Source organism: Larus michahellis, chromosome 3 (genome assembly GCF_964199755.1).
Source record: "Larus michahellis chromosome 3, bLarMic1.1, whole genome shotgun sequence".
Classification (NCBI taxonomy): domain Eukaryota; kingdom Metazoa; phylum Chordata; class Aves; order Charadriiformes; family Laridae; genus Larus; species Larus michahellis.
Window position 1 is genome coordinate 22,593,868 of NC_133898.1, and position 214,720 is coordinate 22,808,587.

Genomic DNA, 214,720 nt, shown 5'->3' on the forward strand with positions numbered 1-214,720 from the left:
AATTCCAACCTCCAGGATTCCAACCTACGCAGTCCTTGGAAGTTATTATGCATCCTCCAGTTCTGCTTTCTTAGTGGAAAGCACTCAGTGCAACCCATACGCCTGAGTCTGTGTCCACCATGGGAAGTACAGCTGCGCGGTGTCGCGGCAGGAGAGTGCTGTGGCACTAAAGAGCCTGTCCTTCAACGGAGAGGTTAAATCAAGCTCCCTAATCTCTGGATGAATAATCTCATTATTTTCCTGAGAAAACATTTCACCCAGCAACCGTAGTCGACTCTTGCCTGGGCATGTTTTCTATAGGTGGGAATTGATAATACGTGGATGAGGGCGTGGAATGGCCCTTCTTGGTGAAGTCTCTCCACATTAATCATTACATGGCTCATACACGACAAAAAGTGTTGATGGAATAGGTTTAGACATACTTGTGGGTTAGAACAAAACCCATGTCACACCAGCTCAGCTAACATTAGTTTTCATGTTGGTGGTTGTCTGGTATGATGCAATTGGAAAATTGCTAATAAAGTTCTGATGCGCTGTCAGCTCCCGTGAACTTTCTCCGCAGGCAGGAGGGTGTCACAGAAACAGAGCAGCTTCCCAGGTCTTGCCACAGGCACCTTCCTGGGACAGGAGGAGGGGAAGACTAAGATCACCATGGTGAGAGATGACTTTTCTCACAAAAGGGGTTTTGACTTTGAGGGCTTTGCGTCTTTACTTTATTTGCCTGGGGTTGAATTTCCTTTGGCACCTTCTATTAGTCTGTTTAATCCACATGGGCCAAAATCAGCTGTCGGCTCTTTAGAGATTGGCAATGCACCGTGGTCCCTGTTGCTGGGCTAACACTTCACGCAGTGAAAAGGCTCCTGCCACCTCTCCTGAGAAGCTCCAACACCTTTATTATTTGTCTCACGCTTTGAAATCTGGCAGGAGGAAAGCGATCGGCACAGAAAAGAACCTCGTTTTTCTTCTGTGAATTTCTTTTCAGGTATTGCCGCAACAGGAACAATTGAAAACTCACTATTTCCTCACTCCTGGAGGAACTGCTGAAAGAAAAAATATTGGCAGCACATCAAAATCGTAGCTGATTACGAATACTCTGAAGAGAGGGATTTGTGCACCACCAACGCAGCTGCGAGAAATGATACGGCACTGGGAGTGCCTGGAAACTGCCGGAGCAGATGGAGCGGCAGGTCTGGGAAAGAAGAGCGAGTCCAAGCTTCTCCAGCTATCACCTGGTGGTGTTCCCTGCCTGAAAGGCACGCAGGATCCTCCAAGCTATTTCCTCCCCCATCCCCTCCCCACATTATTCCCTACCGTGTCCCACAGGTGACCTGGAATAGAGTTCTCCTGGTATACCGGACAGGCTCCAGGCTCTCCTGCCTGGTACTAGGTTTTATCCCTTTTTAGAGAATCTTGCCTATTCTATGGGTCAAAAAAACCCCTCAAACCACCTCCAGTCCAGCCCCAAGCATCTCACACTCTTTATTCTGCGTTTGCTGGTTGTTGCCTGAGGAGGGACCGTTGCAATCTGGTGCTTACCACTTATCCTGGCTGTCAGCCCAAGTGGCAGGTCATCCATGGCAGCCTTGCGAGAGAGCAGGAATTGGTTTGGGACCAGCTTTCCTCAGTAGGGTCAGGGAGGTAGGAGTAGCCTTCTTTGTTGAAGTTACTGAAGGTGGAGCTGAGGGTCGCCCGCACTGGGCTGAACAAGTGTCCATGCAAGATAAGGAGGATCCACGTCTCACTGGGATGTGGGCACCTCCCATCTCGACCTGCCTTGACACACAGCTCACAAGGTATCGCTCTGCTCTCTGGCAGGAGGAAGGTAGCTCTTGGAAGTACCTTTGCAAATGTAAATCTTCAGGGCAGCAGGTTAAAAACCCAAACCTTTGACAAATCCTTTTGTGATATTTCCTTACAATGCTGCTGTTATCACAAACTGTTGCCAGAAAATTCATTTCCTGCAGTCCTTGCAAAGTGGAAATACCCATTCAAAGCAAAGCAAACCAGTGGGGTAGCAGAGTTCGCCCGGACCTTTGGTGGTGGAAATGAAGCAGAGCCCGCATTCAGCCACAAGTAGTACAAAAACCATCCTTCACCTTTTCTTCACAGCCCACCTCCCGGGCTTCTCCAGCTGGTCAAGTTTGGTGCAGTTGCATGCCTAACAGCTACGCCTGAAGCACGTTCATTTAAACATCCCAGCCAGGAAATATTTATGCAAAAACTTCTTGCAATATTCACCCGACTCTAGGGCTCATTTTCTGTATTTATTGCAAGGGAGGAAAAACAGGTAGAAAAACATATGCTGTATGTATGGTTCAATATAGTTTTTAAAATGCGGGGTTTGAGCCTAAGGAAGCAAGTGACGTTTTCTCCTTCTCTTACATTTCTGCAGGATCTGCATGATTCAAATTTGAGTGTATGGCCAAAAAATAACGCAGACTTGTGAGCCAAAGGTAATATCCCTGACTTACTGGCACAAAGCACCTTTTCCCTGCAGATAATCTACGCTGTTTCATCATTTGGCTCTTTGTTTCTAGCAGCTTCCAAAACTGATAAAATATATATTGTTACGAACATTTTGGATGTACGTTTTCAAGGCCTTATGACCATGAAGTCATGCCTGTGCGTGTCATTCTTTCCATTAGCGATGAGCCCGAGGTGCTGAGTTTATTTCTCAATCCAGATGGGTATTTGGAGCCTGATTTTTCATCTGGGCATGTGATCAGATGCATTTCCTGGCTATATAGTCAGCTTTACGTTACTACTGAATGAGACAATCAGTATTTCTTTCCATGCAGAGGATAAAATAAGGTGCAACTGTAATAAGTGAACATAAAAAGTGGAATCCCCCTAATCTTCTGAAAATTTTGGTCTGTTACGCATCTGTCTGGGTTCAGCATCTTTTCACTCTTCCTTATTTTTACCTCTAGAAAGAAAGAGAAAACATTGCCTAGACTGCAATCCTTCGAGCCAATTTAACTGTTCAGGGGGAAACACACAGCAGACACAAACACAAGGATTCGGAGGGGACCCTTTTTATGTATTTGCACACTGCGTCCCGCAGGATAATTCATTCCTTTGGGAACGCACATGGTACAGACTGCTAGCTTGTGCTACAAAGTCATACTGAAGTTAGTGTGTAGGTCTGTTGAGGCTGCCCAGGCTCTGCAGCAAGAGGACGCAGTTGGGTCCGGTCCTTGAATCAAAAGTTGCTGTTCCTGAAAGCTGGGAAAATGAATGCATGTGGTATTTTCTCTCTGTGCTGTATGCATTCCAGCTAAGCTCCCTTTGCCCTCTGCTTCAAGGTGTATTGCTTGCTGCAAGAGCGCTAGCTTCAGCTGCTCTCCAGACCAGCGTTATATCTGGCCAAGAGCTAGCTGGAGACCCAGGATGGATACGGGGGTTTTTACAGACACCACCAGCAGGCAGCACACCACCCTTCCAGGGAGCATGGCAACACACATGTGTAAAACTGGCATAATAATCCTTGCTCTTCTCCGGTGTGGAAAGCTTACATAGCTTTTTTAGATCATCTTGGGATCCTCAGAGGGATGGCGCATATGCTAAGAGAGTGAGTAATTTGGCACAAATGTGTTATCGCACCTACCACTTTATTACCGTGCAGATACGCTAGGGCAAATAGAGCAGCATGTGTCCCAAATGCTGTGGAGACAAATAGCTCTGGAATTGCCCAAAGGCCTCTAGCAGAAGAGAGGGATACACCTACTGTGCACAGGCTTTATTATAGCACATACTGATGTATCAGCAGCCCACAACTTTTCAGCCCTGTAGACAAAGGCATCCACAACCACAGGCTCTCTGGCAGCAGAGAGATACACCTACAGTCCAAAACCTTTCGGGAACCCTCAGGGATATAGTCACAACCACAACTTACTGGCAATGCGCAAAAGATATGTCTATAGTGTGCAGACTTTCTGGCAACACAGCTGCATCCCCAGAGCCTGGTTTCCTACGAGCAGCGATATACCAATCACACCGCATCCCTTAAGGCAGAGAGAGATACCTCACCTTGCAAAGGCAGATGCCTTGGAAAAAGAAAAATAATTTCTTTTTTTTTCCCCCAACTACACTGGATAAAAGGGGCTCTAATTGTTACTTAAGTGCCAACAACGTCAAAAGCTATCTGTGCGCGAAGTGAACGCTCAACGTTAATAAAATACAGCCAAGCTGAACGGTCTGTTTGTTCTGCTGAGCTGTACAAACCACGAGAGCTCTCTGCTCTCGTGGTTTATGTTTCCACCAACAACCTGTAATAATGAAAGCACTGACCTAGCAATCAGCGTTTTGAGTGCAGGCCCTGAGATTGCTCAGCGGGGTATAGTTTCTTTCTCTAGAAGAGAGCGTGCAATGCAATTAATCCAGCTAGCGGTACGCTGCGTGTTAGGGGGTGGCCGCTCCCCTGTATGAACAAAACAGCTGGCGTTTGGGTATTTCTTTATTCCCAAGTACTTGGTGGTCAAAGCTTATGATGTTCTTCAGCACAGGGAAGACAAAAAGTAAAGGAAGAGTTATTTAATATTATACAGCAGATCCAGATTTGTTGTTATTTAGGATTATAGCTAGAATAAAATACTCTGGGATTTACTTTAATCTCCACAAGGAGCTAGGTCTCATGAAATGTCGGTGTTTGTACTGTAGCTGATCTACTGGGGATCACTTAGACCGAGAGATTTTCTCATGGTGATTGTCCTCACGTTACACTCAAGAACTATCTAAACCAGGGTCCAATTTCCAGGTGTTTTGCTGGCTGCAGCTGAGCGATGTGGTGGGAATGTAAAGGAATTTTCTGCTACCTTGTGGCTTCTGCCCTGAGCCGGGAGGGCAGCCAGGAGGGCTGGAGGCAAGTGGCTGCCAGATTGCTGGTTGTCGTCACGCTCGGTCCAGAGCAGGCACGCTGCTCCCCCAGCACCACATCCTTCAGGGACTCCAGGAATGAAGAGAGCAGGACATCTCTGCCACTTTCACACCACCAAAGGAGGAGGAGAGTGGAGCCAGTACTCTCTGTACAGAATAGAAAATTATCAGAATCCATCATTAATGGCTTGCCAAGTAGTAAATAAAAATCACTTAAATTTTGTCTGTCATGCAGCAATAAAAGATGCCCATCACCCTGTAGGATGTGACTACACAAGGGCTCTGGAGAAACCCAAACCCAGAAGGCTTTGGAGTTTCTTGCTCCGGCTTGTCGAGACATAACTCACCAGGAGTGGTTCTGCCTTCTCTCCAGCTCATTGCTATAGCCCAGCGGTCGACTTGCTGCATTGCACACGTTAGTGAGAAGACACTTCGACTGGAACGTGCCTCCAGGTGTGAGACTGTGTGCAAGGGGTGGTAGGCACTTACTGTAGATGCAGATTCTTCTGCAGCTGATGCTCATTCACCCTCTTCCCTGGAACGGAAGGCGGGAAAAAGGCCCCATCCATAGGCGCTGGGGAGCCTTAGTGGCACAAGGATTGCCCCACGCGGCCTCCAACGTTGGAGACGGAGAATTGGGAAGATCTGTGTGGTTATGAGTGAAGGGTGCTGCTTCCCTCAAAAGCCAGCATAGACTTATCACCTCTAGAACCAGGAGATAAGCCCTTTCCGAGTATATTTGACAGATCTGGAAAAATGAGAGTCAGCACAGCTGCTTGCAGCGCTGTGGCTCGTATGAGAGGTTCTACGCAAAGATGAAAACGGAGGTGGATGAAAGGAGCCTGCTAAGTGCACTGACGCATTTGCACCCCGACACCTTCTCTCGGGCCTTTATTGAGCTCTCTGTTTGCTGCCTGGCAGTTTTCTGGGGGCACAGACAGCATTTGTCATGTGCTAGTAGAGCTGGTAAACTGCACTGGTCTGCTGTATGGTAAAATGCTGTAGGCAGTGTTTACAAAAAGAAAATGTTGTCCCTATCTTTACGAAAAGCTCGTAAAATAAGTTGCCAGCACAGCTTGCACTTAATGGCAGTGAGAACCAAAATCTATAATAATAATAATAATAAAAAAGTAAGTCTTAAGGCTGGTATCTTGGACAGGAAATTGAAAATGAAATATTTCCAGTTTGTTGGGTTATGCCTAAGTACAGTATGTCTTGCTAGGCTATGTCAGGCTCCATTCCTACTTCAAAGTTTACTTTGATCTTCTTTTATTTACATTAGCCTTTGCCACAGTATTCACAAAGAGTTTTCCATGACGGCTCCAAGTCATGTATTACATTCTGCTAGGCCAAATTCTAAGACAGTATTGTGATGGTGCGTGTTATCTGGAATAATGATAACAACCCCAGCAGTACGAAGTATTACCCTTGCTCCTTTAACGCACACATGTCAGAATTTATACAACCTCAGTGCTGGCTCCAGATAATCAGGGACAGTTTCTAACCGAAACTCCCCGAAGTTCTGTGAAAGTTGCCTTATAGACCCAAACCTTGTACTCAATATGCTTTTTCACAGAACGTGCTCCCTCAGAATGGTACATAATGGTACATAATGACCAAACTCATAGATTGCTTTTCCCAAGGGAGGTACGTAAACAACTGCACTAAGACAACCAGCCAAGTAAGGATCAAGCTAGGCACCACGTACGCTGGCAGAAAGTGACTCTGTATTCCTCCTACATGCGTCAGGGAAGCACAAAATGAGCAGGGTTTTTACCTTTTTTTTTGCTTAGCTGTAAGCAACCCATATGTTTGCAGGCAACAGAACATCAAGCCCCAAACACAGAGTCTCTTTTGCATCTCGTGGCCCTCCCTTGCCTGATGCCGCGGGCCAGGGCAGGCAGAGTGGGGCTGGCTTGGTCGTTCCCATGGAAATCACAAGACTACGTGGCTTCTCCATATCTCTAAACATCCCGAGGACGAAGCAGGAAGTTTCACAGTGTTAGCTCTTCATTATTTCATGACTTATAGCCAGGTCTATTCAGGAAGTATCGTAATAATAACATTGTAACAAGTGTCATGATAAATTAGGCAGCATTTTGCAATGCAAAATCCTAGATTTTTTTTTTCCCTCCCATTGACTTTGGGTAGGGAGTTGAAAGGGTGACGTAATGGAGAGATTAGTGAGATGATCAAAGCGTTAGGCCATGAGTTTCATTTTCATTAAGGCGTTCATTAGACTCCTGTAGAGCAAGGGTAAACCAAGCAGGTACACCAGCAGTGACAGACAGCGTGAGAGGACTATGAATGGCTTTGAATGCAGATTTTATTCTGTAATTTACACTTGTCAGAAGGCTACAATAACTATATCACTCACGTAGGGTGTGGAGTATGAATATTCCACCACATTTTCCAGAAACCAGACAGTTGGTACAGAAGACATTATGTAAACACCAAGCTTCTCGCTCCCATTAAGAATCTGTTGCAATCCAAGTAATGTTCCAAACTTGAATGTGCTTAGGAAAACCCAGAATTCCTCAGAGTAAAAATTTTAGTTTTACTTACGTAGCAATTTACCATTGTTTTCATCATCACTTAGAATAACAATAGGACACTGAATAATGCGTTCTGCTAGCCACACTGAAGGGTGAAGGGAAGAAAGCCGACCTCACGCCCTGCAATACATCCACAGAAGAATGCCTAGGACCTAGGAAAATACACTATTTTCTATAATGCCATTTTAAGAACAATTATATTCTTATTAGTATCTGTTGTTGCAATAAGTCTAAGTGATACTGCATTTACATAATAGACTTTTTTTAGAACAAAAAAAAAGTTGTCACATTAATTACTACTAAACGACCAAGTAGTAATAAATCAATAATGAGAAGCTATGGCAAAATATTTGTATGGTTGTATCTAAAAATGCAACCTGAAATCACTCCTCTGTGAGCTGCTGATTTTTCAGTTGAATGCGTTGTTTAAAATGGAGTGTTAAATGTGAAGTGACTCTTTTTTGATGTAACGTAGTGTGTGCAAATTGTGAACAGAATAGGCAGACAATTAGAAATCCAGGAATTTAGATGTGACATTGGACTCAGTTCATTTTTCTATAATTCTCTTCAACTCTCTGTGTGTGTCCTAATTTCTCTGTCTTTCAGTCTGATAAAATGACGCATTCTTATTTTAATAAAACACTGTGAGATCACCATATAAAATTTTATTCGTACGAACCGCTCTAATTTTACATGTACAAAATATGCCACTATTTTCAGTGAATACTGACAAGTGGATTTTAACCTTTCCTCTTTTAACAGCATGGCTAGCGCGGGCCTGGGAGCGATGCCGACTATAAAGGAAAGTCACACCCTCTCTGCTTTCATCGTAAGCCCAAGTGGGTGGCGTGTGCTTTGGGGAAAAGATTTCATTACAGCGCAGTGGTGTAAAAATGAAGTAGGACAAGAGATGACTACCATATTCCAAAGCGGAGGTCAAAGGGGAGCTGGACACATTGCTCTTGTTGCCGCTGAAACCACCCGTCTCTGTCTATCAGTAAGGAAAAGAAACAAGTGGAGGGACGCAGCTGATGCTCTATGTTAGAAGTCCACGTCTGCAGTGTTGTTCTGGGTTGGCTGGTTATAAAATCAGCAGAGCAGCTGCAAAAAGAGGTTGTAGGAGGTATTGTCTGTGGGAAAGGAGACTCCAGATCCTGCCGAGCACAGAGGCACCACAAAGATAGGACGTGCTCCTTAAGCTCAGATGGGAAGGTAAACACTTCTAGACTTAAGGATATTTGGATTCCAGATTTGGATGCTTCCCATTATAAAATACAGGGGATTTTCTTTTTCAGGCTCCAAATCCAAACTCCATGAAGTTCCTAAAAGCATGAATCCAATGCTTTTTACACTTAAAGGCCTAACCTGCAGTCACTAGATGATCTCTGTAGGTCCCTTGATGTCACTGGGAGTCTGACCTAAAAGTTTTAATGTTCTTATTTTTTAAGGAGATGTTAACAGCTTTATCAGTCATGGATTGGAAATGTCAGAAATGGTTCATTATACCTCACAATACCGAAAATTTCATTTTAGAGAGACATTAGTTGAAAAAATGTAATGATCAGCTCTCTGTGCTGAAGAGTGCATTATAACCCGTTAACAGGCAGCTAATCTCTTTTCTGAGATGTCTTTTTTTCTAGAGTTTTTATTTAATTGAATGAAATTACATAGCTCCTGCTTGTATGATATTTTTTTCTCTTTCAAAACAAAAAAGCATCGTAATTGCCATGGAAATTGAATTGCGCTGTCAGGTCGCCATCCCAGGTTGCTGTGATCAACGGGGGGTCTTGGAAAGCGGCATTTTCCATAGTGGGATCAAAGCTTTGCTGACCTGCCTTGAAATCATCTTGGGACGCACAACTGCAAAGCAGCACCGGTGATGTTTTAAGAACAGTATAAAACAGAAAACCCGTTATCCGATCTGGGCGAAATGCCAGCCCGTTTGGGTATCCCCACGCCGTGAGCCAGCACAGATTCAGAGTGAACTTCAGCTGGGGGGAGGTTTAATCAGAGAAAATACAAAGCTAATGATCCTTCATCAACGAAATGAAAAGTTTCAAGGACCTGTGTCAATGAAACGTCCAGCACCATCTTGTGGCATTATCATTAATTGGTCTGTCTACTGTCTTAACTACGTAACTTGTGTTTTTCTCCCCTAAGAGAGGTAATCAAAGATTTCTTGTTATAAAGCAAGAGTATGGCTACAAATCTTCTGACAAAAAGAAAGAGCTTAGGACTAGTGGTATCGTTAAAGATAAGATGTGTTCCTCAAGTTCAGATGGGAACATAAACATTTCAACACTCGCCATTATTACTTGAAAAGTACTTAAAAGCAAAAAATTAACGAGTGTTTATAAAATACTGTTAGGCGGGAACCAGACGAGGTGACATTGTGTATTCCCAAAGCATGATGGGCCAAAAGGCGAGAATGCCTGTAGCCAGTGGGAAATGTCGCAGCACCTGCGTTGCAGCTTCCTGACGAGGCTGTGGTCCACGTCCTGCCGTCCTTTGCGCCGCCAGCATCCAGGAGGAGGCTGGGAATCCATCACTCCTTTAGAAATGGGCTGGGGAATAGTTCTCTTTCTGATGGCCTGGCCAACATTCCATTCTCCGTAAGATGGGATCGACTTTGTGCCAGCTATTACCGAAATAGAGCTGCTGCCACATTTGCTTACATAGCTGATGCATTACCAGTATCTAAGTCATTGTTTGTAGAGCGCTATGCAAGATGTTCTTCATAAATGTGTATAGAAAACCACATCATGTTCTCAGCTAAGTTTAGAAAATACTCCCATAAAGCTTCACAGATTCAGCCCGGAGTTACACTGGGCCAAAGAATAAAGAGAGTCATCTACGGGACTTTTTCAATATTCTGGACTAAAGCTACTTTGCCTTACTTCGTTCAAAAGATAAAACCACCCAGCTGAATTGCCTTGTTTTCTCCACATCCGTGTGCAAATTAAATTCCACTGTGAGGTGCTCGGTTCACAGATGTGAAGATTTTATCTAATTCAGAGGAAATTCTGGAAGCTCACCCTGTCATTGCCTGGAAGCTGAAGTTTCTCTGTCTCTTCTATCCCAGTGGACTTTAAAAGCCTGTATTTATGAATAAGATTTTAGTTCACTCAGTCTTTGGCCTCTGCTGGGATTGATAAAACATTCCAACTTTAAATAGCACCTGGCAGGGGGGTTGTTTGTTTATTTTTAATATGGTCTGTTGCAGCAGAAGTTGTATTATTGTTACCAGATTAATTTCAGAGGTCGTTGGATTCTTTGGCCTCCACCCACAGCTAATGCACAGGAGTAGAGCTCCACAGACATAACATCTCCTGAGGATCTGGCTACCCTTCTTAGCAGTGTTCATAGATATGTTGCAAATGTTGCTTACGCATAACACACACGTGTATCAGTATCCAGGTATTTTTTAAAGCCTTCGCTTTGAATTTTGAAGGCCATCCAAACCACTTTTATGAGCCCTTAAGTGGCCAAAAAAAAATAAATAAATAAAGGCAAAAAGACGTAGCACATTATTCAATTCTGTAATTATTAAAGAAATTAATCAGAAAGTCGTGATCATGCCCTGAATTAAAATGATGGAGGTGATGTCCTTATAACAAATACCTGCTGACGTTAACCTCTGACAGCACGGAGCGGCCTGGCCGCTGGTGGTAGCCTTGCAGCCAGTTCTTGCACCCTTTGCTGTGCCCTTGCCCAGAAATCAGGACCAGGATCTCAAAGGCCATTCAAATGAGGCCTTGTCCCTCAGATAGTGTCCTCCTCCCCTCTGAGACTGCATTCAGAGCCACACAGGATGCTCTACCAGAGCCTGGAGACACAGACGTCAGGGAACCTGCTTAGGAACTCATTGAGACTTGCTCGTGCTCCAGTCACGGCACTGGTAGATGCTGGATAGATGCCTAGAAAGACCCCTGAAGGGTTGATAATTTAGATGCCGGGTAATGTTTTGTTTTGTGACAGCAGCCCTTTCAAGCAGGCGGCGAGCCCAGGTTCCCGAGGTGCACCTCAGCAACGTCGGCACCTGGCGTCTGGTGCAGCTCCTTCTTTTTTAAAAAAAAAATAATAATTTGGGGATAAAACCAATTGCTGGCCAAAGGTACAAAGATACTTTCCGGACAAAGCAAAGTTAATAGGTATTGAATCTGAGATGTACTCGATATTTAGTCCAGCTCTCAGTTTACTTGCTCTTTAAGTGAGACAAGGCTGCACTGTGTTGTAAAACTACGGCTACTATGACTCCTTCTGTGCCTTTCACAATAAATCAGGTGAAATAGAGCTCTGAAATAAGGCACATGTGGACACATGATTTGTACTTAGTGGCCACTGCAAGATATTTTAAGTCGCAAAGCTGGTGGGTAAGATTACTTCACCAGAAAAATTGAAATACAGTTGGGAATATATATTAACCAGATGGGTGCCAGGAAGACTTCCCCGTGCTTTTATAAAAAATTGCTTTACAAACAGATGTCTGATCTGTAGCTGAAGGGATTACAGAATAAATAGCAGATTTGTCCTTCTAACTGCAACTTAGTCAGTCATTGGTAATATGTCAAACTTGATGCACATCAATGAATTGACTTAATGTGTAAGATGTTGGGGAAGTTGTTTAGTTATCTTTTTTGTCAAATGGAATTTCAATCTGTCAGGAATAAAGCAACGTGAACTACAGCAATGGAGTACCTTGATGTGCATGAAAAAATACGGAAGAATTATCAAACTTCAGCACATATAAAATAAATCATCTGCTTCGGGCTAGGATTTGGGCTAGGAGAGCAGATTGTAGCGTTACGAACTTATACAGGATAACTAAATGAATTCATATTCAGAAAAAAATTGCTAAAGCTATAAGTGAAGATATAATAATGACAGATAAGGTAAGAAAAAAGAATTGTTTTGTTTGCAAAAATGTTAGAAAAAGTTACAATATTCAGTAGTCAACCATTGAAAGAAATGCCTCTGAATGCTTTGAGTATGTTTTTAAAGAGAGACTTTCTCTCACCATTGCCTGTCTGGAGACTTGATGAATGAAGACTGATAGTTTTTAATGCAGGATTCCTGAAAACAATTATTTTTTTTTTATAACGCGTTATTCAGCAGTTATGTTTGCCTTTTTAAATTAAAATAAAGACACGGCGTTGGCTTTGACAACAGATTTCTGTAACACAGTTTCATATCCGTTATCTACTCAAGCCCGCAATTGTGTGCTGAGGGAAGAGGATGTTTTCTTTGAGAGCAGAAATACACCTTTTCCGATTTCTGTGGGGCAGCGATGTTTCTCAGCTCTTCCCGGGAGCAATGCTTGTCCCAGGACACTTTAGAAAGAGGGAATTATGTATAATTTGACAAGGAGCAGGACCACGTAACCTTACAACCAACCTTGACTGAAATTTGATATGTTTTATTCCTGTGCCATCGAAAGGATTAACAGCTGGGATTGAATCCAAACCCCTCTATTAATCCACTGGGCGAGCACAACACCAGTATGAGCACTGGCAGCGCACTCGAGACGTTATACTGTCACTGCCCCCTGCGCCTTAAATCATTTTCAATGTCAGTAACCATGGTGCCTGGCTTGCCCACTACCCATCTACTCCGCTCTGGTGACACCCCACCTGGAGTACTGTGTGCAGCTCTGGAGTCCTCAGCACAAGAAGGACATGGACCTGTTGGAGTGGGGCCAGTGGAGGCCACGAGGATGCTCAGAGGGCTGGAGCACCTCTGCTGTGAGGACAGGCTGAGAGAGTTGGAGTTGTTCAGCCTGGAGAAGAGAAGGCTCCAGGGAGACCTTAGAGCCCCTTCCAGTCCCTAAAGGGGGCCTACAGGAGAGATGGGGAGGGAACTCTTTATGAAGGAGTGTAGTGATAGGATGAGGGGAAATGGTTTTAAACTGAAAGAGGGGAGATTTAGATTAGATATTAGGAAGAAATTGTTTACTGAGAGAGTGGTGAGACACTGGCCCAGACTGAAGAAGCCAGCCAGGTTGAAGAAGCTGTGGCTGACCCGTCCCTGGAGGTGTTCAAGGCCAGGCTGGATGAGGCTTTGAGCAACCTGGTCTAGTAGGAAGTGTCCCTGCCCATGGCAGGGGACTTGGAACTGGATGATCTTCAAGATCCCTGACAACCTGAACCATTCTGTGATTCTATGATTCTGCAGGACGTCCCCCTGAGGGGTGGGACAGCTCCTGCCTTCACCCAGCGCAGCATCAGCGTGGCTGAGAGGACTGGTGTTGGGAGGCTGCTGCTATCATTTCTATTGCCTGGAAAAAATCTGTTTTAAAGCACTTTGCTTCCAATTCCCACATCCCTAATCTGCCAGGTGTCTCCTTGAGGTGATGTAATGAGGGCGAGAATTGCTTTCTCCTCACCAGCCTGGCAACCTCTGGAGCCCCTTGGCTCATTAAGTGCTCCGAGCCCCCATGCATCCCAGGTACATGATCGTCTCCTGCTCATGGGTGAGCCAGGTGGTCACCTGGGCTCGGCAGATCTCAGCACTGACTCCCGCCCCAGGCTGAGTCTGAGGGCTCAGAACAACCCCTTCAGCCCTGTGCAGGGGCAGCTGGAGGCACTCCAGTGGTTTCCACTAGCTTCCTCCCAGTATGAACCACCTTCCCACCACTGGGGCAAGGTGTGTCTTAGTTTCTTGATAGTATCTTGTGGAATCTTAGCACTAACATAAATGTTTTCATGTAGGACCTTGATGATGGCAGAGTATTCCTGTGGAAATTTTCAAGTGGAAATTTGTTGGTGGGATAATGCTGCTGTGGGGATTTTTCTTGTGGGAGTTTGTTGATGGTGGAGTGTTTTTGTGGGAGTTTTCATGCAGGGGTTTGTTGATGGTGGAGTGTTACCGTAGAAGCACTGCTGCATTTATTTTGAGGTGCAATGTTGGAGAGGACAACAGTGGTTTGGTGTGAGTTCCTGGGAACAAGACTCTTGGAAGGGACTGGCAGGTGCAGCGTGGGGGGCAGAGCTGAGGTTGGCTGTGAAACCACTGGGGTGGAGAGCAAACGCGGGTGCGTTTCCAAAAGTGAAGAGAGTTAAGACATAGCTGGCTGCTTCGGCCCCTTCTGCCTGGGCTGAGGAAGGCCAGGTGGAGCCAAAGTGTTTCCCCAGCAACTTACTGTATGTCTGAACTTTCAGAAATCTGAGAGAAAGCATAAGGTTAGTGAAAAAATCTGTTTCTAAGCTATACCATCTATTAAACAGGCAATGAACTTTCCTCTGCACGGAGTAGATTTGGATAGAAGTGTCACTGTTTATTTCAAGAGAGGATTTCAAGATATCTCAAAGTTTATTTCAAGAGAGGCCGCTATAAATTATCAAATAAGATCACTTCTTATAGTGCTATTATAATATAATAAAGTTCAGAAATACTCTGGACTTCATTAAAGAAGAGAAAAGGCAACACAACCGTCAGCTTTGTAGTGAAAATGAAATAAAACCTGCCTCTCATGATGTAGGAGAGTATTTTATTGTAATGCCTTGCCTACCAATTTACTTTGTGTAATGGAGACTCAAAGTTCAAAGAAGATCTCACCTAAACCAAAAAGAAATCAAATCAGGCTGGTGGGTTTTTGTATCAAACCTAAATTACGCCTGCCTGAGAGCAAGGTGGGGGTTTGAAACTGGGAGTGGGGAATGCTACAACTGAGATAGGTTTCTTCTTTGGAAGAAGTGGGCTGTGCTTTTGGGAGCGATGGGGACGTGGTTTTGGTAATAAAAGATTAACAGTCACGACTTGCCTCCTGTTTAGGAGAGGAGAGCGGTGCAGTCAGAGGTGGTAAGAAGGAAGGAGGACAAGGGCTGTATCCTCTTTGAGAGAGGTGGGCTTTGTAGTCCAGAACAAGTGCAGGGGGCCTGAGAATTGTTTTTTAGCATAAAGTAGAGACAAGTTTCCAAGCGCAGGGCTATGCTGAGCCAGCTGCCCAGGCTCCCTCTGCATGCTGACCTGGTCTGGAACCGGGACAGTGTGACAGAGCGAGTGTAACTGTGCTGAGGAGCCTGCACCGTGATGAGAAATGTATCTATGTGCCAGTTTGAAGAAAAAAAAAAAAAAGGAAAAAAGAAAAAAAAAAAGTCATGCTAGCACATCTGGGAGCTGTTTGAGCAGGGATTTTCTTCGATGTGGCAGAAAGAAGCAGTCAAACAGAGCTCCAAAGCTACGGGGGTTGCACAGTTGCGTGCCAGGTTCCCTTGGGGTTGGAGTGCCTGTTGGCAACAGGGTGGCTGTTAAAAGGCATGGGGGGCACTGGGGGGGCTCTAGAAAACTGACACCTTTGCAGTCTTAGCCAGGTAGCTGGAATATTGGCTACGTGAGTGTGTGGAGAACATGCAGGATATTGCTGCGCCATTTAGATCAGTTGAAAAAAAAAAAAAACAACCAAAAACCAAGACCAAATCATAAGACCATTGCAGTCAGTTCAAAAGACAAGATACACTGGACTCCAAATGAAGACACTGAGCTCGGCCGGAGCACTAGTGCGGGTTTGCTTCCTTACTTGTCCAGGATTTCCCTGGTTTCCCTAAGTAAGTCTATTTGCACTGGGTTTCTTTTTCCCCCTTTTGTTCAGCCATCAAAAGACAGCAGAAAGGAAATCTCTGCAGGGGCTGAAGAGGGGGCAGGGAGGGAGCTCCTGTCTGCCAGGGAAGGGGAATAAGTGCAGCCCTGTGATCTTAGTACACCTGTCTTGAATCTTTTAATCTTCCCCCAGCAAAAATAAAACCCCAGCCTGCCACCTATGAAGATCATAAGCAAAATTGTCCTTGATTTCTGGGGGATTATAGGGTAATACCTGGAACAGCCTTGTACAGAGGCGAAAGAGCATTGCTGGCTCTGTTCCTTTTCTAATTCAGATGACAAATGGTTTTCAGCCTTCGCTTGCCGAAGTTCAGCCTGTGCTCCCCGGGTCGAGGGGAGCATACTTCATCTACTGGTTTACGTTTGTACGCTGTAGGCTTTTATTCTGCCGATGGTCTGCAAAACTCAGCCTCGCTCATTTTAATCTGGTATGATGACTTGAGGTTTAAGTCACATTCCTCCCATCTGCAGACACACAGCTCTCCATGACAGGCCAGCGTTAGCAACAAAGTGCAAACAGGTTCATTCCCCGAGCTGGGAACTGTGGTCAACTAGTACAAAGTAGGTAAAAAATGAAAGAATGAAGTTTGAGAGGTCTCCTATAACTAATTATTTCCAGCTACAGCCTGCTCCCAGGGTGACATTGGAGAACGTTAAAGTTTATTAGCAGGTATTTTGGCCATCCGCTCAAATTATAATTCTACCTTCAGCTAGGTCAGAGTATCCAAACAATAAAAATATCTTCCAAAAGTCATGGTGGACTGCTCTTTTGTCCTCACTGGAGCCACTTTCCAGAAATTACTTGAGCAAATTTTGTAGTTAGAGGTGTAGGTGGACACCTCAGAAGAGAGCAGCCTTGCCCCCAGGCCAGGACGCGCTCCTGCGCCTAAACCTACGTGCTCCCACATACCCCAAGAGCAGTTGCACGTTCCAGGCTTTCATTCTCCGCTTTCTCTGATGCACAACCAAGCCAAAAACACCTCACAGAAAGCTTTGTCAGGGTAAGAAACCTCTCTGTGGCTGCTGCAGCCCCCCCCAAGCTTGCAGCAGCAGGCGTGTGGCACCTTAGCCTGCGTGCAGAAAGGGGTCCCCAGAGAAAGCTCCTGGATCCACCACAAGGTAACGGACGTTTCTTTTGTTTTTCTTTATTTAATATTTATTTTTCTTTATTTAATGATGTTTCTTTCATTTTTCTTTATTCAATATTTATTTTTCTTTATTTAATGGTCTCATTCTGCTCATATCATTCTGAAAAGGAATAACCCATGCTGTTCTTGTTTTGTACGATATTGTTTCCTTAAGGTCTGTTGCATTCCGCAAACGCCCACAGGCACCTGCCCACGTCTCCACAGTCTTCCGTCGAGATGTCCACTGGCTTAAAAGCATCAAAGTTGTTGCTATCATCTACCCTATTCAGATTTAAGGCTTTTCTTTATTTATACAGGAGGTAAGTACCGGCAGTGATATTCACATCTGGGTGCAGCTCTATACGCTATGAAAATCCGAGGGTATTTGTGTCCGGATTGCAGGTTGAAGCTTTTATTTGAGAATGCATCATTGTTAATTCCCCACCTGCGGGCTGATCTCAGTGAACCAGATAGATAGAAAATCATTCCTGGGCAGCCTCAGACTCTACACTGAGGTACAAAGAAACCTTTTCTTCTCCAGCGCTACCCTGTTCTTTCAGTTAAAAAAAAAAAAAGAAAAAGAAAAAGTTAGCGCATCATTGACATTTTCTCATCTGCTTTCAAGCCAAAACAAATTACTCCTGCTACTAATAGCTGTTAGTACTAATTTCTTTAAATAAAACTAAATGCATATCAAAAATATGGTTTAGTTGTTGCTGTCACTGACCCTGGTGTAATACCTGTGCACTAGAAAAAAAAAGAAGCAGATTAGGAAAGAAGAGGACTTGAAAAATATGAGATTGGAGAAAAAGGAACGAGTTCTTAAATTACCACAGGACAGGCAGAAATGCTTAAGAGGAAAGTAAGATTTAATGAAGTAATGAATAATTCCTTCAACCAGTTAGAATAAAACTGGGTCTTCTGGGTGCTGGCATATTTAACAATATGAGGTTAAATAGGCCGTTGTTATTAACCGTCTGCAGAAATGAATGCCAGAAAGGGGAGGAAGACGACACTAGATTATGTTTTGCTGAGCCCGAGCATTATCTTCATTCAAGAGGAGAGCAGACAATTTTCACTGGACCGGCTGATGTCCACCCTGTATCATCTTTACTTCTCACAGCCCGTTCTCTTCACAGCCCACGCTTCCTCCGGCAGCCCCTTTGCAGTCCCACTCTAACGGCAGCTCAGGGCTCTCACTCAACCTAAACCTGAATCCTAACCCTAAAAATAACTATAATCTGAGGATTATCCTTCCACACGGGCAGCCAGCCGTTACCCAGGAAGAAGGCTCTTACAACCCAGGTCTCTCCTCAGCCCACACTTCCCTTTGGGTTCCTCTTTCCAGCCCCACCTCAGCTGCAGCTCTCCAGGCTCTTTCTTTCTCTCAACCCTAAACTGAACTTTTATTTAGGCTGAGCCTGTAAAAAAGCCCCCCAGTTATTGTCCAGATGAAAAATTTCTCACAGCGCAGCGTTCCCTGCACTTTTCTTCACTAACATCCTTTGTGAAATGGATTTATTAAATATTGGAGGTGCAAGTGGACGTCGCACGTGCAAAACTCTGACTTTCTTAACTTTCTATATTCAGTATCTTTAATCAGGCTGATACGTTTAGTCGGGATTTCCAAGAGCAGCAGTCTGAAACTAAGTAGCTGTTGAAGGTCTCTCTTAGTGCAGATCACTAATTATTTGTATAGCATAAATCTTCTCAACAATCCTTCCAAAGCAATAACAATCCCTGAAGTGCAAAATCACAGGAAGAAACAATACCTATATTCAAAATAGACTCACCAGGAAAGAGGAGGAAGAAGAAGTGACTCCCGAACATGCGTGTTTCTATTTAAAATTTAATGATGAAGTTAAACTTCTAGGCAGAGTTTGCATCCTAAGTTTGCATTAACAAAACAAACAACAATACCCTCAAAACCTGATGAGGTGAGATTCTGAACTCATAGGGCTAAATGTGGAATAATGCATTCGTCTATTTCCTTACGTCGGCTCTTTTATGCTGGCTCGGTTGCGTAGATCTGCAGAAACACTGTCCCCAGTAGCTTCCTGGGAAGGACCCTGAGTAGGAAGAACCATCGGGCTGGGCTCCCATGGAATGAAGTTACAAGTGCCCACAGGAGATCTAGCAAATACCCGCTCCTTACTAAAATGGTTCACTCCTTTGCCATACTCATATATTTCTCAATTAATGCTACTGTTCGCTTCTGATTCAGGCACAGATTTTCAAAGGATTTGCATCTGCTTTCTCCAAGTTAAAATGTGGCCTGCATAAAGCGAAGTTTTCTATCAGCTCGTTGCTGAATTTTCTTTCTCTTTGACATAAACAATGAAAAGTAGTCCAACTGCAAAAACGACTTTATTTCAGCAGTGAACTTGATTAGATTTATTTATGCACATTATGCACATGAGAAATTTTAATGGGACCTAAACTTATAAATATCTGCATTACTAAAAGGGCTTTTATTTTCATTGTCTAGAAGAAAAAAAAATGTATTAATATATTAAAATAGCAAGTTACACTTTGGCTTTTCTGCTATTTTATGTTAAGTGTTTGCCACTAGGAAGATATTGCGCAATAACCAATTTTTAATACAACCTGGCGTTATTAAAATTCTAACTGTAAGCTGTTTAGTGGTACTTTCTAGTGGTCAAGAAACCAGAAAGCAATAAAACACCTATGTTTTTAATATGCATTATTTTGGCTACGGTATTAATAACACCTTCTGTTTTGTGAGACACCAGGGAGATGCTGCTGCCCTTGCCACCAAAGCACTGCTGTGGCCAGAGGAGAATCCACAGGGGCTGTGACTTCCCCCACCAGCTTTGAGAAGCAGCTCCCAAAGTGGCTCAGGCACTCCGTTATTTTAATACGGGCTTGGTCCTGCTTCTCTTCCAATCGATGAGAATTTCCTGATGTTTATTTAAATGGAACCAGGACCTGTGAGGTCTTGGGTCAATCCTGGGTCAGCAAGGTAAAGTGATGTCTTTTTTTTTTTTTAATAGAAGGCGTAACTCCAGCACTTTAAAAGCTGAGCACCTGGAATCAGAAATGCCAGAATTAAGGCCGTGTGTGCAATTCTTCTTCTCCTTTGCATGCGTGTGTTGCAATACAGCCTATATAATGATGTTCTGCTTTCTCCAGGAGACACCTGTTCTCTCAGATGTACAGGGCAGACAGAGAGTGTGGCAGGACCATGTTTGGGATGAGTTGGTTTCCATAGGATCCTTCTTACCTCACACGTGAAAGTGGGTTGGCGGAGGACAAGTCCTGAGATGTGGGGAGAAGTGCACTTGCAAGTCTTGGCTACGATCTTAATTGCGGCATTTTCAGATGCCTGATGTTTGATTGTTTATGTAAAGTAATAGCAAACAAACCCACCTTGATCTTGATTATGCTGCCTGCGCAACCTTTGAAAGAAAACTGAGCTTTCACACATTTAACTCAATGACGCTCATGTGGAAGGACAACAGTGTCTCCTGGATTCAATTACTAAATTTCTTGCGCTGTTGAGTTCAAGCAGCCAGTAAAGTAATAAGCTGTCCCTTTTTTTTTGCATGACACCTTTGGAGGGAGATCCTACGCTTTTCCAGAAAAAAAGTCTTTTGAAGGCTAAGGTCTGAACTTTCTGCTGTTTAAACAAAAAATCCAGAGGAGCCAATGAAATACCTTTTTTTAGACTCCTATTTATAGGTATCAGAGCCGGGCATAAGGACAATTTCCTTTGGAAAGCGGTGTAGTTAAATCGTTAAAAATTAAATGAAATATGTAGTTCCTATACTGGGGAATCAAATCTGCTGGACTTTTAGCTGCCGCAGGATGGTCTACTTGGTCAGGTTTGCTTAACACTTTAACTAATTGTTAAATTACTGTCATTGAAAGAGTTGAAACGAAAAACTTCCAGCATCCTAGGCCAGTTTTTTGTTTCTTTGTTTGCTTTTCCCCCACCCCCGAGATCACAGGTGTGGTGAGAGCTGAAGGAGGAGAAGGACGTGCACGTATCCTGAGAAAGAGAGTAAAAGCAGAGGACTGATGAAATATCTGCAAGCTTAAAAAGCAGATATTCAACAGGTTTAAGTAGTTGTATCAGAACTTTGTAATAGAATTTGGTATGATTATAAAAGTTAAAAAAAATCTCTAGAGTCCAGCATTACAATTTCCTAAAAATTCCACTCCTGAATGATAGAAGCATTAGGTGATTTGAAGAAATGCTTGGTAGGAATATTTTTGGCAGTAGCAGAATGGTAGATTTTAGATTAATTGCCATCCTGAAGATGGTTGTAAAACTGTTCAAATTCCCAAGAAAACCTGAGCTAAGACAGACGGAGCATGGAAAATATTAACCTGAGAAATTAAAACTTAGAAAAGTCATAGCTGACTAGACCCAGAGGTTGAAATGAGTGCTGGGCAACGTTTCCCTGGATGGCTGATGCCACAAAGCCCTAGCAGAACTAGGTCATAGTGTCCGGGGACTTTATTGAGGGTATCTGCTGCCCTCTAACAGCAACACGTAGGAATCACATACTGGTTTCTAGGAGTAAGCCAGAAAACACAGGACCAGACCCTGCTCTGACCTGCGCACCCTCCTGTCTCCTGTCACTCCAAAGTGTGTGCTTCTTCTGTTTCCCTACAGCTTTAGAAGACAAATGGCATGCTGCTTTTGCCCATCAGCCATCGCTCCGGTGATTTGAATCAGCCATCAGAAACGTAAAGGACTATCAGTACTATAGCTTGGAGTCTTCCCTCCAACGACTACCATACTTTAAAACCAAACCACAACAACCCTTCTAGGGCAGAAAGGGTCTTTTAGATTGATTTTTTTCTTTATTTATTCCCTCCCTCAGTAGCTCCACCTCCTGCACCCAGGCAAAGTCTGACTGCTACTGAGTGGATCGCAGCTGCACTCGCATTTACCAAAAAAACCCTCCCAAGCCAAATTTCAAACGTGTGTTATTTTCCCGAACTTGTGAAAAAAATGTAAAGGCTCAGGTACTGATGTCCATGCCGCAGAACTCTTCTCCCCAGAGACACATGGCTGATGTATAAAAAGAATCGCTGCCGTTTCTGAGATGAGATTGTGAAGAGGTGCCTGCGTTAGCGGCTCAGTTTGCCTCCGCTTCATGAACGCAATGCTCTGATAGACTCTTGAAAGGTTAGCGGCGTAAATAAAAAGCACAGGAAATAAAATTTTCTTCCTGAAATCTATACAAGTACAGTTGCATAAAAAGGAGGATAGCATTTTTTTACAATTTGAAATTAGTATAATAGGTGTATCTAGACAGGATCATCGTGAAACGTCTGTTTAAAACGCCAATTTAGAAAGCCATTTATGTAAGTACTGTAATCGCACTCTCTTTCTGCACGACAGACACACGCTGTTCTGTGCAGACAGTTTGAAAGGGCGAAGAGAAACTCTTTCCCTGCCAACCTCATTTCTTTTGAGAATTTATTTTTCCTGCTGTGTAGGTCTTCAAATCTGAAGGAGAAGTCTAGCTAAAATAATGAAGCCGAATAAGACTGTCATCCAGTATTTCGGCTCCAGTTTTAGAAACTAAGCAGCTAATGCTAATGGGATTAATTGTTAGCCCACTGGCACACTCAGTGCTTGTGACACTGGCCAATCTAACGAGCCCACGGCACTATGAAGTTAAATAAATTACATAGAGCTTAAAGCTAGCAGCTGGTTTGTCTCCCCTCTCTATCTAGAGGTTGTTTATTTTTCTCAGGAGGCACAAATCATGCAATTTTCATAGTTATAGCCAAGACCCAGACTGCTAACCGTGTCATCCAGCTCAGCAATACACAGCTGCTTGCTTTGTGCATGCAGTGGCATTTATGGATGTTCCCTTTCCTTATGTCTTCTAACAACAAGAGACTGACTTTGGTCTCTCTGCTTCTCTAGGGTTACGTATAGAAATAAGAAAAGTTAGTAAAATCCCATTGAATTGAACAGATGACAACAGGATGTAAATTGGTCACATCTTAACAGACGTTAATTCTCCATGATTATACAAACAGATTGGTTATCTACTGATGCTCTTAATTGGGGATTTAAAAGACAAATTACTATTCACTTAGCATTTGAGAAAACACGTTCACAGATCTTTAAGTGCACCTTAATAAATGGCATTCTGATTTTGATGCGATTCATGACCTTGGTTAGATGGGAAGATGAGAGAGAAAGCACTTCAACAGAAATGTTGCGTCTACGGCCTTAATCCAATTTGCAAGTCCAGTCACACCGACCACAGCCACGCTATTTAAAATAATAGGTTGTGCCAATCCCATTTCTGCTCTGGTCATGAACAACCACTGCCATGGACTAAAGAGTCAAAAGGGCTAGCAAAAGTTTTTCCTTTGGAAAATATCTGTGAGAGTCTCTTTGGGTGCTGACTGTAGGTTTGTAACCTTCTGTGCTTGTGTGGATGCGCCCCTTGCTACATGAATAATTGTTAGGAAGAAAGATTATTGTGAGGGTGATAAGAGAAATTCAGTTATTTGTTTCCTGCTGATGGGGTGCTCCCTCCACAGGGAAAAGGGGAAATAATTTAGAGATCAATGCAGAAACATGAAAGAGAAATTACAGATAACACTGTCTATCTGTGTGCATCTCCAAGACATACTTCCCTTAGTTTAGTTTAGTTGTAATCATCTCCTTTCTTCCTTTTTCTTTCATGCTTCTGAATGTGTAAAATAATAAAACGACTGTGCTAAGGAAAGAACAGTAGTTTGCAGGCTCCAGTCTTGCAGAAACTTTTCGGACACTACCACTCTCCTGATCTCAGCTGGGAAGGGCCGTGTGGCTTACAAATGACAAATTTTGTCGTTCTCAAAAAAACAAATAAAAAAAAATCCAGATAAAATGTAGCTTGTAACTTAAATGTACCAAATGAGTAATAGTGGGGACTCATTAAGCTCAGTGTTGAATTGTCGATGTTTTGCAGTAGGAGTATTTTAAATGACGATGCCTTTCTCCTGCAAGAGGGAATCGATTTGCTGTCAGTCCATGAGCTAGTCTGGGGAGAACGTAATAATTTTATGACCTTATTCTGGACCTCAGAGCCTGAGTCTAAATTAGTCCTATATGATATTCACGACAGACAAAAGCTGAGTGTTTTTCCCTGTGCATGGGTGATGAAGTATGCGTATCTTTTTACTTTGCAATATTTATTTCTTACCATTCTGGTAAGAATGGTATTTCTTATTTATAAGACTTACAGGACTATATTTATAAGATTTATAAGACTATAAGAAATATAAATATTTCTTATTTATAAGACTATATATAGATTTATTTCTTGCTTAAAAGCTGTGGTTGGGCTTGGCTTCTAGGATAATGGAAGGTACTTTTACGTCAAGCTTTTCTAATACTGAATGAGTAATTGCTGTCTTTGTCAGTGGTCAGAAGCTGTTATTTCTGCATGTTTTGAGAGGGACTGTAAGTAACTTGTCCTTCCCCTTGTAGATAAAATTGTTGTGCTGCAAGAGTTGATCCAAGGATGGTCCAAGAAACATCTCCAGCTAGTTCCGGAAAGGCTGGCATAGAATCACAGCAGGGTTTAGGTGAGAAGGGACTGCTGGAGGTCTTTAGTCCTGTCATCTGCTCAGAGCAGAGCTAAGCCCAAAGCTGGGTCAGGTTACTCAGGTCCTTGTCCAGTCGAATTTTGAGCATCCTGAGGGATGGAGAACTCATAGTCTTGTCCTTTCACGTGCTGCCTACACTCTGGCCAGCACAACCTGGTATGTGGTCGGCCTTCATCACCACAAGGGTGCAGTGCTGCATCGTGGACAAGAGAACTGTCTATTCCCAGTATGCAGGAACTCTGGGGAGTTACTTCAGGCACTAGCTCTGCCAGAATCCAAGTGATTTTGGCTGTAACTGGATTCTTGGGAGAAGAAAAGGGGGACGGAGAATAATGTGTGGTTCCTTGCCATTCATATGTGTGTATCTGACATCTGTGCCAAGTAAAGTGCTTGCAAGCTTACCTCTTCTTTTGCATTTGGCTTGTAAAGATGTACTGCGTGCTGAGAAGCAGCAATTGGTTTGGAACCATGCAGTCCCCTGTTAGGAGAGTCTTACTCCCATACCACCCCTAACAGGGAAGCTACAAGCTAAAGCACAGTCTAACGCATTTGTCTCTTACCAGTCTCCATTGGGTTGGTGGCTTCATAGTGCCATTTGCAAGGATAAGCACAGAAGGAGCTGTGAATCTGAGTTCATAACCAACAAAACAGCTGGCAGGCAGTTTTGTAAGGTGAAGGGGGCATAGCTGCTGTTCATTTTTCAGATAGTTAGATGTAAAGACCTGCCTTTATTCTGCTGCATTGCCATTGCCTTCAGAAGGATCTGACACTGTGATTTTGGATATTCTGTTTGGGAAGAAGTTCAAGATCACAAAAGACACAATGTTCCTACCAGATATTCTCCAGGAAACACAGAAGTGGACCACCCAAGTTGCAGAAGGCAAAGTCAGGGACTGGGAGAATGAGGAACTGCCCACTGTAGGAGAAGACCAGGTTTGAGATCACATAAGGAACCTGAAGGTACACAAGTCCATTGGACCTGATGAGATTCATCTGTGGGTCCTCAGGGGTCAGTACTGGGACCAGTGCTGTTTAACATCTTTGTTGGTGACATGGACAGTGGGATTGAGTGCACCCTCAGCAAGTTTGCCAATGACACCAAGCTGTGTGGTGCAGTTGACATGCTGGAGGGAAGGGATGCCATCTAGAGGAACCTGGGCAGGCTCGAGAGGTGGACATTTGGAGATATAGGTTACTGAGTTGAACTATGACCTTTAAAGTGCTTAGACCTTTTGTCAAATGCAACTGGCATCTGAAGTGTCAGCAGTGTTGAGTTCTGCACAGATGAATGAGTGCCAGGCAGGATGAACACTTAACCTTTTTTTCCCCTGCAATTGCAAGAGTACCTCATGTTGGAGGCACTATTGTATTGCTGCTGAGCCAAGATCTCTGTGAGCACATGGATAAGATGCCTCAGGTGTGCTGAAAATGACTCTCCTAATGCCATTTCTGATGGCGCAAGTGAGACTGCCACTGCAAAAGCCCTGAATGTTGATGGGAATTCTTCCTCCTCGGTGAATGGTGTTGAAGAGTCCTGTCTCAGCAGCCAACAGACACATTTTGGGTCTCTGGTGCCGGATGGCATTTATGGAGTTAGTCTTGGAAAGACGGATGCTTTCATATACAAATACAGGAAGATCTCTACTGCTGGGAATCGATAGCTTTCTTGCATTGTGCCAAAGTGAACTTGAATCCTGGTACACTTGAAGAGCAGCATGGCAGTGGTCTGACAGGGCCCTGATGATCCGAACGAACTCTGTGCCATTTGATAGCTCACCTTACTTTCTTTGGATGTCCAAAGGCATTGCTTTTCTCTCTTTGGTTTTCAGGAGAGGTGTAAGATGCCTACTAGTGTTTCAGATGTTTTTACTGTAAAATACTGTAATGAAACAGGAGTCTTCAAATCCTTGTTTAGGCAAAGCCTCTCGATATTGGGAGGAGTTTCTTTGGGAGAGAAAGACTTCATTTGCAGAACTGTAAGAAACAAATGTGGTAATATTAAATGTAAATGGATTTTCACCTTCAGCAATGTTTTTAGGAAGCACATCTTCTCTGAAGAAGTCTCCAGCTCGTTTTGCGGGCTGGGTGCGTGCTTTACCACATGCCTTGTAGTATTACGTTAAAGCTCATGTCTGATGAGTTTGAAATGTCACTATTCAGATTGCTTGGAGTGGAAAATTAACTATTTTCTGTGTTAGTTCTTCGCAGCGTTTGCATGTATCTAATGGGATAATAAATAATGCTTTTCCGCACTTGGTAAAGTTAGTTCAAGGGGACAATGTGGAAGATGGAAAAACTTGCCAAGTGGATGATCTTCCTTCTACCTGCAAAGAAGCACCTGAAAAAATTCTCCTGAGAAGAGAGAGGTCTTAGCAGTTCTTTTAGTCTATGCAAAAGGTATTGGGGGGCGGGGGGGAGGGGGAATAGTCTAATTCAAGGCTTTCCCATGGCTGCTGAGCTGACAGGGAAGTATTTTTATAGAGAATGACTGCAGATTGTTTTCAGATGCTATTTTGGACAAGCATTTGCAACTTGGCAAGCTGGGATGGACTCGTGCATTGTGTTCCTCTGCTGTGATTAGTATGGAGATAACGATTAGTAGTGTGTCTGGTGCGCAGGGCGGGTTTTTTTTTGGCTTTCTTTTCTGAGTTTTTTCTTGATTCTGACAAGGTGCTTTGGCTGGGTAAAGGAAGAGGCTTTAATCTTAAGGATAATTGTATCTCAGGAGACTAAAACTTACTGTTGTTGAGAACTGCTTGTGGAGCCCCCCCCAGCTGTATACAATGCTGAGGTGTCTTTTCAATACAGTTGTCGTGCTGGTGGGAAGGGGCTTCTGGTGGCTCCCAGCCTCCACATTGGATCAGGCTGGTTGCCAATCACAACAGCTGGGGCTTTGTCCAGCCCAGTCTGAAACCTCCAAGGATGGAGATGGCTGCCTCTCTGGGTACATGTCCCAGGGGACACCACCCTCCTGGGGGAGAAGCTTTTCTTATGTGTGAGCCTCCCAAACTGCAATCTGTGGCTGTTATCCCTCACTGCATTGTCTGACACTGCGGGAGTTTGGCTCGCCCATGTCTATAAATGCCTTTCAAGCAGTCACAGGCTCCTGGTAGATGCCCCCTCTGCCTCCTTTTCACCAGACTACCCAAGCCTGGCTCCCTCCCCTCACAGGGAGAAGGGGTTATAATTCTGACGAGGATTCATTTGGCAACAGTGACTTTTCCTTAATTTCTTTATGTACAGATCCTTGAAAAACAGAAATAGCCCTTAATTCTTTCAGCAACTTTCCTCCCCCTTTTACTTTCCAGTGCAAACATCTTCCTCTGCATGGACTTGTCATGCTGAACTGAAGCATCTCTCGTGAGCCATCTCTGTCCTCCGAGAACTGTCTCCTTTTCAAATCTCTCTGCTGGGCAGCATGAGAGAACGGCTTGCTGAACCGGTAAAACGCTATGGTCAGATTTTGAAGAATCAGACTATTGTGCTTGGAATTCTGGGTTCTGCTTCTTCAAGTAAGTTCTGAAAAATGCCATTCATCCGTGAATAAATGGTGTTTGTGGCAGGTGGAGAGTCATATGGAGGAGTCTCTGGTGGACTTCATCTGCATAACGTTGCCCCTGCTAACAAATGGGTAAGCTGTGCAAAGACACCCAGCTGCTGCTGTAAATCCTAGACTGCACCAAACACAAACTACAGACCAGTGGTATCCATGTTCGATGTGTTCGACGTCATCAGGGAGACTATAGACGAATGTGGAGGGGTGGTTTAAGTCATATATTATGCTAGCTGCATAAATGCACAGAGATACAGTGCAAAATATTCCTGTAAACGAAATAATCATGTCGTTATTTTGAGATGTAGCATAGCATGAATAACAAAATAAATGTTAGGCCTTACTAATCAAATAACTTGCTCCCAGCTTTGTTGGTATAAGTTATCTTGGGTAGCACACAGGTGATAATTACTGGCATTCATAAAGTTTTTGTGTATTATCCAGTTACGTAAGGCTAAGCCTCAGCTCTGTGCTTGCGAATTGCATCCAGCAAACTTCGTGTTTGCTACTTTTAAGAATAAGGGAGTCTCCTCAGTGACTTCAGTCACCTCTGATTTCGCAGAGCCTGCTGCGTGCCTCAGAGCAGCCAGGGGAAATTGTTTTGCCTTGTGCTGCGTGTTATCTGATCTGGAGGTTACTGAGCAGGTAATCTGCCTCCGCGGCTGGCCCTCCACATAACTCCGCAGAGGAACGGCTCAGGCTAAATCGCTCCCCAGCTCTCTGCCGTCACTCCGCTCCCGGCCTGGGGTTTCTGTTGGCTAACTTTTCCTTAAGCGCTTTTCATTAGGCTATGTTTTTCATTAAGCAGCTCAATTAGCCATGCACAATGAGCCTTTCCTCGGGCCTGTGCTTTCCAAATGTATTAAAAAAATATAGCTGTGCGGTGCATTTACAGCTGCTCCAATGAAAATATTTCCTCTGGCACAAGAGAAGGTGTGTTTTGCTTAGCCTCATTAGCTTGGATGTTTCGTGTTTGTGGATTTTACCTTTCCTTCCCCTCTAAACAACCTCTAATTTTACAACTAAACATTATTTTTTTTAAGTACCTTGAGGAACAGCAGACCAGCAACATGCTGGGTGAGGCTTTCCTCCCAAAAGAAGCTGACTGCTGCCCCGATGCACCCGCAGAGAACAACTACAGCCATGCCCAGGAACCCAGCCGTGATCCTTCTCAAGTCTGTTTCCACCAAACCTGAGAAATTAAGAGCAGGTGTTACCACGGAGAAGCCTTCCACCGCAGGAGGAAGTGGAGGGACACCCAGAAATAGCCACGACTGCAGCTGGCCTGTGCCGGGCAGACCCACGGTAGGAATCATCCCAGGCCGATGAGAGAGTGCTTGTAAGTAGAAAGTGATCCTGTAGCAAGGCTGCTACAAACTACTGGATTTGTAGTTGTGCTGTAATCTTCCCGCTATCATATAAGCCATATAATCATAGGGCTTCAGGATGTGGGTGCAGCATGGTTTTATGCAGAGACACTGCGATACACTCTTTGTTCTCTATTTCCTTCTAGAGTTTAAATTTAAAGTAACTTTGGATGGACAGAAATGCTCCAGTTTCTAAAGGCCAGTAAGTTTCCATGCAGACAGGTTCTGCCATAATTGTTTAGCACGTGGCTTCTGTTGTCAGCTTCTGACATGTCTCCTGATGGAGCTTTTCTGGCCACACCAGAACATGGGTTTCCAAACTGGTGTTAGCAGACCCCGAGAGAGGTGAGGGGAGATGTGACCTGCCTATGAAAGGTGGCTAAAAGCAGGTCACATTCAACAAACTTAAAAACTCTTGTGTGTGGTGCTCATATTTTCCTGCACCGATCATAGCGGCCTGCAAGTAAAAACAAGGGAGAAAATTGCTGATGGCCAGGCCCCAATGGGATCCTGCCTCCTCAGCCCGCTCCTCTGCAAACTAGTGTCTCATTGCTGTGTTTTTCATGTGAAAGGGAGAGCACGCACCATGGGAACAGATGCCATTTGTCCTGGTGGTTCATCTTTGCCAGGTTGAAGGGGACATTGCACAAACGTGCCAGCTGGGAAAAGCGGTACTTGATAGCAGTGCATCTCTGAGCGATGCCTGCTGGAGATGAAGATGAGATGTTCCTGTACTAGGTAACCAAAACCAGCACCGCTCTCCCCTCTCAGTCCTGGGAATTGCCCCCTTTCCCACAGCTAGTCCTTGTCACTTGCCCTCATCCTCATCCCTTTTAGCATCTGCTCAGCTCCTGCCCACCCTTTCTCCTCTGGGTAATCAGCTCTACCCAGCATCTCCAAGTACCGGCACCCATGTCCTGGATCCTCCAGAGACCACTGATGGCCAGCAGCACTGGTAAAATCTTATCTATTACATGCAAGCCTGACTTCTTCCCTCCCCCTCGCCCCTTCCAAAAAGGTACTGCTTCTCTCTGAAATACACAGATGAGTATTTCCACACGAAGATGTAGAAACACAGGGAAATGCTTCCTACTGGACTGCTGAGCAAAGGCAATCAGTGTTTTTCCTCTCAGGCTATATTCGTGCCTCTCCTGGCAAGGACAAAACCTTCCCAGAAGAGGCCTGCACTGCAGCAGAAGAAACAATGCTCTGACTAATGCAAAATCACAGGCAGGAACCCAGCCTTCTGGGAACTGGCTATTGCTGACTTCTCCCAAGCAGCCTGTGCTGGCCAGTGGCAGCGCTGGCTGAGCCATGGAACTTGCAGGGGAGAGGGAAGAAGGGGGAAGACAGCCTGGACCTCATGCAGCTTTATTTTTTGTAAGATGGGAGGGAAAAAAAAAAAAAGGAAAAAAGCAGTGCAGGGCTCTGGCTGGGAACCAGTTGCCACACGCTGCACCACCGATCGGTATTCCCAAAGGGCCACCATCTGGCAAACACCACGGATACGTGCCCTGCCTTGCCCCTGCAGCCATCGCTGCCCTGGGGCACCATTTCCCTAAAAAAGGCATTTTTGCCTTCTGTGTTCTTTGCAGGGCAAATCCCAGCATGAGCTGTCACTGTCTCCTCGGCGTGACACCATGGAGGTGGCTGCTATAAAAGGCAGTCTCGGGCCATGCAGCCACTTACAGATAAAGTAGGCATGCAGTGCAAAGGGTCTCTCCCTGCGTGGGCGCCTCTCCTTGAGCCAGGGTGCTGGGTGCTTGGGAGGATGGAGCTGGACTTGGTCAGCTGAATGGGGAGCAACCACTGAAAGGCATCCCAGAACAGACAGGAGCTGATGCGGGATGCCACAAGGAAGTGGTACCCAAGAGATGCTGGCTGCAGTCAGGAGGGGCCGGAGGATGGGCAGCTGCTCTGGGGAGGTGTTAAAGAGGAAAAGAGTGTGGAAGAAGCCAAGACTTCAGACTGAAAACATCATGCTGGAAAGATTTTATTTTGTTTTCCGTGAAGCACAACATAAAAGCTTCATGTTTGAGGAGAGTTGAAAAATGTCCAGGCTCCACTGCTGTTTTTTTACACTCTTAGAGTCATCCCTGAAAGTTCGAGGCTTAGCTCTTCTCCCCAGACTTCAGGAGTGACCGCAACAGAAGTATACCAGTATGGGACTTGTGTACATGGGCCTCCCACATCTGGAGCCAACTGGGCCCTCTAAATTGAAACTTTCCTTCATACACTTTCTTTGGGGCACAGCTTACAACCACAATGAACCTGCCCTGGGGCTGACACAAAGCACAGCTTTTCCCCTAACCAAGGCAGCCTTCAGCATTCCAGAAAATACTTGCCTGCCTCCATGTCTGATCCCACTGGGCTCAAGCAGGTGGTCTGTGTCCCTTGTAAGGTCACTCTCCCGCTTGCAGCGTCTCCAGTCCCATAAGCAACAGGGACAGGTTGGCCCTAGGCCACAGCTTCTTTCCGCAGCGCCGGCAGATGCAGCGCCTCACCCTTTTGTCTGGAATGGAAAGATGCTGGAGGGGTGGGAAGAGGTCTCCAACTGCGGCAAATCACATTGGCATCACCCGGCTGGAGCCAGGTGGAGCCTGCCAATGCATGCTGGCCAAGGAGCCAGCACTCCCGCTTCAAGCTCTAGGACTGTAGAGCACAAAGTGGCATTTCAGATCTAAGCAGCATCAGCAGCAGGATGCATGAGTTGTGAGCGCTGGAAATAACAAGGCATCCAGCCTCAGCAAGGTATTTTCTGTGGCTGTAGGGTGCCGCTGACTACAGCTGAGGCTCATGATCCCTGGAGGCACAGCAGTCAAATGTCACAGCCAATCCCCCACCATCACCAGAGGAACCCTTAAAGCAAGAGCACTGGCTGAACTGTTGCAGAAATGTTTAACATCCAAATGCAGTTGTACTGAATTTTTTTGATCTTTCTGAGTGGACAAGCCCAGCCTGCCTCTCTGCAGCACACGGCTCAACTGTCCTACCATAGCCACATCTAAGGAGCAGGACGAAAAAGAGAAAGCGGGAGAAGTCACCCCAAAGCCTGGGGAAGCAAATGGTGATCAATATCCATTTGATTCTGGTTTCTGAAGGCAGCAGAGGGCACATCTCTCAGCTTCATCCCTCCCTCTTACCAAGGAGAAGGGACACAGACACTCCCGGAGAAACCTGTGGGTGTTTTTACAAGAACAGAGGAAGCGCAGGCAGCTGCTGAGGATAGAAAGCAGGATTTAAGGAGAAAAATAATGCTGCTTGCTTCATTCATAACCATTTCTACCCAAGCAGAACCTGGCAAACATATAACATGGGAACAACTATCACCCATTTCCCTTCTGATGAGATAAAAATGAAGACTGAGAGGCAAGAGCAGGCGGGTGACGAGGTTATCGGTGCTCCCCAGCAGGATGTCCGTTAGCCTTTCCGGACAGAGCTCAACTCCCTAGCATTTCCTTCCGTAACTCGTTCAGAGCTGCTGCTACTCCCGAACTTGTCACAGAGCCCAGTCCCCTTGGATCGGCTCTCAGAGCATCTGTGGCAGCTAATCTATGCCTGCTGCCTGTCACAGCTCTTCCACAGCAGAAAGCAGCACAGCACGCCCCAAAGACCTCAGTCACGTGCCAGGAAAAATCACAGCAGCCTGAAGCTGATCCTGGCATGTTTACAACCATTTTACTTGTGAGATCAAAATTCATAAAAATGAAGCCAAGGTCAGGGATGTCAGGGCTCAGGAGGGCCGGAGGGACAAATGCACAGACGGTCACTGTGCAATTTCACAGCCATCACCGCTACACCTGCCAGAGCTCAGCCCCCTTAGCTCCTTCTCTGCTCTGATAATCACGCATTGAAATGGGGCCGTGCCCAGCTCCCTGTCTCCACACACCTTCTCCGCGGAGAGAAGCGTGCCCCATGCCAAAATCCTTGGCAAGGCAGGCAGGGGCAGCGAGCAGATGGTGCCTCTTTGTACCAAAATTCCCCTGTCGCCCCATTCTTGATGTCACCCATCAGTCACTGGCAGCAGGAGTGTGGTGCAAAAAGCCATGCCTGGTTCGCTGGTACAGAGCCCAAGAGGCGCCCTGCAGAGCCATGCTCCAGGGGTTGCACATATGGGGAGAAGAGTTCCCACAGCCATCTGTCACTTGTTCCCCGCATGGCGACGGGGATGGAGGCAAGCACCCACATGCCTCCTCCATGATGGAAAGCTGGGTGCAAGATGGGAGCAGAAGCAGCACTGGCAGCGATAGTGTAAGAGGAGAGGGAGTGCACACTTTACCCCGTGGGGGCACGTACAACGCTCCAAAAAGGTGCAAAGTAAGGGGAAGCGGTCCTATGGATGAAGGGAAGATGTTTCCCAGCCAGGGTGTGTTGGGTGGCTGTGCACAGGTGTTGCGCCAGCGGTGCAGGGGACTGGCCCGTGCAGAGCATGGTGCAGATGTGGGGACATCCATAACACATGGTTCCCACGCCCTGCTGGGGTGACAGATACCCCACGGCAGCCAGCAAGGGCACCAGGAACTCCCGTGGGAGCTGGCACTGGAAGCTGCAGGCAGTGGGGCAATGCTGGGATCCCAGCGCGTTCCCAGTTTTGCGCGCCGGGGCAGGGAGCGCCGGGTTCCAACGCACTGAGATGTGGGGAAGTGGCCCGTCCCAAGGGACAGACCAGGGTCTGGGCACCCGCGGAGAGGGGACAGCATGAGGCAGTCCTTGGGCTCCAGGATTTGCGGGTCCTCGGCTTCATATGTGGGTTCCGGGGAGGGATGGCGGTTCCCGTGCCGAGGAGGGGCTAGCTCTGGGAGGTACCGGCTGCATGCTGGGGTGCTGTCTTTGGGGGTGGGGTGGGTACCGGTGGGTGTGCATAAGGCTGGCTTTTTGGGCTGCAGGCACAGGGGACCGAACCCAGAAGGGTGCCCGAGCCGGCAGCGACGCTCACGCCTGCGGACGAGGCAGTCGAGGCGGCAGTCGGTGCCTCGGTAGCAGCAGGTCCGCCATAACGCAACGTGCCGGGACAACACCGGACGGCCGCTGCCCAGAGGCGGCTGCGGCAGGGGGGGTGAGGGAAGCGGCGGAGCGGCCGCCGGGGGTCGGTCTGACAGCAGCGCCCGGTGCCGAGGGCTGCCGCCAGCGGCCCCATCGCGCAGAGGCTCGGCGCTGCCCAGCACCGCGGCGGAGGCGGAGAGAGGTGCCGAGCGCGACGCCCTCCCCTCACGCCCAACCGGGAAAAGGCGGGGGGGACCTGCCGGGGGCGGGGCGGGGGAACCGGGCGGCACAGGCAGCAGGCTCATGCGCAGGAAAGGCCGCCCTGCCCGGTGCCGGCCCGCGCAGGCGCCAGGGTCGCCGTCCCGCCCCGCTGCGACCCTGGCGCCTGCGCAGTGAGGAGGTGCGGCGCCATGTTGCCGGAGCGGGCCGGGGGGAGGTGGTGAACGCTCTGGTACCGGCTCCCCTCCCCTTCTCCTCAGCCTCCCCGCCCCCCCCCCACCCCCTCCCGGCCTGGGGGGCCGCGGCCGAGCGGGGGCCTCCCCCGGCACCATGAGCGGCGGCGGCGGGCGCGTGTGTGACCTGTCCCGGCGCAACCCCCAGGAGGACTTCGAGCTCATCCAGCGCATCGGCAGCGGCACTTACGGCGACGTCTACAAGGTAGACGTAGCGCCGCGGTTCGGGGGACGGGGACGCGTGTGGTCTCTTCCCCCCCCCTTCCCCCCTTCCCAAGGCGGTGGGTTCCGTTGACAAGCAACTGTGTCGGGCCTCCTCCGAAATGTGAGGGGGGCTTCCGTTGCCAAGCGACGCCCTCCTCCCCCTCCCTCCCCCCCTGGCCCTGAGGGGGCTCCCGCCATTGCGGGCAGCGAGGGTCTCCCCCGGCCCAGCGGGGTCTGCCCCCGTCCTCATGGCGGCGGGTGGGCGACCGGGCCGGCTTCCCTTACGGAGGGGCCTTGCCTCCCGTGTCTCTCCCTGCCGCCGGCCTGGCCGGCCCGTGCGAGGGGGTGATGGAGGGGGCGGCCCCCGGCGGTCGCCTCGGCGCTTGGGGGCGGCCGGGCCCCGCCGCTGGCGCGGGGCTGGCGGTGCGGGGCCGCCGCGCTCTCTCGGGCTCCTTCAGCCCTGGAGCAGCCCCGGGAGCCGGTTGTTGCCGCTGCTGGCTGCCGGCTCGGGCGTCTGCTTCACGGGCGGAGCCTGCGGGTCGGCTGCCCTCCAGGCCGAGCCGGGAGCTGTGGGGGTTGCGGGAAGCAGACGCTCGCTCGCTCGTTTCCAGCCCAAATGGCACTTTAAATCGCGTGCCTGAGGGCGACCGGGCCTGTTCATCCCGGCTGCCGCTCCCGTCGTCGTCTTGGGTGGAAGCAGCAGTTCTTGTGTCTCTGTAAAACGTGAGGCCGAGCAGTCAGAGGGCAAACTGGGGAGTGGGGAAAGGTGTCGTTAGGATCAGTCTTTCATGATCCTGTCCTAACTTCAGAAGCGCAGGAAAAGCAAAGCTAAAGCAACAGCAGCCGAATGTAAGTTTGACTTTTTGGCCTTTCCTTTGACACTTTGCTCTGCAGCGTATGTTGTTATTTGTGTATCCAGTTGAACTCTTGCCTGATGGGATGTGGCAGCCTGTCAGGTAGGACGGCGCAGGTTGCGAGCCGCTCCTGTTTGGTGGCAGAGCAGAGGGTAGAAGCGAAGTCTTGTGCAGCCTGTTGGAAGCATCACTTTAAACGTGTGCTTTCCAAGTGTCTTCTGGTCTGATTTTGTCGTTAGAGGGTGCGCATGTGTGTTTAAGGAGCCTTGTTTTGGTAGGCAGGGCTGTAGGATAACATGCAGAGCCATTCCACAATTTGAGGTGCACAAAGCTGGTGCTGATGCTGCCTTTGACTCTAAGTGAATGCGCCTAGAATGAAGTCTTGTATGGATTGGGGTGATTTTGGTTTAATCTCAGCTCGCTTAAATGTTACGAAAGTTTCAGGACCTAAATCTCCTTGTTACAGTGTTCTTAGTATGCTAAGTCCCTGCTTTATTGTTTAATTGAAAGGTGTGTTTATATTGCTTTCCCCACCTTGCTGGCTTTCTTTGAGTATTTGTGTACTATGCTGAGTCTAATTGCCTTATGCTCTGTTTTAATGTTTTTCTGCAAACTGTTATCTTGATGCGCTCAGCTCTATTTCTGTTGCAGTTTTTAACTGGCATATTGACTCTGTGATATCAAACAGATTTTTTTTTCAGTGGTCTGTACACGATTTTGATGGATGTGAATTAGCCAAGTCATCCGTGTTTACAGTTTAATTTTAAGGATGTTACCTCTAACCATAGAGTGAGTATTTAGATTTGCAATACGACTATGCATCTGAAACCTCTCAAGTTTCGTTTGGTTTGTCAAGGTTTTCTTGACAGTTGTCATGCTTACATTGCAGTAGCCTTCATTTCAGTGCTCTATGAGTGGCCAGTGTTTGGCACTGCTTGTGACTCTTTTTGTTTGAGGCAACTCAAACAAGACTCCCTCCTCAGAGTGGATTTGTTTATGTTTACAATCTGCCTGTGGCAGCTGAGATAGAAGATGGTATATCAGGACCAGAATACACTAGGCTGGTATTGTTTATTTCTTCTAGATAAGAGAGACGTAAGTGCTTTCTGATTAGGGTGTGGATGGTGTAGGGAAAATGCAGTGTGCTTTTCCCCCAGATGGGTTATTGCCGTTTCATTTTGAGGCAAGGTCTTGCCCAGGGCACCTTCAAAGTGGAGCATAAAAGTAGCCCAAAAATAATAATGAAAGCGGGTTACTTTTAATGTGACAAAGAGGAAGTAATATAGTCTTATGTGTCATCCACACGTGAGCTTACTAGGACTTTATCTTAAAGTTGTGAGGGGTTTCGTAAAACTACTTTCATTTGGTTCATTCTGTCACCTGTAGGTGAAGTTTGTGGTTGATGAAATAATTGTGTGAAGTTGAGATTAGCTGTGTGACGATGGTGCTCATCAGCGGTGGGATTTCAGTGAAGTGGATACAAGCGCTGGATGTACTCTGGCATCTTCAAACTGTTCTTTGTAAATTGTGATTTTTCTCCCCTTAGCAGGAAGAGCCATGTAGGGAGGTATTTCTGCTGTTAGTAGGTAGGAATTATTGCCTTAACAAGATGACGATCTTGTTATGTTGACATTCTTGCTAAATGTTGACCTTTCTGTAACCTGCTTTCCTGGCAAAGAGTTGAGGAGCTGAAAGCAGAACAGCAGACTGGCATCTACTTCCTTGCTTCGTTTTAGTTGAACTGAACTACAACAGGGCATAGGTTAAATGCTTGATTTGTTTTAAAAGAAAAAATTATATTAAAAAAAAAAAGAAAAAGAGGCAGAGTCTCTACTCTGAAGATTTTTGAATTTGAAGTAAGAGCCCATGGTGCAGACTGAACTATGTAAACTCGAAGGGAACAAGGATATGGATCAGATTGATGTGATCCTGCTGCTGTGAGTCCTGCTGTTTAGCTGGTACCTGGAAATGTGCTAGTGCACTGCAAGTACGGATTTTATAGTTATCTGCCCTCCCACCCAAGTTCAGCTTTCATAGAGGCCTTGGGGAAGATGATAATGAATTCATCACAAGAAAGGTAATGGGTAACTTGTTCATACCATTAGCTCTCTGTCAAATATGCACAGTTAAGAATAGTATGTCTCTTCTAACTAAGTGTAAGTTTGTTGTAGGAGATGAGGCTCCATCTGGTTGCTTAGTTCTTAATGTATGCCAGGCATCTGATTGCTTGGTTCTTAATGTATCCCAGGGACATAAACACTGGACATAACACTGTTTTTGATGAGGGTCTGAAAGAGTGATGATGATTGATTGGGTTTTTAATTTTTTTTCAGTGAAGCTATGTTTCCATGTTAGATAGGTAAAAAGTTAATATTGCAAAGTTCTCATTTGAAGTTTAAGTAAAACACAGGACTTCAAATCTGTCCAGAGATGTCTCCTCTCAAGAGGGCTAAAGTTAATGGTGAAACTGAGTTACTACTTTGTTGGATGGTTGATGTAACAAAACACGGACAGAAAATCTGCTAATAGTGTTGTTTATTTCTGGAGTTGAGTGTTGTATATCACACTTTCATTTGTATGGTTTTGTTTTCTATGCCTCAGTAAACTTGTCCAGTACTTTAGCTTCATCTAAAGTCTAGTTTAGAGACTGACACAAAAATAGCTTTTCTGATTGCAGTTGTGTGTCAGGAAAACTTTTGAATTTCACCTTCTGTTTCTGTCAAATATTCTCGTCCAAAATGACAACTGCTAGAAAGGATGAAAATTAGTTATGCTGTTGTACAAGTAATTTCTGTCTTTTGTGTTTCTATATTTCACTGTTACAAAGAATTTAATTGTGTAGGGTGGTCAGCAAAGTGTAAAAGAAGAGTTATGTCTTTTTGATTGTGAAAAAGAGATACTGTCCTGTCCTGCTCAGTTGCAGGAGATATTCCTGGAGTTAAATGAAGTGGTTGCTTGATTTTGTTTGCTCTTGTTTATTCCATCTCTCATTTAGAAAGACTTTTCTGTCTCTTGGTATGAGACGGCTATTCTAATTATCCCTAGTCCCAGGTCCTCTGTAATTTATGCCATTCTTTTACGGTTTGGGCTACAAGTGCTGCACGTGGTATTCTGACAGAGACCGTATTAATAATAATACTATAATTTTACTGTTTACCCCCATCTTAATACCTATGGTTTTGGTAGTAACTGCACATAGATTTGAAGTACATTCTCAGGTGATTGTAGGTCCATTTCTTTTGTTCATATGATCAATTTATATCACAGCATATCCTGAGGGGGGAAAAAAGTAATCATTGCTTTGGTTTAATAAAGGTTGAACTTCATTTGCCATCTCACAGGTGATTCATCTAGTGTGAGTGGACCCTTCCAAAGATTTTCAGCATCTTCCAAAATGAAAAGCCCTTCTTTTACTTTGCCCTTGACTGAAATTCAAATAATTGGGATAATTAGTGAGATTATTGTTCCTGCAAAGGTATCAGTTATACCATGTCTACCTTATTTAACTTCTTTTTGTCATTTATGGCTTCAGCCATTTAACAAATGAAGACAACGCAGAACTCAGTAGGGTGCGCTTTGCTTGAGGTCTCATTTTTAAAAAAGAAAAAGCCTAATTTTCTGCTCCCCAGCCCTTTGGCGTGAGCGTTAGTTTTGGTGAGGGAAGTCATACAGCTACCAGCTCAACTGCTTCATGCTGAAACTCTCCAATTTTGTGGATATCTCTGGGGAACAGGTGGTGTGACTCTTTCTGCTGTCAACTGTGTTTCGGAGTCTCTGGTTTCTGATAGAGATCCTATGTGTTGCTGGAAGGGAATGTGTCCAGAACAGATGAACCTGAATTTTGATGAATTCCCATTTTGCGGAGTCCTACGCACAAATCTCATCTCTCCACGTCTGTGCCGTATTTCCTGGGGTGATCCATTTAGACATCAATTCTTCTACAGCTTTGCTGCGTCTGAAATACTGAAACTGCGCCTTTTGGTTGTGTGCTTTTTGATATGTATTTTAGTCTTCCTTTCTTCTTGATTGACCTTACAGCTGTTGAAGCTCCTTTTGTCTTGGCTGGAGATATATGTCTGTGTTTTGAAGGCTCTGTATTTCATCTTTAATTGCCTTTTGAAGCATGTCAGGCAGGCAGAGAGGAGTGGATGTTTGGCCATCCTGTTTTTACTGTGGTGAGTAAGTACTAAAGGGCTTAGTTTCCGTAACTGTGGTTTACTTAACCAAGAATCCATGCTTTGTGCAGGGATTTTTGTTTGCCTTCATTTCAGATCTTTTTTGTTTAACATCACCTTTATCAAAGCATTGTTTTCTAAAATTGCAGCTCTGTTGCGTTTTTAGGTATCGCGTCTCCTGCCAGAATGTGGAACCTAATTACTTTTAGCATAATTCTTAGCAGTTCAGTTCCTGTTAATTACAGCTGTGACTTTGTAGGATGGGCTGAACTGATGTAAAAAGCTCACTGTTGCCTGAGAGGGGTGATTCCTTACCCTGCTCCTGGCTGTCTTCCTGCTTACCTCATGTTAGCTCTGGTGCTCAGCATGATGCCTGGGCCAGCGCAGTTAGCTAACCTGGCAGAAAACTAAACAAAAAAAAAAAAAAAGAGGCAGGTGGTTTTCTGCTGTCTTGGAGAGTTCCATCAGCCCCTGGGGGAGTCCTGTGGGTTTGAGAGAGGCTGGAGGGGAGGACTGGAAGCAAAGGGGTTGGGAAGCCGTTTGGGTGCGTTTTCCTGAAGAGCGGAACTAATCCAGGTTCAGGAAGCCTGTCTGTGCCTTGGGACCAGTTATCGCGTGAAGTAGCAACTTGTTTAGAGGTCACTCGCCTGCATTTTGCTCAACGATTCACATAAGAGGTAGTCAAAAACAAAGCACCCTGTTGTTACTGTCCAAGACTTTGCTTTTTGGCCTAGTTTTTGTTATGGCATTGTACACTTTATAATACCAGCTTCCATTTGAAGGACAAATATAAACTTGGCAAGATGTTTACCTCCTTGGATTTTATGACTGTGTTTCAGCTGCACAGACCTCTCCTTATGAATCTACTGTAGTGCCATATATTAATGGCAGTGCTAAGTACTAGCCTTCCTCCTCCTTTTCTTTTTCCACTCCTTTTCAGACACACACCATGCACATCTTTTGCTTGGCTGGTGTTTCTTAAATAGAGGCCATCTGAGTACTGCCCCACTCCATTGCTCTTTCCTTCTCTGCTTCAAAGTAATAAGGTCTTTCCAGTTGTGAGACATTTTGGTTAATGAATTTTTTGTATAGTGCAATAAGAACAAAACTTGGATTTTTCTAGCTTTTACTTCTAGTGGGTGGCAGTTTTTTGTATAACATTTTGATCTGATATCCTACTGTTGTCACAGAGACACCAGTAATTATTTTCTGTTTAATTAGGTAGTGCTTCTCCAGCCTGATTTAGCAGTTGGTGGATTTTTTTTAAACTCCTCCCCCAATACAGCAGTCTAGATTTCTGGAAGAGTATCATTCTTCTAGCCGCTGGTAGCATGTGGATCCTTATATGGTTTTCCAGAGCAGACATTGTATAAATGCTGTACACATTTAGTAAAGTGACTGTGTGTAGATGCAGGCATTATAGGCTGATCTTTGCTTCTGGAAAACCCGTGTAATGCATTCCCATGGACATAGCAAAACCTGCGTGTGAAGGAATTAGTTGCAGGCTCTTGCTCATGGAAACAGGGATAGGAGGAAGATCTCTTGGCTATTGTCGGCAACCTCATCATCAGGAAGGCTGGGAGTTAGAGCTTTTACAGGGCAAGTGGAAACAAAAAATGAGTGTGTTTTCTTATGTGAGCCTCTGAAATTTTTGGTTGCATTTGCCAACTCCAAAATACTTGCTTGAAATTGTTCTTCAGCTACCTACTCATTAGTGATGCTTCATTCTCAAAACCCATAAGTAATTGTCAAGTTTAGTGTGATTATGCCAAATGAAAGCAAAAGGTAATGTCCTGTAAATACTGACATATCGTATGGTATGTACGTGAGCACCCTCAAAGTAAGGGTCAGAGCCAGCTCCAACATGTGTTGAAAAGCATACAGTACTTCGGTCTTTCTTAGTCTCTTATTCATGTGAGCTTAGGCAAGGAATTGTTTCACAAGGGGTGATCTCAAAGGTATTTGATGAGATCTGGTAAAACCTCTCTGGGGTACCTAATCCTCATCCTTACCCTCCGCAAGGAACCCTTGCATCACTACAATCAGAATTATCTCTTTTTTCACATACTCAGATTAACAAAGGCAATTCGTATTCTTACTTGTGATAACACCTTCAATGCTAATAACCCAAATGAAATATGATGCAAAGTGATAACTTATTCAGATTGTCAACTTTAAGTCATGTTTTCCTAAGTAACAATTCATGCCCTTAAGCGGTTGGTAGCCTGCTGTTCCTGAAGGCATTGGTGACCTGCATTGAATCAGATTTTGCTCCTCCTTTCTTGCCTTCATGAGCCCAGGCATCTGCTGGTCCAGAGAATGACCAGCTGGCCAAAGAGTCCCACTACTGCTGGTGTTGAAAGGAAGCAATGCCTAAGCTGAAGGTGAAAAGACATGTTTGTTCTTTCCTGCCCATGATTTTCAACAGTTCTTCAGTGTCCTGCTCTCAAAAGAAAAGAATAAAAATCCTAGCTCATGTTTCAGTGGTGCCACTTTTGTGTACCAGAGAATGAAGGCGACACATGAAATAAAAGGAACTACTATTTTTGTGGTTCTTAATGTCTTTGCGTCTTTGTTCCACCATACAGTGATGAGTGGACGCTGCTGCCATCAGTGGGATGGGCAAATAATGACTTACAGGGAAGGCTGCCAGAGAAAATTTATTTTTAAACTGTTTTTTCTACAGTCTTTCAAGTTTGGACTACTCCTTGACTTTTACAGGATACCCACTGGTCTTGGGATCTATCCATAAACGTCTGCTTGGAAATTATTTGCAAATGCCAGTGCTCCCAGCATTGCAGAAGAGTGTCGCCACACCAAGGAACAGTGGGAGGTTTGAGACTGGCTGCGCTAGCAACAACCCGAGTAGATCTCTGAACCCAGAAATACACACTGTGTTTATTTCCAGACTTTATTACTAGCTATTTTTTATAGTCTTATGGTTTTTCCCCCCTCCACTTGTGGTTCAACAGCCAGCTCTCAAGCTGCCATGTTAAGAATCAATACCTTTCAGTATTCGGTGAGTCTCACGGACAGTTCATAAAAGGTGTGAGCCCTCGAACTCCTAAAGTGACTTAAATTAGACCATTAGCCACTGTAAAGGTGTAAGACCTTAAACAAGACCATAAGCCGCTGTAAAGCTGCTGTGCAGGGAGTGGATCTGTCACAGCATTCAGCACGGGGGTGGTCCAGCGCAGCGCTGGGTACCAAGACTCTCCTGGGGAGAGGAGAGGCTGTAGCTGAGCATCCTTCAGGACCTACTGCTGCAGCGCTGGGGTGCAGCTTTGCTGCCCTCTCCCCATAGCTGGGGTCAGGGGCACAGAAGCGTCCTGAAAGCACTGGGTAAATGGATACTTGGTTTTCAGTTTGTAGTCAAACGCAATGGTTCTAGAAGAGAAATCATTATCACCATAATTTATGTTGCTTCTTAATAGCTTTAAAAAAATGTAGCTTCCTTGTTTGCTCAGTGGAATGTAGGCTTTAGCATGAGAGCCCTGTACAAAATGCAGTTAAGCTGCTGAGTAATTGCTGCTGAAGTTGGCCACAGAGCTGCCGTATATACAAGGGAAATGCTTTCTAATTCCTTTGTTGCTGGCTTGTTTTCTTCGCACCATTGCGGAAAGGGAAGGATGCTGTTGCTGGCGCAGAGTAGGGACCATGTAGTGAAATGAGCAGGAAGTGTTGCATTGCTCTAATGGGAGTCTTGGAAGCAGTCAGGTATGCTGCAGGGTACAGCACTTGATGCTCCCTGGGCCCTGCTTGTCTGCTGCGAGATCTGTGCATGTTATAAATTCTTTGCAGTCAGTATCTCAGTGGTCGGTTTGTTTATGGGTTTTAATGTGGAAGTACAGCATGGTCGAGAACTTGCATAAGTTAGGACCGTTGTGTGGCAGTGCAGGGTTTCCTGGGCATACTTAAAGCTTCAGATCTTGGTACGAATTAGCTACCTGGTTTTCTTTTTTCTTTTTCTTTTTCTTTTTCTTTTTCTTTTTTTTTTTTTTGAGATAGCTTGCTTTGTTGTTAGAAAATAGATTTAGGATGAGAAGTTTTGTTATAAGAGTGCTTACTACAAACTAGTGCTGGAGAAGAGCATGCTAGCTACAGAATTCTTACTGTTTGGTTTACTGTCTTAATGACAGTAAAGGCACAGACAGCACAGACATGGATTATTTTAAATAAGTCTTTTGGATATAACAGAACTCAATAAGGATGCTTATCTAATGAAAATATATGCTGTAAGCCCCCCCCAAAAAAATGCATGGTGTATTTGGGGGAAAAAAATCTAACCTTGCATGAAATGTGAATATACAAGGTGGTTTAATTTATTGGCTCCTCCTGAGATTGTTTTTGCTTCAAAAAAAAAAATCCCAATGAGTGGTTTTACTGTTTTAGACCCTTAAGTGTCTTGGTTGCTCTTTGACTCTGTGTTGTGACAGAATGTCAAGTTGAGAATGCAGAGCTGGTTGCTGTGTTTTGCTGTCTAAATTTTTTTTTTTTTTGTAGGCTCGAAATGTCAACACGGGTGAGCTAGCAGCAATTAAAGTAATAAAACTAGAACCAGGTAAGTGTTTCTTAACTGAAATAGGCCCCGGAAACTAAATATTTTCATGCTTAAGATACAATTGTACAAAACAAACTGAGTCTACTTATTGAAATAAGGGATAATTGTTGCCTTTTAGTGTATTATAAAATACAGTGTTCTAAAAAATAACAAGCATGACAAGCAGAATGTGAGAGGAAGAAGGGTAACTGGAGAACAGTTAAAGGAAAGCTGATTAAAATTTCAGTCACGGTTGTGTTTTTTTTTCTTAAGTACTATTTTTTCAACCCATGTGATACAAAAAACTTCATAGAACAAAAGAAATGAGGAAAACAGCAAGGCAGTAAAGAACTCACCTGGAGAGAGCATAGAGGGAGAAATAAAAAGAAGGAAGGGTGTAATAAAAGGTGAGCATTAGCATCCAGGAATTGAGTGTATTTCCTGAAATTCTCTTGGAGACTGATGAGGACTTCGTTGTATGCTAGGCTTATGCTTGAACTGTGCTTATGTTGTGATGTCACAAATGCCGTATGCCCTACAGATCAATTATCAGCCTGTGAGGGCTGGTCTATTAATATGGCTAGACTTGTTGAACAAGGGTACAGTAATCTAGGAAGTAAAATATCCAGACTTCTTGTTTAGTTTGTAACTGTTGGGGGTGGGGAAATATCTTTACTACTACCTGGTTTGATCCTTAAGGTCTATGCAGGCAAGAAGGGAAAGAAGTTGCTACTTTCTTCCATTTTTTCCTCTTACAATTCTGGAAGTGATCAGAAATGTTGTGTTTATATAATGCATGCACATATAAAAATTTGGGACAGGACAGTATGTTACCATGTAGTTCCAGAAGTGTATGTTCATCGCACTTCTTTTATTCATGCTGAACACCATGGTCCCAGATTATCTTGTCTAGTTCTGCTGCTTTGGCTTTTTATGTCAGTTCCCATTGCTGGAGTAGTTGGCTGTGCATGACATGGACAACCAGCCCAGCTAAGATGAGCAGCCGTGCTGTGTCTCAGTATGGAACTGTAAGGATAAAATGGGAAAGGAGACTTGTGTAGTGGGGGGAAAACCATAGGACTCAGCAGACCCAGATGATGTCAACCTTTAAAATAATGCAACTTTTTACTTAGCTACTTCCACTCTAAACATGAAGTGAGTTGGTTAAAAAAAGCGTTGTATGGGTTGTGCTGAGTAGGACTTGGAGAATCATGCTGTGTATGCTCTCTGAGCTGCGGCCAGAGCCTGGAGGTGCACTGCAGCAGGGGTAACTTGCCCTCATGCTATGCTGATGAGGCGAACAACTGTCATCTTGCAGCTCAATCTAGTATTTTTAGCAGCCTTGGGATACATGAGTGTGGTACACAGAGAATGCGCTCTCGCTATCCTCTGTTTGCTCAGCGAGCTGTTTCTCTCTGGAGTTGTCGCTTCCAGTTGGGGTAGAGGCTTCAGTCAGCTCCAGATGAGCAGCGTCCACATGCCAGAAGTGTGGCACTGGCTTTCTTTGCAAGTTTTGCAGATTGGGGAAGACTGTGAAGATTAACTAATAATGTTAAGCACTTACTCTAAAGCTGATGCTACTTTATTATTTTGGATGCAATGAAAACACCGGTCAAATACTGGAGGAATCGTGTCCTTTCACAGAGATACCTGTCCGTACGTGAAAATAATTTCTTGTTTACTCCTCAGTGTTTGCATGTTTGAAGGTGTAGTCAGGATACAGCAAGCCATCAGCAATACACCACAGACAGTAGGCAGTCTGTTGTGATGTTAACTTGCAGCTTGTAGTTTGAAATTTGCTTTCAGTTAAATAAAATACAGGCGAATATCGGATTTCTGGTTAAAAAGTATCAAATGGTTAGATCATCTAGGGAGAAACTTAAAACACATTTTCTTAGGTAATGCCTTGGCCAATTCGGTTGGAATTTGTTATGTTACATTTGAAATTTATTAATGGCAATATTTGAGAACTAATTTTGGGTTGCAAAAATTGATAAATATGAGCTTAGTGTCTGTATACAACTTTTTGGACAATAATTTGGCTTCTGGTTTAAAAGCTATCTTGAGTAATGCTGAAGTGTGCTACAGTAGTACACTGAAAGCAGGATTTTGACATACATCGAATTTTCCTTTTTTTTCAACTAGCTTATAGAACCTCTTAAGTTATTTGTGAAGTTAAATGGTTAATTTAGGCCTTCAGGCTTGTTTCACCTATGAAGTCCTTGAGGTTACTAAGAATAAGTTGGTTTATGTGGACTGTGTATGTCTACTAACTAAACAAACTTCAGAAGAGCATCTTTGGCAACAACATACCAAACTAGCTATAATTTGCCCTTATGACTTAAGAAGTTTTGTAGGAGCCCCAGTGTAAGATACTGAACTGCAAAAGAGCACTTGACGTATAGTTCTTAAACAATTAATTGAAAAGGCCATCAAATATGCTACCATCATTCTCTTACATTTGATATCTTTCTTGCCTTCTCTCTCTAACTTACCTGCAAAACCCGTGCAACAACATCCCCAAAACAAAATTTTCAATTTCATACATGACTTTTTCAGTGTGCGCATCTGGTAAGAAGGTTTTATAGGAAGACAGGTCCAACAGAGGTACCAAATAGTAAGTCTCAGATAAACACCACATCTATGTCAGTGTCTTATCTGGACATAAGTTACGCAAAGTCCATAAATCCATGTCCTTACCAAGGTTACTGAAAAGTTGCATCAGCAACGTACTGTTGAATGTTTTTTTGCTCAGGAAGATAATCTGATGTGTGTTGGACATATGGCCAAAAATAGCAAAGTTTTGTTGTGTTTTTAAGTGCTTGGGCTATTGGCAGGGCATATGCAGATAGACACGGTGGGGTCTTAGGAAAAGTAAAGACTTTAGAAAGAGGTGTGGCCAATATCCTAAGAGGTATCAGACAGCAGATGTGTCCATCTGCCCCAGGATGAAACTCTTTAAGAATATAGTAATTTATTACTAAGTAAATATTGATTTACAACTGCTTTATATGTCTTTGAAACTGGCAGATAATTAATTTTAGTTACTTAAAATGTTTATTTTATAAACACTTACTGAAAGTCTAGTTGGGATGTGAGTATGAACCAGGCCAATGAAAATATTCATTCTGCTTTTCAGGAGAAGATTTTGCTGTTGTGCAGCAGGAAATCATAATGATGAAAGACTGTAAACATCCAAATATTGTTGCTTATTTTGGCAGCTATCTCAGGTACAGTTTGTTTCTTTTGCTTACTTAAAAATGCTTCTCTATCTCCTTGTAAAGGACAGGTCTATAAGGCGGCTTAAGCAAAATATAATTTACCAAATAGGTATTATCCACTTTTATATTTTTTTTCTTCATTTACCTTAAAATCTGCTGTTTACTACAGTGTCTCTCTAAATAATGTTTCTCGTAGCAAAATCTTTCAGTGACCCTGTACTTACGTTTCCTTGGAACTTAGTTGTTGTTTAAAAGCTTTGAACTTAATACATAAATAAAAAATGAGGCAGAAGTATGACAAGTATGAACAAAGAGTCTGTGTATATAGTATCTTTTAAATATGTTTCCGTAAAATGTCTCTTAAATTTGCAAAACTTTGGGAAGTATAAATATTGCATAATACAGAGTTCTCAGAAATGGTCTCACTTAACTGGTGTGGGCATGTAAAATTGTCTGAGAACTCAAAATTGAACGTTATGGGGAAATAGGGGGAAAAAAATTATTGGCTTTTTCCTTCCTAAAGAGTAGTAGTATTATGTTAAGCTTTAAGGACAATTTCATACTGAAGTACCTAAGAGTGTAAACTGTGCAGCCTTTAAAAAGCCCACTTGTGGTTTGTATTTTGTATTTATTTTAAAATCTAAAAATTATTGATATTTTAGCGCTTGTCTTTGCTTTTCTCTCTTGAGCTGCAGAGTTGTTTGGGACACTTAATGTAGTATATGTAAATTGTTCTGTCTCATTACTCTTTTGTGTAATTCCTTTTGTAAGGTATTATGCTTACTTGTAACAAGTACGGTAAACTTGTATTCCACACAAAGGCTCAGTATTGAGAAAATTGATGGCTAGTTTCTAACAACGTTTGCTATTATAGTTCTTTTTTAAAACATCCTCACAAATGTTTTATGCAAAATATAGCAATTTCTTGATATTCAAGGACTTGACCTTTTAATGCTGGATTTTGTGAATCTAATGTTGTCATAATTATAGGCATATCATGCCGTGCAATAAAAAGTTTTTAAAAGGCTCTGAAAAGTCGTGATGCTCTTTATGGCAGAGGCTTCTCATTCCTTTCAGATATTCTCATCTTGTGTCTGCATGGGGACAATGTAGGTAGGACATGGTAGTTCTGCGTGTTGTGAAGGCTGCTAGACCCTATTCATAATGGGAAGATGCCAAGTTGAGTTTACTTGTGCATGTATTAGACTTCAGCGACTCCAGCTGAAATTCTCCATGGTGGTTATCTGGTGCAGCAAAAAGCCTTTCAGCAATACAGGCCAAATGCTTTTGGTGGAAGATATAGGTGGTATTTTCACATGAAAAATCGTGGTACATAAAGCCTTTCAACAAAAATTTACCATCTTTGAAGCAGGAATGTATGCCAGAATTTGGCTCTTGTATTTGGAGTGCATCTTTTCCTTTTAAAAATCCTTTCAAATTTGACCAAGTTACTTTCTGAAGTACTGAATTTCTTTTACTTTCATTCTAGATCAGCTAGAGCTTGGGAAATCCCAGTTACTGTTCCTTTTCTAGCCAGCAGTGTCTGGTTTGGTGCGTGTTTGCGGTGCTACAGATGAGCTAACACGAGTTCCCTGGCTTGCTTAGCCGTTGTTGCGTGTTCCTTGTTTTGCTCTGGAGTGAGCTGGGACAGGATGTTGAAATGGCAAGTATGGAGTACTTTGTGGTGCTGTTAGTGACCTTGATGCTGAATGTCTGCATAGTTTGAGCAAACTGAAACTGGACAAGTTGAGCGTGCTAGGACTTGGAGGCAGTGTCTGGGAATAGAGAAAGCCCTGACAATAAATGCTAGAGGAGGGAGAGGGGTCTCATGGAGAAGCTCAGCTAACTAATGCTGTCCTGAGGAGTTTCTTCTCCCTGCCTCTTGTAGTCAGTGTCCTGAATAGCCCTGGGCACTTACTGAAACCATGTTTTATCACTGGTGGGGTTCATTGCATCTTTCTCAGTACGAGTATTTTGTTAGCTTTTGTCTCGCGAGTGAAAGTATTGCAGGCTGACAGATACAATTCAAGTCAATAGAATCTGTCTTTTGAATGATGTTCGCTTTATAGTAATTTCAAAGGTCTGTAGTGGAAAAGCTGGTCATATTGGTACTTCGCACACATAGTTCGCAGACAGTGTGCAGCATGAAGGAAGTTTGCAAGAGCAAATGTATTTTCAGAATAAGATTAATTAGAAATGCACTCAAAGTATGAGAATGAAGAGGAGAGCAAGCCATTGCCTAGCCCATTAGATGAACACCATCCGCATCCTACAGTGTGCGAGGATGGGAGTGTGTGATTGTGTACGGCTTGCATTATCATTACACATGTGCAGAAAGAGATCAAAGTCTGAAGATAAAATCAACAAGCCATGCTGTTCTGGCATCCCATACCTTGAAGGGTGCTTGTCTTGGCAGCTTGAATGCTTTTTTAATGCTGAGCTGGTCTGTGAGCTGCATTATGCACAAGCTTGTGTGGGTGTGTGTACAGATAAAGCTTGTGTACATGTAGGGACTTGGTATTCCAAACTAGGAGTGTCTGCACTTCAGTTTTGAATGTTTAAGGTTAATTTGAAGGTTAACCTAAATTGTGCGTTACTTCCATTCTGTGCAGTACTGGCAGGCTTTTTCTTGTGCATGAACAGTCAATTCTTAATACTGCTACATACCTCAAAGTCATGTTAAACTTTTTTTGAGAATTTGTGGAGTTAGTAACTAGCCTGTTTGATGGCAGCTTACAGATTGTCATGTTGTAAAGTTGGCAAGGGATCTTGTGATCTCCTAAAGGCAGTATTTGGAAGCTCCATGTTATGGTGAATAAGCTTTTTAAATGGACGTGGCATATTCTGAGAGTTGTGTGGCTGGGACCACATAGTGGCCTGCCCTCCTGTAGTGCCTCCTTAGCCTTCCTCCCAACCTCAAAGCCTGCCTTTGTTAGGGAAGAGAGCACCTTTGTGTACATTAAAATGTCCTCCAGCGCATGTGATTGCTTTATTTGTACTTGTCTGCAATACTGGGAAGGAAGTTTTGTTGATATTTTTCTTAATGCATGACATTGTGCACCACAAACCTGAAAGTCATTGTTAGTAAGCCTTTCAGAAGACAAATTAAGAAAGAAGTAAGTGAGGAATGGCAGAGGGGGGGGGGCTGGGGCTCTGGGATGCTTTTGAAGTTACCCTGAGCTATTTTTCTAACATATGAACTTCTGACCAGAATTGTGAGGGTTCCATTTGCGTTTGTTTCTGGAGGTGAGATTATTTGTATTGCAGAAGCACAACGTATCCAGTTGTCTCACCAGCTGCTTCTTTTAACTAGTCACAGTGGGAACAGATTGCTTAGTATAACTAATAAAAAGCTGCTTCTGATTTTTAAGATTTCCTGGGAAAAAAGACTGTGAACAAATATTGTTGTTGCATTCAACTTTCTTCGAAATTCTTAGGTTGAAATGGTACCTCTTCTCATGATGCTGCATTTAGGATGGGGATGCTTTTTCTTTAAAAAACAGTTTTCCTCTCATCTCAGGGTATCAAAATATACCTTTGTAGAACCAGATTTAAATTTTGGCAAACATATTATATATTTTGGCACTGTCTTGTGCTCTTGCTTTGTCCCCTCCCCTTTCTTTGGTGTAGTGCTTCTTTGTCTAGGCAATCCAATGGCTGTCCTTTGAGGTCTCTCATTGTCTGACCTTTTCCAAGTATCTTTCAATGATAAGAACAAGAAGAAAAATACCATGGTCCCGTACTTGGCACTACCAGCATATTGTTCCCCATGCTTTTCTTCTGTTTATGTATGGATTTTTCAGTCAGTCAAATTTCTGCCGTGCGTTTAGCCTAGGTGCTAAGTTGCAGACACTAAATGGTACTGTTGGTCTTGTCTCTGTTTTGTTTGCTGTGCTTGCCATTTCCTCTGCAGACACAGTACAACTGTGTACACTGTTACTGTTGATTATATGGATTTTCGTGGTCTCAAAGCACTTAGGGGCAGTAATAGAAGGCTAGATAGTGAATTAGAAATCCTCTTACATTTTTTTGTCCTTTTCTGTAGGGCTTTTCCACACTGGCAAGTTTAATGCCCAGTAAGTGAAGGTGTGAGTTTACAGCACTTACCTCCTTCATGTCTCTTACTTTGCGGGTGCTCCTGCTGCTGTCCAAGGCTGGTGGGGTTATCCTGGTTTTTTTCCCCGCTTCCACACTGCTGCTGCTGTTGGCATCAAACAGGATGCAGCCACATGGGAAAGAGTGGCTTTCATGAGCCTAGTGCCCCAAAAAGTGTCCACATCTGAGTCCTGCATCACTGTGGGGAATAAACAAGGGACATACAGATGTCTGTCTCTTCAGTGCTGCTTTCTCACTCATGTTCTCCTGCTGCCATCGCTAATTCTGTTTTCTTTCACAGGTAGTCATGTTGCTTCTGTGTCTGACTTTGATCAGTTATTTCAGTGGAAAACCTTCATATTATTTCAAGCAATGCTTTAATTAACCCCTAGAAATGTATGGAGTTAACAGCCAGGGACTTCCATTGCTTAAAATCTCCGTATTGCCTGAACAGTACCTTTCCCACCACGAGGGGAAGCAGCTGGGGAGTAGCTTTGAGGACCATCTGGACTATGGACATAAAAGGGGAGGAGATCCAAGAAAGTCAGTTCTTCCTTGGAACAGCAGCTATTCTAGCTGTTACCTGCTGGTGAGAAGTACTTGCAATTTGCAGCTCAGGGGATAAGCTCGGCACTTACACCATTGCCTTGCAAAATTCCACAAATGTTGGCGTTGCCTGCAGGAGCGTCTCAGCTGTTCTGACAGTGCCTTATGAATGCAAGAAACCCAAGACCAGGAGTCATGGGAAAACTGCAGAACAACCAGCAGTCTTTCCTTTGGTTCCTGTGTCCCAGTCTGCCCTAACGTGGTTGTATGCCATTTTTCTTTCCTCTGTGTTTTGATGGCCACAAATGACTAGGCAAGTCCCAAATTTTCTGCTTGCCAGAATGCCTTTCTGCAGCCACATGTGGTACATCTGTCTTACCAGTGAAAATTACGAAATTAAAATAGAATTTAGTGTCCATAATAGAAGATACCTTTGAATCCTTCAGCCCATTGTCTATTCTTGAAAAGCATCTTTTATGGAGGTATAGTGAGTCAAGCTGAATTGATTCCCTTAGTAAGAGGAATATAAAAAACTTCCCTCTGACCCTTGCCACCAAAAATATCCACAAGTATTTTTGAGGGAAAAGACTTCATCTGAGAAGACCCTTACTCACAACGTGGGCTCCACTCTGCGTAGCTTTCACTAAAGCACTACAGTTTCATTCCCATTTGTTGTGAAAGAAATTGAGTTCAGAGATATCCTGAGGGCTTTTTGGTTTAGACTTCTTTTTTGTTTGTTTGTGTTAATTCCTCTGCTCTGAAAAAAGTGGAAGAGAAGTGAAAATGAGGAAGAAATAAGAATCCATATCTGTTCTCTCTCTACTCTCGGTAAAAATATATTTCATTTTCGTAGCAGATCTTGAATAAAAATCAGTGTACATGTTTCACTTACACTGTTTTTATTACTCCAATAAACCCTGTAATATTTTGGGTATTTCGTTAGTTACTGTTTTGACAGTGAAGTATCATATAAAGATTAAATCATATTCATTATTTGCCTTGTTCTTTTCATAATACAGAGCTTGTTATGTTGTGCTTTATAATGTTTGAGTCCTTTGACTTTTATAGGTGCTGTTTTCAAATCTGACAGCTAATGAATGGTTTTGTTCACTTTTTAGACGAGACAAGCTATGGATTTGCATGGAGTTTTGTGGAGGTGGCTCTCTACAGGATATTTATCATGGTATGCCAAGTCTGTAATTCCTTAAAATCTAAGTAAAGCTTATTTTCAAAAATGGAGATGATTACAGTGTTTTGGAATCAGAGAGGAGGAATCCTAAATTTAGTATCCGTAATAATCCATTGAAGGTTAATTTTAGCTTATGTGTTTTACACGGTTGGTTGGGTTTGGGTTTTTTAAACAAAATTAGCTATAGTGGGTTTTTTTCTGAGCAGCGGAAGTTATTTCCTTCCTTCAGTAGCTCATATATCCATCGCTACTTTTCAAAGACCGTAAAATTACAAAATATTGTATTGTAAAAATAAAAAATTATATCCTGATATGCTGTCTTTCTTCATAGCCATTTCATTTCTGAGCTTTGGAACTGAGCTTTAGTATAATCTATACCACTGCCTATGGATACGTAGATAAGTATGTCGATTAGCATGGATACTCTTGTCCTTTGTAAACGGTGGTCTTTTGTGTGTTTGTATAGCCGTACTGTCAAGAGGGTCTCTTTTTCTCATGCTGGGTGCATGATGTGAAAAGCAAAGGTAGCCTATATATTTGCTTTAGGCTTAGGTGCAATGAGTGGTCAAAGAAACAAGGGGCGTGTGCGAATCTATTGCACAAAGAGAGGATCAGTCAATTGATTGCAGGTTTTTTATCAAGAGATAAAATCAGTTTTGAGGGATTTTATTGCCCTGGAATTAGATTTGCTTAGGAAAGGAGTACACCATAAGCTAAGTAAATAGCACTGTGGTTTTCAAGTGATGTTTTTCAGACAGGAAATCCATCCATATTCCAAATGGTGAAGATTTTACATGTTAGGATCTTCACATCCTTCTCTTGTGTGTAAACAGCTTATATATTTTTTTACGTTTAACTTGAGTGCAATTAAAACAAGGCTCCAGTTCACAAGTTCACACCATGCTTGTGGCATAGTCATTTGAGCATGGACTTGTAGATCCTTTACATCTTTGCTAATGTTGATAAAAGCATTGTGTCTAATAAGCTTTGTTATGTGGAACACCTGTAGAGTAGGAAATGAGCTCATGCCACATAAATGCAGGTGTCGTACAGGAGCGGGTTTCCTGTTGCGTCTGATTTTTGGCTTCTCTGATGGTAGTTGGAGTGGAAGGTTCTTTTCTGATCTTAATTACGTTCCAAAGTGTCTTATTCCAATTGAACTATAGGCCTCTGTGATCTTAAGTCATTTAGGTTAATCAGAATTAAATTTCTCAAAATAAACATACATGCCTAGAAATGTATACTCTGGGTGATAATATATTTAGTTTTATGGGAGTTTGGAGCTTTTCTTTCAGAAAAGGGAAGATGGATCTAGACCTGTTTTGAAGATATATGTTGTATGATGATACTAATTATATTATGGTTGTGGGTTTTGGAGAAGCTAAACAGTTAGGTGCTGAAATCTTGTTTCATTTTTAACTCCCTGCTCCTTCGGTTTCCTTTCAGAAACCACATCCAAGTTGTCTATTTGTTTTCTCTGCAACACCAGAGACGCTTGTAGTGAGGACTGCATTTCCTGGTCTTAAACCCCTTTAATTTCAGGGTCAAAGTCCGATAACTGAGGACCAGTCACAGGCCATTCCTTGCTTGCTGTTCAGTGTTTGGTTTGTGTATTTGTTTAGAATTGAATTGTTTTCCTTTAAGAGACTTGAGTGAAGTGAGACCCTGGAGGGAGAGGAAGACTTCTTCCCTTGGGAAGCTACTGAGCCTGCTCAGAGGGAGAGTTTGAGAAGGTGCATGGTGTGTCAGGCCCAGGAGCAACAGTGCTGGTACCTCATGCAGAAAAGGGTTGAAAAGGTGCAGAGAGCAGGTCGCATGGCTACAGGGAAGAGAAAGCAGGTCACATGGCAGCAGGGAAGGACAGAAGGAGAGAGCAGGTCGCAAAGGGTAGAAGGAAATTCCTAGAGCTCAAAGGGGACTGACCAGAGTTTGCTGCAGCTCTGAGTCACTGGGTTGGAAGTCCAGCCCTTTATAGAAGGACAGAATGGGTTTGTGCAAGGGAAAAAGTTGCTGTTAAGTCACTGCTTCTGTTTCTTTTTCCTCTTAATTACTTCAAGGTTTTTTTATATGGAGGGAGTTAGTAGTTTTCATTCCAACAGGACTAGACATTTTTGAGTTTAAAAAATGTTTGCTGGTCTTTGGGATGCTCAATCTGGGGGAAAGTCTAAGCACGTTTACTTTGAGACTTCTAGTATAAGATCCTATTAGTGCAAAGGGAAATAATTGAGGTATGGGTTTGGAATGGGTAGCATCTTACCTGATTTCGAGAATTATTTTTTTCCCTTTCATTGCAGTGACTGGACCACTTTCAGAACAGCAGATTGCCTATGTCAGCAGAGAAACACTACAGGTAGTGTGTTCTCGGGTTCTGGTGGTTGACTCTTAATGTAAAAGTATTAAAAGCTAAAAATAAAAGCTACAAATATGTGCGATGCCGTGGAAGTACAGTGTTTGCATGGCTTAGCATTTTTGTCAGACTTTTGAAGATGTTCTGTATGCCTAGAATGATTTGGTAATTGCATAACCTCCAATTATCCTGGGTCATTTGAAGAAAACTGTCTTTCTGCTGTTATTTTTTTTTTTTTAAGGGGGGGGAGCAGCATATTTATTTATCCACATTTGTGGTACAAATTAGTTATTAGAAGTTTGAAGGAAAAATTTTAAGACTCAGTTTTGCATATCTGATAGTTGATCTGTGCCAATAAGAAAAAAAAAATTGCCTGTATTCTCGAGATGTTCAAATTAAGGTCACCAGCCTCTACTCATGGGTATGCCAGCTTTCATTTTTCTTCCCCAAATTAAAGGTTCGGTTCACCAGTAAAACTTAATAAGAAACGGCTTTTTTGGTGGATGTCTTGCTTCCGTGTGAGAGAGCAGTTCTTGGCTTCTAGTGAATGCAGATCTCTTAAATGCCTTCAGTTGAGAGCTGCTGCCTCTCTCAAATGCTGTCAAGATAGCTCTATCCCTGAGCCATCTCCCTTGCATGCTCCCTTACCATCTCCCTATGCTATGCCAGAGAGTGCTGACTTCTGACTTACAGGACGTGGCTTTTCTTCCTTACAGTGAAGTCTGTATCTGGACAGACATCTGGAAGTGTTTTGGTTTTTGAACCTTTAAACCCTTTTGTTCTTATAGAATCATAGAATGGTTTGGTTTGGAAGGGACCTTTAAAGGCCATCTAGTCCAACCCCCCTGCAATAAGCAGCGACAATCTCCAACTAGGCCATGTTGCTCAGCATCCCATCCAACCTGACCTTGAGTGTTTCCAGGGATGGGGCATCTACCACCTCTTTGGGCAAGCTCTTCCAGTGTTTCACCACCTTCATTGTAAAAAATTTCTTCCTTATTCTTCCTTTTTCTTCTAGTCTAAATCTACCCTCTTTCAGTTTAAAATCATTACCCCCTGTCCTGTTGCAACAGGCTCTACTGAAATGTCTGCCCTCATCTTTCTTACAAGCCGCCTTTAAGTACTGGAAGGCTGCAATAAGGTCTCCCTGGAGCTTTCTCCTTTCCAGGCTGAGTAACCCCAACTCTTTCAGACTGTCCTCACTGCAGAGGTCTCCAGCCCTCTGATCATCTTCATGACCTTCCTCTGGACCCAGTCTAATAGGTCGATGTCTTTCCTGTGCTGATGACTCCAGAACTGGATGCAGTACTCCAGGTGGGGTCTCACCAGAGTAGAATAAAGGCGCAGAATCACCTCCCTCGACCTGCTGGCCATGCTGCTTTTGATGCAGGCTGGGATGTGGTTGGCCTTCTGGCTTGTGAGCCCACATTACTGGCTTATGTCCAGCTTTTCATCCACCAGCACCCCCAAGTCCTTCTTGGCAGGGCTACTCGATAAATCCCTTCATCCCCCAGCCTGTATTGATACCGGGGGCGGCCCTGGCCCGGGTGCAGGGCCCTGCGCTTGGCCTTGTTGAACCTCATGAGATTGACGCAGGCTCACTTCCCAAGCTTGTCCACGTCCCTCTGGATGCCATCCTGTCCCTCAGGCATGTCACTCACACCACTTAGCTTGGTGTCATCTGCAAATTTGCCTGAGGGTGTGCTTGATCCCACTGTCTATGTCATTGATGAAGATATTAAACAGTACTGGTCCCAGTATGGACCCTTGAAGGTCCCCCCTGTATATAGTTTCTGATTTCTTCTTGTAGCTTATAATGCAGCAGTCTGTCCATCCATAAAAGTAATTTGTCCAATGTTAATTTTGCCATCAATTTACATGTTTGATCTCCATATTTAGAAGCCCTTTAAATGGTCTGTTTTCAAAGAACACTTGCTATCAGTTCTGGCTGGAATCGGTAAGACTCATTCTGAAAATATAGGTCCTTTAAATGTGGCTTCTAAAGTACCTGCCTTCAGGCGTTCAGTTTTGAAAATGGTGACCTCACATTCTTTCACAGTAGTGGTAAAAATGAGTGAGTTGTATGGCTCACTGTGCCGGTAGCATCCAGAGATTTAAATGCTAGGCGTGTACAAGGGACTTTTTTAGCTAATGCCAGTTGTTGCAACGGTCAGGTAGATGCTTTGATTAGTTGCACTCTGTACCAAAAGCAAATTGAGTCCAATTTTTGGGTCTGCATGCACGCCTGCAGTGATGACTCTGAAAAACCGTTGAACCAACAGGGTCTTGTTAATCATTCAGGCTTTCATGAACTGACAAAAAAATACCCCAAAACTCTATCTTCAGTGGTACTGTTGTCTATCTGCACAATGTTGTTCACTTGAAAAAAAGTACCAAGTCATGTAATTAATTGTTTCCTCATTTTTCCTTTTGGTATATTTAGGACCATCCTAAATATAATGCTGATGAAATGCTGATAATTGAAAACAATCCTAATTTATTTTTGCAGTCAACTCTGTGATGTCTCGCATGAGCTGGCAAAAAACCCAAAAGTTTCTTGACATAGGTATCTCCCTCCATCAAGTCTGCATTTTCATGGTCCATGACCATAGAACGAGGAAGATATTTGCATGTTGTTTTACCCTAAAAGAGAATTTTGAAGATAAACCTGGAGTGTCAGAAGTTACCTACTCTGTGATTTGTCATGCAGAGATTTGGTTTCATAGAGTTCTTCCAGAATTTAAACTTAAAGTTTCTAACTCATGTTGAGTCCTAAAATGCTTTAGTACTCTCATCGAGACCCAGAAAGATAACCTAATGCTTCTGAATCCATGAACTGGAGTTGAACTCCTGGGTTAGACCCGAAGCACTGCCTGCTAACGTGCTTCTTGACTTAATTGAAGTGTGTAATGATATAGGAGATAACTGCACTAGGTATCCCGTAATCTGACTGTTGAATAGAAGACTGTTAGGCAATTTAAAAGTAATTAACTCAGTCTAAAAAGGTGACAGTTATCACGTCCAGAGGAAAACTTGGTTGGGGAATGCTTCTCTTACAATAAATATGGTGACTGGTATTCTTTCCATCTACCCTGTGGTTTTGAGACTATGCTACTACGTACATTGAATTTGCAAATGCAGTTCAGATACACTGAAATATAAGAATGCTCTTCAGTCTACAGGCCATTTAGATGATTGAATCGTATCCTAAATTGCTCTGGTAATTAAATAAGAAATGCATATAAAATGAAAAATATTGGACTAAATTATTGTCTAAATATTTTATGCAGGGACTATATTACCTTCACAGTAAAGGAAAAATGCACAGAGATATAAAGGTAAGTAAAAGCTGAAAGTAATTTTTTTTTTTAAAAAAAGTCTACCTCACCTCTTATGGGTCTTTACTGTTTTGTATTGGGGGGGATATGTATGGGGGATATTTTTAGATATGTAGGCTTTTCCTATCTATTAGAACAAAATAAAATATTCTGCCCAAGGGAAGAAAAAAAAAATTTCTTTAAAATGCCTGCATGGAAATAGTTTGTTCTTTTAATTGCAGCCAAACATACTATTTATTTAGACCAGTGCTGTAAAATTTAAGCATCAGCTAGTGTCCAGAGCAGCATATAGTTCAGGTGGCTGTAAGGGTGTCCTCTGTGCAAAAGGAAAGGTTTGATCTTCCCCACACCTTTCCAAGAAGCTCGACATACCCTTCTCTCTGCATGGGCTAGTGAGCAGGGCTGTTGCTTTGGCTTCTTACTTATTTTCTTGGTGAGCAGATTGCAGGGCTGCTGTTCTGTGTGGTTCTTGGAGACTACATCTGTCCCCTCCCTTGGATGCTAAAATTAGAGAGGGTACAGCAAATCAAGCTCTTAACGCTGACTTATTTAAACCTTCACCTCAACAAAGCTGTATCAAAGGTGGCTTGTTCAGACTCTTAACACTCTCTGTTATAGTTTCCTTCTGGTGCTTCCTGTTGACTTTTTGTCCCTAGGGTTTTACTACATACTCTTTGCCTTTCCAAGCTCTTCCTTGCTTAGACTGCGGCTTAAAATTGGCAGGCTTCCTCCTGGAAATCTGACAGTAAATTATCACATTCCTTTTTGTTGTGTGGGGGATTGGTTTTGGTTGGCTGGTTTGTTTTTTTTTTTTCAGACTAGGGATGCAGTGTACATAGTAGCTTCAACTGCAGATGCCTTAATGCAGCCTGATTCCAAGTTGTTCTCATTGATATGGATCTTTGGGTTTTAAGCAATCATAAAAATAAATTCTGAATGAAAGGTTACTTTGGACACAAAATTTGAACATTTTTCATTCTACTTTGTAGAATGCAAAATGATGCTTGTAAGGATACAGTGCACAGATACTTGTTTCTAAACAGATAAGAAGTTCTTATAGTGCATACATTGAGAAATTTTTTATTTTTTTTTTTTAAAAAGAGCTGTTCTCATGAGCATGGAAAAATACTATCTTCATCTGCAGATCTCCTGACTGTTGAATTATGTTTGTTTCCCTCAGTAGCTAAGTTAGGTATTTAGAATATCTATCCTGTTAGTCTTGAAAGGTGAACAGGGTCAAGAGTATGTTAACTGGACTTGTCACACTATTTACCAAGCTCCATTTATAAGGCTCATTAACTGTATTTGTGTGAGGTTTGCCAAAGTAAGCTGCATTTTACTGCAGGCCTGACTTCTCCTTCTCTGTGAAAAGCCATAATCTGTAAAAAAACTAGTTTCTTGGAGGCCTGTCCGTGCTGCCTTCCCATCTAGTTTATGGGCAGTGCTGACATTTGGAGCTGTGTTTAACCAGCTCCAGCCTTCGCTCAAATCAGCCTGCACCTGGTTTCAGTCTTCAGATCAGGTTTGTTCTTAGTCCTTTTATGCCGTAATTTTATGGTACTGCTTCAGCTTAGTTTTGATTATTGAACTGGAGTGAGTGGTACATATAGCCACAGAACAGTGATCTCTTCAAATCTAGCACTAACAGAATCTCTGTTGTATAGCGACGGAAATAGTGGAAATAGTTTTGCTAAACACTTGAATACCAAGGCAGATCCTTAAGGCTATAATTATAATTATCATGGCTCTCAAACAAGACAAAACCAGATCCTACATATGAAAAGAAAATCAAATTACTTCCGCTTTGACCTTTAGAATTCCTGTTTCCTTTCAGTCAGTGGAAATAGAAAAAAAGTAAGGATTCATCAGCGTAGGGAAATCATCATATTCTGCTTTTTGAGAGGGTTTTGTGTACAATGGAAACTCTGTAGTACCATAGGCTAAAGAGTACTGAAATAACAATTAATGAGAAACCCTGTATATCCGAGTTTCTTTATATAACAGAATGGAAACTTGCTAATTTCACAAACATTTCCTTGGTAAGGATGCAGATTTCTTGACCACGCAATCCTTGGTTTGTCTTTGGCCCCTATTTTGCCATACGATTTCACATAATTTATTTTTTTTAAATATGGTGTCAGAGGCATCTTCATGTTTTAATTCAAGTATGCTTACTTTTTTCAAGGGAGCAAACATTCTTTTAACGGATAATGGACATGTAAAATTAGGTGAGTTAATGCAATTTAGTGTTATTAACAGATTTTTGTGTGCTCTAAGAAACAGTCTTCTGTATTTTGTTTAATGATATAATGGTTCATGTAAGGATTTAACGAATATGAGAATTCTTTTTCTCTTGCTGGTAATCTCTAACTGCACCATCCAGTTAGTGTCTGAGGAGTAACTGGAGTAGTTTGTGACGCTGTGGTAAAAGACTTTCTAATGTTGTAAGGGGGAGGTAAAAATCAAATCGCAGGTTTTTATAAATTTTTAATAATATGTACCATCCAAGTGCTTACATGTGAAACATACCTTGAAAGGTTATCTAAAGGAGTCTTTTGGATAATACTAAATAATGTATTTCATCATATTAAAATACTGCATGTAGCTGTTAGGACTCCTGTGCTAACCTGTTCTTTCTTGTGTTAATGAGGGGCATGTTTGTGTGCAGCCTGCATGTTTGGTAGGCGACTGAGAGAAGGCTGACCAATGGGATCAGAGATACACCAAGTTCCCATTGTTTGCTTTTGTTATCTGTTTTTTGTTAAATATTTCCAGTATATTTAAGAAACTCTTACAGTGGGGAAACCAAACTTGTGTTCACTAACAATTAATTACATCAAATCCGTTATTAACTGTCATTTTTTTTTTTTGCCTTTTTTTTTAATAGCTGATTTTGGAGTATCTGCACAGATAACAGCTACAATTGCCAAAAGGAAATCATTCATTGGCACACCATATTGGTAACTGTGTTTTTATTTGGCCATTAATATAATAGTAACATACATAATACTGTTGAAAAATTGTGATTAAAAGCATGCTATGTCACTTACTGAGTAGACTAATCACTAAAGGCTGTGTCAGACTTTCTGGTGATCATCTCTGTATTATTTATGCTAAATCCTGAATTAGCTGAGTATCAGAGAAAATGCTCAAGTGATCTGAAAAATTAAAAAGCTGGTTGTGTGCTACTGTCACTGTTGACTAATGTATATCAATCAATTTAGTCAAAAACTGTCAACAATTTTACTTGTTTTTAACTCTAATCTTAGATTATTTATTTTTTTCTCTTCCCTGATTTTCTGTCTTGGTGTTTTATGTTTCTTTGCTTTCACCCTAGATATGTTTTTTCTGCAACTCTTCAGTTGATAATGAGTTTCATTTGTCGCCACAGATTCTTTTGACAGTTGTGAAATGTTTCCTCTAAGCCATTTTCTTTTTTTTCCCCTTATTTGCCTAAGCTGATTGAATTCAAACGTACATTTCTATTCGATCTGTACTGCATCTTCATTTTGGCCTCAGTAAACTAGTTTGCATAACTTATCTTTCCTAACGTTGAGCATTTTATTTTCTCCTCTTTGTACTGGAAGTGGTTGTTCCTCTTTCACCTTCAAGTAAATGACACACATTCTTCATTGTAAAATAGCACCTTTGTGTATGTTTCTCAGAAAGATAGTCTATATTTTGTTGTCTGACAGCATAGTAGGTACAAAATAAAAATGTATATAATGAAAAAAACCCTACATTCAAATATTCAGTCTTGCAGTAGTAAAGCACAGCATTTTTAGCATTCTTCTGCAGTGTTAGTCAGCCAAGGCATGGATTCACTTCCCTTTCGGAATAACGCAAACACCCATCAGTCATGATTATGTAATTGATTTGTGTCTCTCTTTCCTGAGATGTCTGGGTGACTTTAGTCTTGGCCTGTATCTCTGTGTGACCTCCAAATTGTGCCAGGCTTGTCAAATAATGCGTCATAACCTTAAACAATAACTTTGAAAGCATTACATAGGTTAAACGCTGATGAAAAGCATCAGTTTTTCTTTGCAAGGCTTCTCAGAGATTTGAGAGGAGAAGCAAGGAAGCAAAATTGTTGAGATTGTGGAGAAGAAAATTTAGTGGAAACAGGCAGTGTGAAGGCTTTAGTGATCGTCAGAGGTGTCTGGGCAGGTAAGGCTATGGTGCTTGGATGGGAGAGAAATGGAGGGCAGAACTGCTGTGCAGTTCTAGTAACCCTGCTGTTTACATTTGCGCTTCTCCTCCGTGTTTTTTCTGAAGTTAGCCATGTTCCCCCTCTACCTCAGTAACTCCCTCCCTTTTTGATTTAGAGTGATTGGGTTTTCCATGAACTCTGGAAGAAGCTTATGTAAATATAGTTTAACTCTGCAAACTTGGAATAAGTTGTACCACCAAACCTGATGATGTTTTCGTATTGAAAGATAACGATGTCTGTGTTTAAATAATGCATCATTTGATATGCTGCCTGCTGCTTTGCTGGAACACTCATTAAGTGACATTCATCTGTCTTACCTATATTGAGTAACATCTCCAGTTCCACTGGTACTTTTCAGGTGATCTGAACTAATAAAGTTCAAAGCTAAAAAATGTTAACATGTTTGCCATCTGATATGACTATGTAGGACAATCAAATCCATAATTCACTTTGGCCATTCAGAACATGTGACAATGCCTAGTGAATAATTTTCTTTAGGTATTCCTATTCATGTGTCAGTTATGTTTGTTATTTTTGCCACCTGAGGATAACTTTTTAACTTAAATGAGGTCTTCTGACATTACAGTTACAGTGAGGCGGACTTTACAAACAAGGAGTGCTCTGTGCAGAGGTGACAATGAGTCTTCAGGTTTCATGCTTTCAGGATACAAGAAAGCTGACATTTAGTTACTTTTTTTTGTTTTGTTAGAATTCTTCCCTTCAAAGTCGGTTGATCACTTTCTGGGGTAATGTGTGAATTTGGTTATTATTTGGATTTTACTGTAGTTGAATAATTATACATTAATCTCTTTGGTTGTTGAGTCGTAGTTCATTGTGTGCCTGCAAAAAAAGTCCGAGACAGATTGGTTGCATCCACTTACTGCTAAATAGCTCTTTTGGAAACTGCCTATTAGTTACTAGAAGACGATTGAGGAAAACTTCGTCTATACATTGCAGAACTTTTTACCCACATGTGTATGTATCCACACGTATAAATGTATATGCTGTGAGCTTAGAGAGGGAGAGCTTTAGGGAAAAGAGTAGTAAGCTGCTATGTACAGAAGAATGTTTGACTTGTGGCAATAACTTCATCTAAATGTGTCTTTTACCCTTTAGGATGGCGCCAGAAGTTGCTGCAGTAGAAAGAAAAGGTGGCTACAACCAGCTCTGTGACCTGTGGGCAGTTGGAATAACTGCTATAGAGCTTGCAGAACTTCAGCCTCCAATGTTTGACCTACATCCAATGAGGTTAGTAAGGGGTTAAAGCTTGGTGTGTAAATAATCTGTTTTAAGTAGTGGCTATGTGTGCTTGGGGGTACTGCCAGGGTATCGGGTTGTAAGTGTTCTGAATGTACATGACAGAAACTGTAACAACACTTTTCGGTGCATGAATGTGTAATGTCCTGGCAGCATCTCTTAAACTGATGGACTTCTTCCTGCCAACTAAGTAATATATTTAATAATTCATCTTATATATGTATTGCAATGTAAACCACTGAAATATTGGTTGTTTTTTTTTCAGAGCACTTTTTCTAATGACAAAAAGCAATTTCCAGCCTCCTAAATTAAAGGACAAAATGAAATGGTAAGTACTTCTCTGTTTCAGTAGGTAATGATCATGTATTTCACTGGACAATTTATTCTAATGTTTACCACTTCATTTTCAGGTCCAATAGTTTCCATCATTTTGTGAAAATGGCACTTACAAAAAATCCTAAAAAAAGACCTACAGCTGAGAAGTTACTACAGGTATAAATTTATGTATGGGATTTTTTTTTAAGTTCTAAAATTAAAATATGCTTAATATGAGTGGTGAGAATTTTAATATGTGTTTTTTTTCTTTTTATCTTTCAGCATCCTTTTGTGACCCAGCCATTAAATCGAAGTCTTGCTATTGAGCTTTTGGATAAAATGAATAATCCTGATCATTCCACTTACCATGATTTTGATGACGATGATCCTGAGGTAGGAATATGTTTTAATTATAGAGTCAGATTAAGGTTTTGTTTGCTGAGAAAACTACACGATTATGATATATTGGGCCACAGAATGTTTTGTGGTCTGTGAATAGTCTTAAGGGTTGCTGTTACTTTTGGTTGTGCTACTCTGTCACGTGTACAGGCACTTTCCAAAATTCATTCTATTTGGGCGGGGAGAGGGAAAGTAAAAAAGACTTCAAAATTTTGTTTATTGTTGTCCTTCAACAATTTTGCAACAGTAAATATGGATGACTACTCCAGTCCTGTCTTCTGTCATCCATTCCGCTGTCTTTTTCTTTGTGGAATTATGTTTCCATTAATCCGCAAAGAATGGGTTCATAAAACCAGTGTAGAACTTCTTTTGTTCTTAATTTGCTTTCTTATTAGAAGACAATGATCCTATAGTTGTTTTTGTCAAATGGTTTGCTATGTATTTCATGCAGATTATATTTTCTGTCTTAAAATACTCTGAAACTTGATTTCACTTGATAGTTTTGTCAAAGGCAAAGCTTCTGATTTTCTGCTTTACTAGCTGGGGAAAACGGCATGCCTACGTAGGGCGATAAACAGCGCAAGACTGAAGTGTTTCATAAGTAAGAGAAAACAGATATTCTGTTTCTGCATCCTGTCTCTGTACTTAACTGTATGTTAGTGAAGACTTTCCAAATGCTTATAGTTCCCTAATTGATGATCTCTTTTGGGGAGAAAAGAGTAATCCTTTTAACACAAATGGCATTGATTCATTAATTGCATACTTGTGTTTTACTTTTTTTTTATGGATAAACTAGTCTAAAAATGCCTGCAAAGGAAAGTAAGCTTAAAAGAAGCAACTATTTTAAGATACTAATTTTCAGGTTTTACAATTTAAATGAGCTTTTACTTTCTGGAACAGCAAAGACAAGTTGACATGCCCCAAGTCTATCTTCCTTAGAAGCTGAATAAATAAACGTGGAAAGAAGCCAAAGTGAAATAGATGTTTTTTGTATTGTAGAGGGCAATGTTTACTTATTTCCTAAATGGGAGGGAAGGAGAGGAAAGCATAAGGATTGAATGGTCAGTACTTTCAAAAGTAATTGCAAATAGCAGAGCACACTGAGTAAATCTTTCTGTTTAAAAAAAAAAAAAATATTTAGGAAAGGTAAACACACAAGAAAACCCTTAATGTGGTTGACTTCCATGTCAGTGTTAAGAGAAAGGTGTCTGATTCCTGATGGAGACAGCACTGAGGAACTTGGATCTTCTCCTCAGCATGAGCTCTAAGGATCAGGTGTCCTTTAGCTCTCTGTCTGTTCAGTGATGATAGAGAGCTCCGAGGCTCATTACAAGCGGTATCTCTGTAGAAACCAGAAAACGGAAGCTTTCATGAGCTGTCATAAGAAGGAAGGTTGCTGTTTTCAGTGGGCTTCCTGTGAGTGAGCTGCTCAGATCAGAGTAGCTTGCCCTGCAAGTCTTCCCACCTTTCCTGGAAATTGTACTGAAACCTTGATGTTCCATTCCCCTGTGTCACTTGTATATCTTCTTAGTAAGAATCTTGGCCTTCATTTTGGGCCACTCAGGTGGATAATCTCACATCTCTTCCTGTATGGAGTCACTTCAGTACATGTTTTATTGACAGTTAATTATAGCTTTCAAAATAGTGTTCACTCTTTTTATGTCCCTTCTGATTTAGCATTAAGAAGGCTCTTCTGTTGTCTATTTTATTACTTATTGGTTATCCTGAAATGAAGTGTGGTATGGGGGTTGGGGGTTGGGGGGAAGCTATGCCTTGTCTGGGGAGGAAATGAAGAGGGGGAAAAAAAAAACCTCACAGCCTCACAGCAGTAATCAGAAAATGCCCATTTTCATCATTTGTAAAGGAGCTAGAGTGGCTGACAGTATGGAGGACAAGCAGACTGCTTGCGTGTCTTTTGATAAGCATCTTGTCAGATATTAGTTCATTTGTTGTTTATCTTACGTTGCTGAGGGTTTCCTGCTGCAATGGTCAGCTTCTGTGCAAGGCATAATGATACTTCTCTGTCCTTGTTCATCACATGGCCTTGAGCTCTCCAGTGAGCTTCAGACACCATTTACCTGTGGTGCTGGATCATTTTCACTGGATAGACAACTTCGATGTCTCTGTTCATTTCTCATCCTAGCCATGTTGCGAAATAATTTTCCTTGTTTAAGCCACCTGCAGAATGAGATTGGTAGTGACACTTGGGAAAACATTTTATTTTGTAATAATCAAGTCTAGAACCCATCTCTGTGAATAAAGCAGGTGATAATGAATTATCCGATGCATCTGGAGCAAGGTCTGTATTTCAGATGAAGAATCCTACCACAGGCAAAGCAATTGTTGGCATTGTGGCCTTTCCTATAAAAATCCAAAGGGAATAAGAAGTATACGTGCTCCTTTTGTACACGATTAAACTTTCTCCAGTACCTGCCATCTCACAGAGGAAGCTAGAGATGTTAATCCAAACTTGGGTATTGACCACTCCTATACTTGTGGCAGTCACCTGAATGCATCCATCGAAAATTGAAAGCAACATAACATGGTAAAACAACATTGATGAGAATCTTGAGCTTCAGACCTGCTTTCCAGTTTGTTTTGAGTTTTGGTTGTTGGAGTGGGGGGGAAGCAGGTATTTTGGGATTTTTGATGTGATAGTTTTTTGATGTTTTTTTCTGTTTTGTGTGGGTTTTTTTGATTTCCATTTGGGACTCTGCTTTCACTTAAGAATAAACCTTTGGAGATGCTGGCAGCTGCCTGTTTGCCACACTTCTGTGACAGTTGCTCTTGTGATGGATGTGATATTAGTTGAAAAGGTTGTAAAGAGGAAAGTGCTCATGTTTTATCCTTAGCGCATGTTTTACCCTTAGTTTTGGGGGTAGGATTGCTCTCGAGATCTGTACTGTGACTCAAATTGTGCCTAAGTGGCATTTGTGTCAGGAAGATAACCTACATTCCTTTGTCCTCTTGGACAGCTCAGTTGTCAGCTGTTTGTATTGGGTTTTTGTCAGCAGGTTTCTTGCAAGGTGACTTGAGGACTTTGTCCTCATGACTGAGAAATGAAGATTTGACTCCTTCCAGTAATTCTGTGGTCATGGAGGAGGAGGTATGAGGGCAGGCTCTGCCTGTTGTGCAGTACAAACATCTGTGGCAGGATGCAAGGAACTCACATAATATCACTGCAAAGGCAAAAATACCTCCCACCACCTCTACAATCGGCCTCCTGGTGCTGGCCTTGCAGATGCACGCACATCATGTGCAAGTGGGCAGTGCCTCTTAACAGAATGTAAATAAGCAACCTTTTAGCACTCAGAGTGTTCGAAATGCTCGAGTGAAAAAACAGGTCAAACCTTGAAACACATCCTGAATTATAGCAAACCGTTTTTAAGGCTCGTAAGAACGCACAACAGACAAACCAGAACTGAGGTAGGGGAGGATTGGCGTAAGTTACAAGAAACGAAAAACTGCCTGAGATACATATTCAGATAATATCTCAGGGATAAACAGAGTTGCTGAGCCATTCGTGACTCTTTGTAATAGTAGAGCAGTTGAAGTTTTCTAACTCTGTCATCACTTCGTAGTCAAAAGTTGCCAAGTGAAGATTATAATTAGTATATATAAAAGAAAGCTAGTATACCAGCACATCAAATGTCTAACACTACTGTGTCAGATTGCCTTAATTAAAAGTTGTTTTGCTGCCACATCTTCAACAAAGAAACATAGTGAGTACACACTTTTCAGAGATTACTTAGGCTAACAGCATGGAGAATGAACATTTTTTTTTTTCTAAAGAGTAAGATTTCATTGCAGAGGAAGTACTGAGAGCACACTTAGGATTTATGGTGCTTATTTTGGGGCCTGATTGTATTCAGCAATCAGCTGGCCTTGTAATCTTGTTAAGAAACGCTAAATTATAGTTTCGAAGAGAACCTTCAGTAGCGTATTTAGAAAGAAGAGAGAAAAATCCAACAGGGGCAAAGAAAAGAAAGTCTAGTTTTAAAAGTTCATGACAGAAAGTAGAGAAGAAAGCCTTTTTGTGGGTCCTGAGGGAACTGGCAGATAAAGTTGCTAAGCCGCTATCTATCATATTTGAGAAGTCGTGGCAGTCTGGTGAAGTTCGTGCTGACTAGAAGGTGAAACATAACCCCCATTTTAAAAAGGGAAAAAAGGAAGACGTGGGGAACTACAGGCCAGTCAGTCTCACCTCTGTGCCCAGCAAGATCATGGAGCAGATCCTCCTGGAAACTCTGCTAAGGCACATGGAAAATAAGGAGATGATTGGTGACAGCCAATGTGGCTTCACTAAGGGCAAATCGTGCCTGAAAAATTTGGCTCAAAGTCCAAATGCTGACTAGTGATGAGTGGCGTTTCTCAGAAGTTGGTACTTCTTTGTTGGTGACATGGACAGTGGGATTGAGTGCACCCTCAGTAAGCTTGCTGATGATACCAAGCTGTGTGGTCCAGTCAACGTGCTGGAGGGAAGGGGTGCCATCCAGAGGAACCTGGGCTGGCTTGAGATGTGGGCCTGTGCAAACCTCATGAGGTTCAACAAGGCCAAATGCAAGGTCCTGGACCTGGGTTATGGCAATCCCAACCACAAATACAGGCTGGGCAGAGAATGGCTTGAGAGCAGCCCTGAGGAGAAGGACTTGGGGATGTTGGTTGATTAGAAATTGGACATGAGCTGGCAATGTGTGCTCACAGCCCAGAAAGCCAACTGCATCCTGGGTTGCATCAAAAGCATTGTGTCCAGCAGGTTGAGGGACGTGATTCTGGCCCTCTTCTCTGCTCTGGTGAGACCCCACCTGGAATACTGCGTCCACCTCTGGAGTTGTCAGCACAGGAAAGACATGGACCTGTTGGAGCGGGTCCAGAGGAAGGCCATGAAGATAATCAGAGGGCTGGAGCACCTCTCCTGTGAAAGACAGGCTGAGAGAGTTGGGGTTACTCAGCCTGGAAAGGAGAAAGCTCCAGGGAAACCTTATTGCAGCCTTCCAGTACGTAAAGGGAGCCTACAGGAAAGGTGGAGGAGGGACTCTTTATTGGGGAGGGTAGCGATAGGATGAGGGGTAATGGGTTTAAACTGAAAGAGGGGAGATTTAGATTAGATATCAGGAAAAAATTCTTTATTCTTGGATGGTGAGACACTGGCACAGGTTGCCTAGAGAAGTTTTGGATGTCCCATGCCTCAAAGTATTCAGGGCCAGGCTGGATGGGGCTTTAAGTAGTCTGGTCTAGTGGGAGGTGTCCCTGCCCATGGCAGGGGGTTGGAACTAGATGGTCTTCAAGGTCCCTTCCAACCCAAACCATTCTATGATGATTCTATGAAACGGAGATACAGGTTAAAAATAGAAGTGGAACATAAATACAAAGGTGAATTTGTAGAAATGATGGCATTGCTCTTGTCACACAGCACAGAGCGCCAGGAATGCTCCCTTCTATACAGCTCTGAAAACCTCAGGCTAACTTCTCATCTACTTAGAGAAACTAACCTTTGACTTTTTAGGAATCAGTTTAGCTTAGATGCTTAGCATAAATGATTGAGGTATGTAAACAAAGGAAATGCTGTCAGTAAGTCAGATTTGGTCTTACTGCTTATTTTTGAAACTGCCAATACCCTTAAACTGAAAGGCTCAAAAAGGAAATGTTATCTGAGCAAAGACAATGCTGGCCAGCATTGTCTTTATTTGCTCAAATCCAGTGTTTTAAAAACCCTTATTTTGGAGCTGAAGATACTCTAAAGATAAAGTGTCTCCAATAATTTTAACTTTAATGTACAAAAACATACATGCAATCTTTATTTTTAGCTTCTGCTTGATTTCTTTCCTTCTTCTTTGATACTGTGCTAATAAACCTACTAAAGACGAGGTAGACATTACTGCATTTCAATTGAGTATATTTTGGTAATGAAGTATTTTATTTTTTTCTTCTAGCCTCTTGTAGTGCCTCATAGAATTCATTCAACAAGTAGAAATGTGAGAGAAGAAAAGACACGCTCTGAAATAAACTGTAAGCATGTGTAATATATATATTAAAATAATCATTGTTATTCGCTTATTTCAACTGGTATTCTGGGTATCTGACATATATAGACATATTTTTAGTGATATATAAGAAAAAAGTATGCTGTTTCACTTACGGATATAGGTTCTAGGTGATTATGCAAAAGAAATGCTAGTGTAAAATATTTGAATGCACCCTTTGTCAGCATTTCAGCAAATCCCACTATTACTTCATCTTAATTGAACAGGACACAACCTGAGGGCTCAGAGCTCATATGCCACTCATGCAACTATATTCTGAGTGATGCCAGATTCTGCTGAGTAACATAACAGCAGAGGAAGATTTTTCTTCCTTAATTTAGTATCTTGTTGTAGTTTCTGCTTTTGAATTGAAACAGTCACGGAGAAATCAGGAAGGGAGGAGGTCGATCACTGTCCATTAAAAGCAGACTCTATCCCCCAAATTGTAGTCGTCCTTTTGCTTGAATTAAATCAGAGCAATACTTGGAGCTTTAGTTGTCTTTTCTTAAGCTAAAACTGAGGGGAGGAGTGTTAAAGAATATTTGCTAAAGAGCTGTCCTAGAAGATGCGATTAGCTCTCTCCAAACTTCATTCAAGGCTCTTTAGTGCTAGCGAATCTCCCAGAAGAACAGATCCATGAGTGAATTCACACAATGGATGTGTTTTCTATAAATTACAGCTGTATTGCTCCTCTAAAGAGGGCACTTCACTACCCTATTTGCTGAATGGTTTTCCTGATCCGTCTAATGAGTAGGTGGGGCAAATGATGATTGTGATCCTTTTGTGATAGAAGACTACTTCTGTGCCTTTTAGTTTCTAGCAGGCACAAGTTCGATATGTGCAGGTATCAGAAGTTTCCATCAGTGGGGATATGATATGCTCGTTAAACTGGATTTTTCTTTTTAGCCTTTGCAGGTAAATTTTGTTTAATTACAATCCAACTTAAATCCTTGTTTTCCTTTTCCCCTAAATAGTTGGTCAAGTAAAATTTGATCCACCCTTGAGGAAAGAGACGGAGCCACATCATGAATTTGTGAGTAACAAGCAGCATGAGCTATGGTCTGCACATTATTCCCCGTAAATATCTGTGGAGGATGAGGAGTCCAAGTTGTGTAGCATACTTCCTTAGCCCCACTAAATTTGGTAGCAGTTTTTCTGGCAAGTTGTAACATTGGTCCTAAAGCAAGACCCCTTACTCGCAGGCTCTGCCAGGTGTGATGTATGTGCTAAGCAACAGTCCTTTGTTTTGTGGGTTTCCTCTATCCTTTATACCTCATTGCCAAGTATATAATTCCCCTTATTTATAGACTTATTTTTTTAATTGTAGAATTGCTGTGCATGCACAAATGTTTCTTTCCCTTGTGCTTGTGTTGACAATGATTGATAATGGAAATAATAAAATTGAAAGCCTGGGAAAGAGGTATGATGGATTTTAAAAAATTGGATTTTTGTGGGGTTGTTATTTTCCCATGCAAACAACCTTTCTGTGGCTGCCTCACACCTGAGCCGCACTGAGTCTGGCAGCTGAGGTATTCTGTAAAGGTGTATTGCCAATGCGTTCTCCTTATGGACCCATCAATCAGTACAAGAGGCATGAGAAATCAAGCAGTGAGGGAAGAGGCATTTGTGCAGTCTCACACACAGAACTGCAGTAGCTTCCTCTCTTCTATGGAGACTGTTGCTTTCCACATTTGTGCACTTGGGCAGTTTTCTGCATGTTCCTGGATAAAAAAAGACACTCCTTTGCTTCCTCACTGCAGATTTCTGTGTTCTCTTTGTTTTTCTAAGGCAGGTGTTAAGGTGAAAAAGTTAGTACATAGGTGGGAGGGACGTTGGCTTTGCTCTGAGTTGGTTTTGGGAAGGGCGTGTACCTAGGAATGTACTTCCTCTTCTATAGTCTACAAACCACATGTGAGTGGGACTTCTGACACAGATTTCCTTGTATTGCTCTGTAGTTGTACTAAAATCTTCCCGGTGCTTTGTCCTTCAGTAGTGGCTCAGCTGGCTCTGGGCGTATGGGGTTGTATATAATCTTGCTCTTCCTCAGCAACTGGCTGGACAGGTAGTCTGCAGTTTCTGATGCCTGTTTGAGACAGGGGAGAATAGTTTACCAAATCACACGTAGGACTTAGGCAATTATTTCAGGTATGTTATTTAGACCTTGGCATAACTGCATAACAACATCGTTTAGAATCCCTGGTTATACAAGTGTTTATTAAATATGGTAATGAAGTCGATGTTTCTACCATAAACTCATCAGTTAACTCAAAATTATTTTTGAACTGATTCCAAGTTATCCTGGCTTTGCTTCCCTGTTGCATTGTCTGGATTAAAAGAAAATAAAATTGGTAGCAACGTATAGTTCAAATTATAATGCTTTTGCTCCTTAAGAATTTTATTTATTTATACACACCCAGAATCATAATTGCGAAAAGATGTTAATGTAGAAGCTGAAGTTTTAAAAATACTTTTTCCATTTCTTTCTTGTTTTATCAGTCACTGACTATACAAACCAGTTAGTGGACAACTTCATGGGGTGTTTTCATTGCACCTTAGGAACCAGAGTTGCTAAACTGGGGAGAGAGATTTTCTGCAGGCATTAAAAGACAACTTTTGAGAGCACTTCTTTGGCAGATGTCTTTGGAAGGGAGGAATTGAGCTTTTTCTGACCTTGTGTGTTAGCGATCTGGACCTTTGCACTTAGCAAGAAGGGAGTCCATGATCCAGATTATTTTTTCCTGATAAGGAAATCTCTTAGTATTGTCTATTCCTGTCAGAGTTTGCATATTTGAAACCTATCCAAAGAACTTGCCTCACTCCCTGTCTATAAGGAACATCCGTAACTGCTTGTTTGGATTTTTATTGAAGAGGGAAATTAGCTGCTCCACTGCACTTATCAGAATGAAGCATGCAGAACTGACCTGACCTTTCCAGATAAAATTCCTTTATTTTAGGAAAGCTTACGTAAGTCTTATCTTTAGAAGATTAATATGTTATTTCTGATGACCTGGCAAGAGTTTTTCTGTAGTACTGGTATAATTATTTGAGTTTATTTTCAGTGTAAGCATGAATGGGGAAAAAATGCTTATTTGTGAAACAATAATAGGTTTGTCTGTCATAGGATTACTGTGACATACATAAAAATGCCTCTGCAAGCAAGATAGTTGCTGTAAGCAAAAGTAACTGCTTACATCGAATCTATGGTAGATGGTTTTGTACTATATTGCCACTGGAGACTGAGAGTTAAAGAGTTGGCTTGATTCTTACAACTCTGTTAGCCAAGAGGGAAGCAGAACTATGATTTTGAAAGTGATGATGTTGGGTGTAGGGACCAACGAAAAAAAATTATTTTGTCAGATATAGAATGAAGGACAACTTAAATTGGCATGTCAAATGCAAATAAGAGCTCTATTCGTATATACTCTAACAAAGAGCCTTAGCACAGAGCAGGCTGAGGGAGAAGTTTGTAAGAATCTACACGCTCTGGGAGAGAAGGTCTTGTATAAATGGAAGCGGGAGCAAGACATGCCAGCAATAACAGTGTGGATCCCTTTTCGTTAAGGCTGTTCTTCTAACCCTTTTGCTTCTGTCTCACTAAAGCATGCTTAAACTTCATGCTTATTTACTTATGGGTATGAGTGCACAAGCGAAAGGACTGGACCACTGCAGCATGATGAGTTAGTGCCCGTGGTGCACTGAGATGTTGAACTGGCACATACTTGCCTCTTACGGAGGCAGTTTGTTGCTCATTACCACAGCTCAGGTGATGAACAATAATTCATTATTTTGTTGTGATTTGATAGTGTTTGGTAATGTGACCATACCCTTAGCTGTGTTTTACCCCCATTCCCAGAACTGTCTTAACATGGTTTGAGTTTCAACTAATGACGTTTTTTCTAGCAAGAAAATTTCCCTTTATATATACTTGGCTTTCAGTCGCAATGTAAATAACTTGAGTTTTTTGATCTCTATCTAATGAACAGCTTGACAGTAGCGATTTTTTGGACAATTCAGAAGAAATATACTACACTGCAAGATCTAACCTGGTATTTTTTGTCTTATGACTTTCTTTGTCAGTGTTAGTTTTGTGTTTGTTTTCCTTTTCAAAGCTCGTGTTTTGTTCTGTTGTTGTACTGGTGTTTTCATTTGTTTAAAAGTCATTCAATATAAGGATTAGTCTATATGTGTATTTCTGTAATGTAGGAAGGAATTCTTAGTATGTGCAGTGTTGAAAGTATTTAACCCATATTTGTGTTTAGCTGAATTACTTTTATAGAAGGGTCTCAGTATTATGCAGTCATTTTAATTTCTTTATTTAGCTGCCTTATAATGCATAACTTGTTAATTTTTTGGAGGGGGATTAAAAATAGAAGACACATTCTGTTCATATTTTTGACTGGTAGTTCCTTCGAATAGTCTCATGAAAGACTATAAAATTATATAAATGTAAATCTCTGAATTCTCTAGACAGTAATTATGTTATAGAATGAATATACACTTAATACAAATAACAGAAAGCGCGATCATGTTTCCAGTGGCATTTGGCATTGTTTGTAGTCTGATACATTTTCCAAATTTTCTCTTACATTGCAGTGTAGAAATTACTCTAGACAGTGAGTTTTCTTATTTCTCTGCTCTTTAGGCACTATGTAGTTAGAAAAGTAATGCATTTAAATCTTGGACATCTTCATACACCGTTGAAAAAAAATGAAGAAACACTCTGTACTAAATGAAAAGCATTATTCCGCTGACTTGCTGTGATTTGTGAGATGTTTAATACAAGTGCATTGAGATGAAAATGGAAAACTGGGGTGTTTGGGAATGTCTTGTTTTGGTTTTTATGTGGTGTTTTTTGTTTGGGATGTTTTTGTTTGTTTTGGCATCAGTTGGCTTGCTGTGACTAGAGTCTGCCAATACCATAGTTACTAAGAGCTTAGACTGTCTTCCCCCTTCTTGGAAGGAACTTCCTGTACTGCATGATTATAAATATGTTTCACAAATTGTTTTGAGATCAGTAGCTTAGATTTCTCTGTACGCGGTGGGAACACCTCCATCCTGTGCAATTGCTCAGGTTTTGGGAGCATGGTTTGGGTTTTTAAGTTTGGTTTGGTTTTGGTTTTGTCTTTTCAGTTTAGCACTTTTTAAAATCTGTCTTTTTTTTCAGGTTACTTTCAGTGTTGTCACGTGTCTTGTTAGCCTAGTGTCTGTGGACGTAAGATGAATGAGAACATCTTTCCTGACTGGACAGTCCTTTCCCATCCTTCTTTTGCCCCACGCTATTCAGTGCACTCTTCAAAAGTGGTTACTATGATAAAGTTTATAAAGTACTAGTGTTGTCACAATCGTGAGAGGGTTTTTAAAGTCAATCAATGGCACTTTGTGTGTTTCACTGCTTTCTTTACAACCTTCTGTGTTCATTGTGAATCAAAGAGGAGAATTCTGATTTGGTGGTCATGCTTTACCCATTTGTGAGATTTTTTCCAGTAACATCTAATCATTCTGGAAATCAGAAGAAATATTTAGTAGTTGGTTCATTCTTCTGTTGTGGACGAGGACATACTAATCAGACTTTCTGTCTCTCTCCTTCCCTGACTCCTCCCTCCTGCTCTGACAGCGTTGGCTTCAGATATGTTCAGTGAGAAGCGATAGGTGTATTTTTCAAACATCATCAAGGGGAAAAGAGTATACTTTCTCACAAGCATAATATATATCCTCCTGCTGTTGGGCTCTCTCCCATGTTGTTCTCCTGGTTTTATAAATTACCTTATGAACAACAACTCTTTTGCAGAGCTATGTGTGTCTATAAGGTCCTACCAAAAAAAATTATTATAAATTGAGGCATATTTTGGGCAGCATGAGTCACAAAAAGTATACAGTTGAAGCTGAAAGCAAATTTGGGGAGTGAGTTGAGAGTGTTTTTACCTATCACTAGCCTTTTGCACAGCTGGATGGATCATATGGCAGCTTATGCAGTCACCATGTACATTACCTTTTAAAAATTTGACACCTACAATGTCTTTGTCCTGGGAAGCACAGAACTGGACACCACACACAGATGTGGCTTTCCAAGTGTCATACCAGCCTTCTGGTGTGTCAGCCACTCCTCCCAGTTTTGAGTCATCTGCAAATTTGATGAAGATACACTCTGCCCTCATCCAGGTCGTTGATAAATATGTTGAACAAGACTGGACCCAGTACTGACCCCTGGAGAACACTGCTGGTTACAGGCCTCCAACTAGACTCTGCGCCACTGATCACAGCCCTCTGAGCTCTGCCATGCAGCCAGTTCTCCATCCACCTCACTGCCCACTCATCTAACCCACGCTTCCTAAGCTTACCTGTGAGGACATTATGGGAGGCAGTGTCAAAACAAAAAATCAAAACAAAGCTTTTACCTAGAAAAGTTCCCTTGAAGTGTTCAAGGCCAGGCTGGATGGGGCTTTGAGCAACCTGATCTAGTGGGAGGTGTCCCTGCCCATGGCAGGGGGTTGAAACTAGATGATCTTGAAGGTCCCTTCCAAATCAAACCATTCTATGATGCTGTCCTTTTAAAGCATTTAAACATCAGTAATTCTGGCAGATGCCATTTTTCATACAGAAATTCCAGTAAGGCTTAAAAAGTCTGGTGGCAGATGAAGGCTCCTTATGTTTTATGGGGGTTTGCCTATTTTCTCTTATTAATTGTCCTGTAATTGCTGTAAAATACATATAGCCATATATTACACAGTATGTACATTAAAATGGACAGCCATTTTGGCTCTACCCAGCATAAATAAGGTCTTGGTTTCCCACTTTTGATAAATGTGATTTTGCAACATGTGGATGAAACGCTTGTCACTTCAAGGTGAAAATCTCAGATTTCATTATACTGATCTGGGGTTATTTTTCTCAACAGCCTTTTAGTCTTTTTTTTTCTGGCGTTCTTTCATGTAGACTCACACAACCTGTTTAACCTCCTTGTTTGTGAGTAAATTGTTACCTGAAATAAAGGCTCTTGAAACCAAAAGTAGTTTAGAGAAGTCTGGAGACATTTTATTTTTCCAGTCTTGTTATTTTCTGCTCTAGAGCCTGAATCCTCAAAATACCTTTGCTTACATGTGCAAGTTTTTGAGATCACATAGAAGCAATATAAGGACTCACAGTAAAAGTAGTTAAATCTGTGTTTCTTTGTGGTGGATTGGAGTTCATCAGCTGGTGCTGAGGACCAGCAGAAAGGAATTGCTTGGATAAGGTGACACGTAATGGGAGTGATGAAGAGGCTGAAATTGCAGAGGACCTAGTATGGCATTTCTTGAGGGACGGAGACTTGCTGAGCTTGTTTGGAGCAAGGAGCAGGAGAGTCGGGATTGGGGCATAAGAGAAGGATGAAACTGTGTAGAAGGAAGATAAGGATAGCAGAAGGGGTCAAAGATACCCACAATTCAGGCCTAACCCTTTCCACCTGCTACCTCGCAGAGCCCGGGACATGTTCCTGGAGAGGGGTGAGCCATTCTTTCCTACCAGCATGGCCACTTGTGAGCCATTCTTCCCTGTCACCTAACTTTCTAGCTCCACTGTCAGAAGTCTAGGGTGAAAGTCGGGTGCCCCTCGTGAGTTGGATCCGTAGAAGCTGATCTGGTGGTTGGTGGTTTGGTGGTTTTGGAGTTTCTTAGTTTAATTCCAGAAAAAAAAGATGCGTAATCAGTACAAAGATTGGAAAATCAGTCCCTCCATGGTTCAGGAAATGCCAGCATCTGGCTTGCCTTCGCCTTTTTATTCAGCCCTCTGATGTATGCATCCTTTTACCTCAAGTAATTATCAGTTACATACTTTTTTTTTTCCACAATATTTCACTTGTCTTGGGAAAATATGGAAAGTCACTGAAGTAATCAAATGCTACTGACAGCTGTGGTAGCAACACCCATGTGGAAATTACTACTTAGCTTTACAGAGCAGAATTGAGGGTGCAGTAAACCACCTGGAACTCCTCGCTGAGCAGAAAACAATAAACATAGCTTTGTATTAAAGTAATTGCCCTTCTGCCCTTCTGCGCTTCTTTCAGTCTGGAACTGAAAGCTGCGGTGGCTTCTGCTTCATCAGCTTGGAGCATGCCTTGCCCTTTTGAGAGATCAGCCCTGTGAGTTGCCATCTAATCCAAGCTTATTGCTCTTTTAGCTTGGGTATCTGGGTGCCTGTTGATATGGGCTGCAGCTGAAAGAGGCCTGTTCAACAGCAGATGTTGGGAGACCTTTAAAATGTTTCCTGGAGAAGAGCAACGTAGCTCAATTTATCACTAAGTTGGTTGATCAATAATTCATTTCTCCTGGTGAACGCACTCAGTATTTTGGGAGCAAATTTATGCTCAGATTTTTCCTGTTGTGATCCACCTGAAGAAAAAAGTACCCTGTAATTATAGCAGTATACTCCTGGCAGATGGAGATTCGATGGTCCTTCAGCGTGGTCCCTGTGTAACCATTAATGTGTTAAATTTGTATGCCGTGCGGTGTCTACTGAATGGTAGTGTTGGAGCCCTGTTGCCACTCTTTTTCTAAGGCGCCCATGCTCCACAATTGCTTGAGTGCTCAACTTGGCTGTTACTATTGTATTTTTCTTTTTGATACAAAAGGTGATCTTAAAGTATACACGGTAACATATATAGTTATCCTTAAAATATGTGTTGCTATAACCGGAGCTATAAAAACACTTTTGCTGTCTTCTCTGCTTATTTCTTTAATGTCCCCACGTGCTAAAGGCATTTTGGGCTCCCTGCCAGAACTACTCCTCATCTGAAACGAGTACTATAATGTGCCAGTGAGGGATGGCTGGGCTCTCTATAGGGTCTGGTAGATCAGAGTCCTTTTTTATTTTATCTTATTGTTTTTGTTTTGTTTCCTTTTCTGCAGACAGCTTTATTTGAGGAAAGGGTCTGTGTGTCCAAGGAAGGGGCTAAGGTCAGAGTTTAAAAGGAATTAGAGATGCAGCACACTGTCAGAGAGGACATTTTTGGGTGTGATTGGCCTGAGAGTGGTGGTAGGTGCTAGAGGAATGAGCTTGTGGCAGAGGGGATAACAGCAGCATGACACAACGTATGTGTTTGATGCTGATGTTTGTCTTAAAGATTCATTCTCTTATGTTTGTAGGATCTACAGCTAGAATATGGTCATGGTCCTCAGTGCGGCTACTTCTTGGGTGCAAATAAGTAAGTAAGCAATGGCATTTTTTGTCTTTAATTCATTCAGGGCTATTTTAATATAAAATTCACAAATGTGTGTTAAACACGTTAACTTAAACATATGTAGTAAAATACATCAGGCTTGTTTATATCAGTTACAATTCCAAAATCACTATTTCTAAAATAATAGTAATTCCAGTGACACAGAATTACAGCACTTCTCGTTATTAGAGGCTGTGTTGGCCATATTGTCTCTGTGGTGCTGTAAGCTTCTTTTTAAGGGCCGTTATCTTGGTCTGCTTCTTAACAAAATGTTCTGCCCGAAAGGTCCCACAGAGCACAATTTTACCCCATCTAGGAAGTATCAGTGCTGCTCTTTGACATTGCTTTATGCCCTCCTTTGTGTTATAGGGCGCTAGGAACATTCAGTTATAGATGCTTTAAAAAATAAAACTTGCCTGTCTCAGCAAAGTCCTATAACTTCGTGTTCATACATTTAATTACTTTGTTGTATTAATCATATGAAATAGTTTTCCATGTAGTTCTTCCTTTTCACCCAGTTTCTTAATTTACAGGCTAGCATACCTAGCTTTGCTTTGCTAAGTTAAATAACATTTTAAAAGTGCAGACTATCTAAGCATAGAACATAACATGATATTTTTATGCAGTCTTTTAGTTGGGGAAATATGAATACTGATATCTTCCAAAATCCTATTGTTTCTCATGCCTGTGTCTTGCCTGTTATTCTTTCCTGTCTGTTTTCAGACAAAGACACAAAAATTAAGATGTTCAGAATGTTACAGAAATTAACTAGGGAAGAATGAATTTATTCCAATAGTAGTTTAATCCTCTTGTCAGTCTGATTTATATTTTTTAATGATTATGATTTTCTTGCATAGTGTGTATTTGCTTTAAATTTGATCAAGCTAAGGCAGTCGTTGTTTTAGAGTATGAGGAACAAGGACCATTGCACTTAATAGCAATGCATTAATAAACACATATGGAAGTGTGTTGTGTGAAAAATAAAAAATAAAAAAATACAGCTATGTTCATTTGTATACATGTTTGATGTATATTCTGAAAGCCAGCTGAAATAACATGCTTTGGATTATTTACTGATAGAATCTTAGAAGCATTTGCCCTGGCTTTTGATAATTAAGTTTGTGCCACAATTAAACTGTGTTCTTATTCTTATTTAATGCTGAAGGAGTCTCTTAAAATCAGTTGAAGAAGAACTGCATCAGCGGTAATTCTATTCTTTTTTTTCCCCTCTTGTGTGTTTCAAAGTCATTTGTGCATTGATTTTTTTTTTTTTTTTTATGTCTGTCGCTACTAGTTCTTGTTTGTCCCTGTACTTGCTGAGAGGATATGGGAGAGGCTTAGTTGTCTGGATTGCAGCTGTGCTTTAAGGAATAATAACAGTCATAAGAAGCTAAAAGACAGTAAAATTCTGTAAAAGAGGTAGTAGCCCTTGGGCTCAGAATTTTTCACAGTAGCCAAGGTAATTTTAATACAACTCACTCAGCCATAGTACCTTGCTCATTTTCTTAGGGGACATGTGGCACATTTAGAAGATGATGATGATGCAGACGATGATGCTAAACAGTAAGTCCTTTCTTCTTGTAAAAATTAATAAATATATAAAAGCTGATTCTCGAATAGATGAATTTTTTTTTAAAAGTTGAATCTCGTTCTATCCCTAATAGCTCAGGATTCTTCTATAGCATTTTTAAAGATTGTTCCTAGATTAATCACCAGAAGTTTTCTTAGTCTGATGATAAACTTGTGATGAATTTGAGGGGGGAATCTTGTTCCTCGTTTGATACGGTTGTCCTTTTATCTTTTATTATTGATCAAAATCTTGGCATAGTTACATTGAGATAGTAATTTGTCTGACCTTGGTCCTGGTGTCTTCTTTAGAACTGATGACTGTATATTAAAATAAAGCTCATTAAAAATACATAAAATATATACATAACTGTCTTCTCTAGATGACTGAGTTTATTCTGTCCACATTCTTAGCTAGGAAGGTGCTTGTATGGGTGCCTGATTTTGGAATAGAGCTGGCTCCCTCACCACAGAGAGAGCAAGGTTATGTGACTGCAAAGGCAGTGTTAAGTTAATTATGCTCATTCATATTAAATTCCACTGCTGTAAGTATTCTTGGGCTCTTTTTGATTGACAGATGAGAGCTGAAACAATTTAAAAAGCACAGCCAGTATGTGGAAACTTACATTCCTAAATCAATACCATGTAAAACCAAAAAGAAAGATGCCATTGAGACAGAATTCCTGTTTGCTTTCTGTTAATGAGTAATTTTGAGAGCTGTTGCTTCATACCAGAAACCTGTAAAACATGTCTTATCTATTGCTGGCATCTATCTCTTACAGAGAACCAAATATCTCTCTTTTTTTTTAATCTAGAGTTATTTTACTGCTGTTCTTTTATAACAAAGATTTTATCACTGTACGGAGCATGAGGGACAGCCCCCTTCAAGAAGGGCAAAGCTACTGATAGTGTCTGTCAGCTAGGTGACAAGTACATTAAACTTGGGTTGTTTAATGATCAACTTCTCGAAACACAAGTATGTTTGCTGTTTGACACAAGTGGTATTTATAAAAGAAAAATGATTTTATTCAGTTTTTAGCAGGCTTTATTCCCTTGCTAATTCCTTAAGAAATTCTTCATATTTCATTATTAAGCAGTTTGTTTAAAGGCATGTTTGATTATGCAGTTCATCAATAATATGAAGCTCCCATGTATTTTCTTTGAGAAGAAGAGGTTGATAATGCTTCTCATTGATTTGCTCCTCTGCATTTGGACCAAGCTGAGAACCCACTTTGCTCATAGCCGGGTAGACCTTGGTAATGATAACTCAGGCTTCCTGCACTGCAGGATGTAACGGTCCCCTGTAGCTCTATACTTCCAGCTCCACTCTGATGGCCTGCAGTGAAGATGCTCTCAATATCTGCACTGCTGCAAGCCAGCTCAGCTTGGTTCCTCACTCCGTACTAATCTCTGGATGTTTGTGTACAGCTCTGCGTCTGTCTGTTCATTTTTGCTTAATGTTTCTTTTTCCCCCTACCCCTACTTCTTGCTCTGTTTGCAGCCAGTATCATCAACTTCAGTAATGTTCCAGGGTTTGGAACCTCTTGATCCCTGCTGTCTTGAAGTGCTTCCACTGATTTCTTTATCCAGTGCTTTGGGATCTTTGTGCCTTGCACAAGGTCCATCGGAACTTTCAGACAGCATTTGCTTTAGCTGCTCCTATTGCTGTCGTGTTTCTGTGGATTTTCTTTTTCAGGTTAAGCAAGAAAGAACCTGATAGCTTCCAGAGAGGTTCCAATTCATCTAACCCTAAGGACAGTCACCAATGGTCCTGGCAGTTTTTACTGCTTCCCATAGTTCATCCTAAGTACTCTTGCCCTACAGAGAGAGGGCCTGACAATTTCCTGTAAGCATAGGGGTAAGCCTTGAATGCCTTAACCTTGGATCAGACAGGTTCTGCATCTGTGCCTTTCCCCTTGGTATCTGCTCGGGCCCAAAGCTCTGTTGCAGTATGTTTGTTCGTTAGCTCAGTCTTGGATACCTTTCTCTGGAGCCCACTGAAGATTCAAGGCTTTTGTTTGATTTCTATTCTGTGAGATGGAGCTGCAATTGAAAAGCACACGTGATATCGGTCACTTCTCCCTTCAGATCCAGGGAAAAAAAAAAATGAAGCAGTTGTACACCTTCCGATTCAAACTAATGCGACTGCATGACTCTGAAGCTGGGTGATTCATAGCAGCAGAAAATCCACATGCTTCAGGCACCAATATAAAATTACCTGTCTTCATTTAACAATTTTGATTGTTTTGAAATTTCTTTTTCTTTCATGTGCAGCAAAGCTGATGATGCTTGACCTTCTTGGTTGTGGAAGCTGGGAAAGCAGAAGTTATCGGGCCACTGCCCTGCATGATCAACAGTGACAAACTGCACATAAACCTTGCGGTTGAAACCAGGGCACGCAATCCTTTGTACAAACATCTGTCACACTTATGCCAAATCCTTGTCTTTTTTTTTGTTGGTGTTTTTTTTTTTTTAATGTTTGGCTGACCAATAATACTGTGACGGCTGTCTGAGATGCAGGGAAGAATGTGAAAGAAACTACAAATGGAGCTTGGACATAAATGACTGAGGTCTTAAGCCTGGTCCCATGTTATGAAGAGAAGATAATTTCCACCACGATAGCCGCTGAAGTGCACGACGCAGGGTAACCCGTTCTCATAAGTCCCATTCCAGCTTCTCTGAAATCAAAGCAACTGATAAGATGCCAGGACAGAACCTCCTGAAAAGAAGGAAGCAAAGCAGACAAGTTGTTGATCTGTAAACAAGCAAACAGATATCTTACTACTTGGACATTTTCCCAAAAATTTGAAACATAATTTAAAAATAAGGAAAACATTGAGCAAGAATGTCAAGCTTTCACAGCTGTATTCCTGACTTATTTAATGGAAATAATCTTCTGTTCTAAAAGATTAGGAAACAGGAGAGCGTAAGAGTTTATAAAAACAGAAAATATTTAGGTATTTAGGATTTTTTAAAAATGCAGCATATTCTTTAAAACACAGAACCAGCAGAGGAAGAATATTCCTGATGCTTCAGCTTTCTTGTTTCCTGCTGATATCTTGAACTGTTGAGCCAAGCTTTTGAATTATTCTTGCATTAAAGCTGTCTTTCACAAGATTTCTGTGGAAAAAGAAACTTACAGAAGAAAAAAAACAACCACAAAACAACCCAGATGGTAGGCTAGCTGTCCATTGCAGATGGATTTTGCTTTCCATGTGTAAGGCTGTTCTGAAGAAGTCAGTGGTAAATTTTTCAAGGAATATGTTTTTCTTGTAACTCCTATTTCCCCTACATACCTCCAGATGGCCCTTTAGAAAAGCTCACTCATACCCTAAATCTTGCTTCTCTCAACAGAGTAAGTATCAGGCTTGCTCTGCATATCCCTGCTTTTTTTCTGCTCAAGTATGTGTATCTTAAATCAGTTCCTGCCACTTTGCCCTCTCTAGGGATGGTCTGTGATACTTGAGGTTTTGGATACTATCCGTGGTATGCACAGCAATAACACAATGTTTAAAAGTATTCATGAATGCAGTTATTTGGATATAATAGTGCTGTTGACAAGTTAATAGTGTTTATTGGTATGGCATTTATAAAATCCTGTATCCTCTTGAACACTGCAATATGAGGTTCAAAGAGCTACACTGGATAACAATCTGTTTTGTTTCTTTTCTTTATAGTGCTACTATGAAACCTAAAGTGCCACCTCCTTTACCACCAAAGGTAAGTGAGGGGGATTTTGCTGCCCAGAGTAAAAGGGCACTTTAAATAAACAAACAAATGCAGAAGCGTCTAAATGGCTATACTGATGTCTATGTCACTTGAGCTGTGACTTGAAGACTTGAATCAAATTTTAAGTCAAGGGTATATCCAGAGGGTTGACCTATATGTTCGTAGCCTTTAATTTTTAATAAAGAGCTGTCAAATAAAACATCTGCTTGCTAACTTCCGGTGTCTCAACGGGGATCTTCAGAGGCATGTCTGGATCAGTGGCTTACTACCACTTGAAGAGCAAGTGAATCTTTTCACACTGATATTGTCTTAATATGAGCAAAAATAAAAAGGAAAAAAAACCTTCATATTTTTTTGTCTGGCTGTCAGTTCCAGCCAGGCAAAACCTGCAGGTTTGAGTACTTACCCTCCTGCACTATCTTTGCATTACTGAGAAGGATTTTACAAGCAGCATTAGCACAGCCAGTGTCTAGACGACGTTGGCCTTTGTGGTTACATCCCCTATTTGAGATTCTTTACACAAAGTTCTCTCCAAGTCATTGAATGTTCCCTGCTTTCTACTTAAATGTCTGGTTTGGCTATCTGTAGTCATAAACAGTGACATTTCCACATGCCAAATAATTGTTTAATGCATGACTTAAAGGATGAATTCAAAATCATAATATTTGTCCACACCAAGGTTTTCCTTATTCCTATGCATTTCCTTCTCGTTTGTTTTTTTGAAAGAGATTTACATGGCAGAACATGTCAATTATGCAATTTACTTGTGAAGGTTCTAGGATCCAAATATTGCGTGTGGTTTTTTTTCTCATTGAGAAGCAGCATGGATATTTTGAATCTTTTTTCACTATGGTTTTATTATTACTATGTTTTTTTCAGCCTAAATCCATCTTTATTCCCCAAGAAACTCAATCTTCTGAAAATGATAGTCAAGGGACAATCAAGAGATGCCCAACATCAGAGAGTCCAGCAAAATCTGCATCTCAGGTTCCACCCAGGCCGCCACCTCCTCGGTTACCTCCACAGAAATCTAATGTTTTGGGTAATAAAAGTGACACCAAGAAACATACAAATATTTCTTAAATAATCTAATGTGATTTTATTTCTACATCCTCACCTATGCACACATTAAAACATACTGTAGTAATTTTTCTGTGGTGGGCAAGTAACAGAAAGTGCATGAAAGCCAAAATGCACGAAGAAAGCACATTTAAAGTCTTAAGAGGGTCAAACGTACCTTCGGTAAAGTCACTGACACAATTCCTGCTGATGCCATTAGTGACACAATGGCTTTTCTAAGCAACAGGCTTACAATGTAGTCTATCAGGATTGTCGCAGGGAATAAAAAAAGTTTTCCTGTATGTAGGTTTCAAATTCTGGCCCTGAATGTCAATTGTTGTTGTCATTTGACGTATGAAGAATAGAGTTTTGCTTTCAAAGTTCGCTTTTGTAGGTAATGAACTGGGCTGGGTAGTATAGCAGGCGATTCCTTTTATGCTTTTGTTGAAGTCTGGTGCTTTAAAAGTTGTCTTGGCCTGGCTTGTTTTAAGCAAGCTTAATGTCTGACTTTTAATTGAGATCGTGCTAGTTCTTCCTTGCCTACCTGCTTTGTTCCTGTGTTACAGATTTGACCGTAATGCTTAAGCATACAGTGCTAAGAAATGCCTTAAGGCTATTTATAAAGAGTAATTGAAACATTAGCTATAGCCAAGTTTTTATTCAGATATGTTAAATACATTTTTCATTATAACTGTGACCGCATCCCTTTCTATGCCCACATTAGATTTGTTATATTAATTACCAAAAGCCATGGGCTGAGATTGAATGTAGCTTTAGAGATGGTTATATGTGCACATGCAGGAACATGTGTGCTTCAGAAATAGATTAGGGTATTGGAACATGTTCTGACATAAGTGGAAATTTTGGTCCTTCAAAATTGTTTTTAGGCTAGACTGCTATTTGAGTTGGAGGTAGAAGAACACATTTTAAAATGTTAATCTTTCTAGGTAATGGAGTCACTTCTGTACAATTAAATGGTGAAAGAGAGGGGTCACCACATCAACAGAATGAAGCTAGAGACACTAATTTTTCAAGAAAGGAAAAGAAGGAAATACTGGTAAGTATTTAGGCTTCTAGGTGTTATTTTAAAGTCTCAACTGCATGCACAATGAAAAGGAGAGGGCACACATCTTTGGCATCTTGTTTACTTTGAATCAAAGCACAGTTTTGCTAGGTTGTCTGGTTGTGATATAGTCTTAAGCTGAAGTCTGAGTCAGTATTTAATTTTCATTAGAAATTAACACTGTCATGGATGTACAAGATTTACTTGTATTCACATACTTGAGAGACGTGTAATGAGAGTGAGATCCTATGACTGAGATCTAATGCCTTGTACTGAGCAATGACTATTTAAGCAAAGGAGGAAATTAAGGAATGTGCTGCCATCTGATGGCTTGCTGGAGGATTTGGCCGGCCCTGGGAAAGGAGCTGACTCGGGGCTCTTCCTGAATGAGTCGTCCTCCTATCCCAGATGTAGGCATACAGGCTTTGTGGTGTTCAGGGGGAAAAAAAGATGGAGAAATGTAGATTGAGGGTCCAGATATGCAAGCTGCTGGCCTCTGGACCTCTGGATTTTTCGGGGTTTAGCAGCTTGGGTTTAGTGTCAGACTTGAGCTACGTGTACTCATGTGAAGTTGCACTCGTGGAGAGAATGCAGTTTTATACCATGTGTAGTCTCCTCCAGCTGTAAACTGAGGAAAGGGAATATTCCTGCATTTCTTTCTCCTCTTCCGAGTGAGTTTTTTCAATCAAAGCAGCAAATGGCTTTCAGAGTGGTCACTCAGTTACTATGATGCAAAAAGTGGGAATGTGAAATGGGAGAGAGTGGGACATCTGTAGTTAGATCAGAGTAAATATAATGTGAAACTGCGCTCTTTGGGGGCCTCTTCTAAGGATGAGGTTGGAAATGTCACTCTTTTGAGAGAAGTTAAGAGAAAATAAAGCAGAAACATTGTATGCATTTTTGTTTTGGTTTAAGGAAGTGCCAGTAATACTGGCAGTAGTTTGGAAAGCATGATTTCCTCAACTGCTTTGAACTTGGCATTCGAAATTGTGTGTTTGAAGTTTCCTGCGTTACCTATAAAATTAATTTCTTCGGAAGTATGTATTTACTAGGAGAAATTAATACTGGTACAGGAAAGTGGGTCTAGTGCTGACTGATAGAGTTTAACGTTGCTTGTAATATTGAACAATTGCTGCAATATTGCTTCAGCTTTGTATACTGGATGTGGTATTCTTTCAGGTATCATCATAATGTGAAAATGTTGCACAATAGACCATGCAGACATTCAATGAGCAGGTATTAGGGAATCATAGTAGAGGTTTTAATGAAAAAAAAATTATACGGGTAGTTTGTGGTGTGTGGTCACTAGAGACATGTGGTTAGCAGACTCGCACAGAATTATGGAAGTGTCAGTTGCAAGGGGGGGGTCTGTAGCCTAACCTCATGCTTAAAACTGGCACTGTACCCAAAGCTCAGCCATGGCTTTCAGATCTGGTACGTGTGGCATTGGACAAAGCGGAGTGTCCCAGTAGGTGCCTAGTGCCTTCCATTTAGTGTAGTGTAGAAATATGCAATTCTATCTACTGTATTAAATCTGTGGGGAGGGTTTTGTATCTATTTCTTCTGTAGATACAAGTATTGGCTTTTTATTTTCTCCTTACATAATTTCGCTCAACTATTTATCAAGTGCTGTTAACTGCATTCTGAAAAAAAAATTATTTTGGACTTGTATTTTGGTTATACTGTATTGTGACATGAGAATATGCATGTTCATGCATATGTGCACATGTGGATGTAAACATTTTAACTTTTATTTTCTAGAAACCAATTAGTAACGGCCTTCCTCCCACACCTAAAGTACATGTGAGTATTACTGAGTCATACCAAATGCGTGCTGGAGGCAGGACATGTTTTCTTGCTAAAGCTGAGAGAGTACCTTTTTTGAATGTTTGTCGTATTTCTAAAAAATATAAAAGCTAGTATGTCTTAGAAATGTTAAGCCATACAGGTATGGTATTTCAGAAATCACAAGGATGTGTAAGTGCAAATGACACTATTTTTTGCTTCCTATCCATTTTAGAGAAGCAGGACAGGTTAAGGTAGATGTCACGCTTCTGTGCCTTAGAACCGTAATCTCTTGCATAAATGCACAGGATTGTTCTGGAGCTCTGAATTCTTGATATGTTCAGCATTGTTTATTGAGGTCAATCCTGTTTTAATAAACTAAATATTAAACTAAATGTGTGGCCTAGGAGTGTGTATTTTAAACTAGCGGATGACAGAAATTTGGAAGTGCTCCTAGCATTGAAAAGAACCAAATCATCCTGGGGAGGGGAAATAAGATAGATTCAGTGATTGGAATGAGAAAAAAGGTAGAAAATAGAATAGCTCAAAATGAAGTCATACATGTTGAACTTCTGCCACAAACTTCAACGACAGGCCATCAGAGTATGACTGTGAGTTGCTAATATAATGAAGCTGTAAAAAGAGACAGACTAAAATAGGAAAACTTTTGAAGCTGATCAAATGAGTCTGAGTGTTGGACTGTTCTCCACATGTTCCTGCATCTTTGTAGTACACTAATTCTCTGGTTCTGATGGTCCTTAGGTTAGAAACTCTTTCCCCTCTCTTCCTCTTCACTCATCACACCCCACCTTTTATGTACAACAAACTTTCTAACCTTCTTGTTCAGTGTTCAAGACTGATTTGGCACTCACATATTGCCCTCAACCTGCTGTCTCCACTGGTTGCCAAATAACAAAAATTTGAGTAAGGAAAGGGTTTTCTCCCAGGTCATTGGGATTACTGGACTTTTTACTTTCCTCTATTGTGGAGCACGTTTTGCATCCTAACATCAAGTGGGAGTCTTATTTAATGATTATGCTGCTACTGCAAGTAAAACTTTGACAATAGTTTAATCTCTTCTGTTCTCTTTCTGTGGGACATCATTGTTCTGATTCTTGTTTGTTTGGGTTTTTTTTTTTATTTGTTGCTGTTAAGTGTGTTGCCGAGTGGTGTTTTGCGTCCTCACTGTCCTGTAAAATAGTTTGATGTTCTGGGGCTCTGTTTAAAATTGTATCTGTGCATGGTTGCCTGTGACTAGATGTTTTGTTCAACTTTCTTAATAACCCAGTTTGGTAGTTTTTTCCCTGCTGTTTTAGGTGGCTTGCAGCACAGGGAGACCCGTTAGATCCTACTAATGAGGGAATGCCCTGCCTGCTGAAATTCCTCTAGGACTTAAATGCCTCCATGGCAGCAGTCAGATTAAGCAGCCTTGCTTCAACCTTTTATTTCGTGTTTGTGGTGTTTTTCCCCACTAGCGACTCAGTTTAATAATTTGTCTGATTCTCAGCTGTATCCTTGAGATTTACTTGCTATTTAGAGATGATACCCTTAGGTTCCGTTTAGCCTTCTGAGGCATTTGCAGCAGTGTCTTGGTTCTGCAGGCTTCCTGGAGATTGGGGCTGAGAATGGCCAGAGGAAAATGATTAGTCTCTTCAGATTTCTGTTGCCTCCTCCTTTCTTATCCAACTTCCCATTGCAGAGCTCAGCTAGGTCTTAGCAGTGAGCGCAGCTTCCCTCCACTGTGCAGCATCTCTCTCAGGTCAAGGAGAATTGTGTAGCTGGTTATGGGAGGCTCAGAAACACTTGGCAATGTTGTAGGAGGTCAGTGCTGCAAGTGTCATCTTGTGTATTTTCTGTTGAGGGCCTTTCAGTACCCTGCACACTTGGGATGACGTTTCCATAAATCCCAAAAAAATCCCTTTATTGTTTTTCTTTACATCATTCCTCTTTCAAAACTCCTTGTTGCCAAGGGATTTGACAACATTGAAGCTGTCACTGCCTTGAGGTCACTCAGTCATCAGTATGTGCTCATACTCCTGCCTCATGCCTATCTTTTCCCTTACTGCTGTTCTAATGCCTGCAGAAGGATCATCTCGTTGTCTAGCAAGCAGCCAGCTCCCTGCTCTGGTACTCGGATTTCTGCAGCGGTACTAGCAGTGCTGAAGTCTTTCCCCTTGTCTCTGTGCAATGGGGTCTTTCATGGTTTGCTGGTTACCTTAATGAATTTGATGCTTGCCTCACATAAGTATGTATGGACAAACTCATGGACTTCGTTATAGTGATGCAAGAGCGAGAGATGTCCAAAGCACAAAGACGAGTCTAATTTCTGCTGCTTTTTATTTTAAAGGGTTAATTATGAAGTTCTTTTTCTTTTCTTATTGAACTAAACTATGTTCAGAAATGACTGAAATGTGCGCAGACTTCCTTATTCAGCAACAGGTTAACAAAAAAACCTCTCCAAATGTTAACACAAGAGCTATCTGGTTAATTCAGGTTATAGATTGATAATAATTCACATATTATTAACATAAAGTGGAAACATTGCTATTCTGTAGCCGTATTACAGAGTATGTAGCTTTGCATAAAGGCGACACCTGCTTATATGCAGGATGGCAGCCCTTGGCTATGACTGGTTCTTGTGTTTGACCATTATTTGATAAATTATATCATTTCATTTTACTAATTGTTGTTTACTACTGCATCATTCATTTTCATCTACAGTACTATCAATCATCAACTCTGTTTCTTAACAAAATAGTATGGGTAATTGTTATGTTATGTTTGAGGGGAAAGGAGGAAGCCCTGGGCTTTTGCTTTTCTGTCATCTTGAAGCAAATTTACTAAATATTCTTATAAATGCCTGCAGATGGTTGCGCTTCACTAGGAGGAAGACGAAGAGATCGATTATATTATACTATGCATGACACTTACTTGATAGGCAAACTGAGTTTATTAGAGTTATACTGAACAAGGAGCGGGATCTTCTGCCAGAGGTTTCCCTTTGGGAAGGAAGCAATCAATATTGAAAAGGAGTTAATTTGAAACAACTAATAGAGAACTGGAGACAAAAAATTTGATTGTTGCATGACTTGGAGTTTTATTTTAAATACGTGAAGTATGGCAAGAATAATGTTTCTCTGTTGAGGCTTTCTGAAGTCACAAAATTCAGGAACCTTTTTGAGGTTTGTCACCTTTGTAGTACATGTAGTACACATGTGCTTAGGCTGTTAATTTAAGAGCTAATTCCAAAATGCTAATTCTGGGATGTTTGTTCAGAAAGGTCTTACGCACAAAGGAAAAATCACTTAAAAAAAAAAATCCCTTTGTCAACTTGTCTGTATGAGGTTATTTTCCACATAGCAAATGAAATTACTCTTAACTTTTTGTTACTACTTTAAGTAAAAATAATCCTATTGGAAATGTCACATTTTAATTTTTCATTGTTTCATTTAATTTTTAATTGTTTTCACTTCTACAGATGGGTGCTTGCTTTTCAAAGGTTTTCAATGGCTGTCCATTAAAAATTCATTGTGCAACATCATGGATAAATCCAGATACAAGAGGTAATATATTATGTATATTTTACCCGCTTTGTTCTTTCCTTCAATTTCAAGAGTGCTCAGATGAGCAAGATTATTCCTTTTAAAATAGACATATGGTAAAATAGGTTTATTCATATAAGCAGAAGTTCTTCTTTAATTATGTCACTGCTGTCTGAAGTTCAATGTTGGGTTTTTTTAATTATGTTAAGGTATACAGGGTGCAGTTTTCAGCTTTGATTAAAAAGAATAAATTACATATCAAAAGTAAAAAAGAAATTTTTTTTTTGTTTTGATTCAAGACTCTTCTCAACATTTTTGGTCCAAAATATGCCAATCCTAATTTATTTTTTAAAAATATGACTTTTGGAGGCCCTAGTTGAAATTGATTTCTTTATCATTCACTTGATTTATGTTTTGTTTTTGTTTGTTTTTTTTTCTCCCCCATAAATCCTTCTGGTCCTACAGGTGTTTCTGCAATTCTCTTTATTTTTGCATACATTTTAGTGCTTTATTAAATAGCCTGACGAAAGAGGTAATTGGTAACATTGTACTCGCATTGCCTGAGTTTCACCTTTTGATTATAGGCTGTATAGACATGTTACTGAGCCAGTATGCAAGAAAATACTTAAGTTTTTTTAGAAACGGAAATTACAGAAATCAGTTTTTTTGCAGTTGACATCTTCTCAATATGAGATGTCTTTTTTGCATACCTAAATGGAATCCAGGGTATTAATTATGTTCAAGAGGTGAGGCACCCCCCAAAGCACTGAGAAAACCAGTACTGAGTTCCAGTCAATACTGCTGCTGAAGTACTCAAAAAGAAGATGATGAATATGTCACAAAATATATGGAAATGTCTAAGGAGGATAATCTGTATATGAGGAAATTATTCACATGAATTCTTGATTATGGTTGTATCACTCTGGGTTTTTATTCCAACTGTTAGTCACAAAAAAAGACGACTGATCTTTCCTAGTGTCTTAAAACAGCCCCATCCACAAATTTAAGCTTCCTTAGCAAGATTAATTTTCCATGCTTTAAAACACCATAGCTGTTTTAGGTTGGTTTGTTTCAATGCATGTAATGGTTTTAAGTCTTTTTTTTTGGTAAAGAGCTGCATATTCTTAAAAAACACGCCTTCCTTAAATCAGAATGTCTAGATTTTTTTTTTTTGTGTTTGCAGATCAGTACTTGATATTTGGTGCAGAAGAAGGTATTTACACGTTGAACCTCAATGAACTTCATGAAACATCAATGGAGCAGGTATATTTCTGTTTTGGTATTTTGGAAAAAATTACATCTTTGTCACTTTTTTTAGCCACTCAGATTAATGTTGTATAATCTGTGTAAAAATTGTCCTTACTGCAATTACATAGGCACTAGCTACACTGGGAATTACCTTAAATGTTTACTATTGAGGACACCTTTCAGTCATGTTTAAGCTTTTTGTAGACTGAACAGTTTTTAAGTAGGAGATCTGCATATATCAATGTGTTGACCTTCATTGTGGTGCATTGTTGTGCAGTTAAATGATTTGTTAAATTGTATGGAATTTTCCTGATGTATTTTGGATGAAAGTTTCTATTTTCTCTAAAGCTATGTTACAAGATAGAGTATTTGCACCAAATGTGTTTCAGCTACAGGGAAGGAAGGAGATCTTTTATACACTAGATTTCATTCTTTTGGTCTCAAAAGCAGCTTTGCTGATGAGACTCAGCATACTGAATCCCAATTAAAACTCTGTCTTTGCTGAATCTTATAAATAGGTTTGGGGTTTTTTTTGAGGGGATGGTGGGGAGGGGAAAATGCCAGTTGCAGGCTTTTCTGTATGGTGACTTCTCCAGCTCTTTTGTTAATCTCTAAGAGACTTGTTTTCTTTCCTGCCCTCTCCCTAATTTAGGGAGCTATGCATCTGCCATCAAGATGGAGGAATTTGCAAGGACAGCCTTCACACTGTAAGCTGGAGGCACTGGTGTTTGTTCATCTTCCAGGGTCCAGACGTTGTAGATATGTCTGTTGTGTTGAGAAGGCGGCCTAGCTAGCTTGCACTGATCTCCATGTGACCCATAATCGTACCGGTGCTTGAGTTTAGCTAGTTCAAACTTAGCTCAGGTACCTCCCTGCTGCTACACCGCAGGTGTAAAACCTACCCTGAGAAATATCACTAATACAATAATTCTTGTAGGCCAGGTAGACCAAAGAAAGTTTTGTTTGAGTTTGGTGGGGTTTTCTTTATTTGGTGGTTTTTGTTAGCGCCTTTTTTTTAATTGGCAAGGAGAATAGGTGTAATGAAACTCGTGCTCTCATATCCATCTTTGTTTTCGATAAGCACCGCGTTCTGCAGTGCATCGCCTACTGAGCTTTTAGTGAAATGTTTTAATAAGCACTTAAGAACAGATGCTTCTAAAAACAGCCAGTCACGTGTGGAACAGGAGGAATGAGTTGAGGTCAATCAACCTGCAAATCTGAAGTATTGCTGTTCTTCTCTAGTCCTCAGATCCAAACCTACTAAGTAACAATATGCTTGTGCAGCTACAGAAGATCAACTTTCATACTTAAATTTGGATGCAGCCAGGCTGGTAGATTATTACCATAGGTTTTTCTTACAGTGTGTTTAGGTTATGAGAAGACTTTGGGAATCGAAGTGCACCCGCCATGCTAACCACTTATTACATTGTTATTTATGATTACAGGCAATAGGGCTTTAATAGCATTTTCAAGTTCTGTGGTGCACTTCATTTTATTTTTTTTACTCTCTAGGTCTGATACAATTCAATGTAAAAGCAAAAGTAGTATCCATGGTTATTTTTTACTACATTCTGTTTCACTAACGAACAAAGCAATGATAACATACGTTTCCAGGAGTTAGCACAGCTTCAAGATGAATCTCTTGCTCTTTGGCAGAAAAATCTTTCAATTAATTTACCGATCTCTTCAAATCTTTCTAATAAACCAGCAGTGAGATTGTTGGGGGGGTTTTGTTGTTTGGTGGGAATTTTTTGTTTGGGTGTTTGGTTTTTTTTGGTTGTGTTTTTTTAGGAGCAAAAGAAATGTCCTCCCAAGTGGTCTGTCTAGCCCAATAGTCTATTTCCTAAAGTGGCAGTAGGAAAGGCACTTGAACTTGGCTACTCTGCTGTCCATTCTCAGACTCCACTAGAATCATTGAATCAGGGATGTTGAAGGATCCCTGCCTATTTGCTGTTTGTGTCCATTTGTGGACTTGTTGGACAGGGGTATTTCTAATTCCTGGTTTACCCCATTGATACTTTTCACCTCCATGACCTCTTGTGGCAAGAAGCTCCAGAAGTTATGTGAAGGGGGTGGAAAAAAGTACCATAATTTTTTTTAATCTTTCTTTTTTTTTTTTTAAAGGATTTCCTGTTGGTTTCAGCTGCATCTTTCTAGTAATTGAGGCATTTGTCAAATAACAGTTCTGTCTTGACAATTTGTTGCGTTCCTTGATCACTTGAAATGTGTAATCATATGTAGATGGACAGTCCCTTCAAGTGCCAGTTTTAATTGTTTCAAGAGATTTGGACTATCACAGGATTTAGAATGGCTATGGTTTGTTGACCATGCTTTGTTTACTGAGGTTTATGTTGTTAAGCTTTTCTCATTTGAAGGAGAAAGTTTGGTGGTTTTTAAAATTTTTGAAAAAGGATGGATTGGTCTTTATAATGACGTCTTGTGGGCTAATTATAGTATACTTGAAGACGTGAATATAAAATGTGCTAATTGTCTAAATGTTAATATGTATGTTGAATATAGTGTGTGTGCCTAAGATTTACTCTGAATTAACTCTGCAATCCAGGTAAACATTACTTGGCTTAAGCTAATTTCTGCTACAAAAAGCAAGTCAATGTTAATTTTATCCTGTTGTCTATGCAGATATTAATTGATCAACTTAATAGGCTCACGTTTTATGTATATCAAAGTGAATGCTTTTGTTTCTTTGTTTTTCTTTCCCTTTATCAGCTATTTCCTCGAAGGTGTACATGGTTATACGTCATGAACAATTGCTTGTTATCAATATCCGGTAAGTTACTGTGCTATCTTGGGATGGTAGTGCAGGTAAACATTTGGGTTCATATTTGAAGTGTGGTTTTGTTTTCTAATTTCTAGGTAAAGCTTCTCAGCTCTATTCCCATAATCTTCCAGGACTCTTTGATTATGCAAGGCAAATGCAAAAGTTACCCGTTGCTATTCCAGCACATAAACTTCCTGACCGAATACTTCCCAGGTAAATACAAATCACCAGATATATCAGAATATCTTAATTCTGTGTGTTCAGGATATGCTTGTGAAACTCTGGGAATACCGAATAATGTGTAGCTCTGTTCGCAGATTGCCGTTAATAACTCATGGGTATTAACGAGAGGGTAGACCCCTAAATTTACACAAATCAATATGTGAATATACTCTTACTAAAGAAATGGGGTTTGGTACCTCTTATCTTCTTGTAATGAAGCCTCTTGTTTCTGGGCATAGCTCTTTTCAGGTGTAGTCTAGTATGGTAAATCATGGTTGTACTTGACCCTAAACAAAATCTAGGGTCAATATTGTACCTGTGATATTGCAGGCAAGTAGAAATGGTGATCCTACGTTAGTTACTCTGGGCACTATCTTTCTGTTCTATTAAAACAAAAAAAAAAAAAAGTGTGGATGTGTAATCTCTTACCGCAGAGAGAATCTCTTACTGCTCATGGGTTATTTTGAAAACTAGGAAGAGTAGAACTGGAGTACAGGTATGACACATTCATCATTGGCAAGTCATTTTTTTGCAGGCCAGTGTAGAAAGTACTTTTGTCCCCAGATGCCTACAGCACATTGTACATGCAGTCTTTATTTACTAACAACTGCATACAAAATCCCAGAGACTGGGTGCAGTGCTGGCTGCCAAACAAGCTTTTGGAGCCCATTGAAATCCAAGAGGAGGTAGGTAGTAACACTAATCTAGTTTGCAGAGAAACCTTTGATTCTTAAAATGCACAGTGAATCACTGGTTTTTCTCATATAATAGGCTTTCTGTTAGGAAATTGTATTCTGGAAGATCTGTTTTCTACTACCTTTGATTCTTTTAACAACCTATTAACATTTAATTCTTGGGTGCTGGAAAAGCTTCTTGTTCAGTCATCTGCAAACACAATGGTGCAACACTTTTCTGAAAACTGTTTTCTTCCTAGTGGCTGAATTCTAATTACCTAAGAGATAATTTGTGCTTTGAATTGTCTTCTCTGTGCCTGCACCACTGTTCTGCTCCTCCCTTCCAAACTAACCTTGGTTGGGTGACTTTGGCTTGAGGACTGCATCAGCAGTGGACTAATAACCATAATTCTCATAAGAATCATGGGAGGAAAATGTCCAGACTACATTCAGCCTGGGATGACACCTCACCTAAGTTGCAGAGGAGTCAGAAAATTTCTTGTCCACTCATGTCACTTCCCAACAAAAACGCAGCACAACCTGAATGTGTGAGTGCCAAGCCAGTCATTTGAAGTCAGGAGAGACTCATTTAGATAATCCATTTTGCTATTTTACCCCTTGTTGTAAATCATCAGGGTAGTAACATCTAGCCAGGCAGAATTATTAAGCAGCAGAAGTTGAAGTAAGTAGAAGAGCATAATTTTTTTTTCCTACCAGACCACAAACTGTATTCTTCAGCAAGTTCCTGGATATACTGTGATGATGAGTGTTACATGAAAAATGTAGATATGTTAAAAGCAAAGTTTTCAGCAGAGAAAATACAAAGCAAAATAGAATTCAAAGTAATTTGTGACATTCATATATTCATCGGCAAAACAGTCTAAGCTCAGTTTATGATACTTGGTAGGCAAATATTCAGTAGCAGAAAATGTCTGTGATAGGTCTCCTTTCCAGCTTCTTTCCCTTGAATGTCCTTGAGCAGTTCCTTTCAAACCTTCCATGACTTCTTCCAACCAAAATTTGTGGCCAGTGCTCAGTTTTCGTGTTGCTCAGTCCTGCTGCGTTATCAGTCACTTCTGGACTGCTTCATTTGAAATGCAGTGCAAGTATTTTCATAATTCATAGCTTTGACTGCAGCATCTGTCCACTTATTCTTATCTTTTCTACAGCATAAAACTAATTATTTTCACTGTTAAGACTACTGTGGCCAATCTCCATACTGTCTGTCGTCTTCTAGTCTGTACAAAAGCACCGATTCCCACTACCAGCAAACAACATCATCTTCCCTGATAATTATTTTCATGATTTCTCAGGGAGTGTCCCCTGCACGTGAGAAAAGATCTTGCAAAGCTGCTTTCCAGACCTCCTTCAGGCCTTCTCTTGAAATGCATGCTGTGCTGCCTATGAAAAGTTTTGCAAAACTTAAGCTGTTATTTTGCAAGGACCATGGCCTAGCAAGCTACCCAGTACAGCATCATTTCCCACACCCCTTGGGTCCACGTGTGTTGCCTTTGAACTATAACATCTTTGGAACAAGAGTGGACCTCTACGTTGTCTATGTAGTATCCAGCACAGGATGCAGTGAGTTACAGCATTACAAAGAAGAATGATTATGGGAGTACAATAGACTATCCAGGCATGCGTATAAATGCATATAATTAAATAACAAGACATAGTGGTAAATGATGCTTGAAGGTACTGGAGTACCTATTCCTCTCCTTTCCTGACTTTTAACTGCATTCGTAATGCTGTATAACTAAGCAGCATCTCAGTGCTAACAGAGGGATCACCAGGTATGTTCTAGGCATATCATTTGGAGAAGAAATATACAAATAAATATATTTTTATCTTTTCCATGGGGCAAATAGAACTTTCCCACCAACAACTCTCTAAAAAGCAAATTCATTAAATTGTTTTAGTTGATCAATAATTCTGTATTTATGTCTTGTAGGAAGTTTGCAGTGTCTACAAAAATTCCTGACACTAAATGGTGTCAGAAGTGTTGTGTTGGTAAGTAAAGATCTGCAGAATAAACGCTAAAAAGTAGTACAAATGGGGGTGGTATTAAGATTACTGAGTCAGATTTAGGAGCTGAAGAGACTTTTGTCATTATTATGAAACTATGTGTTTGCAGACAGTGAGCTCGTTCAGGTTAGGCCTTGCATTTAAGCGCTGAACACTTTCCCATTCTGCTCTTTATATTCAAAGACAATTCTCAGGAAACGCAGAGAAGCAGAATGCATGTCAAATTTAAACGAACCCTCAGGAAGAACCTGATGGAGTGACATAAAGCAGTTATCAGGCTTAAGTAGCCTCACTTCCTAGCACAAGTTCCAGTTATCAGTATTGGCTGATAAAAAGCAAGGAGTATTTTCAATTCATTGAGGACGGTGTTGTCTCTGAAGCGTTTGGAGTGTATTCAAAGTGCCAGCTACTGAAGTGTCAAAAATGCACTGTGTTAAGACACGTTTTAGAATGCAGATGGGGGCAGACAGATTTTAAGCAAACAAACAAAAAAACCCAACAAATCAAACAAAAAAAAAACCCTGAAAGGTTATTGTGGATGATCTTTTGGGGTCAAGCTCTTGTCCGCACGTAGTGCAGACATGTTTCACCTGGTGTCCCATAATTGAATGTTTGGTGTGAGGAGTTGTATTATACGGGAGATCTGGCACTTACCCTGACAAAAATCTCCCTGATGTTGCTAAAACATCTGATGTTTGTTAGCGCTTCTTTGTCCAGCTCACCTGTTAAAACTTGACTTTTTCTGGGATACAAATGCTGTAGGGTGTGGTAGGGTGTTAATGACATGTACTGTGTAGGTCCAGGCCTTGCCCTCACTGAGGCATCTAGTCGAGGTGTGAATGTTAACAGATGGTGAGGGGAACAGCCGGAGGAGTGGAGTGACAGGGATCAGAGTAGGTACAAATGCTGGCTTTCTGGTGCAAAAATTTGGAAGTCCATATGTTTTCAGGACAGTGTTTATGAAATGAGAAACCTGGTGGTGTGCTCCTCTGTAATCTTACAGTTTCTGTACTAACAGGCACGGAATTTAACAAGCGTGCTGTGGGTCCTGGCATTCAGAGATAGCTTAGCTTAATAAGCGTGCAGTCCTTCTTCCATGAGAGGCGTAAGTGATAATTTGTGATGGCAACAAGGGCAGCTGCAAAAGGCAGGTCTAAGGGGAGAAACGACAGATTCCTGTCTCCTGCCTGTGCAGCCTGAACCTCCATTCCTTCTGGCCTGAGGGAAGTAGCATTGCCACAGGAGGCAGAGAAAGAACTTCCGGACTTGTTTTTCCACCTTAGAGGTGTTGGCAATTGCATGTTTTTTGGTTTCTGCTCCTGAGTTCAGCCTTACCAAGGGTCACACCAAGCCATTACTTGCTGCAGTTTGCTGTTGGTTTGACTGATGTTGAGGGAAAACTTGGATTAATGAAATTAAGCTTTAATGTTTAAGGTGCCAAGGGATTGGGAGTGGATTTCCTTGGCAGTAAGGTAGTGTGAGCATATTTCACTTATGTAGATAGTACTGGATTGTAGAAGCTCGTTATCTGAACTGTGTTGTTAATTGACTGATGGCCCACAGTCACTTTATTGCATTTTAAAATCTGGTCTTTAGATGTTATTGTACAAAGTGCAAAGTAACACTTGTTTGTCTTAACTGAACAGTGCTTAAAGAGTAGAATTTTGTCAATAATATAGAATTAAAGTTGGGAAACTTCAGATTTCACAGTGCTCAATTTCGCAACTTAATTGTTCTCCTTCAATTTTTCATTGAGTTCTCACAAACAATAGAAGAGGAGCAGTTGGGTGGAAATAGATGATCGCACTTTAAAAAAAAAACACAAACCAACCTGAATTTCCTGCTGATCTAGAAATGTTCATCAGAAATACAGAGCTCCTGGATTTCAGACTTGCTGTGACAGTGCTTGGAAGGCAGCTGAGCGGTTCTCAAGTGACAGTGATTGTTCAGTGCTTGCTGCATACCTGACTGTGTGTCACAGGAAAAGCCATTCTTTAACAGCTTCTTATGATGATGTGGAGATAGTTCAGGCAAACTAATATGGTGAAGCACGATATTTCAAATGTGTGTGCAGTCAGCTGTTTTTTTTAAGACTATCTAAAATAGTAAATCCCACCTACTGGTCTAAAAAAAACCCCCAAAAAAACAACCAAACAAAAAAACCCCAAACAAACAAAAACCAAAACCAACCAACCAAACAAAAAAACCAAACCAAAAAAAACCCCAAACAATTAACTTTATTTTGAATTGGAGAGGTGAAACGTACCACAGTGCTCTTGTAAGAGTCGTGTTTATTATGGCTTATTTGGTACCAGCTACTAGCAGTTCATGCCTGATAGAAGCATGCTTACTGTCACCATTTTTATAGTGTGAATGTTGACTTTTCAGCAGCTTCCATGTATAAAAGATTAGAGTGGTGGTGGTGGGTGTTTTCCAAAAGTGTATGGCATGTTACTTAGTTGGAAAATGTTTATAATTTGTATTTGCTTAGTACACTAATGTACTCTACCTCTCCTTTTTTGGCAGTGAGGAATCCCTACACAGGCCACAAGTACCTTTGTGGAGCACTACAGTCTAGCATTGTTTTGTTAGAATGGGTTGAACCAATGCAAAAATTTATGTTAATCAAGGTAATATTATGATAAGGTGAAATACTCCCATATTCCATTCTATTTATCTTGTAATAACTTGTTAAGAGCCATTTCTTGAGTTATTAGACTTTTCTCTTGGTTTTTCTTAAATTACATTGAAAGTAGCTATTTACGTGTGTAATATGTATTAACTGGCTCAAAATATTAATAGGAATGTTCTTGGTTTTGTGGTGCACTTCAGTTAAAGAACAAAACCCTTCTCTCCATGAGCATTGTTTTTTAGTTGCACGTTAAAAAAACTCTTGCTGACAGACTGAGGCATGGCGGAGTAGAGTGTTAACAGGGGTTAATGGCAGGCTTGCTCCCATACCAGAGAGAAGGTGGCCACTTATTCTATGCTTTGTGACACTGGAGGTGCCCAGAAATGGGTCTTACCACCCCATCTGACACAACCTGAAGAGATGGAGCCAGGGTGGACTCATGTTTGTAGAGAGGCAGCTACTATAGCTTGGTCAGCGTGGGAAACAAGGCGTAGAGACTCCGTAGCCGTGGAGAGCAATGGCGGGTGTAGCACTCTTGTCATCTGTGTGCGTCTGCACAGGACACACGTGATGAAAGACATCTTACCTTATTTAACCGAATCGGCATGAAGACTCTTTAAACTTCTTAACTTGGACTTTTTGTATCTATCAGTTACTGTTATCTGAAAGAAGTAAACTTCATGTTACAAAATATATGGCATAAAATTTACTGTACAGTTTAAATAGCTAATAGCAACTCAGACTAAACTTGTTTCCCTTCTAATATTTGTTTTTGTTTTTTAATCTAGCACATAGATTTTCCTGTACCTTGTCCACTGAGATTGTTTGAAATGCTGGTAGTCCCTGAGCAGGAATTCCCTTTAGTTTGTGTCGGTGTCAGTAGAGGAAGAGACTTCAACCAGGTGGTGAAGTTTGAGACTGTCAACCCAAATTCTACCTCCTCATGGTTTACAGAAACAGGTTTGTGTGCTGTTGTAATTGTGTTCAGAAATGTTCCTTGCTCTTCTATTATATCTGAAGCACTAGAGAGGTAGTTTCCTCTGAGGAAAGTAATGGTTAAATCGTTAAGGCTAAGTGATCAATTTAAGTTTTCCATTTAAAGGGGTATCTGGTTGTACCTGCTTGCACATGCACTTTTTCTCGGATGTTTCTACTTGTTGAACTGATTTGATTTCATGAGATTTTGAGTATAGCAGAGGTTGGAGTTGTGGTTTCTTGTATTTCCATAAATCAGGCTGTACTTGACTATTACCCACTGTGCTGTTCTGTGCTCTACGCTGGCACTGTGACTTCCGTTTATTTAATGGAATTTAATAGAATTGTACTCAGAGCAATTTCTGTCAACATCACTGTAGGTGTAGTTTGGCTCTCCCGCAATAAGCCAGTGTGGTTAGAAATGGTGTTATCAGCCTCCTGCTGAGAGAGAGCATATTTATATTATTCTGATGTTTAAGGAAAGCGAGAGGGATTAGGACCACTGGTAGCAGGAAAAAAAGTACCTGTCCGTCAGTGGTCTGGGCGCTGTGAGCGAGAAAGCCACCATCTGAGCAACAACAGAAATTCTCTTTAAGAAGGAAGTGTGCTAAGAACTACTTTCCTAGACTTGCAAGGTTTCCCCCTAAACCTAGACACGGTAGTGAGCTGACAGCAGTCATAGGCTTGCAGGTTTAACAGCAGTAAATAGCTTTGCTATTACTAGGCATAGAGCCCTTGTTGATGGATGATGAATTTATACATAGCCCTGTGCTGGCATATACACGTGTATGAGTCCGGCTGATTGCATACTGTGGAATTCACTAAGTAGTACAGTTTCCACTAGGAAGGTGCCTGCTGACCTTCTCGCTGCTGAAAAGCCCGTCAGATTTTGACACAGTTTAAAACATAGTTGCAAGAGACAAAGTGATCAGTGGATGGCCAATTAATGTACTTGCCTACTTCAGAGTTAGTGCATTTTATTTTCAAACTCATACATATGCATGACTTCAGTAGAATCCATAAAAATAGCATGCTGAAGAGAAATTCTTTGACACATAATGTCCTGTTGTCATTTTTCTCTCTGTATTGTCTGCAATTGTCTGTGTGTAAATGCAAGAATAGTAATCCCTTCCTGGTTCTCTCTTTTTTTTTTTTTTTTTGTGAAAAATTTAACATTGCATTGTGCCTTCCAAAACCAGTACTTTAGCTTCCTTGAATCACTTCTGTGTTCTCTTGTTGTCTTGTTGTTATTTTCTCCTTTTTGTTTGACGCTAATTTAAAGCCTCATGTTGTATTGGTTTATTCCTGTCCCCTGCTGGCAGGAGAGTGATAATGCAATAAAACAGATTTTTCAGTTTTTTAAATGAGGAAAATGTGTACCATATGGTCACAAATAGCTTCCATCAAATAGTAGTTTTCATTATTTGACATTGAACATTTTTTGTAAATGTCTCATAAAGACGTTTTTAAAAAATTAGCTGGCAGAGACTTACTGCAGGGGTTTTTTTCCCCCTTGCCATCCTTCTTCTGTTAGCTTCAACCAGTGCAGTGCATGTTTGCACACTGCATAATGTGGTTGCACAGATGTATATCTTCCAGTCCTTCTGTTGCATGCTTTCATCATGGCTACATCGACTTTTGGTTAAGATCATGCACTAGAAACTGGATAAAATCATAAATGTATACCTTCCAAGATAAACAGCCATCATCCTTGAGGAGGTTTTTTGCTTCTCAACAGGACCGTGGATTTTATTATTGAACTGAAAGCTGCTTTTGTATTTTAGGTAACATGCTCTAATCTCTAACATCTCGAACAAATTTAATGAGTTTCTCTTTTCTGTACAAAAGAATGCCTACAGAATTGCTGGCAGTAATGCTGAGTTAGTAAGAGCTGCTTTTTGTGTAATGTTAACCTTAACAAACAAAGGACCAAAACTACACTTCTCTTTTGAGTTGACGTGTCCACTAATCACTTGTGGGTCAGATCCTCCTGTTTGCTGTGATGGAGACTGCTGCAGCTGTAATGCAGAGAGGGGAAGGTAACCCTTCTTTTAAGAGTTTGGAGAAGGAAATAATCCCCTATTTTTGGAAGATCTGGGGATGGAAAGTCTGAAAATAGCAGCAAGAATTAAGTACTCGCAGAAGTCCCTAGCAAGATTTAGAAATAAAGGCAGAAGAAAAATCAAATGAAACAGCATTCAGGTTCAGTGTGGGCAGTTTCATATATCTGCCTTTTTTTGCAACAGCAATATTAAATGACATCAACAGAGAATGAAGGGAGAGCAATGTACACATGAGTTTGCTTTTGTGACATGACTCAGAAAAGGCTGGATTAAGTCCGTACTTTAATATTACAGCTTCAGTTTTCCCGTCATAGTCAACATGTTGGATAAGTGGACATGCCTCTCTAAGAGAAAAGAAATGTCGCTGGTAAGATGATTATTTTAAGTAGATAAAAAACACACTAACCCATTAAACTGTCTCAATATCTGGAACTTCCATTTCAAATTCCATGGTAATTTATGTTATGAACTAACACTGTCATTTTTTTATAGACACTACAGAGACAAGTGTTGTACATGTAACACAGCTGGAGAGAGATACCATTTTGGTGTGTTTGGATTGTAAGTTTTAGTATTAAATAAATATATACTTATGCATGTACATGCATACTGCCTGTCTTCAAATTAGGTTGTATATTGGGGATTAACTCTTGGTTGACATATCCTGTTTATTCTCTAGGCTGCATAAAAATAGTGAATCTGCAAGGCAGGTTAAAATCCAGCCGCAAGCTGTCATCGGAGCTCACGTTTGACTTTCAGATTGAATCAATAGGTAAGTTGGATTTCATTATTAATATTGAATATCTGTATAGACTAGAGAGCTGGACAAGCACCAACCATATGAAATTTGACAAGAGCAAGTGCTGGATTCTGCACCTGGGATGAGCTAATCCTGGTTATACATACAAACTGGGGGACAAGAGGCTGGAGAGCAGCCCCGCTGAAAGAGATGTGGGCGTTCGGGTTGATGGACAGTTGAATAGGAGTCAACAGTGTCTCCTAGCAGTCAAAAGGGCCAACTGTCTTGGGATGCATCAAGCACAGGATCACTAGCTAGTCAAGGGAGGCGATTGTCCCACTTTACACCCCACTGGTGTAGTAGCCCCACCTCCAGTACCGTGTGCAGTTTTGGGTGCTTCACTATGAGAAGGACATCAAACCGTTAGAGTGTTCCAGAGGAGGGCGACCTTGTCTCAAGGACAAGACTTAAAAGGAGCAGCTGAGGTCACTTGGTTTGTTTAGCTTGGAGAAGAGAAGCCTGAGGGGTGCCTCCATTGCAGTCTAGACCTTCCTCAAGCGGGGGCAGCGGAGGGGGAGGTCATGATCTCCTCTCTCTGGTGACCAGTTATAGGACATGAGAAAATGGTGTGAAGCTGCATCAGGGGAAGTTCAGATTGGCCATTAGGGAAATCAACACTCAGAAGGTGCTTGGTCACTGAAGCAGGCTACCCACAGAAGTGGTCATGGCACCAAGCCTGTCAGAGTTCAAGGAGTATCTGGACCATGCTTTTAGTCCTGTGAGGAAGTCCTCTGAGGAGCAGGGAGTTGGTCTCGATGATCCTTACGGGTCCCTTCCAACTCAAGGTATTCTATAGATACTAACTCAAGTCTTTGGTATTTGAAAGACTATCTCATGCATTTCGCTTTGTGCGAGAAGGCTCAGTGAAAGGTTCAGCATGCCATGTAATGCACTTCCCTGGAAGCAGATGGAATGGAGTAATAATCAGTGGAGATTCCAGGGTTAGGCTAAATATCTTGGGAATATGATGGAGACCTTCAGCTTCAAAAGGATACCTTAACAACCTACATAAACTCAGTGAATCACGCATGGCTAATTCATTTTGCATGTGTGTTCATACAGTCCGTTTTTATAAAGCAGCTCAAAGACTAAATTATATGATACTTTATGTAAATTTTGTTTTCTTGTGAAGAATCTGAATGAATTAGATCTGTGAAACAGAAAGACAGAATACATTTATTTCGCCAGTTCTCCAGTGGTTACATACTTTGATTGCGTCACATGCTTTTGAAAGAGGGATGAGGAGGGATGTGCGCACAGACGGAGTGGAGCGTAACACCAGAAAAGGAGGAAGAGTGGAAACAAAAATAATGAGTTGGAGGGAATTTTCTTCTGAGGAAAAGCTTTAAAATTTCAGGCACTTCAAATATAATGTCCCACAAAGAAGAGGACAAAAAAAATAAGTATTGTCGTGGAAGACATTACTTTTCTGGCTCTTGTTGGTTAGGAATGGGGGGAAGGAAGGTGCTCACTGTGGGACCTCTGCATGTGCTGTAGTCCTCTCTCTGCTTGTCACAACCAAGCTATGGAGTGTCCTGTTCTGGCTTGTTCTCCAGGGAGTGCTCTTTCCTGCATACCTACCCAGAGGCAGGATGCTGGATGCAGGCGGGACAGATTCTTCCTGGGGACCTGTAACAGTTGCCCTTGCTTTGAGGAAGGCCCTAGACCCATTTCTTTTCACGGTTCAAATGCAGGCGTCTGTCACCACATTTGTAACAAGGGGAGGGGCTGGGAAGTAGAGGGATTTATAAAGCTTTGTGTTGCTATTGCAGAAGGACTATATTAGCCAATAGTTGCTGGGAAAGGGAAAAATATTACTCCGGTATCCTGTCCCTGTAACCTTTCTGCTAAAATTCAATATATATTTTCTGCTAGTATTAGAAGGAGGAGGGGTTTCCCTTTCAAAGGAAAGGACATGTTTAGGACTAGACAGAAGGACAGTTTTAGAGCTTTTTCTTGTTGGGTGGGAATGTTTTTAAACCCTGTTCATTAAACAAATAAATCATAGAATCATAGAATCTTCATGGTTGGAAAGGACCTTTGAGATCATCGAGTCCAGCAGCTATTTTTGAGGCAGGTTCAGAGATTCCTGTGAGACGTTTTGCAGTCTGTGTGGGTGAACGTGATACAATAAAACTTACACGCACAAATTTCAAGATTGCAGTCCTCCTTTTAAGGCCAAAAGCATGTGAGTTGATATTGTGCCTCAAAACTGATTCCAGTGTTCTTTGTTACCAGTCTGTCTACAAGACAGCGTGCTAGCGTTTTGGAAACATGGCATGCAAGGAAGGAGTTTTAGGTCAAATGAGGTGAGTACTGCATTTTACTACAAATTCTAGCTTCTAATATAAGCCAAGTAGAGGATAAATGCATAACATGTGGTCTGAAAAAGAGTAAAACACTTCAGTGACTTCCTAGGTTAGACCTGGAAGCTGGAGTCTCATTCTAAGTGTGTTTCATAAGCTACAAACTAATTAGTGAAGCTGTGCAAGAGCCCCTGTCAGGTCTTAACATAACAAAGCAGAAGGCAATAAGAGACTGGGCCATGATGCCATAGAAGTCCTATTTCTTGGTAACATTAATCTTCTTCACCTTAAATTGCTTTGAAGACCCTTTAGCCTCTCACACGTGGATACCAAAATTTGGGCTTTGGCAGGGTTTGCATGCTCCACTTTAGCCGAGCTTTAGCTTTTTGTCACAGTGTCGAATGAGTTGCCCATTGTTTTAGTCTCTTCTGTGTTCCCTTGGCTTATGAGTACTTCGAAGATTTTAGTGCCCAGCTTTCACAAGAAGTATTTTCCATTCCCAGCAGAAAATGTCAGATTGATCTAGACTTTTTTCTAAAAATTCTGTGTAGCTCCTTTTTGCAGCCAGTTTGATGTGATTTTTGGACATAGTTAAACATTAAAAGTATCTTCCCAACTCCTTTTTTTATTCTTGCTGCAAACTTTATGCATCTGTGTGTTAGTGGAAATGCTGTGCGTTGTAGGATTTTAATGAGTCTCTTAATTTGGTTATTAAAGAATGTTTAAAAACTTCACTAGTTGTTTCATCAATGTCGCATTGGCTGGGAAACTGAGCTCATTCTGACTAATTGTATTTTTAGGTACACATAGTCAGACCATGCCAAACTTAGATATTCCACATTGTTACACAACTACATTTATTTGCAGAAAGCCACAGCTGACCTAATCTGTGCTGTCAGTAAGTTTGTGGCAAGTTGGACCAAAGACCAGTCCCTGTTTCCAAGTCTGCAAATGGTTCCTGTGGTATTTGTGCGTGTTTGATCCCCAGGCATGATTGTCCTTCTCCGAAGAACTCATAGCGGTGAACTGCAGCACCCTGCTGTTAGCACAGACCATGAGGAGGAGATGACGCCGCTAGGCACTTCTCCAGCTCTAGGCTCCTGCTAGCGGCATTCTGCAAGGCTCCGTGGATTACTGCCCCTGTTGGCACTCAGTAGCTCTGTTCCAGCTGTTAGAGGACATGCCCCAGAGTGCTGCAGCACAAGTGGATGCTCTGTATTGTTTATGTAAAGCATAAGGAATGCTGTCGTCTTGCTTTTCTTATTGTCAAGCCAAGGCCAGCACCTAAATGAAGAGCAGAAGGCAGAACTGAGCTGTTGTCAGAAAGCAAAGCCACTCAGAACGTTTTCTCTGTAGAGTATATCTAGGCTAAGCTCTCAGACATTTTAAATTCCTTATCTCTCCTGGCTCTCCTACTACTAGCCACAGCTATTAAGAAAAAAAATTAACTCATTTTCATCTGTAATATGAAAAGCCTGCATTACCAGGCCCAGATCTTGACTGTATTCATTACTTTTGGGGAGTTGTTATACTATGTAGTATGTAGGAAGCGGTTACATGGGACAAAAACCTGACGAACCTGACTTTGCAGCACGTTTGTCCTTGAAGACGTTATTAGTTCAGATTCCCTAATCTAATATCAGTTTGTCCAATTGGGGATGATTTGAGCTGCTTGCAAAGTTATTTCCTTCAACAACCATGGCCTTCCACAGTGGTTTGATTGAGTGGGAAGAATGAAACAGGGAACTGCATGAATTCTGAGACAACACACTCAAACTTTGGGCCAAGATTGTGCAGACTCAGCCCCACAAAAAGCAGGAAGTAATTTTCTTAAAGCGGTGAACTTCATTGTTGTGAATTACAATCCTCTTGCAAGTTCTGTGTGCCAGAAGTGAATTCACTAAGTCAGCTAACGATACTAGGATCTGGGAAGGAGAGAAGAATCTCTTTCCTCAAGAATGTGAAATGTGACTGTGTAGAAAAGGAACTTTGTAAACAGTGCTGCCTGTTCACGGTGTGACTTGATATCCTTTGGAGTATGTAGTGGGCTTCGGTTAACTTTATTAACATGATGTTTTCTTTAGTGGTTTGGTATTCATGTGATCATAAAGATGTATCACGTAAGTACAATTCACTCACAGTAAACAAAGATCTATTGCGTTAGTCTGAAATGTCAAAATACTATGTTATTTTTTCACAGTGGGCATAAGTACCAGAAATTAGATGATGTTTGTCTGTTAAGCTTTTCAGAATATGAACTTACTGCATCATTACTATCATTCATAATTTCAACAAAATGCATTTTATCTGTGATTTACCTGACCTATTTTGGATATCTCGTGTGACGCAAACTGCATCCTTACAGCTACCTTTTCCAGTCGTGGCTGTAAAGAGAATTGCACTGGTAGCTTGGATGCTGTGCAGTGCTGAGCCCTGCTGTTGCTACCGGAGGAATTCACATACTGTGGCAGGAATTACAGAAAATTTAGATCTCATTTAAAAGTTGCAGTTGCATTAAATTCTCAACCCGATTTAAATCGGCAGTAAATTGGTAGCATCAGTCATAGTCAATTCTTTTCTCTAGGTTGATTCTAAAAACAAAAACACTTGTGCACTTAACACATAAACACTTGTCTTGTTTTTATTGCCTAGATCACACAAGAAATTTCTGATAATACGAGGATATTCAGGCTTCTGGGATCTGACAGGTATGAAGAGAAGTAAACATGGCATGCCAAAATAGAAGAATAATGTGTGTTTTTCCTACTTTGTAGAAGTTTTTTGCTTGTTTCTTGTCTTTCCTTTTCTAACCATCTTACTCATTCCGTTGTGTCCATGTCTACCTTTCAGCCCTTCAGATTTACTTCTCTTCTTAAAAAAAAAAATAAATAAAAATTCTTCTGAACGTGTTTGTGGGCTTCCAGAAGTACTCAGCCATGCTGGCAAGGTCCTATTTGGCTGCAGTCACAGTCTCCAGGAGTGTCTTCCTTTCTGTGCTGTAATTCTTTTATTTAACTTGGTGAAAACTTCACTTTCAGATGCTCTGCTGCAGGAGCTCATCAAGATCTCCTTCTTGAGACAAAAGCAAAAACTACTTAAAAATTTAAATATCTGACTTTCACCCCCAGAAAGGAGCTCTACCAGTTGTCCTCCCAACATGACAGCTCAGGTCTTGTAAGAGCTCTTGATAATTCCCAGTGTAGCTGTCCTTTGGCATCTGCTTTGCAGGACGCTAACACCGTGCCTGCCTGACCCATCAGATACCAGTTGCCGAGTCAGTAACTGCTATTTTAGGAGTGTCACTGACTTCCTCAACTTTCTCTGCCCTGCTGTCGAACTTTGTACTTCTGGAACAGCCATGAAAACAGCAGATGTTTTGTTTTCTGGGGAGTGCATGCTGATGTGACTGTTTCACCAGTAATGTATTCATATGAAGTGCAAAGATAGGCTTTAATTTTTCTTTTGAGAATTGTCTTATGCCACTTGCAGTAAACTTGCGCTCTTGTGGCATCTTGGAACTACCAAAAAAGCTTCACATCAACCAAAGAAAGGCTTTCCCCATATTTTGCTTCTCCAAGCTTGATGTACAGCCCTGTAATTACCCATAAAATCAACAGCAGTGAATGGTGCTTTATCCGCTACCTACCAGCAATTTTTCCTGGCTGGGGGTTGAGGATTCTGATAGCTTTCTGGTAATAGGTGGTTGTAAGTAATAGTCATCTCTGACCGGAGGGTTTTACCCTCTCTGTTCCAGTGAGGTATGTTTGGGGCTCAGCTTTTCTTAGTTGTTGAGAGATGGCACAGTTCAATTTAAAAACAAGTCTGACTTCACAATGGAGCGTGACATTGTAAATCAATGCCTTGGGAAAATAATGTCCTCTTTCCCCAAATACGGTTCCATCTATTTCTGGCTTGCACTAATAGTCTCCCAAGTCTGAGACAATGTTTAAAGACTCTGTACTGCAATAAACATTAATTCCAGTTTCTTCAGATACCATTTTGCTTGCAGCTCTGTCATATGTTGTGCTTGAGCTGTGAAACCTTTTTCCCATAACACATGGAATTGGGGTTCTGAGAAGCCAAAAAATTGACATCAGTCCAATAAGACCTTGCATGTTGCTTTCTCCTGGTGAGCAGGGAATGCCTCATGGCAGTTGGTGTCATTCCCTTTGTGGTGCACATTGAGCAGAGGGTAGGTTTTCTGAGCAATAGTTTTGAAGCAAGCAACCTCTCCTTGGGTGAATGGACAATAGATGGATTTGAATTTCCCACAATCTACCTTCACTTCAGGGTATTTGTGGAGGAGAATTCAATCATGAAAATCCTGGTCCATTTAACGGTTTTAGCAGTTCTTGTCTGATTAAAATATCTCAAATGGTTTGTGAAACAGAATTGTGACTGCTAATGTCTCTCCTTTGAAGAGAAAGGCCTGATCTAGGACATCCCTTATGGTCTTTGCAGTTGTCACGTAGGTCCAGCTAACCCAGTCTTCTGTCTCCGATGCTGGCCAAAAAGTGGGTTGCAAGAAAAGAGTAAGAGAGAAGATTCTGCATGTAGCAATACGTTCCTTGAGAACTCTCTCAGGTTGCAGTTCCTTGTCTCTGGGACTTTCAGAGCTGGGGAAAGTTGCTGTGGATCTAGGTTATATGGGCTCAGGGAAGGACTAGAAATGCTCACAGAAGAGTCCACTTTGGTCATCTGTCATGTCCAACGGCAAAGGGCAGACTGAATTCCAGAACTGGAGCCTGACTAATGGGTTGGCTCTGCAAAGCTCTGGGGAAGCAAAAGGCCAGGCATTAGGGGAGTGACGGACCCTCTTCACAAGCCCCCGTGGAAAGGACGAGAGGCAACAGGCATACATTGCAGCAAGGGAAATTCCAGCTGGATAAAAGAGGGGTAAACATCACAGTGCGGGTGGCTGAACATTGCAGTAGGAGCCCAGAGAGGCTGTGGGAGATTCTTGAGGACCTTGCCTGGACAAAGACCCTGAGCTAGCTTTGAGGTTGGCCTTGCTTTGCACAGCTTTTAGAGTAGAGGCATCCAGGGACAGAGAAATGATCACCGGTCAGATGGATCCCGGGAAAGAATATTTACAGTTATATCCAGGGGTGTTTTTAAATGAAGGCTTACTTGACGTTGTGGCTGTTTTCTTTTCATTTTAGGGTCGTGGTGCTGGAGAGTAGGCCGACGGATAACCCAACAGCCAACAGCAATTTATATATCCTGGCAGGGCACGAGAACAGTTACTGAGACCAGTGCACGGCAGGCAGCTCACCGCGACAAGAGAACACTCCCGCTGCAGCAGCGTTCGTGGCTGGCTGAAATTGCACAAAAACTGCAGTAACCCGACTTCAGTTGCTTTATAATTTATTGTGGCATGAGAGGAAGAGGAGATTGTTTGTGGTATGGACACATAAGCATCATGATAGCACGGAAGTGCTTAATTTACTGTTATGTAATCTTTGTACATATGCAGTATTTTTCAGTGAAACTTCTTGCTGAAGACCTACACCTTCTGTAGATAGCGGTCCTCCTGTTAAGTACAAGTGTCTTACCTGTACAGATGTTAAAAGTCACTGAGGATGCAAAAATGAAATCGGGGTACTATTTTAAGGACTTCTCCTGTGTTTATTATAAAGTGGGATGCTAGCAACAAATATAGTACATTTAACAACACTATTGTATTTTATTTTATGTAATTTACTAATACAAATAAATCTTAACTTTTAGAAATTGTAACCAAGGCTGTAATCAGATTACAATCTTGTTTTAATTTTGATGCAACACACTGGTGTTCATGTTTGCACAACGTATTGAGATGTGATGTATTTAGTCACAAAGGTAAGCTGTGACTTTGTGGATATGACTTGGGCTTCAAAGTTCCTTTTTTTAGTTTACTCGGGTAGTTTTCTTTGTGAAACAAACCAGTTAAACACCTGTATTTTTATATTTAATTAAACCTGTCCTTATGATTACTTCTCTATGCTTGAAAACAATACTTTCTGGATGGGTGTCAGTCCCAGACTAGTGGTACCTGGCTGTAACACTGCAATAGGTGTTTGAATTATTAGTGTATACGATGATAAAAATTAATATTACTGTTTGTCTTACTAAATAGTTTCATATCACAATGAAAAGGAGCAACATTCCACATCGTGGAAATGGCTCGAAGATGTTGCCATTTTGACTTCTTTTGGCCTTATAACCATTTTCACACTTCTTGATTTAGGATGTTAACACATGGCCAAAATAATTTAGTTACTACCTCATTCAAACAATACAATGGTTACTACGCATCACAGGAACTTAGTTTTGATCAGAAGTATTTTTGATTGCTATTTTCCAATGGAGTATGTAAATGCCAAGTTTTAGCAAAATGCACACATTTGACTTCTTTTTTTGTATATGTTCTTTATATTTTATTGTGATAATATACACTAAAACCAAACTAAATTTAAAGTGATTTATGGCCTGCATTATTGTTTTGATTGGTAATGCTTTGAAATATGTTCCCTAATGTATATAATGTAAAATAAACTTTTTTTAACATGTTGTTGTACAATTAGATTACCACCTGCACTAATTTTCCACATAAGACTGAAATGGAACATACTGAGTTTTGAATTCTGCTATTAAATGTTTGTGCCAAACGCAAGCTGAGCATTGCTGAATGTATGAATGGTCAGACCCGCTGGAGCTCGACTCAGTTTAGGCTAGCACTGGAGGGTAGGCATTATTGCCCTTTCTGGCCTTTAAGCAATGGACATATGTATTTGAGCGAAGTTTTTCCAAATTCCAGCTAGTTTGATTTCTTCCCTCCGTCACCTACTTTTCCATTTCTGTTGATTGCAAAACCGGTATTTTCAGCAGGGCTCTTTTTCTACCCTTGGGACTCGAGCTCGCTGCCTCTGCTGGCCCCATCTCGTGTGTTCCCTTCCACTGAACCTCAGATCCGCCCTGTGGGAGAGGTGGTAATGCACGCCCCGCTCCCGAGAAGCTCAGTTCTCAGAAAAGGCGAGAACTTGTGTGTATTTCACGGCATGCTTGTGCTGCTGCCCAAGGGGGATTTCCATCCGGCCTCCCATGGACTATTCCTCACTTTGACGTGCAAAAAGTAGCTAAATTTTTAACCACGTATACAGTATAGCTGATGTGCTATGAACGTGCTTCCTTCCGTGGGCTTTCTGCAGCGGCTGTGGCCAAGTATCTTGCTGCCGGCGGCTGAGTTACAGGCAACAGGAGCTAAGGGATATTGGGTTTTATTCTGGTTGTGCATTTTTGGTACAAGGATGCATGCTGGGATGCAGATGGAAGAGCTAAAAATAAGGAGGACAGGGTAATGGCATGTGGGAAGAAGGGGAGCATTGTGCTAGGGCAGGCTTGTCTCAAAGCTATGGGTATAGCCAGGACAGCTTTGCTTTCCATGTGCTGCTCACCAGCCCGAAAGATGAGGAAGAAGCAGCAAAGGGTTCCTACTGTTTGAGGAATTGTCCTGTTGCAGAATTTGGGGTCTGTGCTGCAAAACTGCCTTTCCCCCATCCCGAGCTGCTCAGCTCCTCGGCTGGCAGCTGCCCTCAGCCGAGTCTAGGAACCTGGATGCCCAGTAGAGCAAAAAGTCTTTGTTAGGCTAGCGATTGCCATGAACTGGAAGTTTCCTTGAGCTACGCTCGGTGGGAGCTTCCACCACCCCCATCCTGATGTAAGACTGGGATCAGCGTATGGCTGACTGAAGGGAGCACAGTCAGAGCCAGGAAACCGCATCACAGGCACCGTGAGGTTAGAGCAAGGCTTCTGCCTACAGCTAGTCGACGCAGCTTCTCTAACAACCTGTGCGCCTTCCCTTTTTCTCTCTCCTCCTCGCCCCTTCTGCTCTGGCTGGCTTCTAGCTAGCAGTCCTAGCCACTAACTGGCAGAAGCTACATGAAAAGTGGGGGGAAAGCTGGTAAAACCAGCCAGCTGGTAAAACCATGCCAAAACTTGCTTCCCTTCAAGGAAACATTCCAGGTTGATCTAAAATACAGGTTATAAGGACTCACCTTCCAGGCCTGTCTATTGAGGGGTGAAGGAGGTGTCTGGGGAGGGGGACGTGGACCCTGGTGGGCTTGCGAGTCCTGCTGGGTTTGCTCTGCGCCCAGCGTGATCCTCTATAATACAGCTGCCTTACTGTTTGCTACAGATCTTCCCTCCTTGGGCAGCACCTCCTCAGGTGCAGATTTTCCCTTTAAAGCTAATTTAAATCCAACACGTTCAAATTCAGGTCCCCCTTGCGTTGCTCTGACAGGCAGCTACACCTAGCAGTGTCTTGCAGGCGGAATACAGGCGTACATCAGCAGCTCCTGGCAGTCCCTCCTGGTGCTGCCTCCTCACATTCCCCACGGCACCTGCTGGGGCCAAAGGGGTGCTGTCACTGTAAGCCCCTGTTACTCAGCCAGCCCTCGGGACAGTATGGCGAAGGGCTGCCGTGACCCTCCACCTTGTCCTCCTTCCTCCAGCAGCACTGGGGGATCCCAAGTGTCCCTCTGCCACCCGCAGACATTGTACACCCCCATAAAGCCACCACTGCACTGGCTCCGGCCTTTGGTGTCCGCTCCTTCCGACAGCAATGGCAGTGAGTGTCATCTTCACTTCTTGACATAAGGGCAGGTCACCCCACTGCCTGGGCTCCCTGTACCTTCCCGTGCTACTGAGCTTTCTCTGTCCTCTCGATTCAACTCCTCTGTCACTGTGTCCCCACAAAAGCAGCCTTCAGCTTTCAGCTCTGTGCTTGCTCTTCCCTGCAAGAGCTTGCGCCAAAATGAGCACCCAGACAGGTCCTTACACACCCTCACCTTGGAGATGTGCACATCCACACATGGTAACCACCAGCAGCTGTGCCTGCCTGCGCTTCTCCTGCCTGTGCTCTCTGCCACGAACGGGACACAAAGCTGGTGGCCTGGGACAGCCACTGCTGGGTGAGCAGTATCCTATTGCTCTCAGTTGTACTCTGCCCTTCAGCAGACCCACGGGACTTTTCCCATCCTGCCATACAGGCTGGTTTATTTGCCACCAGCAGTGAAGCAAGAGCTCCTCAGACAGCTGTAGAGAGCGTCATGCCTTTTTCAGTTGCTTTCCAAGCAAAACTATACCCTTCCATGCGGCACACGAAGTGAGTGAGAGTGACCAGGCGGAGGCCATCGGAATTCCCCCATCAGCACCAATAAACCCAGGATGCCCCCAGACAGGGGGGCACTAAAAAAACACTGAAAGCCAGGAGAGGAAGGCTATCAGTGGCTCGGCGTGGAGAGAGAGCTCAGGCCCAGGTTGTCCTGTGGCCTTACTGGATGTTGGAACTGATCAAACAGTGCCTGAGACAGTGCCTGCAATCTCACGTTACCCAACGCTGTTTTGCTTGAAGGAAAGAGATGCTGTAGGCATGGTATTCAGGAGTCCTGGCACCTTCATCTCAAATGGAGGGGCTGGAGAGGAGAGCAATTTTACACCCAGTGTTGCACATACTTGGGATCAGATGAAGATTTAAATGTAACAGACTGATTTTCCATCATAAGGCAGAGTGCAATGGCTCTGCAGTCTCTAAGATGCTGCGATGGTGTCCCTGAATGCGCAGACAGGCTGCTAGACTGAGCAAATAGCTCTGAGACATGAATATTCCCGCCTTTCATCTTTGTTCCTGTACGCTCAAAGCAGAAGTCTGTCTCCTTCAGACAGCAGTATCTGTCTGGAGGAAAAACGCCTGAGGCAGAGCTGTAAGAGTGTAAACAGCTCTTTCCAAGAGGCTGCATCCATTACCTGCTAAAGTGCTGCTCAGCATCTCAAGAACATCTCCGGTCCTCAGAGCACCTCACAAACACTGTGAGCCTCCCAACACGCATACCGTTCCTGACAGGCGTCTGTGCGAGCAGACCTTGAAAGGAAGGGAGACTCAGCAGCCTTTGTCCAAGCAATCTGTGTGGGTACTTAGCTCTCCTCCCAGCTGGTCCTAAACCTTCCCTCCAGTGACCAGCAACGGTTTTCATACATCTCCCTGCCTGTGCTCCCTAACAGCAGCTCACCATTTCCTCTTCTGGTCCTCGGGCTCTCCCTGGCCCCTTGCCTTGCAAAGCAGAACACAACGATTTGCTTTTCATCTCCAGCATCTTCCTCCTCCTTCTGCCCTGCCAGGCCCTGCAGACCACCACGGACTTTGTCCCGTTTAAACCACTGGGCTTTATTTGCATCCTGGCTTTGCTTTTTCTGGCCCTTTTTTCCAAGGACCAAGCTCACTTTTCACCCTTCAGGCTGCTCCTGCGCTGCTTGAATGGGGTGTTCATTATTTCTGATCTCGGTCCCCATGTGAGATGACAGTGTCTTTCAACAGTGTCTTTCAAACAGGGAGTGACAGGGCTCTCCAGGGAAGAGTACCACCACTCCACCACCTCCGGCTCTGAGCAGGCAGCTGGTAGTCACAGGCAGGTGCCATCTCCTTGCGCTCCAGGTCACCCTGGCAAGTGATGCTGGTGAGACGCCGTCAGTGAGATCAGCCGCGCCTACAGGGACCAAAGCCTTGTGGCCACGATGATCAGCCAGGAGAGGGGTTGAGGGGCCCTGCTTGCCCAAGCACAGCTCCACGGGGGCGTGACATGGACCCAAAGCCCCCCCTCTTCCCCAGACCTCCGCAGGGCTGTGTGGGGCCACCACCCCGCCGCTGCCGGACCCTCTCTGGGTGGGCGCGGCCCGTAGCCTGGCCCTTGTGGCGGAGGGGTCCCAGGTGCCACCCAAGGGCCCCGGCTGAGCCCTGCTCTCCGGTCCGTGCCGGAGGCCGCCGCGGTGGGGCTGCAGTCCGTTGCCCGGGCGGCGGAGTCCCGCAGGCCCCACCACAGCAGCGCCGGCGCCTCCGTGCGGCCCGACCCGGCCCGGCAGCGGCGGATCCGCGCCGGCAGGGGGCGCGGGGGGGGGGGACGACATGGCCGCCTGGTGAAGTCACTTCCGGCGGAGGGGGGGGTGGGGAGAAGGGCGCCGCCGGGGCGCAGGCGCGGCCGCGGCGGGGCGGGGCGGCAGCGCGCGTGCGCGGCGGCGGTCGCCGTGCGGGCGTAGGACGGGAGCCTGGAGAGCGGGGAGGCGGCGGCGCTCGCGCTCCGGGCGCCCGACCCCGCCCCTCGCGGCCCGCGCGCCGCGCCGCGTGACCCCGCTCCCGCCGCCCACCCCCTCCACCCCCCGCTTTCGTTTCCCCCCCCCCCCCCCTCTCCGGGGCCACCACCGAGAGCCGGCGGCGGGGAATGCGGCAGCCGCCGCCTCCCCCCGCCGCTGCGGGCCTGCCGCCGGTGGCGGCGGCGGCTGCGGCTGCGGCAGGGGGCCACCGGGCCTCCTACTGAGGGGCGCCGAGCCCTCCCGCGGCGGCCTCCTCGCGGCGCCCGGCCCGGCCTGCCCGGCCCGCCCCGCCCGCCTCCCCGAGCGGGCCGGGCCCGGCGGCACCATGCAGGCGCAGCCGCTGCTCTACGAGTTCTTCAGCGAGGAGAACGCGCCCAAGTGGCGGGGGCTGCTAGTGCCCGCCCTCAAGAAGGTGAGGGGGAGCGGGATCCCCCGCCCCGGCGGGCAGGGCCGTGGCGGCGGCGGCGGCTCGGCCCGCGGCCCGTCGCGCCGGCTCGGCCTGGCCTCGTCGCGGGGTGGGCCGCGGGAGGCGCGGCGCCTCGGCCGAGCCGGGGCAGCGGGGCCGGCCGGCGCTCCCCGCGCCCCGGAAGCGGCTCTGGGGGTCGGTCGTTGCCACCCTGCCAGGCGGGCGCCGCCGGGAGGGGGCCGCCGGCCCCTGTTGGCTGTGACAGACGGAGCCGCGGAGGTAAAAGCTGGCTAATGGGCAGGCGGATGCTCGCCCCCCTCCGCCGAGAAGGAAGCAAGTAGCGCTGCTGCGGGTTTCTGCTAGGCTCCCTTAGCGCCCAGAAGTGACACGGGGCGGGGGGGGGGGGTGGCGTTATGAGGAACTACTAGCAGAATTTTGGTTAATTAGTGTTCGGGCTTAATGACTTTTTAGTTGAGCTTCTCTGAGCTCAAATGCCATTTTGCTGAGAAGGCCTCGTTAGGACAAACTAGCAAGTCTTGCTCCCTTGGGATGGTAAAGCTTGCACCTGTGGTGTGGAAAGAATTCGTTTGGAAGAGAGAAAAAGTGGTGAGGGCTCCCCTTCCACTTCTGCAGCCCGAGACCAGAAAGTAGAAGGCTTAAGAAAGAAGAGGTTTCTGACACCGTTGCTTGAACTGGCTTCAGATTGCAGAATTTGATGCTTTTTAGTTGCACGCAGCAATGGTTTCTGAGTCTGTCACTGTTACAGTGATTAACTGCAACTTTTGCATAAAAGACCTGCTCCTAGGGCTAGTTGAACTATTGCATCCTGCAGTATGAATTGGAAGTGTCAAGTGTTGTGCTTGTACTGGTTCGGTATTTCTTCCTAATTTCCTCTTGTGATGTGTTGCCTTGCTTTTCTGGGCATGCTCTTTGAGGTCTTCAGCACTGCGGTTTCATCCAGTTCTTGGAAGTCTTGCTTGTCTCATCCGTAGCGTGTACTGTTAATGTCTTACCCCTGATTGATAGCCACTTCTTTGAAACTACACTTCTGCACCAACCATACAACTCACTGCTGCTTGTGGCGCTCATAAGCGCTGGGACAGCCATCCGACTGGAGCTACCCAAGGTCTCAACCCCACAAGAGCTTGTTACTTTTGGAGGATGGTTTATTCCATGGTGTAGCAGAGGTTTATCTAATTTGGAACGAGGCTCGGTGCTAACTACTGAAGGACGTAGAGTGAGGATTCGAGGAAAGTATGGGAAGAGACTTTGGAATTACTTGCTACATCTGAAGCACAAGATTTCTTCGCAATGGACAAGCCATTAGTGGAGTCACCCTGCATTAAAGATACTTGCTGAAGGAGTTGGATAAATTCCTTGAGGGGGAAAAGGAATTCTGGAGTCTGAAGTGAACAGAGAAGGCCAACAATGACAAGCTACCAAGGATGACAAACTGGCCCTGCAAGGTATAGTTGTCTTGGTTTTGTTGTGCTGTGCTCTGTTTCTTACAATGGGTAGAGCGGTGAGGTGGAGTTAGTTCTGAAGGCTTCACGCTCAAACTTGCAACTGTCTGGCAGGTGTTAACTCTTTTAACCTTGGTTCTTCATGAGATCACCACCTGTTTCTTATCTTCTCCCAGGCTGTTGCCCTCTGTGCTCCAGAAGCATAGTCTTCTGCTGTTTGTTATTGCTGTCCCTGTAAAGGTAGAAATGAAGGATCTGTCCATATTGTTACCTGATTTACTGAACAGCTGAATACTTGAGTTACAGGAAAAGTAAATGGCAGACGAAAATACTAAACTATTATCTTCATGGCTTCTTCATTAATGGAGAAACCAAATTGGGTATTTTACTAACTTACTATATTATAATATTTACTAACTTATTATATTATTTAGCCCTGATAAAGGCCCCATAAAGTAATGAACCTGTTGTAGGTGGCAGGTAAAACTGTGAACATTGCAGCGTACTTGCTTTGACAATCATCTGTTGTTGTTCACAAGTCAGGTGCGATACTGCAGTTCTGCAGCCAGTGGGTCTGAGACACTGACCCATGGCTCTACTAGTCCCACACACTGGCCTCCAGGTACAGCTCATGTCTTTGGGTAGCAAAGTAGAGAAAGTGGCAGCATATGCCAATGAGGTCAAAGGGCAGAATGGTCCTGGAGGGAAACTAGTGCTGTGTGGCTTTGTCTGCTAAATTGCCAGAGCATGCTATCTCAGTAGGAGTGAGATTATGTGAAGCTCATGTACATCCTGTTGTTACTAGAGAAGAATCTTTCCTTCGTTTCCCCTGTTAGCTGACTGGGTGCTGACACTCCTTCTCAGGTAGTGACAGCAAGCTGCTTTCTGAACTCTGCCTTGAAACCAGGCAGGTGCACAGATAGGATTGTGATGATTTCCTGCATAGCTGCAAATGAGGCTTAATAGTTTGGGAGGACCTATGTTGAATTAATATCTCCTATGAGGAGAGTGGTGTTTAATTTAACACTGTTAAAGTAAGTATACCAGGATGGAGTGTTTGCAGCTATTGGGGAAAGCTGCCACATGTGGGCTGAATTGTTAAAATACTATTGCCCTTTTGTAACTGTGAGTTGGCTTGCAATGCAGAGCTTAAACTACAGCCTCGGAATCACCTTCTTAAAAGATAGGTATTGTTGAATCATTGCAAACAACTCATTGGAAAAAAGAAAGCTATTTTGATTCTGGGTCTTTTTAATCAAGCAACAAAACGAAGACTATGTAGTAAATCTCTTCCTACATCAACAGATTCTTAGGAGACCATGCCTTGTATTTCATTAGATGTGAACCTTAACAATAGAACTGTATTTGCACTGAACAGCTGCATTTGTAAAAAGCAGCTATTGTACTATTCAGATCATAGTGTAATTCCTTTTCCTCCAATTCTCTTTCAGATGCTGTCAAGATAGACTCCAGTGCACTCAATTAGGAAGAAAATGATGTGTACTGAGATGCTACTCTGCCTGGTCACTGTAATTTTGAAGCAGCAAAAGAGAAGTGTTACAGAGAACCTTGGTTGCTGATGGAACACAGTAATTGTGATGATGAGGTACAAGAAAAGGAAGTAAGAATAACAGCTGGTGTCTGAAGTTGTAGTTGCAGAGATGGACAGAAGGTGAGATGCTGGGGCTGAAGACAGAGGATTCAAGACACATGAAACACCAGCGCTCTTAGGTGGCTGGCGATGGAGATACGTGGCTTTTAATACACCTTGGAAAAAGGACTCAGAAGGGACACTGCGAAGTGATGCCTCTTCCAGCATTGGGGTTCCTGCACTAGTGAATTTATATACTTTATTCTAGGAAAAACTATCCAAAAGTTTATAACTAAACATCTTTCTTTGTGTCTTCATCTTGCTTGTTTATGCAGTCAGAATTTCTCTGCATGCCTGTGACTTGCTTCTTCCCTGATATGTTGGTTTTTACGGTAGGCAGCATGTCGTCCTTACTGATCGATACCTTAAGGAATTCAATGATTGAGAAAAACAGAAGAACTTTCTTACCGTATGGATATTCCGCTGTTTGCGTACCTCAAGTTGTTTTGAATCAGTTGGGCAGTTCACAAGGGGTGCTCTCAGAATCTGTTGTGGTCAAAATGATTAGGCTGATGTGGCTTGACAGCTGAGGGGGATTTGCTTCGTCAACTGAGGAAGCTGTTCCAGACAGCGTACTCCATGTATTGTATAGTCAGTCTTCTGTACCTTTCATGGAGCAAAAGACATGAGAAGAGCTGCCTCAGTGATTACAGAGTGCTTGGGAAGCTGTGGGTGACAAAGATACTTCTGCCTGACTTTTTTACTACCTAGTTCATCAAATCGATGACAGTCCAGTTGCCACTTGCTACTCAGAATGGCACTTATTCTTGGCACTGCTTCACTGCAGATATAGAACATGCTTAATCTGTGATTGCTTTGGGTTCACTGTTCTTCTGATGGCTATGGAGGATGAAGTTAAGATCCTCCTACGGTTCAAGTCTTTAAGTTTTTTCACGTGCTCACTGGTGCAATGTAATATTGTTGCCTTCATACATCAAGAGAAATGTTAGCAACAATCTGAGTCTTGTGGACTCAGTGAATTGTTGCTGAAGTGTGGATCCAAGGCATTTGTGCTTGTTTTAATTTACTGGATTTTTAATTGGTCAAGATAACAAAACATGGGCAGGGTTGCCAAATATCAGCAGAGATGTACAAGAATAGAAGAAAAGAGATTTTTATGGAGTGTTTGCACCATGAGAACACTCATCCATGCAGGCCATACATAAAATATTTCATCCTGGAATGTTTTAGTGACAAGCAGTTGCTTGTCAGTAGTTTTGTAGTCATTGAGGGGAGATTAACAAAATATATGTTGACTAAAAGTAAGGGTTATAACATCAGCAAAGACTTTCATAGTTACTGAAGAAACAACTTCCCTCCCTCCCAGAAAAACCTGCTCCGTGGCCAAGTCATTTCTACTAATAATCTGTTGAATAAACTGTGTCTGCGAAGGCTTGGAAAATTTTAGGTTTAGAGGAGGTTTAGAAAAATGCTTATAATCAGTAAAGTTTCACCCTTTCCCATAGTGCTTTGGAAAACAGATTGGTCTGTTGTCTCATTACAGCTTCTTCCATTTTATTATCAAAATGCTGTGGGAAATATGATGGGTTTTTCCCTTTAGGCACTTTCTTACAAGCACTTCGGCTTCCACCGAGTGAGACTGGCTGCATGGCAGTACCTGCACTTGCAGTGAAGTGCAGCTGTTCTTTAGCAGGTGTTGGGTTTTGATTTGTTCTGTGACTTCTTGCCACAATCTCAGTAGATGGGTAGTCTTGCCCAGATGTGAAAAAAATTATCTCTAATCAACAGTAGCTGCTTCATTTTTATTTCAGTTTGTTACGTCGCTTTAGAATGATTGCATTCTGTTACGCACTTTCCTGAAGCTGCTGGAGCTTCTGCTGCTCCTGATGGGACTCAGTTTGGTGGTGTTCTCTCTGCAGCCTTTCACGTGTAGGATTTTTCTGGTGTGTTCTGTATTTAGCAGAACAACTGGGAACCACAAGCCTGATTGCATTGGTTGTTAACGATGATTTGGGAGTGTTACACTGGTGTTTGTGTCACACGTGAAGTTCCTTTGAGAAGTCTTCGGAGAGGTTTTTTTCATTGTAAGCTGAAATTTTTCAGCTTTAGAATCGCCATAAATTAGGCCATGTGTGGAAGAGGTAACTGAAAACTGTTGCTAAGGAAGTGTGGTTTCGCATCAACCAGATTGTTAAATTCACTGTGTGAGTTTTCCTTTCTTGTCTGTTCTTGAACACCTCTTTCCAGTGCAGAATGAGCTACTGTGTGCCGGTCTAGACTCCGGTTTGGGTCATCTTGTGGTCTAGGTCCCTACTGCTTCCCATGAGGCTTGTGGGAGCGTTTATATACTAATTTATTATTTAGAGTTTTAAAGGAATGGTTTGAGAAAGCTTTACATAAAATAAGTTGCTAAGGGTTATAAAGCAAGATCAGATATATTTATCTTTGTATTACTCATTAAGCACTTTTTTTTTAGTTGGTTTCATGGACTTTTTCTGTCAGCTTAGGCTTATGGTTGCCTAATTTTTAAGTTGTTGCCATTCCTGATAGAAATGCCTTGCTTTTGTTGACTTTAAGGGAAGGAAAACAAAAAAAAGCCAAGTGGTCTTATCATAGGATTTTCCTGATGTGCTGTGGATTTTCTTAAGAAGACACTGCTCGTCTCTGCTCATGTTCTTAAACAGAGCGTGAAAAGCTGTTGAAGAAATGCTGGCTCTGCTTATCCTCAAATAAAGAGAATGCTGGTCGTTTCCCTTTTGACAATTAAAAAAGATTGAGAAGACTGAACATTCCAAAAAGTGATCAGATGAGTGAAAACGGAGCTGTGGCGGCAGGGTTTTGTAGCTGATGTAGATTGTATTTGCCCATCAGAATTTGTTGGGGTATTCTGAAGAATCAAGGCTTTTGTGAAAAGATCTTGAGGTGCTCTTTTAGTAATTTCCCTTATCATAAGACAGACATTTTTGTATGTGTGTAAGGAGGGCAGGGATAGGTTCTGTCATTTATTTAAGGAAGAAGTTAAATGTTTAGATAAGAATCTTATCTAAACATCACTAGACTTTTCAGAAGTTGTTAGTCTGTTTTTATCGTGTATTCCTAACATAGGACTGTGAAGGATCTGGTGGGGTTCAAGCCATACTCCTTCTTTTCAAGGGTGATAAGGCAGGGTGGCCCAGTGTTGTTTTTGTTGTTTTGTTGGGTTTGTTTTGTTTTTTTTTAATTTAAAATCTGAGCTGACTTTATGAGAAAGATGGAAACCCCCTGGTAACTTGATCTTCTTTTTTGAAATTAGTCACGTGACCGTGTATGCTAACAGATGTGCTCATTTCTTGTCTTCTCTTACTAAATCTTGTATCTTACCCAGTCTTGCATCATGTCTTAGATAATGGACTTCTTGGGACTTACTTTGAGTACCCTCAGATAACGCTGTTTCATTCTTAGTCTAAGCCTTTAGGTACTACAGTAGTGCAGATAATAAAATTACACGTTTCTACAATAATGGTACACCAAGCTATCCTGTAATTTTCCGTGTTAGTCTAGTTGTTTTCTTGCTTTTGCTTGTATGACTTTGAACCCTAAATGATACTAAATCTCAATTAAGTAGCATTGAAGCTTATTTACTACCTACCTATATAGATAAACTACGCTGGCAAGCCAATGGCGCCTCATGATGTTTTCCTCTGAGGAGGTGGATATTCTACTAAAGTAGAGCTTGATAGAGCCAGAAGATGGTGGCCTTTGAGAAGAATGATGTAACTGGCCCCAAACATAAATGCTTAGGAAAAATGTTTGGAACTTTATCTCCCGAACTGGGAGTAGGTTATCGCTGTTGACTCTTGTTTCAGCTGACTATGGATAATGTTTCGGGTCATGGCCTGATCTGGTATTTTTGTTTGTTTGTTCTTATTCCTCTAGACTCTGTGTTACAGACCGAAAGAGTTGTGATGAGGCTATTTAAGTCTACAATCTGTTTTCTAAGCAAAGGAGAAAATAGAGCTGCTCTTCATCACTCCGGTTTATCATGCTCTGTATTTTTACTGTCGGATTGACTTGGTAATTTAACACTTCTCGAAATACAAAGTGCTACAGTATACTGTAGAGACAATGTAATACAAATTTGTCCAGTTCTGCTTTTAATAAAAAACCATTAAAGGCAGCATCTTCCAGCAGCTCAGATCAGCTCTGATCTTTAAGAGAATACTTCTGCAAGTCTGTAATTTCTGGTATTAAGGTGTTCTAAGCTGGTACAGTATTTCAGATGTCAGTGTTTGAATTGTAAATAGTGCTTGGGACTGCTGGGCATGCTGTTACTCAGGTACCTCCACAAACAGACTCTGTAGCTGTGCATGGTGAAGTTCTTAGGAAAAATGAAGCTGTTGGCATAGTCAAAATTGTTGCGTTATCTGGTCAAATGAAGAGAAGTTCTCTTGTTCTATTTTTGCCAGAATGCTTTTAAGTTAGAAAAGCAATAACTTCTGTAGATGTTCTTTAAGACCTGCTGCATAAGGGTATGCAATCTGCAAGAAACTAAACACATGATATTTAAATCTGAACAGCAGTTAAATGAGCACGAGGACTATGCCCAGACATGAAGTTTTCAAGCTAATGAGTGCCTTAGCAGGCAAGTGCATTTCTATTTGAGGCTGTTGTGTGTTTGAACTTCATAACACTTAATTCTTGCAATAACTCCAAACAGGAATGAAAACTCAGGTGTGAAATTAAATAATTATGGCACCATTATTTGAATATAGACATGGGTTTAATATTTGGATGAGACAGATTGTTGGGTTTTGGTTTAAGGTGGTTAAGCTCTTGTGTTAGTGATTGAGAGAACTGGAGGCATTTTGAGTTGTGTGCAGTGGAAGGGTAAAATGATGAAATTCGGGCTTGAAAGATGCGTTGCGAAAGTTAGCAGTCAGCTTGTTCTGGCATAATATTTGCCATCGGTGTAGGATTGAGACTAAACTGCCTGTCAGCTTAAGCTCTGAAGCACTGAGCTTTGCATACCCGAAACTTAAAACTGGTTAAAACTGTGCTATTTTGTGAACTACAGAAGTGCAAAGGAAAGCTATACTGGAGGCTTGTTTCAGAAGTTAAATGACTGTCTGGAGAAATAATGGGAGGAGCAAGGAGGATCGTGCCTCAGTGGGATTTACACCAGTGAGAATTTAGAGACGCTTAGGACATACAAGTAGATGTATAGTTGTGTATTTTAAAACCTCTGAACTGCCACTTAATGCCAGGACTGCACCTTTTAGTGGTTTTTGAAGTGTTTTTTACTCTAGAGGCTGTCATCTTTGTAAAAAAATCAGTGTGGAAACAAACCTAAACCAATCTTATTTTAGTGAGAGCTAATTGAGAATGGACCAAATAATTTGAAGGCTAAATACTGCTGAAATCATTGCTGGTTTTGTAGTGTTCCCTGTGAAAAAAGTTCTGTATTTTGTTGTTACAGATTGAGTGATGAATAACGAATTGTACAAGGGAGAAAATCCTGTCAGAAATGTCTTGTCCAAAGAGTGGTTTAAGAGCTAGGGGAGAAAGATAAATATATGCAGGTTTTTAAAACAGTTTCCTAATTGCATTGCTAAGCACTGTTATTAATTAGCTGTTTTCTTGACATTAAATGTCACTTACAGTGATTTGAGTACATTGGAGACTTATATTTCTGTCGGGTGTAGATGAGTGTTTCAGTCATGTTGGTCTGGTGTGCCTTAATAGAGCAATGTTTTGGGGTTGGATTTTTCTGAGCTGTTTGGCTCATTCTTTTGTCATCTTTTTTTTTTTTTTTTTTGCAAGTAAAGCATGTGGTTTGGGGAAGAGCAAAACTCAAAGCTTGAATTCTTCTATTTCCTATAGGTTCAGGTGCAAGTTCATCCTAAACTTTCCTCTACTGAAGATGCGTTACAGTATGTGGAGGAGTTAATTCTCCAGTTGTTAAATATGTTGTGTCAAGCTCAACCAAGAAGTTTTCTGGATGTAGAGGTATAGAGAATAATTATTACAAATCAGTAATAATTTGAACCGTTACATGAAAAGTTAAGATATTAATCATTTCACAATGTAAAGGGAAAGTAGTAATTATGTATCTTTATGTAGCAGAACCTTCCACAGGAAGCCTGCTGAGTTACCTTTCTGATTTTCCTATCAATTTAATTTGTTGTTCAGTGCACAGTAGAACTCTCTCTGATCTGTATTACTGTATAATAGATGGTGAGTGTAACTTGTGTACATAAAGCTAACTGGTTCCTTTCAAAAGACCTTTTTTCCTCCACTGATGATGCCTGCAAACTATAGCTGCTTAGTCTGAGGCTCTGTGCTGCTCTCTCAGCGTGGTGATTTAGGCTGACATACCCCCTGCTCTCCAGGAAATTTGAACAACAACAGTTCACTCACTTTCTCAGAACGAGTTGAGGAACGTTTCTTTCCTTTATATAGAAACCTCTTCTCTTACAGTTCCCTTTTCAAAGACCTACAACCTGTGTTGCTCAGCAAAGCAGCTTGATGTTTGAGAAGAGGGCTTGATCTGAGAAGAGTTTCTCTATCTGAGAAACAAATTAGTTACGCTAAATGAGTTAAGCTTGTAAGCCCATGAATATTTTGGTAGCCATTTGTGCTTAACCAAGACTTTGGTGCCACACTACAGACTCTATGTGCCTGGTGGTTTCCAGTACTCAGGGGCTGTGCCTGGTCCGGGTTGGGTAACAAAACAAGATGCAACTTCCTTGCGTTCTGAAGAAAGTGGACTAATGGCAAAAAAAAAAAAAAAATCTGTCTTTGAGCTCAAGATCCATTAATTTCGCCCTTCCTCTTCTCTTTTGAACACTGACACCTCTAATGGTGTTTCCAGTATCCCCTTTAATAGCTGGCCTGTTTTGCAACATCATTCTGGTCTGGCAGCTCAAGAGACAAGAGGTTTGTGGAAGATTGTTTAATGCTGTGTTTTAAACAATGCTAAAAAAAAACGTGACACACAGCATTGCATTATGTGTGCATTATGGCTGTGAAGTCAGGGTGAGAAATGCAAGAATTAGAGATGATCAAGCAACCTCAGTTTACCTCCTTTGTGTTTATGCATAGTGATGCTGTCTTTAATTATATGGTCACACACATTTATTTTTCCCCAGGACACCTTCATTGTTCAGTCAGCAGGCTGGACTTTGTTAGGGGAGTGACTTGATATTAGACAGTGAATGAGACTTCTTTTTTTTTGGTAGGACCTCTGCTTTCCTTTTGCAGTAGTGTTATGATGAGGGGAGAAAAAGAAAAGCCTGTACTTTGGAAAGTTGGGTGCCACCTTTATAGAATTGTATTCTGTCCCAGTTTTTTGTCAAAAAGTTTTTTTGTTTGTGTACCTTGTCCTCTACCAGCTCTTTGTAAGTGGTCATTAACTTCATCTTCCTCATTTCATGGTTGCTCAAACGGGGGGGTCATATTTACATAAGTGAGCACTTGCAACCGAAACAGTCAGTGGGAACTGTAGTCTGAAAAAATAAAATGTGATGTAATCTGACAAATCAGATTTCTGGCATCTCTGAACACCAGGGCTACCAAAAACTGTGAAGCTTTTGAACCTCCAGAGACCTGTGTGTGAGTTCCAGCAGGAGGGTTGCTTAATGCATGGGAGCGTGTAGGTGTCCTCAGGCACCCTGGCTGCTGGAAGGAGTAAATAAAATGGGGTATATATGGTCCAACTGTAGGCTATGAAACTGTTTTAAAATATGGGATTGCTGTTGGATGTTCTCTTTTCCTGTTATGTTCATTGCCATTGTCAGAGCAGTTTGCATGCGTGCAATCTAGACCATGTGCTGACCAGTAAAGGTGAAGCAGAAAACTCATATCTCATTCAGTGACCATTCTGTAAAGCAAATAAAATGCTAGGATAAAATGTAGTTGTGTATTTAAGTGATGAATTACCAAGCATGTGCACAAGGGGAGCAAATTGTGCCTGCAATGGCAACTTAATTCTGGCATTTCTCAAACTTTGAGCACCTGATTATTCTATGATAATAATATTCTGATACAGCTTTATGAATGTAGTGAGTAGTGTGTACCAAAATTATGAAATTTACACATGTTGTACAAGCTTTATAGCTGAAATACTAATATTAGCAAACATTCCTTTAAGTAATGGAAAGCGATTTGATAATGTAGTAACTGCTAAGCTCATTCAGATTGTCCATTTACCCTTTAGTCCTCTTTTTTTAAGGATCGTGTTCAAAAAAGCTTTCCCCATCCTATTGATAAGTGGGCAATAGCTGATGCCCAGTCTGCCATTGAGAAGAGGAAACGAAGAAATCCGTTATCTCTCCCAGTAGAAAAAATCCATCCCTTATTAAAGGTAAGCAGTAATGTATCTTGCTTTTAGAATGCAATTAGAAGTTGACATCTTTGTTTCATGTAACGGCTGTATGCTGTCTGAAATGTAAACAAAAAGGAATAAGAATATCTGTGTTTGTTACATAGTTTTAAGTGTTCCAGTTTAGTTAATTGCATATATTCCTTTCTTACTTAAACATTAGTTAGTTCTGTACTGGACAAACAAAGCCAAGAATTCGTTTGCTATGCATTTGGTTGTTCTTGTTTCATTTTGCATGACTAAGAAAACACTCAAGAAACTTCTGGAAATAGCCCTAAATATTTAAGTGAGGTTTTTGGGGTGCTAGTTGGCTGTTGTCACCTCTACAGTTAATAGAGGAGCATCTACAATGACACTTTTCTTCTCTAGGCCTACACACTGCTGTTTTTCTATTACTAAAATAGACTGTGAGTATGTGGAGATTGTTTATTGAGTAGGGTCTTAAACTTACTGATTTTAGTTGTATTTCATTTAGTGTGTATTTCATCGACTGAGTAACAGTGGAATGCTTTTTTTCCCCACCCTTTCAGGAAGTTCTAGGCTACAAAATTGACCACCAAGTATCTGTTTACATAGTGGCAGTATTAGAATATATTTCTGCAGACATCTTAAAATTGGTTGGGAATTACGTGCGGAATATAAGACATTATGAGATTACAAAACAAGATATTAAAGTGGCAATGTGTGCTGATAAGGTAAGCCTAACTCTTGTTTCTCATGTTAACAGGAAGTTTTAGTTAAGTTTTGAGAGTACAATGTCTGTTCGTTATTGAGTACGTGGAGTGTTGTAGCTTTGAAAGAAGAAATTACTGCCATAAAACATGGTTCCAGTAAAAGAGAAAGCCACCAAAAATCTAATTGAGCTTACAGAGATGTTGCTTGTGCTTATTAATAATTAATAAATTAATTAAACATCTCTTCTTTTTGATATTACTTGCCTAATCTCAGCAATGTGTGAATGCTTTAAAAATTATTGTGAAGCAGCACTAACTTAAAACTTTAACATTCCGAAGCTCTAATAGTGGAGCCTTATTTTGTAGCTCAAAAAAAGAAGGCTGAAATTAAGCTTGGGTGTTCTCCAAAAACAAGTAAGACTGTATTGCATGTAAAAGGTAGTGTTTTGACGATCCAGCACTTTAAAACAAACCCACTTGCATTAGCATCTCAGCCTAATTGTTCTTAGGGGTCCACGTTTTTCTCTGCAGGTAGTCTTTTTTGTAGCTTTAGAAGATTCATTAGGTTTAGACTGGAGTTGCCTTTCTTTCCAGCAGTGATAGAGCAAGGTCCCCTGTCAGTCTTTCAGGTGCCTTTCCACTCTAGCTTCTGTGGCCACCTCATTAGCATCTCAAGTTATTCCATTGTTTAAAAAACAAAGCTTGAAGTTAATCCTTTAAGGAATGGCACAAGAATCTCAAATCTTGCTGAAGTCTTTTTCAGCAGAAGAGTTTTCAGATTTATCACCTCTCTTCAGTGTTTTGTCGTGCTCTATGTTAATCACTGTCTTCAGCTGGGATCATTTCAGTGTTTTAATGAATACCTTTATCTTGTTACTGCTTGGTCCTTTTTAATCCTACTTTCTTCACTTTTCTTTACTCTGTCTTAAGATATCTTGTGAGGTCTTGAAAAGTCAAGTACTTCTCAGTCAGGACAGTAGTCTTGGTCACTCCTGCTTTTGGGCCTATCTGCCTGGGTCAGTAGGGCAGGGTTTGAAGGTGTGTGTTTGAATGTTTGTTGTAGAATAATAGCAGGAACAAGCCCTGTTGCTGCGTGCTTCTTTCTATCCTAGGAAAGGTGTTGAGCAGAAGAGCTCTGATGAATTGATTTAGGAACTTCCATTGGAGGAGCTCTTTGATATGTACACAGAAGAAACTTTTGAAAGGCTCTAGAGCAGGCCTGTTGGTTTGCTCCCTCATCAGAACAAGCCATTGAAAGGTGCTCGCGAGGTGTTTTCTTTCCAGTTGCATTGAGAAGCTTCGTAGTATATTATGTTCATACCCATTACATGTCTTCTGCTTGGTTTCATTATTTGAACCAAAACAGCTAGAGTAGTTTCTTGGCCTTGTGTGCCATTTTTCTCTCAAGCACTTTCATGCTTGCTTTTGTGCCATCCATCTATCTCGAAAATCTTGCCTTGTCTGTGAAAACCAAACTCCATTAAAATGCAAGCTGTTTTTCTTTTACTGTCTGCTCATCCTTCTGATTGCATTAAATTCAATATCTGGGATACAGTTATTTTAATTTGTTTCTGTGGATTTCATGGTAGTGAGATACGCACCTTGTGAATATAGCCTGGAATCTTCTAGCTCATGTATGTGCTAGAACTGCAAGTGAAGTTACAAATGTTGGAGCCTCCTTGAATACCTGCATTATTCCATGTAATTTCCTACAGTAGTGACTCTGTACTGTCCTATTCCCCAGAATTAGTTAGGGTTCTCCTTATAACCTGAGTTACACGTACATTCATTGGGTTTGAAAGATGAATTACCTTTGGTTCTTAGAGCTTCAGAAGAAGTCAGTCTTAATGCAAAATGTCCATTGCTGTGCTTTCAGAGAAGCTTAAGACGGGGGTGTGTAGCAGGGACCTTTGAGTCACTAGGAGAAAGAACCTGCTGTGTGCCCATTTCCCTCCTCACTAGGCCTGTATGTTTTTGAGGAGTGTTAGGACAAGACCTGGGTGAAGAATGACTGTTGTAGGTAGGTGCGTTTCTTCCAGTATTCAAATCTGAACCTACCAGACCATCTCTTGAACTTACAGATCTAGAAGTGTTTTCTTGTTGATTTGTCTAGTACCAGTAGTCAACAGCTTGGTTAACTGATGTGTCTTCTGGAGAAGCGCCTGTAACATGATTTAAAGAGAAGGCTTCTTCTGTATATACCAGAGTAAATGTCATGTTTGTTGTGGCTCATTCAGAAGTTTAATTCTTGATCTCCAGTTCTATAATTATTTTGAAAAACACTTTTCATTCAGTTTTTTGCCATTTTAAAAACTCTAGTTTGTGCTTAATGTGTTGGCCTTTCCTCCTGTGGTTCTCAGAAGAGTATTTACAACTCTGATCCTGCAGTCTTTTCCTCATTCTTCTCAGTGATGGACAGCAGTCACATCGATCTCTGCAGTAACAGGTGTAGGTTGCCATGGCTTCACCTCCATCTGTTTGGAAGGGAGGCTGGCAAGCAGCACTTAAATTCTTATTTATTTTGAAGTTCACATGTATTGTTTGATACACTTCACAATTTCCTGGAAGTGGTGTAGCTCTGGGCAGCATATTTGTTTATAAATACTGTCCCATCTATCTATTTCAGGACAAAGTCATCTTGTATGTTCAACTACATCTTACGCTGGCTTGTTGTTACGATTTGGTACATCACTGTACATCATTGTAGATTGTTTGTGGACCCTCTTTAGGTTTTCTTTCTGCTAATGATACTTCAAATTAGGATGCCTTTTTCTAATTCGCAGTCAACTTATTTAGCTTACCTTTAAGATGTTCACAACCCAAAGTGTTATTTCTGTTTGCCACTTGCTAAGTCATTGTAATGACTCCTGGCTCAGATGCTATGTTTGGAAGAAGTGCTCAGTGATCCACTTCTCTTGAGAAGTTCGAATTATTAATTGCTTCTGTTTGGTAAGCCTTGCTTATGTATGAATTGGGACTTCTGGTAGTCAAAGTTTTTAGAGCTCCTTCTGTCTGTGTGCTTCTGCAATGTGACTGCCACCTCTTCTGAAGCTGCTGCCCTTCCTCAAGGGTCTGTTTTAACAAGAGAACTCAGGAGTTATTAAGGACAGAAACCAGGCCACAAAAAGTGTGTAGGCAGGCCAGTATTCATTGCAGGTAGATTACAGGGTTCTGAGCATGATCGTGTTTGACTTGCTGTTAAAGCTAAAGCTGAAAAGCCAAAGCATGCACGTTTTTTGACTACAGATGATATAGTATCTTCAGAAACTTAGGTTATGTATGGCTAATTCAGAGTAATAGCATACAGCTAAATGTATCTGTATACTTCATAGACCTCTTAAAATTGTAATTGGTTTTAGGAGCACATTCTTGGTGAAATGCCTGGATTGGTCTAAATGACTGGGAATTCTTCAGAAATTGCCACTGCAAATAATGGCCTGCAAATTCACAGCAATGAATATTGCTTTTGTAATGCTCAATCAATTGCAGAATGATAATACTTAAATCTTACTGATAATCAGTCTGACTTCATGGGAATAACAGATTTCCTTTACTATAACTTACTAGTAGATCTTGAAAAGAAGTTCTCACTCTGTGGATTTCCCTCTCTTTGCTACCTAGGTATTAATGGATATGTTCCATCAAGATGTAGAAGATTTAAGTGCACTAACTTTATCTGATGAGGAACCCTCTGCCTCAGGGGAGCAAACCTATTATGACCTAGTGAAGTCATTTATGGCAGAAGTTCGACAATATATAAGGGAACTAAATCTCATTATCAGAGTTTTTAGAGAGCCATATGCCTCCAACTCCAAACTATTTTCATCTCACGTAAGTATTGTACAGACTACAAACAAAAAAACCCCTTACTACAATATCTGTAAATCTAGATGAATACTTCCAAACTTAACTATTGTCCAATTTAACATATCAGTAGTAGAGGAAGCACTTGTCTCAAGTTCTGAGATGGTAAAGGAGCACTTGTGGGGAAGCATGGGTTTTGTAGAATTGTGGAAGAAACTACCCAATTTACTATATTCATTTGCAGGCCTGTAATTTAAGATTTGTCACTCTTGATCTTTGCCACGTTTGAGTCGTTGTAAACTTTTATGTATTTATACATATATACAGTCATTATTTAAAAAATAAATTCTATGATCTTATATAGGTTATACAGAAAGAACATAATAAAACATACTATAAAATTTTGTTGTATTGAAGGAAGTGCTTGATTTTAATGTCATAACAGAGTAGCTTTGCACATAACATTCTTCCTCTTAGAAATGGTGTCTAACTCCCTGTTGATTTTTGTCTGGTTCTGTTGTGTTTTGTAGGATGTGGAAAACATATTTAGTCGTATATCAGACATTCATGAACTTAGTGTGAAGCTATTGGGTCATATAGAAGACACTGTTGAAATGACAGATGAAGGTAGTCCTCATCCGCTAGTAGGCAGCTGTTTTGAAGACATGGCGGAGGTAAGAAAACAGTTGGAATTTTTATATCTATTCATATGTATTTTAATGACTTGCACTTAGCTGCCTTTGTTTAGGTTGAGATCTCTTCTTCCAGCCCCACCATAATGATTAGAGTGCCCGTTTTTGAGACTGCTTTTGCCTTTTCAGTCTCTGAACCTCACTTTTTAAAGGACTATTTAAACTTTAGAGAGCCGGGGTGGGGGGACCCAAATACCTGTGACTAGACTTGGACAGGAATGGGGGTATCCTGTAAATTGGCTGTAGATCAGGATTGCTGCGGAAAGACAAAGCGGAACAAGAGCCTCTTTGCCAACAGGCTTGCTAAGCTGGTGAGAAAGGCTTTTGAACTGGGCTCATTAGTAGACAGAGACTAAAGCTTGCAGATTAAAGAACTGAGAGAAGAAGGAGATGTGCATAACGGAAAGCATGACAACAAGTGCTCTTGTACCTTCCTGCTGAGAAGGTGGGATGACCAAAGGCTCATCTGAAGTGTCTGTTTCCCTAGGGTGCATGTACAGATAGGAGGATCTGGGAGTCTGTGCACGGTTGCAGAGCTGTTATGTGCAATTAGCAATGTGGCAGGAAGGGTTGCATGATGGGGGGCTGTATGAATGAATATAGGCACTCGAGAAGGACAGGTGGGGAAGATGAGGCCAGAAGGCTTAACAAAAGATGAGGTCAAATACATGGAGCTCTGTTACAGAATGAATGATGACCGAGTTAACTTCTTTCTCATGAACAAGGAAGAACTGGCAGGAGTGTTGTAGCTAATGGCAGGTTTGGCCACAGGTGGTAGAGATGATAGAGTTTAATGTCCTGAGAAAAGTGCAGGAGATAAGAAGACTGGTGACCCTGGGTTTTGGGAGGGTAGACTTGGCTTGCTCAGGGAATTGGGAGGAAGGATCACATTGGTGGCTGCCTTGAGGGTAGAAGGGGCTCAGGAGAGCTGATTTATTTTCAAAGGCAGTGCGTTCAAAGTACAAGGAATATGCACTCCTAGTCCCGAAATAAAAGGGACTCTTCCAGACTGAATTACTCCATGAGTCTGTGCATGTAAAAGTATTGATTCTTCTCTATAAATGTTTTGGAAAAAGTATGCAGAAAAGTCAGTCCTATGGGTCAGGTTGGACGGGGCTCTGAGCCACCTGAGCTAGTTGAAGATGTCCCTGCTCGTTACGGGGGAGTTGGACTAGATGACCTTTAAAGGTCCCTTCCAACCCAAAGTATTCCACAATTCTATGTAACATATGTATTTTCTTTAAGAAATATGAAGTTTAGATATGAAATCAGTTTTGTAAAATTATTCTGTATTTCTTCTTAGGAACTAGCATTTGATCCATATGAATCATATGCACAAGACATTTTACGACCTGGTTTTCATGATCATTTTTTAAGTCAATTGTCAAAGCCAGGAGCAGCATTTTATTTACAGGTAACTTTCTTTTAAGTAGGCTTTATTATTGATATTACTATTTTAATTACATTATATTGTTGCTTCAATACATTTATTGTTTTAAGACTGAAACTTACTTTGTTTCTAGTCAATAGGTGAAGGCTTTAAAGAAGCTGTTCAGTATGTTCTACCCCGGCTGCTCCTTGCCCCTGTTTACCACTGCCTTCATTATTTTGAACTGCTAAAAGTAAGAACATTGTGTCAATATGATGTTTTTTTCTCATAATTCTTAGTGCTGGGTACCAGAGCTCTGTATGTTTAGGTAGGGCTAAAACCTTTTGCTAGAATGTGAGTAATAAAACTGCTATGATGAAAGAAAAGCAGGTTATAAGCTCTGGTGCATGCTATAACGAACTGAATATCAGCTTGTAATTTCGTGGAAGTTTTACAGCAGCTAATAATTTGTGTTGAATAATTAAGTTACTATTAATTTAGAAAGCAATAGAAATCTAGATACTCATATTCTTGGATTGATTGTTTCAGCACTGGTAAGAGATAATGGCAAATCGCTGTACTACAGAAAATAACCAAGGATTTCTCAAGCTGTTACTTTGTAAATTAAAATCCCAGTAAGATTTCCCTTCAGATTTAATTTTATTTTCATAAAAGCTTCAGTGTTCTTGCAGTGCATATCTCATGGTGGTTGTAAAGGTGATATCCTTCCCTCGAAGGGAAGACGTGGTTCATATATACACTTCTTTGGCTTTTTGTAATGAGACCTCACATCGGTAGGGTAACAGTAAAGAGTCTGTAACGTACACATGTAAAGAAAATAGCTACAGGATGTTTTCCTGGGGCTTTTATCAGTTAGCATTGAATAATATTCTTTAAGAAGTGTAGAGGATTTTCAGGAAGACTTTAAAGTGGAATCTTCATTTGGACTTAATGGAAACTCATAAGGAATACAGCGTTCCGGGCTTAATTACTTGCGGAAATCTGGATCAGAAGTAAAAAAAATCTCTGCTCTTTTGAAGAAGTCTGGGTGTGTTTTTCTTGAATGTTTATTTGGTTGTCTTAGGATGACCCAGAAGTTAGGTCATCTTTGTGTTGAAGTGTATACAGTTCTAACACCATTTTTACTGATTTAGACCTACACGTACAGCTTTGGCACGTAGCTCATCTTGTATAACAAGCTTTTTTTTTTAATTTTGGAACATATGCTTGATCTGTTTGTCTAGCTCATGGGTTTGGTCTGACTTTTCAGACACCTTTAACATATTAAGCATTTCCTTTCATGACAGCCTGTTGGAAGGGGAGGTGTGATACAGCTTGTTTGTGTTTTGTATGACAGACCTGCACAGACATAAAGTTTCTCTGCTCATGCTTTTATCACGCAGTCTCAAAATGCAGTACCTAGGGGCTTTGCGTACTTCCATGTGAGCATGGTGCTGTCTTACGTGATAGACAAAACATGCAGGATTAATGTTGTCTGCCACACAGGCATCTTCATTGCTTCTTGCCATTGGTAATTTTAGTGTGGGAAAGAGGGCATGTGTGCTTACAGGAATAGGGAGCAGCTCACGTTCACACTTTTTAGGGCAAACCGGAGTCTAAGCTGAACTCAACTCCAGAAAGTTATTGATCTTTTTGCAATTCTTGACCTGTGCTTCATGTAAAATTCTTGGTTTTTTCTCATTCATGCTCTCCACACACCCACCCTCCACCCTGTGTAAATCTGGTGTAGCTGGGTTGGGTTTTGTGCTGTGTGTGATAACCTTCCAGACTTTCTTCCCACTGTGTTGCTCATGTCACTTTTTAGCTGTGGTCTGTCAGATGTGATACATGCAATAGACAGTGGTGGGTAACAGGAGCACATAAAGAGAGAGATTTTTGCACTCACAGCAGTAGCTTTATCTGTCAACTAGTACATACATGTGCAAACAGCATATGAATCCCTCCCTCAAGTAGTCTCTACTGGCAATAATGCTTGCTTTCTTATATTTGGAATCTTCAAAGAGATTCAAACAGCTTGGTTATACTTAAAAATGGCCTGACACGGGAGTATTTGCTATGGAAGGGTATTGGTGGAATTTTTTAGCTATATAATCCTGACAGTTTCACTGATGCAAGGTTGTATTGAATGCTTTTGTAAGGTTAAGAGTTGTTATTTAGTAATTGCAGACATATCTACGAATAATGAAGTTAAAAATGCTATGAAAATTGATTTATTGGTATGAAGAGACAAAAAGTTGGCAAAGTAGTATGTGGAAAAAACCACTTTATTTGTCTTGAATATAGATATACTTAAGGATAAAGGGGTTAGCATTTTTCTTTGAGCTATGTTGTGTCGTCTTGCACACTTTGAAGCTATCTATTAAAAATGCATCTCAAAGTTACCTTCTAACTATGCAGACTACAAAAAAAGTGAATTTCTATCCACTAAAGCCCTCCTGAAGTTTCGCAGGGCACCATGAATGTCCAAATACATAGTCATACACTAATTTTCCAACAAAGTTACAGCAAGGAGCTTCAGCTAAATATACAATAAGGGCTGTGTTTTCCTTCAAGCAACCTGAAAGTCCCCAAACTTTTATATAAGAAACTAAGTATAGGAAATAGCAGCTTCATATGAGACTGCTTTTCTGCAAATTTGCAGATAATATGAACGGGCTTTTCTAAATTTGGACTCTTAAGTGACAGGTAGGGTGTTAATGCAGTCACTTAGGATCTTGAGTTATTGAAGAAAGACGTTTACAAGACTTTTGAATTGAATTGGGCACAGTTTCAGATGCTGTAAATTTCTGCTCCTGTGTGATACTTTTCCCTTTCTTTGTGTAAACAGCAGGTTACTTTAAAATTCCTTTTTTTTTCCAAGTAGGAATGGCTCAAAGCATATATAAACTTTGCGTAAAGTAGTATGTTGTGATAATCAGGAGAGCTAGATAGATAATTTTTTTTTTCTTTTAAATCAAGAGCAGACTCGGCTCACATGACTTACAAATGGAAACTTCTTGTCTTTTTGCAAATGTTTTTTAGCTGGAATTCTACCTATAATGATCTTAAATTCTCAGGATGTTTTAATTTCACAACAGCATCTAGTGTTTTATTTATTTTCTCAAACTTTGTACTTAGATTATAAATAACTTGCCCATCTTTACTGACTGGCAGTTCAGCTCCAGTAGAAATACTCTTCAGTTAAACTTTTTTGTCTCCCCTTTTCACTATGCTAATGTAACTTTAAAAACAAAATAAATTCTGTTTTGACAAGGTCTTCCAAGATAAGAAACCACTTGTTTTCCAACCTGATGATACTAAATTTGTTACATGTTGCTGGAGAAGGCACAAGGTGGTGAAATGTTAGTCGTTTAGGACTGAAGTATCTTTAGGTTGATCCCGTTAAGTCTCTTGCTGTGTGTTATGTTGGGCTACACATCCCAAACTTCCAAGTGTTTTGACTTCACTTTGATTCTCAGCCTTGTTTCAGCCAGGCTCAGTATCCAGAGTGTAAAAGTTGAATGAAGTTGGTTTGTGATCCCATCTGTAACTGGTGTAACCCAGCCCAGAGTGGAGAATCACTGAGTCTTAATTAATTAGACTGTGTCTATCTGCAAAGCTTTTACAATATCTGCAATTATAGATCAGTGTCTCAAAACATTATCTCCGTTGCTTGTATCTAGTACAGGCACTGTAATTAACAGGTTCTCTAACTTTAGTCAGTTCTTAGTCTCCTTCAATTAATGTTAAAAACAGAAAATCACAGATTCAGACCAGCTATGAATTATTTTAAGAAAGTATTTACTTAGTGTCAGCGAAGGATTTTATTTTCTGAAATCATTGTCTGGTGTGCTGCTTTCCAAACACAGTAGTGACTTGTATGTACTATTGAAATAAAAGTAAATACAGAAGTATTACTGTCTTACATGTATTTGTATATGTAACTGCAGATGAGGATGACTTTTTTTTTTACGTCCACTAGAGATAATGTGCAAGCTTATGTCTCTGTGACAGATGAAGGGCTATCTGCTGGAGGAAATGTAGCTTGACCAAACTGTTGCTAGTGTGTGATAAGACCGCAAAGCGTATTTGAGTGTTTCTTGGGAGAGAAGGGTGGGGTGGTGTAAAAACTGGTCTCAAGTTTAAGAAGAGATTTCATAGAATATGACAGCAGGTTAAAAATTGAAGCAACTTCTTCATATGTTTAAGCCATGAAGACTTACATTACAACTGCAATGTTGTAAAGGTACAGAAGTTGTGCCTTATGGTAGTTGTTGGAGGTGATACAGCCAGGTAAATGAGTTTCCGTATTTCTTTCTTGCTTGCGTGGTTTCATTGACAACATTTCTGTTGCTTTTCTCCTTTAAATGTTAGTGGGTTTTTACTTTGTCAGCTGTGTGTTTGGCAGCCAAAGGGAAGATGATAGGGGAAAATAAAACTTTGTCACACATGTGCGTATGCACTTTTTCCACAAACTTCGTTATTGTTAATCTAACTAATTGGGCTCTCTGAGGTAACTCCTTAATTGAAAAAGTTATTCAGAATGTATTTATTTATTTTTTTTTCTAGCTGTGGTACTTGATGGATTTCCTGTGTGTTCGTATCAGATACATATATGTGAATGTATAGCGCTTCATTTGTCAGTGACCTATGCCATCTGTTATGGCGTTGTGGTGCAGTTATGTTCTGTTGTATAGCTTTTTTCTTTTTACACAGGATGTATCTGGGCTTTTGAGAAGCAGATCTCTCTTTCTGGGGAATTGCTGGATAAAATCTAACAAAAGTAAAAATAAAAAATTCCTCCTTCCACTTTGCTTATAGTCCTCAGTGATACTTGAACTGTATTGTTAATCTGCAATCGGACCAACAAATGCTGTACTTTGATCCCTTGAAACAGGGAGTAGGATGGCACAGGGCCAGACTGTTCTTATCTGGATGGTACCCTCTTTGGGGAGTCAAATGAAGCACTAACTGAACTCTGACTTTTGACTTGTGTTTAACTGTAGGGTTTCTGCATCCTGTTTCCTGATCCATTTTCTAGGAGTTACCTGCAGGGCAAGTTCTCCCTGGTGCTGTGGGAATTAGGAGAGCTGTACTGGGGCAGATTGTTCCCTGGGGCAGGTGATCTGTTCCTGGTCAGTGACTGCTGCTAATGATGGCAGATAGCTCTTTAGCTTACCTGGCAGCAGTTTATGATGAATGTCCAAGTCCAAGCTCTCATGAAGATAGATGGGTGTTACAGGAACTTGGACAAATTTTGATCATTACCCCACCCCTTCCCAAATACAAGTCTTGATACAAGTAATCCATCCAGGATTGAATGTTAAGAAGCTTATTGTAGTTGAGATTTTCAGCTCCTTTAGGATGACATTAGTTTTTGTGACTGGCAGTCATCATACAGTCTCTGATATGCTTGTATTGCTGTATAGTCTTGCAATAGCAATAGTATATTTCCCTGTCCTCCTCTTCTGACTCTGTTCCCATAACTTTCTGTACAAAAGGGAGATCCTCGGAGAGAGGTAGCGCTATGGTTGAGACTTTCCTATACTTCTTCAGTGGAAATGTTTTTGGACATGCATCTGTGGATTTAGGCCCACTACCAGCACACTTCCTCTGTTTGCTCTTGTAGCAGTGGAGGTCTATGTTTTCTGTCAATACTTTGGCATCTTCAGTGGAAACCAATGGAAAGATGTAGGAAATAACAAACACAAATAAAACAACAAGCTGCAGTCATGGTTTCTGTAGACTTGGTCTACAGATGGGATTCTGCTTGTCATCCTTCATTTCCTCTGCTGTTTTTTCCTTAATCAACAGGGTTCCTCTTTAAAATCAACAGGATCCTACTGTTGCTTCCCAGAACGATCTCTGAAATTGTGAATTCATCTTACATAACATTCAAAAATTCATACATTTCTATCCAAACATAAGAGGTGCCATTCAGTTGAGCTTGTGGCCTTGCAAACTTGGGTGGGCAAAGGTCAGACTTGACTTGTGTCGAAGCAGTGAAAGTGGATTTTAATCCACTTTGGAATTACAAAAGAGAAGAGGAAGATGTTTTCAAATTGAATTGTCTTTACTCTGATGGCAAACTTGGTGGAAGAAAATGGAAGACCTCAAAGCACATAGGTAAATATTTTGTGATATTTCAAATACTGATCTAACTAAATGTTATCAACTTAATTGTGAATTTTAAATTTCTAATGTATTCTGCAGGTCTGCTGATAATGATGAGACAAACCACAGTGACAGTAAGAAAGAAGAGAATTTCAGAGCGTGAAGGCTCTGGAAGGATCTGTGGGAACTTGTACACGTGTTGCAGAAAGGTAATGAATCTGCTGTGGAAGAGACATCAGCATATGTGACAAGAACCAAACCCACATTTTTGAAGAATGTGGAGCCATTTGAGTTTTCCATACACTGAGAAGACGAGCCTCCGGTAAACAAAGTAGCCGTTTCCCTAGTAATGGAATCTGGGCACATAAAAGGCATATATGGCAGCTAGTAGCTTGCAAAAAATCTGAATGTTTAGGAAGTGGTTTTATGAGAATATCAGGGAGCTTATTTGAGAACAAGACTTTGGTCTTTGTATCTGTTCCTTGATGAAGGAAGTGTTAATTGTGTAAGCTCAATGAGAATTGCTCACATACATGAATCCCTTCCCAGCTGCAAAAACTGAGAGCAAAAATATGCTCTTTCCTGTTGAGCTGAAATACCTAGCAGGCTGGCAGTAGCACTCGAGGGGGCCTAATCTGAAATACGGTCTTCTAACAAGCTGTTCCCGTTAATGGGAATGCTGGTGGCAAAATCACCACGCAAGAAACTTGTTAAAGAAAAACTTTGAACTGTTGAATTGGTAAAACATCAACTGACAGACTTTGGTGTGGTATATATTTCTAAACAGCTTTTCCTGACTTTTCCTTAGAGTCTGTCCTGATATGAAAAATGGCACTTACTTCAGAGTAGTGTAACTTATTTCTGAAACAGATTTATTTTAGTTTCATTACCTGCCCCCCCAATAAGAGCATCCACATTGAGTAATCAAGGTAGCAATTCCTTAAATTCTTATGTTTCTTTAGTCCAAATTCACTTTTTTTTAGGCTCAGATGAAGTTTGATGTACTTAAATTTTCCATATATCTTTGAGATCTATTTTAAATCACATAGGCAAGCTGTGAAAGAACTGGGAAGCTTGTACTAAAAGTTGAAATGCTGCTTATTTGCCTCTGTTTTAATGCTTTACTTGTACAGTATGCTTCCCAATGGGCTGGCTGTATTTTATACTATGAGTTAAAACTTAATTTGAAATAAAAGATGAGGGCTTTTTAGCTTCTATCTCTTTTAAAACATACTTCCAGGAGAATGCTGGAGGCTTTTTGTAACTAATTGTCTGATACCTGACGTTTGATATTTGACATGTTTAAGTAAGATTATGTGATTTAATGTAATTTCTTAAAATTAAATTGGGAAGGCATAGTTAAAATTGAGTGGAGAAAAAGTTTTTACCATTAATTCAATATTAAGTTCTGTTCCACACTTAATGCAAATAACACTCCTGCTGTAATGTAAATCTAAATAAACAGCTATATAAATGTATGCATATTTTTACTGCACTGTGCTCAAGATTGTCTGAGTCTGTATGAAAACAAAATGACTTTTGAAATTCTAATGTATTAAAGCTGTGCATGTATGTCCAGGAATATGGCACATGGAGTTTCCTTTAAGATTCAAAAGTGAAGAGCCTTTTAGACTGCTATCACTTTCCAGAAGTATATAGCGTTCCCTGCAGTTATTCCCAGTTGCTGTTCCAGCTGATTTCCTGATGTTTTCTAAAAATTCAGGTTTCTGGATATGAGAGCACTTTTTTCCCAGCTTACCGCTGTTTTGGGCTGAGTCTTTTATTATTTGCAGGAATTGCATAAAGTCAAAAAGAGCTCTCAAGCAGCTCCATGCTATTGAGCCAACTTCCAGGATTATTTTATGGCAGGATGCCATCAGGCCTGTCTTCCTGCATTTGTCAGAGGAGAAACCCAGTTCATCTTTATTCTTGATCATTAAAATAGCCTGTTTTGCAATTGTCTCTTGGAAAGTACCCCATTCTCAGAAGCACATTTAAGAAAATGGTGAGGCGTAAGAGCAGAAGCTGGAGTAACTGGTGTCAGAGTAGTTCAAGTTCTTGTGAATGTTGCTTCTCTCCGCATGCTCTTCGTTTCCCTGCAGAGCAGATAGCTAAGTCGCGCCACAGATCAGGCTTGCTTTGCCAGCTATGCAAGTGTTCTGTTGCCTTGCTGTGGGCTTCAGGATGTCTGAAGAAATTACACAGAAGAGGTTTCTCTGAAGCAGCGGCCACTTGTAACATGGGACCACTTAAGCACTAAACTTCTTGGATTAATGTTTTGAGGGGCAGTAAGTAAGTATCATTAGCACCTACAATCAAGTGATCTTAAGTTAAGCAAATTCAATTGTGATTTCCTGGACTCCTCATATGCTGTTGTGTCTTTTGTGTATAGAAGTTAATTTATGATCTCTCCTCCCAGATGAATTGGGGAACCTGCAGTTTACAAATTTTAGTGGTTAGATTTAGAGTGATCTTCTAGGAAGACAGAAGTCTAGATTGTGATGTAAGCCCTGAAGTACAAGATTTTATATCTATCATAACACCTACTAGTATTGTTAATATCTGCATGTTCTCATCATAAGTATAAATGTATCTTCTGTCATTGTCTTTCTAGATAGATGCTTCCCTGACAGCGTAAGAGGAGGACTGCCATAGTCTAATTTTGCACTACATGAGGAGGATTTCTTTTGTAACTGTTTGTAATTTCCTGGGTTTATAAAAATCTAATCCTTATGTTACACAACAGGTAGAACAAAATACCTTGTCTTCCAGTTCTGATATCTTTTCAGGGCTCATGGCCTAGAATGTAGAGTACTATTTTAATTAGAAATTTCCTTTAACAGTCTATTTTCCAAGTTTGTTTTCCTGGAATGGTCTGTAGTATTGTGAATCGTTATGATCTTTATAAACCAATATTTTTCTCCTAAGTTTTTAAAAAAACCACGAAGTTTATAATACTACTGATAATCAGAAATCTGCATCTCTTTCCCATAATACTATAGTATTCTTCATAGGACACTTGATCCTTAAAAAAAAAAAAGGAAAGAAAACAAAAAACAAACCACACTTTTATTTAGCATCTACCTGATTTGTTCATTAGGGGGCACTGCACAGCTATAGAAAATCAGTGGGATTTGCAGACAAACTTGGATGCGTTTCCAGTGATGCCATTTCACTTTCCATAACTTCCTCTTCCATACTGTCTGGGGGCAGTGTGAGATGAAAGTCCTTGCTGTACTTTAAGCTTGGTTCTGATTAAGTCTGGTTTTTGATATCAATTTATGGTAATTATATAATGCTAGAATATAAACTCCCAAATTCCTTTTCTGTGTGCAGAGAAGTGTCTTCATAGTAGTTCACGGCAGTGTCTGATTTGCCATTTGTGTTGGTCTTACACTTAAGAAGTTGTGTACTTCTACATACTGCTTTCTAAATGTTAAACCTGGATCACAGTTACACTCACTGGGCTTTGATTTAGTTTGTATATACAGTTGGAAATATGGGTTACTTCCAGTGGATCCTGATGGGGAAATGTTAGTCTTTAATCATTGCTTTCTCTCCAGCACTATACCAACATGTATTTTGCTTTTGGACATTTGCTGAGCCTAATTTTTATCCATTTTTGTTGTGTGTTTTACATTCCCTTTACTCCTTACCCTGTCTCCTGTGGTATCCTTACAAGCAAATGGCAGAATATTGTAGGATCTTTCTAGGCTTCTTCTCAAGGAGATTAGGGTAAAACAATGTTGTCTATTGTTGAAGGGTGGTTGCCCAGAGATCATAGGAAATCCAGCCGAACTCTTTTGATGGAAGTTGGTAAAGAGGCAGTGTGCAAGGCAAAGAGCCTCATTTGGACTTGTGCAGGAAAGATGCAAAATCTTAGAGGTAGTTACATGTTTTTCTTAGCTTCTTTCGGGACTTCTGCCAGTGGTCCTGCACCTGCCCAATTTGTCTGAAGTCCTCTCTAAATCTAGATGATCTGCACAACTGAAGCAAAGGGAAAGTGATACCTCTGTGTTAAGTCATAGAATCATAGGATGGTTTAGGTTGGAAGGGACCTCAAAGATCATCTAGTTCCAACTCCCGTGCCATGAGCAGGGACACTTCCCACTAGAATAGGTTGATCAGAGCCCCATCCAGCTTGGCCTTGAACACCTCCAGGGATGGGGCAGCCATAACTTCTCTGAGCAACCTGGGCCAGTGTCTCATCACCCTCATAGTGAAAAAATTCTTCCTAATATCTAATCTAAATCTACCCTCTTCTAGTTTGAAGCCATTACCCCTCCTCCTACTGCTACATGCCCTTGTAAAAAGTCCCTCTCCAGCTTTCTTGTAGGCCTCCTTCAGATACTGGAAGGCTGCGATAAGGTCTCCTCAGAGCCTTCTCTTCTCCAGGCTGAACAACCTCAACTCTTGTCAGGCTTGATGAGGCTCTGAGCAATCTGATCTAGTTAAAAATGTCCCTGCTTATTGCAGGGGTGTTGGACTAGATGACCTTTAAAGGTCCCTAACGCATTCTATGATTCTGTGACCTTGTACTTGGGCTTGCTGAACTTCATGAGGTTTGCATGGGCCCGTCTCTCAAGCCTGTCCAGATCCTCTGCATGGCATTCCTTCACTCCAGCATGTTGACAGCACTATACAGCTTGATGTTGTCGGCAAACTTGCTGAGGCTGTGCTCAATCTCACTGTCCATGTTGCCGACAAAGATGCTGGACAGCACCGGTCCCAGTACTGACCCCTGAGGAATGCCACTCGTCACTGGTTTCCACTTGGATATCAACCCATTGACCGCAACTCCTTGAGTGCGACCAGCCAGCCAGTTTCTTATCTGTCGAGTGGTCCATCCATCAAATCCCTCTCCAATTAGAGACCAGGATGTCATGTGGGATAGCGTCAAACACTGTAGAGGAATATGATGAGGGTAGTCTGTTCCTTCTTGGAGTGATGTATTCTCTGCGAGACCTTTTGTGAAGTAATGCATCTTGTGGTGCATTGTCAGTCCTATTTCAGTGGTTGTGGCACAACTAGGCACTCATGCCTAATGTTGCTTAGTCCAAGAGTATGACAAATTACACTATGTGAATCAAAGCTGCCTAGAATAAAGCTTGTGGTCATCCCTAAGACTGAAAACACAAATCAAGTAGTCTGGCATTGACAGCTATAGCACTGAATGATTAACTCTGGTCAGGGAAAAAATTAATGCTATATTCTATGACATGTTCGAATTTCAAACATGAATATGTTGGATTTTGGAGGACAATGCTTACATTTCACACTGGAAGCAAACAGCACCATTGTACTGTTTCCAAGCATGTCTGTTATTCTGGTCCATGCCAGCTTCACTTTCACTGCCTCTGTCAAAACAAATCTTTCAGTTGCGTGGAGCCAATTCTTCACCGTAATGGTCTGAAACACTTGTATCTTAATAATCCTGTAAATAATTTTTGTCTTGGTTTTATGTTTAAGCCATGGCTGCAGTCAGCAATTTTTTCACTGACGATAATGTGAAGCATTTTAATGCTTAAACAAAGATTTAAGGTGGAAATCTTAAACATCCTGTGATTAAAAACATGGCAGATCTTGTTTTATAAATCTTACCTGTCACAAAATATTATTATTAGCCTTTCACATTCAGTTTTAGTTTATAACTTTATTAAATTTTTTTTATCCTTTAAGAAAAGTTGAGTTAGTAGACGAAGGTATTAATGTAGCTGTAGGGACTTATGTACCGTGGTTTTACAGGCTGGCCGTCGTTAGATGACCCTGTGTTTTCTGATGAACGGCCAAGCAACCCCTCCATGAAGGAAGAACGTTTACTTCTCCCCACCATCGCTCTGGTTATTGTTTTTCTCCTTTGTTTTTTTGCATGAAAAAATATGACAGTCCTGGTGAATAATAAGCTGGACGCGAGCTAGCACAACACCCTTACAGCAGCGAAGGCCTGTATTGCTGTCTTAGCAAGTGTGTAGCCATCAGGTTCAGGGAAGCGGCAGTGCCTAGCTGTTGAGTACTGGCAAGGCTGCATCAGGAGAACCACGTCCAGCTTGGGCTTCCTTTTGACACTGGTGTACTGAAACAAGGCCGCTGGAAGGGCTCGTCAAGATGACATGAGGAATGGAGGATGTGATGATGGAAAAGTTGGGGGATTTGGCTTATTCATTCTGCAGAGAAGGAGGCTAAAGAGGACCTTCCTGCTGTCTTTGACTATGTGATGGGGTGGGGAAGGCAGAGAAATACTTGCAGCTGCATAATGCCACTATGAGAAGTCAATAAGGGAAATCCTGATAAGCTACTCGGAAAAAAATAATTTCACCATGAGGGATTTCAGACATTGGAACAGATTGTCCAGAAGGGTTGTGGCCTCTCCGTCCTGAGAGTGGTCCAAAACTCGGTATGGCCCTAGGCAACCTGATCTGTGTTGGCCCTGCAGTTGGGCTGGAGGTTGGATAATAAAATCTCCATGGTCCCTTCTAACCTGAATTATTGATTAGGCTGTCGCTAGTAAGGTGACAGCTCTTGCAGTCTTCTGTTTAACACCTCTGCTGGGTTCTTTTTTGGAGATGTGGAGTAAATCAGACTAGTTTTGCAGTAAATAACGTGTTCTGAGTGCATCTGTGTCTGGAGGACTAGTGACTGCTGCTCTCATTTTACTGAGATTAAGCTCTCAGCAGCCAGTTTTCTCTCTCGCCTCTGTCGGTAATATGCACCTGGTTATTTAATTAACTTTAATGACAAGCAAGACCATGCAAAAGCAGCAGATGGTTGGATTTCTTCTTCCTAGGTCAAACTTTTGGATTTGCGCATACCGAAATGCTCATAACACTTCTTGTATTTGGCTTTCAATGTTCACAGCAATTGGAAGAAAAAAGTGAGGATGAAGAGGATAAAGAGTGCTTAAAGCAAGCAATAACTGCCCTACTGAATCTTCAAAGCAGCATGGAACGGATATGCTCCAAAAGTCTTGCAAAACGAAGGCTTAGGTAAACACGTTTCCATTTTTCCTGCTTTCTGCTCTTAATGCTTTTCTGTAAATCCAGGGCTCCCAGTTTCCTCTTTTAGTAAACAATGAACAAAACAGTTTGTGACAAGCCCGCTTTTTCAGAGGAAGTGACATCAAAGCCAAGATAATTTGTTATTGTTTTAAACCCCTTCTAATTTCTATGTGTCCTTGCATGCTAGTAGTTGAGACGTTCTGAGAATTCACTGGTAAGTAGAAAGCTACGGCACTTGTGGGTTAATTATGCTCAGATAATAAATGTCCACCTAAAAATATTGTAAAAGTATGTTTCTGTGTGATTAGAAGGGAATGTTCTTGAATTTGAAACTACTTAATCTTAAGTTTTTTGTGTAATAGGCTTGTTAAAATTACCACTGGATAATAGAAATAAATGCATAGATAACTAGTACTTAGTTACACTTCTGTAGCAAATTCTTAGATTATGCCATCTGCTGTTTGATTTAATGCTAATATTTGCACAGTTATTTAAACATCTTAAAACTTTGCTTTTGTGCTTAAAATTGTTTCAATATTTTCTTTGCGAAACAAGTCCTGTGGTGCAAAGTGTAATCTTTAGGCTTGGACGTGAATGTATTTAATAGCATAATTTCTCTGAATATGCCTCTTTCAAATTAGTGCGGTTTAAAATTGTCAGCTACGGAAATGAGTGGTTTGTTAAGCTAAGCAGCACTAAATGGCTTGCCTGTTTCTGGTTGCCTGTGTTTAGGTAAAACATTTATTGCATAGAAGATAAGTAGAAAATTTATCAGATGAGGTACTTAAGAGAAACGTTAGTTAAGGCTTGCAGTGATGCTGATACTGTGCTGAAATTGCATTCTCAGTGAAATTCTCATCGCTTGGAAAGATGATCTTGCGTTTTTGCTGTTAGTGGTGGTTGTGGTTTTTCAATACACGTGTACTAATAGGCTGCTTTTCTCCCACCCTTCACCGAAGTGAGTCTGCATGCCGATTCTATACTCAGCAGATGAAGGGGAAACAGCTAGCAATTAAGAAAATGAATGAAATCCAGAAAAATATTGATGGCTGGGAGGGTAAGGACATTGGACAATGCTGTAATGAGTTCATCATGGAAGGAACGCTCACACGCGTAGGAGCTAAGCACGAGAGACACATATTTCTGTTCGATGGCTTGATGATTTGCTGTAAGTCAAATCACGGCCAGCCAAGACTTCCTGGTGCTAGCAACGCAGAATATCGTCTAAAAGAAAAGTTCTTCATGCGAAAGGTACAAATCAACGACAAAGACGACACTAATGAGTACAGACATGCTTTTGAAATCATCTTAAAAGATGAGAACAGTGTTATTTTTGCTGCTAAATCAGCTGAAGAGAAAAACAACTGGATGGCAGCATTGATATCTTTGCAATATAGAAGCACGCTGGAAAGGATGTTGGATGTAACAATGTTGCAGGAAGAAAAAGAGGAACAGATGAGATTTCCAAATCCTGAGCTTTATAGATTTGCGGAGCCCGACTCTGAAGAGAATATTGTGTTTGAGGAAAACATGCAGCCCAAGTCTGGAATCCCCATCATCAAGGCAGGAACTGTTGTCAAGCTCATCGAGAGGCTGACTTACCACATGTATGCAGGTGAGGCACTTCGTTTGTATAGCCAAAACTCAAGGTGGCGACTAGTTCATGCTTCTCTTCCTGTGTTAAATACATGCCGCAAAATAAAAAGTGTTGCAGAAAGCGAATAAAATATAAAGTGTGTAGAAAGTGAATATGCTTTGCAGTTCACATATTCTAACATGCGTTTTGAGATCTAAATATGCACCTCTGTAGCCATAGCAATTAAAAGTATGAATCCTGTTTGGCTGAACGTCGTGGGGTTTGCATGTGCATGAGGTTATTCTAATGCAAGGGATGGGGGGGGAGCTGCAGGAATTGAGCTCTAGACAATACTTTTTCCTGTATGCCCCAGGCTACAAGAATTGCTTTCCCTTGAGACTTCCAAAGCTGGGTGGCACATGAAGCGCCATCATTGCAGGAGAGAATTATGGGCCCCCTGTTTTCGGTTAAGGGTTGTGCTCCCCCTCTGTCTGTGCTGGCGTGTAATGAAAAGACCAAATACCAGCTTGCTAGAAGCAGTCACTTGCGTAATTTAGCCTCGGAACTTCACCTTAATCAGAATTTCAGTGGGGATTTGATTTACGGACTTTTGACTTCAGGTTTCTGTTTGTGTTGAAGATCCATCAAAGGCATTTGTGTGATCATCCAGTCCAGCCTCAGTGTGTGGAGTTCTTGATCATTTCCCAGGATTTTCATAAGCTGTGCTGAAAAGCATGGGCTTGGGTTTTGGGTCTGGATGTTTTTGTTATTTTTTGATTCTACCTGCCTGTCAGTTATTCTAAAACTTCATCCATCTTGGTTTTAGAGCCTCTCATATTCAACTGTAGATTCTTTTGTGGTTTTTTTCTTTCTTTTTACTCTTTACACTCTGATTATCCTAAAATGTTCTTCTGCAGCTCAGTTCTGGATACCCAGGAATATTTGTTTGGAAGAAGTGGGTAGTAAGCAGAATATAATTAGTGTACTTCAGTGCTTTTATTTATTTTTAAAATGCTTGTAAGTATATCTGTTTACTCCATTACTTTTATTGCTCTTCTCCACATTTCCTTCAGTTGAGCTTTCCTAACATTTGTTAGAAACTCAAATGCAGTATCGTGCTGTCAGTTTTTACCAGAGCAGTTTTGTGCCTGTCTTTGTTTTGTTGTAACTTTATAAACTTTTAGCTCTTGGCTTTCAATTCTACAGGCATGATTTATGACGTAATTTTATGGTTTTGGAAGTTAAAATAAAAGAATTCAAACTTTTTTTTTTTTTTTTTAAGCTAGCATTGCATTTGGCAGAGAATTAGCAAAGATAGTGCTTCATTAGTGCCCTTGGGAACATTTCCTTTGCTTTGGCTAACTTGTGCACCCTTGGGAATTGCCCTTTGCATTCGTGCTGGGGCTTCGGTGCTGTAGCCTTGGCATTGCTCCAGGTGCTAGCAGCGCTCTCCACGTGTCGTCTCTGTCCAGGGAGCCGCAAACTACGTTCTTCAGTTCCAGAAAACAGAAAGACCTGTTTTTAAGGAACATGTGGCTTGTTGAAATATGTCACTTGCACTGGGGTTTTTTTTTTGCGTCGGCATGTCTTTTTGGCCTTTCTAGCACATAGGATATCGAGGAAGAATTCAGACTGGTTGATTGGATCTACCATCATCCAATCATCCCTGCTTTTAACAGCTCCTATTTAATAAAGCTTTAGTAGATTGCTTGAAGCCTAAAGCTGCAGGTGTCTGTGACATTGACCAAACTATTGCATGACAGAACTGAGAACATGGGTATTATGAGATAGGCTGAAAGACTTTGACGAAAAGAATAAAAATGGTTGTCTTGTGATGTATTTAGCCTGTCTTTGTAGCCTTAAAGATCTTAGTGCAACATGCGTGGGCCTGATGCTGAATTGCTGGTTTGCACGTCATTTCTCAACACCCTTATTTTTCATTCTGTACCTTCTGTTTTATAATTGGTTTTCTATGAGGAAAAATGTCATCGTTCTAACCGTTCTGTGCTGTCTTTTCCAGGGGAACAAAGAAATAGAGATATAGTGACTCAGCCAAAAATGCTCTGTGGTACAGGAAACAAGGTCCATTTACTATGTAAATCATTCAGTGTTTTGTTGCATTTTATGAGATGCAGTGAGTAGGGCAACAACTTTCCATAGTAACCCTTTAGCTCTTCTTTCATACACCTACCAGCTGAGTTCGAGGCTTCTGTTTTGCTGGGAGAGATGAGTACACTGGTGATATCGAGCCAAACAGCTACAGACTGTAGAAATGCTTTTCTTGCCCCACATAGGATTGTGCATGCATGATTGTAATCCTAAAAGAATTTATTGACTTTATATTCATATGCCAGAATAGCAAGCCCTTACTTTTCTGAGGCGACTCTTCTCCAATACGGTGTGATGGGCTATGGCAGCCCTCGATCTGACAGTCAAAAGGCAGTATTTACCCTAGCTGTGACTCTTCTCTAGGTTTCTATCTCTGTAGGTCAAATACTATAAGGAATAGTTACAAATGTAATTGCAGAGGTGGTACGGATTTGTTGCAACTAGGTGAAGAGCAGTTTAATTAGTTGCATATTGAGGAGTACATGGGCTGTGTTCAGACACTGGTCAAATCAGGTCTCAACTTTTTTTGTCACTTGTGAAGATCCACACAGTCCATCTCATTGGCAGATAGGGATGTTGGACCTTTTCTTTTCTTCCCTCACCTCCCTGACAATGCACAAACCAGCTTATCAGCTGAAATATTGCTGTGTTTCGCTGTGGAACAGGGACAGCCCGATCACCTGGCTCTAACGAAGCAGTGCTGCTGGGGGTAGGAGGCATCCAGGAGAGGGAGACAGCCCTGATGGCCACCTGGCCGCAAGGTGCTGCAGACTGTTCCAAACCAGCCTGCTGCGGAGCAGCAAAATAGGGAGACATCTCTTCTGCAAGAGCAGCTTTCCATATATTTTTACATGAGAGAAACTGCCCTCGGATTAGGAATTCAGGTTTTGACCCTATTTGCGTATTCTGGTGGGGTTTGCTTGTTTTAACGTGGTTCTGCATTCATTATCTCCTCCTCTGCCTGATTCTTATTTAAGAGCAGCTGGGTTAGGTGGTACCAAGATTTGAAAGTTGTGGCAATTTTTTTTTATGTATAGGGCAGTGCTCTTCTATTTTTAAAGCTTTGATATGTTAAGAGTGCTTGTGCGTCATCATAGTGTCCGTTTCCTTTCTTAAGGAATTCAAGAGTGATTATTTATAAATCCTTGTAGAACAAGTTATTGTTCTTTTTTAGCTTTCAAATTGGCTGTATGGAAGAGAGAATTATCACATGAGCAGACATCCTGACTAACTAGTGTTGTCTGTATTTTTTTTAACGCTTGTTCATATATTGTACACTACTTTGAGTTAACAGATTTTGCTGGTAAGATAACAAGGTTAGATTTGGTTTGCTGATCTACTTAATTTGAAATTCAATATGTATTGTGGATTTAAACACTGACCCTACCTGTAAATAACAGTAGCTGTGACTCAGAGCTTGCAGTGATCTGAAAATGTTAACTGCTGTGGAGGCTTTCTTTTTCATGTAGACAAAATCTTTCTAGGGTGAGCGGTGTGTACAGAATGCAAGCTGTGAAAGTATGAGTTACTGTGCTTACTTCTATACTTGTTTTTTAGGACAACAAAAATTGTGTGTTTTCATGATGAGGGTGATGGGGACAGGGATGACATTCTTCATGCAAAAGCATTTAGAGTTTTGCCTTTGAAAAGGATTTTAGACTGTACAGTTTCAAGGAGAGGTGGGAGAGGCGTTATGATAAGGAAAATGGAGTAATGAAGGACATAGAGATGGTAAAGCAGAACAGCCAATTTTTTAAGAAACGGGAATTAGCGTCCAACAGAAATGCAAGGAAATGCTGTGTTACACAATGCACGGTTAATCTGTACAACGCATTGCAGTAAATTATTGCCCAAATGAAGGGCTTAGTAGGGCCTAAGAAAGGTAGCATGTTCATTCAAAAGGACAAGATGCTTGTGAACGGTTACGGAGGATTTAAAAAAAGCTCTTAAAAACCCATATTCCAGGAAACAAGTCTAATGGCTTAATATAGTGTTAGCTCACATAATGCAGGCATTTTTTTCCTTCATTACAGCTTATAGGAATTCCTGCTTCAGGTCCTGTGTGCTCCTCCTTAGCCGCTCTGTGTTAGAAAAATTACTAGTGGGGGTTTGTTTTTAAAATCTGTGTATGGATTTAATACGCAAAGCCATTGCAACCCACTCTTTAATTTTGTTCAGTGATAACGATGTTAACCTTGTCTCTGGTCAGCTCTGTGCAGTGCCAGCGTGCTGTCACTGCATTTCCTCATACTCGAAAACAAATGGTTTTGCTTTTGTAATTAAGGGAAACACTTCGGTTTTCTGTTTTGAATACTTGCTTGTTTTTAAAACGCATTGGATTATTTTAAATGAACTGATATGTAATTGGTCAACTTAAACGAAATCTGTTGATTTTCTTGAAGTGAAATAAATACAACCTCAAAGTATAGCTGTCAGTTAGCTGAAAAAAGATCTAGCCTGCCTTAACCATGACTGGTTATCAGTTGTACCAGTTTAGGGAAAATATTTCCCCCTTGAAGAGACCATTTCTGTCCAATGCAAAGTTACTGGATGAGTCTTTTGAGTTACCTTGACCTGATCGTTGTCAAAAAAAAGTTGTTTACTAGATGGCTCATAAATAAAATCATCTATTTATTATTTTCAAAGTTGTTTAAGAAGAATCCAGTCTTTTAATAATTGAAGAAAAAGTCGTTGTTTTGAATTTTCAACAGAATAAGAATTGTTTTTAAATTCTGCTTTGTACTGCTATTTTAAGAGGTTCTGAATTATTACCAAAAGCAATTTTAGCTTACATCATCTTCTCTGTAATTCATAGCCTGGCATCCTTAATTTTAAAGGATACTTGAAGTTATATTAAAGTATATATAAAAAAAAAAAATCAGATAATTGCTGACGTGGGCATAAAATCTTTGTTTGTCTTAGATCCCAACTTTGTTCGGACTTTTCTCACAACATATAGATCCTTCTGTAAACCTCAAGAGTTGCTGAGTCTGCTAATAGAAAGGTAAGCCGCTGTTAAAAAATACTGTTCATACAAAGTGCAAATTTTAATTTTTTTTTTTTAATTTTTACTTGGAGTAGAGTTTATAAGATTCTTGTTTTCCCATTGGTTTTGATTCACACCAAATACTTTAAAAATTGTCAAATTCAAGGATTACAAATAAAATGTGCAAGTTATATCCCAAAGCTTTAGGATTGTTCAGGTAGCTCCAGTAACTTCCAGCATCCCACGGTTTTTTCTTTGAAATGTGTATTATTATTGAATTTAGCAAATCGTCTTATGTGCTTACCAAGATGTAACATTCTGACATGTGGAAACGTTCTGAATTTTGAGTTATCTTTAATGAACATTTTATTCATGCATGCTGTGAGCAAGATTAGTGTAATGGGAGTCTAGTGCTTATACCTGTTTCTGTGCTAGATTTGAAATTCCAGAGCCTGAGCCAACAGAAGCTGATCGTATTGCTATGGAGAACGGAGACCAGCCTCTTAGTGCAGAGTTAAAAAGGTTTAGGAAAGAGTACATTCAACCTGTGCAGCTACGGTGAGTATTGCATTGATGTAAGCCAAACACATTTCCTTTTAAGTCTTTTGAAGTACCGTCTTTTGGATGCAGTCGCTCTTTGTGATACCGGCAGCCTTTCTCATAGATGCTTTGATAGAGAGCGTGTCTGGGCAGTCAACCGTTTTGACCTTGTTACTTGAAAACCTGGTGGGAATTTGATTTCATGGTATGAAAAGCCTTGGGAAAAGCTTGTGCTGAATTTTGGACTATTACTGTGCAAATTCGTTTCTTACGCTCACCATTTGTTTTAATCCATGTTTCTACAAGGCTATACAGCATAAGCGTACCACAAAGATATAGGCGGGGAACATTTTAGATCATGTTCTTCTCATGAACAATAGCATTACTCTGACTTCTTTAAATTTAAAGTAGAAAAATGCTTAGAGCTGGTTGCTGGTGAAATGCCGACAGTAGAATAATTGCATTTGGTCTGACAATTCTGATATTCCTGTGAGCCCTTGCCTACTAAAAGCCTTGAAATGCTAGATATGAAGATAGACTGTATTGTACTTTTGCAGAGTATTAAACGTATGTCGACACTGGGTAGAACACCACTTCTATGACTTTGAAAGAGATGCTGATCTTCTGCAACGTTTGGAGGAATTCATTGGAACAGTAAGAGGTACTTACGGTTTCTTAAGTGCTGGCATTTATCGTAAAGCATCCCTTTTCAGAGGTATGGAATGGGATCCCTTTTCCTTTCACCGAGCAGATAAAGCAAAACAGGACTGACTGCTTATTAAATGCTTCACAAAGAACATAAAATAAACCTCAATTAAAAAAAAAAATCAACAACGAACAACACTTATTCAAAGTCTGGCCCCTATTCAGAAGAGTGAATGGTATTTACATCCTGATAAATAAGTATTGGTTTTATTATAAAGGGACTGAAATAATGCAAAATAATAAGAACTGAGTAATGATCAGGACAGAATAATTGTTTTGATTGTCCTCTTAAACTATACACAGAGGTAACTTTTGTAGAAGTTGGATGGTTTAAACCACTATTTCTTTGAAGGGAGGGTTTTCCAGCTATTTCACAGCACATGTTAGACCTGTAGGACACCTTTCAGTTGTGATTGTACAGATCTTTCCTGTTCCCTTCTAAGAAAAACTGATTCAGCTACAGGAATAGTTTGTAGGAAAATGGTATGTGAGAGTAGTATTTAATGGTTATTTAGCAATTAAAAAGAGAGGGAGGATGATCCAGCTAGTTTAATGTGAATTACTGGTATATTTTCGATGGACTTGCCATTTTATGCCTGAAATTCTTCTGGTGTAGAGCTAAACAGGCATTTGGTCTTTGGGTGTTATTCTGAGCTTTGATGCTAAATGCAGTAGAGGGAGAAGCTTCTCTCTGATTGTTTTTTTGCCCTTCTGTGTTACCCGAGGTAAGCATGGACTCTTGCCCAAAGCGTAAAGTTCAGGGTGTTTACAGAAGTGCATTTTGGGCAAAAGAAGGCTAGTTCCCTTAAACTCATTGTAAAGCCAGAAAAGAAAGGCAAACACCTGATTTGGAGCAGGAGCGTAATTCGGATGTTCTGAATTTTGCTTGGACAAACTTGGCATGCTCAGCGTTGGCTGTTGAGGAGTTCTTGTCTGTATGTTTGAATGCTTTGAGGCTTGTGTGAAGAACACTAAACGCGCTTCTAAAGAATATATGGTTGCTTTAATTTAGTAGGGTTTGGGTTTAAATCCCAAGATTTTTAAATTATACTGACCTCTTCGGAAAAACAGTATTAAGAGTAACTAAAGAGTCATTTTCTCTCTGTGTGCCAGGCAAAGCGATGAAGAAATGGGTTGAATCGATCACAAAGATAATCAACCGGAAAAAGCAGGCACAAGCCATTGGGCCAAGTCACAACATTACTTTTGAGAGCCCACCTCCGGCAATTGAATGGCACATAAGCAAACCAGGACACACAGAGACTTTTGACTTGCTCACTTTGCATCCAATAGAAATTGCTCGGCAGCTCACTTTACTTGAGTCAGATTTTTACAGGTAACTTTCCTCCATTGAAAAAACACATGATACAAACCAAAATATTCTCCAGCATGAAATTGTTTCTGCGGGCCCCTGCTGTGAAGCCCCACGGTAGGTCAAGGGACTTTACCAGTGCTGTATATTAATTGCTGTTCTTTCAGAAAAAAAATCTAAAACCAGTATTTGTCTTATCCTCCCCAAGTTAACATGCAGTACATGTGATTGATGCATACTGTTAATTGCATTGTGCTGCAGGTTTCTCATGATGTTTTCCGACTAGATCAACCTTTGAGAAGTATGAACATAATTAAATCAGTTTTCTTCATACCCTAGTTTGTGAAGCAAATTATGGACCATGTCAGATCTCACCAGCTGTCTGTGAGAGGTTGTTCAGGTGTTGGAAGCTCACGTTTTATGATGATGAATGAGATGTAGACTTCATTCTTCATTTAAATGAACAGAGGTGGTTAATAGTCACATAAATTAAGAAATATTTACACGCTAAAAAAGAAGCATAGAAAAACCGGTCACTTAGTCATGTGGGGGGCCTAACATTATAGAAGAGAAGCGATACCTTAATTAATATTTGGAAATAAATTCTTACAAATTCACCCGAAATAAAGAGGTTTGGGGAAAATAAGACCTTCTTTCCTGCTTTTAATTACATTTTTTGATACATGCATCTACTTTTCTAGAGCTGTGCAGCCATCTGAACTAGTTGGAAGTGTGTGGACAAAGGAAGATAAAGAAATTAATTCTCCCAACCTTCTCAAAATGATAAGACATACAACTAACCTCACTTTGTGGTTTGAAAAGTAAGTGACTTTCCTGAGTCCGTACCTACTCCATTTCTGGACATATACAGTCCATTCAGAAGTATACCGTGAAAAATTCTGTTCTGGGACAATTCCAGTTTTAAGTTGTGTTTAGATGCTAGAACTGGTCCCTGTGAGAATTTTACCATAATGGTCTCCATTTTTTATTCTTAGAATATTTTCAAATGTTTGTTCTCTAAACATTTTCAAAACTGTGTCAAGTAATTTGATAAACATTTAATGTGTGTTTGTGTTACAACTTAATATTTGATTTTGGAAAACTAATCAGTGCTTTGATACAAAATCAGATGTTCTTGTGTTTTTAGATGCATTGTAGAAACAGAAAATCTAGAGGAAAGAGTAATTGTAGTGAGCCGGATAATTGAGATCCTGCAAGTTTTTCAAGAGCTAAACAACTTTAATGGTGTCCTTGAGATTGTCAGTGCTATGAACTCCGCAGCAGTGTATAGGTTGGATCACACGTTTGAGGTACAGTGAAATGTTTTCCATTTTTCGTATGGAAGAGTAATGCAGTGCACCTTAGCTACACTAAAAACCTGTATTTTCAGTAAGCATGTCCTTCAAAGAAGGAGCAAGGAAGGTAAATCCCCTGACAAATGAATCAATCAGGGTGTGAGAGAGAGGCTTTAGGCTTTTTTTTTTTCTTGGTTTCAGAAGCAAGAAATCAATCCTCACTTAAGAAATGCAGAAAAAGATCCTGAGATGGTGGGACACTGTCCTCATGGTCACTGACCTCAATATCAGTGGGATGCCGTTACTGTCAGTATTGTTGCTGGGCGACACCTCTGCCCTGTCTTTTCAAACAGCCTCTTCCCTCTCTCTTTCTTTAGCAAATTCCAAGTCGCCAGAAGAAGATTTTAGAAGAAGCTTATGAGCTGAGTGAGGATCATTATAAGAAATACTTGGCAAAACTCAGGTCCATTAATCCTCCTTGTGTGCCTTTTTTTGGTAAGTACGTTTGGTTTGAATGAGCTGTATCATGTGTAAAAATTTGGAAAGTATTGAGCTAGGGCAGTAAACAGAATATGAACAATAGAGAGAAGTCAGTTTTAATGGGACAGTTGGGTGTGAATTTCAGATGCCCAGACATTAATTGCCTATATGTGAAAGAAGAATTGAAGTGACTATTAATTGCAGATGTTATTTGCAGTAAAAATAAGTATATCTGTGATACCTTATTTATATGTTTACTCATTTTTACTTTCAGTGTGGTTTGAACGGTGTTGTGACCATGAATACCTTAAACGAAAGGCAGTTACATTAGAAATAATTATTGCCATTGACTGGTAGAAAAAGAAGGACCCCCTTCCCCATCAAGAATTCCAAGAAATAAAGCTAGAATTTTAACTTTTGTAATTTCTTATAACTAGAATTGTATTTCTATTAAAAAGTCTTCTTTCTATAAAAACAGAGTTTGGGAAGGAAGCCTCTTCTTTATCATCAAATGTAACAGTTCTTCTTTCAAGTACATAGACTTAGAAGAGTCATAATGACAGTTACAGATATATTATCTGTGGACTTGAAAGCGTTCTTTTCTTTCTAATCTTCAAATGAATTGATGCAATTATGAAGCCAGGAGTGGAGAGTAGAACAGAAGAATAAAACCTGGAAATACAATTTTTGGAGTTTAGCTGGCGTCTCCAATGGAGTAGAGCTGAATTGAGGCAGAACAGTTGAGAGAAGGCACTTGAGTTCAGTGTGCTCTTATCTTGCAAAATGCCAGTAGTGTTCAGTTGCGTGAGCTTCCTAAACAATAGAAAGAGGCATAGACTCTGAGATTTTGATGCAAAAAAGGCAGCTTTCTGGAACAGGCATATTAGAATATTTAAATTGTTGCCCTTATTTGAAAATCAGATGTGATTCTCTTATTGACCCTAACAGAAAGTTTTTCTAAATAATTAGAGTGTGCAAATTAAGTTTTAAAAAAATTCTTTATATTGCAGTCATGGGACTTCCTCCTTGTTTTGTACTATGTGTTGAGAACCTCTTCTGTGTGCTCTTTAGGGATTTACTTAACTAACATTCTGAAAACAGAAGAAGGCAACCCTGAATTTCTAAAGCGACATGGGAAAGAACTTATAAACTTCAGCAAGAGAAGAAAGGTAGCTGAAATAACAGGAGAGATACAGCAGTACCAGAACCAGCCATATTGTTTGAGAGTGGAATTTGACATCAGGGTAAGTGGCATCATTTCCTTGAGTCCATGCACTGAGCTACTTCCATGGTGACTCTGTCAGCTGATAGACCATAAGGAGGGACTGAACTCACATAGATTCAGTCAGACTGAACAGAAGGTCTGTCATAAAATATCTCTCAGGTCTCGTTGTAAGAAAGCGCAGAAAGCTCAATGCTTGCAGGTTGGTGCGTTTTGGGGTTTTTTCCCCCCAGCTATTGGGATGTTGGTAGGTAGATCTTCTTACTTAAGCAGTGTTAAACAGGAACAGAAACTACCAGATTCTCATCGTCCTTCACTCAGTTGTATTTATTTGTCCAGTGAGCCCAGTTGTCTTTTTCCTCGTCTGTTACACTGCCTTTATGATTCCAGTTTTACCTGGTAGCACTGTGATTACATCATGTGTTGGTGGTGATGACACTCACATTTTCTTTCTCCTGGCGTTTATTCTCCTTGGTCTGTGGTGTTCTCTAATCAGTCCTCTCTCTGTTTGCTTTCCTTTCCTCCTTTTTTTTTTTTTTAAAAATATCTTTTGAGCTATGTACTTTCAGAGAATCCTAAGGCAGGTTATCTTAAGAGATTCTGCAAGACTTTCTTTTGTTATTTGCTCTCCTCAGGGTTTGACAAGAATGCATTCTGAGAGCAGTCTTCCCTGCATCAGTGTAAAAATAGGCTACATACAGCTTCTTCTGAAGTGTGTGTTTGAGCTAACCTGGTCTGATTTTTGCACTGCAGAAAGTATTTAGGACAGCTTGCACAGTCTTTTTTTAGTCGAAGCATAGCAGTAGCAATTTGTTTGCCAGCAAAGGGCTGACAACAAATAGATTTAATAACTTAAAAATGTATCATCGCTTCTGACTCCAGCATTTTCTCTCTTCTCTGGAACAGTTGGGATCATTTGTGCAGTAGAAACAAACAGTAGTAGCTGACAAGTTTTCTACCTTCTTCTATTTCAGAGATTTTTTGAAAACCTGAATCCAATGGGAAACAGCATGGAGACAGAATTTACAGACTATCTGTTCAACAAGTCATTAGAGATAGAGCCACGAAATGTCAAGCCTCCACCAAGATTTGTTAGTATTCAATATGTTGGGTTTTGTTTTGCTTTGTTTTGTTTTTTTCAAAAAATGCTTACATTTGTCTTTCATAGATAGCAGAAGTCATTTTAGATTTCTAACTTTGTAAATACAAAACTACATTTAGGGGATCTTGTGGCCTTTTGATTTTCTTTGATACTATCTTTTTTGTCATTTCAGCCCAAAAAATACAGCTATCCTCTCAAGTCCCCAGGTGTTCGTCCCTCTAATCCAAGGCCAGGTACCATGAGACACCCTACACCACTGCAACAGGAGCCAAGGAAAATTAGCTACAGCCGCATCCCAGAGAGTGAGACTGAAACTACAGCGTCTGCACCAAACTCTCCTCGAACACCTTTGACCCCTCCCCCTGCTTCTGCTACTTCAAGTAACACAGATGCCTGCAGTGTGTTTGACTCAGATCCTTCAAGTCCATTTCATGCAAGTAGGTGCTAATAGACAGCCTACCAAGAATGTGCGTATTAGATTTTGTGGTGTTAAACAGGTGAAATCACGTTTAGTCTTCTGAAGTGACTATAGAAATAGTTGCTTTTGTCTGCTTGTGGCAGCAAAAACTTTCAGTGTGTTTTACTCCTTTTTTTTTAAGTAAGTTTTTATTGTAAAGGGAGAAACTGAACAGAATTAGGTGTGTTACATAGGGAGTATTACAGGTCCTTGGGAAGACTGTCAAAATGGGAGGCAGAAATACATCTCTAGTGCCCATATATGTCCCAAACAAACATTTGTGGGATTTGCTGCCATATATGTATATGTGGTGAATGTATTTGGTGAGTATCTGGCTGATGGTGAACAATGAGAATAAAAATGAATGTTTTGTGAGTGCCTTATTCTGCTGTCTGCCATTCTGAATTGGCTTCAGTGCACACGGATGGTTTTCCTGCAGAACTTAAAATCAGTATTTCCCTGCTTTAAATCCATCAGGACCCATCCATGCTTATTTTTCTTCTGTCTTCACCAACAAACAAGGAATCTCATATTTTATGATGTGCTTTCAGTAATTTATAGTGGACGTAGCCTCCTGTCGTGTGCGAGGGCTGGTTGCCATGAGGAGGTCAAATGACTTGGTAAAAGCAGAAGTTGCTTAGCAGAGCAGTGACTTTGCTGAGTGTCCAACCCAGGTGTATGGAATGCCTCTTCAGAAGAAGATACTTCTTCATTGTTGGGTTGGCCCATCGACTGCAGGTTTGGGATATTGTTTTAGTGCTGTTGTGATACAAGAGCAACTTTGTGGTGTGGTTTTGGTTTCGAGGATTACTTAAGCATGTGCAGAAACTGATGACCACAGAGATGATTGCGGCTCAGAAAAGCAGTTTGTCTGGAAGCTGCAAGTTAGAGGGTTGTTTCATTGTCTTTCTTTAACGCCTTATTGATTTGTGCTGCTTTTTATGAGCAATTACTTTATTATTTATGACACCTTTATTGGCAGCAATAAAGGAAATATACTGAGTCTAACAAAAGTTCATCATTATCAGGATTCTTTTTTTATGTCTGCTAGGATCTGCTTCTGTGTCATCCATAAACTTTACCAAAAATTCAGATGAAGCTCACGTCCCCCCTCCAGTTCCTCCACGAAGAAGACCAGAATCTGCCCCAGCTGAATCCTCCCCATCAAAAGTAAGTAAGGAGAAAAAAGGGCTTTTTTTTCTGAGAGCAGAGGGCAGGGTATGATAGAAAAGTAACTCTTAAAGACAGTACATGTATTTTTGAAGCACTGTATATGAAAGAGCAAGCAGCCATGTATTTCAAGCCTTCACAGCTCTGCCTCTTTATGTCCTCATCCCCACAAGTGAAAATTAACAGAGGGGACCTAAATTTAGGTTTAGAAATGTCTCTTATCTACTGATCCACTATGCTCAGGCTCTCACATTGTCTGGGAGAAGTTGAGGCTTCAGGCAGGTGTTTCCATCTGTGATAATTGTCCCAGAGTAACATTTTGGAGTGTACGAGTGGGGGTAAAGACCTGAAGAATATAAGTATGTAGTAATGATGGAAAGTGACGTACACACCTCAGTCCTCTGAAGAAGTTCATTAGAATATTTGACACTGATGCTGTGGTGCCCAGTGCTTGCTTTCCTTTCTTGATTACCTGTCCTGCTTCCTGCCTGCTGAAGCCATTGCTACATTTTCCTTTTGCGTTTGGGATCTGACCCAGCCTTTGTTGCAGACAGTGTCAAATGTCTCTTGATTTCAGTGGGAGGTGGTTTGTGACTTCAGAGAATTGGGTGGATTTGAAAATCCCGCTCAAAATTTACTTTAGAGCATGTATGTCTTTGAAGAGGGCTTGTATATGGCTCTACAGCAAGTTGTTGTTTTCAGACTACAGGTGACTCCGCTGTTAGCCAGCAGAGTTTAACACATCCCATTCCCACCAAAATGTAATTGAGAACATCATACACGTGGTAGGGTGTTGGAGACCAATTACCCTGTCACTGTGGTCTGCAGCTTGGGAACTGTTCAGTAATTCTGACTACTTAATTCCACCTTCTGAGTGTAGTTTATTTTTTTCCCTGTTCAGCATCATTTGCCTCTCCCTTTTCCTCATTTTCTTGGAGAAATATCTGGTGTTATTACCCACCCCCAGTGCTTGTTACTGGGGAGGTGGTGGAAGACGTCCAGACCTACTCAGCAAGCATGGAACTAGCATGGAAATTGTTGCTTTGACCATTCTTTGCCTTGCCTTTGTCCCTCTCCGTGCATCTTCCTTCCTTCCTTCCATCCTTGGCTTTTAACTCATGCATTGATATAGCCCTGCTCTCCCCCTGCACATCCAGTCTCTGTCTCTTCTGTCTGCATCACTCTGAGAAACATGTTTTTCAGGCGCTGCCACTCCCTTTTGCTTCCGTACTCCCCATCTTCATTCTGCACCTGCTTGCTGTGCCTCCTTTTTAACTGGATAAGAGCAATCTGCAGGGCAGGAGCTCTGCTGCCATTTCACAGCAGGGTCTTGTTCTTTACTACCACTCTAAAATTTTATTGAATGAAATGTTTGTGTACCTCAGATTACTTCTGCGCACCTGGACAGCCCACCAGCAATCCCTCCTAGGCAACCAACCTCTAAAGTGTATTCACCAAGGTACTCGGTGCCTGACCGGACCTGCATCTCTGACCCCCCTGAAAGCCCTCCTGTGTTACCACCACGAGAACCTGTGCGAACTCCAGATGTTTTCTCTAGCTCACCACTACACCTCCAACCTCCACCACTGGGGAGAAAAAGCGAACTTGGTAACACCTTTTTCCCAAACAGTCCATCACCGTTTACTCCCCCTCCCCCTCAGACACCTTCTCCACATGTAGCACGGAGGCATCTTCCATCACCACCTTTGATACCGCAAGATGTGGACCTCCATTCTGTTGCTGGACCACCAGTTCCTCCACGACAAAGCACTTCTCAACATATCCCAAAGCTTCCTCCAAAAACTTATAAAAGGGAGCACACACACCCATCGATGCATCGAGACGGACCACCGTTGCTGGAGAATGCCCATTCCTCCTGAACTATCCCTTGCGCTGGGAGTCGCATTTTCCTGGTGCTACGTCTGTTGCTGGCAATGGATGCACTGAACCTGGTGGTGCCAAGGAGTTGGGATGTGTACGCCAAACACTAAAAACTCTCCAATAGATTGGAAATACAGTGTACAGAAATGGAATTGCAAAAACAGACGTTCTAGTGGAAAAACCGGTTAACTTGCTATTCTTGTTTTAGTATGCAGGACATTGTTCTAAAGTAATTGGACAACTGATTGTACCAGAAAACAGACTTGAGGGACTTCTTTGGCCAATGAGCAGAGACTGTGTTTGTGTAATGATCAATAATGTCCAGTACAGGAAGGAAAGTCTTGTATCCATCAGTTCCTTACAATGGCACAGTTTTTGGAATGAAAACATTATGCACTTTTTTTAAATCTCAAACAGGGAACTTTATATCCTTCTTAATTTTCCTTTGCTTTACTCCCTGCTTTAAAATACCTTCCTAAAATTGTGAGGACTGTGAGGAAGATCTGTGGTACCTAACCGAGCTAGGATTAAGGCCAAGCACTGTATTGCGGTCCTGTTTACAAGTTGTTATAATGAGTGGTAGGGGGTACCTAGGCTTCACCAAAGAGGTACTTTATTATTATTTTCTGAAATATTATGGTGCCAGTTCAAAAATAAATTTTTGCCAGGAAGCATAATGTCTAATTATTGCTTTCTTTAGATAGAGCAGATGAAAGTCTTACATCATTAAGGTGACAGCGAATTTTTTTTTTAAAAGCAGCACTATCATCCGAAGTGAATATACTACTACATTTAGAAGACTGTTAATCTCTGCTAGGTTATGTCACGTTCTTTTTAAGGTTTACTGATAATCCATTTCATGGCTAGTAGCTATTCTTTTTCAGTCATGCCATGAAAACAGGCACTTGTGAAAAGGAGCACTCACTGGTCAACTTCCATAGCTATTGTCATGTTTTACTAACGATAGATTAATCAGCATACATAGAATTGCCTTGCAGTTGCATAAATCATGTGTATATAGTGAACGTTGCATAAATATACTTGCAGATTGTTTTTAATTTAATTGAAATAAAGATACAGATATGTTTGGCTGACATACGTTAAATTATTACACAGACAAATGTACAACTCAGTTTTTCAGTTAAGCACTGAAGGGGATAAAAGCATGTCTTGTGGTGCATATTTTTCCTAGTTCAGTGTATGTGTTTTAGTAATAAGAGTCTAAAGAGAAGTCGGTTTTGGCATGTGTTACAAAGTAATAATTTAGTAATATTTGAGAAGCTGGGTTACTGCCAAGGTGAATTATTATACGTTATAAAATTTCTCACACCTGCTGTATGACACTTGTTAGAAAAATTCAGACTTGTATTAACCTTTGCAGTAGCTTTCTGTGTCCAAAATACACATGACGGAACATGTACTGGTATAAGTATCATGACATGGATTATCCATAAACCTGTGTACTGCTCTTCAACTCTAGACAATACTGTGACAGTAATGCATGGCAGTTACTGAAGAAACGAAGCTCTATAATCTCCACCACAGTATGTATGTGAAGCGTAAAGTATCTCATCTTCAGTTAATATGGCTCATGAGTCCAAGTAAAATGATATAACATTTCCTCTTTGGAAGAAGAACACGTTTCAGTGCCTTGGAAAGCTGTGTCACTAGAGGTGGTGTTAGTTGAGTGATGGTGGAAATCGCCTTTTTTAGTGCTTTCTGCAATGCCGTTTGATCAGTGCCCCTTGACCCTTTAGTGTGGTCATTACATTTCAGAAAGTGTTCCGATTCCATCAATGAGAACAGCAGTTTTCATCATAGTCAAATGTTGAAATTTGTCAGTTGTATTCCATCTTTGATGTCTTTAACAACATTGTTTTGAAATAATTTTCCTGACAAAAGAAGAAAAAGCGAAGATCTCCAAACCTTGGCTTCAGAGGAGAGCATTGTATGGGAGCTTTAGAAAAACCCTCAAGCTACAGGAGGCATATTTAGGTTATCGGTTCTTTGGATATAAACACCACGATGGGCATACTGTTGGCAGCATCATCTAAATTATTAGCTTATCAATGGATTACCAGGGAAAATTCCTTAAATTTAGACTTTCCGATCTTCTTGTGTACAGTCTTGTCTGTGCTATTTTGCAGTCAAGGCAGGCCAGGCAGAAGGAAAGATCCCAGTGGCTAGGTTGCTTGGCTGGAAGGAGACACCTCACATGGATCCTGCGAATCAGCAGATTTCTTGAATGTCGGTAGGTCTCTCTTTCCCTTTGTGAAACTGGGAAAGCTGTTTCACATCTTTGTGGTTGAGGATAAAAGTCCTTTACTGGTGAGGTACTTGGACAACAGGTGATAATGGTCACCATGCAAGAACCTAACTTAAACATGCTTTGGAGCCCAGCAGAATGGGTTAGTCATGCAGTGCACAAATCATGGTGTTGACTCAGCTGCAAACAGGAAGGACAGGATGAAAATCAAACCTGTTGCATTTAGAATAGGGGTTTTGCGTACAACTGCTAAGCCACTGGTTTGTCTAATGACATCTTTATTTGTGTTAATTATTTAGTCTGGAATGACTTCTTATTTGGACCTTGTTTACGTTAGTGACAATACTACTCACATAGAAAACGAAATATTTTTAATGATGCTGTCTGTCTCTTTGGTAAAATTACCCTGGATGGTCTGGTGTGGCCTGGGATGATGTGGCCTGGACAATGAAACATGCTTGTTTGGAGGCTAGGTGAGTTGCTCTTTTACTCTAGAGTGCTGATGTAAAAAAAAAAATGAGCCTAAACAGCTGCAAACTATGTAGACAGGGTTATAGGCATCAGCAGAACTTTGTAGGTGTGGCACTTTATATTTGTTCTGTTTTGCCTCAAGGTTTCTACTTTATATATAGTGCAACAGTGGAGCATAACCGGGGTTTGTTCATTTTCTTCCAGAGTGTCATGGTTGTGTGTTAGCTCAGAAAAGCCCTCTGGGAATTTGGAAATGTTAGGATTCCAAGTGCAAGATCTTGCACCTGGATCGGGGCAGCCCCTGGTATCAATACAGGCTGTGGGATGGAGAGCAGCCCTGCCATTAAGGACTTGGGGGAACTGGTGAACGTGAGCTGACAATGTGCACTCGCAGCCCAGAAAGCAAACCCCCTCCTGGGCTGCATCCCCAGCAGCGTGTCCAGCAGGGAGGGGACTCTACCCCTCTACCCCACCCTGGTGATGCCCCACCTGGAGTACTGCCTCCAGCTCTGGGGTCCCCAGCATAAGACCATGGACTTGTTGGTATGGGTCCAGAGGAGGGCCATGAAGATGAGAGGGCTGGAGCACCTCTGCTGTGAAGACAGGATGGGAGAGTTGGGGTTTTTTAGCCCCAGCTGTTTGTTGGAGAAGAGAAGACTCTGTGGAGACCTTATTGCAGTCTTTCAATACTTAAAGGTGGCTTATAAGAAAGATTGGGACAAACTTTTTAGTAAGACCTGTTATGATAGGACAAGGGGTAACAGTTTTAAACTGAAAGAGGGAAGATTTAGACTAGATAAGGAAGAAACCTTCTACAATGAGGGTGGTGAGACACTGGCACAGGTTGCCCAGAGAGGTGGTAGATGCCCCATCCCTGGAAACATTCAAGGTCAGGTTGGATAGGGCTCTGAGCAACTTGATCTAGTTGAAGATGTCCCTGGTCACGGCAGGGGAGTTGGATTAAATGACCTTTAAAGGTCCCTTCCAACCCAAACTATTCTATGATTTTGCAAGTGCCATGCATTTACTTCTCTGCAGCATGCTGTACGGAAAGTCATCTACCGTGCTGCCCAATGACCCCAAGGTACCTGCTGTTGTCATGACATTCAGCAGCCCAGGCAAAGTTTTTCTATAACTGTCTGCTAACGGAGAACATTCTCCTGCTTCAGGATCGATGCTGTGGAAGCATTTGAGTGCTCCATCCTCAAGAAGTCATCTCCAGTGTGGGGTGACCTGTTTCCCTAATATGCCCCTCTCTTAAAGCGGGGAGGGAGAGGTCTGTCTCAGATCACTCAAGATTTAGATTGACGTTGTGGGATGTTTAATTATTATTCTTTTGCGCGTATCTTAAATTAGACTTTCTGTTGAACTGGCTCTGATTCAAGCTTGGTGATTTCACTGGGGGTACCACTAGTGAAGGTAGTAAATTATTGTGCTTCAGGGAGAAGGTTTTATTTTATTACATACAAGGAAGTTTCTTTTCAGCCTGAAGAGGTGCTGGAACAAATTTGCATCGCAGCAGGCTGTGTGGCAACACCACTGCATTATAGTAAGCCGCAGTTACCTTCTTTGTGGCTGTTGTCTCAACGTAGTGTGGCATTTTAGAGGCAGCCTCTAGTACTGGTATTTCTAGCATTGCTGAAATTTAAGCTCAAAACTAGAAAGAGCCCCTCATTCCTGAATGTTTGTCTCACAAATTACATGGAAGTTAACCAAAACGTTTCTTAATAATTTGCTGCTGTGAGCAGTGCAATTAATCGCGGAATGTACAAGTCTCTCCTTGACTCTATCCTTGCTGCCTTTTTCCAGCCAGCAAGGAGAGACTTGTTCAAAAAGACTTTTAAGATAATATTAAAAAGTTTGCAAATTATAATGGGCTGCCCCTCCCACCTCAAAGTACCCTTTTTTAGTTGTTAAATTGTCATTTCAAAACCTAGAGGATGAGTGGGCTGAAGCCTTTTTAGTTCTTATTCATTAAGGAGAGAAACCTGTGGCCCAGTATAATTGTAAAAACAAAAACGATTTTAACTTACTTTGTACATGCCATGCCTTATTTTCCATTTTAAAAAAAAAATCCTTAAGTGCATTTTTCTGTTAATTGTGAGCAAATTTCCCTTTTGCCTTCAGTGGAAAATAGTGCATTAAGTAGCCAACTGCTCCAGCATTATAAGGCAAACAAAGTAAAGATTAAGTAACTTTTTTTTTTTTTTTTAACTTTCTAGCCAGCAAATGTGAAATCCTGTACCGGACGGATGTAAAATTTAAAGGGAAAAATAAAATAAAAAAACATACGCCAGATGCATGACAATTTTAGTAGCTGCCAAATGTGCCTTTTATCAAAAACCATCTAATATTTTTAATAAGAAGGATAGACAAAGATAGATGATCGGGGTGCTTGTTGCTGTAATTGCTTTGGAGAAATTTGTTCAAATCTACTTTGGAATAAGCCTTTTTTTTGTTTGTGAAAAGAAGAAATTTTAGGTTCCAGTAAGTTTCTTCCAGTACATGTGTACATTTGCCTTTGTTTGATGGCATGGTTACTTGCCAAAATGAGTAAATGTTAAAAGCTATGTCAGTCCAGTTGTAAAAAGAAAAACCGGAGAAAGAGAAGGGGTAGACTGTAGCTGGCAGATCTGATGACCTTTGTATGTAACTGTCTGTAGGTGATGTTTGTATGCTGTGTCTTCAGTGGTATCCAGATTGCATTTAAGTGAAAATTTAATAGTGGCTGTTCTCTTTTGGCATTGCGAGATATGTTCTAAAAATAAAAAAGAAAAAAGCCTTACATATCCCAGAAGTCTACACTTTTGAATATGTAAGATACAGTGAAAGTCCTTGTCTGAGACTGACTTCTTTAAGTTTAAATACTGTGTGCTTTACATTAAGGACAATCATGAGTCAGTTACAGATGTAGATTTTGCTCAGGATAGTAAAAATACTAAAAGACAAAGTTGCTTGTGAGCAGAGAAACCATATAGAGTAAAAGACAAGTAAGCAAGGTGTACTTACAGTAGTGGACACAAAATAGCATCTTTTAACTCTGGTGTTCTCTGCCACAGGATTATTCATGGTAGGTGTTACTCCAGCTCTGCAGCTTTCTGTTACAATTTACTGCGTCAAAGGATCTGCAAGCGACGGGTAAATGCTGTCTCTTTAATTTTACTGCATGAATTTTTTAGGCAGGCAATTTTTAGGTAGAGCCTGCATCTCGTCTCCTTGTTGAATCAGATCACAGTAAAGAAAGGGACGTTATGTTTAATATCTTGTATCTGGCAATAGGCAAAATACCTGCTTTCAAATAACAGAGTGAATAAATGAAAACCACTCGCAAGTAGAAACTGCTTAATATTCACATAGCCTCCTCCATCTAATCGCCCCGCAAAACCAGTGGCCAGTACTGTGCATGCCGCAGCTCCTCTCCTGTTTAGGCATGAGCAAGGGGCCTTAACAGCTTGGTGTAGAGTTTGGAAAAAGCAACTGGATTCCTTGGGTCCGGTTGCAGTGGTGGTTATGGTTTGAAGAACCTGCAGCAGTTTATTGTCATTTAGACAATTACTCTATCACCCAATGACCCCTCCCCAAACGAGAAGGGGAATTGGAAAAAAAAACAAGGAAACCTGAGGGTTGAAATGTAAACAGATTTAATAGAATAAGACTAAAAAAATAGCATTAATAATACTAAAGAACCAGTGTTGATCATGATACCAATATAAAATACACGAGGATTATACTCAGCCCATTCCGTCAGCAGGAAGCCGTGCACTCCCAGCAGGGGACAGCAGATGTGGGACACTGCGAGCGCTGCGGCTTTAGGAGGAAGGGAAGGGCTCAGGGGTCCAGCACTGGGGCAAGGAGTTCTCAGGATCGCTGCCATCAAGGAAGAGAAAAAAATTCCCTAGCAAACTTTCCAATTTATATCGAATGTGACGTTCATGGTATGAAATAATCCTGTTGGCCAGCCTGGGTCAAGTCTCCTCCTCATCCCTGCACCTGGCTAGCTCAAAACCACTGAGGCCTTGAAACCCACATAGTCTAGCTGGCTATAAAGTAAATATTTTCACCAATTCAAAGACTAGAGTCTTCTAAAAGTGCAGTTTTCCCTAAAAATTAGAAGAGACCTTACTGAAAAGTAAAATTACTGAAAGAGAATTTAATCCTCTGTCGCTCAAACCAGGACAGTGGTTTTTCCCCTTACTGAGGAATATTTATACTTGTATGTGTACGTGACTTGTACTGAGGTGAAAATACTCTTAAGAACTTGTAGAGGAAGCTGGGATACATTGCAGCTCTAGGGAAAAAAAGTAGGAGAAAATGCCTAAATTATATAAACTTGGAAGTAGCCTCAGTTATGCTGGCTTAGAGGAATGAAGTGGTGAGAGGGTATGTTTGACCAGCACTGAAAGTCAAAGTTACCCATTATCAGAGGAGAGTCCAGGGTGGCTGACTTAAGCAGGGAGAGTAGCCGTGGAGAGATGATCTAGAAGAGTCACAGCCACAATGACGGTGTGTCCTGTTCGGGGCTGTCTCAGGCGCTGGCAGTTCCCCAGCAGCTAACTGATAGGCATTGCATCCATGTGATTGAAGGGGATTTGAGGAGGGAAACATCCCAGTAGCTTTGCACGGGAGTAAAACTCCATTTGGGCTGTTGATTGAAAACTCCGCTGGCATACTCTAATCTCCTATATCACTGTCCTCAAGTGACACAACGCTGCGGGGAGCTACAGAGCGGTGGGAGGAATGCTACACACGCTTGCAGGTGCTGCATGGCATGGGGAGGTGTGAGCACCACGGGCTGAGTTGTCCCTGTTTGTGGTGTCATTGTTTTGGACCTGCTGAGAACATGGCAAAGGTGAGATAGTGTTGATAGTCAGAACTGGAATTAAATTTTTTTTAAAAACTTGGTATGTGACAGGCATTTATGATATACAGGAAAATGTTAAGATCTCGTGCAGAGTTGGACAGTTGAAATTACAGTGGTGTGTATGTCAGTGGAGGAGGCTCACGGGATTTTTGTGTGAAAGCTCATGTGTCTGTAACAGAAGCAGCAGAAGGAGTAAAGGGAGATGGGGGAAGGAGCTGAAGAAATGAGCTACACCAACAGACAGGATCTTGACCAGACTCCTAGAGAGTGAGTCAGCTGAGTGCTGGGTAAGAGTCTTGGAACCAGGTGTGTGTAAACAGTCTTCTTGCATGCCTGTGTGTGCTGGGGAACAGGATTTTGTAAGTAATGTTGCCTCAGAAAGGGACCTGAGAAACACGTGTTTCTTCTTTTAATGGATGCAGCCTTATGGCTGATTCAGTCAAAGGAGACAACAGTGTTATTTAAAAGCAACATTTATTTGGCACAGGAAGAAAAATAATCCAGAACACACATGTACACTAAAGGTGAAGTTGGGTCGGATCCTGCAAGAGTTTGTGTGTTTCTGTGTGGTGCTGAGCATCATTCATTCATTTTATTCACATTTGCAGATTCTGAGCAGGTACAGGGACATCTCAAATGATAAGTATAAGCCTGGAAGTAAGAACTCATACAGGATCAGAAAGAAATAACCATCAGTTCTGACCATGCCTTAAATCACTAAAACAGAAGCTAAAATCCACGTGCATTTTACAAGCAAGGGTCTGCCACTTTGGAAGGGTTTCCTCACCCAGGAGATGTTAGCAGGTAGGTTTTCCCCTTGTCCTGTTTCTGTCCTGGCATCTGCCTGGCAGGTGTGAGGAGCAAGTTCATTTTATGAAGAAGTGTTGTTATATATGAGACCAAAAACACAAGCATCAGAGCCCTTGACAGCATCAGTGCATTACAATGGAAACTCGTCCATATTGATCAAACTCTGGTTCCATGGACAGATAGGTCTGTCTATGGCTGATTCCTTTGCAGAACAAACAGGCTTTGCTGATGCTTCAGTTACAAGTATCTGGCTCTTCATACGTATTTCTGTGCTGGCCCTGCACTGTCTGACTGAACGCTGCAAAGTCCTAGGAAGGGTCTTTGTGGTGCAGTGGCTGGTCAGCATGGAGGAGCCCTGACTGGGAAGGGCCAGGGAATTTGTAATTTAATGAGGATGTGAGGGAAAGGAAAGAGATGGAAGTTTTTTTGTCATTAAAAACCTTAGATTAAAAAAAAAAAAAATATTCCCAGAATAGTTTCTAAAAAGCTGGGAAAGGGGGGAAGGATGATACTTTTTTCCTCTTTGTAAGAAGTAGTGGATTTTTGGCCCAGTAAAATCTAGGGGGCAGGCATCAGCTAAAACATTTCAATCTCTGGGGTTTTTCTTGGTCACTTTCTTGAAATGTTGGGAAAACTGTGATTGAGATAAAGGATGGATTTTGTCTGCCTTAGGTTGGATAATGCTTTTCACACGCATCTCTCTGCCTCCACCAGGGGAGGAAAAGCAGGTGGTAGGTGCAGGTCAGTCAACGTTATGGGAGAGCTATAGGCCCTGCGTCTGCAGTGCGTCCTCGCTGCTGCAGCCAAGGACACCTGCTCTAGGCCCTTCCTGTACCGTTGCTGCTGCCAGGAGAGCCATGCAGCATGATGGGCGCTCTTCTCTTGGCACCAGATTCAGTCGCCCTTGCAGTGGTGTTGGAGTCCCAAGAGCCTAACCTCACAGCCTGGCGTATTTCCCCAGAGACATTGCTGTTGGTCCCCCAGAGGCAGTCCACAACCTCTTCAGGTGAAACTGTTCTTTGTGACAGACGAGTGTCCCAACCCTGCCAAAACAGGTGATAAAAACCACATTTCCTCTTGAAACTGCCCTCAGCGTGCCCCAGCTTCAGCTGACACCACAGCCCTGTGCCGATGGTGCTCTTGCTGCTGGGGTGTGATGTGGTTATCGCACCAGAGGGCTGTATTTCTCTCCATACTTTCCTTTTAAGAAAAGCTGTAGTCTTCTGCAGAGAACAGCGTTACTGAGGGTTTGTCATGTTGAGATGAGAGAAGGATGTGTCTGGCATTGTTGTGGGAGGAAGAGCATCCTTGCACAAGAAGGCGGGCTTGTGACTTTAAACATGGGGCATCATCAACTTTCCTGCCCTGTTGCCTTAATTTTAGCTAGAACTGCCCCAAAGCAGGGTGCTGCACATGACAGGGCTTGTTAGGTGGTTTCAGGCCGAAGAGAGTTAGCAAAGGGTATTTCAGGTGTATTACAGACCAGGAGCCAGGACACTGGTTGACTGTGTCAGTGTCTGCATCGATCCACGGTGGGGTTAGGGTGGAGAAAAGTCTCTGTCTCTTGTGGCAGGCCCTGAGCTCAGCCTGCATCGCCTGCCTGGAGACACAGGCAATTCCGACAGCAGGAGCAGAGATTCATACAGCAGGAGGCAATTCAAGAAACAGCACGCCACAGAAGAGGTGAAGGAGAATTTTGGGGACTGATGGAAGTCCAAAAGAAAGGATGCTGCTGATTAAGCAGTACAAAGCCCAGGTGCTTCAGCTGATGCTTATTAGACCTCAAACCAGCAGGGTAATGCGAGCTGGCCTCCTGGAAGACATCTTTGATGGTGTTTTTTCTTTTGGAAACTGCAGGAAAGAGGGAAATTTCAGACTTCTGGCCAGGATGCCAGGGCTGCAAAGGTAACCCCTCTGTTGTGGGTGAGCCCGAATTAGAACTGGCTTGAATTTGGAAGGTCAAAGATGTATGGCAAATCAAACAGTGTTGGGGGATGAGGGGGAGGAGAAGATAGTGGGATTCGGCCAAAGCTTTCCAAAACTCCAAGGAAAGCTAAGTCAGGCAGGGGTGAAAGCTAGCAAGTTCCTGTGCTTATTGGACCTGCTGGCTGAGCTCCACTTCAACCCATAGCCTGGCCCTGCCCTGTGCTAGGAAGAGCAGGATGCGTTTGTAAGGCAGTTGTGACAGTCTCCTCTCCCCCACCCCTCCACCTACTGTGTTAGTCAGGGGGCATCTTGGGGCCTCGCTGTCTGTCTCCACCCTCGGGGACCTGGGGAAGCACTGTCGCGCTTAGGCTGTGGCCTGCCTTTCTTGGGGCTGCTTATTTCTTTTTGAAGAGCTTGCGGAAGGAGCTCCGGAAACCCCCCTTGGGCTCGTGCCGTGGGTTGTGGTCGCTGAAGGATGTTTGCTCATTGTCATCCTTCTGGCAGAACCTGGTGTTGTCTTCTGCATGGAGCTCCTAAAAGGGAAAAGACAATTTAACCAGCATTTGCAACCTCACATCCTTGTCCCCCTTTCTCTCTCTCTCTCTGTGCTAGGAGGGACCTGATGGGTGAGGAGGTGCTGGCAAGGCTGGGAGACAACAGGTCACCCAGGACTGGGCAGCACTGGTACCTCTGCAGAGTGCTTGTTGCTGGCTCTGAGGCAGTGGCAGAGGAGTAGAGGGATAAGCATTGTTAGAGGGAACTGGAGCTTTCCTTGCTAAGCTTTTTGTTTAGGGGGAGCTTACTAGCCCCTTTTGCCAACGAGGGAGCAAGCCAGCATGGGGACTTGAAAGAACTTCGCACCCTCTCCTTGCTCATGAGCTCTGTTTACCCTAGGGCAGGGAGCCTTCAGGCTTCTTGAGCTGATACAGTGCGAAAGACTTTTCTGTTGGCTCTGCTGCTGCCTGGTTTTATATCTACAGGGCAGAAGCCTTCATTAGCACGTACACCTTGCGGTAAACGTGACACTAAAAGATGTCTCCCCCTTTCAGGATAGTGCTGAGTTCCTCCCAGCAAGGCTCTGGACGAGGCCCTTTTCTCCAGTTCTGCCCACCGCTGCCATGGTAGTCTCCTTTGCTCTGTGGGGGAGAAGGTGTCCTGCAGTTCTGGACTAGCTCCACATTTGCACCCTGCTGCAGGCCATAGCTCTGTGCAGGTGAGTGCCAAAGAGCTCACAGGCTCCCCACAGGCTGCGTCCCCATGGCTCTTCTCCCTCTGCCTCATCTCCCCTGCTTGGCCATCCACCACCTCCTTCACTCCCTAGGCTTTTTTCTCTTTTCCTTCAACGTTTCCTTGCTGTCTTTTCAGTCAGGCTGTTGGAACCTTATTCCCATCATCATCTGCATCTACAGCCTCACCTACGTCTTGCCTCATTTTAAGAGGAGGGTGTTTCTCCAGACAGCACTGAGAGAACTAGCAAAGCACCTCACAGCACCCTCGGCCTCTTCCCCAGGAAGTGTGAAGAGCATCTTCCCACCTGACTGTGACAGCTCAAAGCTGACTCTGAACAGGTACTGCAGACTACAGAAATATTGTTCCTGTAAGACCTGGTGTCCCTGAAGGGCTAGAGTGCAGCCTGCCGTGACAGTGGTTGTCTGAGAGACGCGTTTGCTGGGCTCTGGTTTATTTTTCCCACAGACTTTAGTATGGTTCTACAATCCATGCAACAAAGGCAGGTGAAACAAAACCCACAGACCAGATCCTTGCTGGTGTAAATGGTCTGAGTTCAGCCAAGTCATGCTGATTTACACTGGCTGAGGATCTGATACTAAATCCATTGATTTTCTTAACTCGTCACTCCTCACAGCGGGTGGAAAGGCACCTTTTTAACTGGGTGCCACCGTAGCACTAATTTCAGACAGCTTTGTGCATACTTAGTGACTGATCAGATACAACGTTAACTTGTGGGGGAAGCTTGGTGACAGCTAGAGACACATGAGAGGCTAGCTTGTCTCAAGGGTGTTCTAGCTGTCACTCAGCCAGCTGCATGCCTCAAGCCCATGCTCACCCCTGGGAAAGATGTGTATGTGAAAAGGAGCTGTCTTGTCTCTCTCCTCTGGGCATGTACATGCAGATGAGGACTTTGAACGTGTGGACTTGAAAGCTATTTTGGCTTGTTCTGCCCTAACTGTATCTCATATCTTTCTCCTGCTGCTGACGCTGCTTCTGCACCACCACGTGCCTTTTTTTTTTCTCTTCCTATTTAAGCCTCCTTACTTCCAAAAAGCTCTGTTTTTCACCCGCTCCTCTCTGGGGGGGAAAGTAGCTCCTTTGGGAGCTTCGAGATGAGGCTGAGATCATGTGAGGCTGGACATTCCTCTCCTGCTTCTGCTGCAGCCGGCTCCCACTGCTGCTCCGTGTGCTGTAGAGTCTGGTGCTCACGCCCTCAGCGCTCCTCGGCAGCTCCTTCAGAGACCTGCTCAGCTGCTTGCCTTTGCTGTGGAACATCTCACGCTTGTAAGTACTGCTGCTTACAGGAGTGCAGCTCTTAGGCAATGGCTGTAAGGCATGATCTGTCCTCTCTGGTTCTGACGTGAAGTTAACAGGCCTAAGGAAGCAAATGTCTAAGCTGGACTCGGAAGAGGCCGGGGAGCAATTCTCAAAGAGAGCGAGGTTTTGGAAGGCATCATCTTCATAGGGGCCTGGCAGGGTGAAAACCTCCCCAGGGTACTCAAACTCTTCGTAGCTTGGCGCAAAGTTCCTCGCATCCTGCAGCAGCTCTACAGAGGTCCTGATGGCTCTCTCAGTGTTTCCCACTGCATCAGCTGGTGGTGCTTCATACTCCATTTCAGGGATGGATTGTAACGGGGCTGTCAGAGCCTTGAGTTCCTGCTCTGTGAGCTGAGAGGATGCAAGGATGTTCTCTGGCCTCTCATGTTTTCTACTTTCCATTTCCCAGTCAGGGGACTTTACAGCCTGGATGTTCTCCATCACGGTTGGCTGGGGTTTCTTCATCTGGGGCATCAAATGCCTTAAAATAAGAAACGAAACAAAAAACAAAACAAAAACAGAAGGAAGTGGAATACCAAAGGATGACCAAGAGACGGCATGACAAGCCCCACTCCCGCCTCACTCCCCCAACCCCATTCTCTTCCTTGTAAGGCCAAAAGGTATTTTCATATCTTGGAATACAGTAACAGAGCTGTTATTAATTTAAATTGCCTGGCTGGGTTAAGCAGGAGCAAACTTGCAGGGGTAGAACTGCTTATCCAGTAGCTTTGGCTGACTTTTACGCTCTACACCATGAAAGGAATAGAAACTGAGGTGAGAAGCCAACTGCTCCATCTCTCTCATTTTCAGCATTTTGGATTCATCTGCATTTTGGATTTTTACTTTTCTTCTCTTTCTGTAATGTAGGGGCTGTGTCTTGCTTTCCTGTGGTCTGATTGTCTTTTCAGGTGGACAAGGTTCCCTGGGCAAGGTTTCTCTCTTGGGTAGGGTGACTCTGTCCTCAGAAGTGTGTCAGGAGTACTTGGAGGGCTCCTACCCTCCGTGTGTTCCAGGTAAGTTAGCACGGAGTACTGCATTGGATGAGGTATTAGGTGCAGGGTCTGTACCACAAGCCTTAACGACTGCTAGTCAGGAAAGTCCCACTGCCATCTTCTGGGGACATAACGAATGGAGTGGGGGAACAGAAACCTTGTGATGTTCAAGATGTGCAGAGCTCTGCATCTGGGGCAAGATAACCCCATGCATCAGACCAGGCTGGGAGATTTGGGTTGAGCAGCAGCCCTTGTATGAACTTGGGGTTATAGCCAATGCCAATGTAAAGACGAGCTGACAGCATACTCTTGTGGCAGACAAGACAAACCCTGACCTGAGCTGTATTAGTAACTGCATGGCCAGCCAGGCCTGGGGAGTTATTTTGCCCACTTCTGTTCAGTGCTGATGAGGCCCCACCTGGACCCATGTTGGGTCCTCAGTTCAGGATGAATGTGGGGAAACTGGGAAGGCACCAGCTGAGGCTACCAAGATGGGGGCCTGGTGCATCACGTTTGTGAAGGGAGGGAGATTGGCTTGGGTAGTCTGGTGAGGAGGAGGCTAGAGATTGACTAATAACACTGCCACTTGAGGGGAGCTCAGAATGATGAAGCTAAGCTCTTCTTGTTAGTGTCAAACGATGTAAGGAGGCACAACAGCCACAAATTGCTGACATAAGAAAGAAGGCAAGTCTAATGTGCTTCTTTGATCATCATCTCAGTTGGCGCCTATCAGTAGGCTAGAAACGGCCAAAGATTTTACTGGGTGCTACCAGCAGCCCTGTCTTTCTTGAATGAGTCTTGTGTCTTTTTTGATCCATTTGTACTTAGATCTTGTGATAGTGTGCTGTGTGGAAAAGTACTTTTTTTGCTAGTCTGAGACTAGCCAGGCCAGGCTATTGCCAGGCCTACACCAATGAATGACCTCCCTGGTAAACTCTTAAGAAAGCTAGCAAAGAGCATTGACAGCCCTGGGTAGAGCTCTGAAATGTTTCCTGCTTGTAAGCCACACGGTAGCGGATAGCAGGAAGGAGCTAGCCCTTAATTTCTCTGCACATACACAGGGAGTAGTCTTGGAAATGGCAGTCTGTAACTGCCTAGTGTCACTGGCATAGTATGGGTGAAGAGAGAGTTTTCAGCCTACTTTGAAAGCCTTCTACTAGGACAATAGGCTTACGGGGTTGTCGTGCCAGAGGAAGGTGCTGGTGGGAACGACTGTATTGTCTCTTCAGAGTGGATCCCACTGTCCCGGATAGATGTCGCACTGGGTGTTGGAGAAACCTCTTGGCTTGTACACTGAGAGGTGAGACCTTTGTACAGCTTCACCAGGGATGACCTGAGGGAGGAGAAATCCATCGTCGTGCTAAGAAATAAGGCAGGGAATGAGCACGAGCATGTAGAATCACAGAAAACAGGGCTGGGAGGGACCTTAATATTCCCATTCACTTGTTCCCGCCCCAAGGAAAGACCTGTTCCACCTAGTCGGTCCCAGTCAGCAGGGCGTCCTGCTTTCTGTCCTGTTCTTAATGCCTCTCCTGATGGCAGTCCCTCCCCAGCAGTCTGCTCCAGCCCTTTACCACCCTCCATATTTGGAAGCTTTCCTTGAAGTTTGATCTTGTCCTACATCCCCAGTGAATCATTACAAGGAGCAAAGGCAACCAGATTGTGATTTTCATAAAAAGTCTTGATTTCAAGGAACTTTTCTGAACCACAACTTGAGAATCTATGTTCAGGGTCATTTCTATCACGGTTCATCTCAAACACGTTATTGGAGGCTTTCGTTTCTCCCACCCCACTCCCCCAGTAAAATAAGATAACACTATTCCTTTGCAGTCTTAGCCTATGAGGGCTGCAGGCAACAGACCTGGCATTCACCAGGGCCCCGAGCTGCCAAAACAGCCCCCGTGTGTTCTCCCACTGGGGAGTGACTTTGCTGTTGCTTTAAGGAATCAAATGTTCCCATGGAAAACGTGGCTGCTATGTTTAGAAGGATTAAACTGATTTTCCTGTCACTCTCAGAGTTAGACACAAGGGCCCGCCCCAAATCTGACCTCAACTTGGAGGACAAATGCCAATAGTGGGCCTTCTCCAGTATTCATGTGCAAAGGGCTTTGTTTTATTTCAACAGAGCAATGTGCCTGTCGATCTTGCCTGGACCTAAACCCCCTGTTTCCAGGCTTTCCCCCACACCTCCCTTTCCCTGGTGACAGAGAGAATGAGCTGATGTTGTGCTTACTTCTTCAGCTTTTTCCTCTTCTGTATAAGCAGGTCTTCATTGCATTGGAAGAGGAGGCTATAGTGTGAGATGAAAACCCGGAGGCGCTGCACACACACCAGCAGCAGGTAATAGTCAGGATGCTCTTGCTCCGTGAACTTCAGGACGTTCTGGGGCACAGAGGGGAGAGCAGGCTGTTTGGAGGGTGTCCTAATCTTTTCTGGGGAGAAGGTGCTATTGGGACCATGGATTAGTGCTCTGGAGTGCCCATAGCACTGCCCTGTCGGAGCACGGGGGGAGCTCTTCTAGGTGGCACCAGTTTCTGAGTGACTTGGACAGGGCCTGCCTCCTACTACTCCAGTGCAAATACGCAAGTAACCACTGTAAATGTAATCATGGGATGTGTGGGTGATGCACTGGTTGAGTTTAGCATTGAATAAATAAACCAATCTCTTGTTTTTATAGGGCTTGCTTTCGATGTCACCTGCCTTGTCTGAAATGTTTTAGTACAATTCAGCTAACCCTCCTGTGAACCAGAACTCTCTGTATCAGCAAGCTCTATGTAGGAAAGATTGTTGGGCCCTACAAGCTTCTAGCCCTCTCAGTCCCTCAGCTAACAGGCATGTGGACCACTCATCAAAGAGGCCAGTTCTGTTACAGGAGTTAGGTTGGAGCTCACAGTAGATGTGCCCCATCTCTGGCCTCCTGTTCTCCCAGAGCGGCAGGCAGCAGAGCTTTCAGTTTCCCAGGGGACAAGTTAGTTCTGTCAAGCCAAATGAATGTACTGCCAAATAGAAGCAAGCTTCAGGTGAAAGTGATGAAAATTAAGCCATTCTCATCTGGCTTTCCCTTTCAGAGGTTTTTTTTTTTTTCAGGGAGCCCACTGGGTTAGCCAGAAGCACTGTACCTGCGCAGGCCCAAATACCAGCTCTGAGTTAAAAGTCACGTGTTGTAATAAGAGTTCAACAAGACAGTTTCCATCCTGGGGCCCTACCTGTAGATGAATAAGGTATTCAGGGATTCGCTGGACTATATGGAAGAACAAAATGTAGAGATCAGACTTGATTTCTTCTTCTACCTGAAATAGAGAAAGCAACTTCAGAGTCTCTCCCACCCATAAACATGTCTGCTTCAAAATGGTTCTGGGGTTTAACGAGTAGTAACGCTGTAAGTACTTAATAACAGTTCACAGGAGCACGCCAGTCAAGTGGCAGTTGTGCATGATGGTACACTGGTCTTCATCTTGCTTCTGGAAGGGATATTTGCAACTCCTGCTACCACCAATACTAGTCCTGAGGATGAAATTCCTTAGTTTGGGGATTATCTAGGAGGGACACTCAGCCTAATTAAGTAGGGACATATGTTTAAAGTGCACTAGTTAAGTTTCACTGAAAACCCCAGATAGACAACTGTTGTTCAGAATGAAGTTCTTAGTTTAGGTCTGAATGAATTGAACAAAATGAGATTTACTTCTAAATTAAAATGTCTCTGAAGCGAGATAGCGTGGTTTAGTTACTGCACTTTAAAACTACCTTTATATTTAGCTTTCTTAGTTTAAACCAAGAATCAAGGGCGTGAGACTAAATACCCGAAGCTGGACAGTAGAGACTGTTTTCTCTCTAAAGCACTTACAGCCTTGCTCTTGCTCTCCCTGTTTGGATGAGTCCTTCGTTTTCCAGGAGACACTGTTTGCCTGGGACAGGTCTGGATAGCATGTGCATAGGCAAGCTTTCTGGGAGGTTTGATCTGAGACATTATTTCGTGTCACAGGAGAAATATAACTTGGGTTACATACAGTGACGAACACATTAAATCTGCCTTTTGTAGGTGCACATCAGCCGTGGCAACGTTTAGGAAAACTGGCATTTGGTAACAGAACAAGTGGATTGGCAGAGAAGAGCCCTATCATGGGCAGGCATAACAGGGAGAGATCCAGGCTTGCAAGTTGCCATTATGTGTCTGTGAAGCAGGCAGGAAGTTTACCTCCTTCAGGATCACCACGTGGATCAGAGAGATGCATTCTGGCAGGTCCCTCAGGTAAGCAACATAGTAGTCCAGAAAATTATTCTTATAAATGGAAAAAAAAGAAAAGAACAAAGAAACTTAAGAGAGATTTTTGGTCATGGATCCAGCCAGAATGAGAAACTGTTGTTTCTCCACCATCGCTCCTGGGAGCTCATTGGTGCAGCAGAGCTGCTTGCTGCGTGAAGCTTTCAGGGCTTGGGACTTCATAGAATCACAGAATGGTTTGGGTTGGAAGGGACCTTAAAGATCATGTAGTTCCACCCCCCCTGCCCTGGGCAGGGACACCTCCCGCCAGACCAGGCTGCTCAAAGCCCCATCCAGCCTGGCCTTGAACACCCCCAGGGATGGGGCAGCCACAGCTTCTCTGGGCAACCTGGGCCAGTGTCTCACCACCCTCACAGTCAAGAATTTCTTCCTAATATCTAATCTAAATCTACCCTCTTCCAGTCTGAAGCCATTACCCCTCCTCCTACCGCTACATGCCCTTGTAAAAAGTTCCTCTCCAGCTTTCCTGTAGGCCCCCTTCAGATACTGGAAAGCTGCTATGGAGTCTCCCCAGAGCCTTCTCTTCTCCAGGCTGAACAACCCCAACTCTCTCAGCCTGTCTTCTTAAGAAAGACTGTTTAATAAAATGTGTTCAGCTGTTGAGCACAGTACATAAAGCTTTATAGCAGATGGGAGGCATAGTGAGGCTGGGGAGGAAGAAGCTTTTCTTATTTAAGACGGTTAAAATTTATAAAGCATCAGATGAGTTTTTACACATCCTTGTAGGAGAGGTCCCACTGCTCACTGGCGTTGGGCAGACCTTCACCCTGAGAAGGTGCTGTTTTACTTGGGGCTACAAACCACATAGGATAAGGGACCTGCCCACCCACTTGTCATAACTCTGAGCAAAGTGTGTTGGGGAAGAGGAGCATAACAAACACACCATTTTCACGCCCTCACTGTGAATACAGACATCCAAGCTGTCAAGGCACATGTGTGGCTCCTGCAACCAAGTTTCCGTCCTGTGCATTTATTATAGGGCTTGTGCTATATGGCTGCCTGCCCCCAGGTGTGTCTGGCATGTGGGCTCCCTGACCAACCAAGTACTGCGACAAAGGGGTTACCATGCACCAGGACTCTGCTCAAAGGAGGCTGGCTGAAAGGCCTTACCATAGCCACAGCTTCACAGCACAGCCCCTCTGCTGCAAGGTATCTCAGCCCACCTGCGAGCCATCAGCACAAACATCATGAATCACAGCAGAAGAGTCTAGAGAGGTCTGTAACATACCTCGTCGTTTGTTAATTTCAGGAAGATGTCTCCTAGGATCCCTTGTCGTGGCCAGCTCAGGACTCGCTCCTGTAGAGCATGAAGTAAATCGACATGCTGCTGGACCAGGTACCGCAGAGAGTTGGGGAAGAAACTGAAGGGAGATGATAATCAGATTGGTTACACAGAGCAGAAACTCAGCCCTAAGCATGTACTGCTGAAGTGGGTATTCATGGGTGGTCAGCACAGGCTTGCTTTAAATGCAGGTATTATTAACTGCTTCTGTTGGAGTCCTGACTGCACCATGAGGCCCTGTTTTGGCTGCTATGTATGTGCAGGTACCCTCTCCAGTAGGGTATTACTACAGTGTTTTGAAGGTTTCTTGGGCTAACTCTCAAGTGCATTGTGTAGCTGACTGGAATTTGCAGAACTAAAAATCCCGAGGCAACACTGCTGTGGCTAATGAAGCAGGACCATGGTCCTCAGCCATCCCATAGAGTGCTTCGAGGAGAGCTCCCCAGCTTTGTATGTTGTCTCGTTCGTCAGGCCCTTTAACAAGCTAACCCTTTGATGCAGAGCTGGTCAAAATGTGCTACTGTCTTTCTGTCATTTTTTGCTGATTTAATCCAGAATCAGAGTGAAGATGTCAAATATTGAAATATTTTGCCAGATGGAAAGGTCCCAGGGAAAAACAGTAAAAATAAAAACTCACTTTGTACTATCATGCTTCAGTTTGAACTGTGTGTGTCATGTAACTGCTTAAATGAGTCCACATCAACCCATAGACCACATGTCCCGCACTGGACTTCCGTCAAGTGACTCTGTGGATCTGGGACTCCCTAGGGACAGTGGAAAGAGCCAAAAAAGAGAGAGATGGCAAGGACTGGGCTCCTCAAATGTGCTTAGAGGCTAGGAACTCCCATGCCAAAGCTGAGTAAATGGTGAGAGCTGTAGGAGCTATCCCCTCCTGGGATCTAAGATTGCTGACACAGGGGATGGCCTTTGCAAAGAGCTGGGTTTAACTGCTAACCTGAGTCAGTCCCACTGGTCTTGTATCTGTGTGTAAATACGTGTGTGTATCTGTATATATCGATACCTGATGGATGGCAGCCACTAGCCCAGGGCTTATGCCCAGAGCAACTTCTAGAGCTGGAGCTCTGGACTGGGAGAAGGAGGCGGTGAATGCATAAAGCTTTGTTCCCACACAGGCAGGAGGCATGCGAAAGAAGAATAGGAGACTGAAGTACAAGTGAAACAGTTTGGGATGCAAGGTGACAAGATGCAAGGACAGGTAGGAAAGTCTTTAACTAATGCATAAACCTTCCAATGCCTCCAATTTTCAACTAGAAATAAGCTCTAAGTGTTCAAAGATCTCTGTGTGGATGAAAGAAAAGTGGGAGAGAGGATGATGCCGAAAGAATATTGACTGGAGAAAAATCCACGAAAGAGAGAGCACACTAAATCAATTACCTTCTCTCTTTGGTGCTTCTTTTCACGTCTGGCCCTTGCAACGTTGCCTTGATCTTCAGGATTAGGGAAAGGTTGATGACATATTTCCTTTCCGACTCCAGCAGCTCCAAAGCGATGTTCTGCCTTTTGGCTTCCAGAAGATAATGGTTAAGTTTAAAAATAAGGAAATGCTGACCTCAGGGACAGCCTCGTGCTAGATTGGTGATCTGACATTAAATCATGAAAGGAGAAACTGTGAAAAAGTGGCACCAATATCTTGTCTTTGTGTGTCTACTTTCCCTAAAATATAAAATTCTAGCCTGATGTTACAGCATGCCCCAGACATGACTGCAGCCACAGTTTGCCAAGAACGCTCCAAAGCGAATGTGTTTTTCCCTATGAATACCAATTTTTTTTCTTAGAATAACAAAACAAGCAATCAAAGGTAAAACAACTCATACCAAGGATTCACATCCGCTTTCCTGCAGAATGAGAAGTATTTTTCACCCAATTAAGCAACTACACTCTCACAGTCCCATCAGTACTCTGAACTGCCAGGTCTTGGAAAGGAGAACGCATGTCCTGGGTGCAGAGCGATTCTGCCAATGGCACAGACCAGCCAACACAAAGGCCAGAAGTCTTGGATACTGAGGCCCCGAGACATTCCCCCCTAACAGGAGAAACTGGCTTGTGCGTCTCCCTCTGTAGAAGCTGATTACCACCCAGCTCACACCAGGTGTGAATGCAGCTTTGAGCCTCTCTAGCCAGTTTCCCTCTCTGTCCTTACCAGCCAAAGAGGGCTCACATATAATGTTGTCTGCTGAGCTGTATCTGCCTTGGCCCATGTCCTTCCCTCTCTCTGGTTGCTCTTTGGAAATGTATTCATCTCCCCAGTCCTTGGTGTCCTTGGGCTGCTTCCACACTGTTGACGGCAGATGCGCTTTCGACTGCCCCTCTGTTGTCAAGGGAGGCTTGAGGCTGTCATCTGTCTCTATGGCTGCTCCTGCAATGACAAACAGCGGTATGGATCTTGATGTCTCAGTTGACAGGTTATACTGCAGCAGGCAGCTAAGCATTATCATCCATTTGAAGTACTGGAAGGAGAGTTTGAAGCTTTATCTGTGCTTCACAAGAGCTGTAGCCTTGTAGTGTTAATTTACAAACAGAAATGCAGTTGGCCAGCACTTTGGCAGAACAAAGTTTGCACTCTTCCAGCATTTTTTTTCAGGCCAAATAAGGTCCTAAATTAGGTGCACATTAGGAAATAAAAACTTATTCCAAGTATGGTTGCACTTCAGGGTTTTGGGACACTTCAGGACTCGGTAATATAACACTTACTGGCAGGTATTGTAGAAACAAAGTACTATTATAATTCAGATTTAAATGCCATTCTCAATGGATGTAAACTGTCATGGCTTTTGAAATTTTTGTTAGTGTGATGTGATTATACACAGCAGCAGGACTGATAGTCTGAGGCTATTAAATCACAGAGAAGGCAGGAGAGGGTGCAGGTGCATTAGAGCCATTGGGTAGGAATTGCTTTAATGCAAATACTTTGAGTTGCAATGAACCATTTTCTGTAGTTTTTGTTCTCTTTTTTTTTCAAGTGGATTCAAGCAAAGGAGCCATCCAGAACAATGAGAGCTTCTAGTGAACAGTGCAAACATCTAATTGTTGTTCTCATGTGTCCTTTTGCTGTCCAGGATCCTTAGTGTCCCCTTACTATACCCTTCTCTTACTTCTGACCAATTTTTATTTTTGCCAGAAAAACTCCTCTGTTACTATTCAGACATGTCTACAAGGAATGTGGAAGCTGGTGGGCAGATAAACAGCTCACCAGTTCTACTGGTGTGTAGTCACTGCAAAGACCATCTCTTCCCAAGTGGCAAAATGGTGCTCTCATTATTCTTTGCCACATCAGTAAGCCTCAATTCTTCCTTTCTGCAAAGGCACTTAGAACCTGTGAAAGCAGCAGCAGGAAGGCTGTCAAGTGTCAATCCTTTGGCACATCAGGGACGCAGGTTTGCCCTCATGTCTCAACTGCAAGTATGAAAATGGAGTTACATGGCAAAGTGAAAGACATTCCCATGAAATGCATTCCCTGAAAGCATTTCTTCAGTGCAGTAAAGCAAGCACTCTAATTGAATCATTGTCCTACTGTTTTTTGGACAGTTCGATATTTTCCTACCTGGACCTGCTACGACTTTCACACTTCCTTCTCCCATTGGCATGATCCTGGTGTCAGACACTGTTGAAGAACAAAGGGAAACTTTACAAGAGAAGACAGCAGGCTTCTCCTGCCAAGCCCTGTGAGTATGGTTAGATCTTCCAGTTAGGAGGATCAGTATGGTTAGATCCATCCTCCTTTCACATTTTTGCTATGGAAACATCCCTGTTAGATCCCCACTAAGGAGCATCGTTACTCTTGTGGCTCTTGTTGTGGTCTTTGTTGCAGTAGCAGCTGCAGGCAGGCTAATGTGGGGGTCCCTGTTGTGCTTGGTGCGGTATGACTGCAGTGGAAGTCTTGGCTTGTCCTTGCTCGGTAGGTGCACGTTGCGTAGAAGGCACCCAAGCAAGCAGAACAAGAGGATGGAGGCCTGACACAGAGGCACAGCTGCCATTTTGAGTGGAAAGCAGCTTATTGAAGAGTGGAGGGGTGAGATGACTGGAAAGAAAGGAGCAGTGGGAGAAGTGGGTGAGAGAGCTGGATGTACAAGAGGGATGTGAGGGAGAGGGCTAACATACCACCTCAGAGCAGGGCCATGACTGGATGGATTCTGAGCAGAACAGACTAGAAAACAGCATATGGTTTTCATCCAGTCTCTGCCCCTGCTGACATTTTAAATGTATATGGTTTTGGTGTCTTCCTGTCTGAACAGCAAGAGAGTGATAGACCAGTTTAGACCCCCAAAGTTAAACATAGAAAAAAAGGCTCTGGTCCATCACCTTTTCTTTGATTCCAACCTTCACAACTGTTTGGCTGTTGACAGTGTTTTTCTGGTCAAGGTGTAACCCTAACACCATCAGTTAGCAGCTTCTGCAGCTAACAAGGGGCAGCGATTCTCCTGTCAGTGTGTATATGCAAGGAGCAGTGACACTAGTAGCCTTGTGTGTATGTGTGCCAGCTCCCATGTCCCCTTGTCAAATCAACCACTGGTATGGCCCCTTAATGACACCAGGCGTCCTCTGTCAGCCCAGTCCCTGTCATCCTCCTTTCTGTGCCCTGTTCCCTGACACGGGAACAAATCCACAGGTTGTAGTATTTTTATCAGGGGCTCCTCCTTGACTCTGTGTCTGTGCCACTAGCGTTGCAGGGAAGAAGATCCAGCCTGCTTCCCTCTCCTTGGTGGAGGCAGGCAATGGCTTTTGGGCTCATGTTCACAGAGCAGCATCTCCTGAATCCAGGCCAGCACCGAGGTTGCCATCCTGAGACACTGTGCCGACGTGCGTGCACAGACCCAGGAGCAGTGCTGCCGAGGGGAGCACCCCTCTTCTCCTTTTGTGCTGCTGCCATCTGAGGAAAACTTGGTGTCCTATTACCCTAGTGACCTTTTTCTGGATTTTTTTTTTTTTCCTGAGGAAGGCGCTGCATTTACCTGCTCTATTTCCTACCTTTTTCGTAAGTCACGTTGTGTAAAAGACTTGTAAAATCTTCATTGATCAGCACAGGTTCTGGGAGGTTAATGGATCGAAATGGGCTGCCCTGGAGAGGTGTAGGCACTGTCTGTGACCCATGATCATCTTTCTGTGCTCTTCTGTACAAACACAAAGAATGAGACAGTTGGAAAGTATGAATGCTACAGGTGAAGCTCCTGCACTACAGTTGTGGCAGACACCAGTATAAGTACAAGCACAGAGTCAGAAGTAGGACAACTCCAGCAGAGACCAGGAAATGAGTTGGCTTTGATGGAGTTGGCTTTGATGCAGTTCACGAACAATGCTCTGAAAGTTAACGTCCACTGGCTACAGGAGAAGGATATTTCAGATCTGTTCTTTTGCAGAGCGTTTTTTCATCTAATTGAATGGCTTAATAAGCTAAGGGGCTAGCCTAGATCTGCAGAGTGTTTGCATCAAGGCAAACTGTACACATCGTCAGAACTGTTCTCAGAAGAAGGCTAATCAGGGCCAAGGTGGGTGAAGTGTCTGCTTCATCACAGTGACAGTGTGGAAACATGCTCCTGTGTGACATGCTCAGAGAAGAAAGGGCTGGTGACAGGAAAATAGAGCGTGACTGTGCTATCAGGAGCCCGCTGAGTCCTGCATGCTTGGAAGGGGAAACTGCGGTGCTATTGTCTGGGTGGCGGTGTCTTAGCAATAGCTTGTAATGGTGAAGGCTCCTGGCTTTCAACAGTATTTCTGCCCCAACATGTCTCTAGCAGGTCTGTGTGTTTCGCCAGGTCCTGTTTTCCCTGAGAGCTGCTGAGGCTATTTTGCTGTTGGAATCCCGGTTAGGTGTTGGTGATTTTCTGCTGTATTTGCTCTATAGGGTATGCGTCTAAACGCCTGGGGTGAGCTGAAGGCTAGAGCTTCCAGTAATAATCAGGATTGATACACATGTCCAGCCAGGAAAAGATTAAGAAGTTAAGCTATAAAGACATGAACAAAACAGACACCACTGCTAATTAGCACTTCTGGAAGCCTGGAGTTCGGGCCCTTACTTAGCTTTCACTTTCCGTGATTCCCGCCGCTTCTCTTGCTGCAGCTGCTCAATTTTCTGTTGCATTTCCTCCTGCTTGGCACTGATTTCTTCAATCATTGACTTTGCGTCGCTGAGCTCCTCCTGAGAAACAGGCAAAACCACAGCATTCCCAGGGTGCCCATCAGCCTCACATAGCACAGCTTTGAATGTGGGCTGGTGTGCACTAGACATGCTTCAGGGTGCTGTGGAGAGTGGCTCTGTAATTAGACACACTTCCTTTCCAAGTCCAGTGTGTGTAATACATGCCACGCACAGCACGGCAATCCTTAATTCAACTACAGGCAACTCACCCAAGACAGCGTAATGTCACGTGGTTAAGGCACTGGTGGGAGATGGAGACCCAGGGCTTCATCCACCACCAGTTGAAAGCACTGGGAGGGCATTTGCCTTTAATGGCATTTGGTTGAGATCCCAGTGTCATCACTCACATGTATAAGCTTTTGCCAATCAGGCCTTAGAGCTGCCTTTTAGCCTCGTTTCCTAAGGAAATGAGGCCCTCCATAACATCCCTGTCAGTACGTCCTCCCTCAGCAACCCTCAGGCCATTTCATCTGAGCCTTACTCGGATGTAGAGCTCTCATGGATGAAGTTCCTGCAGGTTTCATCAAAGTGAGCAGCAGGATGGAGGGGAGAGACTCAAGAGTTTCTTGTAAATCGAAGGAGAGGGATTTTCCCCGAGCAAGGAGGTGGCGTCACTGGGAGCTCAATGTTTGGACAGTCAACATTGGCATGGTGCAGAGGGAGAGCAGCCTTTATCCCTCCTGTTGCTTGCGTAATTCCTTGTATCTGGATTTTAAAACCCCTTTTTCCCCCATAACAATGTCCTGGATAACCTTGCCTCTGGTGGTTTTTAAACCTCTGCTGTGTGCCCTTACACTTCTTGTCGTCTCCCTTGCTCATCTGGGACCATAGGGCTCCTTTTGCCCGATGCCATCCGTCTCTCCCTGTCACAGGGTCAGTAACGGACTTTTCCGGTAAGCAGCCCTCTTTAACTTCACAAGGTATTATTGACTCAGCAAAACCCCATGGGGAAAATTTACCATAAAAACAATAAAACAGTTTCTCTGCCTGCCTCCTCGCAGGCAGTCATCCAGTTTCTGCATGGAGATGCTGGCTGGTTTAAAGCGTACATCAAGCCTTCTTGCTAGGCTCTCTCTCCCGTCCTTTGTCTTTATCCTCTTGGGCCAGATCAAACCAGGCAGCACTTCCTCCCAGCCGTGTGGGAATGCAACTTCAAAAGGCTTTAGGGTTTTGTGTTAATTCCCTGCTCCCCGGTGTCTTTGGTTCCTGCAGGAAATGTAGGAGACCTGACCCAGGGAGAGGTATGGCACGGTGGCAGCCTGTGAACAGGCCATATGCCCATTGCACGTGCAGCCCAGAGCAAGGGTTGCTTGTACCCCAGGATAGTTCGCAGCACTGCCTCGTGGCCCATCAAGAAGGTTAAACAGGCCAGGGCATGGGTTATGTATGTGTGGGAGTAGTTGGGGGAGGCACAAAGCCAAAGGAAGCACACCAGATACATCTGAAACAATTGCCAGCTCATTTTCTTTACAAGCAGGAAGGATTGACGGAGGCAGGGGAATGCTGCTCCATGCCACCCGAGCTAGTGTGGCAGGTAGGCAGCCCCCCAGCAAGTCACACTCCTACCTTGAACGTGTTGAGGGAATTCTTCATCTCGGCCACTTTTTCTTCCATGGCACAGCGGCAGCTCTTGACCTTTTCCTCCAGGGCATACTCGCCATGCTGGATTCGCGACAGCTCCTGCATTGCTTCTGTGAAACCCGCCTTCAACTCAGAGGCTAATGCCTGCAACTAGAGGAACCACAAACACGGTGGGTTCAGTCCCTCCTCCCAGATGCAGGTGGCTGTGTCCCCAAGGGTGACCCATGGATCAGAGTGGCATAAAGGCTGGGTGTAACCCATCCTGTAAGGTTCTGTCCTCTTTCTCCTCCTCTTGTCATGGCTGGGAGACATGGGGGGAGGTTCGGTCCCTGCTGCAGCCTCAGTACAGGGTAGGAGGTGTTTGTCTTGGGCAGTTAATGTGCCCCTTTTTAGACTCAGAGTTTTTCCAGGCTCCCTGGCAGTTTGCAGCCTGTCAGTCTGTAGAAGGAGAGGACAGCCTGAAACATGCCAAGGTTTGCAATAACAGCAGCCAGATTATCAATCCCCAAAGCAGCTGAGCAATCAAGAACATGTCCATTTTTGCAGCAAGTCCTCCTCCCCCACATGCTCGTGGGGCTGGTGCTCTCAACAGACAGGTCTAACGCCTCCTTGCTCTCTAAGGGCTGTGGAGGCCCTCTGTCCTTGCTCAGCGAGCCCTTTCCAGGGAAGGAGGCAACTCTTTAACTCGTGATGGAGAGGGAGCGGGAGATTTTCCCCCAGCATACAGCGACACTGTGCCCACTCTCCCTGTTTTCTGTCCCTAGAGGCCCTAGCGCTGCTGGAAGAGCTCACAACCTAAGCTGGAGGCAGCCGGTTGGTAGCCGGGTGAAGCAGGAGACAGACCGGGGCGAGCCAGGCTGGCATAGCAAGCAGACAAGGCAGGTGTGGAGGGGGCAGTGAGGGGAGGCAGGCGGCTTGTGGAGGGCTAAGCGGGGACACCCTCTTCAGGGGCAGCTTGGGCTGGCGACCGAGCCCCCGCTGCTGTGAGCAAGGCGCGCGTTCTGCCTGCACAAAGCCCACGGCGAGGTCGCGGCCCAAGGCACTTCGGTACCAGTGGTTTTTACCTTTACAACAGAAATTCGGCCTAACATCTGGTTATAAACTGAGTCCAAAACTGGAGCACTGATGGTAAGAGGACAGCCACCCCGGGGAACTCAGGCGCTTGAGTCCTGTAAATGGAGCAGAGATGGCTTCCGATACCTTGGGGCAATGGCATGCACCATCCTCCTCTGATCAAGACTGGCAGCGTCTTTACAGAGGACGTCTGCCTGACATCCCCACTCCTACCCCAGTGCTAACCCCACAGTCCCCAGTCTGGTCTGGCTGGACACACGTTCCTAGAGCTGCCTGGGTAGGAGAAGCAGGACTGACGGGAGCTGGGACAGGGCGGAGGGACAGGAGGCTGACGACATCTTCCCTCCTCAGGCAGTCAGCCTTGACTCCCCAAGCCAGCTGGAGCTCCAGACCCCGTGGTTCAACCCCTTCACCCACCCTTCCTGGCCAGGGAGGACACCTTCCTGTGACACTCCTATATCACAGGAATTGTCCCCCTGTGACCTGCGACTGTAGCCTGAAGGGTTAGAGGGGCTGCTTGGGGCCGGGGCTGCTAGGGGAGGCAATGACCATACTGCTTCTGGTACCTCAGCCTAGGGGGGTGAGCCAGGTGGTCTTAGCATCATCAGACATTCTAACATATATGTCTGGAGAAGTGGGGGGGATATAAAGTACTGCAACTGTGCAAAATGTTAATATTCCCATCTGTGCTCCCAGCCACATGTGCACACTGACATCGCCAAGGCAGAGTTTCCCTGCTAGCCTGCATCAGGGCTAGGCATCGCACATTTTCCTCTAAGTGAAAAGGGGTGATTCATCAGATCCATCCCTTCCAACTGAAATACGCTATCCTATGCTATCCTTTTTAGGAAACTGCTTCAGGATGGAGATGTCTCAGCTTCAGGTCTCGGCTAGCAGTGGAGCCGTCCAGAAGCTGGCCCTGGAGATAACTGTGTTTGGGTCAAATAAGCCCAAAATGAAATGTTTCTGCCCACAAGCCTGGCCTGGCCTCCTTGGATGCTTCCAGGAAGGAGGTAAACTAGACAGATCCTTTCTGGAGGGTAGAGGAATGGGAGTTATTGCCGATTTAGAGGTTTCTGAGTAAAAAACTGCTAGGCATCAGCAATAGTCAGCATAAAGGGACCACTGCAGAAACTTTCATGTCCATGTGCAGTGAAACACTCTGTGAAAGCAGAGTTCAGGCAGGCAAAAGAAAGATTTGGGCTAGAGGCTGGACTATAATATCCTCTGCATCTAAGAGCAGACAGTCACTTGTTGTTTTGGCATTCACTGTTGGTCAACCTCTGCTTTTGCAGTCACAGTGTTAGCTTGGTTTCTTTGTGTATCCTTCACAGTGCTCCAGACCCCTGCCTGGGTCTGTCCTGCCCAGTACATCTCTCTTCAGCCCCATGCAGCTTGCAGTGGCTATTTCAGATGCTGAAATGCATCTTACAGTCGCATTTCCCATTGTTGCCGCTTGATGGATGAAAGCAGCCAGCAACACCAATCAGCCACATCTGCCAGGGCTTGTATGGCGGACATGAAGTGCTGAAACACTGAGAACTCCCTCCTCTGCCGCCCTCAGTGCTTAGAGCATAGAAAGGAAACACAAACAGCGTTGTGGCGCCATTGGGTGCAAGTTTGATCCAAAATTGAGTGGAGCGGTACAGGATCAACACATTATCTTTGAACTCCTGCCAAGCGCAGTGTAGTGCTTGAGCTGTGGATTTTAGTTTGAGCTCATTTCTAACAACAAGCTGTGGAAACCCATCCTTTAAATCCCATGGGCTGTTAGAACAAATGGAAGCCATTGAAGCATCAACTTGTGCTTACGTGTTGCCTAAGTGATGATGCCTACAGGGCCGGAGAGACATTTCACAGGTTTGTGAACCCCTGGAAAGTCAAGCCAATTCAGTGTTCTAAAGTGCAACGCATACCAAAAAAGAAAGATTTTATACTACCATGGAAACTTGGCAACAGTTTAACTGTAATGTGTTGCTCTGGCTCACCTATTCATGGGAATAAATACACTTGAAGAGGAACACACCTTAACAGCTTAAGTTGAACTGCCTAATGCCTAGAGGATAAATAAATCTGCATGGTCACAAGAAGTCCTTAGAACATGTCAAAACAGCAGCCCAAGAGCTGTTCAAAAAAAGCATTTAGGCATCTAAATAATTTGGTACGAGAGACACATTTCAGCCCCCACCTGCCTTTGAAGTGTGGCCTTCAACCTGACAAAGCAATGCAGTGAGGGATCCTGCGCCATGCATGTGCAGCAGATTATGTCTGTCCTGGGGGCCATGACTCCCATTTTACCTGCTGCCCTTGTTTGTCAGCTCTGTGTGGAAAAACCGTGCAAGTAAAATCTCTATTGAGACCAAGTAACTGCACTGTGCTCTGTGGGTAGCTCTCCATGGGGAAATGAAGGATTCTCCTCCCCTCTTTTCATGACTCTGATTAATAGGACACTGAGAAGCGGTCACTTGTGAGTCTCACTTGTCCTCCAGCCCAAGGGGAACGCTTGGTCAAAGTCCACCTGGAAAGAGGGGAGCGAGTGTTTCCCAACATGGAGGGGGGAACCGTGACCATGCAGAGGAAGTAATGGTGGCTAGAGGGGAGGAGAAGGGTGTGATCAGAAGACGTATAAGGAGCGTTCCTCAGCCTGGTTTTGACTTTACTTTGCAAGAGTGGAGCTATTTATATATGTGCATATATATATATATATATATATAAAAAATGGCTGTGAAATCTCCTTCACTGAGCCTCTACTTGTCTCACCTGCTGTACTGTCCCCAAAGGGTGGACAAGACTGATGCTGCTTCCAGGACCAGAGGCAGCAAAACTGCAGAGCCTCCCCATCCTCCCTCGGTGGGTGCCAGCAATTTGAGCCAGTTGCAAAAGATAGGGAGCATCCCTTCAGCCTAAAGCTTTGTTCAGACTTTAAGGCAGCCCAGGGAAGGTGGCTGTGGCCGGGAGATGGGGATGGCTTATGGAAGGAAGGGCTGGGATCAAAAGCAGAAGGCAGAACTTGGTGAGCTGGGTTTACTGCCCTGGCTGCCACTGAAAGGATGAGAGGGAACCCTTTCTTCCACGAGTAGCTGTGTCCTCACATATCTCCCCATAGCAGTAGCCAGGCTATCCAGGGCTCTCTGTCTCCACAGGGATGGCTATTTGCCTCTGCCACCCTTGGCAGCTGCCTAGGGTCCTTACATTGGAACAGGGCCTGCTCTCACGGACCTTGAGCTAAAGCCTGCCAAAACCAGTAGAAAACAGGCTCATGATGATGAAATATTACATAGGAATAATTCTGCTGTTGTAAATATATCCTAGAAAAGAGCAAAACCTTCTGTAGCCATGAAGGAGCACTGTCTATGCTACTTCCCCCAGCTTATCTACTGTCCATCACTTTGCACATCTTCTTACGTGGCTGATCAGAAGAAGTAAGCAAGCACCGTGTCACCCAAAAGAGGGCTGCCTGAGGACACTGCCTGAAACTAAAGTGGCACCAAGTCCAACACTTGTCACAAAGCCTGGATCTGATTTTTCCGAGCTGTGTGGTGTATGCTTTTACCAGGGAACAACTAATTTGTAGCACAGCTGCTAACTCCTACGTTTAAGGACAGCACTTCTGCAGCCAGGCATTAGGAAGGCTTGCGACGCCTCACAGCAGGAAAGCAGTGGAGCTGTGCTGATTTACAGTGGTGGAAACCCTGGCCCTGGGAGTATATCCCCTATTTATATTCCTAGGCAAGGATGGTAGGAATAAAGGCAGAGCAGCAGGGTAAGGACAGAAGAGAAGGATGAAGATACTTAAAGGGGGCTGCGAGCGCTTATCAGCTCTTGTTTCACATTTGAGCAGTCTTTTTTGGTAACTGTAGTGTCCATAGGGCCCTCGCTGAAGCAAAAGGGGACAGCCAGCTGGTAACTTTCATTTAAAGGATTCGTTAAGGTATCCACATCTCAGCTGGGTTTTTCTGGAAAGCAGCACGTGTGCATGGTGTTCCCATGGCTGGCTTTCCATGCGTGTTGGATCCACTGTGCCGGGCCCTTCAGTTGAAGCTCCTGCTTGGAGCTGTCTGGATGGGAAAAGAGGATGAGACAAGGGAAGCACTGACTGGTTAATGGAAAGCAGTATCTCCTCCACTTGCCATGGTGCACTTACAAGCAATTACATGCATTAGTGTTGCAATGGTGACAACAGAGGTCTCAAATAGTCAGGGTTTGCAGTTCAGGGTTATGTTTCTCTTTCAGGGTACAGTTCCATATTGAACCAGACCAAGGTTTAAAGCGGTCAAAACTCTTGTTGCATTTCCTGCAGACTGGAAATGCATAGGAAGCATCACTGTGGAAACACTGAAGCTGCATCTTACAGGAGGGACGCTCCCTGGGCTGTGGTATAGGCAATCTTGTTGCATCCATGGTGGCTGCCTGCAGCAAGAATGTCAACTCAAAGAGTGGTCACAGAGCTCTGGAAGTCCTGATCACCTTGAGCCGACGTGGGCTCAAAGACAGTGTTTCCAAGCTCCTGATGGGAGAGCCAAACAGAGACATGCAGCAAGATTCAACACTCTGGCCAGCCCAGCTGCTCTGCATTATCTGGCAAGAAGAGCACCCTATGGTCCAAGGAGCTGTGAGGCTGCCAGGATAACCCAGAGCCCCCCAGGAGACTTGGCCTCTTGCTGGGGAAGACACCCCAACCCAACGTAAATCAACGCATCCTGGGACAGTTCATCGGGTTTGGTGAAAGCTCATCAGAGCTCAGCCATGAAATCTCCCTCCGGCTCAGTGAATTGACGTTCCCTAATTGATGCTAATGATGCCAGCTAGTTAATTAGCTGAGCTCACAGATCACCTGTCTGAGCACAACTGGTTGTGAGCAGAAAAATTTTACTTGAAGTGTCTTTTAAGATGAAGCCCAAGATGTGATATGTGTGACATTTATTCATGCAGTGTGCACATTTTTGTTGCCATGTTCCTTGTAAGTGCCTACATTTTTTCTTCCACTTAATTTAGCTTTTTAACTACTGTTTATCTATTCATAACTCTTTAAACTCTTGGAGTTATTTAGGGCATTTTGCTCATCTTTACCTGGGAAATCTGTGTTGCAGGGGTACTCACAGGCACACTTTCAGTCTCTCCTGTGGGAATAAAGAACTTCAGTCAATTAAAATGACTTATTATGGTTGCTATAAATAACTGGAACAGAGTGTTTGAAGTCCCTCTTGAGGTACAAATCAGTTTTAAAGGACTCAAGTCTCTCTTTAGGAGGTGGGAACACCATATTGTTTGTAAAATAAACTGCAATTATAAAACAGGAATGGCTCACCTAAATCAGATGTTGAATTCACCTCGTTTGCTGCCCTGTGTCTGTCCAAAGCTGATCCATGCGAAGAGGTGAGAAACCTTGTATGTGCAATTAGGACCAAATTGCCCCCTGTGAAGTTCAGTTCTGTGTAACAGGTTTTCTCCCCTAAAGCATTACTGATCTCTTTTCCGAAATTGTGAATTTTATCCTCTACTATATTTGTACATATTTCTGTTCTCTCCACAAAAGGCTGATCTGATCTGTATATTTTAAGCCCTAAGTTATATTTTGTCACATTGCATTCAAAGCAGTAATCATGTCTTTTGTAACACCAAAAAAACCATATCTTTTCGTAAGTTTTAAATTCCTTATTTTTTGTGGTATTGTCATCCCATCTGATCTTGTACAATGGAGCTACACTTAACATTTCTGAAACAGACTTAGCTGATGGAAGAGTTTATATCTATTTTGCAGAAGTGTTTTGGACACTGCAGAGATGTTATCTCTAGGCATTAATGGGTTCTTGGTTGAAACCAAAAAGTCCATATTTATTATTTCCTTTTCTAACATTGTCTCTTCTGTGCAGAAACCTTCAATGATCCAACAGAAATTATCGCTGGCTGTGCCACCATTGCACTTTGAGGGAATCGCAGTCCAATGGCCATCAGTTCCCATGTTATTCCCTATGTCAGGCTCCCTGGCTGGCCTTCACTCCCAGAAAACATCACGCCACCCAGTTCCTCATCTGGATTGCCTCCCCTTGGCAACGTTACTTCATGAGGTGAGTTTTCTCTTGCTTCCAAGAATTTGCTTCACCCATCTCTGCTGTCAGTCACAGACATGACCAGTGATCCCACGCCCAATTCTAAGGGCAGCCAAGCTCCCTCTTTCCATGCTGCCTGCAGATGCCCAGTACCTTACCCACCTGGGCCTGTAAGACCACAGAAATTCAGTCCTGCAGAGGCTTGAAAAGGGTGCAGAGGCTTGAAAAGGTAGCCGTTGCTACGCAGTCAGCAAGTGCACGAAGTGGAAAGCTGAAGCCTGGAAGTCAGAGCTTTTACAAGGCACAGCTACGTTCTGATTTCTTTGCCCCTGAGGGGGAATATGGGTTACTGCCAAGGGCACCTACGAATTGGCCCTGTTCTGGTCTCTAGGCTTTGTCCTGATTCAGAGGAACGTCAGCAAATTCCCCAGCGACTCGCAGAAGTGAGAGGCAGAGGAGGAAAGGCCGTGTGCCCCTTTCTGCCCATGTGCCGCCTTCTCCCCGTGCTGGCTGGTCTTGCAGCTGTTGGGTTGGGTAGCAGGGTCAGACACTGACCCTCCAGGGCGTATCCTCCGAGGTTCCTCCTGGGGCACACAAGGGGCAGCAGGCTGATCAGGAGAAGTAACCATGACCCCAAACAGCCAGCTGTTTGGGGTCAAAATTCATCAGCCAGCCCGCACCAAGTCCCAGGTTTCATCTTGTAAATGACAGGTTGTTTTCATTTTCAGCTTTGGCCTTTTGGGGTCTTTTTTTTTTTTTTTTTTTAAATTTTCTCTGCAACCCCACAAACTAGAAACCAACTTTTGGCCTAAAGTGAATGATGAAGCTTTCTCATGATGCCTGGAGTTGAGGCTTAAGAGGTCAGCCAGTGTGTACTGTGATCCTCCTGAATCAAGAAGACTGAGGTCCATGTCTGGTCTGATGTAAATGTTACTGCTGGACTCTTAACTGTAGGAAGGTAATGACTGACCCAAAAAGAGCCAGAGGACATGTGTCATAATTAAAAGCACAGTACAAAGCAGATGCTGGGAGGACAGGGAGATGCTGTTTTTGCAAAGTGGTGGACATACTGAATGCTGAGCTTTGTGAAGGGCTAGAGGTGTCAGGTAGGAGCGCAGCACAGCAAGGAAGAGCCGTGGTCTCTCTTCAGATTTTCTTTGGGTGTTCTTCAATCTGATATATAACATAGAGGGCTCAACCCAAGCCCTGCAGAAGTCTGTAGGGATCTTTCATTTGGATTTGGATATGGATCAGTCTGTCATGTCCTTGGACACACTCAAAGTGAGGAACTGCTTCTGAGCAAGACCAGAAGATGGGAGAGGATCTGTGCCACTGTGATTTTACCTCCTACCTTTGTCATGAGCATGAGCAGAAGCACTGTCTGCACATACCCACTCAAAACCCAGATCGTTTCTATAAAGTCACTGCTAAAAGCTGGAGCAGAGGAGGCTCCTCACAGTTGCGCTGTGGGAAGCAAGGGGCTTTGTGGTTATCTCCTGGTTTCTGCAGTGAACATCTGCAGCCCATGGGGGCATACCAATTAATTGGAAAAAATCCCTGAGTTAATTTCCTTTTCAGTCTGCTGTAGTGCAGGGGCCTAGGTACACAGACCTAATTTACTCAAATTAGAATAATAGTAATAGAGAAATTAACTCTTACATTACCTATGCCATGAATGAATGTTGGCACCACCAAGCATCTTTTAAGAGAGAAAGAGATGGTCCAGGCTCTCTCCCAAGCTTACAGTTACGGGCACTCCTAAAGCTGCTCCACCTGCTCTTCATAGTTTCAAGACTTGGTGACGCAATCACCTCTGAGGTGGCAGAGCACAATGCTGCCAGGAGTTTGGAGTGGAAAGCAAGTACCCCGAGCCCCACGCTCCTCTGCAGAAAGACCTAAAGCTGATAACCACTAAAATTACGGACCTGAAACTCCTGAGTTTTGCAGACTTCTAGAAGCGCTGCTGACTGTAGCAGGACTGGATGCATGCAGGCAGTGTGGCCTGGATACATCTTGGTGCTTGCAAGATCGGGACTGGTGCAGAAGTCTGGGTTGTGGCACTGACACGAACAAGAACCCCTTGCAACAAAGCATGTGAGAAGAAGAGGAGAGAGGCATATCCTCATCACAGTGCCCTTGTGTGAGACACAGCTTTTGACAGGCAGGTGTGGGTCCGAGGCAAGAGAGGGGAATCGCTTCCCACATTGGACGTTACATGTGCCACAGGATTACTTTCCACAGGGGAGAGGGAGGTGTTTCTAAAATAAGAGATTAAAAACTTCAAAGCCCAGATATTTCTGTGAAACTAAAAGAAAAGACCATTTGCCCACAGGTGCCATAGCTAAGAGATGCTCTTGGGAGGCTGGCTGGTGGCTGCCAACAGACAGGTCATATGGGAGCAAGTTTCTTCCTCGCTGTCTTTCATGCTATCAAGAAGTGAAATAAGAGGATGCTTTACCTTCTTGTTTGTTTGAGTCCATGGCTGCTATAGGGTGTGCGTCCTCGCAGGGACTCCTGTCCTCACTCTGGAGGGTTCTGGCTGGTCACTGGGAACATCCCATGGCTTAGAGCTGCCCACATGTGAGCCCTGCGATGGGTCAGCTGGTCTGAACCCTGAGTGCAGAAAGATGCAGAAAGGGTTTATTGAGCAGAGATGCTCAGAGTTCAGAAAACAGAGGGAGGAGGAGGGGTTTGAGAAGGAATGAGGCATCCTAAAAGTTCGTTTGGGTTCACAGTGCCTCCACAAGCAGAGCGGGCACCTGTACAGACACTTCCCTCCCAGCCATTTGCACTTACGCGAATGGATGATTAAGAGGTACTATGCAATCCCACAGAGACTATTTGCTCAACAAGATGCTTCTTGTTTGAACACAGAAGCAAAAGGAGAGAAGCAAAAGGAGATGTATTTCGAACAGCACATGAACATCTTGCATGGGTGCTCTGCATCAAAGAACCATCTTTTCGCTATGCAACTAATCACCTGAAATGTCCTCCAAACTTGTGTTTGGGCCACAGAGATACTGCCTTCACAATGCTGCTGCACAGTCCTGCCAGCACTTTTGGAGGCACTTTTACTGCCATGCCTGCTTTATCTGTCAGTTGTCTCCCTGACTTTTGGAGGCACGGGAGTGCTGCAGGACACCCCAATGTGTAGAGCTGCAGCCTCTCTGGAAACCAAGGCCAACAGAGCTGCCCAAGTCTCCTCCTTGGTAAAGCATTTCATCAGCCTGGTAATGGGGTTAGGACCTTGGGAACAGTCTTAAGATAATGCCTGATCAGTGACGCAGGCAGAGCCCCAGAAAAATGGATCGCACCAGCTCACACTTCTCTTATCAGCATGGGCATTGCCCCACATCCAGGCTTCCTCTCCCCAGGGTTTAATTCAAGTCTGCTTTTGTCCAGCCTTACTAGGAAACTAGGTGTGATTTAGGAGTCTAGAATAACCTCCCACCTCCATTCCTGTTTGATATATATATGTCTAAGGCTGATGCGAGTGATCATTAGCGTTGCTAAGGGGATTGGAGGGGCCAGCTCCTGGCTGGGATTGGAGAAGCCTGGGGTGATGTGTTTGGGGAAGCAGGCACAAAGGCACATAGCATTAAAAAGATGGCAGAGGTGCAAAAGATGCAAGAGACCTGGGTGGCTTTAGGAAATTGCTGCAGAAGCAGTTGCTTCTGGTGCAATCAGCAGCATAGCTTGGGGGCCACACACTTTCCACCTGACAGCTTTCGAGTGTGGAACTCCCAAGGAGGAGGGTGGTGGCACCGTCGAGGCTCCTGAGATGGGAGTGATGGTGGGCGTTTGTGAGCTGTGGCAAGGGATGCCGCTTGTGGTGAGGCTGGGAGTGGTACAGCCGTCAGCACACCCAGCCAGCCTCACGATGAGGGTGTGATGTGGACTGACAGGCCTCCAGCACAGTGCTGAAGGGACTTGGGGTTTAGCATCTTCTTGAGATGGAGGATTAATGAAAGGGTAAACTTCTTATTTGTAAGAGAGCTGCTTATGAGATCTCCCAAGAAGATCCACTGTCTTCTCAGGACAGAGGGTCATTTGGTGACATGAGTGGAAAGGCGGAGGGACTTTGGATGCGGGCTTTGTACAAACAGGCTGTGAAAGCTTCTAGGTGGATGGCTGGTTACAGTGAGATAAATGTAATAGTTTATTAAATCTGTTTTCTGTCAGCTGATAGTGTAATAGTTTTTGTTGTTGTTCTGAAGATTCTGCTCATGGCAGAGTTTAGGTGGGCAGGGTCCTCTGGAGTTACCTGACTGAAAGCAGGGCGAAGCCCAAAGCTGGATCAGATTGCTCAGGGCCACATCTAGTCAAGGTTTGAGTATCTCCCAGGCTGGAGACTTCTCAGTTTTTCTAGGCCTTTCCCAGGGCTACACTGCTCCTATGGGCAAGAATTTTTTCCTTTTGGCCAGTCAAGGTTTCCCCTGTTGCATGTTGTGCCCGTGGCAATTTATGTGTCTGTGTCTGTGAGAAGAGCTAGACACTAGAGAGTGTCTACTCTGTAACCCCTGTTAGGTCGTTGCAGATGGCTGTAGGAGGCCCTCCAGCCTTCCCTTCCCTAAGCTGAACAAACCCGACTCCCTCAGCCTCTCCTCCTATGCTGTGTGCTCCAGCCCTCTTTAGCAAAAAAAAAAAAAAAAAAAAATTATTTTTCTGATAGGTATTCCAAAGAACGGCAAGAATGTTTTTTGCTTCCGAAACATGTAAATATGCAGTTGTTTTTAAAGTAGCTAAACTTCCCCTCTAGTAGTTTTGAGGAGAAGGTACTTAAGTTTGGGTCTCTGAGTGAAATGGACTTTTAACTTCAACTTCAGTAGCAACTTGTTTAATAGCTAAGTTGTCAGACTTTGCTCCCAGTTTAGACTAGTCAATGCCGTAGCAAATTCCTGAGGCTTTTGTTACTGGGCCATTGAACTGGGACCAGCTTGTCTACCACTGAGAACTGGTTTCAAAATTCAGGATTGTTTTTGCAATGTTGGGAGGAAAGGAACAAATGAGAAAGGCAAAACAGATATGAAAGAAACATAAATCTCTTCTGCAATGAGCATTTTCACTGAAAACAATGAGAAGAGCTTTTTGCTGGAAATTCGTTAAATTTTTTCTTTTTAACAAAAACATGTACATATTTTACCCATTCCGCTTTTATATTATTAATGGCTTACCATGCCAGTTATAGCAACATAACAGTATATAATTGTTAACTATTAATAATAATAATTAACAAACATCAATTAGTATGGAATTAGTTATGTTAATATACCATTAAATACACTAACCGCATAGCCTTTCTTAAAGATTTTATAATTATTACTATCCACTTGCTGAGTTATTCTGGGAATCCATAAATCTCCAGTGAAAATGTGACATTCTGGCCTTCACAAGGCAGGGTGACCATACCCTGCCGGTACCAAGAACATTTATTGTGGGGGCACACAAAAAGGAGAATTTCTAATCCATGCTGCTGCACAGCTTTAAATGGGGGAGTCGGGACTGTCATGCACAAGGAAACAATGGATGAACAGGCTGCAATGTTAGGCATCCAAGGTGTGGAAAAGCCATAATTAAAGCGTAATTCAGTTCCACCAAGTGCTCTCTACTTCCACTCTTAGACCAGCTCCTCCTAGGCATCTGAGACTTCAAAATGCTTGTCTTTCTGTCTAGGTCCCATTTTGGCAGGTTCCCCTGCCCAGCACATCCCTGGGGCTATGCCATCAGTCTCACAGACGGTGAGGTGGGCATCTGTGCCTACCCCCCACTAACACACGGAAACCTGCAGTTCTCATGAGGAGTGATGCACCTAAGAGGAGAAGCTCACAGGATGGCATCCCCCGCCTCTGCTATGCTACAGGTGACGACATGAAACATCTGGGGTCTGGTACAAAGAAAGAGGTGTGTCTGATATGGAGAAAAATAACCTACATGAGGTTTTAATGAGAAGCAATACTTGTAGAAGAAGGGCTGCCATGAGGATATGTCATTGCCTGTCTTCTGTTCTCATGAGCTTTCAGCTCAGGACCACATAGGGCTGGAAGGGAGCCCTTTGGCATTGTATCTTATCTCTTGGGTTGTAAAAACACTGTGGGCTCCTGGTATCAGAAATAATTTTTCCTTATAGAGGGAACTCAAAACAATACCCATATGGGATGGAGATTTAACTGAGGAGCTTCCACATCACACTCATGCTGACAAGGACAATGTCAGCACAGTCTCTGTCTGTCCTCTGCAGAGCTCGGGAGTGAGGCTTTGAAACTGGGACACCAGGGATGCCGCCATCCCCTCCTGCACCAGGCACCACCAGGAGCTCTGCTATATGACCGCGCTGCAAAGTAGGTTGACCTTGGTTAAGTGGGTCCAGAAAATCTTCCCTGTTTTACCTGAGTTAACTGTCTTTTGTGTGTCCTCGAGCTGCAGCCTGCAATTTCCTGACTCACCTCTTGTTTCTTTGTTACATTAAATAATTGCATTACCTCGGCTGCTTTCCAGCATTTAGGGCTCACTGCTGGACTCCACAAATATATAACATTGCCTGCCTGTCCCTGGTTCTTCTGAACTGCCGAATACATGGAGCAAAACTAGTCAGTCCTCTCTCATCACTAAAACAAACAAAAAGTGCACCTCACCATGGTTTTTGCAGCAAATGCTTGTCGTCTGTTCTCCCTGGCTGCCGGGTGGGGAAGCTATTAACACTGTCCTCACCAGGGACGAGGATTTCAGTCAGCCTGAGTTGGCTGAACAGTGTCTAGCTTGTTCCTAAAGGGTGCAAACAGGGGTTGGAAAATAGGGCTGACATTTGGCCCTAAGATCCCAGATGTGGACTGCTTGGTCAAATCCTGCCTCTGCTGGCAGCGAACAAATCACAAGCTCACAGCAGAGTCTGGGTGAGTAGGAAAACTTGTATGTCTCTAGTCTGGCTTCCTGTTCAAATCAAGGCTAACTCCAAACTAGATCAGGTTTCTCAGGGCTGTGTCCAGCTCAAGTCCGAATATTTCCCACACTGGAGCCTCCGCAGCCTATCTGGGCCCTCCCATACCCTGGGGAAGAATATATTTCCTTCCGTCCAGTCAGGGTTTCCCTTTGCTGCAGCTTGTGCGCATTGCCTTTCATTGCCTGACATGCCAGCCCACCACAGGGTAGTTTCCTTATCAGCAAGGAGGTATTGTTGTTCCTCTGTAAGCTCCCCACTGGACAGGCTCAACACCCAGTCACATGAAGCCATCAGCAGATTGCCTTGGCCTGCCCATGCCCCCGCTGCTTTCGGCACAAGAAACAGCAAAGGTGTGCTTGTTTCTTCAGAGCTGAGCATTGAAACTCGTTTACCGTCCTGCAGCTCCCATCAAGCCAGAATGACATGTCCAGAGCAAAGCCCAGAGAATAGTTTCAGGGTGTTAAAACCACCAGATTCCTTCATCGTGGCAAATTTTCCCCTTTTGTCTCTACCTTCCCGCCATCTGCCAGATCTGCCATGCCCAAGAACCAAAGCTGAGTGCCACGTCTGCCATTAGGGATCACCGCGATTCTGGCAGCTGGTGTCCAGCAAAGAATACTGCCCTGGTGCCTTGCACAAGCAGCTGGTGCTGCCCACACGCCCCCCACACCCCCCAGAGCAGAGCGGGCAGCGTGTGAACGTTAACAGAGCCCGAGCTGGCCCCCACGTCCCATGAGATCCGCAAGGGAGAAGGTGCAGATGGCTGAGGAGGTCCCAGTGGGTTGCCTTCTTTAGCTATGCCCCAGGCGGAGGGTTGCCACTGAGGCAGCCCAGGGGTGGGATTGCTGCACGAAGCTGTGCATGAGGGAAGGAGGGGAGGCAGGTCCCATGTGTGACCATGGAGCACCCTTCCGGTGCTCCCCTCCCATGGAATGTCACAGCTGGGAGAAGCAATCAACTGTGCAGAGGATCACTTGTTAAAAAGACCAACCCAATACCCCGAGCATCAGCATGCAAACAGGCAAAGCTCAGTAAAGCAGTTAAGCCTAGCCTTGATGGACAACAGTTACTATTTGCTTGGCTTTCTGTCCCATTTGGCTTCTGAAATCATGACATGGGTAACAGTGCAAGGGAATCCACATGCAGTTTTGCTGCTTCCACAGTTTTCCTAAATAAATGCTCAGGATCTTCCTGGTGACTGTCTCAATCCCGCTGTCTGAGATTGCTGGCTGCTTTAAATATCCCACTTGGAGAACAACCCCCAGTCCTCTAAACAGCAAAAAATCAGTGATTTACGCTCATCACTCTTGCACTTTGTCTCCAGCTAACTTTAATGCAGTTGTCATTCAAATACTTCAATTCAGTATGAGACCTCAACTTAGCTCTTAAATGATAAGAGCAAAAAAGGTCTTTTTAACCTGATGTTTTAGAGACCTTACACTACATGCAGCCTCATAAGATTCTCCACACACTAGGAAGCTAGATCTCCTTATACAGTCTTAGAAGAAATCACCTGGAAAGAACTGTGGGCACTGAAGATGCAAAATACTTTAAAAACCATTTTATGTGCTGCCCACCCAATATTAAATACCTACAGCTCTAGCTTTTTCCAATAATATGAAAAAATGGTATTATTAATCCCTCTCTTCATCCCATGACGAGTATACATTTTAAACTTACCCCAGGCTAGTTGAAGATCCTTCAGCACTGTCGGTTGCCAGAGTTGGGAATTAGCACTGTGCAAGAAAGGAGAGAGAGAGGAGAGCAATGGTGGCTTGACGTTTCCCAGGATGGGACTGTCACATGCTAATCACTGACTTGAAACGCAGGCATAACAAGTGCCTTCTAATTATGTAATCTTCAGGTCACATCCTTGCATCCCCCTGCAAAAATCAGGACTGTGCGCTTGGAAGAAGATGATACCGACTTTTTTTCCTTTTTAATTAGAATTGTGAGCTGCTGCGAAGGGAGGGTGGGAAGCCTTGTGAAGAGCCGGGCGCTGATGTGAGCTCTGCTACTTTGCCGAGCTCAGAGGCTCTGAAGTACCTCCAGTGGCACCCAAGTGAGGCAGCTGCGGTTGGGGACAGGGAGACGGGAGCAGCTCCTCCCTGGTTTCTCTGACACCTTCAGTCTCCTACCATGCGTGGCCTCACTAGGGATACCAGGTCCAAGAGGGCTCCCTTCTTTCATTCCGGGGCCAAGAGCAATGTTACCAAAGTAGCCAGGGCAGGGAAGCAGCGACCACTAGCACTTGTGTATTTTCTGTTGCTTGTTAGTCCTGCAGGGCTTTTCAATCCAAAGGGTATCAAGAAAGCGTGAGGAGAATGCAGGTAACACAAGACCATGGGTGTCAGGAAAATGTCTGAGCCAGTCTGGTGAGCTACTCCGAAGAGCAAGGAGACATAAAGGAGGAAGAACAGTAACAAAAGGCAGACTGTTTTCTCCCTGAAAGACAAAGATCTTCTTCAAAGATACCCTTCAGGCAGAAAACCTGAAATGTAAGACCGCACAGCCTAAATCCGTGTAATTGCTGTGCAGCGCAGATAAGTGTGGTGATGTGGAGTCCTAGCAAAGGAGCTGAAAGGACAGGCTCATAGATGAACAGAAGCTCTGTGAAAGGTGCTTCTACTTCTGAAGTCAAGGACTAGGGACAGAGGACACCCTATTTCTTTTTTGGAGCTGGCTATTTCAGGAGCAAAACACAACAAAATTGAACAAAATAAAATGATAATTCTGAAGGAGTTTGCTGGAAGTGCATTATTGGTAGGTCGAAGATACCTGTGAATTCAACAAACAGCTCAAGCTAGGAAAGATATTTTTTTTCAATAAATAAAAACATTTAGCTTCACAAATCTATGAACAAACCATTTCCAATAGAGATTTTCATAAAGGCAAGTTTAAGAAAAAGGGCCGAAAGGCGTTATGTTGCCAAATGATCCATGAGCTGCTTTGTTTCAGATGGCACAGTATGCTTCAGTCTGCTGATAATGTGCTGTTTTTTCATTTTGTTAAGAAACCACAGGGCCCAAGATTTTTCCGAATCCTAGCAAAATGGGAAGAATATTTGAAGGCACACCTGAAGGAACAGCATTTGTACATCGTTTCTGCAAACGGACGCAAGGACAGGTATTTAATAAAACTCCATTAAATATCTGGCAAGCAAAGACTCAACACACATTTTTCCCTGACAGCACTGGTAAGTTGTGAGGGTTTTTTAAACTAGAAAGCGGATTTTCTGCTTTGTGAAGCAAACTATTGATTTATAGTGCAGAGACCTTTGATGACCAAACACAAAAATAGATTTTTCATTGCATTAGACTTTCTGATGTGACTGTGGCAGCGATCAGTCTCCCCTGTGTGCTTTCCTGTCTACTTTCCTTGCCAGAGAAAAGCAGCTTTGGTACATGGCAGAGGTCTGTCCTAGAGTGGTCTGGTACAAGTTAAAATAAATAAAAAAAGAATTCTAGTCATCAACTGCTCCGCTTATAAATTCACCCTACCCAACTTCATTTCTTTAAGGTTTTCCCTTAGGACACTTCAGCTGATCAGTCTGAAAAGAAAAATAACTTAATTTTATTTACCATTGACATACATCTTTAGGATTTGTTTTTTAAAAATGCATGAAGAAATCAATGGCTATTGAAAACTGGTCACAGCTGTTGAGCCCAGAATGCAATCACAGAGCTGCCTTGAACCTGTGCTACTGTCCAAGCCAAGCAGCTACATTTTCAGCTTCTGCTTCAGTCCCACTGCTGCTGAGCCATGAAATGTGCCATTCCACTCCACTCCATTTTCATCGATAAAGTCTCCTTCACCTTCCATTCTGTAATGACGTAAATCCAGCCTGTTGAGTATGCAGTCAGTTTGTGGCAGCAGAGTGATGTGTGCACTACCTATCAGAACCTTCCCAGTGTAGTGTAAGTACCTGCCTTAATTTTCTGCCACACTGTAGCCTGTAAAAGTTTAGACCTACAAAGCACACAGGTTAGACAGCCAAGGAACATATTCCTTTATTTGCAAAACTGTATTTATACTAACATCCTCCCAACGTGTAGCCTCTCCAGAAAAAACTTCATAGTCCCCGTTACGATTTGAAGTTACCAGGGATTAAGTCCTGTGAAGTTTATCCTGACTTTCATTAGGGGCGTCGTAAAGATGTGTCCCGTGTGATTTTCTTGGTGTAAAAATCCATCCTCTCTTATCCTTTCCCCATCCTGCTACATGCTGTTATTGACAAAGTGCAAGGACTTACAGCCTCCTTCAGGAAAAAAAAAGTAACTGCCGTGTGAATTCAGTCCTCATAAACCACATATTTCTGTTGATCTTCGAAAGCTGTGATCAGGCTCATCATTATACCCAAAAACTGCTATAAAGAAGAAATGTCTACGCATCAGCATCCCTTGCAAAGGAGGGGAAAGTAACTTCTAAAATCAGTTATTGGAGATTTGTTTTCCTTAAAAAATGAAGCCACCTAGCAGTCGCAGCAAGTTGCTATGGTGCTGCCTATTTATGTTCTCTCATGAAAGCCGCAGTGATCTGGTGAACTGACACCTGTCTCATGTAAGTA

The 214,720-nt window shown here is 42.6% G+C and overlaps 4 protein-coding genes across 21 annotated transcripts; 2 read left to right on the plus strand and 2 right to left on the minus strand.

The window, feature by feature from the left end:
* Positions 1 to 28,316: 28,316 nt before the first annotated feature.
* TMEM178A (transmembrane protein 178A) lies at positions 28,317 to 29,443 on the minus strand. The gene is made up of 2 exons (XM_074578377.1): positions 29,347 to 29,443; positions 28,317 to 28,573 (listed from the first exon to the last, which is right to left on the minus strand). Exons 1-2 carry the CDS (start codon positions 29,441 to 29,443, stop codon positions 28,317 to 28,319), a joined length of 354 nt encoding a protein of 117 aa, XP_074434478.1.
* A 5,574-nt stretch (positions 29,444 to 35,017) lies between these two features.
* MAP4K3 (mitogen-activated protein kinase kinase kinase kinase 3) lies at positions 35,018 to 116,022 on the plus strand. Of its 14 annotated transcripts, none has more exons than XM_074579085.1 (34): positions 35,036 to 35,305; positions 44,837 to 44,894; positions 48,013 to 48,103; positions 53,854 to 53,918; positions 56,219 to 56,274; positions 59,562 to 59,609; positions 61,795 to 61,837; positions 62,497 to 62,569; positions 64,936 to 65,067; positions 65,342 to 65,404; positions 65,487 to 65,568; positions 65,674 to 65,784; positions 71,724 to 71,799; positions 72,788 to 72,846; positions 75,797 to 75,859; positions 80,933 to 80,991; positions 82,172 to 82,210; positions 82,516 to 82,569; positions 86,250 to 86,292; positions 87,181 to 87,343; positions 88,308 to 88,417; positions 90,185 to 90,226; positions 93,687 to 93,771; positions 94,934 to 95,013; positions 97,726 to 97,786; positions 97,873 to 97,990; positions 100,625 to 100,683; positions 103,225 to 103,328; positions 104,119 to 104,290; positions 106,861 to 106,929; positions 107,048 to 107,140; positions 109,406 to 109,476; positions 112,126 to 112,181; positions 114,636 to 116,022. In XM_074579085.1, the coding sequence occupies exons 1-34, from the start codon at positions 35,198 to 35,200 to the stop codon at positions 114,721 to 114,723; spliced, it is 2,694 nt and encodes an 897-aa protein (XP_074435186.1). In that variant the 5' UTR covers positions 35,036 to 35,197; the 3' UTR covers positions 114,724 to 116,022. The 14 variants fall into 14 exon arrangements, with proteins under 14 accessions (XP_074435192.1, XP_074435193.1, XP_074435198.1 ...); XM_074579086.1 differs by having other exon boundaries at positions 97,879 to 97,990; XM_074579091.1 differs by lacking the exon at positions 75,797 to 75,859 and having other exon boundaries at positions 35,018 to 35,305.
* Positions 116,023 to 120,511: 4,489 nt separating this feature from the next.
* Positions 120,512 to 170,014, plus strand: SOS1 (SOS Ras/Rac guanine nucleotide exchange factor 1). Of its 5 annotated transcripts, XM_074579103.1 has the most exons (23): positions 121,962 to 122,469; positions 123,918 to 124,138; positions 129,938 to 130,063; positions 132,273 to 132,419; positions 132,968 to 133,132; positions 136,733 to 136,942; positions 137,446 to 137,589; positions 138,911 to 139,021; positions 139,131 to 139,229; positions 151,946 to 152,073; positions 153,045 to 153,700; positions 158,693 to 158,774; positions 159,192 to 159,314; positions 159,854 to 159,957; positions 161,115 to 161,337; positions 162,015 to 162,134; positions 162,461 to 162,623; positions 162,986 to 163,103; positions 164,160 to 164,332; positions 165,285 to 165,401; positions 165,585 to 165,849; positions 166,921 to 167,039; positions 168,425 to 170,014. In XM_074579103.1, the coding sequence occupies exons 3-23, from the start codon at positions 130,022 to 130,024 to the stop codon at positions 168,917 to 168,919; spliced, it is 3,804 nt and encodes a 1,267-aa protein (XP_074435204.1). In that variant the 5' UTR covers positions 121,962 to 122,469; positions 123,918 to 124,138; positions 129,938 to 130,021; the 3' UTR covers positions 168,920 to 170,014. The 5 variants fall into 5 exon arrangements, with proteins under 5 accessions (XP_074435201.1, XP_074435202.1, XP_074435203.1 ...); XM_074579100.1 differs by lacking the exons at positions 121,962 to 122,469; positions 123,918 to 124,138 and adding an exon at positions 120,512 to 121,009; XM_074579101.1 differs by lacking the exons at positions 121,962 to 122,469; positions 123,918 to 124,138 and adding an exon at positions 120,513 to 121,009 and having other exon boundaries at positions 132,288 to 132,419.
* A 9,635-nt stretch (positions 170,015 to 179,649) lies between these two features.
* On the minus strand, positions 179,650 to 205,696 carry ARHGEF33 (Rho guanine nucleotide exchange factor 33). The gene is made up of 15 exons (XM_074579325.1): positions 205,675 to 205,696; positions 202,237 to 202,286; positions 196,078 to 196,242; positions 194,390 to 194,511; positions 193,335 to 193,486; positions 191,920 to 191,979; positions 190,519 to 190,734; positions 189,753 to 189,882; positions 188,304 to 188,436; positions 186,989 to 187,072; positions 186,000 to 186,083; positions 185,027 to 185,175; positions 183,968 to 184,126; positions 181,521 to 182,282; positions 179,650 to 179,788 (listed from the first exon to the last, which is right to left on the minus strand). Exons 1-15 carry the CDS (start codon positions 205,694 to 205,696, stop codon positions 179,650 to 179,652), a joined length of 2,427 nt encoding a protein of 808 aa, XP_074435426.1.
* Between the last annotated feature and the right edge of the window lie 9,024 nt (positions 205,697 to 214,720).

What these genes read in the sequence shown, in the direction of transcription:
- TMEM178A (XM_074578377.1), bottom strand. Translation starts at nt 29,443, where the DNA reads ATGGCTGTAGTTGTTCTCTGCGGGTGCATCGGGGCAGCAGTCAGCTTC. An exon ending in TGCTGGTCTGCTGTTCCTCA is followed by an intron (nt 28,574 to 29,346) that starts AGGTACTTAAAA and finishes TGATTATTTCGT; the next exon opens with TTACAGGAATATTTTGCACT.
- MAP4K3 (XM_074579085.1), top strand. Translation starts at nt 35,198, where the DNA reads ATGAGCGGCGGCGGCGGGCGCGTGTGTGACCTGTCCCGGCGCAACCCC. An exon ending in CTCATGGTTTACAGAAACAG is followed by an intron (nt 104,291 to 106,860) that starts GTTTGTGTGCTG and finishes ATTTTTTTATAG; the next exon opens with ACACTACAGAGACAAGTGTT. An exon ending in CTTTCAGATTGAATCAATAG is followed by an intron (nt 107,141 to 109,405) that starts GTAAGTTGGATT and finishes CTTTGTTACCAG; the next exon opens with TCTGTCTACAAGACAGCGTG.
- SOS1 (XM_074579100.1), top strand. Translation starts at nt 120,923, where the DNA reads ATGCAGGCGCAGCCGCTGCTCTACGAGTTCTTCAGCGAGGAGAACGCG. An exon ending in CTCACTTTGTGGTTTGAAAA is followed by an intron (nt 162,135 to 162,460) that starts GTAAGTGACTTT and finishes TTGTGTTTTTAG; the next exon opens with ATGCATTGTAGAAACAGAAA. An exon ending in TTCAAGTCCATTTCATGCAA is followed by an intron (nt 165,850 to 166,920) that starts GTAGGTGCTAAT and finishes TATGTCTGCTAG; the next exon opens with GATCTGCTTCTGTGTCATCC.
- ARHGEF33 (XM_074579325.1), bottom strand. Translation starts at nt 205,696, where the DNA reads ATGGACTCAAACAAACAAGAAG. An exon ending in GGACTCAAACAAACAAGAAG is followed by an intron (nt 202,287 to 205,674) that starts GTAAAGCATCCT and finishes TTATTCCCACAG; the next exon opens with GAGAGACTGAAAGTGTGCCT. An exon ending in TGAAATTAACAAACGACGAG is followed by an intron (nt 187,073 to 188,303) that starts GTATGTTACAGA and finishes TCCATTTATAAG; the next exon opens with AATAATTTTCTGGACTACTA.